At 38.9% G+C, this 288,358-nt stretch overlaps 6 protein-coding genes and 1 long non-coding RNA gene across 17 annotated transcripts; 4 read left to right on the top strand and 3 right to left on the bottom strand.

Annotated features, from left to right (window-relative positions):
• Positions 1–53,074: 53,074 nt before the first annotated feature.
• LDHB (lactate dehydrogenase B) lies at positions 53,075–75,808 on the top strand. The gene is made up of 8 exons (XM_055318747.1): positions 53,075–53,230; positions 56,247–56,381; positions 63,881–63,998; positions 65,467–65,640; positions 67,348–67,521; positions 71,522–71,639; positions 73,577–73,700; positions 75,441–75,808. The coding sequence occupies exons 2-8, from the start codon at positions 56,253–56,255 to the stop codon at positions 75,606–75,608; spliced, it is 1,005 nt and encodes a 334-aa protein (XP_055174722.1). The 5' UTR covers positions 53,075–53,230; positions 56,247–56,252; the 3' UTR covers positions 75,609–75,808.
• Positions 75,809–95,334: 19,526 nt separating this feature from the next.
• GYS2 (glycogen synthase 2) lies at positions 95,335–149,103 on the top strand. Its single transcript, XM_055318956.1, has 16 exons — positions 95,335–95,762; positions 104,540–104,721; positions 108,504–108,695; positions 111,185–111,367; positions 117,478–117,622; positions 120,068–120,185; positions 120,368–120,488; positions 122,785–122,891; positions 124,037–124,096; positions 125,013–125,091; positions 125,873–125,986; positions 136,146–136,272; positions 139,748–139,843; positions 140,857–141,020; positions 142,438–142,518; positions 144,900–149,103. Exons 1-16 carry the CDS (start codon positions 95,642–95,644, stop codon positions 145,119–145,121), a joined length of 2,112 nt encoding a protein of 703 aa, XP_055174931.1. The 5' UTR covers positions 95,335–95,641; the 3' UTR covers positions 145,122–149,103.
• Positions 149,104–149,784: 681 nt separating this feature from the next.
• SPX (spexin hormone) lies at positions 149,785–157,537 on the bottom strand. The gene is made up of 6 exons (XM_055318514.1): positions 157,532–157,537; positions 156,863–156,943; positions 156,577–156,634; positions 155,548–155,610; positions 154,534–154,617; positions 149,785–150,069 (listed from the first exon to the last, which is right to left on the bottom strand). The coding sequence occupies exons 1-6, from the start codon at positions 157,535–157,537 to the stop codon at positions 150,011–150,013; spliced, it is 351 nt and encodes a 116-aa protein (XP_055174489.1). The 3' UTR covers positions 149,785–150,010.
• A 5,400-nt stretch (positions 157,538–162,937) lies between these two features.
• On the bottom strand, positions 162,938–176,720 carry GOLT1B (golgi transport 1B). Its single transcript, XM_055318972.1, has 5 exons — positions 176,577–176,720; positions 170,650–170,741; positions 168,936–169,114; positions 167,941–168,022; positions 162,938–165,374 (listed from the first exon to the last, which is right to left on the bottom strand). Exons 1-5 carry the CDS (start codon positions 176,599–176,601, stop codon positions 165,336–165,338), a joined length of 417 nt encoding a protein of 138 aa, XP_055174947.1. The 5' UTR covers positions 176,602–176,720; the 3' UTR covers positions 162,938–165,335.
• Positions 176,721–176,900: 180 nt separating this feature from the next.
• On the top strand, positions 176,901–222,698 carry RECQL (RecQ like helicase). 9 transcript variants are annotated; one of them, XM_055318593.1, is made up of 19 exons: positions 176,901–176,963; positions 177,335–177,524; positions 177,975–178,062; positions 180,812–180,982; positions 181,383–181,496; positions 183,671–183,718; positions 190,487–190,684; positions 191,958–192,137; positions 194,469–194,575; positions 200,731–200,929; positions 208,984–209,150; positions 209,982–210,063; positions 211,028–211,176; positions 211,269–211,386; positions 211,950–212,088; positions 213,867–213,958; positions 220,392–220,611; positions 220,912–221,041; positions 221,840–222,698. In XM_055318593.1, exons 5-19 carry the CDS (start codon positions 181,436–181,438, stop codon positions 221,981–221,983), a joined length of 2,034 nt encoding a protein of 677 aa, XP_055174568.1. In that variant the 5' UTR covers positions 176,901–176,963; positions 177,335–177,524; positions 177,975–178,062; positions 180,812–180,982; positions 181,383–181,435; the 3' UTR covers positions 221,984–222,698. The 9 variants fall into 9 exon arrangements, with proteins under 9 accessions (XP_055174568.1, XP_055174564.1, XP_055174571.1 ...); XM_055318589.1 differs by lacking the exon at positions 180,812–180,982 and having other exon boundaries at positions 181,351–181,496; XM_055318596.1 differs by lacking the exon at positions 181,383–181,496.
• On the bottom strand, positions 210,076–245,435 carry LOC129505556 (uncharacterized). Of its 3 annotated transcripts, none has more exons than XR_008663555.1 (10): positions 245,322–245,435; positions 245,106–245,197; positions 240,839–240,940; positions 238,070–238,188; positions 234,705–235,087; positions 232,727–232,798; positions 229,492–229,591; positions 226,239–226,361; positions 223,653–223,787; positions 210,076–210,682 (listed from the first exon to the last, which is right to left on the bottom strand). It is a non-coding gene; the product is annotated as an uncharacterized LOC129505556 (long non-coding RNA). The 3 variants fall into 3 exon arrangements; XR_008663554.1 differs by lacking the exon at positions 210,076–210,682 and having other exon boundaries at positions 222,806–223,787; positions 234,705–234,831; positions 234,937–235,087; XR_008663553.1 differs by lacking the exon at positions 210,076–210,682 and having other exon boundaries at positions 222,806–223,787.
• A 38,516-nt stretch (positions 245,436–283,951) lies between these two features.
• LOC129505488 (cationic amino acid transporter 3-like) lies at positions 283,952–285,754 on the top strand. The gene has a single exon (XM_055318513.1). It carries the CDS (start codon positions 283,952–283,954, stop codon positions 285,752–285,754), a length of 1,803 nt encoding a protein of 600 aa, XP_055174488.1.
• Positions 285,755–288,358: the final 2,604 nt, after the last annotated feature.

Below are 288,358 nucleotides of genomic sequence, written 5' to 3'. Positions count from 1 at the left end.
TAAAGGAAAATAAACACATTTTACTCAGATGTTTGTGAAACCAAACACAGACACCGTCATCCAAGGAGCAGAATTTATGGGAAAAAAAAAGAGAAAAGATGGTTCTGGGATAGTTCAAATCCCAAAGGAAGAGAAAGACACATATCACTTAGCAAGAATTCCCACCAGAAACAAGGACACATGCATTTGAGACAACGAAAAACTGAATGAAACCCAAAAACAATAGACAGATAAGAAGGTTTAGATGAGTGCAAACTATTTTTTGTTGTTTATATTATGGTGTCACAACCAGATTTTAGGGCAATTTTCCAGGGGCAAATTTTTAAACTTCATTCAAATGTGAAAGTTGTTCAAGGTATTTACCTCAATACTTTAATAAACCTAAGCTTGATAGGAAACCCTTGTGTGTCAAAAAGTCTCTGGGTTAAAATTTCTTCTGGAGATGTATTGATGAGAGAAAATTCATGTTTGTGTTCTAAGGAAAAGTAGCAGATATGTAAAGTAGTTGTGAGAGCTGCTTCAGAGTCTCATCATAAAATGTTCTTTGCAGACATAAGTTACCACAAGTTAACACTACTTCTTGCACACTTGGACTACGGGGCAGCCTGGCAGTTAATTCTCTTCCAACAAGAAAGGAGTGTCAGTCTGACTTGAAAGAAAGAACATACCAACTGTTATAATGTTTTCTGTGGGTGTATCTCAGATAATAAGGCTTTGTGCAATTCTATGCAAAAAATCCCAAATAGGACGCCTGGGTGGCTCAGTGATTAAGCATCGCCTTGGCTCAGGACATGATCCAGGGGTCCTGGAATCAAGTCCCACATCAAGGTCCCCGCAGGGAGCCTGCTTTTCCTTTTGCCTATGTCTCTGCCTCTCTGTCTGTGTCTCTCATGAATAAATAAATAAAATCTTTTTTAAAAAATCCCAAATAGATACTTTTAACTTGGCAAATAATTTTAAATTTCTGTAAGAACAAACGGGCAAGAAAAAACATTGTATTTATAAAGATAAAAATAGTAAAATGAGGGGGACGCCTGGGTGGCTCAATTGATTAAGTGTCCAACTCCTGATTTTGACTCAAGTCACAATCTCAGGGTTGTGAAATTGAGCCTCAAGTCAGGCTGTGCACTGAGTGTGGAGCTTGCTTGGGATTCTCTCTCTCCCTCTGCCCCTCTTCTCTCTCTCTCTCTCTCTCTCTCTCTCTCTCTCTCCTTCCCCTCTAAAAAAAAAAAAAGATAGTAACACAAGGAATTATTACCAGATGTTAAACTTTAGTATAAAGCTATAATAATCAACACTGTGGAGCTAGAACAAGAAAGAACAGATCAATGAAACAGAATAAAGAGCTCCAAAATACACAGTTATAAGAAACTGGCATATGACACATATGTGATCAGTAAGGAAATACATAATAGGGACACCTGGGTGGCTCAGTGGTTGGGCGCCTGCCTTCAGCCCAGGGCGTGATCCTGGATCGAGTCCCGCATCAGGCTCCTGCATGGAGCCTGCTTCTCCCTCTGCCTGTGTCTCTGCCTCTCGCTCTCTGTGTCTCTCATGAATAAATAAATAAAATCTTTTTTTAAAAAAGAAAATACATAATATGCATTAAAATATACAGTATATAAGAAAATGTATAATAAGTAGGAAAAATATTCAATAAATGATTCTGGGAAACCGATCAACTATTTGAGGGAAAAAACAAGTAATTCTAAGTATATTATAAAGTTAAACATTAAAACTTCAAGGCAGAAAATCTGTGTGGAAAAAATATAAATAAATACTTTCAATGCTTTATATGGAAAAACAAAGAAAAATCGTTAAATTCAATTTTTTGCAAAAACTACCAAGAATTAAAAGGTAAACACTAGGAACATCTGGGTGGCTCAGTGGTTGAGCATCTGCCTTCTGCTCAGGGCATGACCCGGGGTCCTAGGATTAAGTCTTGCATCGGGTTCCATGCAGGAAGCCTGCTTCTCCCTCTGCCTATGTCTCTGCCTCTCTCTCTGTGTGTCTCATGAATAAATAAAATCTTTAAAAAAGAAAGGTAAACACTAAAATGGAAAAATAAATATGAATCCAACAAATATGGACATGCTGTTCTTAATATATAATGAGTTCTTATGAAGAGTAACACATCACGTATAAAATTGAGAAAGAATCACAAATGGACAGTGCACAAAAGAAAACATTTGAATGCCTATCAAATATAGGAAATAGATAATGTCTATAATAAGCAAAGAATATACTTCATTTTTTTAAGATTTTATTTTTATTTACTCATAAGACACACAGAGAGAAAGAGAAGGCAGAGACACAGGCAGAGAGAGAAGCAGACTCCATGCAGGGAGCCCAACATGCGACTCGATCCCGGGTCTCCAGGATCACACCCTGGGCTGAAGGCAGTACTATACCGCTGAGCCACCCGGGTTGCCCAAAGAATGTATTTCAAAGTAATAAAAATTTGTCTCTAAAATTAAAATATACTCTACAAAAATACTGACAGCTGCAAAAAAGTGAAAGGGCATTATGATAGATTATTAAAATCATAAGTTGGTAAGTTTTCTGGAAGAAAGACACAGATATTTATCAAAATATTTTTTTAAAATAAAATCAAAACAAAAACAATCTAAATGTCCAACAGTAAGTAAATAGTTGAGTAAATGATGGCTGACAAATGGTGCATTTGAATAAGATTTCATAGCAAAAATATCATGATGGGTTATTTTAAAAAACAAGCATCAAAACCGTATAAAATATGATCAGAATTTGTTCACACGTGTGCGCACACACACAAGTTTTCAAAGGAAAAGATCCCAGGAGAAATAGAATACCTTTCTTGCAATTTTTTTGACTACTTCAGATTTGTTATCTCAGTATTGCCCAGAATATCCACAAGGAGTATGTATCGCCATTTAAAAAAATTATTAGCTGAAGTAACATGTATCTGCGGCCACCAGGCTTATGATGTTTGGACTTTACTAGAATTCTTGGAGATAGTCTGTGTCTTCAAGGAACATATAGTTTCACTCCATACACCTCATACGTAAGAGAAAATTCAAATATATATTTCAGGGTAAAATTAAATATGTATGACAGGATATATTCAAATATCAAAATAGGGAATAATTTGTCTTCTGAAATTCGGAGGCACTGGGCAGTAGAAAGGTAAGGAAGTACATGAGGTGGGTCTCAGAGGAAGATAGGAATTTGTCTAATGAGAAAAGATAAGTGATTCATACTTGAAAAGGGACAGTCAGGACTAGCTGTGACAATATATTTCATATTCTCCATCCTTTCAATGGTTATTTTAAAGCTGTAAGGTATCTAGAAAACCAACATAAATATCCTACTAGCCTATCAAACACAGCATTTGAGAACTTTCATTTTCTAACAGAGATCCTATAATAGACTGACTCTTCGAGAAAGGGGCAAAGCTCACCTTCAGAACTGATGAATGAATTATTTAAAAGTAGGAGCACTCAAATTTTTTCACAAATATAGATAGGCAACAAGTTTGGCATTGCGACTACATCAAATTCCTTAGGGACAAATGCAACTATCTGCTCCTAAAAAGTCGCTGTGGTGAGCAGGACTCATATATGTGCTATGCAGGAAAGACAGAACTTTCCCATGACCTAAAGGGACTCTGCAAAATGACCACAGATGGTTTATACCAGAAAAGCTGGAAAAATTATACCAAGTCCTGTGAAAAAAATCTTAGTTTGGAAAAAAAATAAGAGGAAACAAATAAATAAGAGGTCACTAGCAGCCTCCAAATTAAAAGAGGTCTCTCTGAATCAGCCTCCCTGAGATTTTAACATATGGACTTTCTAAATCACAAAGGTCTGGAAAGAAGATGAGAACCAAAGTGAGTTCCAAATCCCTGAGTTTTATTATCCCATTGTTACTCACTAAAGAGATTTATGGGAGCCTCTCCCATAAATGTTTCTAGTGTACTAAAGCAATGGCTTGTTCTCACTAGACCTTTTTATAAAGAAGTAATACAGTGTGCCAGGAAGAGTACTGAGTGAGTGGTTAGTAATCAGAACTATGACTACCTTGATAATTATCTTAGGGAAACGATATTTTATACTTAATCTCACAGGGTTTTTATTTTCATTAACTGCAATGTGAAGACCATGTTTAAAAGTGGAAGAATGACAGTCCTAATCCAGCCAGGAAGATTGCTGCTCGGTAGCACTATTCAGGAAATTCCAATCGAAGTCATAAAACGTCTAAAAAGAGTGGAATACCCTGTAGATGCCACCAGAGAAAAGCCTTATGGTCTCTGAGGCCACAAATCCTGCAACGTTAGAGCTAGAAACCTCCAGGCTTGACCCCTTCATTTTAACTGAAACACTATGTGACATTGAAGAATGAGATCTAATGACAGGCTTGAGATAAACAGTACTTTATAGTATAGTCTTTACATATAAGGGAAATAATAATCTGAGGTAAATGATATCTTCTTTTATGTATATGTAATCTTCTACAGATGAAAAAACTCAAAGCATCACAGAAATTAAGTCATTTGTCAAAGATGAGACAGCTAAATGCCAGAATTAGGAGTTGGACCTAGGGTTGGCCATCACAGCACATACTTTTAATTTTTTTGTAAGGGAGGGAATGTTCAATTCTTTAGGGCTTATAAAAATACGTAACAAGTCACATAATCAATGATTTGCTACTTCACACACAGGGAAGAAAACAGTATCTAGTATTTCTATTGTACAACTGGTTGTGAACAGGGCAGCACCATATTCTTAAGCAGTTGGTTCTACCTTCTCCAATAGGAAGCAGCTGACCCAGCTGGGGTTAAGAATGGCTAAGTACTTCCCCAATAAGTGCTAAGAAAGATTTACCTAATACTGTAAAAATGAAAAATAAGTATATTGAGTTGCCCATCAGAAAGATAGTACGGGAACTGAAACACAACCAAAGAACAACATACTAGAAAAATTCACATTTTAACATTGTTTTAGAATTTCACTGAAATAGGAGCACCTGGGTGGCTCAGTAGTTGAGCATCTGCCTTCAGCTCAGGGCGTGATCTGGGAGTCCTGGGATGGAGTCCCACACTGGACTCCCTACATGGAGCCTGCTTCTCCCTCTGCCTATGTCTCCGCCCCTCTCTTTGTGTCTCTCATGAATAAATAAATAAAATCTTTAATTAAAAAAAAGAATTCATTGAGATGTTTTGTTGAACTGAAGATGCAACTTCAACATACCAATGCTTATTACTTTTATGCCAAATGTTGGTATGGAAGCAATGACACATTTTTTTCACTCATTATTAATAAGAAAACAGTAAGTAAATATGGTTTTGTGTAAATAAGATTTTTAAGAAGTAGTCAGTAAGAGAGCTCATGATAGAGTTAGCCGAGCTGAGCGGAATCTTGTCCTGAACTTACTGGCTATGTGACATGTTGTCTTAGTCGCTGCTATATGGTGAATGCCTAGCAAAGGGTCGACACTTAAACTAGTAATAAAAGTTTATTGAATTTTTAGCACTTCATTTATTTTTCCAGAAAATGGGACTTGGTCTCTCTTTCTCACTGTCTCTCTCTCTCCCTTTCTCTCTCTCTCTCATACACACACACACACACACACACACACACACACACAATCAAGACTTTTTTCAGAAGACAATGCAGCACACCATTTCTTGTTTTTTTCTCTTTCTCTTTCTTGGTCATTTTTGAGAACTGCTGCTTCGCCTTTGATGGTAACGTTCTTAGAACAAGATTAAAGATATGCTATCAATAGTTTAGCCACAAGTTCAATGGGCACAAATGAATTTGTATTTTGAAGTCTAAAACAGCCAGCTTGTCTGCTTTGATCACATTAGATAAAATATTTCAGTTCACTTTGTGCCCTATGGACTTATCTGATCAGAATGTCTTTGGCTAGCATGTATCTTTGCTGAAAGAAGCAAAAGAACCTGAGGAATTATTTAGATGGTATCTCAGATGACCTAAGAAACACAGAGTTCCTTAAACAGGCTTTGATACCTATTCTTCTGAGCACTAACAGTATTAATAAAAATTTAAAATTATACAAGAAGAAACTAAATATTTCAAAGCACCCCAAACACCAAAATGCATAACAAATATCATGCTCTGAGTAATAGAGAAAACAGGAAACAGAGAAAGTTCTATGTAATGGAACATGAATTACCCTTCAGGCTTTGACCTCCTACTTTTTTTTAAGATAGATAGATAGATTGATTGATTGATTGATTGATTGATTTGACAGAGAGAGCATAAGCACAGGGAGCAGTAGGTAGAGGGAGAAGGAGAAGCGCTCCCCGCTGAGCAGGGAACCCAATGCGGACTCAATCCCAGGATCCCAGGATCATGACCTGAGCTGAAGGCAGATGCTTAACCAATTGACCCACCCAGGCACCCCTGACTTCCTACTTTAAATTTGTATTTTTATTAAATTAGACTATTTGATTCCCCTTACACAATATAGACTAAGAGAATTTGATAACATCCTAGCTTATTACTAGTGAGCTAGACGATTTAGCACAAATGATTTTGCCTTCCTCAATTTTACTTTCCTATGTTTAACTGAGATGGTTGGAATAGATAATTCCTCAAGTCCTTTTTAGTTGTAAAACACTGTGAATTATCAGGTTAATAACAAAAATGAGATCCAGAAGATGATTTGCATTATGCTCATTTTATATTTTAGTTCATTTATTCACTAATAATGATATATATATATATATATATATATATATATATATATATTTATTGAACCAAGAACTTTTCTAACACTTCATGTATATAAACACTTTTAATCTTTCCAGTATCCCCATGAGATAGGTACCATTACTATTCTAATTTCATAAATGAAAAAACAAAAGCACAGTGACCACAAAGCCAGTGGTCAAGCAGTGTAGCTGGGATTCAAACCCAGGCCATGTGGCTCAGACCCCACTTGTTAAAGCACTTTGCAATCCTGCTGGTACAGATGTCAACATTTCTCCTGATCCAGAGGAGAAAGCCTCCATCGCTGGCTAACCTAGCAGGTGGTAATGATTCTATTAGTGCAGAATGTCATGTCTTCTTAGAAACACTTTTTTTTGTGAAGTATTTTGAAGGTTAAAGTTAATCCCCGCCCCCTATATGTACATAGAGAATTATGTACATAACCCCTAGCTCCTCTACCTTTATAATATTTTCTCTAGTGTTTAAATTACATGGTCTGATTTCTGAGATTTAAAAGTAATTCTGATGGGGCGCCTGGATGGCTCAGTTGGTAGCACATGTGATTCTTGGTCTCGTGATTGTAGGTTCTAGCCCCCATGTAGTGTGTAGAGATTACTAAAAATAAAATCTTAAAAAAATAATAAAATTAAAATAAATAAAAGTCATTCTAATATATCAATATTTTGTGTTTTGTGTTAAGATATATAGAAATGAATGCTGTATAATTACCCCAATCCCACAAAGAAATCATTGGCAGATTCAGCTGTTAAAAATATGAGTATTGGTTTCTTAAAATGTAATTACCAATTGCTCTGACCAAGGCTATCATAAAATATGGAATAAGTGAAGGAAGAAAATTGTGTGAATGGTAAGCTAGATATGCCTTTAAGTATTAAAGATATGCTTGTGTATGTGTGTGGGGTACATAAATGTGAATTACTAAAGATAGTAGAAGTCAGCTAAAGCTGTGACCTCTTATCAACAATTCCTGAAGAAAAAAATAGTAAGGTTTTAGGTATCTGTGTAGGCTGATAAGTTTGTATGTACTTAATAAGTTCCTAAGATCTATCTAATTTAGATTAAGTAAAAACATGTGACAAACTGACTATGTAACAGCAAACATACGCTTCTGACATTATGGCAAAGGACCATAGTGATATGAAAGAACAAGAATGATTGTAGTCCCTTGAGGGAAAACTCTACAAGATAATTGAAGAGCTGCCTAATCTCTCTTTACCACCTCCATGGTGGGTAATGACTCCTCTGCTGATGATTGGAGACCATGAATGACAGAAGTAATGAAAATTCAGTTGGTGATGACAGAGGTTATGCATCTCCATTCCACCATTTCCAAAAGTGGAAAAACTTTTCTACTGGGAAAAGCATGTAAAAGGACACAATCAACCAAATAAACTATGAAACATAAACCATGGTCACTGTTGATAACTGTGAAAATAAAATCATGATTAAAGGAATTAAGATAAAAAAGAAAACCTTAGCAATACTGAGTCCAAATAATCTGCTTTCTTTCTTGGCATTTCAGTAATACATCTATCATTATCTTTTTTTAAAAGATTTTATTTATTTATTCATGAGAGACACTCACACAGAGAGAGAGAAAGAGAGGCAGAAACACAGGCAGAGGGAGAAGCAGGCTCCATGCAGGGAGTCTGATGTGGGACTGATCCTGGGTCTCCAGGATCACGCCCTGGGCTGAAGGCGGCACTAAACCGCTGAGCCACCTGGGCTGCCCCATCTGTCATTATCTTAATGAACGTGTATAATATGCAAACAGTGTGTGTACTCAATTACTACTAATAAATGTTTTCAAAGAATATGCTATCAATTGTGATCTGTCATAATGTTTTCACGCTCCTGGGTTGTTTCCTTCTGTTTGATGTTCCAAAAAGGGTAAGAAAACATACCAGAGGGCTCAAGATCACATATGGTGAGATTCCATTTACATGATGTACAAAAAGGCAAAATTAATCTACACTATTAGAAGTCAGAATCTGGTTCAGAAGGATGGCAAAAAATGGAAGGGGGCATAGAAGAGGATTCTGTTTCTTGTAATGTTCTTTTTCTTGTAATGTTCTTGATCAGTAGTTGCTGATTACTGGATGTGTTTAATTCATGAAGGTGTCATAATACATACATATTTGGTATATATGCTATACTTTAAAGGTTTTTAACAACATAAAATCTTTTGAAGAATCTTAAAAAATTATAAGGAGCAACTGTGTAGCTCAGTCAGGTAAGCATCCAACTCTTGGTTTCTTCTTAGGTCATGATCTCACAGTTGTGAGACTGAGCTCCACATCAGACTCCATGCTCAGGGTGGAGTCTTCTTGAGATTCTCTCTCTCTCTCTCTTCCTCTCTCCCTCTTCTCTGCTCTCTCTCTCTCTAAAATAAATGAATAAAATCCTTAAGAAATTTCTTAAATTAAAAAAAAATTATGGGGATCCCTGGGTGACTCAACAGTTTAGCGCCTGCCTTTGGCCCAGGGCATGATCCTGGGGTCCTGGGATCGAGTCCCACATCGGGCTCCTTGCATGGAGCCTGCTTCTCTACCTGTCTCTGCCTGTGTCTCTACCTGTCTCTCTTTCTCTGTGTCTCCCATGAATAAATAAATAAAATCTTAAAAAAAAAGTAACACATCACTCCCTTTAAAAAAATAAAATAAATAAATAAATAATTTAAAAATTGAATTCTATTCATATGCACCGGCAACTATAGAAAATATAGTTTTAAAAAGATATTATTCACATCTATTGTATTGGCTAATTTTTAAAAAATTGACCATACCTTGTGTTGATGAGAATGTGAAGCACCTGAAACTCATGCATTACAGCTGGGAATACAAAATAGTACAGTTAGGCAACTTCTTATAAAGTAATACACACATTGTGACCCAACAATCTCACTTCTACATATATATATATACTAATGAAACAAAAACTTATGTTTAGATTAAAACCTGTTGCAAATGCTTAGGGCATTTGGGGGTTATATCTCTCAAGGAATGAAGGCATAAACAAACTGTGGTACATCTATACAATGAACTAATTCTTAGTAACAAAAAGGAACACACTATTGACACAGACAATGACACAGATATACCTCAAATGCATTATGCTGGTGAAAAGAGCCAGTCTCAAAAGGTTACATACTATAATTGCATTTATATGACATTCTGGGGAAGGCAAAATTATAGGGGTGGAAGACCAATTAGGACTCAGGAATACAAGAATAGTTTGACTATAAACGGCAGCATGAAGGAAGCTTTTAGGTGATGGATATAATTTTGTATCATGATGGTGGTGATGGTTATACGAATCTATGCATATGTTAAAATTCATGTAACTATGCACCAAAAAATTAAAATTTACTGTGTATAAGTTGAAAAATTAAAATTGGGAAAAAAATCTTACTAATTTCAACAAAGATATCAAGCACCTTGGAATAAATATAACAAAAAAGAAGCCAGCCCATTAGAGAAAAAAAAAATAAATCTTTACTGAAATGCAGGAAATATCTAAATTAATGGAAAGATATACTAAATGATTCAGAAGACTCAGTATGATAAAGATGGTAGATATCACTAAATCGATCTGAAGAATTAATACCTTTCTAAAAATTACCAGTGTTTGGGGGTTTTTTAGTTACTTGACAATATGATTCTAAAATTTATATGGCAGAGAAATGGGCCAAAAATAGCCAATTCACTTTTGAATAAGATGAACATGATAAATAGACCCATTCTACTTGAAAATAAAACTTATTATAAAGCTATGGTAACTAAAACTGACTTGGTGCATTGCTAAATAAATAGGCCAATGGAATAATAATCTCACACATGTAAACTTGAATTATCAGAAAATGGGATGCATATTAGAGGAGAAAATACAGATATTCAATAAATTTGTATAAGGATCATGAAGAGTCATGACAACCAAAAGATCTAGAATAAACAAAACTATTCTGTGAAAGAAGAACGAAATTAGAAGACACACTACCAGACATGAAGAGTCATGACAACCAAAAGATCTAGAATAAACAAAACTATTCTGTGAAAGAAGAACGAAATTAGAAGACACACTACCAGACTGCAGATCTTATTTAAAGCTGCAATAATCAAGATAGTATTATATTGACACTAAGATAAACAAATAGATCATAGGCAGCTGGAAGGCTCAGCTGGTTGGGCATGGGACCCTTGATTTTAGTCCAGATCACAAACTCAGGGTCGAGAGATGGAACCCCATGTTGGGCTCCATGCTGGATATGAAGCCTGCTTAAGATTCTCTCTCTCTCTCTCTACTTCTCCCTCCCCAGTCCACTCTCTCTTTCTATGAAAAAAAAAGAATAAAATTTTTTTTCAAAAGATAGACAAATAGATCAATGGAACAAATAGAGTCCAGAAATAGATGCACACACAAATATGGTCAAATGATTTTTGACAAAGCTGAAAAAACAATTTAGTAAAGAAAGGACAGTGTTTTACCAAAAGGTACAGGAACAACTGGATATCCATATGCAAAAAAAGGAATAAACTTTAAATCTTATTTTTGCATCATACACAAAAATTAACTCAAAATGGATCACCTAAATATAAAACATAAAACTATAAATCTGTTAGAAAAAAATGTAGGATAAAGCTTTTGTGACTTTAAGTTAGACAATAGCTTATTAATATATGACACCAAATGTACAATACATAGAACAAATGTACAATACATAGAACAAATTATCAAAATTTAAAACGTCTATTCTTTGAAAGATCCTCTGGATAGGATGAAAAGACATGCCACAGACTAGAAGAAAACATTTGCAAACCACATAAAGGATTGGTCTCCACATATTAACAACTCTAAAAACTCAATGATAAGAATATAAATAACCCAATTAAAATACAGACCAAGTATTTAGGGATCCCTGGTGGCTCAGCAGTTTAGCACCTGCCTTGGGCCCAGGGCATGATCCTGGAGACCTAGGATTGAGTCCCACATGGGGCTCCCTGCATGGAGCCTGCTTCTCCCTCTGCCTGTGTCTCTGCCTCTCTCTCTCTGTGTGTGTGTGTGTGTCTCTCATGAATAAATAAATCTTTTTTAAAAAGGTATTTAAACAGACCTTTCACCAAATAAGGTATACAGATAGTATAAATAGATTCTCGACACTACTGTTCATTAAGGACATGGAGATTAAAACCACAATGAGATAACAAGATACATCTATTAAAATATCTAATTTTTTTTAAACTGACCATGTCAAGTGTTGGCAAGGATGTGAAGCAACTGGAATGTTCATATACTGCTGCTATGGATGGAAAGTGGTACAACTACTTTGGAAAATAAGTTTAACAACTTTTTTAAGTTAAACACACATCTACATGTGAAGAAGGTATCCACTCTCAAGTATTTACCCAAAAGAGATAAAAGCTTATTTCCAAACAAAGCATATATACAAATGTTCATGGCATCTTTACATGCAATAGCAAAGAAATACCAACAACCAAAATGTGCATTGGCAGTTGAATGGATGAATAAATTGTGGTAAATGCATACAACTAAACACTACTCAGCCATAAAATGCTATGAGCTATTTTTATTAGAACATGACATGGAGGGCAGCCCAAGTGGCTCAGCGGTTTAATACCACCTTCGGCCCAGGGCCTGATCCTGGAGACCCATGATCGAGTCCCATGTCAGGCTCCCTGCACGGAGCCTGCTTCTCCCTCTGCCTGTGTCTCTGCCTCTCTCTCTCTCTGTCTCTCATGAATAAATAAATAAAATATTTAATAAAATATTATAAAATTTATAAATAAAATAAAATTTTTTTATTTTATTTTTTATTTATTTATGATAGTCACAGAGAGAGAGAGAGAGGCAGAGACACAGGCAGAGGGAGAAGCAGGCTCCATGCACCGGAAGCCCGACGTGGGATTCGATCCCGGGTCTCCAGGATCGCACCCTGCGCCAAAGGCAGGCACCAAACCACTGCGCCACCCAGGGATCCCATAAATAAAATAAAATTTGTAAAAAAAATTTTATACAAATAAACATTACAAATAAAATTTATTAAGAAAAAAGGACATGACATGGATGAAATAGTCTCAAAATGATTATACTGAGTGAAACTGACCCAACAAAAAAGAGTATATACTGTATGATTCCCTTTATTTAAAGCTTAGAAAATACAAACTAATCCACAGAGAAAGCAGATCAGTGTTTGCCTGAGCATAGGACAGGCTGAGACAGAGTTGGATGGATGAGTTACAAAAGTGTACAGGGAGTTTAAGGGAATGATAAATTTGTTCTTATGTTGGTATTTATTTATTTATTCTAACATTCATCTATGTCAAATTTTATTATCTTTTACTCTATATTAGTTTCCTATTGCTGCATAACAAACTGTCACACATCTAGTAATTTAAAACAACACGAATTAATTATATTACCATTTCCTTGGGTCAGGAGTCCAAGTATGGGTTAAGTGGGTCAGGATTCCACCAGGCTGAGATCAAGGTGTCAGCCAGGGCTGTCATCACCACAAGACTCCAGATCACAGGACTCATGTCCTGCAGTTGTAGGACTAACATCCCTATTTTCTTGCTGGCTTTTAACCAGGGCTTCTCTCAGGTCCTAGAGGCTGCCCTCAGGCTGCCCTGTGAGCCATTCACAACACAGAAGCTTACTTCACCGAACCAGACAAGAGAACCTCTCTCCAATCTGCTCTGAAAAAACATCTTTTTAAAAAAATTTCATGTATTTATTCATGAGAGACACCAAGAAAGGCAGAGACACAGGCAAAGGGAAGAGAAGCAGGCTCCATGCAGACAGCCTAATGTGGGACTTGATCCCAGGACTCAGGGATCATGCCCCAAGCCAAAGGCAGATGCCACCCAGGCACCCCTACTCTGACAAAATTTTATTCAGGATAACCTAGTCACACGAGTGAAGATCCCACCATATTTACAGGTCCTGCCCTTAGTCAAATGAGGGTAAATGAAGGTATCCTAAGTCAGCTAGGCTACCATAACAAAATACCATAGAATAGGTGGCTTAAACAACAGAAATGTATTTTCTCACAGTTCTAGAGGCTGGGAAGTTCAAGATCAAGATACAGACAGATTTGATTCTTGGTAAAAGCTCTCTCCTGGACTTGCAGATGGCTGTTTCTTGCTATGTCATCACTCAGTCTTTTCTCTCTTTTCTTCTTCTTATTGGGCTACTAATCTCATCATGGGGGCCCCATCCTTATGATCTAATTTATCCTAATTTCTCTGAAAGGTCCCATCCCCAAATATCATCACATGAGCAGTTGGAACTTCAACATATGAATTTTGTGGGGATATAAGAGAGGATATTATACAAGTTCTGTATACCAAGAAGGGCAGGGAATCTTGGAGCTAGAAGAGTTCTGCCTAGAGGTTCCTGGGTGGCTAAGTGGGCAAAGCATCTGCCTTTGGCTCAGGTCATGATCCTTATGCTCCTGGGATTGAGCCCAGCATGGGGCTCCCTGCTCAGTGGGGAGCCTGTTTCTCCCTCTGCTGCCCCCCTGCTTGTACTCCATCTCTCTGTCAAATAAATAAATAAAATCTTTTTAAAAAGTAAAAAAGAAGAGTTCTGCTAGCATATATCCTTTAAACATGTGTAGTTTATTTTATGTCAACAGAAAACATCAATGTAAAAAGAGAGAAAGAAAATTAGATTATCAGATTTTTGAAATAATGCTTTATGCTAGAAAAAAACTAGAGCAGCATTTAAGATACCAAATGAAAGGATACGTAAGCCATGGGTTTTATATTCACTTTCAGATATAAAGGGCTTAGGCAAACTTTTATCAACATGCAAAAACTCAGGGAATATGATTTTGCTCTTTTCTTCTTTAGGAATCTACTACAAAATGTATTTCACACAACCAAAGTTAAGTAGAGAATTATCAACATGAAGACTGATGACGAATACTGAACATATAGTTACTTGAAGAATTGACACCAGAGATGCCTGGGTGGCTCAGTGATTGAGCATCTGCCTTTGGCTCAGAGCATGATCCTGGAGTCCCAGGATGGAGTCCCACACTGGACTCCCTGCATGGAACCTGCTTCTCCCTCTGCCTATGTCTCTGCCTGTCTCTGTGTCTATCATGAATAAATAAATAAATAAATAAATAAATAAATAAATAAATAAATAAATAAAATCTTTAAAAAAAAGAATTGACACTAAGTGAGGAATAAACTGATGAGAGTGTACTGTATCATGCCTCTATATTTAAGCTAGGTAGTGAAGTTATTAAAAAATCAGGTAATATGTGTAGAACATATTCAAAAATACTTCAACGGTTCCCAGTAATTTTAAATTATGGTACTTTTAGTATGATTGTTTTAAGACTAATGTTTGCAACATGGAATGAAATAATAGAACAAATATGGAAAATTTTAATACAAATATGGAAAATTTTAATTTTATTATCTGCTGTGTTCATGAGAACCAGGATTGTTAAAGAAGTAGGAGAAAGTGATTACATTTTAAGCATAAACAAACAAAATCTATGCTTATTTGTTCAATTAATTAATAACGAAGGAGCCAAGAATATACAATGGAGAAAAGACAGTCTTCAGTAAGTGCTGTTGGGAAAACTGGATGGCAACATGCAAAAAGGGGGGTGTGGCAGTGACTAGACCAATATCTTACATTATACACAAATATCAACTCAAAGTGGATTAAAGACTTGAACATAAGACCTGAAAATATAAAACTGGAAGGAAACATATGTGGTAAATCCCCTTAATATCAGTCCTGTGTATTAAGGTCCTTCCACCAAGCCCAGTTAGCTCCTTGAAACAAAGTGACATTCAGGCTTTGCATGGCTTGGTGACAACACAGTCTCAGCTTCCCCGCTCCTGGGGAAGAAATTCTTGTGTTGGGGAAGGAGAGGAAGCATCTGTTCACCTCCCTGAAACAGCATTTTTCGGGCTTTAGGCAGTAAAAGCCTAAATTTAGGGAGAAAAGGGGCACCTGGCTGGCTCAGTTGGTAGAGCATGTGACTCCTGATCTCAGGGTCATGAGTTCAAGCCCCACTCTGGGAGTAGAGATTACTTTAAAGATACATACATAAATACTTAAATAAATAAATAAATAAATAAATATCAAAAAATAAATAAATGTAGAGAGTAAAAAATTTCTAACTCTGCAAAGACAAAGTTTAACCAGTACATACAATTTATATGACTAAATAAAATGCTTATGCTTCAGTTTGAAGGTACTGCCCTTTGGTTCCTTCGCTGGATTTCAGTGCTTCTCTAAGAATAATGTGAAGGTTATCAATCGTCCTGCCTCTGCCTCGGAAACTCCTAGGTGAAAGGGAAGATCTGCCACAAAGGCAAATTCCTGTATTACCACTGCAGATAAAAAATAATCACTGCTTCTCAAATAGAAAGTTTTCCAACTTCACCACATTAAGATCCAGAAGCTATTAAGCACTCAGCATTTTTGAACAAAGCAACCCAGGGCTTTCATTGAACAAATACAATTTGGTCACATAGGTTTGCCAAACTGCCATGTGGTTTTTGAGTTCTTAATACCTCGCATGTCCCTAAGCAAAGTTTTAAAACAGAAGTTATTTCTTTGAAATGCCAAGATTCCATGGGAATATTATCCTCTATTTCAAAAATAAAGTTTCAAGCTATTCAGAAATAAAGAATCAGTTAGGGGCACCTGGGTGGCTCAGTCGGTTGAGCTGCTGCCTTTGACTCAGATCATGATCTCAGGATCCTGGGAATGAGCCTGGAGTCAGGCTCCCTGCTCAGTGGGGAGTCACGTCTCCTTCTCTCTGGGGTTTCCCCCAGCTTGTGTGTGTGCTCTCTCCCTCTCCTTCAAATAAATAAATAAGATCTTTAAAAAAATCAATTAGCCAGTGTCAGAACTATAGGAAGCAATGAAGTTCTTGCCGGCCTTCAGAAATCTGTGCCATTCTAGAATGTAAGAACTCTGAAACTAGATTCACAGCTCACAGAAATATGTGATAGAGTTTGAAGCTCTCTAGTGGAGACAACGACTCAAGGGTCCTTGAAGACACAAGCTTTTAGAAAATTTCTTAAAGCTTTAAAGTATGCTCATAAGTCCCTCTGACCCTCTAGCAGAAAAAAAGAACATTTCAAAGCACTGATCTGTTAATTAACTTATTGAATCTTCACTAAATTATTCTAATCATTAGCATTCTTTTCTTGTTCAGTTAAGGAAAGAAACTTAACTTTTTTAGTCTCGTCTGCTTCTATTCCTCCCTTCTCCCATGTCACAAACTCTGTCCAGTACCGAGGGCGCTGACAGTGTGCTAAGTACATCAATGCCCATGAACGTTTTAAATGCCGTGATGGGCATAAGAACAAAAAATTCTTTTTCTCATTAGATTGCCGTTAGGAAAATTCCAAACCAAAGGGAGACATGGAAGTGAATGTTTTACAGAGTGAACTTCTGGGAGTGACAAATGGGTAAGGGCTTGCCTCTTTGCAATGTAAGCTAGAATCAGTATACTCTTCTTATCCTGGGACTAGGTTGAGAAAGAGAGAAAGAGGACACTTCTTTGTTGAATATTGCATGCATAACAGCACTTCCTGGGCTCTATACCTCAGTGAATCCCCATGTGGGCATGATTATCTCCATTTTATATATGAGGATAAAAAAACATGCCCATATCCATGAATCTGGTATGTGAAAGTGCACATAGCAAAGCCAGAGCTATAGATTACAATTTTAAAGATGGTTGGATCTCACCAATAAAACTTGTGTTGCATGATCTGTACCCACATCCTGGGTCATTAAAGAAGCCCTGAAAATTATTCTTCTCTGCTACAGCTGAAATCATATCAATTAATCATCCCAAGCTATCCCATCCTGAAAAAGTTCCAGGTAAATTTCACTAGCTAAAAATACAATGGACCAAAAAAAAAAAAAAAAAAAATCCATTTCAAGCTATTTTCCTGTCTCTTCGATTTTGAGTGTGTGCGTTGGTTTAAAAACGGTCTCATCAAGACAAATTTAAAGAAGTATGTCCAAGCAGCCTTTTGGTTCAACCCAGTTATAAGGTTTCTTTCTTTCTTTCAATCTTTTTATGGCTATTTTTAAGAAATGGGGTGGAAAAGTGGCACAACAAATTTTGCTTCCCAAATTGAAACATATACGTAGGAATCCAGGATAGTTGAACAAGAAAATTTTCCTTGGAGAAAATATCTGAGAAAGAAAACATGCCATATTTAGACAAAAGGAATTATGAGGGTGAAGATTAAGTGGAGTAGAGACAGGGGTCATGTAAGGTCCCACATCACCTCTGGATGACCCCACTCTCTCATCCTTAATGGAGCCATGCCTAGGCTGTGTCAGGCTTGTTATGACAGGTGATTCCTGAAGTCATTTCTGTACAACCTACACCCAACTCCAAAAGATCTCTCTCTCTCTCTCTCTCTCTCTCTCTCTCTCTCACAGACACACACACACACAGGCACGCACAGAGTTTTACATACATTTCTGATACGTACAATCCAAGATAGCCCTTTGTTACTTACTAGGGGCACTTATTTTTTAAGGGCCTTTCAACTCCCACACAAGATCCTGTTATTTACTGTTGCTTGCCTCAACGGACATTTACCCACCCTTTTTGCACTAGGGAACTATGACTTTAGCATGCTGATCTGTCAAAGGAAACACAGTGGGAGTTTTTAGCCATTGCTTTTAACCTAGAGCCACTGATTGATTCATTTCTAGAATAACATTAAGCAGGAGAATGGTGATAAGGGGAAAGGAGGTGGAGGAGGGAAGCCAGGAGAGGGAGGAAAAACCGGGAGAGGGAAAGGGGAAGATATTAATGAACGGGTTGTCACTGCCATCTGGTGGCAAAGATGCAAAAATACAGGAAAGAACATTCTGAGAGGTCAAAATACAGTTTGGAAAATTCATTGTTCTAGAAAATGTAAAAAAAATGTTGAATTCCAAAATAATTCATAGATGTTACTTATTTAACTCAGACCAGTTGGAATTTTAACGGTTAGAACTCACAATATTTTGCTTAATATCTAGAAACACAAAGGTATTCTGAGTTTTCAGGCCTTAGAACCATAGAAAAGGTGTAATGATCGTTGAGTTCCTTTCACCTCCTCATGAGACTCTGCCCCCCAAAACTTTTAATCCAGAAGAACTAAGAAGATGACAGATATATGTAAGGGATATAAGGGGTGTAGCTTTGAAAGGGGGCACCTCAACACCTTTTCACATCTATCAGGTTCTTATAGTGTATTTCCCAGGAAGTTATCAAGGTGATAAAAGCATGCGAAATCCAGGATACCATAGTTTGAACGGAGGAGACCTCCAGAAGAATTCTCCCATCATGGTTATCCTAGCTAAACATCAAAAGCTTCTATCATACACCAAACAATGTGGTTTCCCACTACACGGTAGGCTAAACTCTACACGGGAAGTCAAACTTTTGTTAGATAAATGCACAGTTCATTTGTTTCTGCCTTTAAGTCTTTATGCTTTTCTCTTCTTTCTACCCCATCCCAGGCACCAAGGCATCCTTACCACACTTCAAAATTGAAAACCTTAAACTTTTTTTTTTTTTTTTTTTTTTTTTTTTTTAAAGACAGAGACATTTATTTCAATCAGCAGACTCAGGTTTTTCAAGCCCTGGCCCATGGTGGGCAGCCCTCCCCCCTGTCCCCTCCCACCCACCCCTTAGCCACAGCAAGGGGAATGAAAAATGGGAAGCCAAGAGGGCCCCTGCCAGGGGCCGACTGCCCGGCTGTGCGGTGAGCGAGGCCCAGCTGTGCTGGGGTGGCTGCCACCACAGGCCTCTCCCTATAAATTAAGTCCCTGCAGCCACAGCTAGGGGCGAGGCATCCTCGTGGAGGGAAGGCCAGGAGGCAGCGTCCCCGACCCCCAGCCAAGCAACGGATCGAGGGCAGGCCTCAGGGCAAAAAGAAGCCAAAGGGAAAGAGGAGAGGTTTCAAAGATGATGCACATGTGGGTTCTGATCACTAAAATCTTCATTTTGCTTTTTAGGTGGCAGGCACTGTTTCAAACTTGTTTTACATGTATTATTACTTCCAAATCCTCAGAAAAACTCGAGGAATTATAACCCCTATTTAAGAGCTGACAAATCAGGGCAGCCCGGGTGGCCAGCAGTTTGGTGCCAGCCTTCAGCCCAGGGCCTGATCCTGGAGACCCGGGATCGAGTCCCACATTGGGCTCCCTGCATGGAGTCTGATTCTCCCTCTGCCTGTGTCTCTGCCTCTCTCTCTCACACGAATAAATAAATAAAATCTTAAAAAAAAAAAAAAAAAAGAGCTGACTAATCTTGCTTAGAGCAGTAAGTAATTGAACCCAAGTCTACCCAGGGAGTAAATGTAGAAGCAGGTTTTGAAGCAAGCTCAGTCGAATGTAAAGATTCAATTCATGCTTTCCTTGTAAGTACTCTATCAGCCTTTAGCAGACCTACACATATCCCCGTAGGTGCACACAAATGTGCATCCCCATACACACTTTGTATAACTGATTCAATTATAGATTTGTATTTAATAATAACAGTATATATGTATATTCAGTATATATATTTGTATGTATCTATTCTTTTTTTAAGATTTTATTTATTTACTCATGAGAGATACAGAGAGAAAGGCAGAGACATAGGCAGAGGGAGAAGCAGGCTCGCTGTGGGGAGCCCAATATGGGACTTGATCCCAGGACCCTGGGATCATGCCCTGAGCCAAAGGCAAATGCTCAACCACTGAGTCACCCAGGTGTCCATAAATAAATAAACGAAATTTAAAAAAAGAATATATATATATATTCTTTTTTTAAATTTCGTTTATTTATTTATGAGAGACACAGAGAGAGAGGCAGAGACATAGGCAGAGAGAGAAGCAGGCTCCACACAGGGAGCCCGACGTGGGACTAGATCCCAGGACTCTAGTATCACACCCTGGGCCAAAGGTAGGAGCTTAACTGCTAAGCCACCCATGCATCCCTATATATATATTCTTAAGTCTTATATCACTTTCCTGTGCAATAGGATCAATTTCCTTCAGCAGGTCATGAATGATTGAAATAATATCTGATATTTATTTTTAGTAGCTCCAGAGAGCCTACGTGGGTGAGTGATACAGTCTCTTGATGAAGACTGAATTCTTAAGTCATCTACCATATGCCAACTGTATGGTATTTTAAAAGATGCTTAATATTAGACCCTCAGTTTTGTAACTCTGAAATGTTGATAGGGCTTTTCAAAAACAAGGTGAAATATCCATGAAAAGAGCTTAACAAGCATTATGGTTATACGTGTTAATCAATAAAGGTTGGTTTTTATTATTTTTGTTCCTTCTACATGCTGGCGATTCAAGTCAGATTGTTGATCAACTGTTTGCAGTGATAGTCATGCTTTCATGAAAAGAAAGAAAAGAGCTCTTCTTTATTGGATAACTCTGAATGTCAACTCTAGAGTGACAGGACAAGGCTCTTTATAGGGTTATAAATCATGTAAGATCTAGATAAAGTACCTTTAGGTATTGGAAAAAGCAGATGGCACCATCCTCCTAAGTTTTCCATCTTGGCAGTGACCACATAGAAAATTCTAAATGTGAAAATAGCAGTTTTGTCAGTTTTCTCCTGGTGGCCCTCCAAAGACTCTCATGCTCCCATGCTCTCCTTAAGTCACAGTAATTAATTCAGCTCTGCTCAACTCCAGCTTTTCCTATGACATTTCCCTCACATACAAACATAAAAAGGAATTGCAGCACAAAAACTATCAAAACACATAAGTCCCAGAAATTATATCCAGATTACACTTTATACTTTCTGCTTTCTAGTTTTTGTCAGAGTAGAATGGCAATCACCAAGAGAGAATTCTTATATTTCTAGGAAAATAATTTAAATGTTATTTTTTAGGGAAAAGAGCAGTTATCCCTCATCTTAGGAAATTACAAAAATATTCCCAAATTACTGCTTAAAGGATGGTATTTTGTAGAATGTGTATATAGTGTGTGAGTGTGTGTGTGTGTGTGTACTTAAAGGTGGTATCATTTCTTTTTTTTTTTTTTTTTTTTTTCATTTCTTAAGTTACTATCCCACTGCTATGGGCACTGATGCTTTGAGTATCCCATCCTTGCCATGAGCATGGCAAGGGTTACATACCTCAGGACTGCCCGTTGAGATTAGAAAAAAATACAAAATTCTTTAGCCTTTAATCCAGCAACCTTATTTTTGGAAATGAATACCAAAGATACACTACCAAAAACCCTGAAACTAATAATATACTATATGTTACTTAACTTAAAGTAGATAAATAAACAAAAAAATGCATTTGCCAAGATTATTCATTGCAACATTGTTTATAGTACCAAAATACTAGAAACAACTGAAACGTCCATCAAAATGGGGACTAGTTGCTTAAATAATATATCTTTACACAATGCAGTAGTCTGCAGGGCAAAAAAAAAAAAAAAGGAGTGAAAAATATCTCCATGCATTTCTATGGATTATGCAGTTCATATTACTGAACAAGAACAATCAAAGTAGAGAAAAACTTGTATAGTGTGTTGTCATTTATCAAAAAACAAGATATACACCAGTGTGCATGTGTATTTTTATATATACACATATATATTTTAAAAGGTTTTTCTGAGTATAGTTGACATACAATGTTACATTCATTTCAAGTGTACGACGTAGTGGTTCAACTTTTCTATACATTATGCTATGCTCACCACAAGTGTAGCTACCATCTTACACATATATACTTATATTAAAACATCAATAGAAAAATAAGTCACAAAAATCTTTAAAAACTTACCACTGGGCTGTATAATACAGTATGTAGAGTGGGGAGAAAAAAACAGAAATAGATGCTTAGTCTTCTTTAAATATAGCTTATTCGGGGGTACCTGGCTGGCTTGGTCTGGGATCATGAGACTATCTCAGGAGTTCAAGCCCCAAGATGGGCCTAGAGCTTACTTTTTAAAAAAAAAAGAACAAATGTAGCTTATTCTATTAATACGAGTTGGGAACTATGAATTCTTTAACTCAAATATATTATACATACATATAATATTTCTATATTAGTCACATGAATATGTATAAGAAACTTTCAAACACAGAATCTTGAGGCATCTGGGTGGCTCAGTCAGTTAAGCATCTGCCTTAGGCTCAGGTCATGATCCCAGGGTCCTGGGAGGAATGCCACATAGGTCATAGCTCCCAGTTCAGCGGGATAGTCTGCTGCTACTTCTGCCTTTACCCCTCCCACCTGCTCCTGCTCTCTCTCTCTCTCTCTCTCTCTCTCTCTCTTTTGCTCACACGTTCTCTCTCTCATTCTTAATAAATAAAATCTTTAAAAACAGCAGCAACAACAAAAACCCACAGTATTCTTTCTGTATATTTTAATGGTGTATAGTCTAATGATCAAAAAAAACTTTGAAAAACTTTTGCTTCACTAATTTACATTATTGATGGTAGTGTTGATTTTGCCATTCTGAGACTGTTGAGTGTGTCCCAGAAGATAAAGTAAATGAGTAAGTACGTTTGTGGCATTGACAAACAGAAATTTCAGCATGAAAGAGATTAAATACAATTTTGTTGTTGATGAAATGAAATTAATGCCCATCTCCTTGAATATTAATTGAAAATACTAGGGTGAACCCATGATTAATTTTATCTTTAGGAAAAGGATTTAGCCTTTCTTTTTTTTCTTCATTTTTTAATTTTTAAGAAAGTTTTTATTTAAATTCAATTTGCCAACATACAACAATCAGTGCTCATCCCATCAAGTGCACTCCTTAGTGCCCATCACCCATTTATCCCATCCCCCAACCCACTTCCCCTTCTGCAACCTTTGTTTGTTTCCCAGAGTTAGGAGTTTCTCATGGTTTGTCTTCCTCTCTAATTCTTCCCCACTCAGTTTCCCTCCTTTCTCTTATAATCCCTTTCACTACTTCTTATATTCCATGTATGAGTGAAACCATATATGATGGTTGTTCTTCTCTGATTGACTTTTTCACTCAGCATAATGCCCTCCAGTTCCATCCACGTTGAAGCAAATGATGGGTATTCGTCCTTTCTGATGGCTGAGTAATATTCCATTGTATACATACACCACAGCTTCTTTATCCATTCACCTGTCAAAGGACTCATGGCTCCTTCCACAGTTTGGCTGTTACAGACAATGCTGCTATGAACATTGAGGTGCAAGTGTCCCAGCCTTTCTTCAGCTGTCGCTAAGGTGCTCGGTCCTTCTGAGAAAGCTAGGGCTGGCCAGGATGGGTGAGGCCCTCATTTTCTCCATGGACTTGTTGTGCCCAAGATTGTGAATCCAATATACCATCAAGGAGCTGACACCGATGCAAGTCCGTGAGAGTTTATTAGCAAGCTCGAGCTTGAGTCCAAGTATACCCAACACAGTGGAACAGGGACTTGGACCCTGAGATGGGTTACAGCTGGGTTTTTATGGGCTGGTCTAGGGGTAAGGTGGGGGTTTTCAGTAAGGGTAGGGGTGTGAGAATCTCCAGTAAAGAGGTCTCACAAGCTCTTGCTTCCTTATTCCAATAAGGGCGTGCTTTGTGTTTTTTTTCTGTAGCCAGGGTAAGGTAGAGCTCAGTACCTGGTCACAGTGGCCTGGTCACAGTGGCCTGAGATGGCTACCGAAGCTACAATGGCTTGTACTTGTGCCAATGTTAAATTTGAATGGCCCTAATTCTCTCTGCCTCCACAGACTAGCACTGGGAAGATTCAGGACCCACCCTCCCACTGCTTCCTCAGTCTTGGGCTAACCTGCATCTACGCAGCCTGCATCCTCTACAACAGTGAGATGACGATCCTGGCTAAGATCCATACCCTCATTAAAGCAGCAGGTGTAAATGTTGAGCCTTTCTGACTCGACTTGTCAGCAAAGGCCTGTCCAATATCAACACCCAGAGCCTCAAGTGCAAGGAAGTAGCTGGGGGACCTGCCCAGCAGCTGGTGGTGCACCAGGAGGAGGTCCCACTCCCTCCCCCAAGGCTTGCCCAGCTGAGGAGAAGGAAGTGGAAGCAAACCAAGAAGAATCAGGAGTCTGATGAGGACATACACCTTGATCTTTTTTACTAAACCTCTTCTGTAACCGGTCAGTAAAAAGCTGAACTCTTGAAATTTAAGAAATAAAACAGATGAACATAGGGGAAGGGAAGGAAAAATAAAATAAGAAGAGAGAGGAAGGCAAATCATAAGAGACTCTTCTTTTCCTTAAGATTGATTTAAGAGTGAAAGCATGAATGAGAGTGGTGGGGGGAGGAGCAGAGGGAGAGGGAGAGGGAGACTCCACACCAAGCAGGGATTCTCCTCCGCCGCCCCCCATGCATGACTCATCTGAGGACCCTGAGATGATCTGAGCTAAAGGCAGATGCTTAACAGACTGAGCCACCGGGTTCCTCCATTAGAGACTCTTAATTATGGAGAACAAACTGAGGGTTGCTGGAGGGGAGGTGGGTGGGAGGATGGGGTAACTGGGTGATGGCCATTAAGGAGGGCACTTGATGTTATAGGCACTGGGTATGATAGGCAACTGATGAATCACTAAATCCTACCCCTGAAACTAATGATACACTCTATGTTAACTAATCAAATTTAAATTTAAAAAAAAAATTAAGCTGAACTCTTTAAAAAAAAAAAAAAAGGATTTAAAGGATGTTCTAACTCTGTCCTCTGAAAAGACCTAGAAATAATGACCAGCACAAAGGTAACTACCCTTAGTGCCCAGATTGTCTCTAAACATTATTTTCCACTAGATGGAACCTGAGCTTCTTGGAGAAATGGCTGGTTCCTGATCTGGAGCAAGAAACTTACAAAATAAACGTGAACGATCTCTTTGGATCAGAAAGCAAGATATATTGTCAAGATCATTTCCAAAGGATTTATAAGGCAGCTTGAGACATTTCCCACAGCCTCAAAGTTGGACAAATAGAACACCAATAAAAACAATAAAAACAACTGTGATGTTGTAAAATAGTTATAGTTTGTGGATTATAAATGATATTCAAGTAAGCAAGCGAACTAACTCACTGGCCCTCTTTGGAGAATTACTGGGAATAAAGTCATTTTGAAACTAATAAAGGGAAAGAATCAAACTTTATCTTGCTCTTTCTAGATTAATTATCCTTCCCAGTAACTAAGTGGTTAATGAGGCTGTTTCTCTATATAGAAATATGCCAGTTAATCTAAAAAGGAGAATGGCAGAACAGTGATATTCTAAGATAGCTCTGTTGCAAACTCTAGTGAGTTAATGGATGTAGATCATGATTATTAATGACTTCTAACATCTCAAAAGGAGAATCAACTGGTAATAGATGCCTCTTGAGGTAAGGGTACGAAATCTACCAAGTGTTCTTGCCTGAAAAATTAAACCCAAATCTCCCCAATTGACTGAAACCACAGAAATATATAAAATACCACCACAGAGATCCAGTCAACAAAATCTAATCTCCTCAACAAATAAGCTGTAAGAAGAGGAAAAAAGTAATGGTACTCTGCAGATTAAAAAAGATCTGAGAGACGACATAGTAGCCAATTATAGTGTATGAGTCTTACTCAGAACCTGGTTCAAAACAAGAAAAATTTGAGGGGCACCTGGCTGGCTCAGTTGGTAGAGCATGTGACTCTTGATCTCAGAGTGATACGTTCAAGCCCTGTGCTGGGCATAGAGCTTACTTTAAAAAAAAATTTTTTTTTGAAATAAATTGACACAATAGGGAAAATGTGAACACTGACGGAACACTTGATGCTATTAAGGAATACCTGTTAATGTTTCAGGTGTGATAATGGTATTGCAGTTATGTCAAGAAAAATTCCTATCTTTCAGTAATACTGAAATATTTATAAATAAAAACTGTATCTGGATATTGCTGTAAAATGATCCAGGAGAGTCAGTAGGGGCATAACAGGAAAAGATTTGAGTATGAATTGGCAATTGTTTGAACTGGCAATGAGTATATGGGAAATTGTTATACAATTCATTCTAGTTTTGTACATATTTGAAATTTTCTATAATAAGTGAAAATAAAATCTGCGTTCTTACCATTAGCCAACAATGACCTATATATATAACCTGGTTCATATAACTTTTCCAGTCTCATCTCAATACTCACTCTTTGCTCATTTTCTGCCAGAGACTCTCACCTTATTCCTTTTCTGTGAATGCATCAAGCTCTTTGTCTCAAGAGAATAAAGCAGAAGAAATATTTGAAGAGATAATGGCAGTGAACTTCCTAAAAATTATGAAAGACCTGAACATAGAGACAAGAAGCAAAAGAAAGGAATACTTTTCTATTTGTCCTTTTTCTACCAATTCTGGTATCCTTAGCCTGTTGCAGGCCCTCTATTCTATGGAGATCTTGCACCCCAAGGCCAGCTTAAATCGACAGGTGACCACAGAATTGAGTTTCAAACAAGAAAATCTTCTCAGCTCCACCCCTGACTGATCTTGCACCCTCTGGGTCACCTCAGACATCAGCATTAACAAGCCCAGGGGTGAGGTTGACCACATGTGTAGGTGATGCCTTAAAAGCAAGGATGTGGAATGCCTGGGTGGCTCAGCGGTTGGATGGCTGCCTTTGGCTCAGGTCCTGATCCCGGGATCTAGGATCAAGTCCCGCATCGGGCTCCTGCAAGGAGTCTGCTTCTCCTTCTGCCTATGTCTCTGCCTCTGTGTGTGTGTCTCATGAATAAATAAATAAATCTTTTTTTTTAAAAAAAAAAAAAAAAGGCAAGGATGTGCCAAGATGATGGGTGGATAATGGCTCTTTCTCATTTAATTCAGTGTGGAAATGAGAATGGGCTATAACCCTAACAAAATTTTAGAGATCTTTTATAGGCATTGTCTTCTCCAGTGGTTTTTATTGTGAGGCCACTGAGCTGAGGCAGACTGATGGGAGAGGCTGGCTTCAGAACCAGGAGCTACAAAGTTGAGGATATCTGAGATACTTAAGGGTGTAAGGGTGAAAGAGCAAGAGCACTTCAGTCAAGTAGAAGAGTTAACAGGGATGCCTGGGTGGCTCAGTGGTTGAGTGTCTGCCTCTGGCTCAGGGCCTGATCCCAGGGTCCTGGGATCCACTGCCACATCAGGCTCCCCACTTGCTTCTTCCTCTGCTTATGTCTCAGCCTCTTTCTCTCTTTCTTTCTTTCTCTCTCTCTCTCTGTTTTTCATGAATAAATAAATAAAGTCTTTAAAAAAAAGAAAAGGACAAACAATGGGAATGGAGAGAACAACTGCAAAGTGGGGATATTGTTTGTCCCCAGGGACTCCTTGTAAGGACACAAAACAAATTCTACTTTTGTGTTCAGGGCCAGTCATAGACATCTGGCCATAAAATAAACAGGATAAGACAAAGGGCACATTGCAACAGGAAGGTGGATGAAATCAGATAGTTATTTAATCCTGCAGCAGCTCCACACACCTTGGCAAGAACAGATAGCTCCAAAACCCAAGAATAACTCCACATGTGATCTGTGACTGGGAAGGAGAATGTACCAGGCATGAGAGGGGAGAGCACTCTCAGAAAAGTGATGAGCAAGGAAATCATTTCCCCTGCTAGAACGGGGTTAGAGAACCTTAGAGTGAAGAGCTGTGAGAGTGAGATCAATAGTGGCCACCACTGTGCTGCTTTAAAAAGGCAGGGAGCAGTGGGCATGGCTGGCTCAATCAGAAGATCATGAACTCTTGATCTTGGGGTCATGAGTTTGAGCCCCATGTTGGGTGTAGAGATTACTTTAAAAAAATGAATAAATAAACCTTTAAAAAATTACAAAAAGGGACGGGGCTGTTAACGCCATACACTACTCATCCCATTTATCCAAAAAACTACATTCCTGTTTGCCAAGCCCTGGACTTGTCACCAGGGACACAATGCTCAGCAAATAGGCTTGGTTTCCAAGCATAGATAGGGTGTCAGTTATCCAGAGATACATACTGGGAGGACAGGCAAAGAATTTTCCCAGCTTCTTTCACCAAAAATGTCCCCCCACCCCAAATGTATGGGAACCACATTTCAAAGCTGATAGAGTCCATAGAAAATTAGTGTATAAGAACTAAGGATGGAGAGAAGGCTCTCCAGAGGCCAGAACTTGAGTTTACACCACAGAATCGGTGATACTATGGCAACGAAAAAAATCAAATCCTCCAAAATTTAGTTCTCTAAACAGGACAAAATAGCTAAAGAAAACTTCCACTGCCCACTTTGCCATCACTACAGTAATCACTTTAATTCAAGGGTGGACAAGTCAAGGTTTGCACCATCTGTTTCCATTTTATCTAAAGTAGAAGATAATTTATTTATATTATGAGAAAATGGCAGTATCAAAAAATGAATTCCATTAAGCCTGCTTTATTCCATACATATAAATTAAGGCATATAAAGTCAGTTGGCTCATAGAAACTGAGAAGCTTTATCTCTGCAAAACTGGCACCAAAATTAAAAGAACTTATTAAAAATAGCTCCATTTAACAAAAAAGGCACAATGCCAGGGACTGTGAAATGATAAGATTATGAATGTTATACCAGAACATATCTTTTAGAAACTCATCATCTTTTTAAATTAATGAATAATCAAGATACTACAACAGAAGAGAGACTTAAAATATAAAATCATAAAACTTAACATATAAAACTATAAAAATATAAAATTATGTGTTATAAAAACACATAATTATTTACATATTCTTTTCTTCCATAAGATAGCTATTTTGTTTTGTGAATAGGTAATAAATGTTCTTGGTTAAAAATAAGAAGTGAATGATAGAAAAGTGGGCCTCCTCCCCACTCTTTATCATCTAGGTAACCACTAGGTTCCCAGAGGTAACCACTGAAACTGGTTGCTTGAGTGTCTTTGGGAAATATGCAGTGCAGGGGTAAGGAGGGCTGATAGGGCATATGTATTCGTACTACTATTCTAATGGCTGATGACTGTTCTGATTGGTCCCCCTGGACACAAGCGCGTGCATATTCACACATGTATATGAGCATGTTCCAAAAATACAGCTCACTATTGTATCAATCCCTTTACTTCTTTTATGAGTGAGATTTTTCACGTGCATGCATATAAAAATAGCTTGTTCTTTCAGATGCTGAATGGTATTCCATTATATGGAAATGTACTACTTTAGTTAAACAGTCCTCTGTATAAAATAAAATTTAATTTAATTTAATTTAATTTAAAAAAATCCTCTATTGATGCACATCTTGATTGTGTCTAAATTTTTGCACAGCGTTTATACTTACTAGAAATGAAAATACAGTCTGAAATGACATTCGTGTTTTGCACTTACACGAGGCTTGCCAACCTGCCCTCCAAAAGATGAACCAATCTCTGTCTTACGAGTAATATATAAGTCCACCCAGTCCCCTTTGCCATCACCAACACACTGTAATATTAAAGTTCTTTATGTTTCACATTCCAGGATGCGAAAAGTGCCATGTTGTTATAGCTTTAATTTTGCTTCTCTTTCCGTGAGGGTATCTAACATTTTTAAGGGGATACAAATAAGAGTTTAGAATCATAAAATTTTGTCACTACTTCATTGAAACTGCTTATCAGATTGTTGCTAAATTTTAGTCTTTGTTAGAGAGATGATTTAGTGAAACCTCCTTGCTTAGCAGATAAAGCCAACCAGGTATAGCCGGGTGAAGTGGGCTAACCTAGAACAGAAACAGGCAGTGACTGTAACATGGGTCCTTGTCCTGACTCATGGCCAAGGCGATCTTCCTTACAATTACACTCATTTTTTGTTTTATATCATCACTGCCATGGGCCAAAGACGAAGTGCTGATATGTAAAATACTTTATTTTAATTCTAACCTTAAATTTAACTTACATATTATTTGCTCTCCAGAATGTTCTGACTTTCCGATTATTTTCATTATAAAGAACTGAATTACAGTGAAGAAAAAGATGTATTCATTAAAGATATTTCCTTCGGATCAAGAGAGGACTGCTTTCTTTCTAAAAAGTGAACTTTAAATCCTGTTTTCCCATTTCATAACTCACCATAACTCTACATCTCCAGCAGGATTCACCGTGTTCTAGATTTTGTTACATTGTTGAAGAGGCAACACTAAAAACCAAATTTTAGTCATTTCTAGTATTCCATTTCACCTCATGATGGAAAGTCATGTGTGTCTCTATCTGAAATCAAAGTGAAGAAATAATTTAAAATATTCAGATTGTTCACACAGTCTCCTTTCTCAGGAATATTAAATAAAATTGGAGAATCTGCAGTAAAACAATGTCACAAGTTCATCTGTACTGTGATTATTTTTTTTAGTGTCCCATTACGAGCTATGTTTATCAGACAGAAAATTTTAAGGCCAACCAAAAGCTTTTACAATTTACAAAAGGCTTTTTCCTTACACAGTCTGACGTAGTCTCACAACAACCCTTGTGAGATACTAGATGTTATCATCTCATTTTCTAGTTGAAAAAATTATATACTCCAAAACGTCCATGAGATGGCAATGAAAAAATTATTTTACAGAAATTGGACAGTCAAAAAAGCAATACAAGCTAAAATATATTTTCCTTCTGAAAAAGACATTACAAAGAACAAATTGTCATTTCACACTGCATTTAATTTTCTCCCAATTTGTGGTTTTTGGATTTTCACCATCTCTTCCTACATACATTTCCATTTTTTTTCCTTTCCATGAATTCAAGCCAGGCCTTTCTCATGACTAATCTGTTTGCTAAACACTGAAAAAATTTTCTAAATCTTGTCTTCAGTACTCATGCCATTTCCTCTGAAGATGAAATTACCATTTTTATTGTCTTCCTCCAAGTGGTTAATATGGATGAACTTATTAGCTAATTTTCTTTTTCAGTATCTACAAACTGATGATGCTAATTTATAGACTCCATCTACCCCACACTGTCCACAGATGAAGCTCCTCTGCTCTCACCAGCCATCACCCATCACCATGAACCAGATGCTGCAGCAAACTGTCCTTCCATCATTACAACTGTATATCATCTTAAATAGATGATCATAAAAGTTATCTTTTTAGAACAATTGATCATTGATGTTTCTAGTGTTTGGACTCGGTTATGAACTTTAAAAGGGAGGAGATAAATGATGAAGATGAAGATTCCTATATAAAAATAGTAAGAATACCCCAACAGAGATTTAAGGATCCTTTGCATCCAGAGCTGATGATCAAACATGGTCAGGCTGGCCAACTAGTCCAGAGTTACCCAGAATATATCTGGGAGTAGGATCCCTTTGGTAACTATGATAGCAAACGCGCTAACAGAGACCTTAGCTCCTGGAAGCCCAAATGTCTACTTCTCTTTGTGCCTGGACCTGTCTCAGGCAAACCTTCACCACTAGTGCCTCTGATAAGCTGAGCTTTTAATTGACAAAAGATGGTATAAGATCTAGATTGTACAAACTAAGAACCTGAGGGCAGCTATAAAAGTGAACCTGATGGACTTAAAGACATTCTCTCTGCTGATAAGTGGCAGTCCCCCCTTGGAGAAGCTGAGACTCCCGGTGTGCCTGGTGGCTCCACTGGTTAAGCATACAATTCTTGATTTTGGCTCAGGTCATGATCTCAGGGTTGTGAGTTCAGGCCTGGAACCTGTTTGCGATTCCCTCTCTGCTCCCCTCTACTTCTCACAAAAAAGAAGTTGAGAATCCATTCCTCATACACAAGGACATGGATAAATATGTTTAATGCATATTGCACTTTCAGGTTCATTGATTGGTTGTTGTGGTTTTGTTTTGGTTTGGGTTCGTTTGTTTTGTCATTGAGATCTGGGAAGAAGGTAGGAGTTGGTGTTTAAAGAAAACATCTGGGCAGCCCCCGTGGCTCAGCCATTTGGCGCCGCCTTCAGCCCAGGGCGATCCTGGAGACCCAGGATAGAATCCCACATCCATCGGCTCCCTGCATGGGGCCTGCTTCTCCCTCTGCCTGTGTCTCTGCCTCTCTCTCTCTCTCTCTCTCTCTCTCTCTCTCTCTCTGTGTGTGTGTGTGTGTGTCTCATGAATAAATAAATAAAATATTTTTTAAAAAAATAAAAAATAAAGAAAACATCTAATCATCCCTTTGCATAAACAGGGAACAGAAAATACAACTCTCGTGTTGGAAGTTAAGTATTCTCTGGGTATAGAGTGAAGAAAAGTCCTCTTTTTTGCCCTAAGCAAAATGTTGCCTGTCTTAGCTGCCTGTTCCTAGAAAAGATGTCACCCTTAAGGGCTTTAAAAGCCATTAACAACAGGTTTCTTGCACAGCATAATTGCTTCATAGTTGCTTCTTCAATACATTCTCCCTGGTGGTCTTTAGTCAATGCTCCCAGGCACGTTGGCCTTGCAGAAGCTATTTAAAAAATATATCCAAGGAACCTGGACCAAGATCCCAAATGAATTCCTCAATAAAAGCTGACTTAAACCTCCAAACCATTTTCCTTGTATTTATTATTGTCATAGTTTCTATAAATAACCATAGTTTATTAAAAGCATACCATTTAACTAGTGGTTTATATTTTAGCTGTAACGTTGAGAATGTTCCGATTCATAGTTGAGTAAACTGAGGTTTAGAAGGACTGAGCACCATATGTAAAACCACAGAAATTAGCATGTGGCAGAGTTCTGATTGAACCAGATCTGTCTCAGTTTAAAACTCATCTTCCTAGCACTCTGTCATCTAACGAGAAGATAAGAAAAACATCAATAATGTTAAACATATTAAGAGTGATCATAAATAAAAAATAAATTAACAGAAAAACACAAATTGTCAGCACTGATGTTATGTATCCTTGTTCCCTTAGCTTCCAGTCATGATTGATTTGGTGGGAAGGATAGAAAGAGATAGATGTTGGTAAAACGAAATATAGAAAATTTTGGGGGTTCTCATTTACCACTATGTTGAGCATTTCAAGCAAATTTCCAGTAGGTGACAGTGTTTAAAAACGTTGCTGATAGTCCCAACTTGACTGCAGCTACTGTTGCAAGAGATTGGGTGTCAAACAGAAGTCTTTAAACTTTGGCCCATACTTGCATTTCCAGTTATTTGTTGTCCTTAGAAAGGTTCAGAAGCTAAAGCATTACCAATTCCAGACAATTGTTTAATTTGGACTTGCAGATAAGGAACAATTTGCTTTAATTTCCAGATAAAGAATGCTGGTTTTAATAAACTACAGTAAAAATCAATTAATCTTACTTTGGTAATTCTGTGTAAGGTGCCTGAAATTTTTCCAAATACCAATTTTATGGGCTATGCTACACAGTGGTATTTATTTACTTATTTATGCATGCGTGCATTTATTTTTTAATTAAAGTAAAATTAACATACAGTTTTATATTATTTTCAGGTATATAATGATTATTTTCATGTGTATAATCTTAGTATAATGATTCAAAAATTCTATACATGAGTGCTCATCACCGTAAGTATATACTTAGTCCCTTTTATTCATTTCACCCATCCCCCCAGCCACCTCTCTTCTGGCAGCCACCTTTTTTTTTAAGATTTTATCTTTCGGACAGCCCGGGGGGCTCAGCGGTTTAGCGCCCTCTTCAGCCCAGGGCATGATCTTGGAGACCCAGGATGGAGTCCCACGTTGGGCTCCTTGCATGGAGCCTACTTCTCCCTCTGCCTATGTCTCTGCCTCTCTCTCTTCTGTGTCTCTCACGAATAAATAAATAAAATCTTTTAAAAAAAAGAAAGATTTTATTTATCTATTTAAGAGACAGAGTGCTCAAGCAGGGGGAGGGGCATAGGGAGAGGGAGAAGCAGACTCCCTGATCCCAGGACCTGACTCAGGACTCTATCCCAGGACCTTGGGGTCATGACCTGAGATGAAGGCAGGTGCTTAACAGACTGAGCCACTTAGGTGCCCCCAGCAACCACTATTTTGTTTGAGTCTGTTTTTTTGTCTTTCTTTTCCTTTGTTGGTTCATTTGTTTTGTTTCTTAAATTCCACATGTGAGTGAAATATCATGGTATTTGTTTTTCTCTGACTTATTTCACTCAGCATCATACCTTCTAGGTCCATCCATGTTGCTGCAAATGGCAAGATTTCATTCTTTTTTACAGCTGAGTAATAATCAATTGTAGTCCAATAAACAAAAACAAAGTATTCTAGTAACTACTTGGAATTTACCCAAAGTAAACAGGAACATTAATTTGAAAGGCTGTATGTATCCCTATATCTATTGCAGCATTATTTACAGTAGCCAAGATATGGAGGCAACCCAAGTGTCCTCCATAGATGAACAGATAAAGGTGTGGTATACACACACACACACATACACACACACACAGTGGATGAGTACTTGGTCATAACAAAGACTGAGATCTTGCCATTTCTGACAACATGGATAGACCTAACAGGTATAATGCTAAGTAAAAAAAAGTCGGACAGAGAAAGATAACTATCATATGGTTTCAGTCATATATGGAATTTAAAAAACAAAATGAACAAACATAGAAAAAAGACAAACAAAAACAGACTCAAATACAGAGAACAAACTGGTGGTTGTCAGAGGGGAGTTGGGGAGGGGATGCATGAAATAGTAAAGGTATTTAAGAGCACACATCTCTTTTTAAAAAAAAGTTTTTTATTGGAGTTCAACTTGCCAACATATAGCATAACACCCAGAAGAGCACACATCTCTTAATGAGCATTGAGTAATGTATAGAATTGCCAAATCATTATACAGTATTCCTGAAACTACTATAACACTGGATATTAATTTTACTTCAATTTAAAAAGAGAAAAAAAGAAGTAGGTATGTACACTACAGAGTAGTATTTAGGTGGCTATTATTTTGTATTGTGTCTCAAATTCCAAAACAATGTGTAAAATATAGGGTCAGGTTCTACTGACATTGCACAAGAATCATAAGAATGCTTATGCTTTGCCCCATCACAAACGGAACTTGTATGCTTTCCTAACAGTTAAGGCCTTCTACAAAACTGCTCCACATTCAGCATTTCCCATCTGCAACACTCTTCCCTCAATACAGTCTAACAAACCCTTTGCTTTCCTGTGCTCATTGCTGTTGTTCACACTTCCATACTTTACTCGAATTCTTCCTGTTAAAAATCTTTTGCTTCATTCTTTGTCAATCCACATACCTACCTTGCTTAAAATTATGTTCTTCAAAAAAAAAATTATGTTCTTCAAAAAAACAATCCCCAGGCATCATTTCTTTCCTAATTCTAAGTGCCCCTTTTGCATATTCACTATACATTTTCTCAAAACTTATGAAACCAGTATTTTCCCATAAAGTATATTTTATATATGTTTATCCTGCAATTTTTCAATTCAATATATACACAATATGCATTAAAAACTGTTCTGAGATTTGTATATATCCAAAGAGTCATCTGTGGCCAATTCCTCAGATTAAATACCTTTAGAATTTGCATTCCTTTCAGAATTGGGGTTTCCTCCAAAGAGCAAAGTTAATGTTTGTAAGTCACTTTGAATCAAAGTGCATAATATTCACATCTTCCTTTTTCTTTTGTTGCTTTTTTTTGCACAAACTTGTAACTGCAATATAATATACATACAGAAATGTGTACCAATCGCAGCCACACCGATGATAAATTCTCACAAAGTGAACATACCTGTGTAGCTAAAACCTTGATGTACGGTATGAACATTATCAGAACCAGGGCCCCATCAAGATCCCTTTCTTTTACAACCCTTATCACCACCACGCTGACTTCTAAAACCATAGATTCACATCTAATGCAAAAATGTATAAATCCTTGGGACACGCGGGTGGCTCAGCGACTGAGCGTCTGCCTTTAGCGCAGGGCCTGATCCCAGGATCCAGGATCCAGTCCTGCATCGGGCTCCCTGAGACGAGCCTGCTTCTCCCTCTGCCTATGTCTCTGCCTCTCTCTCTGGGTCTCTCATGAATAAATAAAAATCTTTTAAAAAGTGTATAAATCATGTGGCATACTTGTAATAGGAGCATAAATACATGCACAATAAACATAACTAACTAGAGATTGAACTTCATCTCCATTTATTTATGTGATTCGCAAAACAACCTTTGGAGTTAAATCCTTTCATTTTCCTAATTTTTAGATAAAGTTAATCGAATATAACAAAGAAGGTGGTATGTTAAGTCCACACAGACAGTTAATAGCAAAACTGATACCATAATGTGATTTCTCCTTCCTCCCAAGATCCAGTTCTTAATCACTGTGCTCTACTGAAACAAAAATACATGTCAGAAATCAATATAATCAATGAAATTATCATTCATTCCTGGGGTGTTTTAGAAGGGAAAAAATTAAATTGATAATAAAGGTTGTGTCATAAACATAGGCAAGCAGGGATCCCTGGGTGGTGCAGCGGTTTGGCGCCTGCCTTTGGCCCAGGGCGCGATCCTGGAGACCCGGGATCGAATCCCACGTCAGGCTCCCGGTGCATGGAGCCTGCTTCTCCCACTGCCTGTGTCTCTGCCTCTCTCTCTCTCTCTCTCTCTCTCTCTCTCTGTATGACTATCGTAAATAAATAAAAAAAAATTAAGAAAAAAAAATAAACATAGGGAAGCAAAAAAGAAAGGAAGATTTTACCAAAGAAGAAAAAGTGTTTGTTCATTACAATGGAAGTGCATTATATTCTTCTTTAATACGGCATCTTTTACGATTAAACTATCCATTGTGCTATTTTCTTTCTGTCAGTTTCATTTCAGGACAAATAGAATCATAGTAAGCTTGAAGTGCTCAGACATGATTAACTGGCTTAGTAAAGAAAGAATGTGTAAGAATCAATTAATTTAGGAAACGACTGTGCTCTTTACCTCTCTCGGATAATGCATTTGTCCATCTCACATACCTTCTCATTTCTCCTTCCCTGTATGTGCACCGCATTAGGGAGAAAACTCCCATCTCCCATTAGAAATCTGTAAGGGTTTTTTTTTTTTTTCCAAACTAACAAAAAGTGCTTTTTAAAAAATAGCATTGAAAGAAACTAAATGTTGTCTAGGCAGGAAATAAATACACTTTTGGCCTAGTTTACGTAGTACAATTTTCCCCTAACATTATCTATTTACTCTTAAATATTTGCTAACAGGCTGAGTTTTTGCAGCACACACATAACATGAAGTGGTTGCCCAGGGAAAGTCACTGGCAGCTAGGCGGATTTGTGGCTGGGTAAACAGGACAGGGGTTCTTTGAAAGGCCACATAAGCACCTTTCAATTCAAGGGTTTACATGTGTTTGTGCAGAGGCCTCAAGGGAAAAAATAGTACCGTCTGTGCACCCAGGAAGGCCTGATCACCCAACATGGAGCCGCCAGAAATTCACTTCAGATGGGCAAAGTAGTGTTCACCCACTGTGGTGGTTGTCCAATATTTGGGAACTTCTAGAATAGTTGAGAGTTATTTCAACTCCCCCAGAGTTATCTGCATTTTAAAAGCTTATAACTAAATAAGTATTTACATTTTGAGTAGGGTGTGTGTGAGAGAGAGATTGTCAGAGAAAGAAAAGGAATGACCCATTTGCAAGCTGCTGAAGAGATACCTGGTCTTCCCCCCTCAGAAAAATGCACAGGGGGCATAGATAGACAATTTTACATAAAAATTCAGAGACTTTCATGTAAAATTGGATCTACTCAAAGGTTTGGTAGGCTTAGGTGAATGGATACAATTTTAGTGTAAAAAGGAACCAAAACCTTTTCAGGAAGTAGAAATATTAGGAAAGAGGATACTCCCTGGCTCAAAGGCAGACACACGGCCTGAGTTCCTGAATTAGGTTAAGGAAGACGCTGTGTCTAAAACCATAACTTGTCCTTCATGCTGACGACTCAAAATCCCTTGTGGCCCCATAGTTCATACTCTACCATTTCATGTTGCAAGGTCTTTGCCCCGATTCGTTCCTCTCTCTTCTCCTCTCCTAAGACTGAACTGAAGTTTTTATTCAGCTCAATCTTAGGAGTGAGGACAGATCTCCACTTATCAGGAAGCCTTCCCCAACCACCTACACCCTCTGCTCTCCCGGCCAGGCCGGAAGCCCCAAGTCTCCCCTGCTCTGTAGCACACCACTTCCTGGTCTCCAGACTTGCAGCAATTTGGGTTCAGGAACAGTGAGTGATTAAATTTTGTGTCCTCAGGTCTCAACACAGTGCCTGGAGCTCAGAAATGCTTGTGAGTAAATGAGTAAGCGCTTAAAGTTTAGACACCCTTGAACTTGTTTTCAGAAGAACTTGAAACAATCTCACTGCCTTTGAACAAGCTTATTTTAAAAGAGCACGTACCTATGAATAAATTATCCCATTTCTCTCTCTCTCAGCAAAGTGTACTTTGAAAAGGAAGGAGGCAGCTCCTGGGTGAGAGTCAGTTTTTGATAAGTGAATTTTTCTGGTAAATATCTATCATTCCTTTCATTATGTTTTTCATTATTATTCTGTAAACAAATATCCCTAAATAGATGTACACGTGTACGGCATAAAATTTTAAAAGCTACACAGTGAAATATAACTTCTCTTCCCATACCACCCCAGTCACTCAATTCCCTCCCCAAAAGCAACCACCATAAGCAGTATTCATAGTCTAGGCTTATAAAAATATTTTCCATTACGTTTTAAGACATACATTCAAGAGAAAGAATTTGCTCGTGGCTAAAATATTCTCAATCTCTGACAACTGCTGAAAGGAAAGAATAGCATGCTCTGGAGGCCCTTCACGGACAGGCTGTTTCTGAGGTGACTTGGAAAGTTTCCAGACAAATCTACCCAGGAGATAGCTGGAAATAGAGGTCTGAGTCCCAGAGAGAGGTCTGGGCAAGAGATAAAGACTACAGATAAGGAATTGTTGATGTCACCAGAATCATGGCTAATAGCCTGAGCAACATGGGGAGCGGGAGGTGAGATTCTGACATCAGACTGAATCTTTGGAAGCATTAACATTAAGGATAGATGAAAGGAGAGCTAATAATCAATCTTAGGAAGGATCAGGTAAGGACTATCCTAGTCAGTTTGGGTTGTTATAAAAGAAGACCGTAGACTGGATAGCTTATAAACAATAGAAACTTATTTCTCACAGTTTTTTAAATTTAATTTCAATTTGACAACATATTGTATAACACCCATTGTTCATCATATCACGTGCCCTCCATTAATGCCCGGCACCCGGTTACCTCAACACCCCACCCACCTATTTCTCACAGTCTTGAAGTCTAAGATCAAGGTACTGGCACATCCAGTTCTGGTGAGAGCCCACTTCCTGGTTCATAGACGCCTGCCAGCTTTTCTGTGTCCTCACATGGCAGAAGGGGGCAGGAGCTCTCTGGGATGTCTTTATTAAGAACACAGATCCCAGGGATCCCTGGGTGGCTCGGCAGTTCAGCACCTGCCTTTGGCCCAGGGTGTGATCCTGGAGTCCTGGGATGGAATCCCACTTCGGGCTCCCTGCATGGGGCCTGCTTCTCCCTCTGCCTGTGTCTCTGCCTCTCTCTCTCTCTCTCTCTCTGTGTGTGTGTGTGTGTGTCTTTCATGAATAAATAAATAAAATCTTTAAAAAAAAAAAAAAAAGAACACAGATCCCATTTAGGAGGGGCTCCATGCTCATCCCCTCCCAAGGGCCCACCTCTGAATACCATCGCACGGGAGATTAGGTTTCGATATATGAATTTCGGAGGGACATAAACATTCAGTCCATAGCAGAGATGAATTAATAATGCTTGATCTTAAAACATCAAAGTAAAGGCAAATTTTGTACTGTGGACCCTTTAAATTAGACAGATATACACTAGCAAAGCCAGCCTTGAAGGATACTATAAAGCTTGGGGTTCAAGGAAGTGTTAATAGCATAGTGAGAGATGCTAAAAAAAAAAATTGTATCTATCAAATATTTATTGAATGGTTACTGTGTGCCAGGAATGTGGAATGTAACAGTGAACAATATAGGTTCTTGTTCTGTCCTTTTACAAGTCCACAGCTTGGTGTAATTGTACTCTAAGAGAATGCCCTAAGATGACCTTTCCTCCTCCCACCGGTGGAACATTCAAAGTGGAGACATCTATCTCAGGTTGCCCTGATATGTAAATCATCCACTTGAGCTTGGGAAGATTTTGAAAGGCCTGTAAACATCTACTGCCAGACCTGCTCAAAACCTGTGCCTAGAAAGCGAGGTCAGGAGTGCAATAGAAGAAGCTTCAAAGATGAAGACAGAGAAATAATTGAAGACAAAGATGAAGGTGAAGGAGGAAGAGGAGAATGAGAAAGAAGAGGGAAAGAAAAGCAGGAACAGTAAGAGGAGCAGCATAAAATTTTCATTGATTCATCTATTTAAAAGTCAAAATAAATCACTGACTTATTTTCTACAATATGCTTTAAATTGTTTTAGGCACTGAGAATACAGGATGAAAGATGGGTCTCGACAAGTTGGCAGTTCACAGATAAATAAGCAAGTTCTACCTGCCTGTTGTAAGTAGATAGAGCATCACACTATTCCAGATTGCCCCTTTCACATGCACGGGCTCACCAGTGCTGCTCCCCACATGCTAAATGCACAACGGAAGGAAGGAAGCAAGAAGAGGACCTTGCCTCTGTTCAGGCTAAGAAAAGACCTCAAAGATTATACACCCAAGATTATTAGTTCTCTACTGGTTCCTGTTATAGGGCATATACTTCACAACAATCCAATACCATTTTTTTAAAGATTGTATTTATTTATTTGAAGGAGAGAGAGAGAGAGAGCACAAGCAGAGGGAGCAAACAGTGGAGGGAGAAGGAGAAGCAGGCTCCCCACCAAGCAGGGCGCCTGAAGCAGGGCTCAATCCCAGGACCCTGGATCATGACCTGAACTGAAGGCAGATGCTTAACCAGCTGAGCCACCCAAGGGCCCCTATCCAGTGCCATTTTTATGTCCATTTTACAGATGGGAAAGCTTCAGAAAGATTAGTCTCCCTACTCTCTTAGCCAATAATGGAAAGCCTGGATTCAAGCCCAGGTGATCTAAGAATGTAGACTTGTGATCATCATCCAATAAGGATGCCTACGCTTGCCTGTCACCTTGATCAAAGCACTTGGTATTGAACTGTATGTGCTTTCTTTCAGGAGTAAAGGAGGTGCAACTAGGGAGTCAAAGGTAAGCCTGAGACTTTTTAGGGGATAATACAGTCTTCTACAAAATGTGTGCTATAGAAATCTGTATCAGAGTCACTTGGATATTCATTAAATACACAGACTCTTCAACATCACCCCTTCCCACTGAAAATTCAAAATCTACCAAAATGCTTCATTTTAAAGACTTTTTTTTAAAAAAATTATTTACTTATTTTAAAAAGAGAGAGAAAAAAAGCATGCATGAGAGCTGGGGGAGGGGCAGAGGGAGAGAAGAGAGAGAGAATCCCAAGCAGACCCCAAGCTGAGCACAGAGCCCATTAGGATGCAATCTCACAATCCTGAGATCACAATCTGTGTCGAAATCAAGAGTTGGACGCTTAACCGACTGAACCACCTAAGCATCCCCTTCCAAAATCCTTCTAAATATGTGATGCCATGAATATCAGCTCATACCTTAACCATTTGAAGCACATATTTTATTCTGATACAATAAGAAATTGAGAATTTTCCTCAGGGATTGCCTATGAAGTGGATATGGGGTCACAGTAGAGTAAAATGATACTGGAATTGCAAATGTAAACAACTAGAAAACCAGACAAAACAGAAGAAACCACAGTTTTTAGATATTGGAAAACAGGCATGTGATCTCTGGAAAACAGGAAAGAAGATGAGCCAAGTTAGTTGCCCTAACTTCCTCCCTGGAAGCATTTTGGGGGCTATAATGTAAGTAGAAAGAATTCAAGCAGAGCCCTGAATCTTTAGCAAGCAGAAGAGACAGGGATTGGCATCCAGGAAACTTGAGGCAGCTGTGGAACACGTGGGGCATGCATAAGACAGAAAAGGTCAGCAAAGAAAAACTTCTAAGGAAATATAAATGGAATGACTCCCAGAACCCAAATGAAATTTGGTGGTATTTGAAATCTGATCAGCCACTGGATAGAGATTCTGCTGAAGACCCAAGTTTCAGTGCATACCCCAGAAGTGTTAACACTTCATTAATACCTATAAACCTACCAGAGTAAAATTGCTCCAGATTTACTCTGACAGAGCTTAAGAACAAGCTTCAACAGGATCAAGCTGATCCATGAGTGACTTAATTGCTTTCCAAACAAACTTCAACACTCTTTATAGAATGCAACACAATCTAGACACTTTAACATAATAACATTCAAATTACTATCTCCAGCATCCAAAAAAAAATTGCTAGATATGGGAAGAAGCAGGGGATTGTAACTTCTAAGTAGGGGGGAAAATCAATCAATACAAACAGAAAACAGAAATAACAGATGGTTGGGATGCCTGGGTGGCTCAGTCGTTGAGTGGCCGCCTTTGGCTCAGGTCATGATCCTGGGGTCCTGGGATCGAGTTCTGCATCAGACTCCCCAAAGGGAGCCTGCTTCTCCCTTTGCCTAGGTCTCTGCCTCTCTCTGTGTGTTTCTCATGAATAAATAAATATTTTTTTAAAAAAGAAAAATGAAATGACAGATTATTGAAGTTTATACACACACCACACATACATGCAGAAACACTCAAGAAGATATAAAGAAAATATATAGATGGACTTAAATAGCAGATTAGAAACTACAGAACAAAATTTTGGAGAATTAGGAAACAACATAAAGCTATGCAAACTGAAGCATAAAATTAAAAAGTTGACTTAAGGGACTACATCAAGCCAACTAGCACTGATGATTTCAAGCCCTCTTGGGCTTGATGCCTAGCAGCACCACTTAGTAACTTTGTGGCCTTAGCCAGTTGATTTGGCCTCTCTGTGCCTCAAATTCTCCAATTTACAAGTAGGGAAAATCATAACATGTGGATTAAAGCACTCTTATGAGAATTAAACATGTTAATATATGTTGATATAAGTAAGGTACCAGACACACACAGCAGTGACTCAGTGAATTTTAATAATTTTGATTAAATACCAAACAGAGGGCAAAAATTGATTATTATAAATTATTCCTGACTGATGATATAAGGTTTTCAATATTTGAAACTGGAAAGTATAACTTGCTAAAGTAAAACAATTAGTATGAATAATAAATAACTTACTTCTGAAAAGGAATGGGATTTATTAAAATCATATTGTATACTAAAAAATATTTCTGGGCAGCCCGTCTGACTCAGCGGTTTAGCGTCTGCCTTCAGTCCAGGGCCTGATCCTGGAGACCCAGGATTGAGTCCCACCTCAGGCTCCCTGATGGAGCCTGCTTCTCCCTCCACCTGTGTCTCTGCCTCTCTCTCTCTTTCTGTGTGTCTCAAATAAATAAATAAATAAATAAATAAATAAATAAATATTAAAAATTAAAAAAAAAATTTAAATTTGAACTACAGATTTTCCTTCACTTAGGGTGGGGTTACATCCTGATAAACTCATCGTGAATTTAAAATATCAAAAATCAAAAATGCATTTAATACACCTAATCTACGGAACATCATAGCGTAGCCTCATTTATCTTAAGTGTGCTCAGAACACTCATGTTAGCCTATGGTTGGGCAAAATCACCTAATACAAACCTACTTTGTAATAAAACATTGAATATCACATGTTTATTGAGTATTTTACTGAAAGTAAAAACAGAATGGTTGTATGGGGGCAGAATGGTTGTTAAATATATTGTTTACCCTTGTGATCATGCACCACTGCCCAGTGTCATGCCACTCACTGCTAGCTTGGGAAAAGCTCAACATTCAAAATTTGAAGTATGATTTCTAATGAATGCTTATCACACTTGCATAATTATAAAGTTGAAAAATTATAAGTCAAAATACACTGAGTCAGGATGTCTTTTAAGATATGGAAACAGAAAATTGTTAAGGGTGGGCAGCCTGGGTGGCTCAGCAGTTTAGTGCCACCTTCGGCCCAGGGAGTGATCCTGGAGACCCAGGGTCAAGTCTCACGTCAGGCTCCCTGCATGAAGCCTGCTTCTCCTCTGCCTGTGTCTCTGCCTCTCTCTCTCTCTCTCTGTGTGTCTCTCATGAATAGAGAAACAAAATCTTAAAAAAAAAAAGACTCAAAAAAAATTGTTAATGGTGATTCCTGTAAGGAGAATGGGAGATGGGGAAATTGAGAACTTTTACTTCCTGCTGTGTATTCTTTCTAAAGTCATAGATTATTTATAGAATAAAATTAAAGGAATTAAAATGAGATGACCTGACGGTACGGTGTTTATGAGGATAGAAGCAGAAAAATGTTTACCTTTAGCCTAGAAGGCTAACCTATAGCCTGCATAGTTCTGATAAGAATCACACCTATGCTGCTGGTTGCTGCATTCTTAAAGGGTTTCATGACTAGCCTGTGTATATCACTGGTAGTTAATACTGAACTGAGTGATAAACACCAGAGACATTTTGCAAAAGTAGTTTTATGAATAGAAATTGGAAGAAAACATTTAAAAATCTAATACTCCTCTCCCCATTGAGCACTAAGCAGAAAACCACCAGCTTCATACAACAAAAAGTATAGCTCTTTCTGCCCACAAATCCTGTCCCTAGACTACTCAATAAACTTACTAAGTAGCACTACAATGTCTAAGGAATTCTTTCTTGACCATTCTGTTCTGTCCCTGAACAATATCACTTAATTAGCTAGAAATTGATGCTTTCTTCTGCCTCCAGCTTTACAAATGATTCTGTTGCTTCATTAGATTGTCACCCTTCTTCATTAAATACCATTAGACAATTATCTTAAGATCAATAGCATCGATACACTATTGAATATACTGTCAAGGTTATAATGGGCCATTTAAAATACCAGTATAGCATCTAGCACATAGCAGGTCTTAATAAATATTAGTTCCCTGATTTTCCCCTCTACAATTAGTACCCATTTTCATTTAATGAGCAATATCAAGATTATAGAATTTAGCAGTTGCTTTTGGTGCACCTCTCTGTTTTTCTGTAATTTTTCTTAGTTTTTTTTTTCATCATTGTTCCTTTCTTTAAACTTTTTTTTTTTTTTAAGTAACGTCCATCCCCAACTTGGGGCTCAAACTCACAACCCCAAGATCAAGAGTGGCATGCTTTCCCAACTGAGCCAGTCAGGTGCCCCTCATTGTTGTTCCTTTTTGTTTTGTTTTTTTTTTTTTTTCCTCCTAAAGGCTAAGATCAGAGAAATCAAAATAAGATACTAAAAAGGGGGCTTTTTTTGTTTGTTTTCAAATGCAGACAAGAAAAGTATTCCTTATCATATTTTTGCTTAGGAAATACCAAAGAGCATTTGGAGTGAAGCATAAACACAGCTGCAGGGGAATGGCTTTCATAAATCCATTAACTGATTTCCAGCGCTGGTGATGGTTGATGGATAGACACAAATTCTTTTGTGGCAACAAGAACACTGCAGGAAATTGCATTTTAATCTGCCGTAAATAATGAGCAGGATATAATAACTAACTTTAATACACAGTCCACAGCCAAAATGCCTAAGGCATATGTTCTCTGCAACATTTTCTACTCTAAAAATGAAATTCCTGAGTCCATAGCACTGCCTAAAAATCTACATAGTGCTCAATATATTTTGAAATATTCATATTTAGTTTTTAGTTAGAAAATGATCTTTGCATGCTGCACAAATTGTTCAATATAAATAAACATATTTAGGGACGCGTGGGTGGCTTATTTGGTTAATCACCTGCCTTCTGCTCAGATCATGATCTCAGGGTCCTGGAATTGAGGCCTACCTTGGTCTCTGCTTGGCAAGGAGACTGCTTCTTCCTCTCCCTCTGTGCTTTCACTCACTTAGATAAATAAATAAAATATTTTTAAAAACCTAAAAAATATTTAATATATATATATTTAAAAAGTGTATAATTTAAAGAAGTATATTTATTTATATACTTCTTTCCAATGCATATAAAAGCTGGTGAGATCTGAATAAGGTCCATAGTTTAATATATATGCAGTAACATAATAATGTCAATTTCTTGGTTTTAATAGTGTATAGTGACCAAGGTGTTATTGTTGAAGGAAGCTTAGCAATGGGTACATGGCAACTTTCCAAATAATTTTTGCAACTTTGCATGAGTCTAAAATTATTTCAAAATACAAAGCTTTTAAAAATCTCTTATACTTTTAATATTTTGGTTTTGAAACCAAAAAAAAAAATGACTCTGCGATTTAAAAATGTGCAAAAGAACTGTATCAATGAGGACCCTTTCTGTGGTCAGTGAAAAAGTTCAGAAGAAGCTCAAACACCATCACTAGGTTTCTCTCTTCCCTGCCTTATACCCAGTTCTTATTTCTCTTGGCTGGCTCTGGTTTCAGACAGGTTCTTTTCTCCAGAAGCTAAGTATGGAAGGAGCTAAAGAGGTGAAAGAAGAACAGAAAACCCCTGACTGTTTACACAAATAAGGTGAATAGTTGCTAGGTGAAAAAACAAAACAAATATCTATTCTAGCAGATGAGCAGATAATGGAAACTTAAGGGAAAAAAGCAAGTGCTCTATAAATATTTAAAAGGTATAAGGTATATATCTTTACCAATAATCAAAGTCATATAAAAGCAGAACAAAGTACCACTTTCACCTAATAAACTGGCAAAAATAAAACATTACATAAGACAGACATGGCTAAGGGAGCAAAAAGGGTAAGTTCCAGAAATTTGCTCATATGGTTAGGCCCAGTCATTTCACCTTCAGGGATCCTCAAGAAGGAACAAAACTAACAGATAATGACTTTGTACAATGGTATTTATGCAATGCTATTTATCCCAGTAAAAAGTATAATGTCTCAAAATATGAGAATAGTTAAATAAATCATATTTCTGAATAAATATTTAGTAACCTTCCTGACTTCTTGTAACATTTTTAAAAAGGAAACAAACATTTATAAACCTGTTTTAAAGAATGAGCCTTAAATGTTAAGACAGTTTGCTTACTAGTTGTGTGATCTTGGGCAGAGAATTAACTCTATGCCTAGTTTCCTCATCTGGAAAAATTATATATATATATATATATATATATATATATATATATATATATATATAATAGAAGTGATAACCTTCTCCTGGGCTTTAGACTATAACACAAGAAGTCAGGAAGTGTAAGTGGTTGCTCTAAGGATCCAGACTGGGCATAAGGGAAAAGGAGAGGAGACTATTTTTTTTAAATTTATTTTTATTTATTTTACTCATGAGAAACATAGAGAGAGAGAGGCAGAGGCATAGATACAGGGAGAAGCAGGCTCCTTGCAGGGAGCCCAACGTGGGACTCAATCCCAGGACCCCAAGATCAATGACCTGAGGCAGACGCTCAACCGCTGAGCTACCCAGGCATCCGGAGACTATTTTATTGTAAGCATTTCATTCTATTGGATTCTTAATCTTGTATTTGCTAAAGATAAAAAGTGAGAATTCTGTCACTTTTTCACAACCCGGGCACCTGGTTGGCTCAGTCAGTAGAGCATGGGACCCTTGACCTCAGGGATTGTTAAGATTGAGCTCCACATTGGTGTAGAGATTATTAAAACTTAAATCTTTAAAAAAAAAAGTTAGTATTTTGAAACATGCAGGGTGAGAACACAGAAAAACTACTCATCTTCTTGAGGGTCTCTAAAATAAGAAAAGTATTTGGAGCTACTAAAGAAAACCCTTGGCACCAGGAAGAATATGAGGCCACAGTTCTAGGAATGGGAAATACTGGTGGTCCTCAGAGAACTTCACACAGTGAAGACTTTTCAATGTACTTTTCAATGCATGGGGAATGGGCACTTCCAGTCCCAGAAGTAGTGCCCAGCCAACCTCAAGGACAACCCATTGAAAGCGATAGGAAAGTTCAACTTTCTGATTGGCTCTGTGGAGCTGGCCTGCCTGAAGTTCACCTTCATCTGCTGTATAATTCCCTGTGTGTGAACATTTTCTTCTCAATATCACCCTAAGAGGACTGACACCTTACCAAGGTAAGGTTCATCTCCTACCCCCATGCAAATATTACTATTATAGTTTCAACTTGAGTAAAAACTCCCCCACCAGAACTCAGCTTCAAGGGAACTCAGCTGACTGAAACATACTTAAGAATTAAGAAATAAAGGACAATGACCAAAAAAAAAAAAAAAAAAGTGTAAAGGAATCTGTGAACCAAGGGATGCCTCAAAAATCCTAACTTGTAGAGTTTATTTGCTCATCATAGTACGCTGCGTTTAATATGTTTCTGGGAGACACAAGACTATCTTGTCAGATACTATAGCACCTGGAGATATAAAGATGAATAAGGAAGGAATTGACAGTTTTAATAAGATTAGGTAGTCTGGCTTTATAATCACAGAACAACAGAAAACCAATTAAAAGAATTCCCACAAGCACACAGAGCAAGATTAAAACTAGTTCTGGTTCTATTGTTATCTCAAGGAGTAATATGAGGTCAGGCACTCAAACTCTGGGTATTCATTTGGATTAGATTATGTCAAAGCTCCTATTCCATTCCAAAATTCCATGAATATGGTCTTACAAGAGCTGATAATCTGACAATAGGAGATAATATTTTTTAAAGGTAGAAGATGTTAAAAAAAAAAAAAGACCAGTAGTTTGGGATAACTTACTATGGAAGCAAAACACTCTACCTTTTGCAGTAGGCTTTATCATGGCACATAATATTGTTCACAAAGGCCTACAGGAAGGAAAACAGACAGGGACATCTGGATGGCTCAGCGGTCGTCTGTCTTCAGCTCAGGGTCCCGGAATCGAGTTCCGCATTTGGTTCCCCAAGGGGAGTCGGCTTCTGTCTCTGCCTCTCTCTCTGTGTCTCTGATGAATAACTAAATAAAGTCTTTTTTAAAAGTACAGACAGAGGAGTTGTATATTATTATGTTTATATTCTCTATCCTATCACTTTTATTAACTTGTTTATTAACATGATACATGCTTGCCATTAGAAGGCATCCTGTCCATCTTGACCCCTGAAACAATGCCTGTCACACAAGCCTCAATAAATATTTTTTGAGGGACTCCTGGGTGGCTCAGTGGTTTAGCACTGCCTTTTGCCCAGGGCATGACCTGGAGTCCCAGGATCGAGTCCCACATTGGGCTCCCTCTGCCTGTGTCTCTGCCTCTCTCTCTCTCTCTCTCTCTCTGTCTCTCATGAATAAATAAAATCTTTAAAAAATATATTTTTTGAAAGAAATAATCTGTTTTGAAGATTTTTTTTTGACTTTGCATTCAGTATTATAATGAAATTTCTGGAAACTATTTAGTTTTATCTCTAAGTTAACTGGTTTAGCCTTCACTGCCTCTGCTATCCACGCCACGAAGCACTTCTCTGGTTCTCAACAGATGCTGACCAGGTGGCCCACAAACGTAACTCATTCCTGATGCTATCTACCTAGAAATAACATCAGATGCCACAGGTTAAGGGTTCAGTGTCACATGACTGCCCTATCCCACCTACTTCAGATGCTGATCACAGTCCAGGTTGTCATCTATGCTTCTGATTGTCTGGCTATAAATCAGAGGTTCCCATGACCCCATTCTAGGGTTGGATTAATTTTGCTAGAGTTGCTCACAGAACTCAGAGAAACACTTACTTACAAGATTATCAGTTTATTATAAAGGATACTGTAAAGGATACAGCTGAACAGCCAGATGAAGAGGTCCATAGGACAAGGTCTGGAAGTACCGAAAGCACAGGAGTTTCGGTCCCCATGGAACTGGGATGCACTGCCTTCTCAGCATGTTTACCAACCCAGAACCTTATCAAATCTTGTAGAAGAGTTTATTAGAGCTTTAGTTTCTAATCTCTATCCCAGAGGTTGGTGGGTGAGCTGAGAGTTCTACCTCTCTAATCACCTGGTCTTTTGGGGGACCAGACTCATCCTGATGCTAAGTAGGGAGGTCACACTAAATCACCTTATTAGCATAAACTCAGGTATGCTGGAAAGGGCTAGTTAGGAATAGAAGATACTCCTACCATTTAGGAAATTACAAGGGTTTTAGGAGTTCTGTGCTGGGGACCAGGTGAAGACCCAATCTATTTCTTATTATACTATGCTGCCTATGCTTTCTGCCATAACTCCCCGTTTCTTGGATTCCTAATTTTGCTTGTTTTTCAATGAGGTGAGACTCGGCTTCCAAACAATTTCTTAAAGAACGGAATGGTATAGGGCACAGGGAAGGAAAAAGTTTTCTTCAACTCCCTTAGGGTCCCTGACTGGGTCTAAAAACTTAGAGACAGATCAACAGGAGAAAAGCATGTAAATTTTAGTAAATTTTTTAGATACATATGGGAGCCTTTACAAAAGAATGAAGACCAGAAGAAGTAACCAGAGCAGGAAGCTTTTACGTCTTTTAGATAAAGAAATAATAAATTTGTGAAGAATTTGACAGGACAAAGAGGTTTGAGCTAGGGGTAGTAAATGGTGAAGAAGTAACTAGGAAAATAAAGATTACCTTACCAAATTTGTTTAACCAGATTTCTTGGCCCAAATTCCCTATCTTTGGTGATAAGAATATCTCCCTCCTGGCACAGAGAGGGTACCTTTCTCCTAGGAGATTTCTCCTGGGAAGGGCCAGGATGGAAGGAGGTCAGAGTGACCTTCCTGCACTTGCTGTTAAGTCAAACTTCTTCAGCTTAAGATATTCAGTATGTCAAGGTGCCATATTTTGAGGTAGCATGTCCTGAACCTCATCAGGAGAATATACTGTCTGAATCCTTGCACACATAAAATTGGCTTTCATACTTCACACTTCAAAAAAAGTTGCCTGGGCATACAATTCTCAAAAATGTTTGAAACTGGCACTATGTGCTGTCCTGATATCAAGAGTTGCATACGGCAAAACTCACTGGAATCAGTAAGATTCATAACGGGTTGTGTAAGGAATGGAGTTGAGAGTAGAGGAAAGACATAGAGACCTCTTCTCATTTTTTCTGTCCCCCTTCCCCTTCACCCAAAGATACACAGTAATAGGGATGGCAAGGAGGGGAGAAAATAGGGAGATGCTTGGAAGTCTACATACAGGACACGTAGATGTTTTGGAACGTACATAAGAAAGAGGTCTTGAGTCTTGATTCAAACTGGGTTAAAGGTGAATGCCATCCTCTTGAGTGTATCCACCAAACTCCTCCTTCTCTACCTCATATCCAAGTTTCAATTTGTAGCTGGATCATATCTTCAGGATCCTTCAAAGTCCCCAAGACCTGGTCACTATAATTCTGTCAAGTTTAAGGTTTTTCAATTCCTCTAGACACACCCCTTTCCTTGTGACTACTCTTTGTTTTTTGTTGTTGTTGTTGTTGTTGTTGTTGTTGTTGTTTTGGTTTTTTGTGACTACTCTCTTTGAATTTTTATTGTACTTTAACTAAATCTCTATTACCATCTATCACGCTGAATTCTAATCGAAAGAATTTGCCTACTTGCTTCTTTTGAACTGGGAGCTCTCAGGGGGCATAGTGTTATATTCAGTTTTGTACCTTCCATGCCTGGCACAAAAATGAAACGAAAGCAGCAGCTATAGGATTAATGATCATCTACATAAAAACTAACACAAAATGTGTCCTTTCGCATCAGGGTGTTTGCTCTTCCTGAAAGCATTTTATTAACACAAACAAACACACAATACAACTGAAGCTGAATCTTAGGGATGTCTCCAACTGCTTGATCATTCATTCACCAACACTGGATTGTACTAGGCACTGAGCTGGGTGTTAAAAACGCACAGGTGAATGAGAACTTTCAGCCTTGGGGCTCAGGGACTGACAGAGAAAATGAAGGCATCTTACCCCATTATCTCTCCTTGAGATCAAAGCCTACCCTTGAGAGCATACATATTTGTAGAGGAACTTCAGAAGGTGGGCACTGCTCCTCACTGATCTTGCCAGACAGCTAGAAGGAAATCAATGAGTATTGCTCAGTTAGGGTATGTGTGTGTGTGTGTGGGGGGGAGTTACTGCTGTACCAAATGAACTTTACAACCAAGAGCGTGAACATTGAAAAATCAGTTTTATTTTTCAAAACACCCAGAAGCACCAGTACTATTCCAGGGTAACATTGCCACCAACACCTTGCCTAAGAACAGGGGTCCTCTTAAATTGACCCAGAATGGGCGAAATAAAATTGTCTTTCTATTTGGGTTAAATGTATGCAAACGAGAGCGTGAGGGTCCAGAACAAAGATGGGCAGAGTGTTAGAGATAGCGGGACCTCTGTGTTGAAGAGTCTGTAAGCTGGGAGGCTGCAGCTTTGCTCCGGAAGGTGACCTCCTCCAGGGGGAGGGAGAGCGCGTGTGCACGCTCGAGCCCTTGTCCTTGAAGGGGATTGAGCGAGCCGAGGGGAGGGGTGGGCGGCGATCCGGTTTCCAATCACAATAGAGGAAGCTAAGAGGCTGCGGCGCGGGCGGGCCCCGCCTCCTCCTCTCCCCTTGCGGATCCTGCGCCGGAGGAGACGCGCGCTGCTAACCTGGTCTCCTTCGCGCGTCCCCTACAGCCGCTGCTCTCGGGTAGGTGCCCCCCCGGGACCCCGGATCCGGGCTCACGGGCCTCGGGGTGGGAGGTGCGGGGGGGCCCTTGCGTAGCAGCCCGCGGGAAAGGGCCCTGAAGGACTTGTGCTCTCTGGGGCCTTTAGCGCGGAGCATCCGGACTCGGGCGCGGACTCGCCGCCAGGCTTTGGGGCTGCAGGCCGTGCCCCCCGCTGCGGAGCCCGAGGCCGGGACCTCGCCGCCCCAGAGCCCGCCTCCGGCCTGTGCTGCATCCGGGAGGGACTTGGGGCGTTGGCAGCTAAAACCCGGGTGCTGCAAGCCCTCGATCCTTTTCCGGCGGCCGCATCCCCCCTCCCCCTCCCCCTCCCGGGGCCTGCCGGCCGGACCCCGCGCACGTGCTGGAGGAACTAGGGGCGAGCCGAGGAGCACGTGACAGCCGGCTGATTCCGAGCCTGGGCGGTGGGATCCACTGCCCGGGTCGGGGACGCGAGCCCCTGCGTGGGCGGATGCGGGCAGAGGGTGATGCGCGGGCCTGGCCCGGCCCTCCGGGTTTGCCCGGCTTGGATGCAGAAGGCCTTCTTGGAGACGCAGGCCTGGTCCCCTCTGGCCTCTTCTCTTGATGCCTCGGGAGCTTTGTGTACTTGGCCAGCTTTGGGGGTTGAGAGTGAGGAAGGCCCGGATTGCCCCTGGGGACCTTCTCCTGGGCGACCTGAGGTTGCTGCCCTCCCTCGTGACCTGCCGCTCGCGGCGCGGGGCGGCCTGTGGGCGGCGGGCTGGGCACGCTGCGGCCAGGGCCTGCAGAGAGCGGCCGGGAGGGCGAGAGCTGGCACTGGCCAAGTCGAGGAATTCGATGGCAAAACCTGGCTTTTTAAAACGTCAGAATCAGGGCACCTGGGTGGCTCAGTGGTCGGGCGTCTGTCTGCCCTTGGCACAGGTGGTGATCCCGGGGTCCCGGGATCGAGTCCCGCATCCGGCTCCCCGCAGGGAGCCTGCTTCTCCCTCTGCCTGTGTCTCTGCCTCTCTCTCTGTGTCTCTCATGAATAAATAAATAATCTTTTTAAGAAGAAAGTTAAAATGGAAGGATAGTCTGCAAAAAGAGTCTTTGTTTCTGAATTTAAGACACCGGTTCATTGGCTCACTTCTAAGGATTTACATCCGCGGGGCGGGCGGGGAGGGGTCCCCTCTCTCCCCCCTGGCGGGGGCGCTGGACCTGCGGGGGATGGAAAGGACCGAGAATCAGAGGTTTTCACCCTGTTTACCATTCTTTTTCCCTGCAGCTAAGCACTCAGATCTTGGCACAGTCCTGCATATATAATAATAGAAAACATTTTCTTCTAATGTCTTATAACTCCTATTAAGGAAAAAAAAAAGTTTTTTAAATACTTTTCTCCAGCAGGATCTGAAAGAAAATAATGTACTGGCTTGAGCCTCTAACTGTGGTTTCTGAAGTTTTCAAAATTAATTTAGAAGGTGTGTCTGAACAACCAGTCTGTATATAGCGACCATTTCTGCGTTTTGCTTACTGGATTCTATATATGAGGATCTTAAACCAGCCAACGAAAATAAACTTAATGGAGAAAAAATACACAGTTTATATCTCTCCGTTCAGCAAGAGAAGGGGCAGTCTTCTGATTCTGCTCAGAATGCAGGACGTGTTTGAATTTCTGTGTCAAGCCATTCGTAGAGGCAGTTGCACCAGGCTGCCTATTTTTTTCTTTAGCCTTCGTGAGAAAACTGCAGATGTGCTCTGCGAAATAATCTCTAAATTTAGTTCCTACAGATGGAGGGAGGCAATATTTTTTGGCAGAAAAATAGGTATGGAACAAAATAGTTATTACATAGTTGTGTCCAAATTCAAGTAATTTATTCCAATTTAGAGCCTTCTGAACTCTTACTTAACATACACAGTTTCTAAACTAGTTAACTTTTGTTCTGCATTGCAAATGAGAAACAAAAAGGAGACTGGAAAGCAGGGTAGGTACAGTGGCTGTGGATGTGAGAGTCTAGCATAAAAAGTAAACAGGAAACTGAAATAATAATGAGTTACAATTATAAATGATACTTAAGTGTGAAGAAAGGGTTTAAGTATGACCTGCCTCTCTGTTTAAGAAGGCCCGGCAGTGTATTTTGTGTACTAAGTTGCCATGGAATTGTGAAGTTTCTTTTACAATTCAGTAACTTTTGACATTTTTAGTTATCCAGAAAATGTACTTGATTATCTGATGGTACAGATAAATTTGGTGTTACTATATGGAATGTTTTCCGACAGGTTTTCTTTTCTCTTTTCTCTTTTCCTTTCTTTTCTTTTTTTTTTAAATGGCTGGAAAGAAACTGATTCAAAGGCTGATATTCTCCTAACGTGACTCCTTGAAAGGAAAATGTATTAAGTGGGTGCCCACCTTCCGGTTAGTTCCAAGGTACACTAAACAGAGTTTAGAGTCATATTTCTGGAGATTTTGCATAAACATTCATCACTGTTTTCATGCCACTGTATTTATGAAGTATATGTGATATGTCCAGTACACTGGCAGGTTTTAAATGAGACTCAAAGTAGAAGAACCGGTCCCTATCTTCAAAGAGTGATAATAACCATTAGTAGTAGAAATTATACTCATAACTGGCTATTAACTCTTTTAGACCAAGCCTACATATGGGTTAGTACAGGGCCCTAATTTAGTTTGTGTTGTTACATATAAATTCTTCATGAGGGGAATGGAAACAAGTGAGCTATTCTAAATGTAAATATTCATGTCTTTCAGCCAATAAATGAAGAGCCACAAGACCAAATTGGTACAACTTGTTAAATACTAGCACAGTATCCCAAATTCTAATGACTTCATAGAAGTTTCTGGTTTAATTGATTTCTCCATTAAGTGGGTTACATCGTTCTTTAAAATATATTTGTGTTGGAGAATATCATTAGGCTCATTTTTAACTGTGCTGTAGTTCAAAATTGCAACAGTAGCATTCTGTGGATTATTCCCCTTTGGGTTTTATGTGTGGGTGTATGTATAATGTTTTGATTCTTTTCTTGCAGGGCACAATGGCAACTCTTAAGGAAAAACTGATTGCACCAGTTGCAGAAGAAGAGACTGCAATCCCAAACAATAAGATCACTGTAGTGGGTGTTGGACAAGTTGGTATGGCATGTGCCATCAGCATTCTGGGAAAGGTATATTTCAAGAACACCATACATGTTAGATAATTTCAGTTTAGGTGTACAATCTCTGTAGGCACTTCAGGATTTTATTGTCTTTAAAATATTTTTTTTTCCTGAACAATTTTAAATAAGTTATAGACATCATGACACTTCACCTTTAAATATGAGAGCATGTGTTTACGGAGTATGCTCTCCCTACATGACCACAATAGAATTGCTGCACTCGGGGAAGTTAACATTGATATAATACTATCCTCTAATGTATAGTACCTAGAGTTAAAATTTTCCCCGCTGTTTAATAGCATTTATTTATTTTTTATTTTTTATTTTTTATTTATTTTTTTGTTTAATAGCTTTTTATTTTTTTTAATAGCTTTTTATATCTGTTTCCACCTCAGTCCAAAATCATATTTTATATACTTGTCGTATCTCTTTTGTTCTTTAATCTGGAACTATTACTGAGCTTTCTTTGTGTCTCACATCATTGTTACTTTTGTGGAGTGCAAGTCAGTTATGTAGAATGTCCCTCAATTGATGTTGGTTTGATGTTTCCTTGTAATTAGGTTCAGGTTAAATTTTTGGGTAGGGTTATGACTAGGTAATGGGATCACATCAGGAGGCATGAGATGTTCAACTTTGTCTTAATACCAGTAGGTGCCCAAGACGCCCTGGGTTGAAGTGATAGGTGCAGGATTTCTCCATTATAAAGGTCCCTTTACCCTCTATCATTAATAAGTAACTTGCACAAAGGCTTTGCGAAGTGGTGGAAATGACTTCTGAGTCCTTCAGAGTACATTCCCTAATCGGAAATAAATTTTCATATAATCAGCAATTCTCAGCATCAGGAGATTTAACACTGATGTCACGCTGTTAGCACCGTCCACTCCTGCAGACTTTTCTCCTGGTATACCTCCACAGGCTTCTGGCTTGCCTACTGTGTACGCCCCATGTAGGTCAAGCTGTAGTTTTTTTTTAGTCTCCAAGGATTTTAGAGGAAAGAGGCCCCTTTTTTTGTTTTGTTTTTGTTTTCTTGGATTTTATTTGTTTGGGCAGCCTGGGTGGCTCAGTGGTTTAGTGCCTCCCCAGGGCTTGATCCTGGAGACCTGGGATCGAGTCCCACGTTGGGCTCCCTGCATGGAGCCTGCTTCTCCCACTGCCTGTGTCTCTGCCTCTCTCTCTCTCTCTCTCTCTCTCTCTCTCTCTCTTTCTCTCTCTGTGTGTGTCTCATGAATAAATAAGTAAAATTTTTAAAAAAAGATTTTTTTTGAGAGAGAGAGAGATCACAAGCAAGGGGGAGGGGCAGAGGGAAAAGCAGCCTCCCCACGGAGTGGGGACACCCCCCCACCCCATGCCATGTGGGGCTTCATCCCAGGACCCTGGGATCATGACCTGAGCCTAAGGCAGATGCTTAACCAGCTGAGCTACCCAGGCACCCAAAGAGCCCTTTCTCATTTACCTCATTGAATTGATTCCTTAGGCTGCTTTAAATGTAGGACCCTCCCCCCTCAAAAAAAATCGCTGCTTTGCCTTCAGTAGAGTACACTGTTCCTTTGTGTCATATCTGAGGGCTGCCCAAATAACACCTCGCCAAGCAGGTTTCTGTTTGCAAGTTTGAATTCTCAAGGAACTAATTTTAAGGTCTTGACTGAGAAAAAGCTATCAGAGAAATCAACTAAAATACGTAGTACACACCAATGAAGGTTTTACTCTTTTGTATTTTTTTTTCTAAATTTTTTTTTTTTTTTTTTTTTTTTTTTTTATTTACGATAGTCATACAGAGAGAGAGAGAGAGGCAGAGACACAGGCAGAGGGAGAAGCAGGCTCCATGCACCGGGAGCCCGACGTAGGATTCGATCCCGGGTCTCCAGGATCGCGCCCTGGGCCAAAGGCAGGCGCCAAACCGCTGCACCACCCAGGGATCCCGCATTTTCTTTTTTTCTAGCTAGTATTGACCAGGGGCTTATTTGTAGTAGCTGCTTCCCAGATCATAGGGAATCACAATTTCGTGTTCACTGTTCATGTCAATTAAAAATATTCCAGCTGATGTTTCTTTTAAAGCATTTATTGAATGTATACCATAGTGGAAGTGTTTTAATAAAACCCTTCATTTTAAATAACAACCTCAGAATGGGAAGTGTTCATATCCTGTTTTCAGATGAGGCGGCTGGGGTGTAAAGAGATTGAGCAGGGCAGCCCGGGTGGCTCAGTGGTTTAGCGCCGCCTTCAGCCCAGGACATGATCCTGGAGTCCCTGGATCGAGTCCCACGTAGGGCTCCCCACCTGGAGCCTGCTTCTTCCTATGTCTCTCTCTCTGTGTCTCTCATGAATAAATAAATAAAATCTTTAAGAAAAAAAAAAAAGAAAAATATTGAGCAGCCTGCCTCCAGTCACACAGCTGAGGTAGTAGAATTGTATTTTATTTTTTGATATTTAATTTTATTTTTTAAAATAAACTCTGCCCCCAACATGGGGCTCGAACTCTACCCCGAGATCAGAATTGCATGCTCTATTGCCCCAGCTAGCAAAGCACCCCAGTAGAGCTGTATTATGAACCCAGGCTCTGAACTCTTTAATTATAGTGACTCCAGTTTCTTTTTATTCTAAGATAGTCTTTAGACAGTTAAAAACATCAAGGTTTTAGTGACACACTAGCGAGAGATATTTCTTTTCTCCTGCAAATCTCAAAATTTAGACTTTTCAGGAAACTACATCTAAGGTATTGTGATGCTATAAAGAATACCTCTGTGATTTTTATTGTGAACTTAAAATCGTCTTCGGTAAATAAACTTGTGACTGTGCTCACAGTTATGTAATACTTTGGCCCAATTCAAATGCTGGAGAGAACAGACCCTGCTGCTAACACAGTAGGAATCTTCCAATTTAGATGCTTTGAGGGATTGTCTGCCTTGCTCAAAGACCATCTTACTAATTAAAAATGTTCAAATCTTATTTTAATGGATGAGGATTAAAGTGCTTCAGAATTATTCCTTATTAATATTTGGGGATTATAAACCCTACTAGTTTAATAGAGGAAGGAGGTGTTTATATATTACTTCATTTACTCCTTCCCAAAAATTGGCGAGGTATTGTCATCTGTGTATTACTGTTAGAAAGAAACAGCCTAGAAAGGTTAATAAGCCACTTGGTGAAGATCACACAGAGATAGTAAGGTCCTTATCCGGTCTTGGAGTCCATCATTGGACTGGTATGCTTTATAGGGAGTACACCTTGCTTTCTGCCTGGGAAATGTGCCAACCTGGGGCATCAGAGGTAGGTTGAGGAGGCCCACACCTTTGCCAGGTCTGAGAAGGCAACTGAGGCCCCTAGTAGGGTATGCCATCACTACAAAAAAAATTATCTTTTGTTTCTCAATGCCCAGGCTCCCCAACCTCATTGTCTTCGTATGAAACATAGTGAGCTTTGATAAAAACTATAGCTCCTGTACTTAAACATTCCAGTAGTTTTGTAGGACACATAGATGACATGTACATCAAAATCCAGGACTTCAGAGATGTCTCCCTGCCTGTCTCAGAGCAAGGTGGTGGAGTGCACAACCCCAGGGGGCTCTATTTACATACTGTCAGCACCTTTACCATCTCTGACTTTATCATGTGCCATCTGCCCTACTTCTCCAAAATACCTAGCTCATTTCTGCTTAAAACCCTTTTCCTTACATTTTCTTTCACCTGCAAAGTGCTACCCTAGGCCATCAGAGTTTATTTCTTCCTCTTCATATCATAACTTTGTAGGCAGGCAGCCCCTGACTGTCCAAGTAAACTTCTTTCCCAGGAACATTAACATTGCCCTGCCTTATGGTCTTTATATAGTATGGCCACTATCAGAAATGATCTTAAATTGTTTGCTTAACTCCTCTTCCCTTTCTAGAACATTACATGAGAGAAGAGACTTGGCTGAATTTGTTCCTAATTAGTAGAATAATTACTAATAAGTATATTACATAAATGCTTCTATTCCTAATAACTTATTTTTGTCAAATTTTGATTGTAGCTTTTCCTTTATCATGGCTTCTATTGCTAAGTAGGACTCCTACCCTACTACCCATCACAGGCTCTGCATTTTAGCTGTCAAGAGGGGGCTCTAAATATCAACCTCATCATGTTGTCAGGGGGTTACAGAGCTTTCGTGAGAGGTTATCATAAACTAAGTCCAGCTTTCTTTGAGTATCTCCACTTATGTCAGCTAACCTTGTTCTTGTGGTTATAGGCACAGCGTCAGTCTTTTAGGAGCAGTGTAATTATAGACCTATTGTCAAGTAGTTTTAGCAGTGCTGGACTTGGCTTGAAAGTAGGACATAATAAAATTTGGTATTTGTACAAGAATAGTTAGATTACTAAAATGAACTAAAAGCCCAGAAAAAGGCCCAAATAGTATTTAATAATATGATAGAAGTGAATAGTAATTAATAATATGATAGAAGTGGCATTCCATAAATCACTAAACAAAAGGTGCTTGTCCGTTTAGTTCAATATTTGGAAAAAGTTACACTTTTTCCTCCCATAAAATTTCATGCAGAATAAACACTTGGATATAAAAATGCAGTGATCAGATACTATAGCATTTGTGGCAGTAACTTATTGGCTAAGAGAGTCATGGGGCAAATAGGGCCATGTCTGGTCCACGTGGGACTTCAGATTAAAAGATATTTTGTTGTATGTTAAACAAGTGGTCACATTCAACAGTGATGTCCTTGACTTCTACCCAACCTTGTCCTTCCTGCTTTTGCGATTAAGCTTTGCGGTTTCAAACTCTTTTAAGTATATTTACAGTGTAAGTGGATTCACAGTCTTTACAATACAGGTATTCCCTGCCTTTTGAAAGTTCGTTCACTTTGCTTTTATGGAAGACCCTCATTAGTAGCTATTTTCTCTAATCAAATGAAATCCCAAGGGAATTTTCCCTTTTATCATGAAAAGGTAAAAAGCAAAAAAGCAGTCGAGTTTATTTTATCACAGAGGCAGCACACACCCCCAAGCAGTGAGAGTGGCCCCACCAGACGACTTCCCCAGGAAATAGCTATATACTTTCAGCATCTCAGGAGCTTTGAACTGCATGAACATCTGTGCTTTACCTCCGGTTTATTTTGTGCATCTGTTAGCAAGATGTGTCTTAAGGTATCAGATAAACCGAAGTAGGAGAGGTTATTTTGGAATCTGAGAATTCTCAGAAATTTCCCACATAAATTAATGGTAATTGCTGCTTCTGCTCTATGCCATTTCTGCTTACAAAAGATTTGATAGGAACATTCTACTTTAGGATAGCGGGGGATACCTGCGTAGGAACTACAGAAGGAGATTTATTTCAGTCAAACAACAGTGCTGACACTCAGGCACACATCTTCTGTGTTGCCTACCTCCGCATTTGGAGGCTATTCAGTCGTGCAGATGCAGCTAAATTCAGTGCGACAGTTTTTTTTTTTTTTTCAAGTGTTGGATCTCTTCCTTCTCTACCAGCTGAGGACGCACTTCTCAGCCAATTCTCCACACCCACCGGCTGAAACAAAAGACAGGATCTGAGATCCTGTGACATCCTTTTCCACGTAAGCCTGAAATTGTTTTGCCATGCTGACTTTAGGGGCACAGATGTTATGTTACTAAAATAAAAGTGATATTCCTATTGCTCGGTACCTTGATGGAATGGGATGGCTATTATTAAGTTATAGTGTCCTAATTGAGGGTTTAAAAAAGACAAATACAGGTTTGTGTGTTCTTGTCAGAGGCTGTCAGAGGGACAAAACCATTTAAAAAGCATCAAAACCTGTTTTAAAAGAAAACTTGTGAAAACAAGTGCCAGTAGTGGATATACATAGAAATGAGAAAACCGTGGCTAAGTAATCCCCAACTTGCAAAATGGTCATTGCAAATGTTTGCAAGTAAATCTGTTGCTTGGAGGTAAATGCACATTTGGAGGCTAGAGTCTCAGGAACTCAAAAGCAAGCCTGTTATCACTCACTTCTTGAGACTAGCGAGCCACTGGGATTCTAGGGACTAGACAGTGCTCATCCCTTGGCTCCTACAAGGAGCAGGACTTGCCTTGGCTGGCAAATTAAAGTAGGTCAGATTTTTTTACTGGCTTCATCCTCTGCTGGTCAGTGCCTTCCAGACACCTCCTGTTCCACCCTCTACTACTCTACCTTTTCCTTGCAAGTGCCTTCTGAACCCAGTTACCTACCCTTTTCCCATCAATACTCCTCTCTGATATGACTGATCATGCCATCCTTAGGAGAGGCATCCTCATTTTTAAGTGGATTTCCATATTGATGTGTTATGTTAAGCTAATTATTTTGCCTATAGCCTTAAAAACAGTAAAGGCAAAGACTCTAGTGATATTTCAACAAGAGGGATAACTATGTTTTGTAAATTTTGCAAATTACGAGTTTCCATAAGATAATGGAATTTCAGAGCTGAAAGGATTTTTGGCTGCATCTAGACCGACAACCTCCCCTCCCCTTATTTTTACAAGGAGAGATCAAGTGCGTGCTTAAGAAAGTACTCTACATGACTGCTACAGGGTGAACCCAAGGCTTTGTTTTCTCCCACTCTTTCTGTAGAGATATAGAGGACATATAAATAAAACATTTTATATACAGAACATTTTATAGAATATGTAGAATTATGAGTCTAGATCAAGATTAAGTAGTATATTTGGGATTTAGACTTGTATTTTGAATGAGTGGCAGAGGATGACAACTGGAATAGAAAACAGGAGAGCTCAGAGACTGGAGAAGTTTGGGATGACACAAGAGAATCTGCAAATCCCAGACCCTGCCATCCGTAGGATACCTTCCTTTGCCCATCAAGACATTCAAGTTGGTTCTATCCAACCTGAGTTCAGACTTCAAACTGGGCTTCAGATCCTTCTATGTGGTCAAACTATTGATGGTTTAAATCAAATCTGCCTTCTGAAAAACCCTCCAAACTGGAGGTGATTTCAGGGATGGACACTGCCCAAGGTTGATTCTGAGTCTGGGTGAGTCTTCACCACCCCTCATTAATGGAAAGACTTGTATATCCTGAGAACACTATTGAACTGTTGGTTTCATGAGGAATCGTTGTCTTACATATTCTTAAAGTGATTTGTAGCATGTTAAGTATCGTGATAATTAAATCCTAGTTGAGTACTAGAAGATAAAATTTAGAAAAATCAATGTGTTTAATATTAATAGTTCATTCAAGACTTCCTCATGCAGTTGTTTAAAGAGCACACCTAACTCCATGATAAAATTCTCAGGGTTTTTAACACTTGGTACTTATCCATTTAAAGGGTCTTTGTTGTTGGGGGGCACCAGAGGGGCTCAGTCGGTTGAGTGACTGACTCTTGGTCTCAACACGGGGTCCTGATTTTAGGGTCATGTGTTCAAGCCCTGTGTTGGGCTCCACACCCAGCTTAGAGCCTACTTTAAAAAAATAAATAAATAAAGGTTCTTTGCTGGATTGTGAGCCGGGGTGCCTTAGAGTGGCTTAGAGTACTAACCCTTGTTCTTATATTTCTAGTCTCTGGCTGATGAACTTGCCCTTGTGGATGTTTTAGAAGATAAACTCAAAGGAGAAATGATGGATCTACAGCATGGGAGCTTATTTCTACAGACACCTAAAATTGTGGCAGATAAAGGTAGTTACATTTCATGCCTAAAGTGATCTAATCATAGATGCCCTCACTCTATAAAATTAGTCTTCCATCCTGGTGAATCTAGTATTGGTGGTTTTTCTTTCCTTCTCTATCCACTTCATCCTCGAGGACAAACAAGTATCGCCTCTGTAAACTCCCCAGATGATTTCCATACATTTGACACATGACATTTTAGGAAATTATATCCTAATGCTTGATTACATGTATCTGAGAACAAGAGTGTTTTAGACCCCCAAAAATATTTGTACAAAGTAATTTGAGTGCTTTGAAGAAACCAAAAAAAAAATTCATGTTCTAGCTGTCTGTTCTAGATTAGCACATTTATGCAGTGATAACCATGATAGCAGGGCTGTGTCTAAAGATAGAAATGTGAGCGTCAGAATAATTTCTGCTATGACTACTGCTGGCTATTATTGAGTTATTAGCATTCTGTGTACTATGAAATTTTTGAATGTCACATTTTACCTCATTTTCACAAGAAAGGTGTGAGAGGTAGGTCTTAGTACCTTCATGTTACGGGGAGGAAACTGATAAAAGGTATTAATAACTATCAAAAGTCACATAGCAATATTGTTTATTTTTTTAATTGTTATTTTTTAAGGTTTTATTTAATTATTTATGAAAGACAGAGAGAGGCAGAGACATAGGCAAAGGGACAGGCAGACTCCCTGCAGGGATCCAGATGTGGGACTTGATCCCAGAACTCCGGGATCACAACCTGAGCCAAAGGCAGACGCTCAACCACTGAACTACCCATGTGCCCCAGCACTAGTTTATTATGTGACTCATCCGTAGCTATTATATCTGATGATCACACCATATTTTGGGAAGTGACATACTTCCTTGAGGGGGGAAAAATATATTCGCCAGAGAAACTCAACTGCTGAAAGTAAATAGGCTTCCTTAAAATATTGAGTATTAAAAATGAGTTTCTGGCCAAGAGCAAATGCTTCTTTGCCCTCCTTCCCCTTCGTGGGTTGGATCAACATTACAAGTCTACAAGTGTCCTTAATTCTCTTTTTCTGTTGGAGGGCTGCCTGTTGAACTTGGGACTCATGGTTTATGTTTTATCAAATTAGTAGCCATCAAAAGTCCATAGCATTTTGAATTTGTTAGCCAGAAACATAATTTAGGGCCTTCTTTATTTCCTTGGTCTATTCTCTGAGCCGGTTTTATGGTTGGATTATTTCTCTGTGACTCAAAAAGGAAGACGTCATTTCTTTTGAGAAGAGCATTACACTTCAAAACCTTATAATACAGAATTCTTGCCTATGTAATTCTTACAGTATGTAATGCTTATATAAGTTCTTTTCTTTTTTTTTTTTTTTTTTTTTTTTTGCTTATATAAGTTCTAAAAGCTTATGGATGTTTAGGTTTCTGGAGCATACCATATATGATATGTTTTGATGAAGAGTTGTATTTAAAGTACTTTTTTTTCTCCCTCTCCTAGATTACTCTGTGACTGCCAATTCTAAGATTGTGGTGGTGACTGCAGGAGTCCGCCAGCAGGAGGGAGAGAGCCGCCTCAATCTGGTGCAAAGGAATGTTAATGTCTTCAAATTCATTATTCCTCAGATAGTCAAGTACAGTCCTGATTGTATCATAATTGTGGTTTCCAACCCAGGTATTTAATTAACAAGAATGTCTTAAGGTTCACCTCTGTTAAGTTAAATGTTTTGGGTTTTATTTTATTTCTGTTGTTTGGCTTTTAAAGAATCTGTCCTAAGATTTAGTAGCAGAAGCAACTCTTGTGTCTTGTTATTGGCTGCGAAAGAATGGTGTTTGCAAAACAAATGGCTGAGTCCTGGGCCAAATGTTTAAAAATGTGAGAAGAGTTATATATAAAACAGTTGCATCTGTTTGTTTCATCACTTTGTTGTAGAGCCTAGAAGCTTTTTAAAATTTTCTAGGAAGATTATCCTGGGGTGTGTAGTGAAACATTTAAACGTGGCTTTAATTTGTAAGAAACATTTTAGCAAATTTGACCTTCTGTTGGCCAAAAAAGTGTATTCTAGTGGCATTGAATTCGAAACTAGTTTTAAAAGCCATTAATCAGTCCAGTTTGAGAGATAGAAATAGACTGTATCGATGGACAAATGACATGCTAATGCCAAATGTTAGAGCTTAAAAGTTGCTTTTGTTGCTAAATCAACATTTGCGGAATAAACATGAAAACTTCTGGTTAGAAAGCATTGCATTATTTAACCTAAACAGTCGGAATTCATTCTCTCTTTCATACTTCTTTTGTCTATAATTTGCCACCAAACATACTATTTATTGGTGAACATAGTAGATACATTGATAAAACTGATTGTCTCTGGATGCTGGACATAGAGGAAGATTGTAAGAAGCAGGGGGATCCTTACAGTTTGTGGAATATTGAGAATTGGGAGCCAGCAAGGACAGAGATTCTTTCAGTATTATTTTCTGCAGTCTTGGATTGGGGGTGACTGAATAGTTAAATCTTTTATATGAAACTTCATGTAAATACATAGTGGCAAATAGACTTGGAATAAGAGTGACAAATAGCTGGCACATGAAGTTGCTGTATCCCCTGCCTAAGGCAGACATTAACTCATTATACAACTTTCCAGGTACAGCTTCAAAGTCTCAACTCTCCAGGAAGTCACTCCCACTGAATCAAAGTTGCCAAGGAAGAGCTTTATAATCCCCAGTCCAAAATGACCTTAAAATATCTTGACTAATGTGTATATTTGTGTGGGGGTGGAGATTGCAGGATTAACCTCTTGCATTCCCTGAGTGCATGTTTTCTCCTTTTGACGGTTATAGCCTAAGAGTGATGTGATCCTGTCTAGACCAGCAAGTTTTATTCTGTGAAGTCTCAGGGCTGTGCCACACCAGAATAAAGGTTCTATCATAGAGATCCTTTCATTAAATACAACAAAATAAAATAAATAAATAAATAAATAAATAAATAAATAAATTAAAATAAAATAAAATAAAATAAAATAAAATAATACAACAAAATATAAATCCCCTCGTATTATCACAGTTTCTTCCTGAATGGTATCTTGTGCCCAGGACAATTTCTAGTAGTATGCCTTAGTAATTTAATAACCCGTGGCTTTTGGGTTATGATGATAGTCCCTACCATCATGGAACATTAAAATTGAGAGACTTATGTAACCATAGGGTCTCTTACATGCATTATTTCTTAACTATGTAAAGCCACAGTGTTTATGTCTTTCTGGCTGTATTCACATCTCAGACTGGACAAGTTGGGGAGGAAGAAGCTAGGACACCTGCTGATTGCCATAGCAGTTGAAATCAGTTTTGATTTACTCACACGTATTATTTCTAAATGTTTTAGTGGATATTCTTACATATGTTACCTGGAAACTAAGTGGACTACCCAAGCACCGTGTGATTGGAAGTGGGTGTAATCTGGATTCTGCTAGATTTCGCTATCTTATGGCTGAAAAACTTGGCATTCATCCCAGCAGCTGCCATGGATGGATTTTGGGAGAACATGGCGACTCAAGTGGTAAAGAAAAAAAAAAACCTTAATATTCTGATGTGTACTTACGGTGTTATTCTCGTCATTCTGAATTTTTTGTTTTTTGATTTTATTTTTGTATTCACATACTTCACATTACAAATAAGCAATTTGTGGGAAAATACCTTGATAGTAACTAGGTAAATATGTATACATTCTTCATCAGTTTTTTGCCTGCTATGTTTAGGATCTATCGATAATTCTCAAACAAATTCTGACTATGATAGTTGTCAGACACAATATTCAGTCATTTCTGAGTATTTATTGAGTTCCACTGAAAAACAGAGCTTTCTGTTCACCATTTATGTGTTCATTTATTTATATCAATGTGGACTCAGATTTTTATTTTATTCAACAAATGTTCTTTCACTATAATTGTAACACAGACATTGTCCCAGATTTGTCAAGTAATAGGCTCTTCAGACTGGCACCTGGGTCTTTTTGACATGTCCCAGAGTTTCTTGAGCCCTTCCTTATCTCTGGGACAATAAAGTGCACCATGTTGGTGTTATATTTCCCATTTCTCTGCACTGGACGCATCTCTTTCTCCAATGAGTCCTGTTTAGGAATGGGGGAATGGCGTTTAGGAACCGAGATCTGGACATAGGTGTGCTCATGCTCCTGGTATGTCCCTGCTTCTAGTTCCTTTCAGTGGATGGGGGTGTATTATACCCATCATGTTTATTGAAGGAGAAATAAATTGGGTAACAAAAGCTTTTACGTAACCAGTATCCACTATTCTATAGTGTAAAATAAATCTTGCTTTAAATGAAACCTGATTTGGGGGCACCTGACTAACTGGCTTAGTTGGTAGAGTATCTGACTTTTGATCTCAGGGTTGTGAGTTAAAGCCCCATATTGGGTGTGGAGACTACTTTAAAAAAAAAAAAAAAGATAAAAGTAAATGAAATCTGATTTTTACTAAAGCATTAATAATAGCTATCAATCACTTAAGTAGTAAGAGGCCATTTGGTAAATATCTCAAATATCTTCTTTAGGAATTTAAATAGAATTGTTGGGCATAAATCAATCATTGTAAAAAGATCAACATTAAAGTTATATTTTGATTTCTTTTGTAATGCTTTGTTTTGAAATAGTTAAGGGGTACCTAGGTGGTTCAGGTGTTGGTTTAAGAGTTGGTTAAACATCCAACTCTTGATTTTGGCTCAGGTCATGATCTCAGGGTTGTGAGATTGAGCCCCATGTCAGGGTCTGTGTTCAGCATGGAGTCTTACTTGTCCTCTCCCTTTGCACCTCCTTACCCATGTGCACACGCTCACTCTCTCAGATAGATAGATAGATAGATAGATAGATAGATAGATAGATAGATTTTTTTTTAAAAAAAGAAAGAATCAGTTGAAATATCATTTATTTAAGTTAATATTTCTGTTTAATGGTGAGCCTGACTGGCTCATTCAGAAGAGCATGAGCCTCTTGGTCCTCAGGGTCATGAGTTTGCACCCCATGTTGGGCGTAGAGATTATTTAAAAAATAAACTTTAAAGACATTTTAAAAAATAAATTAATATTTCTTTTCCAAACAATTTTATGTAATAACACTTATGAACAATTCTGGTTATGTAACTCTTAAGCCTGTTTGTTAAACCAAAATACATTGAATAGGCCAATGTGTAAAACTAATTATCCATTTTAATGTTAACGATAAGCTTTATTCTATTAAATTCATATCTGTCCTATATTCAAGGAGCTGTTTCCCCCTAAAAAGGTTTAGGTGTAAATATTTTTTTGAATTCAGTGAGAGTGTGTAATGTGGTTTTAGTAAAGAGTTTTCTATGTTAAAAGAATTTGGTCTTAAAACTATTGCATTTGTTCTTGTTTATATAACGATGCTATTTTTCTTTTTTTTGGCACATTGTGCCACTTCATTCAAGAATTCCTAATATCCAAGGATTTGTTTGAATCTATGTCCTATATATAAAAAACTATCACAGTGTGCAGTATGCAGTGGAAGTTCAGCCAATGCTAGTTATTAAAATTGTACAGTGATTAGAACCACAGATCTGGAAGTAATATTATGTGTTCTCTAGTTTAAGGCTTGCATCATAATGAAAGAAGAAATGAGACAAAGCAGTCATAGTGGCTAATGGCTTGTTAAAAATCCTTTAGCTGGGGATCCCTGGGTGGCTCAGCGGTTTAGCGCCTGCCTTTGGCCCAGGGTGCAATCCTGGAGTCCCGGGATTGAGTCCCACGTCAGGCTCCCTGCATGGAGCCTGCTTCTCCCTCTGCCTGTGTCTCTGCCTCTCTCTCTCTCTCTCTCTATCATAAATAAATAAATAAAAATAAATAAATAAATAAATCTTAAAAAAAAATCCTTTAGCTAATTAGTGGCACAACTACAACTAGAATCATGTCTTCTTTTTTTTTTTTTTTTTTTTTTTAAGATTTTATTTATTGATTCATGAGAGACACAGACATAGGCAGAGGAAGAAGCAGGCTCCCGGTGGGGAGCCAGATGCGGGACTTGATCCCAGGACCCTGGGGATTACGAACTGAGCTAAAGGCAGGCACTCAACCACTGAGCCACCCAGGTGTCCCTAGAATCATGTCTTCTGACTCCTATCTAGGCTACTATTTACTCATCACTGTGTCATTTTTTTCCAAAACACCTTTTTTCCTATTTCCACATTGACCTGTATTATGTACATGAAATGAAAGAAAATTAAACCATACTCAACCCTGACATGATTATGTAGGATTTCAGTTTCATCAAAAGCCATGAGAGTACCCATATTCCATAATTTTCTCAACTATTAGCCTGAATTCACAAAAGTTGTGGATTAAAAGTGGATCTTATTTGGCCATGGGCAGCTTTGCCCTTGGTAGCCAGTTTCAGCTATACTGGACTTGACCCCATGCTTCTGCTCCTATTTCTTGAGTTTACAGTGCTCTCTTCCAAAGGTCTCCAAGGAGCTCTACTTATTTTTCAAGGTCCAATGCAAATGCCATTTTAAAAAAATTATATATTTATTCATGAGAGGCACAGAGAGAGAGAGAAGCAGAGACACAGGCAGAGGGAGAAGCAAGCTCCATGCAGGGAACCTGGTGTAGGACTCGATCCCGGAACTCCAGGATCCAGTTTGGGCGCTAAACTTCTGAGCCACCCAGGGATCCTGCAAATGCCATTTTTTGTAGCCCTTTCTGATATCCCTTTGCTCCTCAAGTAAATGGATTGTAATTTATCTTCATACCTCTGTGATAGCCCATCTCATTGCTTTAGTTTCCTTTGCCTGTTTCTTCCAGTAATTTCTAAATTTATCCACAGCACAGAACATATCTTTATTCATTTTTGTACGTCTACATTTTCAATATATACTTTTGTCTGGGTAAAAGGTGTTAAGAATAATGGATAAGGGTGTTCTGATACATGGAGCCCTCCAAAAGATACAGTTGGTGATAGAGAACACCTTCGGTCTGCCTCTGGGGTCATTCTTAGAAGGAGACATTTGATTCAGTTAAGACCAGAAAAATTCACTGTGGTTACCTGGAGTTTCTTTTGAGAAATAGATTGGACTTGGGGCATGAAAAGAGATGACTGGAGTATATTTGGATTTTAGATTTTAATCTTTTTTTTTATTATTATTTTTTACTTCACTCCAGAAGAAAGGGATTTATATAAGGAAAATGAGTAGGAGTGGAGTTAAAGATTGCTCAAATTTTAGGGTAGTCGTGAACTAGAAACCCTTGTGATTTCAACAAGCCCAGAGGGAGGCAAAGAATTTCATATTCTCTGTAAGTATGACACAACAGTTCTTTTTTGCACCAAAATGGTTGAAAGTTAAAATGTCAGATGTGTGGCTATTTTGAAAGTACATGCCAGCCTTTAGGGGAAAGTAGACTGGGTCAGTTGTCTTTGGAGCAGTTCCAGCGGGTATTCAGTAACTTGCCTCAGAGGTAAAATCTGAACTAAGAGAATAAAAGATTTTTTAAAGTAGTGTCAGAAATATGAAATGTTTATCCTCTTTCTCCAGTGGCTGTGTGGAGTGGAGTGAATGTGGCAGGTGTTTCTCTTCAGGAACTGAATCCAGAAATGGGAACAGACAACGACAGTGAAAATTGGAAGGAAGTGCATAAGATGGTGGTTGAAAGGTAAGTAGAAGGAGGCTTAAGATGATTAATTTTTTTCTAAATTTTATTTCAATTCAATTAATTAACATAAAATGTATTAGTGGTTTCAGAGGTAGAGGTCAGTGATTCATCAGTCTTACGTACAACCAATGCTCATTTCATCCTGTGCCTTCCTTAATGTCCATCATCCAGTTACCCCATCCCCCCCATCTCCCTTCCCTCCAGTGACCTTCAGTTTGTTTCTTATGATTAAGAGTCTCTAATGGTTTATCTCCTTCTCTGATTTCATCTTGTTTTATTTTTTCCTCTCTTCCCCTATGATCCTCTGCTTTATTCCTTAAATTCCACTCAATTTATGATAATTGTGTTTCTCTGATTAACTTATTTTGCCTAGCATAATACACTCTAGGTCCAGTCACATTATTGCAAATGGCAAGATTTCATTCTTTTTGATGAATGTGTAATATTCCTCTGTGTGTGTGTGTGTGTGTGTGTGTGCGCGCGCGCGCGCACGCACCACATCTTTATCCATTCATCTGTTGATGGACATCTGGGCTTTTTCCATAGTTTGGCTATTATGGATATTACTGCTATTAATTTTATCTAGATAAAATTATCAGTGATTTCCATGAAGGCCACCCACTCAGATAAACTCTTAATATAGTAAACATGCAGCTGTTGTCTACTTCAACAGATAAGACGAACTTGACTGGTCATACGAGTCCCCCTAGGGTAACCAGATATTTTTCTGGAGAAATTCTGTTTGTATAGGGAACAGGAGCAAAATATGGAATTAACAAGTGAGAAGGGCTTTCAGATTGCCCTTTAGTGATGAATAGGGTTGACTTGCATAGAACCTGGACACTATTAGTTTCATAATTACCTAAAATAAGTACTTACTGATAGATTGCTAAAAGTGTTAAAGCTGTGCTATATCTACCTCTCCACACCCAACTAAAGATATCTCCCTCTTTTTTTTCTTTTTCCTTCTTTAAACTCTTGTACTTTTTTTAAAACTGTTTTTAAACTCCTCTCCTTATGACCTTAATGCATATAAAATAAGGTATCATTGTGGAATGAGTAAAGAATATGGACTTGAATGCAAACTATGACACTGGTATTACAGAAGCCATATAAGTTGAATCTCAGTTTTGTCCCTTCTGAAGTCATATGGTAATAGAATTATTACGAAAATTTAGTAAAAACACAGACATAATGCTGCTGAGTATTCAGTAAACATCGGCTATTATTTGCAGAGAATTGTTAAAAAAAAAATTCTCAAACATGGAATTGTTTTGCTTAGTTTAAATGTATTTATTTTTTTCTGGAATTTGACCCGTGCATAGAGACAAGATTGTTTAAAAATGTGAGGGGGTTCTTAGCATTTTGTTAACTTAATCCCTTTGCTTTAAAATGAGAAAACTAGGTCTCCCCAGGTAATATAACTTGCCTAAGGTCTTCTAGTCATTGATAGCATTAAATCCCAATTCCCTGCATTCTAATTTTGTTTACTCCTGCTACCTCTTAAGGACCAAGGGCTTTGTGGGTTTCAAGGTGTAAAATTTATGTACAGAACGTTGTCAGGCAAGGTAGATCATCTTCACTCTGCTGTTAGATTAGTTGGTCATCGTAATTTAGGTGACAGTGGTAAGTAGGACCTCAAAATCAAGGTATATTTTGTCCTTAGAATGTGAACATCTTTTTATTTTCATTGTTTCCTGATTCCATTAGTAATTTTGGAAATACTCATGTATTATGAATATGAAGATTGGTTGGAAAAAAGTATGTTTTTACCACTGTAGCTTTTATAAATATTTATGCATATAATCTATTTTTTAAAGATTTATTTATTTATTTTAGAGAGAAAGAGTGAGCACTGAGAGGGGCAGAGAGAGAGAGAGAGTTTAATAACTATTGAGTCTGATTTCAGTGAGCTCTTTTATGATTTTTTTTCTTAGTGCCTATGAAGTCATCAAGCTAAAAGGATATACCAACTGGGCTATTGGATTAAGTGTGGCTGATCTCATTGAATCCATGTTGAAAAATCTCTCCAGGATTCATCCAGTGTCAACAATGGTGAAGGTAAGATAAACTGTTACAAATATAATTTCTGGTATTCTATTCTGTGATTAGATTTAAAGAAGGACAAGGTGGTCTCAGTCTACTTTTTTCTGAATCTCAAAGTTTTGTGAAAACTTCTCCCTTTTCTCTCTTGTATACGGTGGCAAATTAAATATTCACTCTGAATCTTTTTTGACACATTTTCAAAATATGTATCATAAGTATTAATTTTATTTCAAGTTGGGGTATTAATGTATAGATTGTCTTTGATATAGTACTTGATACCTTAGTAAATTTAGTTCAGTTTAACAACCAGGAAACAGAGGTGCCTGGGTGACTCTAGGTTAAGCATCTACCTTCAGCTCAGGTCATGATCTCAGGGTCCTGGGATCAAGCCCCAGTCAGGTTCCTCACTCAATCAGGAGGCTGCTTGTCCCTCTTCCTCTGCCCGTCCCCCTGCTTGTGTTCTTTCTCTCAAATAAAATATTTAAAAGAGAAAGCTATGAAACACTGAAATAGAAATTGGTTATTTTTCAGTAAAATTAAGATGGTATTAAAACATTATATAAGATAACTCATTTTCCATAAGTCAGGGGAGGGAATATAAGGGGAAAATGCAGTAGATTTAAAAAAAAAAAAAAAACATGCAAAAGAGAACAATATAGAAGTATTTGGTGGTAAAATGTGGTGTCAGGTGTTTTTGTTTTTTTTTTTTTTTAAGCACTATAGCAAAATTTTAAAAAATAAATATGGAAAAAATGGGATAATTGCTGGGTCTTGGAGTACATATTTGGAATTTATTGATCTCTGCTTTGGTGTGTGTACAAAAATTTTGGAACTAAAAGTTTAGAAAATAGAGTGCTTGGCTGGCCTAAGTGGAAGAACATGTGACTCTGATCTCAGGGTCATGAGCTTGAGCCCCACATTGACTGTAGAGATTAGAAAAATAAACTTTTCTAAAAAGGCATGAAAAATGTATTAGAGTAACTTGTTTGATATAATTAAATAATCCAGTTAGTTGCATGGTTAAATTGACTCTGAATAAATTTACTGCTTTATATAAACTGGTAAATTCTGTGTTTTGGAAATTATGCTATTTTTCCGGCAATTCTTGGATGTTGCAAAGATCTTGCCTTTGAGTGGCTTCCAACATTTATTCTGGACCTCTTGGATAGCTACAACCTGAAATTCTCTCCTAAACAAAAGAATTTTTTAAAATTTAGGATTTCATAAAAAGCAGCCCATTAAGAAACACATTGGAATGCAGTTTAATTTGAAGACTTAGATATTAAGTTTTATTAAAGTATATCCAGGCAGAGATGTATCAATAGGTTCAATAAAAAAAGTGTTACTTTCTTATAAATGTCTAGCTTATTATAATGTGTTTTTGTATATTCTGCATATAAAATCGAATTCAAAATATAAGTATTTGGAAAATATGGGCCTGTAAGTGTTGAAAATTAAAGAATGAGTTTGTTCTTACCATATTTCCTACATTTCTTTCTGTTTAAACATGGAATCTGGTCATTCTTATCTATGATTTCACTTTTTTTTTTTTTAGATTTTATTTATTTATTAGAGAGAGACAACATGAGCATTGGGAGAGGCAGAGGGAGAAGCAGACTTCCCACTGAGCAGGGAGCCCAATGTGGGGATCCTGGGATCATGACCTGAGCCAAAGGCAGATGCTTAATCAGCTGAGCCATTCAGGCGCCCCTATGATTTCATTTCTTAATCTAATTGTTTCTCTTGTTCTGGCAGGGCATGTATGGTATTGAGAACGAAGTCTTCCTGAGTCTTCCGTGTATCCTGAACGCTCGGGGCTTAACCAGTGTGATCAATCAGAAGCTGAAGGATGATGAGGTTGCCCAGCTCAAGAAAAGTGCAGATACCTTGTGGGATATCCAGAAGGACCTAAAAGATCTGTGACTTCTGGCTTCTAGGCTGTAGAAATTTAAAACCATGATGTAATTAACTGTGAGCCTTTAGTTTTTCATCCATATACATGGATCACAGTTTGCTTTTATCTTCCTAAATATGTGAATCTGGGCTCACAGAATCAAAGCCCATGCTTGGTTTAATGCTTGCAATATGAGCCTTGAACAAATAAAATTAACTACCGTAGTGTGCTTCTATCTCTGGGACTCTTTCTTTAGTGACTTCTGAAAGATTTCAGTTAATATTTCAAATAATTCTTCCCCCATCATAAAATGCCCTAAATTTTATCTATATTCATCCTTTCAAATAGCACATTCTTTGTCACAGCATATGCCATGATTTTGTTATTGTCTTGAGAATATGATTACCCTTTTATTTTTAAAGACATTTTTTAGAGCAATTTTAGGTTTACAGTAAAATTGAGAGGAAGGTACAGTGATTTCCCATATACCACTTGCCCCCACACATGGTGGTTTCAACATCATTCATCAGAATGGTACGTTCGTTACAATCTATGAAACAACATTAGCATGTCATTATCACCCAAAGTCCATAGTGTACATCAGGTTCACTCTTGGTGATGTACATTCCATGGCTTTGAACAAATGTATAAGCAACATATTTCACCATTCTAATGTAGTGTTAAAAATGTGATTGTCATAAACCTGTTTCAGTGCAGGTTATATCACTGATTAACTTACTTGAGGCAAGTTACTTAACCATTCCCAAGCTTCAATAGTCTTATCTATGAAATAGTGATAACTAATTAGTTATAGAAGGTGGGGGAGAGACAAAATATTCACCAAACAGAAGTTACTCTGAGGCCAGAACATGAAGGAGGTGACTCCATACAGTTTACAGCTTTATTCAGGATAAATTAAGTCAGGGGATCAAGAGGAGGATGATCCAGGGCAGCTGCATAGCTATTCTCTGTAAAATCCAGACCTTAGTCCTCTGCTTTTATAGAGCAAGGGGATATACATAAGAGCCCTGTAGTGAGATCAAAGGGTTCACATACACCTAATTGACAGCTAACCTTTAATTAGCTCTTGTGGCACCACCTGTGCAGGAAGGGGAAAGACTTTCTCTAACAGATTCGTGGGAGACCAAACAAGCCTCCCCCATTCTGGACTTGGCGGGCATTTCTGAGGTATATATATCAATCCCTAAGGGGCCTGGAATGTGTAGCCCAAGGGAGGTCATTGAGCAAACACCAACGAGATGGAGGGCCAAAGATGGAGTCAGTATTATCAGCACTCTCGCAAAGGTTATTCATTATTCCAATTTCTATGTGAATGCTGAATTTAAAATAAGTTAGTAGTTTCTAAGCTTGGACTTTATGGACCAGTTTTAAAAGTTTTTAAACTTCAGGAGTACATGGCTGGCTCAGTCAGTGGAGCATATGACTCTTGATCTTGGGGTTGCAAGTTCCAACACCACTTAAGGGTAGAGTTTACTTTGTCAGGGATGGGGAATGAATACATGTGTAGAGTGAGGTAGGGGGTCTCGACATAAGTTTGCCAACTTTTTATTTTGCCAAATAAGGATTGGAGAAAAAAAAACCATATTCTTATTCTCATACAAATAGACATTTTAATGCCAAAAGAATGGAAAGACCATAATCTCAAATTTATTAACTGTCAAGACCAGGAGCAGAAAGGCAAAACTGTTGGGATGCAGAGCCACAAGCTGGAAGAAGTCTGGGTCCTTGGTTTTCATGGAGCTGTTATACCGGTTATACATTGCTTTTACATTAGAAGGAAATAAACTCCTGTACCGTTATTTCGGCTATCTCTCTCAGCTAGCCAAAGCTCATTCTTAGTGACACACTCTATAAGACTTTATTAGGAACAATCAACCATAGACAAAGTACCTATTAGCAAATAATTTTTATCTAGATGAGATAGACATGAATAATAAGAAGTCAAGGTGCTATAAAATCAAGAAAAAAACCTGAGCCCTCACATATTCAATTGGGGCACCTTAGTTATTTTCTTGGTCTCTGGGGAAACATGGAGAATTAAATTGTTAACATTCTCTAGGAATAAAATAACCCTGAGTAGTTAATACATGGATTCAAATATCCCATAGATCAATATCCTAAGTGCAAATATCACCAGTGTTGGGACTGACATAGTATTCTCATAAAGGAGATGTTATCCCATATAATTTTAACATGGGAAGTACACTCATTCCAAGCTATTTCATAGAGGAGAAACAGACCCAAGTACTAATCCGATTTGCCTAAATGCCACCAACCTATTTTGTGGATCTATTGGTTAGTACTCCTTCAAACTGGCTGAAACAAGCAAAACAAAAAGGAGGGAGAATTTATTGGTTTACCTCACTGAAAAGTCTAGAACTGGAACTGACAGGAAGCAAGACTACATTGAGAAACAACAGAAGAAATGTCACCAGGATTATCTAGTTTTTCTTTAACTCTCGGCTTAATTCTTGTCTCCTTTGTATATTTAGATTCTCAGGTTCTGTGGTGAATTGTCTACAGCAACTCCAATCTCAGATCCTGTGTTCAGTATAGAGAACTATACCCCCTGCTTTCCTAGAAACTCCAGGAAAAGATCTCACTGCATCTTATTGCATCTTACTGCATTTCATTGATGAAATGCACGTCCTTGAACCTATCTCCTAGGCCTGGGAGGCTCAGTGCTCTCATTGACTAATGACTTGGTTTTTCTGGAGCCAAAGCCCATTAACTGAGAGAAGTGGAGAGGATGAGTCCCAGCAGAAATTTAAGTTATGATTGCCATATTACCGCTGGGGGAAATATGTACTAGTTGAAAAAAACAATAAATGGCTTCTGATCTTGACACACAATTTATAATCCTTTCTGTTACCACATTTTATTGCCTGGCATTACTGTTCCCCAATAGCTATGTAATAAATGTTTTCAGTTTTATCTGGTTCTTGCCATAATGAAGGTTTTTAGGTCAAATGAAGACCTTCTGAGAGGAAAATGCTTACATTTTCTATTTTTTAAAAGATTTTATTTCTTTACTTGAGAAGAGTTTGCAAGAGAGAACACACGCGGGAGGGAGGAGCAGACTCCCCACTGATCCCAGGACCCCTGGGATCATGACCCGTGCTGAAGGCAGATGTTTAATGAACTGAGCCACCCAGGTGCTCCTACATTTTCAATTCTTGAATCTGGTTCAGTTTGGTTCCTGTTATTGACACTCCCACACAGAAACATTAGTCATTACTTTAGAAAACTCAGAGATCAAAGGAAAGTAGGAATCTTCTATCTAGTTTTATTTTTTTTTTATTTTTTAAATTTTATTTTATTTTATTTTATTTATTTATGATAGGCACACAGTGAGAGAGAGAGAGAGGCAGAGACATAGGCAGAGGGAGAAGCAGGCTCCATGCACCGGGAGCCCGACGTGGGATTCGATCCCGGGTCTCCAGGATCGCGCCCTGGGCCAAAGGCAGGCGCTAAACCGCTGCGCCACCCAGGGATCCCCTCTATCTAGTTTTAGAGTAAACAGGTCTATGTGAACAAAATGAAGCAGAGAATTAACAACAGAAGTCGTAGTACTCTAAATTAGCCAATAAACAAGTGTTTATTGAGTGTTTGGTATAAACAAGTCTTTTCATTGCTGTGGAAAGTCAGAAGACATAGTCCATGCCTTCAGGAAAATAAAACCTTTATTTATTTATTTTTAAGATTTTATTTATTTATTCATGAGAGACTCAGAGAGAGAGAAACAGAGACATAGGCAGAGGAAGAAGGAGGTTCCCTATGGGAGCCTGATGTGGGACTAGATCCCAGGACCCCAGGATCTCATCCTGAGCTGGAGGCAGACACTCAACTACTGAACCACCCAGGGTTCTCAAAAACAAAACCTTTAGAAGTGCAGTAATAGAACAGATGTATGGTGAGCACAGGACACAGAACTACACCTGTGTCCAAACATCATACTTGTGGGCAGAATCACGGCTCTTCTTTAAATCTCTGTGATCAGGTCGGATTCCTTATTTTAAAAGGTATCAAATAAAGATAAAATGAGATTACATGTAGAAGATGACTACAAATTATAAAACTGGGATACCTGGCTGGCTTAGAGGAGCATGTGACTCTTGATCTTAGGGTTATGAGTTCCAGCCCCACCTTGGGTGTAGAGATTACTTAAATAAATAAACTTAAAAAACTAAATTATAAGACCCTACACAAGTACATTATTATCATAATACAACAGTACAGTGGTAAAATCCCAAGTGCTGCAACAGTTCTGAACAGTAAATCTTTGTGGACTGAAAGACACTTTATGGGGATGATTTAGAAAATATATATTTTAAGATTTATTTATTCATTCCTGAGAGACATACACAGAGAGAGACAGGCAGAGACACAGGCAGAGGGAGAAGCAGGCTCTATGCAGGGAGCCCAAAGTGGGACTCAGTCCTGGATCTTCAGGTTCCTGAGGCCCTGGGCCGAAGGCAGACCCTCAACCGCTGAGCTACCCAGGCATACCAAATTTCTTTCTTTCTTTCCTTTTTTTTTTTTTTTTTTAAGTAAGCTCTATGTCCAACATGGGGCTTGAACTCACAACCCTGTGATAAAAATTCACATGCTCTACTCACAGAGCCAGCCAGATGCCCCTAGAAAATATTGAGAGGGGTAGAATTATTATTAACCCAACAGCATGATTGAAAAAAAAATGTTGTAGATGCTTCACATCCTAAACCAGAAAAATTTTTAAATGAATCAAAAATTTAAATGCAAAAAGAAAAAATACATAAGTAGTAAATATATATACACATATGTGTGTGTATATATATATATATATATATATATATATATATTACATTCTTTTATTACCTTGAACTAGGAAGGACCTTTCTAAGCCTCCAAATCCAGAGTCATTAAAGAAAAGATTGGTTCAATTTAACTACAGGAAAAAAAAGAACTGCCTGCCTGAAAAAACAACATAAGAAAAGTCAAAAGGCAACAATAAACTGGAAGGAAAATATTCAACTCACAACCCAGGCAGAGGGTGAATCTCCCTATAAGGACTCCTTAGAAGTTGAATTTTTAAATGCCATAGGAAAATAATCAAAGGGATATGAATAGATGGCTCGTTTTAAAAGGAAGCACATTACTCTGAAATATTGAAAAAATTCTCAACTTCTTTCATAAGAAGCACAAGTTAGAAGTATGCTGATGTACAGTTTTTCACCTAATAGGAGAAATCCAAATGTTTCGTAATATATTCTAATCCCATGCCTGTGGGAGGAACGGAACTCATATATATTGCCACAAGGAGCATGAAGTTATATACCACTTATGGTGGGCAATTAAGCAAGTTATCAAAATTTAAAGCAAATGCCTTTCATTCAGAAGTTGCATATTTGGGAATGAATTCTATGTATTAGCATCAGAACGACACGATGTATATTTTAGCCCAACAGCATTGTTTATAATAGCACAAGATAGTAAACAATTGACATGTCTGTAAACAGAGAACCGTTGAAGTATATCTATGTACTCAGTGGAATAGTATTCATTGTGTAAAAAGAATGACCATGCTTTCCACAAAGCAATACAGAAATATGGACTGGTAAGTGAAAAGAATGCCCATAGAAAACTGCAGGGAGAAAAAGAATGTATTTTTTTCTTTGATTGTATGTACATTAAGAAACTATGAAAAAGCCAATGTATCTTTAGAGCTAACGGGTGGTAGCGGGGGGGAAGAAGGAGTGATGAGAAGCTGGATATGAGGAAGGAAGTATTTTAGGGTATTATTTTTATACTTTATGGATTTCAAAGCAGGCAAGTATATTGTTTATTAAAGTTTTCAAAATAAAAATGTTAGACATTGTTTTCAATGTAAAAAAATAATAGCAAGAACATTAAAATCTTCAGAAATCCTGATGAATTAAATTTGTCTTTTTTTTGAGAGAGAGCGAGCATTTGCGTACATATGCTGGGGGTGGTGGTGTGCAGAGAGAGAAACTTAAGCAGGCTCCTAGCTCCATCTCATGACCCTAAGATCATGACCTGAGCAGAAATCAAGAGCCAGTTGTTCAACCGACTGAGCCACCCAGGTTTCCCTAATTTTGTCTTTTTGTTTCACTTTTTTCTCAGCCTCTATATGTGGAAAAATAAGAAAAACAACTTAATGTTTTATGAAGCATCTTTTGCAGACATTCACAATGTTCTAGTAGCAATTTTTAAAAAATATTCTCATCGAAATCACAAAGTAAAGCAACCCATGACAATCAGGTCATTAGATTGTAAAAGCTATTTGCTATTGTTTATATAAGTTGGAAGGAATTCATAAAGCTTTCTCAAGATCTCGTTAATTTCTCTTGAGAAAGTTCGAGATTCTATTAAATGTAACACTATATAAGGTATTTTCATTGTATACCACGTAATAAGCATTATTATAAGAAGTAAATTCTGTGTCCCTTTTCAAGTCCACAGAACAGGTTGTTTCTGAATATACACTGAATCTGAATCTAACATCAAGACATGTGCTTCCTTATTTCTAGATTATTAACTTGAAACCCATAGGAGCTAATGATGAAAGAACCATCATTCTTTTTACAAATCCTGTATTACTTCTTGCTCAGATAATAGAGGACAGACATTACAATGTTAAAACCAATAGATTTAACTGGGTGATATGGAGGCAAAACAAATTCTTATATCCCTAGAAGACAGATTAATTTAACTTATTTTAAAACAACCAAGAAATTGCATTTTTAGGAATCAGAGAAGAACAGACATACAGGTGATAAGATCATTCTGAATCTGGTTTGGAATGAAAACAATTCTCTAAGAAATATAGAAAACCCTGAGGTTTTGAAGGGTTAAATAACATGGAATTTTTCTCCCAAGGGGGAAAAAATCAGACAGTGATGACAACTCACTTCTCAGGTTATCTCTTGTTTGTTCTAGTGACATGGTATTTGCCACTAGCATTACAAAACACTCACGGTTGCCAGGCAAGTCCTCTTAGCAATGAGGAACTAAAAGGCTGCCTGGAAATTGTGACTCCCACCTGACACCAGGCAGCTGGTGCTTTCAATTCATGCCAAAGACTTAAATGGTCCTTTCTAATCAGCTACATAATTCTAAGAACAATGCACAGGATATTTTTAACAACAGACAAAAATAACACATATATATTAGCCAAGGGCTTTGCAAGGAGACATCATGAGCCTACTTAAGATTTAAAGATTTATTACACTTTGTTTCTATCCCCAATAATGGTGTGGGGCATGAGAGAAAGAAGTATGCTCACATAATGCTTGACACAAGCAGACTTTTCATGAAAATTAGCTCAACTGCATATTAATGGAATAAATTTTTAGGTTAACAGAACTGTTTTATACATAAATATCAAATTTATGAAAGATCCATAGGAACACACTTCTGTATGCTTTGAACATGTTGCAAGCTCAGTAATATATTTACATCTGAATTTATTTTATGTATTTATGTATTTATTTTAGAGAGGGAGAGAGAGATGGAGGGGAGGGAGGGGCAGAAGGAGAAGAAGAGGGAATCTTAAGCAGACTACATACCCAGCCTGGATCCTGACTCGGCTGAATCTCACAATCCGGAGATCACAATCTGAACCAAAAGTCAAGATTTGGACATTTGACTGACTGAGCCACACCTACTTACATCGTTTCTAAGTGTTTTATTTAAACATTTTCCTCTATACCTCAACCTATCTAATAAATAGTAAGGTCATTTAAATTTTAATAATAAAAATATATTTAGACACAGAAAACTCTCTTATTTTTATTTTAAAGATTTTATTTATTTTAGAGACAGAGCATACATGTGAAAAGCAAGCAGGGCAGGGTTGGAGAAGGAGCATAGGGGGAGGGAATGAGAATCTGAAGCAGATTTCATAATCAGCACTGAGCCCTACAGGAGCTCAATCCTACAACCAGGAGATCATGACCTGAGCTGAAACCAAAAGTCAGATGCTTAACTGACTGAGCCATACAGTTGTCTCTGACACAAAAACTTTTTAAAGATAAAAACAAAAGCTCTAGAGAAATTGACTTTGCTGCTTATTTTGTGAGCATCAAAAACGGAATAAGGGCAGCCATGGTGGCTCGGTGGTTTAGCACTGCCTTCAGCCCAGAGCCTGATCCTGGAGACCCGGGATCAAGTCCCAAGTCAGGCTCCCTGCATGGAGCCTACTTCTCCCTCTGCCTGTGTCTCTGCCTCTCTCTCTCTCTCTCTTTCTCTATGTCTCTAATAAATAAAATCTTTAAAAAAAAAACGGAATAGGAGCAATGATATCCTGTCTCATGTGAATATATTTGACACAGATTCATACTAGACAGAGTTTTACTTATGATGCTATTGAGTTTTAACTTTGTTCCTTATTTAAGTTTTTTATTTATTTATGATAGTCACACACACAGAGAGAGAGAGAGGCAGGCAGAGAGAGAAGCAGGCTCCATGCACCCGGAGCCCGACATGGGATTCGATCTCGGGTCTCTAGGATCGCGCCCTGGGCCAAAGGCAGGCGCCAAACCGCTGCGCCACCCAGGGATCCCTTAACTTTGTTCCTAAATATCTTTTACCCTTGTTCTTCTTTTTTTAAAGATTTATTTATTTATTATTTGAGGCAAGGGAAGGGGCAGAGGAAGAGAGAGAAGAGAATGACAAGCGGATTCCCTCTCTAGCACAGAGCCCCATACAGGGCTGCATCTCCTGACCATGAGATCATTACCTGAGCTTATTATCTTTTTTTAATTGAAGTTCAATTTGCCAACATATAGTGATAACACCCAGTGCTCATCCCATCAAGTGCCCTCCTCAGTGCCTGTCACCCAGTTACCAATCCCCTGCCCACCTCCCCTTCTACAATCCTTTGTTCGTGTCCCAGAGTTAGGTGTCTCTCATGGTTTGTCACCCTCTCTAATTTTTCCCACTCATTTTTCCTCCTTCCTTTATAATCCCTTTAGCTATTTCTTATATTCCCCATATGAGTGAAACCATATGATGATTGTCCTTCTCCCAATTGACTTACTTCACTCAGCATGACCCGAGCTTAAATCAGGAGTCAGTAGCTCAACTGACTAAACCACCCAGGTGCCCCTTGGTGGTTCTTTTTTTAACCCTGCATTGGAATTGTGCTATCTTCTTGTTATTGTATGTATTATTGTAAATAGTTTGAAATATTGTATAAAAGTGTATATCATGAGAAAATAAAATTGTATAAAAGCCCACAGCAAGCAAAACCTCCAGACTGACTAGTATGCTCCAGGTATCATGCGAGGGACCAGGAATCAAAGATGAAAACAAGACAATTCCACCTTCAACAGGCTTCTTGAGAAGAAACAGATGCAAACAGAAAATCGTTATAAAATGCAGCATGACAAATGTAGCCAGAGAATAGGCAGGCACAGGAGATTAAAGGAGCTTTAAGGAGGAATATCTCCTGTAAATTGAGCAAGTGGAGCCCAAGAAAACGTTGGTCTAGTGACACCTAGAGGATGAGAGAAGAGTTGGCCAACTGCAGAATGAGCAGCAGACGGACTACGCCTGCCAGATGGGCAGAGTCAGCACGGGAAGAGCATTGACCAAGTCAAAGCATCATGGGGAGGCTTTGACATGTAGCCTGGTGTCTCTGGAGCATTGGATTCCTGGTTCTGAGTGTTAGATGAGGAAACAGGAGCCAGTGACAGGGGCCTCCTTCCAGAGCATAATCACTGGAGGAGTTGTAGTGGAGCAAACCACGGAGCATCTCAAAATGTACATCTACAGTGAATACAAACAATATTTAGGCTATTTGAAGAGTTATGATCTTTCAGGGGTTTTGGATTTAAGAATAATGTATGCAGTAAGCTGTCTAGAAAAGGATATTCATTGACATAAACATATTTTATAAAATATAAAGACTCTCTTCCCTCCTCTTCCTCAATTCCTTAACCTGAGAACTGACCACCATGAGGCTAGCATGTATGGAGACGCTTTATGCAGGAAAGAAATGCACCATTTCCCAAAGGGGGGATTTTCCCTGGGAAGACAGCACTCCTGGTCCTGAAAAGTGCTTTCAACTTTCTTCCATGCTAGGGCTGGGTTAGAAAATCTTGGATGTGTCTCCATATTGTTCTTTCTCTTCCTCTTTGTTTCCTTCCTTTAATCCTTTCCAAGTCTTCTATTTTTTTCCCTAGAAGAAATCCTCAGTATCTTTGCAATTTCGACATTTCAACATTTTACTCATGCTTGATGACTGAAGTTTACCTAATCTTGCTTGTAAGTGCCTACATCCAGAAGATTCTACCTATGCCTCCAGAAATCCATACGCATTCATGAATCTAGTCGTTAGTTTTGATTGAGCGCTTATGTACCGGGCACCGTGAATGGAAGACAATACACATGAAGCATCGGGGGAAAGACACTAATCAAATAATGACACGAGATACATATAATTACAAATTGCATTAAGTATTATGAAGGAAAATTGCAGGATACTAACAAGAAATTTTAACAGAGGAACCTGCCCTATTCTGGGAACCACAGAAAGCTTCCCTCGGGGACAGTTACATTGGATCTGATGGTGAACGATAGGCAGAGCATTCCAGGAAGAGAGCACACAGCATGTACAAAGGCTATGAGGTGGAAAGGCTCATGGCCTCTGAAAGAAAAATTCAAGCAAATGAAAGAAAGCCAGTATGGTTGTGGCTCAGAGGCAAAGAAAGAGAGAGAGTTAAAAAAAAAAAAAAAAGAGCTGCAGAAGTACATATTGACTGTGTTCTGCAAAATCCTGTAAGCCAGGTTTAGGATCTGAATACTTAGGCTAAGAGAATTTGGAAGCAAGTGGGTGTTTTGAGTGTGAGTGTGACTTGATCAGATTTGTATTTTCCCAAATTGCTTTAGTTTTCAATGGGCAAGAGTGGATCCCGGAAACCATTATAAGAGATGATTGTAAGTTAGCTTCAGGTGGTGGCAATGGAGAACTAGAGAAATGGGAGAAGTCTGGAGATATTTGCAAGCTACATTGATAGTACTAAGAGCAACAAGCGATGGTTAGACCACAGTGGTCAGGAGTGCAGATTCTCAAGCCGGGCTGCCTTATATGAATCATTGCTCTGACACTTGCTGGCTTTGTGACTTTAAACTAGTTCATTGACCTTAGCCTTGATTTTTCACTTCTGCAAAATGGGCGTACATATTGGTACTTTCCATTCAGGATTGTTGTGAGAACACAATACTTAAAAGACTTTATAAAGCATCTGGCACACTGGCTGACACATGCCAGTTCTCTAGAAATGTTGGATATTAAGGATGGAGAAGAGAAGGAGTCAAGGAGGAATCTCAGAAATGATATCTATTGCTTTCAAACCTGGCCAAAACTGATTTAGAATGAATCATTCAGGGCATGAAATTGAGCTCTAAGCTCATAACAATCTACTGAAAATGATTATCCTTTTGCCCAGTGGGAGAGTCTTTTTTTTTTTTTTATGCCAGACTCCAACGAGGAAATCACTCTTCCTTCAAAAAGTAATTAAAAACAAAAGAACATCATTTTTGCCAAGGAATGTTGACTACCAAAAGAACAAAATCACCAGCAGCTGCCCAGATATCACAGAGCACACATATTAAATTACATAAGAAATTGTTCCTTAGACAACAAGGAATTAGTAGCAACCTTCTTATGAAGCTTTGGAGATGCTCTCATTCATCATTATTTCAGGAGCTATTCCTGGAATGCCTTTAATGTGTCAGGTAATTTGCCAGGTGCAGAGATACAAAAGTGACCATGACGGACGGACAGACAGAGTTCCTATCCGCCTAGAAGTTAATGTGGGAAAATGATGGTAAACAGAACTCAGGGATTCTTTAAAATAAAACTCTGTATCTGAAATTAACAACTGGAAGAGAGGAAATAGAATTAATATAGAGTAAAAAATAAGATAAAATTAAGAAAATTTACTGAACATGAGAAAGGCTATATTTCAGAGGTCAATAGCAAATACTGTATTAAAATACTAAAAGTAATATCATTAAAGTCAGGAAAATATTAAAAATGCTTGTCATTGTTATTTGGCAATGTTTGCTATATTCCAGCTGTTGCAACCAAACAAAAATGAAATGATTATCAATACTGGGAAAGAATTATTTTTAGATGATTGCCTACCTAAAAAATGAAACAAAAAATCTATCAGTGCTAAGAGACAATATAAGATGACAAATACAAGATAACTATGTAAATATCGATGGCTTTCTTTTATATTAGAAAAATTCAAAATGGAAATGAAAAAATCTTATTTCCCATATCACACTAATGATAAAGGCTTTTAAATATGTATAAAGAAATCAAATTAGTAAAGTAAAATAAAAGTCAAATCTCACATGAAAAAAGTTTATAAAATTACTATTATAAATTATAATAAAATAACTTTATGTTATAAAATATATTAATGAAAAGGCTTGAATACAGACATATTTTATATTCTTAGGTGGTGGAAAAAAATCATAATAGTATCTGTCCTTCCCAATATGAAATTATTTGAACTCCAAGCAGAATCTGAATGAACTGATGCTTTTGTTTTTGCTTTGGTGGAGAAAAAGATTTGAGAGGAGGGTGGTCGTTTTGGTAGTGGTGGATTTAACCCAGCACAATAGAATTAGATGAGACATTTAAAGTACAATAGGAACATGGTTCTAGTTTCCTATTAAAATAATCACTCTAGCTGCTGTGTGGAAAGTGGATTGTGTGTGTTTGTGGCAGGAGGAAGAGGCAGGGTGATGTGAGCAGCCTAGTTAGGAGGAGTAAGAAGCTGAGGCAGTTAATAGATTATAAATGAGGATGACTTGGACCATGGTGGCAACAGAGAAAGCAGAGAGAAATGGGCTCTTGAAATGTAATGACCCCCAGTAGAGGGTTATCAAGAGACAGATTACCAAGAAACACTGGAGAAAGCATCAGTTAAACTTGGGCATCTCAAAAGAAAATGCAGAAACGATAAGACTTTTCTCTCAGCCACAACTAGCTAAGGACTTTCAGCATTTCTTGCAAAGAAGAAACTAGAAATTAATAATAGAATTATCATTTGTTTTTGCTGTGTAGATTGTGCTTCAGTGAAATGTTTACAAATTGCTCATATGATGGGGCTCCTGGGTGTCTTCATTGTTGGGTATCTGACTCTTGATTTCAGCTCATGATTTCGTGGTCCTGGGATCCAGCCCCACTGAAGTCAGACTCCACACTCACTGTGGAGACTGCTTGAGATTTTCTCTCTCTCCCTCTCCTTCTGCCCCCCACCTCATGCACTCTCTCTTTCTCTCTGAATAAATAAATAAAATCTTTAAAAAATTGTTCCCATTATTAATGGCATAATGTGAATTCATTCATTCATTCATTCATTCATTCATTCATTCATTCATTCTTACCTAACTCTCTTAACTGTATTAAATCCTAAGAAATGAAACACTCCAGAGCTTGATATACATTAAGTAGCTCAGCTTGGGCAGCTGGTGGCTCAGCGGTTTAGTGCTGTCTTCAGCCTGGGGCATGATCCTGGAGACCCAGGATCGAGTCCCACATCAGGTTCCCTGCATGGAGCCTGCTTCTCGCTCTGCCCCCCACCCCCAACTCTTTCTCTCTGTGTCTCATGAATAAATAAATAAAATCTTTAAAAAATATATCTCAAGTGTGTGTGTGAATGCTACTTGAATTGTGTTCAGTCTTCTGCTATCCAGAGTAAGGAAATTGAGTGAGCAGTATTTCTCACAGAATTTTGTTTTCACAAGTTTAATTTCTGTGTCATTCGTTGACTCTAGAGAATAAATTAATTGCACCAGGAGAGGATGGATTCCTTTCCACCTGACTTTTTGGGCAGTTTTAAGGAGGCTAATTCTCTGTGAAGATGTTTTTCAAAAATATCATTCTAGTAAATAGTTACCATCACTAACAAGAGTAAAAATCTAGCTATTATAATCTTTTGAAATCCTCAAAAAAGTCAAAAGGGAAAGAAACAGATGTTTAAGACAAATAATAACTTTCTCTTCCTGTTATTCTACAAACTCTCCTGTTCCTTCCCGAAGAAGCAGCATTTTTATTTTATTTTATTTTATTTTATTTTATTTTTTTATAAATTTATTTTTTATTGGTGTTCAATTGCCAACATATAGAATAACACCCAGTGCTCATCCCATCAAGTGCCCCCCTCAGTGCCCGCCACCCAGTCACCCCATCCCCCTGCCCACCTCCTCTTCCATTACCCCTTGTTCGTTTCCCAGAGTTAGGAGTCTCTCATGTTCTGTCTCCCTCACTGATATTTCCCACTCATTTTCTCTCCTTTCTCCTTTAATCCCTTTCACTGTTTTTTATATTCCCCAAATGAATGAGACCATATAATGTTTGTCCTTCTCCGATTGACTTACTTCACTCAGCATAATACCCTCCAGTTCCATCCACGTCGAAGCAAATGGTGGGTATTTGTCGTTTCTAATGGCTGAGTAATATTCCATTGTATACATAGACCACATCTTCTTTATCCATTCATCTTTCGATGGACACCGAGGCTCCTTCCACAGTTTGGCTATTGTGGACATTGCTGCTAGAAACATCGGGGTGCAGGTGTCCCGGCGTTTCATTGCATCTGAATCTTTGGGGTAAATCCCCAGCAGTGCAATTGCTGGGTCATAGGGCAGGTCTATTTGTAACTCTTTGAGGAACCTCCACACAGTTTTCCAGAGTGGCTGCACCAGTTCACATTCCCACCAACAGTGTAAGAGGGTTCCCTTTTCTCCGCATCCTCTCCAACATTTGTGGTCTCCTGCCTTGTTAATTTTCCCCATTCTCACTGGTGTGAGGTGGTATCTCATTGTGGTTTTGATTTGTATTTCCCTGATGGCCAGTGATGCGGAGCATTTTCTCATGTGAGAAGCAGCATTTTAAAAGTTTAAATGATGGATTTTGGTAGAAGTAAGTTTCTAATATTCTACACAATTAAGATAAATTTCTTAATTTTATCTCACAGATTGATACATATATCTCAGTATGTCCCCAGAGTTCCTGTGGTGATGAACTGTGCTAGATATTGAACCAATAGTGAGCAAAAACCTAAAAAAAAATTTTCTCACTTGTAGAATTCACTTAGTTTCAAACATGTAGACTTTTTGTCTTATAAAGCTATTTAGATATTTTTAAAATTCCTCATTGAGATTTACCTAGTGTGAGACAAAATACACTTTAAAAACAATTTTCAAGATCTTTTTCTATTTTTCCACAAGTATTCTTTTTTTTTAAGATTTATTTATTGTTTATATTCCCCAAATGAATGAGACCATATAATGTTTGTCCTTTGAGAGGCAGAGAGAGTGAGCATGACTGGGGGGAGGGACAGAGGGAGAGAATCTTCCAAGCAGACTTCAGGCTGAGAGCAGAGCTCAACTTGGGGTGGGGGTGGGGGCGGGGGAAGGTGAGGGTAACTTGATCCCAAGATTGATGAGATCATGACCTGAGTGGCAACCAGGAGTCTGACACAACTGACTGGGCCACCTAGGAGCCCTTCCACAAGTATTCTTATGAAAGCTGTATGTTCTATTCCTGAATCAAGACCTGATTTTAACCAATTGCAAAGTTGAGTTTCTAATGGTTTCAGAAAAAAAAAACAGCATCTTTGAATTTCAAACTAGACATGAATTTGATCTAGGATTTAAGGACTCAACATCAGTTTTTTTTAAGTTTATTGATTTTTTAGTAGTCTCTGTGCCCAATGTGGGGCTCAAACTCATGACCTCAAGATCATACGTTGCATGCTCTACTGACTGAGCCAGCCAGGCACCCTTCAACATCACTTTTTAATTGCATAATTTAACTTGTTTCTATTTGCCCATCTCTCCCCTGAAGGTAAGAACTGCTAGGCTATTTGCCAATGAGATAATTGATTCTCTGTAATTTAACTCTTCCTTGGTTATTTTAGAATTTGTATTCTGATCATTCATTTCCTGAACTTACCTGAGAGATATCTGCTCATACTGCAGTTAACTTTATCTTTCTTGTTTGGTTCACCCTCAGGAATATGTTGCCCCTTATATTAGAATTACTATTTATCTAATTATAATATTATATGATGTATTTTCAGGGAGAAAATATTTTTTTTTCCAAGAATGAAGGCATTTGGGGGAAATCTGAAGTCAGGGGCACAAATCAATTCCGCTCACATTCCTTTGATGAAAAATCAGTAGCATGTCTACAGCTGGTCTCCAGAAAGCTGAGAAATGTGTTCTCAGCCAGGTGGCCATCTTCCCAGCAGGAGTGGGAAAACCAAGTTAGTACATCTTCTAAAGAGGAAGCATTCTTAAAGTTTGCTTTTATTCATGAAATAAACTTTTGGTTCTGCAAGAAAAGCTAATGTTTCTAAGTAACATCTCTAAAAAAATATGAAGGAAAAACTTTTTTTCCCCGTAATAATGTTAACATGCCCTGTAGATAGTAGAACAACACTACCTTTAACCAATCATTCATTTATTCTTAATTGATTTATTCATTCATTTGTGGATTTAACTAAGTAGTTATACATGTTTGGTGAAACATTGAATTAATTTAAAGTAATAACCTGGGATCACACACACACACACACACCCCCCAAAAATCAAACTCATGTTCTTAATCACTAAGTTATCAATATGATGAAGCATATACTTCCACACATGCTTATCTTCATTGTACTATGTTAGGAAGGCCTCTCAAAACAATAGAACATATTTACCGTATGTAGGCTAGTGCATGGGCTTAGAAAAAAAATCTTTAGGCCTTTTTTTTAATACCCCCTCTATACCTCTCCCCTCTTCTCAATCTTCCAACCTACATTAACACTAAAAGATTGTATAACCACTTATCAGGAAAGTGACTCCACAGTATTCATTGGGAACCACTTCAGTGTTATAAGAACAACTTGTTGTCTAGTCAAAGAGCAAATGGAATTGCCAATTACTTCTCTTCCAAATGTAGCACTTGAGAAATAACCCGAAATTGGTATTGTGAAAGATACGATTTTTAAAAAACTTTAAATGTGAATATAATCTAATATTAAATTTTACAATCTTTTACCTCAGAATTGTGTTTATAATAAGGCTAGGTAATTTCTAGGACTATCATGACTTTTCCTGTTGTTCTGACACCATCATATCCAGATATCCATATCTCATTTGTATTTAATGAGAACAAGCTTTTACGCCTTCTACACACAAAAGTGGAGAATTATGAGGTTGACAGAGCTAAATTAAAAAAATACATCATCTCAAGGAGACATCTGATGAACATTGATGGTAAAAGAATTATTTGAGGTCTCATGTACTGCTGGTTTCAGCAAGATTGGGAAGGTTTACTTAACAACACTGAGCCATGACATGGAAGGTAAACAGAGTAATTACCAACAGGTGTTATATCCAACAGAAAACTGATTTAGTGCAAAGGCCATACCACCAGTAGAGTTTCTTTCCATTATGTTAAAAAAGAACAAGTGAATATTACTAAACCAACCATTTCCATGACACCATTTAGGAAGGAAAACATTTTAACACCATCACACACATTATTTGACTTGTTATCCTTGTCATATTTGGTATTTACACACATATATATGTTTGATAAGCTTCTGCATAGTATATATACACCTCCGTTTAGTATAAAATCACCGTGTAAAAATATTTGGCAATCTTGAATGTGGTGGAGAATATCAGAAAAGCAAGCCTCTACTTGGTATTTCTAACCTCCACACAAGTATCCCTGCTTCTAAGTAGAGCTGGGAGAAAAGGGAATTTAACGACAGCCAGCTAATGGTCTTCTGAATTGAGACCAGGGCAGGAGGCAGATTAGCAGCTTGAGCTGCGCTGCCAATAGTCAAATTCATATATCTACATTGCAATCTCTGGATTCTGAGAAGCAAGATTTGGAAGACACTCGAGGAGGGACATGCATACATTCTCTTCTCTAACCCTCACAACATCCTCATGAGGTAAATATTATCACCCCTACGTTACAGGCTAGTAAATAGTCCAATTCTCACTGAGATAAGCCCATCTCCAAAGCCTTTATTTTTAACTATTTCAATATGCTATCTCTCTAACAACCTTCTGGTAAACATACAGCATTTGGCTTTCACTTTTGGCAGCGTTTGCTGTCATCTTTACACACTTTTGCTCCAGATTCTAATTTTTTAACTGATTTTTTTTAAAAAATGGTCATATTGATTTTATTGAAAATTTAATAGGAAAACTAAGGACAGGTGAACATTGACAAAAACATCACAAAATGTGACTGAACTTCTCAGGGTGACTAACTCTTTCCAGAGAGATAGGTAACTCTTTTGTCTACCTGTTCACATGAAGGCAAGGACTTGTTTACTGTTTATTAAAATACCTTCACTTTCTAGAATAGCAGCACATAGTAGGTGTTCTATAAATACATTAACTGACTCTTTTGTATATGTAGATGCAGGCTAATCAAGCCTTCAATATCTTAAAGACTTACAAGATTATACACTGTCAAAGCAGATGTGTGATTTTCTAAATGTATCTAGTGACCTCTGCTGGAATATTTACCAAGGAAACCAAATACAAGTCTTCATTTTTCCCTAATTGCCCTCTCACTTACTTTTCATTGAATGATAAAATGTTAGTGTGAGTGTGAAATTAGGGATTAGAATTTTTGAGAATCCTTCTCCCATCTTGGAGGAACTCAATCTGACTTTCTGTCTGAGTGACTATTCTCTTTCAACTCCCAATCTATCAGTTTGTGTTTTTAATACAAATCTTAGAGGAGAATATTCAGGAATATGGAAAGCAGAGAACTTTTTCTGATTACTCTCCAAATCTTTTTTTTTTTTTACTCTCTAAATCTTATTGCATAAATTACTGCCTTTCTCTCTTTCTCCTTCTCTTTCTGTCTCTGTCTCTCTCAAACATACAGACACACACACGAAAGAAGAGGATTCACTCACATAACATGGATAGATGAAGATCTATACCATGGACACACTTAATTTAGTTCCATTTATTTCACCCCTCTTGACTCAAGGAACAATTTTGAAAATAGTATTCACCATTGAAAAGAATTGGTAAAGGGCAATCTCATGTTAGGAATTATAGGATCAAAAGAATTACATAAGTCTATTTTTGAAGGGTCGTTAGGAGATGCTATGTTGTTGACAATGCTTACTGGAAGCCTAAACCCCAAATGAGAATTGAAGACCAGGAATTTCAAAAAATCAGAGTAATGAGAGTGGGAATGAGTGAAAAAATCATCAGGCTATCTGATTAAACTTTTGAAAACAGTTTTTTATTTTTTAATTTCCATCGCTTGGTCAAAATTATACACTTTCTATGTTATAACCAAAGACACACTGGGTTTTATACTTTTTTCATACTTTTTAATAAAAGTAATTAAGACGAGAGGAACCAAGATCTCTGCCTAACATCAAAATTTAGATGATAAGCATAGACTATAATAATTTAATGCTCCAGAAATAGGAATCAAAAGCATACTTAGGAAATTTAAAGGGATTTAAGGCACTAAAAACAGTCCCAGTGAATTCTACATGTAATCCAAAGTGGTCTATAAACTTAATAAGGGGAATTTGCAAATCTTGGATCACTTTAGAAGTGACGAAATAAGCATTGATGACTGTATGAGTCTAGGAGTTTGGTCAAAAGGACAAGGGCTAAAGGTCTGGATTTGTGTCATGCTCAGCCTATGAGGATTCCACCTTCTGAAGGAGTGCTTGCTAAGCCCCAAACCTGAGGATTATACATGTGATAGAGTTGCTCAGGTCAATACTGATTGGAGATACTGTCCTCACTGGACCTGCTCAGAAACAGGAGCTGAAAATTCCTCCTTAACCTGAGAGTTCTCTGGGAAGCACATGAGATTTCATTTGACTGGTTTATACCTGTGAGAAGTTCCCCAAGCCTGAAATCTTCCACCCTGAACCCGTGTGGCTGTTGGCACACCGCTCCTGGGATCACAATTTGTTGAAAAAAGGATTCAAAAAAGTTTCAGAGAACTGGAAAAAGAATGCTCCGAGGCCGATCTCTATCTGTGACATCCCTGAGTGGGCTGCCTCAGTGGGAAGTTGAAGAGCTTCCTGTGGAGGATTTACTGCTTTTTGAAGTCGCTTGGGAAGTAACCAACAAAGGTTTGTACTACCCTGGAAGGTGGCTATTTGCCAGATTGCTGAAGAATGTATTAGGATTTCACAGGTGACTCTAGTGAGAATGAATTGGTGGTGAGTGAGGAAAGTATTCAAACTGAATATAAGTTGAGGTTACATTTAACCTTGACTATTCCAACAGGCCACCGAGAACTTAGATGCGGCTGTGTATCGAAGGGAGAAAACGTTGAAGATATTAGTTGTTGTCTGGGAATGTGCATTTAAACTAAAATTTGAAATGCATATTATGGCCAAACAGAAATGAAAGGCTACTATTACTCTTTTGGTTTTATGCTTTCTATCAACAAAAAAGCATAACCAAGTACTTTAGTTTAGGGAGAACCGCATGCGATTGGGACTCTTTACAAACCTTAATGCCATGCACCATTAAAGATGATACAAAATACTTATTAATAATGTTGCCAATAATTCATTACCAGCTTGGAATTAAAGTTCTAACCTACTAGCTGCTCAGAAAGCATTACACAGGGCTCCTATTAAGAAGAATGAGAGAATTTCAAACTTAGAGGAATTCTATTCGGCACCAGTTCTGATTTTCACCTTATGCTAAGTATTCAAAGTTCATAAAATGCAGCAAATTTTTAATAAAATTAATAATATCATACAATCAGAATAAACAAAAATTAATCCTGCTTGGGTAGAAATGCGGGAATGAATGTGAGAGAACAAAGCAGGCTTCTTCTCTGTAGTGTGGAAGCAAAGAGAATAGAAACTTTATTACAGAGAAGTGTTTTGTGAAGAGCTGTTTCTAATGTTCTTTTCCTAGTCACCTGGTGTTTAAAATGCCCAAAGTTCCTGGGAATGGAGTCATCTCTATTATACATAAATCCCAGTCTACGACTTGAAATGAAGGTTTTTTCCTACAGAGCAGGCAGGAACTCAAGGATATAGCTTATTGGCAGAAAAAAACGGGGGGCGGGGGGGGTGGATTTTTAGACCAGAGCCCCTGCGTGAGTTCCAGTACCTGAACAGAATCCCTTCTCCTTCCTTCTCTCCTCCTTTTCTCTCCATCTAGCAAACATTAATGGAGCATTGTCTCCCAGTGCTAGGAACACCCTGGCAAATACTGTTATTCCATGGAGCTTATATCCTGGCGACGCGCAGGCTGATCTCAGGGCCCAGAATGGTGACTGGTGGGCAGAAAATGCTCCATGGATTTTTTTTTCTTTGGAATGAAGAACAAATACATTTTGTTTTCAGCCCTACATGCCTTTGAACCAATTTTCTTGCTTTTCCCATACAAGGGAAAGGAAATTGTTTTATGGAGAAGAGAACCACGATGTGATTTATCCAATTGACATCATCTCCAACATATCTTTATGCTGATATTTATTACCATCTGATAGTTTAGAAATTTTTATATAAAAGGACAACTATTGTGTTCATCCCTGACAATACACTGACACTATAAATACAGTTTTTAAAAACATTACTTTTATCTCCCCGCAGTTCATGGCAGTGATATGCAGCATCTTAGAATCCAACTCCTCTATTTCAAAGATGAAATGGATGCCGCAGGCTTAGATGATCAAGCAAATGTCAGGGCTGGAACTAGCATTTAGGTCTTCTTCAAACTCACTTCTCTTTTTTACTACCACACAAAAATTAAAAATTAAAATCATTGCCTAAGGAAATGTCCTATAGATGAAAGAACATAGGACGTGCAATCAAAGGCCATAAATTTCTAAGACTTTGAAAAAAATTATTTAAATCATCTGAATATCAAGTTTCTTCTTGAATGAAACTAATGTAACATGATCCAGCTCTCTTATGATGTTTCATGGCAAGCAATGAACTCTATTCAGATCCAAAAAAAACAAAAGATTTCTTACAGAAAAAAAATCCCTTTCTGCCATAATCTTGCCAGTGAACAATGAATATGTGTAAACTATTACAAACGAGAGAGTCACAGTTAAATTATTGGATATTCATTCTCAGACTTCAAATAACACTTGTTCATATTACCCTTGACATCTATTGCTTTTATTCATTTAAACATTTATTATTGCTCTTCATTTATTATTCAATAAATATTCATCAAGTGTTGATTTATTAGATGTCAGGCACTGGAAAATGAAGGAGATAGAGCTTAACAATGCACAACTGATCCCCAGTCTTCCAGAATCTACAAACTTGTGCAGGTAGAGACTGAACATGCAATTAGAGTCAAATGTGATTACAGTAAGAATGAAAGAACAAGATGCTCCAGGACTATACACTGGGGGCAGGGGATGGAGGTATCTACCTAACTTGAGGTTAGGAGATGAAACTTCTGTAAGGAAGAGACAGTTGAACTGACACGTGGAGGATAAATAGCCACTTGATAAGGACAATGGAGGAAGGATAAAGACGGTTCAGTGTTCTTTGTGAAGGAGCGGGATGTGCCAAGATGCAGAGGTGAGAAAGTGTACTCTGTTTAAAGATCTGAGGGAAGCTGAGAGAGGGAAAGGAGTGGAGGGTGAGAGCAGATGGGAGGGACCAGCAGGGGGGAGTTTGTGAAATTTATGATTAATGATAGGAAGCCATTGAATTTCTAAATAGTGGGAAGTGCTAACTCGGGTGTGTTTTTGAAAAAGCACTGTTACTAGTTGGGTGAGAGGATGCGGGAAAGTAGCAGACAAGTTAGAGACTGTGGCATGATCTAGGATGGAGAGTTTTGCCCAAATGTTAGAAATAAAAAGGTTTATTTTCTCCGATCTGCCCAAATCATGGTAGACTACACAATATTTGTATTATATTAAGGATATCTGAGATTAAAAAGACTTTAGTGAATATTGTCACAATTAATGATTACTAATTTAATACATGTGAATAATTCTGAAGTATAGTCACTAAATGAATGCTTCTTTTTAAAATTTTACTAAAAATAGGGGCGCCTGGGTGGTTCAGTCGGTTAAGTGACCAACTTAAGTGAACCAAACTAAGCTGGGTTTCAGCTTAGTTCATGATCTCAGGCTCCTGGGATCAAGCCCTGTGTGAGGCTGAGTGCTGGGTGTGGTGTGGAATCTGCTTGGGGTTCTTTCTCTCCCTCTGCCTCTCTCCTCCCACCCCCATGCACTCACACACTTTCTCTCTCTAAAAAAAAAAAAATTACTAAACACAATTCATTTTAGCCCTAGGCCAACATGTAATATAATGCATATAATACTTCTATTTTCTTCCTTCTCAAAACGGATGCCATAGCTCTGGGTCACATGGTATGAAAGGCATATGGAAAAACTCAGAAAACTACAATCAAGATGATATGATAGAAACTGATTATAACTGTGAGTCTGCTATTCTGAGGCGGGAGTTCTGAAGGTTGGACCTTGATACAAGTGGGCTTCAAAGAGTTTGTAAACTTTTAAAATTATATCTGAAAGTGGTGTGTGTACGTCCTCCTTTGGAGAAGAGGACTGAATGCTTTCATCAGATTTCCAAAAGCCTCAGTGACTGATGTGAGAACCACTGCTCTCAAGTTCCCCAAACCCTGGGTTCCTTTTTGTTAACCAGAAATGCAAGTGCCAAAATAAAAAAGCTATTTCCACTAAGTACTGTTTTTTAAATGGCTTTTCTCTAGGGCAGAATAGAAAGGATTCCACCTTTCCCAAGACCTAAAGATATTTATCTTTCCGTGATACCACTTATTTTCTCCCTCTGACCCTCCCACCTACCACTCTTAAAAATCTATTAATACTTTACTCCAGATAGTTACTTGCAGTCTTGCTGTCTACAGCCTGTGGACTCTGGGGTCAGACTTTGGGGATTGGAATCCCAACTCCATCACTACCTGTATGATGTTGGATGGGTCTCACAGCCTCTATGTGCCTCAGTTTCTCTATTTAAAAATGAAGATAATAATAGCACCTACCTATAATGGGGTTGTGAAAACTAAAAGAAATGTCAACTGTAAATCTCTTAGAACAGTGCCCCACACTTAGTAAATGCCTTGTAGGTGTTAGTTTATGATTATTTCTTCATAAAATTCATTCATCAAATGAAGAAGTTGGATCATTCATCTTCACGCTGCCTTTCACTTTGAGCAATTCCATCCTTCTGTTTTTAAATGCAAAAGGCAAGAGGGGGGAAAGATATGGATCAGGGTTAAAGTAGGGGTCAAGTTTCCTTTGCCTGGCATGAATATGTGGTGGCCATATCAGTGGCATCCCAAGCTTCACCACATAAAACATAATCTATGCAAAACCCATGCTTGGTACACACATATCTTCAAGATGAGCACTAGTCTCCTCACTTCTTTTTCATCCAAATTACCATGTCTGAGCCCCTCCTGTCTAAAACATCTAGAGTTACCACTGTGGTATAATCAGGGTGGGAGGTATCTATAGTTTTGCTTTAAGTATGTCATCTCCCACTGCCCAAGACTGCAGATGCTTCATTTTGAATCACAGACCCAGCAAAGCTCTAGACACATAAACATTTGTTGACCATTGTTGCCTGTAGTAACATTTACTCTTTCCTATCAGGTTTGCTACCTCAGAGAATGATGTCTAACGGTAAAATGACTACCACTGTTCTGCTGTTCTGTCTCCTTGAGACAAGAGGGCCAGATTAGTAGCTCTGTACACTGAACTCATATAACTTCCCAATTCTGCAACTTTTAAGCATTTAAAAAATAGTGATAATTATCACAGTTTATATATAAAATATAGTCAACCCTTGAACAACTCAATTATGAAATGAATGGGTCCACTTATATGCAGATTTTTTCAATAAATACAGTACTGTAAGTGCATTTTCTCTGCTTCATGATTTCTTAAATAACATTTTCTTTTCCTAGCTTATTTTATTGTAAGAATACAGTATAAAATACATATAGCATACAAATATGTGTTGTTTCTGTTATCAGTAAGGTTTCGGGTCAATAGTAGGCTATTAGAAGTGAAGTTTTTGGGGAGTCAAAACTTGTATGTGGATTTTGGACTGCATGCGGTGTTGGCACCACTAACCACCACATTGTTCAAGGGTCAACTGTATATCCTTGCTATACATAATATATATTTAGAATAATACACAATATATTATATGTATTATAATATATTATATGTATGTGTGTGCATGAGTATATATGTATATGTGTGTGTGTGTGTGTGTGTGTATAGCCTTATTTTAGCTGGTATCCACATTCCATACTGCTTTGGAATCCTAATTTTAGCAATATCAGCAGTGTTTCTAGATGAAAACTTGGGGTTTTTGCTATCTCCATGGCATATGCCATGGGACCTCATCTTTTCTTTCTTATGAAAGGCCTGATACTTTGCCCTCACACTAAAGATAGCTCCCATGCTGTTGCAGGAAAATATAGATCAATAAGATACAAAGTACATGTTTGAAAGTGAAGGGTAAGTCCAAATTCAATGACCTACACTGGTAAAACAATAATTCATTAAAAAATATGTGTTGGGGAACCTCTGGCTTATACTCCAAATTTGAAAATAGGAATTACCCTATTTCTATGCCATTTTACCTATGATTAGCATGCCAGGAGAGGAGATTGGGGTAAGTTTGGTATCCAGACAAAGTTAAACGCTGAGGGCAAGTAGTTGGCATACAAATATGGGGAGGACAGAAAGAACGTAAAATGGAGCTTGCATATGAAATAGTGGTAAGATGATCTCCTCCCAAAAAGTCTGTACATGAAGGAGTCTAGGGGGGAATGATTCATTTACCATTAGGCCTCAACCAATGTAGGATTGACTCTTTTTAAAAATTTTATGTTTTTATTCCTGATAGACTGAAAGAATGTATCCATAGTATTTATGAACACTCTAAGGCTAGCTGGGGACTATCTCTATCAAGTTTGAAGGCCTCAAATGGGAAAAAGAAGAAGCAAATTAACCAACAGCGTTTAACTTTGCATTTCAATTTCCACATCTAATCATTCTTTTTTTTTTTTTGAGTAAAAAATTTCTCTTCTCCTTTTTGTCCTTCAGCAAATAAAAATGTGTTTGCATTTACTCAAGTGTATTTGAATTTGAAACACATAGTTTAACAAACAAGGATGTCCTAAGATCTCTGGGCAAGATACATAGTTGCAAATAAAAGAGTTTTAAGAATAGAAATGTGAATCAGGCAATATAAATATGTGCCATCAGAATCTGGTAACATAACCCCCTGATAAGATAAAGGTGAAGGAAATAAGTCTACAGAAGAAATTATTTGAAAATTTTGCCTTTGCATGGATAGTAAGTATGAATAAAGCTTATATATGTTTAAATATGTTGCCAAGATGTGACTCATATACTTTAAAGAAAAATCTTTTGATTGTTCTTGCAAATTATTTCTCTAAATTTGTTTTCCTCCACAAATGGTTTTGACAGTTCATAAAATTTTCTGGAATTTGGAGAAATATTTAGGCATACCTGATGCTGGCATCAATTTATGTAGCCTCAGATTCATTATTGATTGCGTAAGTGAGTCACATTTGTCCTGGTCTAGTCTAGAAGCCTCTGCTTGCAGGGTTTACAAATCATCTTCACATGTCCCATGCTACTCTCATCACCTGCCATCTGAGTTGTGATTGAATGTTCTTATCGTTCTTTGTTCAAGTGATAGTTTTAAGTTTCTTTAAATTTTCCATAATCACAAAGTCTTTTCTTAGACATGAAGTTCTTAAAGACAGTAAGTTTATGTAGGCTCATGTTAAAATCGTTTGCATGTAATAATTACATGTTGTTGAGTTATATTAATGAATCTTGTTACTTATATAATAGTGCCAACATTTGCATTTTGTGGCTTATCTCTTAAATAGCAATTTATCACAAAGTATATTTTGAGTGGTTTGGGCTTAACAAAAAATTTGCAGATGGCAAATTCTAGCTTTTGGCCATAGATTGTGATTATTGGTATGACTATTTAAAGCCTAAATTACTGAAACAATGTAAGAGATGCAATTGCTATCGACCTGTATATCCTGATGAATTGAAATAACTTATGAAAACTCATAGTAAAAATGGGAACCTTTTTTTTTTTAAATACACAAGTAATAAAATCACTCTAGGAAACGGAATTAAAGATTGGTGCCAGGATCTGTTTGGCTCTGGAATTTCACACAGCATTTCTTGAGTTGTTTTCTCACCTATTGCCCATGGACTGAGAATTGCTCAAGAAATTGATTCAGACCATTTTCATATTCTCACACAAGATGGTTGCCTAGAGCCAGCACAAGATATCCTCCCTAAGTTTACTGAGGTCTTCTTCTCCTTGGTCCTCCTGCCTAGCTGTGGCCTCTCAAACCTTTCCTTTTAAATGCCTATTACTCTCCACTTGCATGCTATGCTTTCAACTTAGGGTCGTGGCTCTAACTCTACTCTTTGCCTAAAAAGTTTTTCCCCATGATAGATGCTTGCCTCATTTCTTCACCCTTTTAAATACTTACTCAAATACCACCTTTTCAATGCGCCCTATTCTGTGATACTGCTGCTACAACCTGCCTTTTGCCCCTAAACTAAGTAATATTTTATTCCCGCTGAACAGATGAGCTAATGGAGCCTTAGACAGATTGAGTTAACTAGTTCAATTTAAGTTGTTCCAAATTTTTCAGTATGAAAATGCTTCCATAAATATCCTAATACACATATATTTTGGCATTCTTAATTCCCCAAATGATTTTCTAGATGTAGACATGCTGAATCCGGAGTATCCATGTTTTTCTAGAGTATATGTATTTTTTGGCTCTGTGTTTTATTTTTTTTAAGAATTTATTTATTTATTTTACAGAGAGAGAGAGAGAGAGCAAGCACAAGCAGAGGGAGCAGCAGAGGGAGAAGGAGATGAAGGCTCCCCATTGAGCAGGGAGCCCAACATGGGGCTCGATCCCAGGACTCTGGGATCACATTCCAAGCCAAAGGGAGACATCTAACTGACTGAGCCACCCAGGCGCCCCTAGCTCTGTGTTTCAAAAGTCATGGGAGCAGTGCCAGAGGGGGAAAAATGAAAGACCACATGAAAATTTGTATGTGAGTCACTGGGCTTGACATGAGGGTTGGGCCAAGTATTCCCCTATTAAATGCTATCACCTCTTTTCTCTTGTCAAAAGGTGCCTTGTTGGGTACCTTCCAAGGTAAGTGGCTCTTTAGCTTGAAAGACTTATTCATAATTTCAACAGTGGCTGTTACTTGAACATACCCCAACCCCCTCTTGGAGCAGTGTAGGAGAAGGAGTAAAAGGTGACTACAGTTGCTGAGAGTGTGTGTCTTGACAATGGCTGTTGGAGCCACCTTTAACACTTCAGTGTAGATAGACCTTCAGGCCAAGTTCTGCTTTTACTACAGTCATCTTGTCAGATTACCTTGAAATGTTTGTATTTCTCGGCTGCTGTCAACCTGCTGCTCTATGATATGCACCCAGAAAAGGCTTTAAAATATGCATGAATTAAACCAAATAGTTACTATTTGTGTGTCCTTTAAAAAGCTTCTTTTAGAGGAGTGCCTGGGTTGCTTAGTCAGTTAAGCATCTGCCTTTGGCTCAGGTCATGATCCTGGGGTCCTGGGATCGAGTCCCACATCAGGCTCCCGGTGCATGGAGCCTGCTTCTCCCTCTGCCTATGTCTCTGCCTCTCTCTGTATGTCTCCGATGAAAAAATAAATAAAATCTTTAAAAAGATTTCTTTTATAAAGTTAAATAAACCCTTGTGCTTGATAAATCCTAAATGCTAACTTAAAAATAAGAACGCATTTCCATGCCTCATCACTTAAAATGAAATACTAACCTGAATGATAAATGGAACCTTTTCTTTTTAACAGTTGGTGGCATCTATACTGTGATTCAGACAAAGGCCAAAACCACAGCAGATGAATGGGGAGACAATTATTTTCTGATTGGCCCATATTTTGAGCATAATATGAAGACTCAGGTGGAACAGTGTGAACCTATAAATGATGCTGTTAGAAGAGCAGTGGACACAATGAATAAACATGGCTGCCAGGTAAGGGCTACCGACTGACACTCCACTCAGCAAGACCTAGGACACTGTTATGGAAGAATAGAGCACCATTTACATGAACTCACAATGGAAGATTATTTATCTACCTAGGAAAAAGGAGCAGGTTTGTGAGAAAGGTAATGAGCTTGTTTGTAAATAGGTTAGACTTGAGGCACCTTGTGAAAACCATCAAGAAATGTCTAATAGGATAACAGGTTTGGAGTTCAGCAGAAGGTAGAGGATAGAAATGTTTTGGGGAAAGTCATTTGTCTTTAAATTTTAGTTGACATTATGGGTATTGATAACAGCATTCAGTGGAAGTTTATTGATTAAGAGCAAATTTATTGAGCCAAACCTTCAGGAATGTCAACATGTTAGAACATCTACATTAAAATAAAAAACTCAGAGGTTGCGAAAGTAGAAACATAGTCAGTCATGCAGAATCAAGAGTGGGCAAGTCCTAATCCTCAGAACCTGTGCATATGTTACCTTATATAACAAAAAGATTTTGTAGATTTGAATCACAAGGTGAACAGATTATTCTGGATTATCTAGGTGGGTCCAGTGTAATCACAGGGGTCTTTATAAAAGAGAGGCAGGTGAGTTAGAATCAAAAAGAAGATGTGCCAATGGAAGCAGAAGTTGGCCTGATGAGCTTTGAAGATGGAGGAAGAGGCCACAAACCAAGGAATGCAGGTAATCTTTAGAAGCTGGAAAAGGCCAGAAACAGATTCCCCAAAGGACTACAGATGGACTGTGACTCTGCCAGAATGTTGATTTTAACCCAAAAGACCCATTCAGATTATTGACTCCCAAACCTGAAAGATAATAAATCTGTGTTGTTTTAAACCACTAGGTCTGTGGTAATCTGTTGCTATCACAATAGTTATAGGTCAAAACAAGGGAAGAGAGAGTTTCAAGTATAAAGGAGGGATTAAGTCAATGAGGGATTTAACTAAAGCCAATTGAGTTTAGCAATATTCAGGTTATTCATGGCAATCTTGCTAAATACAGCCTCTAGGGAGAAGAGGGTTAAGTCAGATTGCAGTAGGTTTAGGAATGAGCGAACAATTAGGAAAAAGGTACAGAAGTTGTGGCAATGATATTTTTCTATGAAGAAAAAAGATAATTAAGCAGTTTGGGAGTGATATTGTTTTGAGAATTAGTGTTTCATTAAATGTGAGATCTGATCGCATTTAGATGCCAAAAGGAAATACCCGGCAGATAGGAAGAAGTCAAAAGTTCAAAAGAAATGGACAAAGAGAGAAAGATCATTGAGAAGTGGAAAGGGAACGCAATCTAAAGCACTACCGAGAGGATTTTTCTTCCTCCTGTCACTCAAACAGAAAACAGGGCTAGGTGGCATCAGTCCTGGAGGTGACTATGTGATTGACTGAATTAATGATTGAATTGATGGACAGTGTGTCTGAAATGGATAAGAAAGGAAGCAAACCCAGAAAGGAGGAGATGATGTAGAGAAAAAATGAAGAGATAGGAACTGGAGATCTTGAAAAAAGGAAATAGTATATACCCTCGGGGAAACAGAGTAAGAGAAGTGGGGCATTGACGTTGTGGTCAAGGAATAGAAGTCTAAGATTGAATATTTCAGGGGAGGAACAGTTTGGGTTTTGACAAGGATAATAATGCAGCCATGAACATGGGTAGCTGGAATGTCATGGACATGAAGTTTTTTGAAGTCAATAAAGTCAGAAAACTATGACAAAAGTGTGTGGGATAAAAACCTGGATTCTGAAGTTGTCCCAAAAAAGGTGGAAAGGTAGCCAGATGATTAGTAGAATAAGGAAAGGTAGTATCCAAATATACTACCAAGTTCCAAAAATGTCTTTATACACAAATAAGTTTCAGTGTGATTTTAAAAGATCCAAACTTCCTTCATACTCATCCCAGGAATATAGTTTCTGGGGGTGAAAAAATAAGGAGCCTTCATTGAGATGTCTATAAGAGTAACAGGATCTACAAATATGCAAAGTTTAAGATGGTATATGCAAAGTTTAAGATGCAGAAGATTTAAATAAAGGGAACTTGAGGTCCCAGAGAACACCAGGAAAATAAATTATAGTGAGTGTAGTGTAGAGAACATAGAAAAGTAAGAGAGGGATGCATGTTGTACTATCAGGATGAAAGAATGAGTCTTTGGAAGGGGCTTACATTTGAAGCTCTCATGAAAGAAGAGGGAGATGAAAGTCATAATGGTGTGACAAGTCTCAAGGTTCTAAAACTTTTTTTTTAAAGATTTTATTTATTCATTCATGAGAGACACACACACACAGAGGCAGAGACACAGGCAGAGAGAGAAGCAGGCTCCACGCAGGGAGCTGGACGTGGGACTCGATCGCAGGACTCCAAGAACACACCCTGGGCTGAAGGCGGCACTAAACCGCTGAGCCACCTGGGCTGCCCAAGTCTCATGGTTCTAAATGGATTTCTGGTGTAAGGATTTTTCCAAGTCACAGCCAAGGACTCAGTGGAACTCAGAACAAGCTAGCTTCCATTCTCTAATGTTAATGCTTCTCTATGATCTCAGCTCATTGTATCATATGTCATATATTAGGCAGTCAGCAACTATTCATTGAATGAATACATAAATCAAGGAATGTCCTAAAGAGAAAACAAGTAAAAAGGAAAACTCAGTCTGAGAAGGGAAGAGTCCCATGATAAATACTCATTACAATGAAAGCAACTGACAGATAATGGGGGTCTTTCAGAGTTGTCCAAGGCTAGATGGGAGAGATACCATCATGCATTTCTGAGTCCTATGGAAGAGAATGATGATCAAATGGGTTTGTAAGCTCCCCGGATTCAGAAGTCACAGGGTCAATGACTAAGCAATGTGGACACATCCAGTTTACTAAAGAGGCCTGGGTACCCAATGAAGGGCTCTTAGCTTTTGCCAGCTTCCAAGGGTTTGAAGCGATTTATGGAGATGCATACCATGTAATAGGAGAATAAATATAGAATAAAAGTTAAGACAAAAGAATGAGTAAATTACTCATTCAGAAAAAATAGAGGCAAAAAAGAAAGTTAAAACTTAACATATACAAGTGATTATATAATTATGATTAGAAAAAAAGTGAGATAGCCAATACATTAAAACTTGCACAAGATAAAATAAGAATAAAAATTCAATTTGAAAATAAAACAGGATTAGACTTTGAGCTGCTAGATTAAAGAGATACAGTTATCTTGGGCAATATATTTAGTTAGGACACCTGGCAGCAACCATGTTGGGAAACACTTTATGTCACTTTTTTTTTATAGGAGGAATGAGAGAATCATTTACGTTTGTTTATAGAAACAGATTTTTCTAGCATGGAATATTATAGAAACAGATATTTCTAGCAGATTTTTCTAGTATAAAGTAAAATAAGTAACACTGTAGACATTATATCCAACTGCAAGTTGAAGATACAGAGTAGTTCACCTTAGTATTCTATCATAAAAGCATAGACCATGATATTAAATCTTAAAACCATGAGCTCAAGGTCACAGGAGAAAGAGAAAGGCAGAGATTACAGAGATCTAGATACTTCATCTTTAAAATGACCAAATTTAATGAAAGATAAGAATTTGGAAGTTTAGATGAATGGATGCAAGCCCATTCTATCTTCAGGCTCAAATATCAGATGCTTTGTGTTACCACTACAGTTCCCTGTATAGTTTGCACTGTCTGCCGTTGAGTTCTAAATAAAGTTTATCTACTCTAAGCACAAATACCTTTTTCTCCCTGGTATAACTGCAAAGCCGTATGTTCTTTAATATGGCAGGTGCACTTTGGAAGATGGCTGATAGAAGGGAGTCCTTACGTGGTGCTATTTGACATAGGCTATTCGGCTTGGAACCTGGACAGGTGGAAGGGTGACCTCTGGGAAGCATGCAGTGTCGGCATCCCTTATCATGACCGAGAAGCCAACGATATGCTAATATTTGGATCTTTAACTGCCTGGTTCTTAAAAGAGGTACAGTTTATTGTATAGACATACTATAGAGGAGAAGCATAATTGTGCTCTGTGCCCAGCAATGATCCTGTGATTTTTAGATTAAGCTAAATAAGATGATGTCATTATGACTGTCCTAATACATTTCAAAAGAATCTGAGGAAATATTCAGCCTTCCTCTAACTAAATACTAGCCTTTGGAACAGGTTAATAATTGTGCTTATTAGCATGTACCACATGTCAGATTTAAATAGAATGGTGTGTATAAAACAACCCATTATATTGCCTGATACATAGAAAGTAATATATATACAAGCAAAAAAAAACAGTATACATCATGCACTATGCACATGAATTCTAGACTTATGGGAGTAAAAAATAGCTTGAAATATTTGGTGTTGTTTATGCATGGGTACTTGTGCTACTGCAGTGGCTTTTGGATATTTTCATCATTTTCTAAGGGTTGAAGTGATCTCCTTAGTTGCGAAGGATCTGTTAGCAGTGAAATATCCCCCCAAAAAAACCAAACCTCCCCGAGTCCGCCCAAGTCCCAAGAGCTTTAGGTACCAATTCTTGTGAAATGAACCAAGCCTGCGCTCTCAAGTTCTCAAAGCACGGCAGAAAGATTTCTTTGCATTTCTTGCATTACCTCAAAATGATTATGCCTAACTTAAAAACCAGATGGTGAGGGAAGAGCATCCTTAGCAAAGTGAGGATATAGTCTAAGGATAAATCACAGAACTATATGTTGGCAGTGTGTTCCCTTGACCACCCTTTCTTGCTGATGAAGCCATATTCAATAGTCACAAAAGGCTGCCTTGAGGTGAAGGGAAAGGTGAAGGGGCAGTAACATTACCTTGTTTTGGTGACAGAATAGGAGAACAGGGTGAGGGTGCTAACAAGATCTGGCTTAATGGCAATAAGCAGTCTTGTTTTAGCATTGGTTGGTGGAACCAATTTTTCTTCTGCAAACTGCCTCCCTGAGCCACTACCCCCAGGGCTGAGGCCAGCCTCTGTGTGCATGTGTGCGTGCATGTATATGTTCATGTGTGTGCTTGTATGTGTGTGTTTGTGTGTCTGTTCTCATCCTTTCTGCTAAAGGAATCTAGAGAAGAGAGAAGCAAGAAAGTGAAAGCCCCAATGTTCTCTGAAGTAAAGCTATTACAGAAACAGAATTTATTTTTTATTCAAATGGCAAATAAAGACATTGACAAAAATCTAAGGCACTTGGGCAAGCCTTATTTTGCTGTCATCTCTCGGCTATCACTGATTTGTGCAACTGTTAATTACTGTAAGGAACTTTTTCAAGAGCAGGTATTTTAAACTACAAAGGTCCAGCCTAAGTCAGTGGTTTTCACAGAGTATTTCCATAGGCCACCACCAGCAGCATTGGCTGCAAACTTAAAAGACATGCAAACTCCTGTCCCCAGCCCAGAATTAGATCATCTGGCAATGGGACTCAGATACCTGTGCTTGACCAGCCTTCCAAGTGACACCGATGTCCTCTCAGTGCGAGAACTGCCTTCTTGGGTGAACTCTCCATTTCCCAATTCTCTGCTCAGTCTCCCTGAAAGTGCATGTTTTGCATTATCAGTTCTACTCCCTCATTGAGGAAACAGGCAGTCATAAAGGTAGTGAAATGCAAATATTAAATTTCTGTAAGGGTGAAACAAGGTAACTTTGAGGCAAGGAAACTGATGCCCCATCTAGTTTTAGAACTAGACTGGGATTAGACCTGGGTCCTCGGCGTGTTACTAAAATAGAATTTGCCTCTAAGCAAATCATTAACCTTCTTCTACCCATTTCCATTTTCTTTTTTTTTGTTTTGTTTTGTTTTTTTTTAATTTTTTTTTAATTTTTATTTATTTATGATAGTCACAGAGAGAGAGAGAGGCAGAGACACAGGCAGAGGGAGAAGCAGGCTCCATGCACCGGGAGCCCGATGTGGGATTCGATCCCGGGTCTCCAGGATTGCGCCCTGGGCCAAAGGCAGGCGCCAAACCACTGCGCCACCCAGGGATCCCCTCCATTTTCTTAAATAGTATATTAAGGTGCTTTTGGCTTCAAAGAACAGAGAATCCAAATAAGACTGACTTAAAACATGAAGTCATTTATTGTTTATTTCAAAAGAAGTTTGTAAGTAGGTAGTGCTCAGTGATTCGGCTGCTCAGTGTTATCTTCAAGGATATTATTGCTATTATCCATTCATCCATTCAACGAATTTATTGAGTGCCTACTGTTCATTTGTTCTCTTAAGCCCCTCTGTACTTACAAAAATAAATCTGATTCATTACCGAAAGGGAGGATTATGCCACAAAAATATGTGGGCTTTTTGAACATGCAGCTAAATCCTATAAAACAATTCTGCTGGCTAAATCTGCATACTTCTTGCTTAGCTCTCTTTAAATTTTGCAAAAATTTATGGGCACGATAACTTTCCTTATGCTGTGGGCCATGGTCAAGATCAAGCTTTACCAACAACTCTTCTAAATGCTTCTTTTCTGATGTAGGTGACAGATCATGCAGATGGGAAACATGTCATTGCCCAATTCCATGAATGGCAGGCAGGAACTGGGCTGATCCTTTCTCGAGCTCGGAAACTTCCCATTGCTACAATATTTACCACTCATGCCACACTGCTTGGGAGGTATCTCTGTGCAGCAAACATTGATTTCTACAACCATCTTGATAAGGTAAAAAGTCCTCCCTCCTTCCCCCACCCAACCACCTTTCTTTCTGATCCTTGAACGTGAGGGATGAGAAGTATTGATCTTTACATTTCCATCTGCCAACCAGATGGCAGAAATGCCCTTTTAATGAATCAACATTCATGACAAAGCCTCCCTTGAGGTGACAGAGAGTTGATGCAGTTTAATCATCAGAGTGCAGTAGAGCGTAGTGATGACAGGCTGGATGTGTATCTACTTTGGAACAGTAAAGCCAAGATCCAAAGAGGCACAGCAGGTGTAAGTGGGTTGGACTCCTGTGTATGAAGCTAAGGAAACAGTGTGAGGGTGGTGGATCCACACACAGCTCAGAGTGGCAGCTAGACCCAGTGTTCTAGGCGTACAACTCTGGGTCTTCCTCTCTCTTTCAAGTGAACAGATGATCAGATTTCTCCTGTAACCCTGTGATGCATAGGTGGACTTGGTGTGTGGGTTGAGTAAGACAGTTCTTTAAAACAGGGTCCTTGGTGACCAAATAATTGGGTTTCCTTATCTTAAAAGACTGCCCAACTTTATGACCAAGGTCATTCTGTTTTGACGTTTTCTTTTATTTGCTGAGTTAAGTCAATTAATCTGACAGTTAAGTCAGATTAATAAAATTATACCTTTTATATCACCATGTCAGTGATATCAACAAAGCATTTGAATACCAGAAAGTCGGGGTTTTATAGACTTGGTATCTATACTGCCAATCAAATGAACTTAGCATTTTTGGGTTCTGTTTACTGTCAGGAAAATTAGGAAGTTGGAAAGTTGATTTCTAAAGATTTCTGTGGTTTAAAAAAGTTCTAAAATTCTATGAAACAGAATATGTGTGTGTGTGTGTGTGTGTTTGTAATACATGAACACTTAGTTAATGGTAATGGAAAGCTTTTCTACTATCCCAGAGATGTTTTGAGTGTAGGAAAGCTCTTTCTGACAAACTTTAACATTTGCAAAGCAATATGTGGTCCTAAAGAGAGCTTTCCTATGAAAAGGTCAGTCTATCCTAAAGGTCAAATTGTAAACATAAGTTGTACATTTAAAATAAAGTCATCAGAAAGTCAGATCAGGGAAATTTCCTGACAGTATATGATAATGATACACTAATAAGGTCAAGCCACTGATCTATGATAAGCTCAGCAATCTTGTTTTCTAGAAAAGAATAGACGTGGATTTTTGTGAAAGACAAAATATTGGAGAGGCATATCAAATATTTTACTTCAGAACATCTAAGACCATTATATAGTAACAATTAATAAAAACAACTAATAAAATTCATTAGATAATATTAGTTGTTTTTAAGTAACAAATGATTATAGTATGTAGTTACATATTACAATATTATCCCTTGGACAAAAGGTTAGTATTTATACCATTTTATCTTCAAATATGATGTATCTTCCCATTTTAAGGCTCTTCACTGGTTGAAATGTGTGAGCTGAGTCAGTCCCAACCCATCATTCTAGTAAAATATCCTGTCCAGCAGAGTGACTAGGAGATCACAAGTAATTAGGAACTAGATTTGTTTTTTTTTAAATTATTTATTTATTTATTCATGAGAGACAGAGAGAGAGAGAAAGGCCAAGACATAGGCAGAGGGAGAAGCAGGCTCCACGCAAGGAGCCTGATGTGGGACTTGATCCCAGACCCCAGAATTACAACCTGAGCCAAAGGCAGATGTTCAACCACTGAGCCACCCAGGTGATTTTGAGTTAAACTCATAATTATTTTTCACAGAACAGGCCCCCATAATCATTTCCTACAGATCCTTCTCACCCTATGCTCACAGTAGGTTTAGAATTTGGATGTTATATAATAAATTAAATATATAATGTATAATATAATTATGTGTATATTATATATATGCATGAAAACTTTTTAAACATTCAACATAAGAAAAGAGTCATAATTTAGTCTTTGATGCAAGTCCCAGAATCAGTTGCAGTAAGCTTTGGCTCAGGCAAGTAAATATGGGGGAGAGATAGGAACAAGAATGAAAGTACCTAACTTGTATAAAAAGAGAAAGAGTAGAATTATTTTACTCAAAAACTAATTGCCACGTGAAAACATGCTCTGTTAAAAGTCAATTCACAGGACTTTGATGTTGGTTTAAGTTTGTAGTTAAATTTGTTAATGAAAATAGCAACTTGGGGATCCCTGGGTGGCTCAGTGGTTTAGCGCCTGCCTTTGGCCCAGGGTGTGATCCTGGAGTCTCAGTATCGAGTCCCACATCAGGCTCCCTGCATGGAGCCTGCTTCTCCCTCTGCCTGTGTCTCTGCCTCTCTCTCTCTCTCTCTCTCTCTCTCTCTCTCTCTCTCTCTCTCTCTGTGTGTCTCTCATGAATAAATAAATAAAATCTTAAAAATAAATAAATAAATAAAATAGCAATTTAATCATTTTCAGCCAGTGTATGAATATTCTGAAACTCTCCAAGAAGATATGTTTTTAAAAGATTTATTTATTTATTTGAGATGCGGGGAGGTGAGTGTGAGTGGGAGGGCAAGGAGGAAGCAGAGTCTCTGCTGAGGGTGGAGCCCTATCAGGGGCTCAAAGCAGGACTTCACTCGAGGCTCCACCTGGGGCTCCACAGGGCTCAATCCCATGACTTGGAGATCATGACCTGAGCCAAAACCAAGAGTCGAAGGCTTAACTGGTTGAGCCACCCCTCTCCAAGAAGATATTTCCAAATTCATTCTTATGGGTCCAGCCATTGACTAGTTTTCCCCTCAACAATAAAGGCGATAGGAATGCCTGGGTGACTCAGTGGTTGAGCACCTGCCTTCGGCCCAGGGCATGATCCTGGAGTCCCAGGATTGAGTCCTACATCGGGCTTCTTGCATGGAGCCTGCTTCCCCCTCTGGCTATGTCTCTGACTCTCTTTCTGTGTCTCTCATGAATAAATATATAAAATCTTAAAAAAAAAATAAAGGTGATATAACTATTGCTTTAAAAAAAAAGACCAATAATTTTCTTATGATGTGGCCTCTTTTCTTGATGGCATTAGGATTTCCTGGATGCAAATGTAAGGACAGTGCTGTCTGGGATAAAAAAAACTGTGAAAGAAAATCATAGACAATCGCTTGATGGATTTTAACTTTTCCATCTGACCAAATTTTGAGCTCATCACCTTAATCATAGAGTTATCCTCCATTGTCACTGGATGTTGCTTTACTGACTAATATGTACTTTTCCTCATTTTTTGTTCTTTAATACACACTTTCCTGAATTTAACAAAAAGTAATGAGATACATGAAAATGTAGGAAAGTGAGATTCATTGTCAAAATAACCAGGGTCAGATATGTTAGATGTTGGAATTACCGGACAGAGATTTTATAGTTAATTTTTTAAAGATTTTACTTATTCATTTTGAGAGAGAGACAGCATGCACGAAGGAGGGGGGAGGACCAGAGGGAGAGAGAGAGTTCTGGGCTCAATCCCGGAACTCTGCAATCATGACTTGAGCTGAAGGGAGGCATTTGACCAACTGAGCCACCCAAGTGCCCCCCCACACAGATTTTAACAGACTATCATATGCATGTGGAAAAGTGGACAACATGTATAAACACCTAGAGTTGCCGTAAACCACAGGTGTGGCCATGCATACCATAGGCCTGCATGGTAAGGGGACCATGGGACCAGGAAAAGGCACATGCCTGTCTTCATTGAGACCTTTCACAGGTTCACCAGGCCTCTGCTGTCCTTCCCTTAAATATTTGAATACTTGGTTTACTCATTTAGAAATCCTATTTTCTTATCTCTAAATGTCTAGATGTTAAACGCTGTCCCATATGTGAAATCTTATTACTCTCTACAATAAAACCAACAACAATCATAGTAACAATAGCTAAAGGTATTGAGCACTTTCCATGTGCCAGGCACTTTTCTAAGCATAAAACATTTCATACTTTTTTCAGAGTTATCTTTCCTATGCATAAGCTGTCTTTACCATATGATTAAATGAACCCTTTCGGTCCTTTTCATTGTACATAGGACAAAGGCCAACTTTCTAGCCTTGTCTGTCATCTTCTCTTATACCACTGCTGCAGTCATATCAGATGCTATTTCCTACACATGCTATTTGACTTAATATATGTGTTCTTTAGGGCAGCTAATTTTTCAATCCAAAATAACCTTCCTCAAATTAAACTTTCATGTCCCAGTCCAAATGCCATTTTATTCATCCAATCAACTTGGAGGTACAAAGATTAATAAGCTATGGTCCTTCCCCTTGAAAGTGATACTGAAGGTGATACTGACGATATGAACACTTGCATAGTAAGAGATACATTTCTCTATTCTCAGCCAGTGTGAATCAGTCCCACTCTGATCCTATGCTTTCCTCAGGCACTTACTCATTTCTACTTAATTTTAACCTGTTTTCTCACTAATCTATAAGCTCTTTGAAGGCCACAGAAACAATGAATTACTCAACAAATATTGGTTGAATGAGAGATTTGGTTGAATAAATGAGACCAGTCAAATAGAGCTCTTAGGAAAACTTCAGCTGATCTATGGATGCCACAGAGAGCTATGTTTCAAACATTTTCACAGAAATATTACAATATTACAGTTAAGAAAGAATGCTCTAGGAATTTCTTTGTTTTAATCTCTAGAATCATATAATGAGTCTTTTTCAGTATTTTTTTTTCAGTCTGTTTCAGTATATGGTGCAGTAATCGTTGGGACTGACTTGTTGGTTGAACTGGAGTCTAAAGGATAGAAAAGCAGAAGAGTGCACAAGCTTGGAGTCAGCCTGATTTGGTATCAGTTCAGGGCTCTGCTAAGACACCTAATAGGAATGTGATCTTGGGCAGGTTTCCTAACCTTTACAAGCTTCAATTTTCCCCTGCATAAAATGAAGACAAAATACAAACCACAGTTGGTTTATAAGGATTAAATATGATACATGCTTAGTACAGTGTTGAGCTTCTAACAATCTTTATTAGAGAATGCACCCTGCTAATATAATGCGAGTAACCTTATATACTTTTCTCTCTTAAACACTGCTAGTTTCATCTGCAGCTATGTGAGACATAATGTTCAGCTAAGCAATACGGCAAAAGCCCACAACTGTTGCCAACTATTTAATTAATTGTTTGGTGCTTGGCTTATTGGTTTTTGAAGTTCTTTTTTTTTAATTTAAGTTAAGATACCCAGGATATCTTGTGGATGATTGCACAATCTAACACACCAGGCAATTAAAGTGATAATAATTATCCTTATTTTCAATATAGAGCTTAATGTCGCCTTTGTTTCTTTGTTTATTGGAAAAATCAGATAAGGACCTTGGGGAAAGGAATTAGCTCAATATTTGTAAGATGTAAGGTAAGTAAATATTAAAATACCAAAAAATTAAGAATTCTATGTAATTATAGCAAAGCAAAACTATTTACTTAAGGGATTAAATAGCAGTTTAGAAGCAGAAGTGAAGTGAATAATACTTTTTAAAGCATGCATAACTGTGCATTTAGTAATAGGTTTAATAAAAAGTTATTACTTTTTTGTGGTTATAAAACTTTACGCAGAATTGAGGAAAAACAATATGGATAATATATGATTTTGTTTCACTTGTGTAGAAGGATCAGTATAGCTGATCCTTGAACAACACAGGTTTGAACTGTGCGGGTCCATTTATATACGGATTCTTTCAATAAATATATTATAGTACTGTAAATGTGTTGTCTCTTCCTTATGATTTATTTAACTAACATTTTCTTTTCTCCAGCTTACTTTATTGTAAAAATACAGTATGTAATGCACATAACATACAAAATATGTGTTAATCAACTGTTTTTTATCATTGGTAAGGCTTCCTGTAAACTGTAGGCTATTAGTAGTTAAGTGCTGGGTGAAGTCAAAAGTTAAATGGGGATTTCTGACTACACCAGGGGTCCGTGCCCCTAACCCTCATGTTTGTCAAGGATTGATTGTATGAGCAAATGTATATCAAATGTATATATGTTTTTGCTTTTTCTTCCTTTTCTTTTCCTTTCCTTTTTTTCTTTTCTTTTTCTTTTCCTTTTTTTTCCTTTCCTTTCCTTTCCTTTTCTCTTCTCTCTCTCTCTCTCTCTCTCTCTCTCTCTTTTTTTAACAGTTTAACATAGACAAAGAGGCTGGGGAAAGGCAGATTTACCACCGGTATTGCATGGAGCGGGCCTCTGTCCATTGTGCTCATGTATTCACCACAGTATCTGAAATAACTGCAATAGAAGCAGAACATATGCTAAAGAGGAAGCCTGGTAATTATCATCTCTGAATTCGTCACCCACCTTTCAATCCTAAATGACATTGGAGTCTAAAACTTTTGTTTGAAACAAAAAAGTATAAACTAATAGAGGAAAAATGACATTCACTGCTACCACCCAAATCTTTGCATGTATTTTAATTCTCAATGTCAGCTCTGTTGTAAAACCAATACTGAGCTATATCCAGAACATAGTGGTGTTCCATCTGTGCTTGTTGAATAAATGGGTTATGCTAGAAATGGGCTTATGCTCTAGGGTTGTCACAGTGACCTGCTGTGTGTAAAGCAAGTTAACTTTTTTATTTTAAGGAAACAAAATTACAAAAAAAATATCAAAAATGTGTGTGAGAATATTCCAGTCCTACATCTTGTGACATTGCATCATTGATTCTATTTAGTAGAAACTTATTATTTTACTTCCCCCATGACCTTGAAAGCTTTTCTGAGAGCTATCCCCAGACCTACCAGAGGTTACAATGCTGAGAGGCATGTTCATAGAACATGATTCTATCACTTGGTCACAGCTGATTGGTCTAGAGGTAGATACCCAGCCTAAAGATTGATTCTGATTCTGATTCTGGCCGATCAGAATGCTCCCACAGGAGGGAGTCTAAACAGATGGGTCAGTATGTATGCACACTTGTAGAATAAAAATGTCAGCTCTGGAACTTTTGGCAGTGTCCATTTTTCTTTTATGTTCCATGAGATGCAAAAAGGCTAAATTAGGGGGGCCTGGGGGCTCATTTGGTTAAGCCAAAGACTTTTGATTTCAGCTCAGCTCACCATCTCAGGGTTGTGAGATGGAGCCTGGATAGGACTCCACGCTCAGCTGGGAATCTGCTTGAGAGTTTCTTTCTCTCCCTCTCTGCCTGTCCCTCCCTCATTCGTGCATGTATATGCACATTCTCCTTCTCTCTCTCTCTCTCTCTCTCTCTCAAATAACTAAAGTCTTAAATTTTTTGGTTTTATTTTATTTTATAGATTTATTTATTTATTTTAGAAAGTGAGAGTACAGGGGGAGGGGCAGAGGGAGAGTGAGAGTCTCAAGGAGACTCCACATTCAGCAGAGAGCCAGATGCTAGGCTGGATCATATGACCCTGAGATCACGACCTGAGCCAAAATCAAGAATCAGATGCTTAACTGACTAAGCCAACCAGGTGCCCCCAAGTAGCCTTGGTTTTAAATCCTATCTCTGTTACTTTGTAGTTTCTTGATCTTGTGCAAATAGCTTAACTTCTCTATAGATCAGTTCTTCACTTATAAAATTGGGATAGCAAAATAACTTACTTCATATAGATTTATAAAAATTAAATTAATATTTATCAATTACACTAGCATCTAGCACAAGCTAAGCACTATATAATGTTAAGGAAAGAGAAATACATTATAAGAGGGGATTGTTTACTATCCTGATAAAACTATAGGAATTATTCACATGAGGGCTTTCACTAGAAACCTTGACAAACTAAAATTGACTCTGCTGTGGAGTATAGAATTTGTCCAATTACTTAGTAAAAAAGCAGAAGAAGTGGCAGTTTGTTCTTGTTTTTAAGAAAACTGACCAAGAAGTCTGGGTTGATTTTGTTGAATCATTTCAAAATATAGATTGTTAACTGTAAAATATCCTTCAAAACAATGGCATATTTATAATTTTAGCTCAAATCTCCTTTGCAAAAATGCCCATTGTCATGTGTCACGGGTTTTTTTTATATAGCTTCTTTTTAAATTTTAATTTGTTTTTGCTGCTACTAAATGCAGCAGCCCATGTATTCAAGTCACTAGGTAGTTCCCATCTTGTACTCTGAAGAGTCTCTATCTTTCTTGTCACAAACTAATAATTATTCTTGAAAACCAAACATGTCCTCCTACTTGAGTAAGCTCTTCTGGGAATTAGAAAGAAAGGCATGACTTTCCACTTTTCCAAGTGAACAGAACATTTCCCACACTTTTGGTCAAAATAAGATGCTAAGAGGTAGTTTAGTGTACAGCGTGGTTAAAGACACAACATGTGGAGGGAGACTACATGGATTCTACTTCTGACACTTGTGTTCTTGGACGGATACCTTAACAACTCTGTGCCTATGGAAATGCAGATAAGAACACCTGCTCCATTGGTTCTTGCAAGGATTAAATGAGTTACACTATAAAGTGTTTAGAGTATTAAGAGCAATAATAAGACATCAATAAATGAAAACTATAATAATCATTATTAGTGCTTTTAATTAGATGTTTCATTGTACAAGTTAATGTTATTTTGGTCACTCACTCCTAATTTCCTATTTCAATAATCTATTGTGATGTTTTATGAATTTTTGGTTCTATGATAGAAACTAGAAGTGTTAAGAGACATCTAATTTTATGTATCTAAACAAACTATTTTTCTACAATGATACCCTCTCTCAAAAGATTTTTGCCATGATATTATTTTTGCTTTTCCAGATGTAGTTACTCCAAATGGCCTGAGTGTTAAGAAATTTTCAGCAGTACATGAGTTTCAAAATCTACATGCCATGTACAAGGCCAGGATCCAAGATTTTGTTCGAGGTCATTTCTATGGGTATGCTCTTCTTTATTTAAAAAAGAAATAGCGTGTGTTTTGGGGACCTATGGCATAGAGAAAACAAGACTGTTATAGTAAATGTTTGTCTTTCCCAGCTCTCTTTGAACTTTAACAGAATTCATTTGTACATTTTGTTGCTGTTGCCTTATTTCATTTGAAACTGTTTTGTTTTGTTTTAGTCATCTGGACTTTGATCTTGAAAAGACTTTGTTCCTTTTCATTGCTGGGAGATATGAGTTTTCAAACAAAGGTGCTGACATCTTCCTAGAAGCCTTATCCAGGCTTAATTTTCTGCTGAGGGTAAGAACGCTCTAGTAATGCCACACGATACTTTTACAGGAAGACTTTCTTCTGTGGGAAGTAAAGAACTTTCTGGCTTCTTAAGAACTTTCCAAGAGATATGTGGTTGTGAACACTTACAATGTCAACCTTATTTTAAAAATGGCTCTAGTCTTTCAGTTTACAGGTTGGGATCACCACGTTGTTCATTTGTTTATCTGCCTGTGTTATCAGGTATTTTAAAAAGAGAACCACAAGATTATTGTGATATATTTTAATATGACATTATGACATTCCTTCCCCTGTCCCAAGAGTTAACCAGCTGAAAGATAAATATGAAAAAGTCAAGCAAATGGAGAACAAAATTTGATGTTTTTAAAACTGATAAAGACTTTAATGGAAGATGTGGCTTGGTATATGGCACCAATAGGCTTCCGGATATTGAATCTTACTATTAGACCTAGCTATCTCACCATATTGCTGTCCTCCCTCAACCAAAGAAGGCCTTCAGAGGAACCTGTGCCGTACAGCTAGCAACCAAACAATTTCTCTCCATACATCAGGGCAGCCATACACAAACTATTCCTCTCCCTACTCACCAGCCATACCCCCTCCCTAAGATTAACAGCCTTCAACTATGAAACCAGGAGATATCTCACCACATGGAAACAAGGAGGGGAAAGGAGGTTCCTACTTTCATGCAGATTCAGTTTTTGCTCAGGAAGGTGGGACTTAATATAGCTTCCCAATTAAGCCAGCAGTAAAACCTGTGCCAAAAGAAGCAGCTATACAAAATGGTACCATGTAATAGCTAGTGATTAAAATTATTGGCTTATATTCTAATCCTATCATGTAGATATAGAATAAATTACAATAAGCTACAGGAGACCAGTGTAGAATTTCAATCTTACTGAGATACCAAGACAATTTAAACTTTCCTGAGCTCATACTCTTCTCCAGTTAATATTTTTCCTTGGACATAAATTTATTTTGCTTTAGAGCAGATATCGTACCAAGTATACTAAAAGATTCACTGATACCACTTAATAAGGAAATAATACATTAATAAAAATCCAACTCTAAAATAGGACTGAAGACCACATAGATTATTCTAGGATAGGCTAGAATAATCTTATTCCATTATTTCCTGGTATGTATCTATTCAACAAGCTTTATAGATGGACTCAAAGTTATGTCAAACATATATCATGTTTAGGGACATGATTAATCAATTTATCTATACATTTATTAAATAGTCACTTTATTTTTAAATATGAAAAAAAGCCAGTTGCTATTCTAGACATCAAAGATAATTACAATACTTGGAGAAATTAAAAGAAAATATTCTCTTTCATATAGTACATTTATTCTTTCATAGCACATTGGCTTCTCTTGAAGAGTTTCCTATTCTATGACTCCCATAGATTTTTTAAAATAGAACGTAATTAATAGACTCTTGAAGGGGCCACAGAGTATGTGGTGCCCACACTTTGGAGATAGTCATTTCCAGACTACATGAACATTCATATGTTCATGGTTTTAAGTAAGTTTATGCTTCCATTCTCACGACTGGATATATCATTTCCTTCTGAGACATGCTAGGGAAGGGGGAAAGCAAACAGAGTATAGAATCAAAAAACACCAGTTTTAATCCCAACTTTACCAATAATCTGTTGTAGGAACTTAGACAATTGATACCCTCATGCCTCTCTTTCAGTTAGTAAGATGAAAAGAGAGCCATCTATTGTGCACAGTTATTGTGAGGATGGGGTTAAGTTATGCATTTAAAGCATCCAGCACAGTGCCTGCCACACCAGAAGTGCTGAGCACATTTTCCTTTGCTTGTTCCTGGACTTTAAGACTAAAAAACCAAAATGTAGCATTATGATAAGACATGTAACAGGAAAGTGTAAATACTCTTTTTGTGCAAATCAAAGTGAATAAAAACTAGAAAAAAATAGAATGAAACAAAGCTAAACTCCCATTAATTTTCCAGTATGAAATTTTAAAGAAAAATTTCACAGAAAAGCACTATGATATCACTAGCCATTGTTATATATTTTAGCTGCTTAATGAAAATATTTTATGTTTGAATTTTCAAATTGTTAACCAGCAGTTCTCGACTGAAAACCAGATTTAAATTTCTGAGTAAGCTTCAGGAAGGTGGGTTTAATGTCTCTGTAAATCATAAATAAGTATTCCTTTTATCTAAAGATAATTTAAAACACTATATACTTTTTAAAGTTTAAAGTCTATCTGTTGACGTTATCTTTTATCTTTGGTAGTTGACTTGTTATGTTTCCTAATCCCTCATTAGATGCATAAAAGTGACGTCACGGTAGTGGTATTTTTCATTATGCCTGCCAAGACAAATAATTTCAACGTGGAAACACTGAAAGGCCAGGCAGTGCGGAAACAGCTATGGTAATCTCATGTTTTGTGAATGTTCGCAAGCAATAAGTGTAAAGAGATTTTTTTGACATGCATAATTTCTGATATATGTCCTTGAACTGTTTTATTCCTTACAATGATTATAGCACAAGGAGTGCTTGACAGCCTTACGATGATTATAGCACAAGACACTTAAGTGTCTGCCTTCAGCTCAGCTCATGATCCTGGGGTTCTGGGATTGAGCCCCACGTCTGACATCCTGCTTAGCAGACGGTCTGCTTCTCCCTCTCCCTCTGAGCTACTCCCCGTTCCTGCTTTCTCTCTCTCTTTCACAAATGAATAGGTAAAAAAAAAAAAAAAAAAAAAAAGTAAAGATTATTACAGCACAAATGCTACTTGTTTCTCTTCTTATAGGCTACTATGTCAGATTATGTAGTGCCTATCAAACTGTGTTACTATAAAAACTTTGGAATGAGCCACCATGGATGGATAAAGCTTCTGCAGCAATCTTTAATGATGGGTTGAATTTTTAAAAATTTTATTGTGAAAAAAAAATTTTAATGTGAAATTTTTAATGTGAAATTCACATTAAAATGTTTTAATGTGGGATCCCTGGGTGGCGCAGCGGTTTGGCGCCTGCCTTTGGCCCAGGGCGCCATCCTGGAGACCCAGGATCGAGTCCCACGTCGGGCTCCCGGTGCATGGAGCCTGCTTCTCCCTCTGCCTGTGTCTCTGCCTCTCTCTCTCTCTCTCTCTCTGTGTGACTATCATAAATAAATAAAAATTTTAAAAAATGTTTTAATGTGAATTACACAATAAAGAGATTTGTATAATGACTCCCTACATGCCCATAGCCCAGATTCTACAATTATCAATGAATTACCCATCTTGTTACACCTATACTTCCATCCACTCCCCCGCCCTGCTGTCCACATTTGCCCTAATTTCATCAAGTCAAAAAATGTCAAGCTCTGTGGGCTGCTCAGTGTGTTCTGGTGCCTCAGCTCTGGAGATTTTAACTCAGGCTAAACTGGCAACTAGGAAACACAGTAGAGGAGGTTCTACAAAAGAGGCCTGTAATTTCAAAGAATATAGTGACAAAACATCAGCATGGCCATGGCAAACAAAGATTTTGAATTGGGACCCTATTTAAATTAAAAATCTTTCAATTCATACAGGGACATTGCACATTCTGTAAAGGAAAAATTTGGAAAGAAACTCTATGATGCATTGTTAAGGTAGGTGCTGGGAGTACTTAACACTTCAAATATTATAGGGTTTCCCTATTCAAATTTAACAACTTAAACGCTATAATGTATTTCTTTTAATCCAGATGTAAAGGAATGAGTAGCCTTTGAATATGTATTATATCACGTGAACAGATCTTGTTTTATCCTTCATCTGACAAATTCTTAAGATAGGTTGTACAAATGAGAACATATTCACATGTGCAAATAGGTTCTAATTCAGTGGAACTCTCATTCAGGGTTAATATATCAATGTGAAACTGAGGAAGATTTCATGAGTTTTTTAAGTCAAAATATATGTTGACTTTATATATTAAATACACTTATATATTAAATTAAAATATTTAGTAACATTAAATAATGTTAATTAACCTATATTTACTTAATGAATAATAAACATTTAAATATGTAATAAAATAAATGAAATACAGATGTATAAAATCTAATCAAATCAAACTAAAATGTATTATAAAATAATGATTATATATAAAATATATAGATTATGTTATAATATGAAGAGAAAGCTCTGCTGTCTCCTGACTGATGATGGCAGGCATGCATCATTTCCTTTTACCAGTTATGTCACTTAAAGATCTTTATGTCACATAAAGATAGATAGTTATGTGCACTTTAGAACATAGTACTCAAGAGTAGGCAAAATATAGTGATATTCTCCTTCTGATGGTTAATGTTAATACTTTGAAAATGAATTTTAATTTTCTTTGATGCTATTGAAATTGTTTTTTTTTATCAAACTTCTTTTTAGGAATTTGTCTATGAGCTTCATCAGGAAACACGTTTGCTTTATAATTATTTTTAAAGTGTTTAGAACGCTGCCTGACACATAGGTGGCATTAAATTCGTGCCAGTTATTTTTATTTTATGATGAACATTGTTTTCCCCACAGAGGAGAAATTCCTGACATGAACAATATTCTGGATCGAGATGATGTAACAATTATGAAAAGAGCCATCTTTTCAACTCAGGTAACAAAGAGTGCCGATCCCTTCCCAAGTTTGTTCAAATCTTTTTAGATCAATATTTTAATTTACTGGAATGAGCCAGTTTGGAAAATGTACAAACCTGAGAACTAGAGAAGTCATTCTTATGCATTCACCTAAATGATAACTTTGCTTTATTTTCGTTTATGAGTGCTTCTCAGGGCTCCTTTAAAAAATGTCATGGAACTTATCTTGTATCCACTTTAAAAATTTCTATTTTTAGAAAGAAACCAATATATCTTTTTGAAAAACTGTGTATATTGCAATGGCAACAAAATTGTCCCTAAAATTTTCAAAAAGCATGGCATTTTGAGTCATGATAGAGAAAAGGTGAATATCTCTCGGTTGAGCGGACATTGCAAAAATGCAAGATAGGCATGTGCCAACATCTTGTCATAACAGTGAAGCAGCAGGCACCGTCAGAGGACAGCCCTGCTAGAAGGACCCAGGAGAGGAGTTCATCTTAAGATTTCAGGACACATTCATTTCAAACAAGTCCCAAAAGCAGTCAAGAAGTGTAGGCCTTTCTTATAGTGGCTGCAGGTGAGAAACAAAAGTATCATGTGTTCACAATATCTGAAGAAAGTTCTTCAATCTATTATCCTTCTCTGGAACCCACGCAAAACTTAGTCACCATCATTAGTGTCATCCCACAGGATGGAAGGCATAAAGACTGGTTGACATGTTGCCAATGACCTATTGTTGACATTAGTCACACTTATTAATTCTTTTCACCATTGACATTTTCTTTCCTCTATGACTTCAGCGACAGTCTTTGCCTCCAGTGACCACTCACAACATGATTGATGACTCCACTGATCCCATCCTCAGCACCATTAGACGGATTGGACTTTTCAACAGCCGCTCAGACAGAGTCAAGGTAGAACTAATTGTTTACAGAGGGCACTTCAGAAGGATATAGAATATACTTCTTCAGAGCTTATTAGAAGCTTCCTGGGTTTGTTTTGACACCCATTAAATGATATTCCTAAAAAAAAATTAATTCTGTTTCCTGTCTTGGGTAATTAACGTGTAATGATTGTTTTAGTATCATTCTCAACATTGTACAATATTGTCGGTAAAAATAGGGAAATTGCCTAATTTTTAATGATATGAATGTATTCTAAGAATTACTTTAATTAGTGAATCTCTGAGATGAATATGAATTTTCTTCTTTCTTCCTGATAAGTTCAATACTATGAGAAGCCTCCAGTTTCAGAGAATGTGGCTAATGATATTTTTATAGAATTTTCTAGAGGCCAATTCATTGTTTTGATGCTTGAGTTTGTAAATGATTAAGCACAGTGTGAATTGTGTGAATAAGACCTGGTTTCTGCCACTGTGGAGCTTAGTCTCTGTGATGTGTCCTGAGGGTGTACTGGGTTCCAGGCACAGTGCTAGGTGTGGGACATAAAAGGGGACATGTGAACAGACAGTTGCTTATCTCTACTCAATTCCATTCACCAGTATTCCAGATCACATTGTCATAAGAGTTTACCAAGCTTTTCAAAGGTCCCACTTTTTCTTCTTTCTTTCACCTTTAGCAGTTGACCTGAGAATTCAATGAGTTATAAACCTTCAGTGACCCTCAAATAAAGATTTTGGCCTATTCTTAACTTTTTTTCACTTAGGTTCTGAGGATTGCTCTGGGATCTCATTCCCTCTGACATTCTTGGGAAACTTACCTTTTTAACCCTCCTTATACAGCAGGTTTACTAGCTCCTTCCCTTGCTGTCTACAAATATTTCTTAAATTTTCTCGCATTAAAAAGCAAACAAACTTTGCCTTAACCTGGTCTTCTCTTGATTTTTAAAAATGTTTTGGTATTTTCTATTCTTCTCTGAAAAATTTCTTGGAACAATAGTCTACTTGTAAATTCATCCCTCACCTTTCATTCACTCCTGGATATAGCTGTGAATGCATGTGGTAGAGGGAGACAAGTCATGGACCTCCTGTTACAGGAAGCTGAGAGATGATAAGGGGCCCTTACAAAGGCCATGTCAGAAGTGTTGGAGAGGATGGAATAATGGGAGAGGTGGTTACATATAGAAAAGATCAAACTAGGATCCCTGGGTGGCGCGGCGGTTTGGCGCCTGCCTTTGGCCCAGGGCGCGATCCTGGAGACCCGGGATCGAATCCCACATCGGGCTACCGGTGCATGGAGCCTGCTTCTCCCTCTGCCTGTGTCTCTGCCTCCCTCTCTCTTTCTCTCTCTCTCTCTGTGACTATCATAAATAAATAAAAATTTAAAAAAAAGTTTAAAAAAAAAAAAAAAAGAAAAGATCAAACTTAGTGACCAATGCTCATTGGGAGGGGAAAAAAAGGGAGAAGGCAAGGATCATAGCCTCCTGGCTTCTGTATTTAGTCAACACTTTCTAAAAACTAAGGAATGATTTCATCAGAAGTTGGCTTGAGGACTGCATCATGAATTGACTTTAGTGTTGGTAGATTGAGTTTGAGTTATGTGTGAGCTATTCAAGTTGAGATGTTTCATGGGTACTTAGAAAATATAGGGCAGGGATCCCTGGGTGGCTCAGCGGTTTAGCTCCTGCCTTCGGCCCAGGGCATGATCTTGGAGTCCCAAGATCGAGTCCCACATCGGGCTCCCCGCATGGAGCCTGCTTCTCCCTCTGCCTGTGTCTCTGCCTCTCTCTGTCTCTCATGAATAAATAAATAAAATATTAAAAAAAAAAAAAAGAAAACATAGGGCAACCATGAAGGGAGCTATATCAGTGCAGGGCAGCAGGGGATACCTGCCATGCTGGAAGACCAGGCTGAATGAGCAGAGAAAAGTGTTGACCCAAGAAAACCTCAAGACTGAAGAGGAGATTAGAGGATGAAAAGTCGAGAAAAAAAGGAGCAAGAATTAGAAGAGAAAAATATCTCAGAAATCAAGGCAGGAGAAATTTTCATGGTAGTAGATAGTAGCAGCTCATAGTTCAGAATTAAATGATACAAGCTGTTTACAAGATGTCCCATGCAATGCTATCCCATCCATTTAAAATATATTCTCCACACACGCATGCATGTGTACATAGACACACACACATATGTGTGTATATTTCCCTGTGTCATAGAATTATGGGTGACTTTTATTTACTCATTTGCATTTCTGCATTTCCAAAATTTTTACCCCTAGCACACATCCAATGATAGTTAATAGGCTACAAATTTTTCCTTGGAAATCCAGAGATTTATCTCCCAAGAGTGCTCCATCCTTACATTTTTCAGCATGATTGGATCTGCAGACACTTACCTCACATCAGAGTGTATCAGCACTAACTTGACCTCATTCTCATGTAGTTTAGACCAGTCCTTCTCCATTTTTTTTTCTCTTGGAACGGAAATAGTGGTGGAAAGAAAGCCTATTATTTTCTTGTAGCTTTTTGTTTTACAGAACTTTGCATGTCACACTTGTATTTAAATCTGCAGCTCTTCCCTGAGGACTTGTCTGGTGTCTGGCATGTAATCTGTACAATAAATATAGATGGAACAGGGGGCATGGAGGAACCTGTGGTTCATGCTTTCTTTGCTTTTGGGAAGATTGAGCCTGGAAGGTCCCTTGAAATTGGGAGCTCTAAACAAAGTATGCTTTGCTGATCTATGTGTTTTTTGTTTGTTTGTGTTTTAAAGTATGGTAACAGGGAAGCAATTTCTCAGGAATGGACAAGTACATTATTTCCTAAGAATGTTAAATACTTCACCCCTCTGTGTCTTTGCTGGTGTTACTCTCCCTTTCTGAAGTGCCTTATCTCAGCCATTCTCACAGTTCCTTTGGGATCTGACCTGGAAGTCATCTCCTCCTTTTGTTGGTCCATAACATGCATCCATCTACTCCAAGCAGAACAATTGCTTTCTTATCTGCATTCTCAAGATGCTTTATATCTATTGCAAATATAGGAATCATTGCTCCAGATTATTTGCATTTTTAAAATATGTATGTCTATCCCTCCAGTGAGACTATGAGTTTTTGGGGCAGTGAATGTGTTTCGTATAAATTTTCTCAGTTTTGGGGCAGCCCCGGTGGCTCAGGGGTTTAGCGCCGCCTTTGGCCCAGGGCGTGATCCTGGAGACCTGGGATCAGGTCTTGCATCAGGCTCCCTGCATGGAGCCAGCTTCTCCCTCTGCTTGTGTCTCTGCCTCTCTGCATCTCTCTGTGTCTTTCATGAACAAATAAAATATTTTTTTAAAAAATAAATTTTCTCAGTTTTCATCCTCTGAGAAGCAGACACCAAGACAGGATTAGATGTGAAAACACTTAATCAGCGAAAATGCCTGTGAAGGATAGAGATTGAAAACAAAAGCAGCCAGGGAGAAGTAGTCAAACACCTTGGAAAGAGGCAAGGAAAGATGAGGAGGGAAGGCCCACAGACTGCAACCCAGTTCTAAACACCTCTCAACCTTTATTTTCCAAAAGGAAAGTCAAATATCATTAACAAAAACTAGAATTAATAAAAATTAACAAATAAATGAAAAATATACACATGTAGCAGCACTGTGTAGTGACTCATAAAGAGAAAAAGCAGACTACTAACGTGGGTGGTCAGTTAGGGGAAGGAAACACACAAACACACATACACACACACACACACAGAGGCATGTGTACCCCTGTGCCCAGCAAAAAAAAAAAAAAGTCAACATTACAATCTATAGCTAACACAGAATCAGAATTATTTTCCAGTACTTCCTTTCTTAATACAAAAGATGTCCGTGTGTGTGTGTGTGTGTGTGTGTGTGTGTTGTGGTTTACTGTTGACTTATTTTGAATATATTAACATTACCACATTTATCATTTCCCTGTACCTGAACTTTTCCTTTATGTTTTACTTTCATGTGTTTCATTCACCTACCAGTTTCAGGTTGATAGGCAGATGGGTACCTTATTCTATGAGCAACTGAATGCAATAATTTTAATAGGGATTCCTGTTAGTAGGAGTAGAGATTTTCCAAACAACAGTTGCCCATTAAAAGAGTCACTGGTTATGCAGAAATGAGTTAGCACAGTATCCATCTCTGCCAGGTCCATAGGCTAGGGCAGCTGCTGTAGCTGCTCCAGAGGGGAGGCAGTTGAGGCTGTCAATCAAGATTCTTTGTCTGGCTTTTGATCTCTGACACTTAATCAATTTGCAAATTGACTTAATCTATCTCAGCCTTCTCATCTGTAAAATGGTGGTAAAATAGGTCCCCACTCCCAGCATTGTGGTGAGGCTTAAATAAATAATAGATCCTGCAGTTAGTGCAGACCATGGGGACATGGTATGTGGCACATAATATATGTTACCTTTTATCTGTGCTTAGCCCGGCACATACAATGGGTACTCTATAACTTTTAGAAGAGAGGTGTAAACAGAGTTTGACGAAAGTAGAAAATGAAGGATTTATCTCTGCCTAGAGACGTGATAATATTTTATAAAAGGGATGACACATTAGCTAGATCTTGACTGACAAGTGGGGGTTTATCATTAAGATAACAGTTCATCATGTAGAGAGAGTAGGCAGGAGAAGTGGATAAAAAGGCACAGAGATATAAAAGCACATGGCTTCTGTAGAGTGAATGGAGAAGGAAGTTTGTCTCATACAAATCATGTTTATATGGACAAACTCATGAATATTTTGAGATTGTCATTGGTTATTATCACAAACACACAAAAAATAAAAGAATAGTTCCTGCAGGGGCACTTGGGTACCTCAGTCAGTTAACCGACTGCTTTCAGCTCAGGTCATGATCCTGGGATTCTGGGATGGAGCCCTGCATTGGGCTCTCTGCTCAGCGGGGAGTCTGCTTCGCCCTTTCCCCCTTTCCCTCCCTCCCACTTGTGTGATCTCTCTCTCTTAAATAAAATCTACATATTTACGTTGCATATTTACAGAACTCTATGGATTCGTTCTCTCAGAGTGGATTGACAAGTTCTTTATATGAATCTCAGAGTGAATTGACAAATTCTCTATTTATTTGATTCAGGAAACATTGCAAATAATTTTGAGCTTGAATTTACCATCAATTCTGCCTCAGCAGTGTGCGTAGAGAGAAAAACCTACAGTGCAGATTCCAGGTCTTGACCCTGTGCCAGCACTCTGTGAAAGTAAATTAACTTCCTGGGATCTTGATAGCCTCACAGGATAAATGTAATTAGACTACATTTTGGCTTTTATTTGTTTTTTCCCTACTGATCTGGGGCCTGCTGTGAACCAGGTGCTCTGTTGGGGGCTCTGGTACACAGGATCTCATTTAATCCTCCCCATAGCCTTGGGATGACCTCTAACATCTCCTCCACCCTAGGCCTCTGTAATCGCTGTCCAGGGCCCAGAGCAGCTGCTTTCGTATTTTACTTATGCTGTCATTCTGCTTGGCTGGAAACAAAAACGAATGAGCCATGATATTTTCATGTTCCAAAAATGAGTTTTGGAGAGTACAAATTTTCCCAGGCTTGGAAATGCCGAAGTAGGCACAATGAGTTTTGAATCCCTGTTTGCTGATACTTGCCAGTACTATGGGCTGTGGATTTGATGATTGCCTAACACAGTATCTGTGTCTTTGTCTCTTTTCCTCATGCAGTACTTTGCCCATGATAGGAACTCAAATCATATTTTATGGAGGAAGCTATTTGATTTATTTTAACTTTGTAATTTGTGAATCTTGTGTTTTTTTTAATTTATTTTTTATTGGTGTTCAATTTGCCAACATATAGAATAACACCCAGTGCTCATCCCATCAAGTGCCCCCCTCAGTGCCCGTCACCCAGTCACCCCCTCCCGCCGGCAGGATACAAAATCAATGCCCAGAAGTCAGTGGCATTTCTATACACTAGCAATGAGACTGAAGAAAGAAAAATTAAGGAGTCAATCCCATTTACAATTGCACCCAAAAGCATAAGATACCTAGGAATAAACCTAACCAAAGAGGTAAAGGATCTATACCCTAAAAACTATAGAACACTTCTGAAAGAAATTGAGGAAGACACAAAGAGATGTAAAAATATTCCATGCTCATGGATTGGCAGAATTAATATTGCGAAAATGTCAATGTTACCCAGGGCAATTTACACGTTTAATGCAATCCCTATCAAAATACCATGGACTTTCTTCAGAGAGTTGGAACAAATAATCTTAAGATTTGTGTGGAGTCAGAAAAGACCCCAAATAGCCAGGGGAATTTTAAAAAAGAAAACCATAGCTGGGGGCATCACAGCCAGATTTCAGGTTGTACTACAAAGCTGTGGTCATCAAGACAGTGTGGTACTGGGACAAAAACAGACACATAGATCAATGGAACAGAATAGAGAACCCAGAAGTGGACCCTCAACTTTATGGTCAACTAATATTCGATAAAGGAGGAAAGACTGTCCACTGGAAGAAAGACAGTCTCTTCAATAAATGGTGCTGGGAAAATTGGACATCCACATGCAGAAGAATGAAACTAGACCACTCTCTTGCACCATACACAAAGATAAACTCAAAATGGATGAAAGATCTAAATGTCAGACAAGATTCCACCAAAATCCTAGAGGAGAACACAGGCAACACCCTTTTTGAACTTGGCCACAGTAACTTCTTGCAAGATGCATCCACGAAGGCAAAAGAAACAAAAGCAAAAATGAATTATTGGGACTTCATCAAGATAAGAAGCTTTTGCACAGCAAAAGAAACAGTCAACAAAACTAAAAGACAACTACAGAATGGGAGAAGATATTTGCAAATGACGTATCAGATAAAGGGCTAGTATCCAAGATCTATGAATCTTGTGTTTGAATGAACTATCATTCTTAGGTACTAGTTTTGGATATTTTATCATTTTATTTCTTAAGTTTAACCTAGCTCCTATTTGTGGATCTCCTGAGATACAACTTATTTATAATGTTTATAATTTATTTCTAAAATTAGAGAAATGAGAATGTTACAATGTTGCTAGAATTAAATGAAGTAATATGTGAGAAAGTTATTTTTAATATATTAAAGAATCATCCAACTGTTATCATTGTTGTTATATATCCAAATTAGGGCTTTTCTTCAAAGTAATCTCTTTGGGGATGCCTGGGTGGCTCAGTTGGTTAAGCATCTGCCTTTGGCTCAGGTCATGATCCCAGGGTCCTGGGATAGAGCCCTACATCATGCTACCTCCTTAGTGGGGAGTCTGCTTCTCCCTCTCCCTCTATGTTCTCTCTTCCTCTCTCTCAAATAAATAAATAAAATCCTAAAACAATAACAACAAAAGCACAAAGTAATCTCTTTCGAAAAATACACACTTATTCTTTGATTATATTATATATTATGTATGTGTGTATGTATATTATGTATATATACAATATAAATAAGATATACGTGTATATTATATGTAGTACACATAATATATATAATACAAATATATAATATATATCATACATTATGCATATGTATGATGTATATGAGGTATATGCATACAATATAAGTACTATATGTTATATATAGTATATATATTATATATATCATATACATGTATATATAATCCCAATGCTTTTAAATCAGATTTTATTTTTAATAACTACTTAACTATGGGGGAGGCTGACAAATTACCTAATAATGGTTCAAGAAAAACTTTAATAAATAGGAGAAGAGCAGAATTTTTTTCCTCCAGGTGACCAGTTAAGTAGCTGTTCTAGTCACAGCCTTCCAACATAACCATTCTTTCTCTTTCATTCTCATCTCTACCTTTGCATAACATTACAGGGAGTGGAGTCTCAGTACAGGTTCATACCAGCACACGAGAGCCAATCACTACATTTTCAGAAATTTGTGAGCTAGTTTTTAAAGTAGCTATTTTTTAAAAACTATACCTACTTAAAAATATGAATCAATCATATTAAAATGAAAAGTAATGCTCAAAACTCATCACATCCTCATCGTTTACTACATTTTACAATTATCCATGCACTTGAAGTTATTTTACCCACATGGTGGAAGTATTCTATAATGGTGTGCTACTGCCTTTCCCATTTCCAGTTCAGTGACATCACATTGGTAACTTGAAAGTAGCCATAGTGAAAGTATCTAGAGAGTGAAACTAGGCAATTATTTTTTTTATCAATTGTCTAGACTTAAAAGGCAATGGAGAAATATTAACAATGCAGATTTAACCTTCAAAGGATTGTGTCTAGAGTCAATACAAAAAATTGTGAGTGGCACGAAAATTTGAGGAAATATTTTTCCAGGATTCAAAAGCTAATATCCAACTCAGGAAAGAAGCCACTCATGTCACTGATGAACCTACGAAGTTCTGACATATATCTCTGAATGGGTCAACCCTCACATCATAACTACATTCGGTCCTTGGGTGAAACCAGAAGTTGGTTCTGAATACAAGATTTTATTTAGCAAAAGTCAACAAAAGCATTTGGGAACAGTTAACTATCAAGAATTTATAATAAGGAGTACATTACATATATTTTAATAGACTCCCTTCTTTAGAGAAGTTTTAGGTTCACACCAAAGTTGAGCAGAAAGTACAGAGAGTTCCCACAAATCCCCACTGTCACACATATACAGCCTCTTCCACTATCCATATATCACACCACAATGTATATTTGTTACAGTTCATGAACCTACATTGACACATTATTATCCACCAGGATTCATAGTTACATTAAGTTATACTCTTGGTGTTTTACCTTCTTTGACTTTGATAAATGTGTAATGATATGGATCCATCAATACAAAATCATACAGAATAGTTTCACTCCCTTAAAATTCTTCCATGCTCTACTTCTTCATCCCTGCCCCTATCTGAACACTGATCTTTTTAATGTCTCCATAGTTCTGCCTTTTCCAGAATACCATATAGTTGGAATCATACAATATGTGGCCTTTCAGATTGACCTTTTTCACTTGGCAATGTACATTTAATTTTTTTCCATGTCTTTTCATGGCTTGATAGCTCATTTCTTTATAGCATTGAATAATATTCCATTGTCTGGACAGTTTATTTATTTACTCACCTGTTAGAGATTATCTTGATTGCTTCTGAGTTTTATCAATTATGAATAAAACTGATGCAAATGTCTGTGTGCAAGTTTTTTTGTGTAGGTTTTTTGTATACATTTTTTAATATTTGGAAATTGTATTGTACACATTCTTTATATCAATAAAATGTATTGTAAATTTATGTACCAATATATACTTAAATTTGGCTTTCCATTCTTAAACATTTACCAGAACACCACTGCTTAAAAGTCATGGTAAATCCTTTGGCTTTTACTATGAGTAAAATGGGAACCCACTGAAAGATCTTGAGCAGAGGAGTGGCTGGCATTTTTAAAGGTTCACTCTAATTGTATTGAGTAGAGACTTCGGTAGAATAGAAGCAAGGAGCTAGGTTAGGAGGCGATTACCTCCAGGTGAGAGAGGATGGTAAGAGAGGAGGTGATTACTTCCAGGTTCAAAAGCGAAGGGTGAAGACTTCTAGTCTGATCCAATCTAGGTGAGATTCGTAGTACATCTCTGTCCCTTAGATCCATTTCCCTGGGCTAACTTGTGTCGGAGGCAATGGAGGGCAGGCTTTACCTAGCTCCCCTCTTTCCTGCTCCGGGTAGGAGCAAACTGAGAAATAAGACAGCAGTCCACCATTAGGAAGCAAAATAAAACCCTTACTGTTGGGATGCCCAGTTGGCTCAGTTGGTAGAGAATGTGATCCTTGATATCAGGATGGTAAGTGTGAGACCCATGTTGAATGTAGAGATTACCTAAAAATAAAATCTTTATAAAAAATACCTTTATTGTCAAAACAATTTGGGTTGAAGGATGTAGTTTAGCATGAGAACAAAAATGGGCATATTAACTACCTTTCCTCTGATCTAGGCCTCGGAACATGAGAGAAAGTTCACAGAGTGAATACTTACACAGAATGGAAAGAGAGGAAAAAGCACCCAAGCTTATTTCTTTTTCTTTTTTCTCTTCTCTCCCTGAATCTAGAACACACGGATTCTACAGTATCAAACACCGAACTATAGGAGATTTTTGGCTTTGATTTCTTTTCTTTTTTTTTTCTCATTAGAATTTTCCTTTTTTAGGTGATTTTGCACCCAGAATTTCTATCTTCCACCAGCCCATTATTACCCATGGATTATGAAGAGTTTGTCCGAGGTTGTCATCTTGGTGTATTTCCATCATACTATGAACCGTGGGGTTATACTCCAGGTATGTGGCACATATAGATTGTGGAATATTTAAAAATTTATTAATCTATTATTTTATGCACCTGGATATAATATCCAAAGCTGATACGTAATTTCCACTAAGGTTAAATGATTGTATTACAAAGAAAAAGAATGTGTTGTAAATGTTACATGTTATTGAGTCATCTCTACCAGGCCCAACTAGTAATATTAAGGACAGACTGAGTGCAAGCAGGTTTAATATGAGAAATGATATCCTGCAAAAGTGTTCTTTCAAACTTATTTTGGAAATGTTTCCTTTTGAATTAATGGATGCATTTAATTTTTAATAGGTAGCACATTCACTTAAAGAAACAAATAGTATAAGATGGTATACAATGAAAAGCCTTCCTCACACCCTTGTCATTCAAGAAAGAGGTGCTTTTACATGCCATTTCGGTGTTAGGTATTATGACCAGTGACATCATTCCGTTCAGATCCTCCACCTCTTCATCTGCCTTTTTTTTTTTTTCTCCTAAATGGTCAATTCTCAAATGCACTACCCATTTTTCTTTTTTGTCTCCTAATAGCACTGTTGTCATTAGTATCAAGAGCAATCAATTTGTATTTGTACTGAAATGGCTAATGAAAAAGGAAACAAATAATACAAAGAAATGCCAATGGAAAGAATACTGACTTTTCCTGCTCATGTTAGTAGTCAGAGATTTTCCTTTTTGTTTAAATATAATTTCATTTATAATGTTAAAAGAAAAGGTTCAGAAAAATTTGTATGCATAATTAATAAATTTTGCTTGATTTCAATGTCATCATTGCCCAGCTAAGGGGTGGCAGCAGTCAACGTTAGGGAGATCATGGTTGAATTAAAGAAGAGGAAGAATTTTTCTAATCTTTGTATTTTGAGCCCAGAATTTCAATATAGAATTTTAAATTTTATAGAAATAGGATCTTTACATAGGGAGCAACATGAAATCTCTGTATCTTTTGACATAAAGGTCCTATTCTATCATTCTAGGTTCCACCAAGTATAATTTGCCAGCAGCTATAAAAATACTAAAACTTTTGGGGAAAATAGATAAAGGATTATCTCCTCTTAAAACATGACATAAGAAAAACTATTGAACTAACTCTTCCAACTTTCTCTTTTGTAGTCCTAAAAATTGTTACAGGTATCAGTTATCATACTTATAAAGATGGTGTCTTTTTCCTTATGAAATACCTACATATTATCTTAAATTGTTTATAATAGAGTATCTTTCTTTTAAGATACATAAAATGTACCCATTTCACTGATGAACTTAGTATTTTGTTATTGACTTTTGTTCCCATTATTTCTAGTAAGTAACATAACTTATTATCAAGGAAGTTTCAAAAATAGAGAAGCACAAAACCAAAGCCTGAGTGACTGAGGGATGTGGGGAATCAATTATATTGGGGAAAGAGAATGTTCTATAATTTACAGCAGATTTTCCACCAAATGTCATTTTTATAGGACAAAGATAGACTTAGCCCAAAATGATAAGGAGATACATCTAGCGTTTTAAGATAAAGACCAGCAAAAGTGTTATAAAAGGTAAGTAGATGGAAAAAGAAGTTTGAGAGTGAGTCATTCTCTGTTTTGAATTAACCACAGGAAGCTGGCCACTCCTCACCAAACCTGTAGTTACAGAAATAACAAGACCTCTGGTGGTATAAATTGGTATTGGTATATTAGATAATTCTAACTTTTTAAAGAATAACTTATTTGATACTAAGTTTAACATACTCCAGAAAGTATTCATTTAAGTCTGCTTTTTTTTTTTTTACAAAATCCAATGAATAGAAGTAGTTATTCCATTAAAATCATTCAATGAACATTTGCAGAGATTATGGGTATCTAGCATTTCATTACATGTCTGTTAATGAGTATTTGATAAAAATAAGGTTCTGTGAACTTCCGTGGAATTGTAGGCAAGATTCTTTATACATATATGTATAATAATTTTTCTGGGGAAGAGCTTCAGGTTTTCATTAGATTCTCAGATGGGTCAAGAATCCCTGTCCCATTTTCTCCTCCACCACCCTCTCCAAAAATTAGGAAACCACATCTCTCTAGAGATTGACCACCAGGCAATACTTGCAGAGCAGAAGAAAAAGCTGTCTAAATTGCAGTACTTCTTGATTAGTGGGGAAACCTTTTTTTTTTTTTTTGGCCCATCCCCATTAGCTAACCAAGATTTTTTTCATTTGTTTTTATTGAAGTTCGATTTTCCAAAATATAGTATAACACCCAGTGCTCGTCCCATCAAGTGCCCTCCTCAGTGCCTGTCACTAAGTTACCCTAACCCTCCCCCCCACACCTACCCTTCCACAACTCTTTGTTCATTTCCCAGAGTTGAGTCTCTCATGGTTTGTCTCCCTAATTTTTCACACTCATATCCCCTCCTTTCCCTTATAATCCCTTTCATTATTTCTTATATTCCCTGTATGAGTGAAACCACATGATGATTGTCCTTCTCCGATTGACTTACTTCACTCAGCATAATACCCTCCAGTTCCATCCACATCGAAGCAAATGGTGGGTATTCGTTGTTTCTAATAGCTGATTAATATTCCGTTGTATATATATATATATATATATATATATATATATATATATATATATATATATACCACATCTTCTTTATCCATTCATCTGTTGAAGGACATCGTGGCTCCTTCCTCAGTTTGGCTATTGTGGACATTGTTGCTATGATTGGGGCTCAGGTGTCCCAGCATTTCACTACATCTGTATCTTTGGGGTAAATAACCAGCAGTGCAATTTCTGGGTCATAGGGTAGCTCTATTTTTAACTTTTTGAGGAACCTCCACACTGTTTTCCAGGGTTAGCCAACCAAGATTAATTCCATAATCAAATATAAATTCCTTGTTAAAAATGCAGATATCCTTGTGAGAGGTAATACTTCTTTTTTAAAAAAGTATCCACTATTTTATAAAAATATTTTATTAAAACAGGTGTTGACTAGAGGGTGAGTGAAGACTGAAGAGGGTATGAGTACAATGGACAATTAGAGAAGTGGAGGGATTTGTGGCAAGGGAAACTAATATGATGGGAGGAGTTGCTCATGTCCAACACCCACAAACTCGTCACATACTTAGAGACACAGCTTAGAATGGAGCACAAAGAAAAACCAGCTGGAATGAAAGAGGTGGTATAGAGTAGCAGTATCAAACTGGAGCCCTGGAGCTGGGCACCAGACTTTAAGTCCCAATTCTACACCATTCCCTGGCTTTGTGATATTGGGCAAATTATTGGGCAAACTCTCTGTGCTTCAATTTCTTCATTTGTAAGATGGGGATAATGACACTTCACATGATTGTTGAGAAGATTAAATGAGTTAATACATGTAAAGGACTTCATACTGTGCCTGGTACATAATAAACATCGCTATTACTAGGCTGGCATAAGAGGATACAGGAGCTGGCCTAAAGCCAAGTCTTTGTCTCTTTTCCCCTGGCAGCTGAATGCACTGTGATGGGTATCCCCAGTGTGACAACCAACCTTTCCGGCTTTGGCTGTTTCATGCAGGAGCATGTGGCTGATCCTACTGCTTACGGTGAGGTTTTTCATCATTCGCCCAACTCAAGAAGTGACCTCTAGGGATCCCTGGGTGGCACAGCGGTTTGGCGCCTGCCTTTGGCCCGGGGCGCGATCCAGGAGACCCGGGATCGAATCCCACGTCGGGCTCCTGGTGCATGGAGCCTGCTTCTCCCTCTGCCTATGTCTCTGCCTCTCTCTCTCTCTCTGTGTGACTATCATAAATAAAAAAAATAAATAAATAAAAAATAAAAAAAAAGAAGTGACCTCTAGCCAAACAAAGCACAGTCTTTACCGAGCCTAACCCTAAAGCTATCCTGATGATTAAAGTAATGTTTGCACTGCTTATTTTATTAAAAGTAGATTTAATTATGTATTTCATAGAAAAGCTAAAAATTCTATTAATATTAAATATATTGATGTTCCAATAACTGTGACCTTAGAGTACGTAGGCTGGTCAGCATCATTATTTTAAAGGCCTGTGCCAGGGTAGCAAAATTCACTTAAATTGTTTAAGACTGCAGAAGAATTTGCCTACAACCCTACCCTCTCTGTGTCTGCAAGAAAAACAAGATGGGATGGATTGTTGGCCTATATATGCTGATTTCCTGGTCTTCTATGGCCTCCTTGTCACGGTTCTTTTCTCTCAGTCTAGAGCTGTGGTTCTCAGCTGCGGCTGTGTGGTGGGCCTGGGGATCCTGAAAATCATTGATTCCCAGCTTTCACCCCAGAGATTCTGGTAATGAGCAGTCCCAGGGAAAATCACTGACCCAGGGTATCCCTCTACTGCCAAGTTTTTTTCAACAAGATTCATTGTGTTGGCTTTGTGTTGGTGACAGTTGTAAAACATTAGAAGGAGATCACAGAAGAAAGACAGCCATGGAAGGGAAAAGATAACACAGAGGCAACAGGGGAGTCAGGGAGTGGGTAATGCCTGTGTGGGTGGTCTATGATGGAACCTAAGGAATGGGAGAAGAAACATTCTAAGGTTAACCCTATGTTGACCTGGGCTTTGGTTTTTGTGCTGCTCAGGTATTTACATTGTTGATAGGCGGTTCCGCTCTCCGGATGATTCCTGCAATCAGCTGACTCAGTTTCTGTATGGATTTTGCAAACAGTCACGCCGCCAAAGAATTATTCAGAGAAACCGAACTGAGAGGCTCTCCGATCTTCTGGATTGGAGATATTTGGGCAGAGTAAGTTAAGTTCGGGATCAAAAGAACCACTTTGAAAATCCCACTAGACTGGGGCACCTGGGTGGCTCAGATGGTTGGGCATCTGATGGTTGGTCTCAGCTCAGGTTGATCTTGGGGTCGTGAGTTTAAGCCCTGCCTTGGGATCTGTGGAGCCTACTTAAAAATAAAGCAAAAGAAAAGGAAAATCTCACTGGACTATAACAATATAGATTCTAGTCATCAGCTGCAAAGTCAATTCAGTATCATAATTGTTAAAATCTCAAGTGATGTTTTCATGTACTTTTTTACTTAATATGAGCTTGCAAAATCCTAACCCCACACCTACATATTTATTAGTTTGAGTTTATAAGAGCAAATCTATTGGGATCTAGCTGTAATCTTACTAGTTATTTTATTGTCAGCATTTAACTTGACATATTTCAGGTATTGGTTCATGAGTAAGAGGAAAATATCTAAAGAAACATATCTATTTTGTTTGACTCTACCCGATAATGTGACCATATTCCTTAAGTACAATAGGAGCAGGAATAATAATCTTTTTCAAATGATAAGTACAGGAAATATCTCCTTTTAATTATTTTTTTCTCTCCTTTCAATTATGCCATAGGTTTGTAAATATCCAGATGACATATATTATAACACTGGATGATTTAATAAAAAATAAATTGATTTTGTCTTGACATCACGTATGTGCTCAGATACCACTAAACCCTCTCTGACACATGATAGATGCTGCCTTTTGCCGAGTTTCTACACACACTAATGCCACTGCTCCTCAAAACCTGGGTGATTAATTGTACTGTCTATGTTTTACAGTGAAAGCAGAATGATAAGGTTTTTAGAAGTTTTGTTTCTTGGGTGCCTGAGTGGCTCAGTGGTTGAGCATCTGCCTTTGGCTCAGGTCGTGATCCTGGGGTCCTGGGATCAAGTCCTGCATCAGGCTCTCCTTATAGAGAGTCTGCTTCTCCCTTTGCCTATATCTCTGCCTCTCTCTGTGTCTCTTATGAGTAAATAAATAAAATCTTAAAAAAGAAAGAAATTTTGTTTCTTATCTAAGGTCTCAAACAGGACTTAGGTACAGTTTGTGTGATTTTTCAGGCCCCACCTCTGCCCTGTGTCATGCTGCTTCTCTATAGCATGAAGCCAATATTTTCAGTCCCCTCAGCACTCGATTCAGAGTTTTCAGTAAGGCCAGTATGGCTTTTCCTTCCAACTTTTTGTAGCATTTCTTTCCTTATTCACTGGAAAATAATAAAACTGTAAACTATCATTTTTTTCTGATTCTTAAATTTAGGGTTACTAGGTTCTGTCATTTTAAAACTATTGTTTTATAACTTGGAGAAGAAGATTTTATATAATAACTTCGTTCTTAAGTTATATAATTTTTTTAATCTGTGAATTGGGTTTTCTATCACAGTATTATCAGCATGCCAGGTACCTGACACTAAGCAGAGCTTTTCCAGATGAATTCCATATGGAGGCTCCATCACCACCAACAGTAAGCATTTTATGTATTGTGTATTTCTTTTGAAAGCTAAATTTTGGGGCACCTGGGTGGCTCAGTGGTTGAGTGTGTGCCTTTGGCTCAGGTCATGATCCTGGGGTCTTGGGATCAAGTTCCTCATCAGGCTCCCCACAGGGAGTCTACTTCTCCCTCTGCCTATGTCTCTGCCTTTCTCTCTGTGTGTCTTTCATGAATTGAAAAATAAAATCTTTAAAAAAAAGAAAGGAAGAAAACTAATTTTTTTATGTATCACAAGTCCTGCCAATACCTTTTAATTTAGAAGTAGTTAAGGACGCAAACTATTTTTTCATAATGTTGCCATAAAGCAAAGAATAGAGGAATTGACAAATCAGATGAATTCAAAGCCCTCAATTTAGAGTTAGCCTTATGCAGAGGATGAGCAGGCCATCAGCTAATTCATGTCATTAGAGAAGTACTTCCACACTGAAACTCTCCCTGCCTTAGTGCTTAAACCCGCTGTGTTAGACACCCATTCTTTCTGGAGTTATTGAAAAGTGAACTGGCTTGCTTTAACAGCAGTCAAATTTGCTATCCAAGGAAATATCGGGTGACTACTTGGCAAGAGTAACATAGAGTTAATTCAGGAACCATGGGATGAATTGAACTAGAAGAGTATTTATGGACCAGTCAGCAGTGCCCACCAGGGAGTCTTCTTCTGAAGCTCTCTTAGATATTTATATTCATGAGATGAACATAGATTATTTGTCATCACATTCACATAGGATATAAGATAGGAAGCATGGCTTGAAGTAGGCCAGCCTCAGGCATTTCTTTTCAGTGGGATTAGTCCTCATAGCAGTCTACATACATGGCAGTCCAAAAGCCACACTTCTTTGCCCTGCTGCCCACCAGGCAAAAGTTTAGATGCAAAAAGGTGAGACCCATATCATTAGGTATGAGATCTATCTTAGTTTAATAGTTTTGTGCCCCACAGGAACCAATATCCCATATAAATTTCCACAGTTAAGCTTCTGTGGACTCCACAAGGAATATATGCAAGCACAAGAGTCATCAAATTCAGGGATTCCCCAAAACTAGATCTTCATCAATAACTTATAAATCTCTAAGTTCAGATGTAATTTCTCAATCAAGAGTCCCTTTTACCACAATCGATTTTGCCTAATAATAATGTAATGGTATTCCATCTTTATCAAGTGTCAAGGGAAACATCTCAGAAGTTAACCCAAGGTAAAATTTGCTCATGTAGAAGGTGACAGGGTTTTGGAAACCTTTCAAAATATAAATTCCACCTTCATGTTCAGGATTTTAACAGAATTAATTGCTTCGCTTGTTTAGAGGCAGTCGTTCAACTTGATAATTCAGCTATATTCATCCATTTATTCAACTTATTCAATTAATAAGTACTGAGCTCCTACTCTGGGCCAGGTCCTAAGTGCATGAATCAGCTCCTTTTCCCTTCTTTTCTTTTTCTTAAATTGCTTTCTGGTGAAATATCTGAACCTTGAAATGAGGTATAGGTATCACATGATAATAATGTACAAAAAGAGTTGAAATACAGAATGACAAGTGCTGTAACTTTTGTACAGCTGTCCTCCCTAGTCAAACATGTGCTCTCTCAAAGGGCAAGAATCATGTTTTTCTTCTTTGTTTCTTCAGTGGCATTAGAGTGGCTGACCCATAGTTGTGCTTAGTGCTCATTTACCAAATGAGTTATCTCAGTGAATCTTAGGTAGAAGAGAAATTTGATTAAACCTAGTGATATTTGCTCATTAACTGAAATTAAAGTAACTGGTGGAATTTCAGGGTCAACTAAGTGACCTGGCTTCTGAATTTCTTTCTAGTGGTGGCTGTCCATGGCATGTCCAGGATGCCCATGTTCTGCGATTTTGTTCAGCAAATCTGCAAAATGGCATTGAGACAGACAATATCAGCAGTGTAACATGATGATTGATGTTAAAGACTAGGGAGTGATCACAGCACTGGTACAAATCTTTGCTCTACCACTTACATGCTGCATGACCTTGGTCAAGTTATCTGGCGTCTCTAACCCTCAATTTTCTTCTATAAATGGGAAAAACAAATTTATTGGTGTTGTTACAAGGATTAAATAAGATTATATATAAATAGTATATATATAATTATATTTAATAGATAGATAGATAGATAGATAGCACCTGGAATATTTCAGTGTATAATGAAAGAAAGCTATTTATTTAATGAATCTCTCTTGAGCTTGGTGGCACCAGAGTCAAGAGGAATCAAAGATAATAATAGCCCTTGAACAGACCACAAAAAATATCTATGTTTTATATTAAATGCATATGCAAAGTGTTTACATCATTGAAAAATCAAGAAGTTGTTACAAGTTCATGACTTATTTTTGTCTTTGGCAGACCGAAGGATTTAAATACCCCAGGCCTTCCTCAGTTCCACCTTCCCCTTCAGGGTCTCAGGTCTCTAGTCCTCAAAGCAGTGATGTGGAAGATGAAGAAGAGGATGAGCGATACAATGAGGAAGAGGAGGCTGAAAGGGATCGGTTAAATATCAAGTCACCATTTTCTCTGGGCCGTGTTCCTCGTGGGAAGAAGAAGCTGCATGGAGAATACAAGAACTGAATTCCATGCTGGTCGAACAGAGCTCATGTAGTAAGAACAGAGGAAGAGTGATTATTTAAAGAAAAGAAAGTGCTACACATTTCATTCTCTTCTTCTCAATGTTACAACGGGATTTATTCTCTGCCTATGAAGGGGAGATGAAGTGAATGGCAATTTGGTAATTTCTAATAAAATTCAAGTTATTTTCTTTCCCCCATTCCTTTATTCCCAGTAAATTTAGGCATGAGGAGGAGTGTTCATTAAAGGAGGAAGACTAGAAGTATTTTTAAAATGGTTAATTTAAGCAATAAGAATTTTCATTTGCTAATGTACATTTTGAAATTAGCATCACCATAATCCTGTGCTTAGTATTTATACAACTGCCGTATCTTCCAAACAAGTCTCCTATTTTCCCCAAAAGGGATCCTGATCTGAGCCCATATTTTAAATAACTCGATCTTTAGTGACTATTTTCATGCTTCACATGACTCAGAGCCATAAATTTCTATCTAGCTCTGAACACAATAAAAAATCCATAAGAAAAAAGCTGTCTTAAATCCAGATCCTGATACATAGTAATTCATATTTACAAGGTCACGTCTCAACTTAATGATGGGAAGATGTTACCACCTGCACTATACCATGTGACTGTAACAATTTTTCTATTCTTTAAAAGGAAAGCTGTTTGGAAGGAAAACTTGGTCAGTCTTCAGTCTTTTAAAATCCAAATAAATTAATATATCGATATTTAATATCAAGATCAAAATATCAATTAAGCTTTCATTGATGTCTTGTTTTCACTTGTTTAGACATTTAAATAAGACAAACAGTATAAAATACCTGCTATGAAATAGTGCCTTATAAAGGATAACATTTAAAGCTATCTTTTAAAAAATTAAAAAAAGAAAATATAGAGTCTACTTAATTATAATAAGGGCAATGTCTCTAACACATGCATGATGTGCTTAGAGACATTGTTGAATGATTGTAGTTTAACATATTTATGCTTTAAATGTAATGAAATCTATATAGGTAAAAAAAGAAACAATCCACAAACCCCACCTTCACTCTTGGACTATTATTTCCACAACTTAAGGATTATTACACTTAGATCACAATGAATAGGTTGTTTGGCATATCAGTTGACCTGGATCTGCAGAGGTTTTTCTTCTTCTTCTTCTTCTTCTTCTTCTTCTTCTTCTTCTTCTTCTTCTTCTTCTTCTTCTTCATCTGCAGAAGTTTTAAACAAGTTTTAGTCTGGGGAACCTGGCTGGCTCAGTTGGTAGAGCATGCAACTCTCCATCTCAGGATTGTAAGTTTGAGCCCCACGTTGGGTGTGGAGATTACTTAGCAATAAGAAAGAAAGAAAGAAGAAAGAAAGAAAGAAAGAAAGAAAGAAAGAAAGAAAGAAAGAAAGAAGAAAGAAAGAAAGAAAGAAAGAAAGAAAGAAAGAAAGAAAGAAAGAAAAGAAAAGAAAAGAAAGAAAGAAAAAGTTTAGCCTGCTCAGTGCTGGATTGTTGATGGCAACAAGGGAAGAATAATAGGCCATGTGTGAGATGGTTCAGGACTAGTGGAAAAAAAATTTTTAAGATTTTATTTATTTATGAGAGACGCACACACACACACACACACACACACAGAGAGAGAGGCATAGACACAGGCAGAGAGAGAAGCAGGTTCTACGCAGGGAGCCCAACGTGGGACTTGATCTCGGGTCTCCAGGATCACACCTTCAGGCTGAAGGTAGGGCTAAACCTCTGGGCCACTGGGGCTGCCCTAGTGGAAAACTGTAATACAGCTCTCCTACGGTCTGCCCCATTGTTAAGAAAAAGTAGATGAAGGTGGATATAAGCCCAGTGGAAGATGGTTGCAAACTCACTTCATTTAGAGGTTCAGGAAAAAGAGAAATAAATTACCTAAAACCTAATCCTTGAAAAATGTCTGTCGATGCCAATTAACCCAATGTCTGCAGAGCAGTTTGGGAACGTCTGCACAGGAAATCAGAAAATATGAGAGGGATTTGTATTACAATATAAACACTCATTCGCTGAAGTGTCAGAAAAATCTTACGATAAAAAGAGGTTTAATGTTACAATAACCATAAAAATATATTCCTAGTAAAGTGGCATAATGTGTATATTCAAATGATATCCGTGGTTGGTAACTGGCTAGTCCACTGTTATTGAAAGCATGAGGTTTCCTCAGTAAAATAGCTTCTTTAAAAAAATATTTATTTGAGAAATCTCTACACCAAATGTGGAGCTCAAACTCATGATCCCAAGATCAAGATTCTCACGTTCTTCTGACTAAGCTAGCCAGGAGCCCCAGTAAAATAGCTTCTTAATATAAAACTTTAAAATTCAAGTGCTTTTTTTTTTAAAAAAATGGAAGAACAGTTCTCTAATTAGAAATGAGTACAAATGATAGAGCTTGTGGAAATTCACAGACTTGCAAACACCTGGTTTTGAGCCACCTAGTTCTACCCTGCACTCGCTCCTCTATTCAGAGAGCTGCTGCCCCTGGATTCCATCCCCTTCCTCCAGTCATTTTTTTGTCCTCTCCCCAAGACTGACAAAGCCAGATGAGGAGCAACAGACAGGATTGTTAGTAGAAGACTCTGTTTCTAGCACAGTGCCTTATATACAGTAGCTGCACAAATGAATGGTCTCCCTGGGAGTAGAGGTACAGAAAAACTGATGTTTTTAAAGTGTATGTATTCATAAGCTGGAGTACAGGAACTATAGAAAATAGTCAATGTGTGCTTGACCAGCTGACAGAAGACTTTTTTAATGCATTGGACCACCCTCTTCCTTCCATGTTAAGAATTAGGGTGAGCAGAGCTGGTTTTACATATACTGATGAGAATATCAAATGTTGCAAGTGCTCTGCTAATTGTTTCCCAGGGCACAAGGAGGACTCAGGAGAGGGACTGGTCAAATGTACTTGGGGAGGCCTAAAGGGTGAGGATACACTTATGTGAAGTCACATGGGGGTACAATTGCCAGCTTCACATGGGGCAGGCAGAGGGAGAGGGAGAAGCTGGCTCGCCGCTGAGCAGAGAGCAGGACCTGGGGCTCAATCAAAGGACCCTGGCATCATGACCTGAGCCGCAGGCAGATGCCCAACCCACTGAGCCACCCAGGCGCCCACCCAGTTTTAAAACACAAGCCGTACAAATGTGAACATCTTTTGTCCATTTCAATTTTGAAAAAGCTAGAAATAAAGAGAATTGCAAAGATATTCCAAGAGACATAGAATGTTATAGCAGCTGGGCATAGGGGCTTGTATGCAAATACCATGTTAATGAGGCACATCTGTACAGCAGAACAATATTCAAGGAATTTAAGCACGTATACAATACTTGGTACTATATATCATATGAATTGTATTCTAATATGATACTGTATTGTTTTAATAATTGTTGCTTATTTAGAAAGTTTTTGAAAACTTTTTAAATTTCAAGTGTGAAATGCTTGAGATTTTTCTATTTAGTAGTGGGAAGAATTATTTCACATGTTGGGGTTTTAAAATAGTCTTGGAGTAAGCATAATATTTAAATAGCCAGTATGTACACACCTATATCGGATGAGCAAAATCTCAATAAACTGGACATAGGTATTATCTAGAAAATCCACTTAAAGTCAAATCATAACAAATCACAGATGCCTATTACGATACCACAAAATTTTTTTAATGCTAACATATTTTTGGAAGAGATAAATGTAACAATAACTTGAATATAGTTTCATTATTCAATTATGATACAAGATACAGACAAATCTTATAAGCAGGGTTTTAATTTCATAACACAGTGAATTGTAATTCCAAGGTACATTCACATAAAGAAATCCTTTAGCTACTGAATAATGACTATATACTGACGACAGTAAGAATTAACAATACTTTCCACTATGACATTTATCAATAACAACTCTCAACTAATTAGGTGAAAAAAAATTAACATGTTGATCATATTGTAATTCCAAATAAATAGGTTATTATGCTCGCTGTGGAGGTGTCTGTGTGTTTGTGCGTATGTATTTTTTCAGACAGTTTTCAAAGTTTTGAGGAGAAGCAGATTAGGCATATCACTGTACACTGATGTTATCGGGGTGCCTTTATATAACATTTTAATGTAAAATACAGCCTAGAGCTTTAGTCAATTAGAGTAAGCAGAGTCTGTTTAGCTGAGGAACATGAGTCATCTCTGAAAAATCGGTTTATTCCTTTTGTACAATATACACAGGAGTGGAGTGTGTCTCCGTCTTATTTCCCAGTAACTTCCTGAATTCAGGGTGATTCCCAAAGAGCTCAAATGGGAGTTCCCCACAGTGGGACCCTCTACCAGCCTCACAGATTCCCTTTTCTCCCCTTTCAGCAGCTACACTGAAGTGTTCTTATTCAGGGCTTCTTCCCAGTCACCTCCATCCCTCTTTTCTTCCTAACAACTTAGTCTCCAAGATGAACCACTAAGAGAACACGCTCTGCTCTTCCCCATCCTGCCATGCTCCCCACCTCACCCACCATGTAGTTGGACAAAAGGCAGAAAAGGAGAGGGAGATTTGCAGCTGAGTACAAGACAATGCAAAGGATAAGGGAATGAAAAAGTCAATGACTAAGACCTACTAGATCAAGATGGATATTTGTTGTAATAAATAGAAAGCATGCTCTAAAGAGTCTCTGGCTTTATAATTATGAATGGGAGTAAGACACAAGGTGACCTAAACAGGACCAGAAGCAATGATGTTCTCAGCTAAGAACCCTACATTACCTTTGCTTCTGGGAAGAATAAAACTGGTTATGCATGTTCCCATCATTACAACTGGAGTAAAAGGGTCCAAGGGCTTTATTTACATGGTTCATGTTTTCAACGAGAATGGAACTGTATTGGACTATAATCTGGTTTATTTTCACCAGTTTAGTAGACTGTCTTCTAGGACACTGGTTTGATCAAAGTTTTCTTCTCTATCTGTAAGAAAAAAAATACATAAACACATTTCCCTGGGTTTTAAAAGGGGAAGGGATAAGATGAAGAGGTCCTCAAGAAATAAACACTTAGTTTCCTAAATTCTGTTAACCCCTGCCCTTTGCTACTGAGAATCCAAAAAAATGTGTTTTGATTGATTGGGTTTTAAAAACCTTCCTCCTCAGCTCAAGACACATAACAGAACTCACATTTCACATCAGACTTCCTCCAAAATGAATGAAACTGTAATGTGCTATGTTTGGTAGCAATCCGAAAAGGCTATGTGTCTTGCCTCATGTCTTAAATACCCACCATTAGAACCATTCGATTGTCTCTGGTAACTTCCTGTTAACAGTGTGTCTTATTTGCACTTTTGCACATATTCTGCTTATTTACTGAGCTAGACTAGGCCTGGGGAGGAAATGAGACAAAGAGAAGGGACACTTGTTGGCCGGATGAAATTGCCAAATTTTAGAGCATGAGGTATCACTTGCGGGGCAGGGTAGCTAAGGAGTCAGATGACAGCAGTTACCTGAGACTGTAACAATGGGTGGAAAAACTAAAACCTACCATAGGGCAGGGAGAAGGAGTTGCCAGAGTAACAGTCTCAGGAACAGCTGCTCTTTAAAGAGAAGGAAAAAAAAAAAACTCAGTAAGAAGGGCATCCTTGGGGCACCTGGGTGGCTCAGTGGTTGAACATCTGCCTTCGGCTCAGGTCATGATCCTGGGATCCTGGAATTGAGTCCTGCATCAGGCTCCACACAGGGAGCCTGCTTCTTCCTCTGCCTATGTCTCTGCCTTTCTCTGTGTCTCCCACGAATAAAGAAATAAAATCTTTTTTTTTTTAAAAAAAGGGCATTCTTATATATCATGAACTAAAATAACTCACCTTATAAAATAAGAGCCTATCAAATAATACTTAGGTACTTTAGAATAGAAATATTAAAGGTGGCTAGTAATTAACATATCTTATGGAAATTCAAAACTTCCCATCAATTTAAGCAAGTAGATTGTGTTTCCTTATTTCATCACCAGAAACAAGCTACTCTGGAAACATCAGTGAGCAAAAAAATACATTTCTTTTCCAAGAAAGACTTGAGGTTGGGACCTTTAATCATCCACCCTTCTCTAAAGTTTTTTTTCCTTTTTTTTTTTTTAATTTAAATTTTAGTCAGTTAACATCCAATGCAACATTTGTTTTCCAAAGTCTTCCCTAAGGTTTGGAATGAAGATCCTTCTTCCCCTCCTTAAAATTACCTTCCCTCTTTCCATTCTAGCTCTTTTTTTTTTTTCCTGGCTCCATGCATCTTCCCAGCAACCAAATCTAAAACTTCTCTTTTGATCCATTTTTACCAGCAGTCTCCTCCTACTAATTTCAGCAAATAGTAAGTGCGCCAAATGTTGATTTTAGAAAAGATCACTTTGGAGGTAGCATCCTCTACCCATTATCCAACTATTTCTCACCTTTTCATTGCAAGAGTTCTGAGAGCCATGCTAGCTAGTACTTGCTTTCTTCTTGTCCCAAATTCCCTCTCAAGAAGTTTTCACAAGTGGCAGGAGAGTAGCAAGTAGTGTCACTGAGCAGGGGCTGAGCAGAAATCTTGTGGCCTGCTGTTCAATGACCCCACCTAGCCAACACGATCTTCCTTTCTGGTTGATGTCTTCTCTCACTAACCATTACTCTACATGTGATGCTTTCATCACTCATTTCTTGAAACTTTCCACCCTTGATTTCTGGATATGCTATTATTCGGGTTCTTCTCTTAACATTCCTGCCTTCTCCTTAAATGTCCCTTCACTGATACGACCTTCCTCCTTTTCCCTTAATCTCTAGGTATTCTCTGAGGCAAATCCTTTATGATCTGCCCTTTCCTTTAAGGCCTCAGCTGTAACAGGCCTTAAAGAGATTTCCATTTTCATGGCTCAGCCGGTTCTGCATTTCCAGTTGTTCCCAAATCTGCCCAATCATCAGAATCATTTGGGGGAACTTCTCAAGGATACAGATTCTGAGGCCTCATTCAAGTTTTGAAGAGTCAGAATCTCTGGTGGGTCTAAGGCTGAGAAATCAGTATTTTGAGGAAGCTCTCCAGTTAACTCTATGGAGCCAGTCCATAGATGGATAGTTGAGAACCACTGACCTACACACTTTTACTCACTGGACCATCTCTGTCATCTCAGACTGAACCTTAATTATACCCATGGAAATGTTCATTCATCACCAGCATAACCATTTCAAAATGGGCTTGACTCTGGATTCCCTTTCATCTCCTCAGTGAATAGTTATCCCATGTTATTTATTCTTCTTTCCAGTATTCCTTAGAGTGGAGCCTCCCCATCCATTCCCACTGACTGGCTGCTCCTCATCTCTGCAATCCTGCAGTTTCTATTCACATTCCTTGGCTTCTCCCTGATTCCCCTCTGCGATCTGTCTTCTTGGAGACAATGCAGTTGGCGGCTGGCCTGGCATAATGGAGAGTGCTGTAGAGTCACACCGACAGGATGTAAGTTAAAATCCCAACATAGCTTCTTACTAACTGCGTAACCTTAGGAAAGTAAATACACCTCATAAAGGTTCAATTTTCTGAGCCAGAAAGATTCTCATTCACATCTGGCACATAGTAGACCTTCCTGTATTGTTCTAATTGTTACAGTTCTTATTGTTACTCTCTGGGCCATAATCACATTCAGCCTTCTTCACTGAATCATCACTATGCTCTGAATCCAGAGGGCATTTTACTGATTCTTAAAGAGTAAATTACCTTTGTTCTTTATCCCAGTTCCAGTAAGTACCTGCTGTAGAAGAGTGGGCAAGCTACTTAATCTTTCTGTGCCTCCATTTCACCTGGCAAGTGTGGACAATAATATGCTTACTTCCCTGGGTCACTATGATGGTTAAATGTATTAATCTATATCACATGCTGGCCCCACTGCCTTATGGTAAGCCCTCAACAACTATTAGCTCCAGGTAGTAGTCATAGTAGCAGATAATCATCATCCTAGCCCTGATATAACCACTCCACCTGCGTTCTGCTATTCTACTTTTCAAAAAAATTTATTTATTTATTTATTTATTTATTTATTTATTTATTTATTTATTTATTTATTTGAGAGAGAGAGAGAGAGAGAGAGAGAGCACATATGAGCACAAATGCGGGTGCAGGAGAGGGACAGAGGGAGAAGCAGACTCCATACTGAGGAGGGAGACCCCTTGGGGTGGGTGTTGATTCCAGGATTCTGAAATCATGACCTGAGTCGAAGACAGACACTTAACCAACTGAGCCACCCAGGTGCCTCTCACCCTATTTTTTTGCTGCAATGGTTGTTCTCATTCCTGCTTACCCTTAATCTGCTTTCTTTTCTGCCTGCCACCATAGCTGGCACCTAGCCGGCATAAGTGCATATGTGCTGAGTTATGTATTATAATCCCCTCTACCCACCTACTCAGTCCTTGTTCTGAGTTCAGAAGGCTCCCAATCCCACTCTCTTGCATTTACTTCTCATCAGTACTTTTTTCACAAGAAACCATAAGCCTGAAGCCAGAAAGTACCCTTCCTTTCTTATTTTCCCCGCATGGTCCATCTAATACTAGGCCCAGAGGATATATATGTCTTCTCTATTAGCATAAGTGTCGGAACACTAGGCCAGAAGCCTGTGCTTTGAACATCAGACTACTCACTATAAATCTTCTAAATATTTAAACATTTAAATAATGTCACAAGATGGCATCATTTCAATTTTTGAGAGGGAAAATTCTAGGTCTGTTTATTATGCTTTGATGATCTCTTTTGTTAATAGTAATTAAAATTATGTATCTTGTTTCAATTGGCTCTCATAGCAATACAATATACATGTGTATAATTATTCCATTTTACCAGAAATGATACTAAGACTCAGGGTTATCCAGCTGGTAGAGCAGCAGAACCAGGATTTGAACCCAGCCTGTTATATACTCCAAAGCTCTGGCTTATCTATTACCAAGATGCCTTAATTCAACTAGTGGTTTCAGTGCTACGTGGGCAGAGTGTCTCTAATTGAAGATACACCTAATCTTTGTATAGAAGAAGTTGTATAATGTAATGAAAATTACACAGGCTTGGAATCAGAACTGGCCCATATCTACTGGGATGAACCATATGATATTGCTATATGCAAATATAAAATAGTTCATTTTCAGCAATTTCATTTGGTTGTAAGTGAAACAAGTTTAGGGTAGGCTCTGGATTATGAAATTAATATGAAATCCCCCAGTGTCCTCAAGGAAATGTTTTTATGTTCCTGGGGATTCCTTTAATGAGTAATGTACTAATGTTTATATAGTAAACATGTCTGAGTTTCTGGAGCTGGGAGCAAGCTGTTAACTATATTAAAAAATCTGAATAAAGGCAACTTTGTTGTATTCAACACAGAATCCTAAAAGTAATTAAAGCTACGCTGTCCTGCAGCTGAAAGAGGTCACTATACTTGTACCTTCTTGTGGTTTCTGCAAGGAAGTTAAGAGCAGAGCTGCTGCCTCTGGAAGAGTTAGTAGTTGGGGATTTGGGCTTCGCCTTTCTGGAGAAAAAAAAAGTATACACAGATTCTATTAGTATTTAAATATCCCTACTCTGATATGCTATACATCGAAAAACCTTCTGAAAGAGACTTGATCCCTTAGCAAATCACCCCCCCCCCGTTTACACAGAAGATTAATTTTTATGAATTGGAACATTTTACACTTCTCTGGGATGTTACTTACAATTGGTTATGTTGTGTTATTACAGGTATGGAAGAGAATTTATATACTACAGAGAATTTCATGAAAGGAGGATGGATTAAGGTAAATTACTCTGAATAATTTCACCCTTCAGAGCATAAAATGCACTGTTTGGGGGGGAATATTTAGATGTAATGGATAGTCCTGGGAGCATGAGCTACTTCTCTCCTTCTGTCCAAAGCTATTTGAAATAATAATCTACATTCTTACATGAGTAAGGCAAATAAGTCTCTGGCCCTATTCTTAATGGCCCCTACCTATTAACTATTTCTGGTTTTGAACTGCTTTAGAGCCCCTTCTAGTAATGTCAATAGGGGCGTACATTTGAAGTTTCCAGGTAAAGTACTAATAACAACAACAACATTTAAAAGGAAATCCTTAAAGGTCTTGCCATAAAAGGGGAGGTACATTTTAGAGGCAGTTGCGCCATTCTCGCTCCCACTCCTTTCCTCCTGGAAGGTGAACCCCCAGGCCCGGCCCGGCCCGGCTCGGATAGCTCCCCCGGGACCAGAGGGCCGCCGGAGCAGCCGAGCCCGGATTCAGCTTCGGGAGCCTCAGTTCCAGCCTCTGCCGCCCATAGAGCGGGGCACCGCGGCCGCGGCTTCAGCTGGGCGCCGGCTGGCTGTCCCCGATGCGGCTCGGAGCCACGTCCCTGCCGGAGCGCGGCCGGCCCGGGGGTCCTGCGGTGAGTCGCCGCTGACCCCAAGCCTCCTCCCTCGCTCACTCACCCGGCGGCGGCCGGTCGGAGGGGTCCTTCTTCCGGCTCTGGTCCGAGATGAAGCGGCGCCCCTCTGCAAAGGCGAGACGTGGGGCTCAGCGCCCTCCGGCTGCTCCACATCGGGGTTAAACTGGGCTCAGCGCCGGGAGTCCCCGAGGCGCGACGGATGGGGGCGGCAGCGGCGGCCAGGGTCCGCGCTGGACTGCCAGTTTTCTGGAGCTCGGCGTGCGACCCGGGGCTGGATCAGGCGCCCTGCCTGCGCCCTGCCCCCGCGCCTGCCTGTCCGGGTCCTGGTCCCTGCCCGCGCCCGGCTCCCGCCCTGCCCGCACCTGCTGCACCTGCACCCGTCGGCCCGTGCCCTGCCCGCGCCCTGCCCGCACCTGCTGCACCCTGCACCCGTCGGCCCGCGCCCTGCCCGCGCCCGGCTCCCGCCCTGCCCGCGCCCTGCCCGCACCTGCTGCACCTGCACCCGTCGGCCCGCGCCCTGCCCGCGCCCGGCTCCCGCCCTGCCCGCGCCCTGCCCGCACCTGCCCGCACCTGCTGCACCCTGCACGCGTCGGCCCGCGCCCCGCTCTCGCCCTGCCGGCGCCCTGCCCGCCGCGGCAAATGATCAGTGGTCGGGTTCAAGGGTCCATGCGGTGTTTCCCAGGCCACTCCAGAGTCTTCCTGAGCGGCAAGAGCCAGCAACGCCCCAGTTCGGGACGGAGAGGTTCTAATAATCAGAGTCTTTCTTTTCCACTGCCACACCCCCTGCTCTCCCTTTCTTTCTTTCTTTTTCTTTCTTTCTTTCTTTCTTTCTTTCTTTCTTTCTTTCTTTCTTTCTTTCTTTCTTTCTTTCTTTTTCTTTCTTTCCTTTCTCTCTTTCTTTCTTTTTCTTTTTTCTTTTTTTTTTATTTTTTTATCAATACCAGGATGGCTTCGATTATTTAAGGGAACAAACTCGATGTTATTCTCTCCCCACACACCTATCCCATGGATTCATGCAACCCTAAGGATCTTCCTTTATTGCTGTCGGAAGAGCAAAGTATTTGGAACTTACGTGCGCCCTTCAGATAGAGCATAGATTGAGGAGTCCAGTTCCTTCTCTCAAAGAGTCGCTACAACCCAGGGAGAAGAGAAAAGCAGTTAGTAAGACATTGTAGCTCAGTCTTCTGTTAGAAAAAAGAAAGGAAGAGAAGGAGGGGGGAAAAGAGAGAGAAAGAAAAAGAAAAAAAAGGAAGGAAGGAAGGAAGGAAGGAAGGAAGGAAGGAAGGAAGGAAGGACGGGAGGACGGAAGGAAGGAAAAGAAAGAACACCTAGGAGCCCCAGGTTTTGCGTTTGCTTACCTGTGGCGCACTGCTGGAACATCCTAAGAAAGAAAACACTAGAAAAAGAGCCAAGGTTGTTGCCACCAGACTTCGGAGTCCCTACAAGAAAAGATCAAAGAAAGTAATTTCTGTGCCTATAGCATCTCATACTTTCGTGACACCTGGACAATTACAAACCTCTTACTTTTCCATGTGCTCTGTTTTAATAATACTCAGTATGTGGAGGAGAGGGGAATTCCCAGTCTACCTTCTACTTAACTTACAAAAGAATTCTTTAAAAAAAAAAAAAACATTTAGAGGGAAGCTTGTGTGGCTCAGTGGTTGAGCCTTGCCTTTGGCTCAGGACTTGATCCCAGGGTCCTGGGGCCCTCTGATTCAGTCCCTTCACGGGACTCCCTGCAGGGAGACTGCTTCTACCTCTGCTTATGTCTCTGCCTCTCTCTGTGTGTCTATCATGAATAGACAGATAATCTTTAAAAAAATTTAGAAATACGTTATTTTCATTACTTCACCCAAATGAGTGATTTTTTTTTTTTTGGTAGCAAAATCAAATGATTGATATTTTAAGGCATGTTGTTTAAATATCCTTTAGGCTATAAAATGCTTACTATAGATAAAATAGGTAAAAAGTTATAAAGCTTTTTACAAATAGCTTAAAAGTCTCCAGTAAATAAAACTTTTACTTACCTTCATGTTCGACTCGTTTCCAGAACCTGCGATAACTGTAACTTTACCTGTCAGTTTTCTAATCTTGCTCTGAGAGTGGAGCTTTTAAATCTTAGTGTCAGGGACCCCTCCTGATCTTCAGTAGAGTTAGGGAGTCAATAGGGAATTCTTGTCAATATTCAAGATTGAGAGGATCTGACAATTTTTCCAGGGAGATTTGTTTGCAGGAAGTAAATAAATGATTGATGAGTAGACATCATTTATTTAGATACTGACCACATCGGTGAGGAGATATTCTGAATATATCAGCATCATTGCTTTTGCTTTTGCCACTAGCTTCCCAAAGTATTTATTATTAGTAGCAGAAAAAATTATTAACAAGCCCAGGCTGAATCAAAAGTAAATGAATCAAGTAAGCAAACTTGTCTTGTGTAGCTAGCTATCAAGCTATCACTGATGACTAAAGATGAATCCTTTGGGTGAAAGTAAAAAGGTTAGGGAATCTTGATGGAATTTGACATCACTCCTTCACTTATGTATCCATTCAGTTATTTAGTAAACACTTACTGAATGCCTACTATGTATCAGACATTTCTCCTTTTAGTTCAAGAGACACAGCCATGCATTAAAAAGACATGGTCTCTGCTATGTTCACGCTTATTTTCTAGTCAGAGGAGAAATATTGTAAATTAATAAACAGGTATATAAGGTAATTTGAAAATGTTTTAAATACTTTATGAAGTAAAAATAAGTGAGGCGATATGATACGTGGTGGGGTACTTTAGGGAAGGCAGCATTGAGGGGGTTCTGGAATATCAGGTAGAGTCAGACATGAGATGAGTCAGAGTGAGAATTAGTGTAACAGGCAGAAGAAAGACACAATCTTGGGATGGCAAAGAATGTCTTGTTTAAGGAATGGGGAGGAGACCAATGAGGCCAAAGCTGAGTGGGTTAAGGGGTGATAATAGGGGAAAGCACTTTGAAATAAGGTTAGAGAGGGAGAAATGGGCCAGTTCATAGGGAAATGGTTATGAACAAGAGATGATGATGGCTTAGACTTGGGTGATACTTGCAGGGAATGGAAAGCCATAAATGAATTTGGGGTGTGTGTTGGAGGTAGAAAATATAGAACCTGTGGATAAATGGGATGTGGGAGTCCAAGAAAAATAAATCAAGGATGAGTCTTGGGTTTCTGGCTTAAACACTGGGTATTTACTGAAATTAGAGTGTTCATAGGAGACAGTTAAGAGAAGTGAATTAAATTTGAATATTAAAATTGAAGCATACATTATTAAGCTTAAGTGTGAAGTAGGCAGTTGGCTACGTAAAACTCTGCAGAGTTCAGCAAAGAGGCCACCAGCCTACAGAATTTTTTCTAAAGGCAGAAATGGTCAAGTTTAAGAATTAAGAATTGTAAGAATTTTAAGGCAGGAAAATGATTGGGATTGAACAAGAATGCTTAGAAAGTGAATGGAGTTAAGGACAGATGAGAGGGAAGAGCTTTGAAAACAAACATCTAGAGATGAGCAGAGGGAGAGCCAGGAAAGCAAGTTGAGGTGAAGCCATCAGAAAAAAAAGAAAAAAAGATAAATTCTCAGAGGCCAAAAGACCATGGAAGCCAACAGAATATCCAGCACTGTTGAGAGGTCATGTCAGATGAGCACCAGGAAGTGTGCACTGGATTTGGAAATATGAAGGTTTTTAAGGACATAAGCTAGATTGGAGTGTGTTGTTAGTGAAATAGAATATAAGGACATAAGGATGAGTTCAGGCAGCATTTTTAAGTTAGCCTCACTACATTTCACTAAAAGGAGGTAAGGAAAATGAAGTTTTTTTTTTTTTTTTTTAAAGATGAGATATTTGAGAGTAGTGGAAGCATATTGTTTTTTTGCCTTTTGGTAATATCTGAACCCTTTCATTTTTAAGGAATTCCTAAAATTCCTTAAATTATGAATTATGGAATTACGAATCTCTGTGGGAGGCAGAGGCTTCCTTCATTGTACAAGGTGAAAATGCCAGACACTTACTTTGCCAGCAACCCTAACAGGTAGGATGTGGGCTTCATATGAAACAGGCTTCCCCAATCAGACACGCTGCCTCAGATGGGAAATTGGGAGCTTGGATGAACTTGGAATCAGGAGAAACATTTTCTGGTGCTGCAGTGGTTGTGGTAAGCCTAAGTTTGTGGGGGCAATACTGCCTACAGTGCTGAAGTCAGATTCCAGGATGGTGATACCACCTGCAGTGTCCTGCTAAAATCAGGCTTGTTGGTTTCCCCTAATGACAACTGACAAACCATTTGCATAACACATATGCTGATGGAGATGATCAGGAGGAGACATTGATGATGCTGAAAAGAAGGTAACTGCAAGAAGAAATGTGTAGAATGTGACAGGGAAAGGATGCAAAGAATGTCGATATCCAGGTGAAACAGTTACATATATAGGCAGATACTGAACAAGGACCTGAATACTCACCATATGCTAAGCTACTGTAAATAAGAAAGATAATCCCTTTCCTCTAAAAGTTAGTTGTTCCTCAGGAATTAATATGTATGTGAATCACCTGGGAATGTTGTAGATTCTAACTTAGTACAAGTGGGATGAGGTCTGAAATTCTGCATTTCTTTTTTTTTTCTATTTAAAGATTTTATTTATTTGAGAGAGAGCATGAACAGATAGGAGGGGCAGAAGGATAGGGAGAAGCAGGCTCCCCGCTGAGTGGCAGGGGTGGGGGTGGGGACGCTTCATCCCAGGATGCTGGGATCATGACCTGAGCCTAAGGTAGACACTCAACTGACTGAGCCACTGAAATTCTGCATTTCTAATAAACTCCCAGGTGATGCTGATAGATATTACTCTACTGATCCTAGGATATTTCGAATAGTAAAGATTTAGAGGATATTAGTGATGAAAATGAAACTCTGGAGTCTGTGTGGCTGGGAGAATGGCTAGCCATAGAAATATCAAGGAGTATGGGGAGAGAACAGATAAACTTGATATCTGCAAATACTTGTGTAAGAGAGATTGGGATTTGAACCCTTGATATTTAGACTTACCAGCCTGTGAAGACATGAACACTGAAGTTTGGTTAGTAAATGAGAAAAGTAGTCTGTAGGTAGAAACTTTACTCCCTTTAAGGCATAAATCAAGCCAGAAAGAGCCAAAGCTGTTACTGTAGTGTTTCCAACAATCTTAGGAGAGGGGAAAGATTAAAAACCAAGGACTAATAGATTAACACCAAAACTGGATAAAATCTATTATTTTTTAAATGTCAGACTTCACGATTTTAGGATTTAATTTCACGGGATTACAGCAACTTCCAAAGAAAAGGACAATAAAAGAAATAAAATTATACATGTGTTTGTCTCAAAGGAACTTGTAAGTGAAACCCAATTGCTAGGTCACCTAACAAACAAGCAAAATGCCGATTTCCCCCTCTCAGTACCAAAAAATCAGAAACATTTTAGAAAGAGGGACAGGAAAATGAGTCATCGATAAAACTGTGTTCTGAATTTACAACTTTAAGGATAAACATATGATGTAGTTTGTTTATAAAAGTTTCAGTAATGAATTCACAAGTAGATGCTTTCCATCAAAACTGCCACAGTCAGTATAATATGCAGCAGTGAGGAGAATGGTTTTGACAGATTATCAATATTGTAGTCTTATCAAAAGCAATGTGCTAGAATGCATTTGTCTAAAATGGCATTGCCTCCTAATACGATTTTGTTAAATCACAACGTCAGGGCTTTTACAGGTCCAACTTAGATGTGGGCTAAGAAAAGTTACTTGATAAAAGCCTTGACAGATAAGACCACTGAATTTTGTTCTGCTGACATTATGACCAAGTAATGGGCACTGGACAAATTAAGATAAACCCTTTTTAAAGACGTATAGTCAATGGGGAACATTTTGCCTATATCACTGACTTTATCTGAATTCTTCCAGTTGACTGGAGCATGCCCAGGTCCACTTATAGAATAATGGGCACTGTTCAAGTTGTAAATTTACCAAGATTAGTGAGTATTGTGTTCATATAGAAAACAGTTCCTATCTTGGGTAAAGTTACATGGATAATATGGCTATTATAATAAAAACTGCAAATTACTTCTTTGATGACAGAATGAAGGATTTTGATATAATATGAATGAGCTCAATTGGTTCAATATTCTACTTTGGCTTAATTCTATGCCCGGCTGGTCTTCCCCATAGACCAGCAGGCTCACGAACAGAAGTAATTTCCTCAGAAGGCTACCAGTCAGATTCAGGGGCACAGAGAAGTCCTGCTAACCAAAAATTAAACTCCCCATTCATTGCTGTGTTTACTGTCTTCCTTTTACTTAAGACTTAGAACCTCGAGAATCTCTTTTCTGTAACCAAATAATACAGACAAGTGAAAAGTTCTATGAGAGGACAAGGATGGACCAGCTATTTTGCTATAGCAGATCAAGAAAGACATGATAGAAGTGAACTATTCTTGATTAGGTCTTGAGAGCTAGTAAAGGTAAGGTGGTGGAAAAGTGTGCCAGGCACTCTACTTTTGTATCCTACCTCTTACATGGGGTACAGGTAGCAGAAGGGTAAAGGTGGGAAACTTTCAGCACAGAGGACAAGGTCAGAAAGAGGTCTGTTAAACAGATTTAAGATTTCTGGTTCACCAGGCAATAGTGAAGACCTGCTTGCAGTTCAAGTACTAGATTCAATAGGTACTTACTGGGTACTTTAAGTGGTAGACATGGCCAGTGATTTTTAGCATTACCAAAATTTATAATCAAAACATTGAAGTAGTTTTGTCACAAAGATTTCAATATTGGATTATTCTTTCCATTTTGAGAAAAAAAAGAAACATTCCTCCACTATTTCTAAATTCACTGTCCACTTTTTTTTTAACCTGGCATCCATTTCTATTTATGATTACATTTAAACAATTTGGAAATGGAAAATGTGATGACTATTTTATGAAAAAAAAGGAAAACTGCATATAAGGCTAATTTAAAAAAATGAGGTGAGTTATTATGCAATGCTAGTTTTTAGAATTCCATCATAAATATACATTTGACCACTGTTAAGGACTGAATATATATTCTCCCCAAATTAGTATGTTGAAACCCTAACCACCAATATGAGGGTATTTGGAGGTGGGATTTTGGGGAAGCAATTCAGTTTAGATGAGTTTATGAAGATGAACCTCCCCATGATGTACTTAGTGTCCTTAGAAGATGAAGAGACTAAAGCTCTCTGCCATTTGAGGACACAGCAAGAAGGCAGTCATCTGCAAGCCACAAAGAGCATCCTCAACAATAACTGAATTTATCCTGATTCTTTTGGACTTCCCAGCATCTACAACTGTGAGAAATAAAGATCTGTTTAACCCACCCAGCCTACAGAATTTTGTTATAGCAGCCCAAGCTAAGACAACCACCAATTAATAGAAAAGTACCCTTTTATTGAGAGGTAAGACAAGTGTATTTACAATATTCAATTGTTAGGTCATATACTCTGACTGTGAGACTTTTTGAAGCAGCAATATTCCAGGAATTACAATTTATAAGGGGAAATGAAAAACATTGCAAGTATGTTTCTGTTACAGAAAATACATTTGAACAATGCCAGGTACACTTAAGGCTAAGTAGTATTAGACCTTTTCTTCCATCTTTATAGCAATAATCAAAGTACATTTTTGTCACAAAGAGAGAAGGCTAATTTTGGAAAGGAAGAAACAATATAATGTACAGTGCTTTCTGTCAGAAGACTAATGTGTTTAAAAATAGAGCCTCATCAGTGGTTCTGAGTAAGAAATATACAATGCTGCCAAGCAGTCCCCAACTCACATTTGAAATTAACTTGTGGACTCTGAAAACTGCTCCAGCCTCTCAATCTTACTAAGGACTGGGAGATTATCAAATCCTTTACACCAACTTCTAATAATACTTCTGAAGTAAGATTTTGAAAAAGAGATCTGTTACAGTGCAAAGAACATTTTGATAGAAATTCATGTCTACAAAGGAGTTAAATAATACAGATGTTCCTTACATTAGCAGATATTGTTCTTGTTCTAAAAAGATAGAATTATCTAGCCACTGAAAATAATATGGATCAGTCAAAAATATGTATAAGAGTCCTACAGGGCAACTTGTATAAGTCGATCCCCAAAATATGTATATATTTGACACTCTCCAAATGAGGATATTACTTTTTTGAAGAACATTAGACACAACACTAGGTCTCTTATTATTCCATGAACTATTGAGGTAGGAGTCTCATTTTGTCAATATCATCTAGTTTCACAGATTATGTCATAAGTCAAATGCCAGTACCAAGAGACAGTAATCCACAAGACTGAACCATTAAACTATATACCAAGTCTTTCCTTCTTTAGACAAGCAAGGATGGGAGTTTTCTGTGCATCGAGATTTAACTAAAATAACATAAGCTGTGATATATTTTGTAGACATGTTTGTAAATAAAAATCACAAATTTCAGTTATGATTTTGTGCATTAAAAAGCTTTGCAACTGTTAAAAAAGTAAATAGTGCAATCATTAGTGGTAAAACAAATAGTACTATGGCTGTTGAAATGTGTTCTTACATCTACCAGAAAAGCTGCCATGTCGGAAAACTACTAATGAAAAAATGGCCACTGTCAGTCAAGCATCAATGGTAGAAAAAAACAACACATTTTTTTAGTGTCATATTTTTAAGAAACTATAGCCCATTTAATTATAATAAACTAACTTTAGCATGTGAAATTCAGATATTTTCTCCATGAATTCAAGATGAAGAGTGATCTTATGAAGCATTCAACATGCATATTGATTTTTGTTAGGAAAAAGCTAAAAATAAAGGGAAACTCCACTTTACATGAAAAGCTCTTACCAAATATAAGTTTAACCTTTTAACATGTTACATCTTAAAGTAAACATTATCAATAGTTATTTAATTTATGAAAAGTAAAATGATAAAATCACTACTAAAATAAAAATAAAACAAAAAAGAAAGAAAAACTACACCACGACAGAAAAATCCATTTGGTTTGCATCGTTTGGTATCTTAAAGAAAAGACTATCCAATGAAACAAGGCACGTAACAGACTACTTCATGGTTTTTGTTAGATGCTTACATGTAACGAAGGATACAGATAATTAGGTCAGACTCTCAGGAAGTAGAAGTAGTTCCGGAGTGTTTAGTTATAAAGAATGACCTCTGCGTATTCTGACAGTGAATATCTAGTTCAGATTTTCATCTGGCTTTAAAATATTAAGAATCAGAAGAACCACAAATGTTTTATTTTTACCATACATCTACCAAAAAAAAAAAAAGTGATTCATACATCAAAACTGGGTTTTCCTTGGTTTTAATACATTAAAATGACATAATCCAATCTAACTCATGCATCACTTTCAGAGACACAGCGCAACTGGAAATACTTTTACCATTCCAGTGGATATTTCTAAAAAGCAAATGCCTACAGTGCTCCCGCACCTCCAATATAAGAAGAAAAGAAACAGGCAGCAGAGTTCTCCAAGGATGGCTGTTTCACACATTGTGGATAAACAATAAAAATTGCCTTCAAGAGTTTCAATAAGTATTGTAACATAGATTCACCTCCTTTAGTTTGCTTGCTGACTTCTTAGATCACTTGATTAGAAGCCTGATCTCATTGCCTCTTTGTTAACTGCTATTGGTACTTTGTAGACTATACGTTTTAAACTTCTGTAAAGAACATTACAAGCTATTTCATGTAATTTAATTTTGTGCTGAATATTCTTCAAAGGATTTTATAAATAATACAATATTTTAAATGAGTCTTCAATTCATTCGTTGTTATACCATATTGTTGCTTTCTCCAACTTTATCTACAAACTGCAAGAAGAAAAAACAGATAATTAAAAGAAAACCCACAGCATTAAAAAAACATATCAACATTTTAAATGTTGATTAAAAAACCCAGCTTTATAAGATTTGTGGAAATTTAAGGCATGACTGACAATGGTTTATTAATCCAATACTACTCACCACCATCTCCTGACACATAAATGTGTATTAAAAAATTTTCTTTTCTAAGGTAGTTTTTGCATGACATGTTATGCATATGACTTTAAGGGTACAACACGAGAAATACAACACAATGAATAAAAAAATTGGATAAAATGAAATTAACACTGCTAGCTTAACAAAAAATTAAAAAATGAAAAGCTGAGATGTCAGCCATTCATGCATTAATGAACCCAATAAGGCATTTCAACTGACCATTACTGAGGATCTCTTCTGGGCCTATGTAGTCTTTGAACAAACAGATTTAACTCCATTAAGTTCAATAATTAACAACAGCTATTGACTAAAAATACTTTAAATGTGTAATCTGGGCTTCAGACTGCAAGTGGTAATGACATTAAAAATAGATGTAATGAGGCAAGCATAAATTTATAGCTCCTGAATATAAATTTTAACACACATTAATTTAAGTGGTTATTTACTTTGGCTACTCCACCCCAAATGTAAAGCAACTGGGCCTTCTTCAGCATTCCAGATGGTGATGCGAATATTGAAACAAAATAATTAGTGGAGATATTAAAAGTCATGTAACCCAAGTGGTCATAATACTATCAATATCTAGCAATCACTTAACCCTTCCTTTCATTTCACTATTCACATCTTTACTGAACCATGAAGTAATAATAAAAGGAAACATAATTTACAGCATAGAGTGTCTATATATGCAAATACTGAAGAATCCTTAAATTAAGGACGTGAATAATGAGTATAACTGTATAACGAAGTTTCGGTGAATTCAAAAGCCATTAAGTAAAAACAAAATTGACTATACAGTATGAGTTTGGAGATTAATGCAAATGAAATCAGGACATACCCCCTATAAGCCCACATTCCAACATTTTATCTTCTTATATAAATGGGTGATTGGCACATGAAACTAAAAGTCGCTTTGAAAGTACCATGGAGGGACACCTAGGTGGTGGCTCAGTAGGTTAAGTGGCTGACTTTGGCTCAGGTCGTGATCCCAGGGTCCTGGGATTGAGCCCCACATCAGATTCCCTGCTCCATGGGGAGCCTGTTTCTCCCTGCCTCTGCCTCCTTCTCTCTTCTTTCTCTGTCTCTCATGAATAAATAAAAAAATCTTAAAAAAAAAGAAAAAAGAAAGTACCATGGATTCATTAGGATTTTAAGGTAAATATACGTGGAGAGAAAGCACAACAATCTCTCTCCAAAGGTAACTTCAAATATCTAGGTTGTTACCTAGGCTGTATTTTTTTTTTTAAGATTTTATTTGAGAGAGAGAGAGAGAGAGACAGAGAGAATGAGTGGGGCAGGGAGGGGAAGAAGGAGAGGGAGAAGCAGGCTCCCCGTTGAGCAGGGAGCCCACCATGAGGCTCCATCCTAGGAACTTGGGAAATGCAAAAGCTGAAAGCAGATGTTTAACTGGCTTGAGCCACCCAAGTGCCCTTAGGCTGTAAAATTCTGACTCTAAAATCGACTTGAGGTTGGAAATGAGATTTTGTCTTACAGCAAAACCTATTCATTCTTCAGTGGGTAAGCCATCCTTTAGCTGATAATCCAGTAAATGCTATGGATTCTCTCTCTAGAAACACTGTAGAAACATCTACAAACATCTATAAACAACTTTAGAAAGTTGATGGCCCAATTTGGAGGAACAGATTTGATGAGATCTTTCAAACTGTAGAGAGCTGGGAACAGAATTTTATCATCTGACTTCCAGTATAATAGTGCTTGATTTAATTGTCTTAATGCACGCTATTTGGTGGCACAGTCTAAGAAAGAAAATATTTATTAGAAATAATGATGTCCTTTTTACATAATAGCTTCTAAAATTAGAAATCATGTAAAAGTTAATTGAAAAGTGCCTTGAACTCTCAAAAAAAAAGGGTAGCATAGCATACCAATCTGAATTACATTTATTATTTTTTTTTAATTTTTTTTTTTAAATTTATTTATGATAGTCACACACACACACACACAGAGAGAGAGAGAGAGAGAGAGAGAGAGAGAGAGGCAGAGACACAGGCAGAGGGAGAAGCAGGCTCCATGCACCGGGAGCCTGACGTGGGATTCGATCCTGGGTCTCCAGGATCGCGCCCTGGGCCAAAGGCAGGCGCCAAACCGCTGCGCCACCCAGGGATCCCTGAATTACATTTAAAATAAAAAAACTGATAGTATTAAAAATGGATGTAGGGAAATCAATTTCAGGTTTTTTTATGGTTAGCAATGATGATTTTCTCTGGTATTCATGGTAACCATGATCTATGGTGACGTGACAATTTATATCATAATAAAAAAACTTATTATTAATTAGGTATCAATTACTTGTATTTCTAGGAGTAGAAAGCATCAAAGAATATTATTTTTGATATTGATGGTTTAAAAATTTTATTTCTAATACATGATAACTTACTGATCTAATTCCAGGTAAATTCAAGAGGGATCCAAGGACTGGCACTCTTCTAATAAAGCCAATGACCACAGGAAAGAAGCCCCTGGAAGAAGGAAAAAGGTTCTCAGAACTTAAAGATTCTTTATTATCAAAATCAACAGCTAACCAAGTAAAAAGAAAGGATCCAGTTAAGATTTTAAATGTCTTAGAGACTTCACATTTCAAATGTTACCTTTAGTGGTAATGTTTCTTACCTCTCCCTGAATTTGATTATACTTATAATACTTATAATCTTTCTTAATTATACTCCTATAGTATTTTGCTTATACATCTATCACGCATTACTACTATATCCTGCTGGTATCTTTTTGTCTCTTTCCCATATCAGAAGTGAGAGATTCTCTAAAGTATATTTGACACGAATTCATTCTCCCGTGAATAAAATGGTGTTTGGCAGATAGAAGACAAAGGATATACATTTCTTGAATAAATAATTAAACCAACCTTATTTAAAGGTATTTTCTCACATAGACTACTGTTTATTCACTTGGCAACTAGCATTTGTAAATGTTAACTGATCAAAATCTACCATAGTGTATTCAGTATTAAATATGTACTAAATGAATTGTCACCAAATGGCAGTAATTATGCAGTATCAGGTGCGATGTATTAAAATGCTGTATGCATGTATGTATGTATGTATCATTGTTTAGCTGATAAAAATAGCAAAGTGCCTTAACAGAAAGACAGTGCCTTGAAACCCCAATAAAACGAATTTTATTGTGTTGAAATTATAATATATATTCTATTGGCAAATATCTAGGTTTAATAAACATTTTTGTAGCTGACTGAATTATCTAGTAAGACTCAATAAAAGATTCAATGGAAACAAAAATCCATTTGAGAAAATTATGGTCTTTGTACCCATGCCAATGCAAATATCTGGGTTTTTGTAATAATTATTTGACATACTGGTTTATTAAAGGAGAAAAAGTAAAAGAAAATAATTGCCTTACCTGAACAAGAGAAAAAATCCATAAATTTCAAAGATCATGCCTATCAAAGGCCAACCAATAAGGACTACAAATACTCCACCCAGGAAAAATCCTGTAGCTTTCATTTTATGTTTTTGGAAGAAGAATCTGAATGTTCTTTCTAAACCAATGACAAAAGCCAAACCAGCCACAAATAAAACCTAGAAGAGAAAGAAAAAGGGAGGTAGAAAAAGTAGTTAACCATACTGCATAACTCTGAAAAGCAAGGTCAAAGCTAAATATAAAAAGCAGCACATCTGGCTCTTAGTGTGGGCAACTGGCTTGAGGAACTGAGGATGCACGCCAAGAGGTAGAATCAAGGAGTGGGTTAAGCATGTGAAAGTTGAAGTTGGATTCCACTCTTCTCAGTCCTCTTCTTTTTTGATTAAATAGAGAAAAAGAGAACCAAAGAAAGATCAGATGTTATCAATGGGCATGTACATATGCAATGGTTCTTCCAGGCAAGCTAAATGGAGACGGCTTTAGTTATGCAGATGAGTGTTTGGGCAAAAGAGGAAGGCTGGTCATAAAATATGCCACCTGGAGGTACTCCTGGTTCTGCACACTTCACCACAGGCTACAGGAGTGCCTATGGATGGGAAAAATACTGACATGGCCAAGCTGATAGGAGAAACTATGTAAAGCCAGGAAAAGGATTCTAGTCTTACTAATCCCAGAATATCTGGTGGCAGCAGAAGTAAAAATAAAGTTGTATATTCTCAAATATACATATATTTTGTATGTTTCCAGAGAGTGAGCAAGAAATGGTGATCTCTTAAAAGCTTATTTTCCCCCAGGTTTTATTCCTAATACTTGCCTTTTTTTGTAACTACCTTGAATGAAAATTTTAACCAAGTACTGACTGAACCTAATGGTTAAGGTTCATAGGCTCAAATAGCAGAGCTCCTTATATTATTAATTAAAATACAAATTTGATTAGTTATCCTTTATATATTCTAAATTCCAATTAAAAGCCCTATGGTAATATACACTTCAAAGATATTTAATATTATTCATTAACTTTGTTGTCTTCTTAAAAAGGTTATGATTTATCTCTAGAACTCTTGTACAATCTTCACAATGGACAACAAAGCACATGTCTTAGCAAGTCGGCTGTTAATATACAGATATATTAAAAGGTTTAAATGGGTTTTAAAGATCTGTTTGTTTTATACTACTGAACCAAATGTTTCAAGTCATATGTTTTAAGTCAAACATATTAAGAAATTTGGGGGCTACCAAGTCACCTATTTTGAACTCCTATCTAGAGGCAGCCTTGATTTAATCCGTTGATATTACATAACCAACACTCAACAGAGTAGTCATTCAAAAATCTCTAAATGCTTACCTTTTGTTTAAATAGTTTTCTTTTTTAAAATTTTATTTATTTGACAGAGAGAGAGAGAGAGTGCACAAGCAGGGGGATCAGCAGGCAGAGGGAGAAGCAGGTTCCCCGCTGGGCAGGGAGCCTGGATGAATGTGGGGCTTGATCCCAGGACCCTGGTATCATGACCTAAGTAGAAGGAAGATGCTTAACTGACTGAGCCACCCAGGAGCCTTATTTCTGATGTAAACAGAGAAGGTAATACCTGAGTAACAGTGAATTACTTCCCTCAAATGTAATAGCAGGCAATTATTCATTTTAATTACAGTTTCCTTATGGATTTACTTAAAATATATATATTGAAAAACTCACATTTCCAATGGCCAGTAGTGCTTTGTCAAAAAAGAGAATCATTCCAAAGAACAGGAAAAACACTCCAAATCCTGTTAATCCCATTCCAATTTCTGCAATATAAATTATATAGTTAAGGGTAGAGAAAAACAAAAGTTACATTAAGATCCCCGTAAACTAAGTAAGACAATTTTTCAGTTTTTCTTTTGGTTGATATAAGAAAATAGGTCCTCCACATTGCAGGTTAACTTTATGACATTCATTAAGCTCTATAATAAATTAACATCAGCAAACAACTCCAAAATTTAAAATATAAGTGGACATTTCTAATCCTTGTATGAAAGATAGCACTTCTCATAAACATACGTAGGAAAGATAATCAGGATTCTAAACCTTTGATTATATATTTTTTCCCTCCCCAGAACTCCACTGGCATCCGAGGTAAGCATAAGGGTTTTCTTTTACTATTTATGTCCTTTCATATTCAATGACTATTACTTATATGCACAATATCTACAGTTACTCCTTTCCCTTCTTAAATTAATTCCTTCTTTAACTCAGTGGTAATGCTACCGTAGGTCGGCACAATATACTCCATGATATACTGCTTCTCACAATGGCAATATTTTGAGAATCCCATCAGAGTCTCCTCATAAGTTAATTTTCAGGAGGTTAGGCATTACTTTTAACTTCTTGATGGTATGGATTTATCTTCCATAAATTATCTAAATCATGAACCCATTAATGCATTTAGTGTATTAAGTCCTAAAACCCACTCTCCAAAAGTTTCAAAGAACAGTTCTACTGAATATTAATATTCTGAGGTTTTACTCTTTTCATTCAAATACAAAAAATTATTGATCAACTCCTAGATGCCAGAATCTCTTCTACGTATTGAGTGTATGGTGGTAAAAAAAAAAGTGTAAGCACTGAAGTTTATGTTCATCCTTATATAAAACACTAGTAATTTTATTACCTTTACATTCTCTTGGTCTTATCTTTTTAGCCTGAGGATTCTTAACTTTCTAAGATTACAGTTGTCCTTTTCTGTTAATCCTAAAAGCATAAGCCACAAAGTCACCCCCTTGGTCATTTTAGTTTTGCTCTCAGGAAATACTTACTAATCGTTATTTTACCTAGACACAGACAATCCGCATGAAATAATGAAACAGCAGAAACCATATTTTTGGAAACCCTATTTTAAATACACTATTAATGATTTCTGGTCTGTTACTTAACTTTTTGGCATTGGCTCCAGAAAGCCAAAATCTAGGTCATAGCTACTCAAAAAATTTTTAAGCCCTGGAAAATGTTCTGATGAGTTGAAAACTTCTATCATATACCTTTCTCTACATTCCCCACCTCCTCAATTTACAGTTAACTACTGCTTTCTATTCCAACGACCTTTTTTTTCCCCAAAGTTAGTCTAAAAGAATTCAGGTACTGGTTTATAAATATACTGATGAGTTTATTCCACAAACACAAAATCCTATGAAAATGGCTAATGCTTTCATGCTTAAATCCCTTAAGACAATTGATCAAATAACTGTTTAGCTGTCAGATATAATTTCCTAGAGGAAAATACAGACAAAGGAACAATTACAATTCCATCTTTTAACAATTTAGTTGTTAGGATTTAGTCACTGGCAGTTGAGTTATTTGAATATGACTAATTTCTACCTTTTCATAAATCATCTTAATGATTACATATAAATCTTTTCCCCCCCCCCCCAAGATTTCATTTATTTACTTTAGAAGGAGTGGGAGGGGGGCAGAGGGAGAGGCAAAGAATTGCAAACAGGTTCTGCACTGAGCCGGGAGCCCAACTCAGGGCTGATCTCATGACCCTGAGATCATGACCTGAGCTGAAATCAAGAGTCAGATGCTTAACCAACTGAGCCATCCAGGCACCTCCAACATTTTGAGATGTTTGTTCATCAAAAAGAAATTATATTGAAGTATACTTACTATGTACTGTTAATTTGCCATGAATTATCCATTAAGAGGTACTTTACATGTCTTATGTAACTTAATCCTCCTGACACTATTGCAAGGTAGGTGTGACTACAACATTTTAGAGATGGAGCAACTTGAGGTTTAGAGAAATGCTCTGTCTAGAATCACACTTCTGGTTAAGCATTTGAACTCAGTCCCTGTGCTTAACTATTACATCACACTGTTTCCCTCAGAATTTTTTTTCAGGTTAACTATATTTAATTAAATAAAACTCAAGGGCACTAGAGCATACAGAACTTCTAGGGGAAGCATCTTTGGGTGGCTCAAGTTTAACAGGATTGGTTTGTCATCTAACAACTAAGTTGGAATTAGTAGAAGTATTAAAAATCAACTGCAGTGAAAAGAGACAATATCTGGATATGGTTTCCCATCCACTGCAATGTTTATACAAATATGTTATAATTCCTTTAACAAAACTGTGAGGTGAAAATGGTACCAGCCCTATGTTTTCATGGACTCAGAGTTTCATAACTTATCCTTGCTCATAGAATCAAATGTGTGTGTGTGTGTAGCAGGGGGTAGTAAGGTAGGCTGTTGGGCAGGAAAAGTGGTGGTTGTGTGGAGTCAGGCTAGAATTCAAACTCAGTTTTGGACTCCACAGCTTACAACTGTAGCATGGGCACCAAAATATTGGTACTATTTCACCCAGTGTAGCTCAGGAGGAGATATTTGCCTATTACATATTTGCCAGAACTGGTACTGGCATGATGTTGCCAAGTATTTCCTGGCCTAAACGGACCAAAAGTTTCTAACTGGCCTCACTGTGCCCTTCCTCACATCCTGAATTCCCTCTTCCCGGTGCCTACACATTCATAAGCCCTCTGGTTAATAAAACCCTACACAGAGCTGCCTGTTCACCACCAGAATCATACTTAGTAAAATAAATTTATCTTTCGCTGTACAACTATCAAAACTGCATTCCTCTTGCCTACATATGTGGGTTTTTTCTTTAAAGAATAATCAGATAAAAGCAATTTAATAAAATTTGTCTGAAATAAAAAAACATTGTGAAAATTTTATAAGTAAAGATGCTTAATCTAACAGCAATCACTGTTAGCATTTTTATATCTTATTTGAAATTTTTTTGAAGATTTATTTATTTATTTATTTATTTATTTATTTATTTATTTATTTATTTATGATAGGCATAGAGAGAGAGTGAGAGAGGCAGAGACACAGGAGGAGGGAGAAGCAGGCTCCATGCCGGGAACCTGATGTGGGACTCCATCCCGGAACTCCAGGATCGCGCCCTGGGCCAAAGGCAGGCGCTAAACCGCTGAGCCACCCAGGGATCCCTTATTTGAAAATTTTAATATTAGCTTTTTCTTTCCTTCTATGCCTTTTAAAAAATAGAAAATTTCACAGTAAGGAACTCAACTGAATATCAACCAAATCAAACAACTCAACTGAAGATCATGGGAGAATTTCAGGCAATGTGACATAATGAAGTAAAGATCTAGAGGCAGCATGGGAACTACCCTACTCTGTCCCTCTGAATAAATCTTGTGTTTTTATGGAGAGGGGTGCGGACAGTGCTATTATAGAACCCCTTAAAACAATCATGAATTGCTTTTTATTCTGTTCGGTGCTCAGTCACCCTCTCCCAGAATCAAAATACCAGAATAATCTTGGCAAATCACTTGAATGATGGCCAATTTCTGCAGTTAAACACACACACAAACACCATTTGAAATCCAAAGAGCTTTGGTTCACTAATCATTTTGTGTTCCAATCCATTGTCCTACCTAAAACATTTGGCAAATAATAAAGAATATAATTTCATCTTCTTCATCAATTTAATGAAGGAGAATGCTCTGTAATTTGCCCATATTTCAACCCAATCCCTTTGTTCTGGATTTTGGAAGAATGTAAATCAGGTGCTTGTTTCTATAAGAAGTCTTCAATAGAAGAGAATCTCTTTGCAAAGCATAAATAAAAAGTTTGTATTTTTAATCTATGTAATAATCAGACTCAGATAGAAAGGAAAAATAATATTTTACAGTTAGAAAAGCTGTGCAGAGACTAAGTGCTTTCTCTAGCAGAATTAGAAAGAAGTTCTAGCAATTTGGGTATACAATTCTTATTTTCTTGGACAATTTAAAGTTTGGGTTTCAGTCAAGAGGAACAGAACACTATCACAAAGACAATGGACTCAATATACTACACAATCCCTCAAAAAAAATCAATGCATAACTTTATAGGATAAATATCTACTGTTGTTATCTATCCTTGCTATAAAAAAACACACTATTCCAAGACAAATCTCAAATAAAGTTTGTATCTAGTTTTCTTCGATGCTGGAAGGGTACAGTGAACACAAAGGTTTCTGAGCCAGCAGACCTGGGATAAAGCCTTTTTCTGTCACTTTCCTTACGACCATACGTTGAATTTCTTTTGAGCCTCTTTTAATTTATAAAAGAGATATACTTCTCCCTGCCTTATAAGACTCTTATAAAAATTCAGTGTAATGATTTATATGAAAGCACTTGGTAAAATCAAAAGAAATGTCTTTATACAATTGCTAGTTTCTATTAGAACAGTAAAAAAAAAAAGGACTTTATGTATCTTTTTATTTTATTTTATTTATGATAGTCATACAGAGAGAGAGAGAGAGAGGCAGAGACACAGGCAGAGGGAGAAGCAAGCTCCATGCACCGGGAGCCCGACGTGGGATTCGATCCCGGGTCTCTCCAGGATCGCGCCCTGGGCCAAAGGCAGGCGCCAAACCGCTGCGCCACCCAGGGATCCCGACTTTATGTATCTTCTGATCAAAACAGGTGTGGCCAACAGACAAAATGGGTACCGCTCCTCGGTCAGTGCAGGTGGCTCCAAGGTGCAGACCTATCCAACCACAGAATGAAGAGCCTGATTGGGGAGGTAGTGTGTGTGTATGTATATATATATATATATATATGACCTTAGAGGCTCTGTCAAGTTCAAGTCATCCATGACTTCAATCCAAACCTTAAGACTCCACTTTAATAGACTGTTTAGTTCTTAAAATCTTGAAAATCAAAGCTAAGCAGAATAAAAAATGAAGACCATGGCAGATAAAGGGAGACGGAAAAAAAAAAAACTATCATGACCATTAAAAGATAGGACCCACACGGTTGGGCAGATATGTAAATAAGAAAATGATAAAAGCTGACAATAGGGTAGAAAAGTAGGAGTGTTATAATGAAATGAAAGGAAAACAGCAATGCTAACCTTAGACGTAAGATACGCCTAGGGAACTCTATCTCAGGCACAAAGAGACGCTAAAATAATGAAAAGCCACAGAGCACAATACACAACATGAAGGAAAGCGATCGTTTCACTGATTATTACTACTGCGGAAAGGTGAGGCGTAGAAAAGTGAAGTCGTTTCAAGGAATTTTTGGAAAGTTGTTTCCAGGGGTGGTAAAAGGGAAACTATTCAAAATATTTAAGTGTAAGCATATTAAAACACACACACACACACACACACACACACACACACACACCCAACACCTAAAATAGATGACATTTAAAATACCATCTCCCAAACAAGCGGCCAGTGACTTGTAGAGGACCCCAAGTCTGTGATGCGCGCAAACGTCCCCAGGAGTGAGCCCCGGGCTCCGCGCACCGCGCACCCAACTGCCTCTCGCGGCCATCTGCGGGAACAAAGCGCCCATCTCCCCGGCGGCGAGAGCGGCGAGACCCCGGGGCAGGACGCACACTCAGCGAAGGCTTCCCCCTCCCCCCAGGCCAGGCCAGCCACGGCAAATCCAGCTCCCGCCCCCTCCAGGCAGCCCTCCAGGTCCCGCGTCCCCAGCTCAGTCCAGCAGGCCGCCGCCCCCGACGCCGAGCTTCATTCATTGACCCGGACGGAGGGGCGGGCGGGCGGCCGAGACGGGCTCGGGCAACGGCTGTGCGAGGTTCCGGGCGGGGACCCCAGGGCGAGCGCTTACTCTGGGTGTCTGTTAAGGAGATCATGGCTGCAGTAGGGAGGGCAGCGGCCACAGCACCGCGGGGCGTCCAGGGCGTGAAGCAAAAGTCGGGAGGAAAGAAGCCGGGAAACAGCCCGGGGGAGAGCCGCCACGTCTTCCGGAAACACGCAGCCACCCCCCACCCGCGCTTCAAGGCTGCTTCCCATTGGCTAAGCCCGCCCCCGACACGGGCCAATCACCGCTAGCCTTGTTCGGTGACGCGCCTAGTGGCCACACCCCTTCACCAATTAGAGAAGGCTGTTACTTGCAATTGGTTGAGGGCACCTCGCCGGAAGGGCGGATGCTCGCGGCTGGAGAAAGAGGAAAGCCTGGTGGCGGGAAGTTTTCCTTGCGGAGCGGCTGGAGACTGTAGGTAGTGGCCCTGAGGGGCCGGCGCTCTGAGGTCGGAGAGCGGGGCGGCTGCGGTGGGGGCGTGGGTTCCGTTAGCCCTCTGGGGAGGGGTTTTGGGGTAAATCTGCTCTGAAAGGGCTATTTTTTCCTCCCTTTTCCGTCCTGAGGGTGAGGCCGGGCTATCGCGGATCACTTCCGCAGGGGGGAAACGGGCGTGCATCCTCGCCCATCCCCGTGGAGCGGGGGCCTCGGGGGCACGTTGGGCTGCCTACCCCACCCTCTTCCACGTGGGAAGCTTGGTTTCCAGTCTGCGTATTGGCAGCCACCTTCGGGAGACGCATCAGCATAGTGGGGGGTGTTCTTAGATTGCTGTTGTTTCCTGAACGCAGGTGGTGGGCAGACGGGGGTGCTGTCGGAGGTCCAGAAAGAGCAGAAGGAAAACCAGTGAACCCCTCAAGTAGCAACTTGGAAGTAGTTTACTGTGCACCCACCGAAGAGACGACTGTGAAACCAGGAGCCCAAAAAGGGAGTGAGGCTCTGGCCGTGTATTGTCACAAAGCGACTTAATACAGTTACGAAGTCAGTGACTGTTTCTTCTTCACAGTGATTAGAGTATTAACTTTTTCTTAAGTGATAGGGAATTGGTTAGTGGGGTTACCTCATATAAACCTTGGGAAACAGTTTTAAGTTTTGCTTACGATTTCTGGAGGCTTAGACAGGAAATTATCTAGGTCAAGCTAGTTTCACCAAATAAGATCTATTGAGCTTTGACTAAACCGGTTTTGTCTGCTCGGAATTTTCAAGGCTGGTCTCCTTTTTAAAAAAAAAAAAAATTTTTTTTTTTGAATTTTATTTTAACAGTTCTTCCCTTTTTGGTTGTTCTGATCAACCAGTATAGTATTTTCAGTTTCCACTGTTGATGTACTCAGGCTGAAGAATCACATTTTTGCTGTTGCCATTAGTTGAGTCATCAGGCTCAGGCTGTTCATCATCTTCATCATTTATGTGGTTATTGTTGATTCTATCCAGTTGTCTGATCCTGATGGATACCGTTTGGCCTGTGAGTGGCTGCTGACAGACCTTCAAAACCCTTGAGAGTGTGCAGCATATTAGAGAGGTAAATATGATTTAAGGAGGGCAATAGCCAAAGATTGAAAAATTCCCAGAGGAGATTCCCGTGTGCCAACATTTAACCAACCAAATAAATTAACTGGGTTTCAGTTTTTTAAAAGGTATTTACATAGGCATAAGACAGTGTATTAACAATTACATCTTCACGATGACTTGGGACTGGATGAAGGTGAGGATGTTTTATTTTAAGAGGCAGTGCGGGGCAGCCCCAGTGGCCCAGCAGTTTAGCGCTGCCTTCAGCCCAGGGTGTGATCCTGGGGACCTGGGATGGAGTCCCATGTCAGGCTCCCTGCAGGGAGCCTGCTTCTCCCTCTGCCTGTGTCTCTGCCTCTCTCTCTGTGTCTCTCATGAATAAATAAATAAAATCTTTAAAAAAAAAACTAAAGAGGCAGTGCTACAGGTGAACTTCCACCTAAATTCGGCCTCTCTATGCTGTGAGCTGTCAGATATTTAGTGAGACATATTTCAGTGAAAACAAAAGAAAAAAGATAATAGTTCAAGAAAATTCTAAATGCAGTGTCTTGAGTTTGGAGAGAAGCCAGTTGAGAAAATTTCTAGATGTTGGATTCAAATTATCTTCAGATGGAGTGAGGGCAAGAGTAACAATCTGATAGATTTTTCCTGGTTTGCAGTTTGGATGTCTCTGGTTATCTTGCTGGGTGACCACATAGCAACAGGCACATTGTTCTTACATGAGCTCTTGGTGGTTTCCCTGAAGTTTATATCTAGCTTTAGTTTGTCTAGCTTTAGTTTGCATGACTTTAGGAAAAGGGCAGTTTTATTTTCATAGTGATTCCAAATCAGAAGACAAAATTGTAAATGTTAGTTTGGAGAGTTCTAGCCAGATATTGGAGGAAACTAGAAGTATTCAGGAGCCAGTCCAGTGTATAAGTAGAAAATAAAACTTTAAAGAAATTAACAGCAGTAGGATCGGATGTCCACAAAGATGTGTTACTGAAACCTAGTTTTTCTCTATAATCATCCCATTTCTATCAAGATAACTACAGTTACCTATCAAGTTTCTATCAAGACTAATTTGTTTGCAAATTGAGTCCAGTTTCAATAAATTTGGACTGATTATTTATATAAGTGCAGCAAAAATAGTGATCATACAGGCTCTTTTAAATCCACTCTGCTAGAACTTTTCATAAAGAATCAAAAAGTAAAAATCTTAGATTGAACTTTTCAAGGCTCTTTGGGCTAAGCAGCCAAGCTAAGGACTTGTCTAATCGTGCCCTATCACAAGGAGATCAGATCAAGCTTATGTAAATACATATACTGTCATGAAAAATAAGATTATTTAATAAGAGTTTTTAAATTCTGGCGAGATCAGGTAGGGAGAAAAATGTTTCAACCTTTGATTACAAAAGTAGGTTTTTATGAATCAGTTTCCCACTAAACTTTCAGAAATTCTTGCCCCATTCAGTCTGATGACCTTAAAGTTAGCGGAAACCTGTACTTGTCAGTCTATTCCATTAATCTCTTTGGAGATGAAGCACTTTTGTAGGAACAGTTTTGCAAAAACTTAACTCCATTTCAGTCTAAGCTAGACCACACATAAAATTCCTTTCTTGATTCCTTTTCCATAAGCCTTCTACAACTTTTTTTTATATCCATCTAGTTTTTATTTCATCATTTTACTTTCCCATTCTGGAATAATCATTTTACTTTTGGACAAAATTCCTTTCCTTCTTCCCTTACCAAAACAACAACAGAAGCCCGTCTTATTCATATCTTTCCTTGTCCAAAAAACATGTTCTGTTTTAACTACTTTACATACACTGTTTCTTCATCTTTATTATTTCTAGTATCTTTAATTACATATATTAATTAGAATTCTTAACTCTTACAATATTTAGAGTAAAAGCCAAGAAGTAAGCAATTGTGGACTGGCAAATTTATAAATACACAATTATAAAACCTTTTTAGAAACATACATTTTTTAATAGTATAGTTTTTAATTGGCAAAGGACATAGTTATTAATAGATCCAAGTATCTTTTGTCTCTAAAAATTAAAAGAGCCAAAAGTTAGGGTTGTTGTGATGAATCCTAGGCTACTAAAGCCTGAATGAACTCTTATGGCGGTATGAGCAAGCCAGAGTAGGGTAAAAATGTTGGCAGGTGCCAATAGAATTTAGTGATTTCTCATAAATAAAAGGATAGTTGCCATAGCGTGAATTTATTCAGAGAGTTTTGCTAGAAGATGAAGAACTAGATTTAGGTTACCTTGTAGCAGATGATACAAATGGAACTAGAGATTAACGTAAATAAGAACCTTGCATAGTAATACAAGGGAGGTACTTAATAAAAACCATTCAAATCTAAGGTAGATTTGAGTCAGTGTAGTAGTACTGATAAATAACCATGACGGGAACCAATTCAGAGAGCAAATTTAAATGGGTTTAAATGACATTTCCAAAACTGATTTACTGAGGTCAATCTTAGTTGGCACCCGGACATGATAAAAAGTATGTTAAATCACATAGCAGTGATTATTTCCTTTTTAACTTTCTTTTAATCCTTATTAGCTTCAGGGAAAAATTATTAGTTGAGGTTGTAGGTCTTTAGTAATTCTCTTATACCTGCTATTAATTCATTTTAACAAAATGAGCAATCCCCAAGCTCCAAACTCCAGCAGGCAGAAATATCATTGGTTTATGTTTATTACAATTATAGGTGTGGTTATGTTTTACTTCTTTTTTTTTTTTTTAATTTTTTTATTTACTTATGATAGTCACACACAGAGAGGGAGAGAGAGGCAGAGACACAGGCAGAGGGAGAAGCAGGCTCCATGCACCGGGAGCCCGACGTGGGATTCGATCCCGGGTCTCCAGGATCGCGCCCTGGGCCAAAGGCAGGCGCCAAACCGCTGCGCCACCCAGGGATCCCTTATGTTTTACTTCTAGTAAGTGACAGATTACTTCTTTTCCCCATTTTTGGTAGTAATGTATAGTTTTATTTCAGTATAAGTTTAAATAAAGTTAGTTTCCTTAAATAAAGTATTAGTGATACTACAATACTGTACAGAAAAAAAAAAGCCCAAAGTAGATAAACTTGTTTAGTATTTAATGATTCAGTATATTATCTCATTTGGAAATGATTTAGGTATTCATTATTTAGTTTAACTTGGTACAAACTTTTCTGTTATTTACATGTATTTAAATTATTTGTTTTTAAAAATTATGCTTAAATTAAAGAGCTAACCATCTCAGGTTATTTTTCTCGTTGAGAGATTGTGAAGACATACTTGCTTTTATTTATTTATTTTTAAAGATTTTTTATTTATTCATTCATGAGAGAGAGAGAGAGAGAGAGAGGCAGAGAGGCAGAGACACAGGGAGAGGGAGAAGCAGGCTCCATGCTGGGAGCCCGACGCGGGACCGGATCCTGGGACTCCAGGATCACGCCCTGGGCCAAAGGTAGGCGCTAAACCGCTGAGCCACCCAGGCATCCCCACATACTTGCTTTTAGTAAGCCAACAAACTTAAACTAGGTTTTACTTTTCAAAAGTTATGTCAGGTCTTGTGAAGTTGAAAAACATTTGGGTTAGTTCTTATGTTTCTGAGGGTTCCAAGAATACTTAATATATAAGTGCTTATTTTTCTTTAAGCCAATTAAATAGAGCTTCTTACACATTAGTTTTGGCACTACCATCTGAAATTAGAAAAATATCACACATCAACAATATGCATGCTTAGATGTACTTAAACATGCAGACAGATGCAAAACAGATCTTACAGCTTTTGTTTAAAAAATTTAATCAAGAGCTGATAGCCATTATAATGCAAAACTCACTAGTTTATAAAAGAACAGTTGGATCCAAATTGTGGGACTAAGTTGAGATTACTACTCTGATAACAAAGGTTTCTTTTTTTCCTAAGTTTTTTTTGTTTGTTTGAATGATGTAAGGATCTTTTAAAGCTATTTTTGCAGTCATTTTGTCTTTTAGAAGCTTCTGTTTATCGATCAAAGAATGCAGTCCATTGTCACTGAGAGGTTTGAAATTCTCTCTTGTCAGGAGCCACTTCTCTGAGTTAAAGTTGCCCTACAGTGGCGACTGCAGTTCCAGAAGTTCACCCATTTTCCAAAAAGGCTGGTCCATAAACCAAGTGGAACCCATCTTTGCCCTTAGATTCCCTAAGAGTTCTTAACTGTGAGGAACCCTGTTTTTCAAAAGCTTTTCCAAACCAAAGGGAAACAGAATAGGGTAATTTACCAAGAAGCTTCAACAAACAAAAAAGTGTTGTGCAAATTAAAGTCAGCTCAAAATGGAGAGACTGGAGCTCAGCTATAAGAAAGACCTTCAGACTCTAGGGTCTGTGAGGAAGCAGTGGACTCAGTTCTATCACCATAGTGGCCTCAGTTGAGGGGGATGGTGGGGTCGTGGCTTCTTTGGATCCCATTTTTACACCATAAACTGTCAATAGTTTAGAAATATTGAAGTAGTGATTAGTAAAAGTTTACTGTGCACACACCAAAAAGACAGTTTGTAAACCAGGAGCATTCAAACCAAAACGTGGAAGGAAATTCAGAGGTATATTGTTTATAAAGCAGCTTACATAGTGAGAAGTTCCTGCCTTCAAGCCTCCTCTCCTCCCACTTGCTCATATGTACTCTTAAATTTTAGTCATTCAGGGCAGCCCCGGTGGGTGGCTCAGCGGTAGAGCGCCTGCCTTTGGCCCAGGGTGTGATCTTGGAGACCTGGGATGGAGTCCCACCTCGGGCTCCCTGCATGGAGCCTGCTTCTCCCTCTGCCTGTGTCTCTGCCTTTCTCTCTCTCTCTCTCTCTCTCTCTCTCTCTCTCTCTCTCGGTCTCTCATGAATAAATAAAATCTTTAAAAAATTTTTTTTAGTCATTCAGAGGTATTTAAAGTTCTTTAATTGTTTTGTGTTTCCCCCCTCTCTGACCTTTTCCTGTTCTCTCCTGAAATCTGATCCCTTCTTAGGATACCAGCTCCTCTTTTGAACCTAAATTGTAACTCTTTAAGCAAGTATTCAATAAAATGTTGAATGACTGAGTATTTATATGGATGGATTTAGCCTAATCTGGGATATTTGAATCTGTATTGATAAGATAGGTTTAATAACCCAATTTTACAGATAAGGAAAGAGGGTAAGAGGAACAGGTTGTTTAACTTTGCTAAGATTACACTAATTTAGTGCTAACACTGTTTAGCCTCAAAGCTTTGCTCTTTTTTGCTAACCACTTTGTATGTGATGTTCAAGTGTTATTGATATGAGTGATCCCATGTGATTTTTGTCCATTTCTCTGTAATCTAGAGAATTCTCCATAAAAATTAATGTAATCCTTATTTTAAAAGTCACCTCTATTATAAGAGGTGCCTGGGTAGCTCAGTTGGTTGAGCACCCAGTCCAACTCAGTTTCAGCTCAGGGTTTGATTCCTGGGTCATGAGTTCAAGCCCTGTGTTAGGCTCCACACTAGTGTATTACACACAAAAAAGTATGAGTCACTACAATATATAATTTACTTTTTAACATTTTTCATGCTCAATAGTGACATTATTGTTGGTGAGACATTATCAATATAGTATGGTTTAAAAAATATTGCTATGATTTTTCATTCATTTTTAGAAAGAAGTTTGGATCTCCAATTCAGTTTTAAAATGGCATCCATTTCAGGTTAGTGAAAGTGATTACATTTTATAGTACATTCTGTTTTATTTCTAATTGCATGTTCTTTGAAAAAAATTGTTTTTCTCTGTACTTTCAGTTTTGCTGTGAACCTTTAACTGTTCTAACAGGAAAGTCTTAGTAAAAATAAAGAAACATAAATTATAAAAATATTTGTTTTAAAAGTTCTGATTATTGAAGTGATGTGTGGTGGGTTTTTTCTTATTGTAGTAAAACATACCTGCCAAAATGTACTCTTTATACAGTTCAGTGCCCACAGTTTACATTATTGTGTAACCATCACCAATATCCGTCTCCAGAACTTTTTCATCATTCCAGACCAAAATTCTGTGCATTGTACATTAACGCCCCTTTCCTTCCTTCCTACCAGTTGCTGGTTGGTAACTATTCATATTCTGTCTGAATGAATTTGAATACTCAGGGTACCTCATGTCAGTGGACTCATAAAATATTTGTCCTTTTGTGTCTGGCTTATTTCCCTTAGTGTAATGTCTTTGAGCTAGGATTTTATAACATTTTTTCTTTTAAAAATTTTTCTTTTTAAGGCTGAATAATATTACGTTGTATATATCTCCTTTTGTTTATCAATTTGTCAGTGGACATCTGGGTTGTTTCATCTTGTGGCAATTGTGAATAATGCTGCTATGAACATTGGAGTACAAATGTGTTTGAGTCTGTTTTCAGTTTTCAGTTCTTTTGGGTATATACCTAGAAGTAGAATTGGTGAAATCACATGGTTTTTCTGTCTTTAATTTTTCAGGAACTGCCATACTATTTTCCATACTGACTGTTCCATTTTACATTCCCACCAGCAATGCTAAGGGTTCCAAGGGATGACATGTTTTTTTTGAGGGAATTATAGGAACCTAAGAAATCATAAAGTAGAAAATATATATCACTTCGAATCCCACTACTCAAATTAATACTGTAGATAATATCTTGATGAATGATTTTTCAACAAATATTTTAGTTTTCAAAGGGTTTTTATTATTTTTTTAATGAAGTACAATTAGTATATGTCATATTACTTTCAGGAGTGCAACATATTCCCCAATTCTATCCATTAATCAATGCTTACCATGGTTTAAGTGTAGTCATTGTCACTCTGCAATGTAATTATAATATTGACTATATTCGAGTGTTGTACTTTTCAACTCTGTGACTGATTTATTTTATAACTAGAAGTTTGTACCTCTTAATCCCCTTAACTTATTTCACCATTCTTTCTGCCTTCCTTCTTCTGGCAACTGCTAGTTTATTCTCTGTATTTAAGAGGTTTTTGTTTGGTATGCCTGGGTGGCTCAGTGGTTGAGCATATGCCTTCAACTCAGGGCGTGATCCTGGAGTTCTGGGATCCTCATAGGGAGCCTGCTTCTCCCTCTGCCTGTGTCCTTGCCTCTCTGTGTCTCTCATGAATTAATAAATAAAATCTTTTAAAAAAACAAAAGGTCTTTATTTGTTTAAAGGTTTTATTTGAGAATGAGAGAGAAAGCGCACATGCACACACATAGATACACACAAAGGAGGGGTAGAGGGAGAAGAAGTGACTTCCTGCTGAGCGGGGAACCTGACATGGGGCTTAATCCCAGGACCCCAAGATCAAGACCTGAGCCAAAGGCAGACACTTAACCAACTGAGCACCCAAGTGTCCTGTTTGTTTTTAACATTCCATGTTTAAGTGAAGTCATATGGCATTTGTCATTCTCTGACTTATTTTATTTAGCCTCCTACCTCTTAGGTCCATCCATCTTGTTTCAATTAGGAAAATCTCATTATTTTTTATGGCTGAATAATATTCCTCTGTGTGTGTGTGTGTGTGTGTGTGTGTGTACACACACACACACACACCACTCTTCTTCATCCATTTGTCAGGCATTGAACACTTGGATTGCTTCTATGTCTTGACTATTTTAAATAACATCTTTTTGAATTAGTATTTTCATTTTCTTTGGGTAAATACTCAGCACTAGATGATACGGCATTTCTATTTTTAATTTTAATTAATTTTTTGAGAAAACTCCATACTAATTTTCACAGTAACTGTACCAAATTACATTCCCACCACAGCACGAAGGATTTTTTTCTCCACATCCTTGTCAATACTTGTTATTTCTTTGTTTTTGATACTAGTCATTTGGATTGGTGTGAGGTGATATCCCATTGTGGTTTTGATTTGCATTTCCCTGATGATTAGTCATGCTGAACATCTTTTCATGTGTCTTTTTGCTATCTCCATCTTCTTTGGGAAAATATCTGGTCAGGTATTCTGTTTTTTTATTGGACTATTTGGTTTTTTTTTGGTGTTGAGTTTTGTAAGTTCTTTATTTTGAGTATTAATTCTGTATCAGATATTCCTTATGTTTTGCACATATCTTCTGTCATTTACTAGGTTGCTATTTTGTTTTATTGATGGTTTCCTTTGCTGTGCAAAAGCATTTTCTTTTGATATAGTCCCAGTATTTTATATTTGCATTTGTTTTCCTTGCCAGAGAAGACATATCCTTAGATATGTTGATAAGGGCAGTGTCTAAAGAGATTACTCTCTCTGTTTTCCTCTGGGAGTTTTATGGTATCAGGTCTTACATTTAGGTCTTTAATCCATTTGAGTTTGTTTTTGTGTATTGTGTACAAAAGTAGTCCAGTTTCATTCATTTGCATGTAGCCATGCAGTGTTTTGAACACCATTTATGGAAGAGACTGTCTTTTCTGCATTGTATTTTCCTACCTGCATTGTCATAGATTAATCAACCATGTAAGTGTGAGTTTATTTCTGGTGTGTCTTGTCTGTTCTATTATTCTATGTGTCTTTTTTTTGTGACAATAGCATACTGTTTTGATTACTACAGTTACATATCTTGAAATTTGGGATTTCATATCATTGATATGAGGATAATACCAGCCTTGTAGAATGTATTTGGAAGCTTTACTTCCTCATTTTTTTCTGAACATTAGGGCTCAACAGTGCACTTGAAGTACTCAGTAACCCATGTTGTAAACAGATGTGCTATCATCCAGGCTTATAGAACACAGGCAGAGTAGATTTAGCATAATTTTTGCCTCTGCAGTTTTTGGAATTATAAATGAGAATTGGCCTCAACTTAAAGTCACCAGCTGCTTTAGATCCTACCAAGAGAGTCAGCCTGTTCTTTTAAGCTTGAAACCAGGCATTGACTTGTCTTTAACTATGAAAGTCCAACCTGGCATCTTCTTCTAATAGAATGCTATATTGTCTACAGTGAAAAAATCTGTTATTATAAGCCTCCTTCATTAACTATTTTGGCTAAATTGTCTGGATAACACGGTGCATCTTACAAATCAACACTTGCTGCTTTATCTTACACTATTTTTTTAATTTATTTGAGAGAGAGAGCACAAGCGGGGGGGGGGGGGGGGGTTGGGGAGGGAAAGAAGGCTAGGGAGAAGCAGGCTCCCTGCTGAGCTGAAGGCAGCCGCTTAACAGACTGAACCACCCAGGTGTTCCTTTACCTTATACTTTTGTGTATGGAAGTTAAACCTCATGATGAACCAACCTCTGCTAGCTTCATACTTTCTTTTGCCCATTTCTCTCTCACCTTTCTGAGCCTTCATAGAATTGAAGAGAGTTAGGGGCTTGCTCTGGATTAGGCTTTGGTTTTTAGGGGAATATTGTGGTTGATTTGATCTTCTTTTTTTTTTTTTTTTTTGATTTGATCTTCTATCCAGACTATTAAATCTCTCTCCATGTCAGCATTAAGGCTGTTTTGCTTTCTGCTTTACATGTATTCATGTGTTCGCTAAAGTAGCACTTTTAATTTCCTTCCAGGACTTTTTCTTTGCATTCACAACTCATCTAGCTGACTTTCAGCCTGTCTTGGCTTTTGACGTGCCTTCCTCACTAAGCTTAATCACTTCTAGTTTTTTTATTTAAAGTGAGAGACAGGGGGATCCCTGGGTGGCGCAGCGGTTTGGTGCCTGCCTTTGGCCCAGGGCGCGATCCTGGAGACCCAGGATCGAATCCCATGTTGGGCTCCCGGTGCATGGAGCCTGCTTCTCCCTCTGCTTCTCCCTCTGCTTCTCCCTCTGCCTGTGTCTCTGACTCTCTCTCTGTGTGACTATCATAAATAAATTTAAAAAAAAAATAAAATAAAGTGAGAGACAGGCAACTCTTCCCTTCACTTGAACAGTTAGAGGCCATCGTGGAGTAACTTAACTGGCTTAATTTCAATATAGATGTGTCTAAGGGAATAGGACCATTGAGAGGGAGAGAGACTGGGGAATGGCTGATCGGTGGAACAATCACAACATGTACCCCTTTTATTAAGTTTACTGTCCTATATGGGTGTAGTTTGTGGTTCCCCAAAGCAATTACAATAGTAGTATCAAAAAGCACTGATCCCACATTACCATAACAAATGTAATAATAATGAAAAAGTTTCAAATATTGCAAGAATTACCAAAATGTGACATAGAGACATGGAGTGAGCAAACTGGTAGAAAAATGGTGCTTGTAGACTAGCTCAACACAGGTTGCCACAAACTTTCAGTTTCTTAAAAAGCTTAATATCTGCAAAATGCAGTAAAGTGAAGCTTGATAAGATGAGGAATGTTTATATATGTTGGAAAGTACAACTCTTGGTGTGTTTCATGTCGTTTTATGCATTACATTTGTATCTCATTCTCTAGGACTTCTTAGGTCTTGAAATACTGAGAGGTGACAGGGCAGATTTTTAGTGGGAATAGCAAACCCTTGCAAAGCAGCTGCCTCAGGAAAGACCATCACAGGCAATCAGACAGGAGGCTGTCTGAGAAAGGGGAGGAAGGGCAAGAGAGACTTGGCACAAGTTAGTTTCAGGCTCCCAGCCTGCTTTGTTGGAATCTGCCCAGATGTTCCCTTCCCAATTGCAGAGTCTCACCTCTTCCTTATCCATGCCCTAACTTTGATGTAAGAGTCTGTGCAAGGCTGGAAATTCAATTTGCATTGGAATTCAGCCACCTGCAGAATGTTGGTATTCAGTAGTCTTGACCCTGTAGCTATAGGATATAAGGGATTCTTTTGATTATTTGATTCTTTTGATTATCCTAATAATCATTAGAGACTGGAAGTTCCTTCTTTATGCAGATCCTGCATTTCTGTCAGGTTCTTCAGCATATTTAGAAGCAGCCAATCAACCCCATTATTCTCACAAAAATATCCTTGTGACGCAGACGCTCAGTCACTCAGAGACTCTCCCTCTCCAGATACTTACTGGTGTCTAGGTTATATTTTAAATAACTTTGTCTACTGCATGCCATGGAATACCACTGTCCCTTTTACCACAGCAGACAAGGGTCATTAATATCTGTAAATCTTTAAATCAGAGACTATTCTAGGTGGCATAGAAGCAATTTAGAGAACCTACTTTTAAGTTTCTTTTCTTCTGGAACAGCATTTGGTGTTGGTTAGGGTTCACTCAGAGAAGCTGAATCATGAGTGATTTAAGGGACTTTTTTTAGGGATTAGTTCCTATATGATCACGGTACCTGGTTAAGCAGTCCATTACTGGTCCTGAAGTCAGCAGTGCCAGCATCAGAGACAGGAAGATGGAGATGGAGTGTGGGAGGGTAAAGATGAGCTGAGACCTGTCTGTGTCTCATTTGGCCTTGTGTTTGCGAGTCATTGCCTACAAGGCTCTGACATCCAGGATGCTGGTGCACTTGCCATAGAAAATTGTATAAGAATGTGGCCAACAATTTGGGGGAAGTTAGAAGAAACTGTAGGCTAACCTGCTACCCCTGAGAGATTCAGCAGGAGATGGAGGAACTGGCATCTGCCCATGTCAAGAAGGTGAATGAGCCCAACAGCACCTGATCTTATGCCAACCATCTGAATGTAAAGCTGGCTGCTGTTTCATGTCCACCTCCAAGTCTGAAACCAGAGTTCATTTGTGGGCAATTGTAACCCAGAATCATGAGGGAAGAAAATTTTGGTAGTTGGTATAATACAAAGCCACCATAGCATCCTATTTTAAATCATAACCGTGAGATTTCATCTTATGAAAATTTCAGGCATTAAGGCTAGATTAATGTACGCTGATGTTTTAGCAAGCACCAAGGACATCTTTAAAACGTTTTGTTTTTATTGTTGTGGTATCAAAAGGAATCTCATTTTGGCCTTAATAAAGGATTGCTTAGAATCCTACATTAAGACTGCTTTATAAATTAGTTTTGATTGAATTATAATGTCAGTTCAAGTTCTCTTTTTATTGTTACATCAGCTTGTTATAGTCATCAGCTCCTCCTCATGCCAACATATGAACCCAAATATGAGTGTTTTTGTGAAATAATATCTAAGTAGTTAGGCAATTACTTTAAAATACTTCCCTTTTGTTTTAAAGTCTGGTTGCTTAAATCACTTAGGAGATTGTTGGTCCAACTCCTACAACACAATAAAGGTAATAATGATCATTTATTAGATGCATAACTATGTGTCGGGTACTATGTTAAGAACTTCCCATGTGTTATTTGACTTAATTCTTTAAAACAATACTAAGAAAGCTGGGTATTATCCCCTTTTACAGGTGGGGAAATTGAGGCTCAGTTAAGGACTTAGCTTGAGTTGAGACAGTGACTTAAGATTTAACTCAGGTCTGTGTGACTCCCAGCACACATGTTAACTACCTTGGTCTCCTACTGTAAATTTGTCTATAATTTGGATGGTGAAGAATATCCAAAAGTCAATAGGGAAACTTAAAACTAATTGTTTAGTTATTGTATCTTTTTTTTTTTCCTTCCTTGTAGCTCTAACTGAAGAATTGGATTCTATAACCAATGAGCTACATGCAGTAGACATTCAAATTCAGGAACTTCTGGAAAGGCAACAAGAGCTTATTCAGAAAAAGAACATCCTAACAAACCGAATAAAGCAGCACTTAGAAGCTTCTGACGTTGGGGAAAGCAGTGAATCAGATTCTTCACCTGCTGCTTGGAATAAAGAAGGTTTACTCTGTTTTTCTTTGCTAGTTTGTTTCTGTTTATTTCTTTACCTAGGAGTTCAGTCATTGTTCCTGGATCAGTGCTTTCCAGAGGGGAAACTGGCTGCTCTTTGAGTAGCGTGGGAAACCAATAGGCAAACCATTCTTTATCCATGTTAATTTTTTTTTTAAGATTTTATTTATTTTTTTATTCATGAGATACACACAGAGACAGAGAGGCGGCAGAGACACAGGCAGAGGGAGAAGCAGGCTCCATTCAGGGAGCCCCTTGCGAGACTTGATCCTGGGTCTCCAGGATCATGTTCTGGGCTGAAGGTGGCGCTAAACCGCTGAGCCACCCAGGCTGCCCTCCATGTTCATTTTGAATGAAGCTTTTTATTATTCAGACTTCATTATTTTTCCAGATTTGGTTCTAGCATCAATTAGTGCCTAGAGAAAGATTTTTAAATTCAGAAACTAAATTTTTTGAATTTTAACTAGAAAAAAATTAAACCATTAATAAAAAAAGAATAGATTCAAAATTCTTACCAAAGTCTACATTTTCCTGCCCTAGTGAACACAACTTTCTTGAGTCAAGATCTTGCCAAGCATTATGTACATCACTGGCTATCACGTTATAATGGAATACTATGACTCTCAAATGGCAGTGCTTTAATGAGCCTTGCTTCCCACATATTTGCTTCTAACAAGATATTTATATAAAAAAATTCTACATAACCGTTAACTTGGTATTTAAGATTTTTATGATATTATGAATTCCTTGATCAACATTCAGACTTTTTTGCATACCAATCAAGCACCTTTTTCTGTGTAGGTTAATGGCAAATGTTTTCATTTTTTCTGATGTACTGTTTCTTTTCTTTTTTCTTTTTTTTTAAAGATTTTATTTATTCATGAGAGACATAGAGATATATAGAGAGAAGCAGAGACACAGGCAGAGGGAGAAGCAGACTCCATGCAGGGAGCCTGACATGGGACTCAATCCCGGGTCTCCAGGATCCCACCCCGGGCTGAAGGCGGCGCTGAACCGCTGAGCCACCAGGGCTGCCCTGATGTACTGTTTCTTATCACATACCAGTTTATTTGTTTTTGCTTAGCTTTGTGAGTAAAACTAATCACAAAATTGTTAGTATAAAAGTTAAATTGTTAATAGTATTATAAGTCTTATATAAATTCTTACCTGTTTTTCTCTAATATAAAAGCAGCCATTCATATTTGTATCTTGTTTATAATCCTAAATAGTTCTAATATATTTAACTTTTTTTTCCTCTGTCTAGATTTTCCCTGGTCTGGTAAAGTTAAAGATGTTCTGCAAAATATCTTTAAACTGCAGAAGTTCAGACTGCTTCAGCTTGAAACTATTAATGTAACAATGTCTGGGAAGGATGTATTTCTTGTTATGCCTACAGGAGGTGGAAAGAGCTTATGCTATCAGTTACCAGCATTATGTTCGGATGGTAGGTATTAGTAAAGATTCCTTTATATTGAAGAAATGATATATCTCTTTTAATTCTTTAAAAAAATCATTTCTAACCATACCTATGTGAAAATCAAATGCATTTTTATTTTATCTTTATGTTAATAGAAATTTTAAAGGATTTACTTAAAGAAGGAATGTTAAAGACTGAACAGAATTAGTTCTTTTATCTGGTTCTTAAAACATAAGTTAAAAAACATGTAGTACATAAAGTACTAGATAAGAAATTCACAGACCTGGATTCTAGTCCCAGATCTTTATCGAGCATCAGTGGTGGTGTTAGGCACTGTAACTAAGAGTAGTAAGCAGAACGGGCAAGGTCCTAGTTTTCACAGAGCTCTTGGTGTAAAGCAGTGCTTTCTCAAACTGTAGTGTGTGTAAGAATCGCTGGTGATGTGATTAACATGCAGATTCTGAGTTTGTGTGAGACCCTAGGTCTTGTACAGCTAATAGGGTCCCAGGTGATACTGATGCTGTTGTTTGGGGACTAATAAGGGTATGGAGCAGGGCTCAGTAGACTTTCCCTTAGCAGAGCAGTCAGTAAATGGGATAGGTATGATCTGTAAGGTCTCTCTCTGGGCAGCTGCTGAACTGTCACTATAGGGCAAAAGTGGCCATAGACAACATGCAAGCTAATGGATGTGCCTGTGTTCCATTAAAACTTGATTTACCCAAACAAGCAGCTAGTCCTTTAGTTTATTGACCTCAGTCTAGAGAATATAAGTAATTGCAAGCATTTGTAATAAAGGTTTTGTGATAAAGATTTTATTTATTTATTTATTTGTGAGAGACAAACACAGAGAGAGAAAGCGGGGGGCAGGGACACAGGCAGAGGGAGAAGCAGGCTCCATGCAGGGAGCCCAATGTGGGACTCGATCGCTGGTCTCCAGGATCACACCCTTGGCCGAAGGCAGCGCCAAACTGCTGAGCCACCCAGGCTGCCCTGTGATAAAGATTTTAATAGGGAATTAAGTCAGTGCAAAGGTCTGGCCTGGGGCTGTCAGAGAAAGCTGTCCTGTGGAAGTAGCATTTGAGCTAAAAGCTGAAGGGTAAGAAGGCAAAGATAGGACAGGAGAGTAAGGAAGAGTATTCATGCAGGGGAGCAGTATTTCTGAGAGCCCAAAAGTAAGAACCTTCATGGTAGGAGTCTTCAGTAACCTGGAAGAATTTCAGTGTGGCAAGCAGTCAGGGGGGAGGACTTGTGGAAAGAATCTTGAAAGATAGTATAAAAACTTCCTTAGATTAGTGGAAAACCATTGAACGGTTTTGTACAGGTAAGAGACTGGTCAGAATTGTGCTTTAGAAGATAGAGGAATTCTAGAAACAATTAGGAGGTAGATACAGTAGGAGTTGGTATTCATTGGACACAGGGTGGGAGTGTGGGGAGGTCGGGTGGTAGGAGAAGGGATAGTCTAGAATGATGTCCGAATTCTAGGCTGGGACACATGGTGAAGTTGTTCACCGAAATAGGGTACGTTTGGAGAATGAACTTCTATGGGAATGGAGAGAGAAGGAAGATGAGTTGATAAGTGGAACTAATGAATGGAACATTCTTTAGAAAGAATTGTATGAAGGGAAAAGGAGAGGGGCCCTCAGTTAGCTGTCCAGGGTGTTTCAAAGATAAGAGAGACTTGCCCATGTTTAAATGTAGTGAGAAGGTACCACTGAGGAGAATGTGAAAATATAGCAGAGAGACTATTTGAGATGATAAAACCCTGATAAATGCTGAACCTGAGTGTGTTTTTTAATTGGTCTGCTCGGTCTCAGGTTATTTTAAGGGACAAACTCCAGAGACAAAGTCAGTGATTCTAATAATGTAGAATAACTCTTAGAATTGTGCACGATTTTAGTAATAAGAGAAATGGGCTGTATTGTCAGCATTTCGTTCAGTGTACTATTAACTGATTTCTACTCAGCATATATTAATCTGGTTCAGTAAGTGGAACAATACTCATGTAACTATCATATGTAATTATACAGGTTGCTATATTTTCTTTGGAATAACTTTCTCCTGATATAACTGGGCAGTATTTGTCTTGATTTATATTATTTTGCTAAGATGATTAATACCGATTGTTAAAATAAGTAAAAATTCAGAATGGTATCTATTTTTACTTTTATAGTATTGAATAAGGAAAGAGATTTCTGTCTAATATTTGCTTATTTGGCTAATGAGCATTTATTTAGAATATATCTTTTATTAATGAGGATGAAAAATTGGAAGTATATCGATGTTGTGGTGCCCTCAGGTGAGTGGTCAAAACTTATTCTGGAGGTGTATAAAATTTAAAGTAGATACTTTCTCTTTTAGGTTTTACCCTTGTGATTTGCCCATTGATCTCTCTTATGGAAGACCAGTTAATGGTTTTAAAACAATTAGGAATTTCAGCTACCATGTTAAATGCTTCTAGTTCTAAGGTATGCTTCTGTGGCTTTTTTTTTTTTTTTTTTTAATTTAAACTCTTCACTGCAGTAGGAGCCTTGGTTACAATTGAATTGGTTATAAAATCATAAACTGATAACCATATCTGGAGTTGCAAACTATGGTTGATGGGCCAGTTCTAGCCCACTGCCTATTTTTATAAGGTCTGTGAACTAAGAATAGTGTGTATGTGTCTATTTAAATTGTAGTTAGTTAACATAGAGTGCAATACTGGTTTTAGGAGTAGAATTCAGTGGTTTGTCACTTATATATATAACACCCAGTCCTCATCATAACAAATGCCTTCCTTATAGCCATCACTCACCTAGCCCATGCCTCACCCACCTCTCTCCATCAGCCTTCAGTTTGTTCTCTTTGATTAAGAGTCTCTTATGGTTTGTTTCCCATTTTCTCCCCCTCCATATGTTCATCTATTTGTTACTTTTTATTTTTTAAAGATTTGTTTGTTTTAGAGAGAGTGAGTGTGCACAAGCAGCAGGAGAGGCAGGGGGGAAAGAGAGGGAGAGAGAGAAGGCTCAAACAGATTCCCTGCTGAGTGCAGAGCTTGATGTGGGGCTCAATCCCACAACCCTGAGATCATGACCTGACTAGAAACCAAGAGTCAGATGTTCAACTGACTGAGCCACCCAGTTACCTCTGTTTTGTTTCTTAAATTCCATATATGAGTGAAATCATACGGTATTTGTCTTTCTCTGACTTATTTCACTTAGTATAGTACCCTGTGGCTTCATCTACATCCTTGCAAATGGCAAGATTTCATTTTTTTGATGGCCGAGTAATATTCCATTATCTATGTACACACACACACACACATACACACACACATCTTCTTTATCCATTCATCAGTTGATAGACATTTGGGCTCTTTCCATAGTTTGGCTATTGTTGATAGTGCTGCTATAAACAGTGTGTATGTACTCCTTTGAATCTATATTTTTATATCCTTTGGGTAAATACCTAGTAGTACAATTGCTCAAATGTTGGCTAGTTCTATTTTTAACTTTTTGAGGAATCTTCAAACCATTTTTCCAAAGTAGCTGCACCAGCTTGCATTCTCACCAACAGTGTAAGAAGGCTCCCCTTCCTCCACATCTTTGCCAATACACATTGTTGCTTGTGTTAATTTTAGCCATTCTGACAGATGGGGGTGATATCTCATTGTGATTTTGATTTGTATTTCCCTGATGGTGAGTGATGTTGAGTATCTTTCCATGTGTCTGTTAGCCATCTGGATGTCTTCTTTGGAAAAATGTCTGTTTATGTCAACTGACCACTTCTTAACTGGATTTTTGGGTGTTGAGCTTGGTAGGTTCTTTATAAATTTTAGATACTAACCCTTTATCAGATATATCACTTGCAAATATTATCTCCCATTCTGTAGGCTGCCTTTTAGTTTTGTTGATTGTTTCCTTTGCTGTGCAGAAGCTTCTTGAGGAAGTCCCAATAGTTCATTTTTCCTTTTGTTTCCCTTGCCTGTGGTGACATGCCTAGTAAGAAGTTGCTATAGTTGATTGCTGCCTGTGTTCTCCTCTAGGATTTTGATGGTTTCCTGTCTCACATTTAGGTCCTTCATCCGTTTTGAATTTGTGTATGGTGTAAGGAAGTGGTCCAGTTTCATTCTTTACTGTACAGTTTTCTTAACATCATTTGTTGAAGAGACTCTCTTTTCTCCATTGGGTATTCTTTTCTGCTTTGTTGAAGATTAGTTGACATTTGAGCTGTGGGTCCATTTCTGGGTTTTTTGTTCCATTTCATTTATCTATATGTCTTTTTTTGTGCCAGTACCATACTATCTTAACTACAGCTCCGTAATATAGCTTGAAATCTGGAATTGTGATGCCTCCAGTTTTGGTTTTCTTTTTCAGGGTTGACTTGGTTATTCTGGTTTTTTTTTTGTGGTTCCATACAAATTTTAAGATTATTTGTTCTAGCTCTGGGAAAAATGCTGGTGATATTTTGGTATGGATTGCATTAAATGTGTAGATTGCTTTGAATAGTATAGACATTTTAACAATGTTCCTCCAAGAACAGTCAAGAGCATGGAAAGTTTTTCCCATTTCTTTGTGTGTTCTTCAATGTTTTTCGTAAAGTCTTACATAGTTTTCAGAGTACAGATTCTTTACCTCTTTGGTTAGGTTTATTCTTAGATATCTTACGGGTTTTGTTGCTATTGTAAATGAGATTGATTCCTTGATTTCTTTTTCTGTTGTTTCATTGTTGGTGTATGGAAATGGAACAGATTTTTGTACATTGCTTTTGTATCCTGCAACTTTGCTGAATTCATATAGTCTAGCAATTTTTTGGTGGAGTCTTTTGGGTTTTCTACAAAGAGTATCCTGTCGCTTGTACATAGTGAAAATTTGACTTCTTCCTTGCCAATTTGGATACCTTTATTTCTTTTTTGTCGTCTGATTACTGAAGCTAGGACTTCCCTTACTGTACTTAAAGAATAATACTGAGAGTGGACATCCCTATCTTGATCCTGACCATAGGGGGATAAGCTCTCAGGTTTTCCCTATTGAGTATGATATTAGTTTTAGGTCTTTCGTATATGGCCTTTATAATAGTGAGGTATGTCCCATCTATCCCTACTTTGTTGAGGTTTTTTATTAAGAATGGATGCTATATTTTGGCAGATGTTTTTTCTGCATCTTGAGAGGATCATATGGTTCTTATCCTTTCTTTTATTAATGGTGTATCACATTGATTTGCAAGTATTACCACTCCTGCAGCCCAGGAATAAATCCCACTTGATCATGATGAGTAATTCTTTTAATGCACTGTTGGATTTGATTTTCTAATTTCTTGTTGAGAATTTTTGCGTCTGTATTCATCAGGGATATTTGTAATTCTTTTTAGTTGGGGAGGGGTGGTCTTTAGTTTTGGAATCAAGGTCATGCTGGCCTTGTAGAATGAGTCTGGAAGTTTTCCTTCCATTTCTATTTTTTGGAATAATTTGAGAAGAATAGTTACTACCTTTTCTTTAAATGTCTGGTAGAATTCCCTTGAGAAGCCATCTGTCCTTGGACTTTTGTTTATTGGGAGATATTTGATTACTGATTTAATTTCTTTGTTGGTTATGGGTCTGTTCAAATTTTCTATTTCTTCCTGTTTCAGTTTTCATAGTTTGTATGTTTCTAGGAATTTGTCTATTTCTTCCAGATTGCCTGGTTTGTTGGCCTATAATTTTTCATAAATTCTCTTATAATTATTTGTATTTCTGTGATGTTGGTTGTGATCTCTTCTCTTTCATTCATGATTTTATTTTTTGGGTCCTTTCTCTTTTTTTTTTACAAGTCTGGCTGGAGGTTTATCAATTTTATTTATTGTTTCAAAGAACTAGCTCTTAGTTTCATTAAACTGTTCTAGTATTCATCGTGTTTTCACTTTCATTTGCCTCCATGTGCTTTTTTTTTTTTTTTTTTTAAGATTTTATTTACTTATTCATGAGGGAGGCAGAGACCTAGGCAGAGGGAGAAGCAGGCTTCCTGCAGGGAGCCTGATGTGGAGCTCCATCCATCCCAGGACCCTGGGATCATGACCTGAGCCAAAGACAGACACTCAACCACTAAGCCAACTAGGTGTCCCTGCCTCCATGTACTTTTTAATTTCTTCTTAAATTTCCTGGTTAAACCATTTATTCTTTAGTAGGATGTTCTTTAATCTCTGTGTATTTGTGGTCTTTGCAAATTTTTTCTTGTGGTTAACTTCAAGTTTCATAGTGCTATGATCTGAAAATCTGCATGGTATGATCTCAGTCTTTTTGTAATTGTTGAGGGCTGATTTATGACCCAGTATGTGGTCTATTCTGGAGAATGTTCATGTGCACTAAAAAAGAATGTATTTTGCTGCTTTAGAATGAAGAGTTCTGAATGTATCTGTTAAAGCCATCTGGTCCAGTGTGTCATTCAGAGCTATTGTGTCCTTGTTGATTTTCTGCTTAGATCATCTATAAGTGTGGTGTTAATGTCCTCTAATATTATTATCAATGGATTTCTTTATGTTTATTATTAATTAATTCATACAATTGGGTGTTCCCAAGTTGGGGGCATAAATATCTACAATTATTAGATCTTCTTGGTGAATAGAATCCTTAATTATGATATTAGTGTCCTTCTTCATCTCTTGTTACAATTTTTGGTTTAAAATCTACTTTGTCTGATATATGTATGGCTACTCCGGCTTTCTTTTGATGTCTGTTAGTATGTTAGATGGTTCTCCAGCCCCTCACTTTATTTTTATTGTATTTTTTTTTAAGATTTTATTTATTTATTCGTGAGAGACACAGAGAGAGAGAGACAGAGACCAGGCAGAGGGAGAAGCAGGCTCTATTGCAGGAAGCCTGATGTGGGACTCGATCCCGGGACTCCAGGATCATGCCCTGAGCCAAAGGCAGGTGCTTGACTGCTGAGCCACCTGGGCATCCCTCCTGCCCCTCACTTTAAATAGTCAGGTGTCTTTAGCTCTAAAATGAGTCTCGTGTGGCAGCATTTCGATGGGTTTTTTTATCCATTCTGATACCCTGTGTCTTGATTGGAGCATTTAGTCTATTTATACTCAGAGTAATTATTAAAAGATATGAACTTAGTGTCATTGTGTTATCTGTCAAGTTGGTGTTTCTGGTGGTGGTCTCTGTTCCTTTCTAGTCTTCGTTGCTTGGTTTGTGTGTGTATATATGTGTGTGTGTGTATATATATTTTTTTTTCGTTTTTTTTTTTAAAGATTTATTTATTTTAGAACACACATGTGGGGTGGAGGAGGGGAGGGAACGGGAAGCAAACTCCTTGCTGAGTGGGGAGCCTGATGTAGGGCTTGATTCCACAATCCTGAGATCATGACCTGGGCTAAAACCAAGAGTTGGACACTCAATTGACTGAGCCACCCAGGTGCTCCTCAGTTTTTATATATTTGAATGGTTAAAAAAATCAGAAGAAGAATGCTTTGTGAAGTGTGAAAATTATATAAAATTTAGATTTCAGTGTCCATAAAGTTTTATTGGGACACAACCATGCTTGTTCATTTACGTATTGTCTACCACCATATTAAAAATTCTTTCCCTTTACCATTCTCTAAAGGTGATCAGTAAGGTCTTTTTTTTTAAGTATCATTATAAACTTACGGACATTTAACATATTTGATAGATCTTAATCTGTGTTATTCTTTATTTTGCCAAAATAGTCCTGTCTTTGGGCAGTAAGCACCTCTTAATCTTTTTTCTTCACCGCATAGTTTTTGACTCCTAGCTTGCTTTATGAGAAGTTACTCCTTGCTCATTTTGCATATTTCTTCCCAGACCTGGTGTCAGCCATATCTCCAGGTAGCTAGGTTCCTTTAGTTTCCTCCATCTATTTCTGTTTTATTTAAACTCTCATGTCCAAATTGCTCTCTCCTTCAACAGAATGAACGTGGAGAACATTGCTTTTTTCTATTATATTTCCGTAACCCTGAAAAAGAAAGTAATAGTAATGAAAGTAGCTAGAAGTTGCAGATAACTAAAGATTCATGCCATATCACTGCTGTTTGAAAAACTGGAAAGAAAAGAGGATAGGTCAAGGTCAAGTCCAGTTTTCATTTGCTTTTACTAGTAGTTCATAAGATGTGAGTACAATTTTTTTTCTTTAATCTTGCTTTTTCCATTTACAGAACTGCCAGAAGTTCTGGAGAGTCAGGGATATTTCTTTTTAAAGATTTTATTTATTTGAGAGAGAAACAGGGATTGACTGGGTATGGGGAGGGAGCAGACAGAGGGATAAGCAGATTTGGCACTGAGTGCAGAGCTGACATAGGACTTGATCCCATGATCCTGAGATCGCGACCCGACTCCAAATCAAGAGTCAGACACCCAACTGACTGAGCCACCCAGGTGCCCCAGGTGTTTTCACTTTTATTTTTTTGTTTTTTGTCAAATGAGATTATTCTTTTATCAGCATTTGAATACAAGTAAACAAATAAAATGCTATTTACAGCTGCCCTGAAGTTTAGTGCTGGGACATGGGCTCAGTTTTAATGAACTCAGCATCTGCTAAAACAGTCCAAGGCTGTTGCTTTGAGTAAGTGCCTCTTCATTTACCACTTAGTATCCAGTCTGCCAGCTTAGTTCCATCATTGTGTCTGTTTTTACTTTTAATAGGAGCATGTGAAATGGGTTCATGCTGAAATGATAAATAAGAACTCCAAGCTAAAGCTAATTTATGTGACTCCAGAGAAAATCGCAAAGAGCAAAATGTTCATGTCGAGACTAGAGAAAGCCTATGAAGCAAGGAGATTTACCCGGATTGCTGTGGATGAAGTTCACTGTTGTAGCCACTGGGGACATGATTTCAGACCCGGTATGTGTGATGTATCTAGAATACTCCTTGATGCTAGGGACTGTTTTCTTACTCACATGATGGAAATCCCTGCTTCTGTTAAAATTATTTCATCAGCTAGCTGTTGCTCATTTTCTCTTGCCTTATAAGGAGAATGGAGAGGCTGAGTCTTTAATCTTTACTTCTCTCACCGGAGTGCTTAGTCTTATTGCCTTTATCCCTTGAAATGCATGTTTCTCAGCAACATGATTAGCTTCCACATTTAGCCATAAAGATTTCCTGACACCAGGTTCTCCCTCACATTCAGTGAGGAATTTGTATCTGCTTCAGAGTTGTCTTCTTTAGTCATCATTCAGTCTTCAGCCTCCACTTCCTGGTCAACACCCAACTACCACCTTGGGGTTACAGTGTGGGGGACTGGGGCAGGTATTTTAGGAACCTAGTTCTGTACTCCTCCAACCTAATCCTGCAGTCATAGCTGGAAGCAGATCACTCAGACTTGTTCTGTGCAAAACAACCTTAAGCTTTAAGCAATCCTGTTCATGATTTTCAACCTCATTTCTTTCTGAACCTGCTTTCACACGCAGATGGTCCCCTGGGGTCCCCTCTAATCCCTCATTGCATTTGAGCAGGGCTTGAGACATTACCTGACAGTCACTCTCGCCTCCTTTCAGACTCTGCTCTTGCCACTTCTTACCTGACAGTCACTCTCGCCTCCTTTCAGACTCTGCTCTTGCCACTTCTGTTTCTCCTGGATTGCCTGGCATTTTACCTGCCTCAGGCTCTGTGCCAGACTGTGCTTCTGGACCCCTCCAGGCCTCTATTCCCCCATTCCTGCTTTTTCAGTATTAAACACTGGTGGGAAGAATTTTTACAGCTGCATTAATTTACACCTCAGGTCAGCTGCCATCAGACTGCTGTCCTTCGCCTTGTTCCTGATTTGTCTCCTGTTAGCATTCCTCCCAGCAAGCTTTTCATGCCTTTAACTTCTCACTTCTCATTAGGTCCTAACTCCTACTTGCAGATGCCTCTCAGTCCCCAGAAAATAGGTACCAGCAGGTCTGGATGTCGCCCTCTTTCCCTTTCCAAACATTAGTGACTTGTTTTTTCTTCGTAAGGCAAGAGACCATTTATTATAAGTGTTACCATGACTCCTCCCACTTCATCCTTTCCTGCCTTCTTAAGATCTCACTCTGTCAAAGTCTTCACTCCTGCATCTTTTTTTTTTTTTTTATGTTTTTATTTATTTAATTTGAGAGAGAGATTGAGCGAGCGAGTAGGGGGAGGAGTGGAAGGAGAGGGAGAAGCAAACTAACCTGAGCCCGGATCACATCACTGGGCTCTGTCTCAAAACCTTGAGATCATGTCTTGAGCCAAAATCAAGAGTCAGACCCTCAACCAACTGAACCACGCAGGCTCACCTCCTGAATTTTACGACTCCCTAAAACAAAGAGAGAAACTGAAATAGGCTTTCACCTTTCTCACCCCTTTATGGTGTTGTCCTGTTTCTGTTCTTCCTTTCACCTCATCCTCTAAGCTTACCATCTGTTTCTCACCTTCCTTTCTGAATTCACTGAGTCCCTTCTCTCTTCACCACTCTGCTCAGAGGTGACCTTGGTCTCCTATCTATCTCCCCATGGGCTTAATCTGCATTCCTTTTCCCACTTAACTTCTGGAGCAGGAGGAGCATTTCCTGCATTTATCTCTCTCTTGGCCACTTGTTCCTCCCTGGGTTTCTGTGATGGAGGCTTTTGATGTGTTTCCATTCTCTCTGCCTTGTTCTCCTTCCTTTGCTGCCACCCTAAGTGTTCCCCATGGTTCTAATCTGTTTTTGTCTTTTCTTACACTACTTCAGGCATGGTGGACTCGTGGCCTGAAGACACAGTTTTCTACTTTCAGAATTATTTGGGGGCATTAGGTATTTTTTAAAAATTTGATTTACATGTCTTAGGCAGGATATATACTGTCTTTTTTACTAGAGACCCCACCATGTTATTTAGACTATTCCAAAGAGTTGTTGCCTGGTAGCTACTGAAAATATCCAGTTTCTCACCCTTGCCCTATATTTCTAGCCTTAGTAGTTGATCACTTAGGATGAGAACTGTTGCTTGTGTGTTAGCATAACTTGCAATTGCCTCTGTAAATTAGCTACTAGTCGTCATCAGTGGTTCTATATCTAGTTCTCTTCCTCTGCAACTACAGATTTAGTTTATTGGAAATGTGTACCCATTTAGAAAAAATGTTTAATAGAGCTGTAATTGACATACAACCTTGTATTACTCTTAGTTATATAAAATAGTTGTGTAACTAGAAGTTTGTACCTTTTGACTCCTTTCACCCATTTTGCCCACCTCTGTGCCTCACCTCTGGCAACCACCAGTGTGTTTTCAGTATTTTGGGTTGTTTTTTCTTTTTAAAGATTCCACATATAAGTGAGATCATATAGTGGTTATCTTTCTCTATCTGACTTATATCACTTAGCATTATGCTCTCAAGTTTCATCCATGTTGTTGCCAATAGCAGAATTTCCTTATTTTTTAAGGCCAAATAATATTCCATTGTGGGTGTATGTATATATACGTACCACATTTTCTTTAACCATGCATCATTGCATGCTTAGGTTGTTTCCATGCCTTGGCTGTTATGCATAATGCTCCAGTGAACATAGAGGAGTAGATACCTTTTTCTTTTTTTAAATGTTTAGCACTGAATAGGTATTCACTATGGTCGTATCTTTTTTTTTTTTTTTTTTAAGATTTAATTGTTTATTTGAGAGAGAGAGTACACAGAGGGAAAGGGAGAAGGAAAAGCAGAATCAGAGACAGGGGGGCTCAATGTGAGGCTTGATCTCAGGATCCTGGGATCATAACCTGAGCCAAAGGCCAGATACCTAACCAATAAGCCACCCAGGCACCCCCAGGCATAGCTATCTTTTCAAGATAGTGGTTTTGTTTCTTTGGATAAATACCCAGGAGTGGAATTGTTGAGTCATATGGTAGTTTTATTTTTTAATTTTTGAGGAACCTCTATATTGTTTTTTCTCTTTTTAAAGATTTTTAATTTATTTTAGAGAGAGCATGCACTAGCCAGAGTGGAGGGAGGGGCGCAGAGAGAAGGAGAGATGCAGACTCCGCGCTGAGCTCATAGCCCATATGGGGCTCCATCTCATGACTCTGAGATCATGATCTGAGCAGAAATCAAGAGTTGGATGCTTAACCGACTAAGCAACCTAGGTGCCCCACACTATTGTTTTTCATAGTGGCTACACAAATTTACATTGCTACCAGTAGTTCACCTGGGTTCTTTTTTCTCCCACACTTGTTATTTCTTGTATTTTTGAGGATAGCTATCCTTTTTTTTTTTTTTTTTTTTTTTGCCCCTAGTACATTTCATTTATTGTAAGAGATTAATCTCTTTATTTTTTTTATTTATTTTTTTTTTTATAAATTAATTTTTATTGGTGTTCAATTTACCAACATACAGAATAACACCCAGTGCTCATCCCGTCAGGTGTCCCCCTCCGTGCCCGTCACCCATTCACCCCCACCCCCCGCCCTCCTCCCCTTCCACCACCCCTAGTTCATTTCCCAGAGTTAGAAGTCTTTATGTTCTGTGTCCCTTTCTGATATCTCCCACACATTTCTTCTCCCTTCCCTTATATTCCCCTTCACTATTATTCATATTCCCCAAATGAGTGAGAACATACACTGTTTGTCCTTCTCCGATTGACTTACTTCACTCAGCATAATACCCTCCAGTTCCATCCACGTTGAAGCAAATGGTGGGTATTTGTTGTTTCTAATGGCTGAGTAATATTCCATTGTATACATAAACCACATCTTCTTTAGAGGATAGCTATCCTAACAATGTGTGAGGTGATGTTTCACTGTGGTTTTGATTTGCATTTTACTCATGATAAGTGATGTGGGAAACCTTTTCAGGTACCTGTTGGCTATTTGTATGTCTTGTCTAGAAAAATGTCTGTCCAGATCCTCTGCCTAGTTTTCAATCAGATTTTTTTGTTTTGTTTTATTTTGTTTTTATTATTGAGTTGAATGAGTTCTTTGTATAGTTTTTATGTTAACCTTGTATCGGATAGTTGCAAATATTTTCTCCTAATCCATAGGTTGCCTTTTCATTATATTATGTCACTATATATATATATATCACCATATTATATATGGTTTCCTTTGCTGTATAGAAGCGTTTTATAGTTTTATGCAGTACCACTTACACAGTTTTGCTTTTGTTGCCTTTTCTTTTGATGTCAAATCCGGTAAATTGTTGCAAAGATCAGTGTTGGGAGCTTATCCCCTATGTTTTCTTCAGGTAGTGTTATGGTTCCAGGCATTATGGTCAAGATTTTAATCCATTTTGAGTTGATTTGTATATGGTATAAGGTTCTAGTTTCATTCTTTTGCATGTGTCTGTCTAGTTTTCCCAACACCATTTATTGAAAAGACTGTCGATTCTCCATTGTATATTCTTGATGCCTTTGTCATAAATTAATTGACCATATATGTGTGGATTTATTTCTGGATTCTATATTTTGTTTTACTGATCCATGTTTCCATTTTTATACTAACACTATACCGTTTTGATTACTCTAGCTTTGTAATATGGTTTGAAATGAAGTTTGATGCCTCCATCTTTTTTCATATTTCTCAGTATTGCTTTGGCTATTGGGGGCCTTTTGTTTGTTGTTCTGTACAAATTTTAGGATGGTTGTTTCTAGTTCTGTGAAAAGCCTTTGGACTCCTGATAGGGATTGCTTTGAATCTGTAGATTGCTCTGGGTATATGGACATTTTAATAGTGCTAAGTCTTCCATTTCATAGACACAGAATATCTTTCCATTACTCTGTGTTATCTTCAGTTTCTTTTATCAGGGTCTTACAGTTTTCAAGTGCATATTTTACTTCCTTGGTTAAATTTATCGCTTGGCATTTTATTCTTCTTGATGTAATTGTGGACAGAATCGTTTTCGTAATTTCCCTAAAAGTTCGGTATTAGTATATAGAAACACAACTGATTTTTGTATATAGATTTTGTGTTCTGTAACTTTTGAGAATTTTAGTTCTAATCGGTTTTTGGTGGAATCAAGATTTTTCTGTGTATAATTTCATGTCATCTGTAAATAGTGACAGTTTTACTTATTTTCTTTCAAGTTGGATGCCTTTTATTTCTTTTTCTTGCCTAATTAACCTGGTTAGGACTTCTACTAGTATGTTAAATAACAGTAGTGAGAGTGGGCATCCTTGTCTTGTTCCTGAACAGGAAGAAAAGTTTGGAAGTAATAAGCTTGAGAAGAAAGTCTTTGTGGAGCTGAAACTCCATTCTCTGAGGAGGCACAGCCCCATGCTGCTGATGTCTCGTAGTGAAGGCCGAGGTGGGTGGACCTGTGACGAAGTGGGTTCTCCAAAGTTTGGAAAAACTGCCATCTGTATTCATCTGCTCCTATGAAGACACAGTGCTTGTGTAGGGATGAAGAAGCCTTCTGGGGTGACTTCTTGAGAATACAAGCAAGTCCACAGGAAGCAGAAAGGAAGGATTGAGACACTTCTTCCTCCCCCAGCCTCGTACTCTGTCCTTATAGGGCCAGCTCACAAAACAGAAATGGAGTGTATGGATTCCCCGCTCCAGCACCACAGAGCGGGGTAGAGAAGGATGGAGTTCTCTCAGCTAATAACTGTAACGTAATAATGGCACATCATCCTTGGTTTATCTTACCTCTGCAGATCCAGGCCATCGCCAAGTCCTGTCAGCTCTACTGCTAAACTGAATCTCAAGTTTGTCTACTTCCCTTTGTCTGTATTGCTGTCTCCTAGGTCCAGCTAGGCTCCTTTCCATTGGCCCACTACAGTGGCTCCCCAACTAGCCTGATTCAAGACTTACTCTTCTACAGTTTATTCCTCACACAACAACCAAAGTGATCCTTTCTACATACAAATCAAACCCTGGGACTTCCCTTCCTAAACTACCCACCAGATCCTCTTTGTACTTAGAATAAATTCCATATTCTTAACTGGGGTCCATAAGACAGTACATATGATCTCTCTTCTGTTTGTCTCTACCTGATTTCCTATTCTTCTTCCTCCCTCTTTACATTCCTCCTACACTAGCTTACCACTATGAGCCCTTCTCACCCTCTGATAATAACGTACTTATTGATTTACTCTTTGTTTTGTCTGGTTTCTTTGCTTGAATTGTACTTCCATTTGCATAACATCCTTGTTTTGTTCACCACATAGTCTTCAGTGCCTGGAGAAATGCTTGGCAGGAATGGATGAATCTTGGATCCCTCTCTCCCCTCCCCTCCCCTCAATACTCCCCACTCTCCCTCCCCCAGGGGCCATATCCCAGTAGTCACCAGGACTTATAGGGCTCTAGTTCTTGGGTTTCTCCTCAGTGTTTTCTTTCTGTTCTGTCCTCATTGTCATGCCTTGTTTCCTGTTCTTACTGGGTTTCCAGTTGGCTGCTGCCATCTTTGAACTGATTTCCCTTTCTTTAGTCTTTTCCCTCTTCCAGCCCATACCTTGCGCTACCGCCAAAAGATGAGTCTATCTATATCCCTTGTGTGCTATAAAAATAACATGGTGACTCATTTCCTATAGGACAAAGGCTTAGCTCCTTCAACCAACTGACAGTTGTTCCCAGTCTTACTTAAGCCTGCCTTTCTGTGCTCTGCCGTCTTTCTGTGGTGCTATCATTCGAGGTGCAGGCGGGGAAGCAGAGCTACTGTGAACACCAGGTCATCAGGGATTTCTGTTAGGAAGCAAACCCTGTACAGTGGTACGAGTTGCTGGGGAAGTGAAGGATGGACGATCAGAGAAAGTCCCTGATTTCCTGAAGCACTGGTGTGGGATGACCAACTGGAGCTTGTAGTGGTGTCTAAGGAGCCTGTCTGGTGCCAGAGGGAGCCACAGGGAAACTCTTGAGAGGGCTCCGGTAAGCTCTCTCCTCCTAGTAGCTGTCAGCACCATAGGTCTACGGCTAAGCATCTGGTGGGGCCTGTTGGTGGGCAAGGCCTACAGCTGGGAGGAAGAGCTGAAGGGAAAGTGGAAAAAAACTAGGACAGGCTAGAACTGCCTGGGCACCTGCGCATCTGTCCCTCATCCTATCTGCCCGGAAAGATCCCCAGAGAGTAATGGCGGCTACTTCACTTCTACCTGCCACACCTTGCACATGGTCTTCTTTTGGGCCATGTGCACTTGGAGCCATACAGGGAACGTGGTTCGCCCACTTACTGGAGTTGACAGTAGGTGCACCAGCTTGACCCCCTGTGAGTTAGCCGGACAGAACTGCCTGCTGTTATCTGACTACCAGGTAATTTCATGCCGGTGTATTTGCAGCATATGTATGTGCTGTGTCGGTGCCTGGTGTTCTCTTCTAACCTGCCTAGTGAGCTTCTGCTTGTCCTTCAAGACCCAACTCAGATGTTACCTCCTTGAAACCTTCACGACTTCCTCAATGCCACCTTCTCTGTTTTCCTGGTAGTTCTCTAGCTTTGCATTTAGCAGTTTCGACCACAGTCCCTTTCCACGTTCTCCAAGAACTTCAGGTACATCAGGACAACTCATCTAGTGATTGAAATGTTTATGACAAATATGAGCCCAGAATGGTTTCCCGGAAATAAGTTGTATAAAGACCAGTGCCTCAGCAAAAGTTTTCTGGTCTGAATTTGCCACACTTGGAGGATAGTGATGGTAGAAGGGGTTTGGCTGATGGCCTCTCTTCTCTCTTGTCAGTTGTAAGGTTCACATGCTATGGCCACTTCCACTCTTGAATCCCCTAGTCAGAGGGTGCAAACCAGTGCACAGCTTACTGGAAATGTTTTGGTGTTTCCTCTCTCCAACAGGGAGTTCAGTTCACCTGCGGGCAAGAGCAGTGCTTCTGAAGAACCAGTTAAAAGTAGCCTAAAACCTGCCTACTCAGAAAGGCCAGGCACCAACTGCAGATTAGCAGTTGCAAGCTGGGGAAATAAAATCCAGCAACCATCGTTTAACTGTAATGGTAAGATGTCATTTTCTCCTTAAGGATAGAAAGTGGGCCAACTTGATGTTTTTTCTTTTCCAGATTACAAGGCACTTGGTATCTTGAAGCGGCAGTTCCCTAACACAGCCCTAATGGGGCTGACTGCAACCGCAACAAGCCATGTACTGAAGGATGCCCAGAAGATACTGTGTGTGGAAAAGTGTTTTACTTTCACGGCTTCTTTTAATCGGCCAAATCTTTATTATGAGGTATGTAGCTTTTATGTCAATTTATTACTTTCATGAAGGATTACAGCAGAGGTTTCCTCTTCATTATGTTTATTTACGTAACAGTTAACTCTATTTAAAAGTTTTTAAAATCAGGAGGTAATTATAAGCAGATCCTTGAGTAATGCTTTCTTCATGTGTCTCTGTTGCTGCATAATCCTCTGCTGGATTAAATAAAAGACATTGACTTGTGAAATTGATGCACATTCTTGTACAGGGATGGAGGGGAAGCATAGATTGATACCAAGGACCCTAATGACATCTCCACTGAAGTTAATCATAAAATATTAATAAGCCATTAAAGATTTGCTAATTTAGATTATATAGGTTAACAGCTTTTTTTTTTTTTCTTTCGAAACTTTTAAAAGAATAGACTTAATATTTTTTGGAGTTTTCACTGAAGTTATTTATGCCATGGTTTATGTTTTTATAAAAGTAGCATCAGAAACAGGGACGCCTGGGTGGCTCAGTTAGTTAAGCAGGCAACTCTTGATCTCAGCTTAGGTCTTAACTTCAGGTTATGAGATCAAGCCATACTGGGCATGGAGCCTACATAAAAAAAAAATAAACACCAGAAAATAAAAAAGGTCTCCATCTTTACAGGTTATTTGCTGCTTCTGTGCCTCCTCATTCCTAGTAAATTCAAAACCAAGGATCAAGAAGAGTCTGGGTGGTGGCAGGGTCAGGGGAGGTGAATATGAGTAAGAGATAAGCATTGTGCCCATAAAAGCACAGCACCCTGAAAGTTGTTAAGCAAATGGCTACGTGGATGAGGCCATTAATTTACTTTGTACTAAGTTAGCTTTTTCTTAGATTCGGCAGAAGCCCTCCAACACTGAAGATGTTATCGAGGATATTGTAAAGCTCATTAATGGGAGATACAAAGGGCAATCAGGTAATGCAAAAACAAACCAACTTTGAAGACAGAACTTTAAAAAAGTAATTAATATTACATTGATCTAGTGAATGATGAGCTGCCAGAAATATTAATGCATGTTAGAAGATACTTGAAAATGTTATGAAAGAATTAGTTTACTTGGTGATCTTAGAAATTGGATGTGTCATTTGCTCATGGGACAGATTATAAGAGTCCAGCACCTAATTGCTTTAAATAGTGGACCTAACACATAATGCTAAGTATCAACAGCACATATTTAGTAAGTATCCACTGTGTATAAGATAGAAGGTTAAGCAGTGATTTTCTGAAGAGATGTAATACATAGTCCTTTATAGAAAAGGATACAGTAAGGAATAAATAGTATATATTGAATGAGTTAACTGTAGGTGGAGAGTATTTGTATCCATGCTCCAGAATTTATACGTAGACAGGAGTTACTGAAGCACAGAGTTTGTGTAAAAGCATTTCAAAGCTGTTCTACAGATTTTCAGAAGATACTAATGGTGCCCTGGGTGAAAGGAGCTCCAGGGTCAAATTTGAGAAAGACTGCAGCTGTTTTTCCCTTCTTGAGCTTCACAGGGTATATCAGTTGGCACATGAGAAGTTCTGGCCAGCCCTGCAAGTAGAGAAACTTGTTTAACTTTGTTCAGTGCAAAAAACAAACAAACAAAAAACAGCTTTGTTCAGTGCGATGGTCCCCAAAGTCACTTGCACATGAAACCTTTTACATCATATTCGAGAGGAAAGAGAGGGGTAATGGGAACCAAAATTGGTGGCCCAGGGCTTATTTGTCCTTTAGAACAAGCTGCTGATCAAATCTTGAATTATACCAGAAAGTCATATGTGTTCAGGACCTTGGAATTTTTTTCTAAATCTTTTTTCCTGTGCATTATATTAATCAGCATGTTGAATGTATGTTAAAAATTATATATATCTAACAACTGAACATATTTTACTACAGGAATCATATATTGCTTTTCTCAGAAAGACTCCGAGCAAGTTACAGTTAGTTTACAGAAACTGGGAATTCAGGCAGGTGCATACCATGCCAATATGGAACCAGAAGATAAGACCAGTGTTCATCGAAGATGGTCAGCCAATGAAATTCAGGTTAAGTATATATCTTCAGTAGAAGCCTAATTAACATTTAAAAATATTTTTAACTTCATTTAACTAACAAAAAATGTTGAAACAAATTTTAGGTAGTAGTGGCCACGGTTGCATTTGGTATGGGAATTGACAAACCAGATGTGAGGTTTATTATCCATCATTCAATGAGTAAATCTATTGAAAATTATTACCAAGAGAGTGGACGTGCAGGTATGTACAACTACTATCCAGAAGTAACTTTTAACAAAGCTTTTCCAGAAAACATACTATATATGATGTTTAATAATTCTGTATTTTTAATCTTCTTTATTAGCTAGTATATTAGACAATGAAATAATTTTTGCAGGTTTTAAAATTTTTATTTTTTTTGCAGTTTTATGCTTATTTATACTTATGTTCTTAAGTGCCTATCTTACTTGTATGGGAGTGTTGGAAATTGTTCCTATATTTGCTAAGATAATTTGATGTCCATCTTTGCCTTCTGGATTTTTAATTAGTGGTTTCAAATTTATAACTTCAGTAACTGAATTATATAGCACATATTTTTTAACTTAAAAGCTGATCATAAATCTGTTTAGTCATTTTTTTTCTTAGAATTTGAGGGCAGCTGATACAAATTAACTTTCATATCTCTGAAATTTTTAGATTTGATATATGTAAACAATGAAGCATTGTCAGCTGATTTTACATTTTTTTGCATATTTTCAATTTTTTTTTTTTTAATTTTCAAATTTTCAAGTAATTTTGCAATCTCAAGATTTCTCACACTACAGGTCGAGATGACATGAAAGCGGACTGTATTTTGTATTATGGCTTTGGAGATATATTCAGAATAAGTTCAATGGTGGTGATGGAAAACGTGGGACAACAGAAGCTTTATGAGATGGTGTCATATTGTCAAAACATAAGCAAGTAAGCCACATACTTTTTTTATAACTTGTCATTTAAACATAAGCATGATATGAAATTACTTTGAGTACTTGCTCAGTAAGTAAGTCTACTGGCAGAGTATCAAGTATAAATTTGTAAAAGCAAATGTCAGTACCTGAACCTTCAGGATCTGCCTTAATTCAAGAAGAGATTCTCTCTCTTTCTCTCTCTCTCTCCCCCTGATAATCCTCCAAAACTGTTTTTTAATGGAGTTTTTTTTTTTTTTTTAAGATTTTATTTATTTATTCATGAGAGATAGAGAAAAAAGAGAGGCAGAGACACAGGCAGAGGGAGAAGCAGACTCCATGCAGGGAGCCCGACGTGGGACTTGATCCCGGGTCTCCAGGATTAGGCCCTGGGCTGAAGGCGGTGCTAAACCGCTGAGCCACCCGGGCTGCCCTGGAGTTTTTTCTTTTTTTTTTTTTTTTAAGTAAAACAAGCATATGGAAATACTGATTTTATTTGAAGAATAATTGACATACAATATCCGTATTAGTTTCACATGTACAACATAGAGAGTCAGTATTCATATACATTACAAAATGGTCACAATAAGTCTAGTGACCCTCTGTCACCCTACAGAGTTGTTACAATATGATGGACTGTATTCCCTCTGCTGTATAATACATCCCTTGGTCATCATTATTTTATAACTGGAAGATTATATATGATTATATCTCTTAATCCCCTCCACCATATTGAAAGTTTTGATATAAATTGACAGTGAGTCCAAGCCTTTTCTTCCGGAACCAGCATATAGCTATAAGCTTTACTCATTTTGAAAGAGTATAAATGGTAGGCATTTTGAGAGCTGAGCTCAGTAACATGTACCATTTCACCAGCTGATGGGTTGATGAAATAGTTGAGAGCAGGATTAAGTTTCTCCTTAAAAAATAAATTTAAATCTGTATTTAGGGTGGCTTTAGTTAGACCATATAGTTCCCTGATGGCTTTTTAATATTAGTCATCCTTATACTCTTACTGCCCATCCTAAAAAGGACTAAAAAATTTTGAACTGATAAACAGTTATTGTACAGTGACAGAAAATGTAATTTCTTCCTGTACACCTATAGGTGGTACGACAATCTAGGTAAAGAAATAAGAAAATGACAATTTTCTTAGATATCCAGTAGACTCCCAAGCAGCATATTTTGGGGTTTAGAGTCAAATACAAGAAACTGCTAAAATGCAAGAAACTGCTTTGGTATCAGGAAGATTCCCTTAATATTTGCACAATATTGCATCTCAAAGGGAGTCTTGGCTTCTAAAAGAAGTGTTTTTTCAAGTACATAAGGAAAAAATTATATGTGGTAGGTGAAGGATAGTCTCCCAGAGACTAGGGATAGTCTGGGTTGTTTGGGTGGGCCCAGTATAATCACAAGGGTTCTTATGTGTGGAAGGAAGCAGGAAAGGTCAGAATAATACTCGTTGGCTTTGAAGAGGGAGCAAAGAGGGTATGAACCAAGGAATTCAGGCAGGCTCTAGAAATTGGAAAAGGCAAGGAAACAGATTCTCCCCTAGAGCCTCCAGAAGAAATCCATCCCTGCTGACACCTTGTTTCTAAGCCAGGGAGACCCATGTCAGACTTCTAACCTATAGAAATGTAAGATAATAAATTCCTGTTGTTTTAAGCCACTAAGCTTGTGGTAATGTTATGACAGCAGTAGGAAACTAATATAATCTGTAACTGTGTTTTGAAATGGGGATTCTTAACACTTATTAGGTCATTTAATAATTTGTATCTTTAAATGTGTTTACAGGTGTCGCCGTGTATTGATAGCTCAACATTTTGATGAAGTGTGGAATGCAGAAGCATGCAACAGAATGTGTGATAATTGTTGTAAAGACATTTGTGAGTTCACTGTTTGTCTAACTGAAGTAGAGTTGACACATAATGTTGTATTAGTTTTAGGTATACAATATAGTGATTCTGTAAGTCTGTACACTCTGCTGTGCCCACTACAAGTGTAGCTACCACCTGTCACTATGCAAATGATGTTACAGTGCCATTGACCATGTATTCCCTGTGCTGTGCCTTTCATCCCATGACTCTAAGCCTCTATCTCCCACTCTCCTTCCCCCTTTTTGTGCATCCCTTCACCTCCCTTCCCCTCTGGCAAACATCAGTTTTCTGTATTTATGGGTCAGTTTCTGCTTTCTTTATTTTTTTAGTTTCTACATGGAAGTGAAATCCTATGGTATTTGTCTTTGTCTGACTTATTTCACTTGGAATAATGCCCTCTGTGTCCATTCATATTGTTGCAAATGACAAAATCTCATTTTTTGATGGCTGAGTAATACTGCATTGTGTATATCAATGGCATACAGTGGACACTTGTGATGTTGCCATGTCTTGGCTATAAATGTAGTGGTACATATCTCTTTTCAAATTAGTGTTTTTGTTTTTGGGGTTAGTACTTGGTAGTGGAATTACTGGATCATGTGGTAGTTCTCTGTGGTAGTTCTGTTTTTAATTTTTTGAGGAACCTCCCTAGTATTTTCTACAGTGGCTACATCGGTTTGTATTGCTACCAACAGTGCACAGGTGTTCCATTTTCTCCACATCCTTACCGACACTTGTTGTTTCTTGTGTTTTTTTTTTGTTTTTGTTTTTTGTTTTTTTGTTTCTTGTGTTTTTGATTCTAGCCATTTTGACAGATGCAAAGTGATTTCTCACTGTGGTTTTGATTTGCATTTCCCTAATGATTAGTGATGGTGAGCATCTTTTCATGTGTCTCTTGACTATTTGTAGGTCTTATTTAGGAAAATGTCTATTCAGGTCTTCTGGTCATTTTTAACAGGACTGTTTTTTTGGTGTTGAGTTGTAGAAGTTCTTCATATACCTTGGATACTAACCCTTTATCAGATATGTCATTTGCAAATATCTTCTCCCATTTGGTAAATTGTCTTTTCTTCACTGTGCAAAAGCTTTTTAGTTTACTGTGGTCCCAGTAATTTATTTTTGCTTTTGTTTCCCTTGCATGAGACATATTCAGAAAAATGTTGCTATGATCAATGTCAAAAAAATTGCTGCCTATGTTCTCTTCTGGCATTTTATGCTTACAGGTCTTACATTTAGGTCTTTAATCCATTTTGAGTTTATTTTGTTATATGGGATGAAAGTGGTCTGGGTTTCCCAACACCATTTATTGAAGAGAGTGTCTTTTTCTCTGTATTCTTCCATCCTTTGTCGTAGATTAATTGACCATATATATAAATGTGGGCTTATTTCTGGGCTATTCTTTTCCATTGATCCGTATCTATTTTTGTAGAAGTACCATATTGTTTTGATTATGGCAGGTTTATAGTATAGTATATTTTGAAATCTGTGATTTGAAATCTACCTTTTTCTTTCTCAAGATTTCTTTGGCTATTTGAGGTCTTTTGTGGTCCCATACAAGTTTTAGGATTATTCTAGTTCTGTGAGGAAAAAGTGTTGGTATTTTGTTAGACATTACACTGAATCTGTAGACTGCTTCGTGCAGTAGGCATTTTACAGTATTTTTCCAGCTCATGAGCATTGACGGTCTTTCCATTTGCTTGTGTAATCTTTGATTTCTTTCAACAGTGTTTTATAGTTTTCAGAGTACAGCTTCTTTTGTCTTCTCAGATAAGTTTCTTCCTGGATATTTTATTATGCTTAGTGCAAGTGTACACGAAATTGTGTTTTTAATTTATCTTTCTGCTACTTATTAGTGTATAGAAATGTAACTGATTTCTGTGTATTAATTTTATATCTTGCAACTTTACTGAATTCATTTATTCTACTAGTTTTTTATAGTGGAGTCTTTAAGGTTTTCTATGTATAGTATCATGTCTCTTACAAATAGTGATATTTTAACTTTTTCCTTACAAGATGGGTATATTTGTCTTGTGGTTAGAACTTCCAGTACCATATTGAATAGAGGTGGACAGGCTTGTCTTGCTCGTGGACCTTAGAGAAAAAGCTCTTGGTTTCTCATCATGGAGTATGTTAGCTCTAGATTCTTCATGTATGGGCTTTATTATGTTGAAGTATGTTCCCTCTAAACCTACTTTATGGAGTTTTTATCATGTACAGATGTTGAATTTCGACAAATGCTTGTTTTGCATCTATTCAGATAATACATGGTTTTTGTCCTCTTGTGAGTGAGTATCACATTAATTGCTTTGCAAATATTGAACCATCTATATATGCTGGGAATAAATACCAGTTCATCCTGGTGAATGATCCTTTTAATGTGTTGTTAAATGTGGTTTGCTAATATTTTGTTGAATTTTGCATCTCTGTGGATAAGTGATACTGGCCTGTAGCTTTCTTTGTGTGTTGTCTTCGGTTTGGTATCAGGGTAATTCTGGCTGCATGGAATGTATTTGGAAGCTTTCCTTCTTTTTTTGATATAATTTGAGGAGAAAGTATTTATTGTTGTTTGGGTTTTTTTTAAGATTTTATTTATTTATTCTTGAGAGACACAAACACAGAGAGAGAGAGAGAGAGAGAGGCAGAGACACAGGCAGAGGGAGAAGCAGGATCCAAGCAGGGAGCCTGATGTGGGACTCGATCCTGGGTCTCCAGGATCACACCCTGGGCCGAAGGCCGCGCTAAACCGCTAAGCCACCTGGGCTGCCCTATAGCTGTGTTCTTATTGCCATTTTGTTGATTGTTTTCTGGTTGTTTTTGTAGTTCTCTTTTCCTTTCTTGCTCTCTTGCTTTGTGATTGATGACTTTATGTGGTGTTACGTTTGCTTTTCTGTTGTTACTTTTTTCCCCCACATTTTTAAAGTTTGGCTTTTTATTAAAAAAAATTTTTTTTAAGTGATCTCTTTGCCCAATGTGGGCAAAAATCTCACAGTCCTGAGATCAAGAGTTGCATGGCTTTTATTTTCTGTGGCCCAGGGTAGATGAATCTCCATTGACAAACCAAGAGCCCCTATTTTTAAAAATTTCTTATCTTTGCCTTTATTTGACTCATCACAACGTTATATTGGTTTCAGATGTACAACATATTGATTTAGCAACTGTAAGTTATGCTGTACCCATCACAAGTGTCAGTACCATTTGTCACCATGCAACACTCTTACAGTACCATTGACTATATTCTATATACTGTACTTTTTCCCTTTATTTGACTTATTATAGGTTTTGGATTTGTGGTTACCATGAGGTTCATATATAACATTCTGAGTATAAAGCAGTGTATATATTAGGTGATGGTCATTTAAGTTTGAACACATTCTAAAAGAACTTTTCACTCCCCCCCACCATGGTTTATGTGTATGTTGCCATATTTTACCTCTTTTTATTGATAATTTCCTTATATCTAATTATGGCTTTTTTCTTTTCCACTTAAACAAGTCCCTTTAGCATTTCTTGTAAGGCCAGCTTAGTGGTGATGAACTCCTTTACCTTTTGTTTGGGAACTCTGTCTCATTCTTCAATTCTAAATGATAATCTTTTGGTATTCTTGATTGTAGGTTTTTTTCCTTTCAGCACCATGAATGTACCATGCCACTCACTTCTGGCCTGCTAAGTGTCTGCTGAAAAATCAGCTGATGGCCTTACATAGTTTCTCTTGTATGTAACTTTTTGTTTCTCCCTTGTTTTTACAATTATCTCTTTAGCCTTTTAAATTTTAATTTTGTGTTGTGTGGACCTTCTTGAGTTCATCTTGTTACAGGTCTCTGTGTGCTTCATGAACCTGAATGTCTATTTCCTTTCCTAGGTTAGGGAAGTTTTCAGCTATTTCTTCAACTTTTCTGCCCCTTTCTCTCTTGTCTTTCTGGGACCCATATAATATGAATGCTCACTTGATGTTATCTAACAGACCCTTCAATTTGTCCTCATTTTCTAAACTTATTTTGCCATTCAGCTGGAGTACTGCACATCCTCCCAACTTCTGGATCACTGATCTGTTCTCCATCCATTAATTGTTGATTCCCTCTAATGTATTTTGGAGTTCATTTGTTGTATTCTTTAACTCTGGTTCTTTGTATTTCCCAGTTCTTTGTTGAAGTTCTCAGAGTTTTTTCATTCAGTCCAGCAAGCATTCTTAAGATCATTAAACTCTTCATCAGCTATATGAAGTTCTTTTTCTGAGGTTTTTGTCTTGTTTTTTTTTTTATTTGGAACATATTCCCTAGTCTCCCCATTCTCCTTGACTTTGTTTCCATGAATTAGAAAGAACTGCTATTTATCCCAAACTTGAAGGAATGGTCTTGGTGTGTAGTTGTCCCCTGTGTATGTAGACAATATATGCCTGGTGACTTTTGTTGGCTATCTGGAGCTGCGACTGGCATAGGCTGGGAGTTACAGGGGACCCTGCAATGGGGTCGTCTTGGTGGGATGACTGGAGTTTAAGTAGTTGTGGACTGAGGATTTCTGAGGCTCTTTGCAGAGGGCACCCTGGCAGGATGGCTAAAACCAAATTTATGTAAGCTGGGGTGTTCTGGAATGCATGGAAGGTGCCCTGGTGGGGGCAGCCATAGCTGAGGAGGCTTGCTGGCTGGGAAGGTCCCTGGGTGCTTTGTGTAGGGTGCAATCAGGAAAGCCAGTTACAGCTGATATGGGTGTGGGCTGGGATTGCCCCAGGGCTTTCTGCACAGATGGTGCCCTGAAAGGACAGCTGACATGGGTATAAGCCAGGGTTTCCTGGTAGCGCAGCTGGAGCTGAGAAAAGGCGTCAGCTGGGGGTGCCCTAGAAAGCCATCTGAAGCCAAAGCAGTGCAGGTTTGGAGTGTTCTGAGAGGCTTTGTGCCTGCATCAGTGTGGTGAGAGAGCTTAAGCTGCAGTGAGCACTGACCAGGGGCTGTCCTCATGTGCCCCACGGTGGGGCTGCCTTGATGGGACAGTGGGGCTGGTGTGGTCTGGGGGCCTACGGGGCTTACTGTGTTGGTAGGCTGGTTAGGGTGCCTGGACCTGCTCCCCTCTATGCTGTCAAGGTGGTGGGGGAACATAAACTGTGGCACTCACCGGACCCTTGGACCCAGAGCTAGTTGCAGCAGCTCCCCTGCCAGTTAGCAGGGTTCAAGAGCTATTTCCTTTATATTCTGGTTGTTCTTTTAAACCATGGCTTTGATTTTCTGTGGCTCAGGGTAGATGAATCTGCTCTGGGTACCTCATTACTACCCTCCCCCCTGCAGTTTGCAGCATCAGAGGTAGGGGCACCCTTTGTTACCACGGCTCAGTCTCTCCTGCTGTTTTCTGTGTGTCTATCTTGTTGTACAGAAGCTGTTCAGCCAGCCCTCAGTTCCTCTTCAGGAGGGACCACCTGTAAATAGGTGTAGATTTGGTGTGCCCACGGAGGGGAGGTCAGGATCTTCCTGTGTCACCATCTTGGACTGGAACACTCCCTAGTTCATTGTTTTTAAATCTTTATAGGCTAATGTATACACTAGGACTACATGGGGGCAATATTAGATTCCAAAGTGGATTAAGTAAGATGTGTATAGCATTTTCTAGATTTAAAAGTTAACGCAAGGATTTAAAACACAGGTAAATAAAAAAAGTGCTATGTGGATGCATATATCCTATGTTGCTATATTATAGGCATGTTAAATTTTTAAGAAGTGAAGGAAAGTTTAAATTCTTCTGAATAGTAATGCTATTATAAAGAAAAGGCTAGTCACTGGGAAGAGAAATTTAATGCAAAGGAGACTATAGTCAATCATTTTTGATCTAGATAATAGCTAACCACTCAGATACTAACTTAGCAGTATTTTGGTGTATTTTAACTTTTTTCATCCTGTGTTGTGTCTGAGGACCTGGACTAACCAGTTCTCTCTCACAGAGTTCTGATGTCTTGGTGGGTGAAGGTCACTATACTTTTAACTTTGCAGCTAGAGAAACTTTTATATATAAGTTTATTATACTCTGTTATACTGACCACATTAGCAAGAGTCTGATATATAAATCAGGGTTCTGGAATCAATAATTAGGAGTATCAGACCAAGATATAAATCACAGTACCAAGGAAGCCACAGTTTTCGGAATATTGCTCAATGAGCACAAATCAGGGAAATAGGAATAGACCGATTCTCTTATAAGTCCCTCTCAGACATGTGGCAGACACTGGTTCCTAGAGCATACCCAAAAGCCTTCTGGTAACCAGCTTATTTTCTTTACTGTAAATTTAATAGTGTCTTACAAAGACTCTAACTTATTTTGGTGATAGACTTGAGGAATAGCCTAGTTCTAATGCAGAACCAACAGTTTGGGGGCTGAAGTTGAGGACTCAGTTTAAACTACTACTATTAGCCCGTCCTTGTTGCAATTTCTAAATCCCAGTTGCCTGTCTGTCTCATTATAGCATGTGAAAGAAAGAATGTCACAGCACACTGCAGAGATCTAGTCAAGATCCTGAAGCAGGCAGAGGACCTGAATGAAAAGCTCACTCCACTGAAACTGATTGATTCTTGGATGGGAAAGGGTGCAGCAAAATTGAGAGTGGCAGGTGTTGCTCCTCCCAAACTTCCTCGTGAAGATCTAGAGAAAATTGTTGCACACCTTCTTCTACAGCAGTATCTTAAGTATCTATTAATCTATTTCTTTTGGTGTTGTCTTGATGACTGTTTCTCATAACTGCAATGGAACAAGTGGTTTTCCAGTTCCATGTAAAACTCTTAAATGCCATATACAGTTTGCCTGATAAACTCTAACTGATCACTGTATGTCAAAAAAATGCAATCTCTAGATACTGTTGTTTTGTGCAAGTTTCATTTCATATCAGTGTATTAAAATTACTGCATTTATTTTTTTTAATGAATTTTGTTTTTTTTTTTAAATAGTTTCTGAAAACCTTTCTGATTATTGGCCTTTATTTTCCACAGAGAAGACTACAGTTTCACAGCTTATGCTACCATTTCATATTTGAAAATAGGACCTAAAGCTAATCTTCTAAACAATGAGGCACATGTTATTACCATGCAAATGAAGAAGCCCACGCAGAGCTGTTTCAGGGTAACTGACTATTAATTTTTATACACTGAAAAAACTCATTAAAGCTTATAGGATGCTGGAACTAGTAATGTCCTAGGTCCAGTGGAACATAAGAGATAAGCAGTTTTCTTCTTAAAATCTGGGCATGGAAGAGAAAAAGCATACTTCTGCTTTCTGTAGAGATATTAACTAATAATTTAAACTAGTGTACCTTTTAACACAGACTAGAGTTTCAACCTTTTAGAATGTGAAAAATCAGTGTTAGTATTGTCTTATTTGTGATGCACTCTGCTCTCACAACATTGACTGTGATCAACACTGGTTGAGATGTCAGCCTGTGCAGCAGAGGTCAAGAACAATGACTCTTGGGCAGCCCTGGTGGCTCAGCAGTTTGGCACCGCCTTCAGCCAGGGCGTGATCCTGGAGACCTGGGATCGGGTCCCACGTGGGGCTCCCTGCGTGGAGCCTGCTTCTCCCTCTGCCTGTGTCTCTGCCTCTCTGTCTCTCTCATGAATGAATGAATGGAATCTTTAAAAAAAAGAAAAAAAAAAGAACAATGACTCCCACACACTAAATACTCTCAAGGCTGCGAAAGCATGCCGTCCATGTACGATTGTGTCTCTGGGACACAATGTCTCTGTATCTCTGTCCCCTCTGGGACAGGGCTCATATCTGAGGAGATACCTGAATATAAAAAAAAAACAGACCACTGGACACTTAACTAATGGGCTGATATGGAAGAAGGAACAATGGGATTATTAATCAGAAGAGAAAATGGAACAGCTGAGTTTTGACCAGAGTGTTTGTTTTTATTTGTAGATTGAATCATCTCAAACTTGTCATTCTGAAGGAGCTGATAAAAAGAGGGAAGAAAAAAATTCAGGTAACTTCCAGAAGTCTGCAAATATGGTTCAGCAACCTAAGAATACAGGGACTAAGAAAAGAAAAATTGATGATGCATGAGATGAATGTTTCTAAATTTTCCAAGAAAAGTTTATGTATATACCATTATTTTGTAGTTAAAAGATTAAGATAATTTTATTGATATTTTATACATATGGGACTTAGCTCTGAAGTACTGAAGACTTGAAAATTTAAGATCATGAACTCTATAAATTTACAGTATGAAACGAGGAAAAATTCAATGTAAAATATTTAAGAAAGAGTTAATGTAACCATCTCAAGCTCTTCAAAATTAGGTATGTCAAGGGATATTTTCTTTTGATAGCAGTGTTATTTTACGGAATATTTTACACAGGCTTATCACAGAAAGGAAATGATTTCAGCTCATAACAGCTGTAGAATCCAAATGTAAAAGGAATTAAGGTATCAATACAAAGGATATTAGCAAACTATTAACCCTCGTTGACATCTCATAATCAAAGAATGATCCTGGCATATCAGACCCAAGTTGTTGTTAAGGAGATAACAACCTAGCTAAATCTGCTCCAAAGCTAAATCAGGAATAACATTTACATATGTGGTCAGTTTTGTGTTGGAAAAACGTATTTGTAAATTATTTGATCTTTGCATTTAAAAAAATATTTTAATACACTCTTCTGAAATCATTATCACTTCTGTATTCTTACTTCATTAAATCAGTGCATTTACCTTATTGTGACTTTATGTTATTTGAAACTTCATTTTGATTAAAAAAGGCATTTCAAGAACTATATAATCGTCTAAATCAGTATTTGGATCTAGCAAATCTTCTCCATATGATGAAAGACTCTAAAATTAAGTTTTCAAATGTTTCTTCTAAATCAGTTTCACCAATTAAATTTGCCCATTCTGCAATGATGACTTTGACATATTTTTGTCCTTCAGTACATCTCAGCATTAGTCCAGGTTCTGAATCTAAGCCCTGTGTGTTATATTTTCCCTGCAATACAACCTATATACAGAGATGATAAAGTTCCTCTAGTGAGTACTAAAAAGGAAACATGATAAGCAGTTAACACTGTATTATTTCTAGAATGGCCAGCACAAAAATATATTCATAAAATTTTACAGCTAAGTGTCACCGGAGAGGGTCACAAATAAAACATTTGAATGACGCTGCATTTATTGTATAGATGACACCACCACACAATCTATATGATCATTAAAAATACCTAGTGAATTAAATATGTAGGATCTGGACTACATTAGCCTAGAGTCAATGAATTAAAGATTTAATAAGGAATAGAATTAGATCTTTCATGAGCAAATTAATTTTCTTAAATCTTGTGTATGTTCTTCCTCATGAGTAAATGATGAAGAATAAACTTGATTCAGAGTAAAGAGGAGTAAATAATACATATGGCAAAGTACCTGGTTCATTCTTGAGTATGATAGCTATCCCCCTCACAAAGCAAGATTTAATCTCAAATAAATGTAGAAATGTGCCAAGAAGGATTTTCAACAAATCTGAAAGAGATTCTTTTTCCCTTTACTATACAACAGTATAGCAGGACGGTAGTTAATGATTAGGAATTAAGAGTAGCAATAATTGATTTGCAAGAACTGAGAAAACGTGATTTTTTTCTAAAATGATGAAAACCATGTAAATTCTTATTCAATGAGAAAGATCAGATAATTAGTTATAAGAGTAACAAGCAGAAAAGGTCACTAATTTGCTTATCTAGCTTACCTTATAGTTAAATTTTGTTACTTAAGTAAAAAGTTCAAAGCTGAAGTTCATGTCAATAGATTCTTCTAAACCAGCTGCAGCCGTGCGCTTCGCTGCATATCATCCCATATGTCTAGCCTGGGTCCACAGCCTCATCTGAAAGAAAAGCATGTTATAAGGTATTTTTTTCATTGTTCTTACTTAAAAAATGCTAGCACCTTAACCTTCCAAAATTCCTTAAAGGGGTTCAATACTGACAGTCCTTTAGATTGGCTAGTGAGCTCTAGTGAGCTTGATGACTAGTTGGATTGTCTTTGCCATAGAAACAATCATCAATCTACACTAACCAGACTGATTTTGGTATCTGATAATTCTATCCAAATTACTGCCTTTAAAATTAAAGGATGATACCAGCTCTATGTTTCAATACACTCTCCATTAAAAATAATTAAAATATTTCAGATTACACTAAGGTAAGCATACTATTAATTAACCAGTCTCCTCTTTCAAAGTTCATCATCAGCATGAAGTAGAGATGACAAATTATCACTGAAAAATTCATTCCTTTTCCTAATCCTTTTTTTTTTTTGTGCTAGTTAGGGCCTCCCATGCAGTTAAACCTCAGTGGTCAGGTAGATCAATATAATATGTGATGTCCGGCCTCAGGATATCATACCTGATTTCAGCAACCAATGCTGGGAATTCATTTTAAATTCTTTCCTTACAACATTAGTAATTTCTCTCCTCTACTGTATTTTTACTGTATTTCTACAAAGACCTGAGAACAGAACACTTGCCTTGGGGGTCCAGAAATTTAAATACCAACTCTTGTACATATTTCTATTTAATTAACTGACCCTTGAATCCTTCACTTGAAAACATAAAGGTATATCACCTATTCCATGGCTATTGAGAGAATTAAATAAGCTAACCTACACTAAACAATTAGTTTTCCTTATATCCCTGTGTGTAACTAATGTCCTTTTATGTGCAAAAATACCACCACAATCATGGATGTGATTTTTAGGCATTTCTGGTAGAAGTGATTGTTTTTTTTTTTAAAGAGAGAGAAAGCATGCAAGCAAAGAGGGGCAGAGGGAGAGAGAATCCTAAGCAGGTTCAACACCCAGCACAGAGCCCATCATGGAGCTTGATCCCATGACCCTGAGATCATGACCTTGAGGTGAATCAAGTGTGTGATGCTTAACCTACTGAGCCACCCAGGTGCCCTGATAAATTTTTTTTTTTAATTCAGTCTCCTGTGTAAACAAGATAGGTTTGATGAAGTGAAAGGGAGTGTGTGTGGTAAGGGAGCAGAGCAAACTGAGCACAATGCTTGAGAATGGCTTGGCTAGTGGAGGCAGCCTTCAATATCACACTGCTGGACTGTTAGTTAATGTATACTAGCCTCAGGGTCCTTCCAGTTTGGGTCTTGGATCACATAAAACTAATTTTTGTACTTATTTATTATTTCAAGGTCTATTAGATTCACTCAAGCAAAAGACACCTGTTTATTTGTGGATATTGCTTATAGCAGACTATTACACCAATTAAAGATAAAATTTTCCTACAAAGTTTAAAATGTTAAAAATCCTACAAACTCTAGTTCCTAATTGAGAATTGATGACAGATTGCCACAGAAGTGACAGAGAATGATTGCAGAGGAAACTGAAAACAAGCTGGTAGTTTAGAAACAGGCTGAAAGTACTCTTCCTATGATTGTTATCTCTGCTGTATGTAAAAATATACAGAGAACTGAAGCTGCCTCTTAAAATACATCTAGCTCTTCTGCTACTTCACACTCCATAGTTAATCTGAGGAACTAAAACCCCCACCTCTGGAGCTGGTCTCTCACCGAGTGTTGGCTGGCTGCTTTATCCGTGGTATTTACCTGTGTCTCTACTCTTCCTAAGACCACCTCACCTACGGTCATGGCCTAAGCATTGTCTTTAAGGACTTCTGCTCTGCCATGGGGAGGCCGGCAGCACTGAGGGCAGGAGGAAGTGGCCACCCGGTCGGACAGAGCTGTTCAGCTGAGGAATGGTGTTCACTCTAGGAAGTTTTTTCAGTCATAATTCCCACAGGAACAGAACTGGGTCCTCAGAATCGCATAGGGTCATCATCCATCCATACAGTTAGTTATTCATCTAAAGCTGCACTGTTCGGTCTGGTAGCCACTAAACACATGGAGCTATTGAAACTTAAATGTAAATAAAATTCAGTTCCTCAGTCACACTCAGCACATTTTAAGTGCTCAGCAGAGACCTGTGGCTAGTGGCTACCTGACTGGATACAGCAAAAGCACAGAACGTTTCTGTCGTCACATAAAGTTCCACGGACAGTGATCAAAGTATTTGAAGACAAAAAAACAAAGTAATAGCCCATAATTCCTTTTAAATCACAAGACATCCAAGTCTGTTCCATCACTTTAGAATAACTTACCAAAGGGGAAAAATTCTGTTTTTAAAATGTCACAAAAAACTCAATGATAGCTTCCTACTTAAAGTAGCAAAGTGGGAAAAACCAGGAAATTGCACTTGCTGCTAGCAACTCCGTCACTGTCAGACAGAATCTGATAAAAAGGCGTGATCATGGATGCTGGCTCACCTACTGCCAGGCTGGGCTGGGCGGCCAGGATGCAGTGCAGATGTCACCCACAGCATGGACATCAGAAACAGACGTGTGCATGTGAGCATCCGCTTTCAGGCCACCATCTTCTCCTAGATCAAACTAAACAATGTTCCTGATAAGCATATGTGAGAAGAAAAATGAAAGATGTCGTCTTCATTCTCAAGTAAAAGAACAAGTCAAATTTTTACACCTTGGTATGCTGATATGTAGTGAGAAAGTAGAAAACAGCCGCAAAGACATCTCCGCTGCATCTCTAGAGAATATCTAGGACAGACCAACTAAAAAAATTCTTAGACTTTCATCAAGAACACTCAGTAAACCATATGACACACCCCACTCATAACAACAGTATTTCTCAGTTTTGTGAGTTTCAAGTGCTAAAAGGCAGAAAATACCAGATAGTTTCTTTAAAAGAATCATTTGTAAGAATTCATCAACCTTTAGACAAATGAGTTGTGCATTATGTCCCATTAAGGAGGATTCTTACTGCTGGGATGTTAACTGCTTACGGACTGTAGGCAATATGAAATACTGCATATCAAAACATGAATGTAAACTAAATTGTTTTCAGCTTCCTTAAGATAGTTTTACACTAAAATAATGAACATTTAGGCTTGAGAATCAGGAATCTCATACTACTTTAAAAATATTCATAGCAGGACAAAAAATTTCACCTTACATTGTTGCCACAGAGAAAAAGGTCTATATTTGGTATAAATCCTGTAGCACTGACAATGAAATCACAGCCATATATCTTTTCAGTAGTCAATTCCACATATACAGGCCATACCTCATTAAAAGAAACAAACTAACCCAACTTTATTTTTTAAATGAAATCCCCACCAGCTATCATTAGCATTATGTGAATATAATGCCTAGAAAGAAAAAGGCAGGAGAGGAATTTAAAGCGGACCTCTTAATTTTTATAAGGCACATTTGCTTAAATAATTATTAGGCAATCAACACTCTCCTTATTTTGGGTATACTTACACAATTATGGCATTCTAAACATTTTCCTTCAAATTCAAAGAACTTCTAACAAAGTGAATTTAAACTGATAATCACTTTATAAATTATGTCTTCAAAGATATTAAACAATTACACTCCACTGAGAGTTTAGTCCAAACAGATAACTCACTTTTCAATGTTTTCCTACTATTCATATTCAAACTCTAACACTACTTTTTCCCATGGAAAATTCAATGAATCCAAAAACAGTGGACTATCTCATTCGCTGGTTTGGCTGAGCGTATTTCTTCAAATGGTGGTAGTTCTCAAAAGAAGTGTGGAATAAGGATTAGATCTGTTTCTAAATCCCAAATTTATAGGCTTTTTAATCTGTTGGATTTGGGGGAAGTCACTTCACCTCTGAGAGCATAAAGGATTTTTTTAGTTTGTATTTGTTTTGATCTGCAAGATATTGTGATTGACTCACAGAACTGTGGTGGTCATAGCACCATGAGCCCCATGTAAAATGTAAAGCTGAATACAAATGATCAAGACTGTGAAGACTAGGGATCCCTGGGTGGTGCAGCGGTTTAGTGCCTGCCTTTGGCCCAGGGCACGATCCTGGAGACCCAGGATCAAATCCCACATCAGGCTCCCGGTGCATGGAGCCTGCTTCTCCCTCTGCCTATGTCTCTGCCTCTCTCTCTCTCTCTCTCTGTGTGACTATCATAAATAAATAAAAATTAAAAAAAAAAAGATTCTTTAAAAAAAAAAAGACTGTGAAGACTAATAAGCAATGAAAATGAAATGACTTATATTAAGTAATGGTTTCATTTTTACTTTTTATGTTTAAATTTCATATGGAAATTTACCTTTTTAATACAGTAAGATTAAGTTTTCTTCCTTTTAAATTGGTGGTATTGTATTTTTTCTTATTTTATTACTTGCCTTTATCAGTTGTGACTGATTATAATGGTCTTTGGGGAAAAAGTAAAGACTTTTTCTTAGAAATTCCAAATTCTTCCTTAAGGTAGATTTTACTTCACACATAGTTTCAATGCGAATCTTATGAGAAAACTAAAAGAAATACTAGTTACCATAATACTTCTCCCCAAAATTACAATACACTTACAGAAACATAAAGAAAAAAATAATTCTTACAATATAAATGAAAACACATTGGATGCTCCAAAATAAGCCTCTCAATTTCTATGCATGAAGGGAGAGAGCAGAAATCCATTCAGAGCTTAAGAGAACAACTAGTTGTATTAGCAGGTAACATCAAGGGCATGATTTAAAATATAAATAATATGAATATAAGCCTCACTGATAATTATAGTTTTTAAAAAATTAAACTGCTAGAGACTATAAAAACCTCTTGAGGGCAGGTCCATGCCCACTTACTGTTACATTCCAGAACCTTAGTAAAGTGCCAAGTACGTAAAAGATAATGTTTACTGAACCAAACTGCTTAAGTTCTCAGATTAAAAATAATATTAATCTTTGGATCTGAAAGTGCAGGAAGAAATGATTTTGTATAATTCCTATCACAAAAATTAGATCTGCCATGAAGCCAGCTCCCCTCCAAACCATCCAAGGCTGAAAATAAATCATACATAGTAATAAGGACTCCATGTATGCTCCTTAAAGTATTTAAATATCACAGCCCTTTAACAACTATTTAAAAACCAATATCTAATAAATGAGTAAAAGCAAGTCATCTGCTTATCCAATTAGGGTGTTAAATATGTATTTTATTTAGAATTCATCCAATAACCAAATATCATAATGCATATGAAGTGACCTTTGAGAAAAGATTAAAAGATAAGACAGCTATATTCACTGTAGGTCTGGAAATCTCTCTGCCTGAGAAATTAAAAATCTCTCTGGGGCAAGAGTCCGTTTTAGATGAACTAAGTACTCAACTTATCTTTAGTAACTGGGCCAAGTGCCATTGGTCCTGTCTATCCTAGCGCTTTGGATTTTAAATAGAGTAACCTAACAATTATTTGACTTACTTGTAATCAGTCTTCAATGAATGGTTTAAGAATTTAAAATTGCATCTTAAACATGTTTTTTTTTTTTTAAGATTTTATTTATTTATTCATATGAGAGAGAGAGAGAGAGGCAGAGGAAGAAGCAGGCTCCACGCAAGAAGCCCATGTGGGACTCAATCCTGGGACCCCGGGATCACACCCTGAGCCGAAGGCAGATGCTCAGCTGCTGAGCCACCCAGGTGTCCCGCATCTTAAACATGTTTAATTAGTACATGAACACATACCTCTTTTGTACCTTTAAGATTCAAGCCTTTATGCCAATCTGGTCCCAAGGTACTGCCCATATTACCAGCATCAGCTTTGTTCTGTGCTTCTTTTTTCCTTCTAAAGAGATAAACTCAATTCAAAATTCAAATAATCTAAAAACTGCAAGGCAAGAAGTATGCTTGTGTTCTCAAGCTTTTAGGCAATATTATGATTCTCATACATGTATATGCAGCATGCTGAGTTACATGTTTTGATCACTTCATTTTAATATTTTGTGATACAGATATAAAATGGATCTTTTAATCAAGAGTTGAGTGTAAACATAATGTGTTTTTTGGATGTTATATACATGGTTAATATGAAAGGTAAGATCTGTCTGATAAAAGGTTGATATCTAAAATATATAAAGTACTCCTACAACTCACTAACAACAAAACAAAACAACCAAAATTAAAAATGGGGAGAGGACCTGACCGGTATTTTCCCAAAGACATACAGATGGTAATAGATACATGAAAAGATTCTCAACATCACTAATTATCATCAGAGAAGTCAAAACCACAATGAGGTATTACCTTATACCTGTCAGAATGGCGAGAACAAAAAGGATAAGAAATGACAAGTGTTGGCAAGAGTATGGAGAAACAAGATCCCTCATGCACTGCTGGTGGGAATGCAAATTGGTACAGACACTGTGAAAAACAGTATGGTCGTTCCTCAAAAAATTATTAGAATTATCATATGATTCCATAACTCCACTACTGAGTACTTATCCAAAGAAAACAAAAACACTAATTCAAAAAGATATATTCACCCCTATGTTAACTGTAGCATCATTTATAACAGGCAAGATATGGAAGCAATCCAAGTGTCCGTTCATAGATGAGTAAAGAGGATGTGGTGTGTAGTGTGTGTGTGATATATATATATATATATATATATATATATATAGCACACACAGGAATATTACTCAGCCATAAAAAAGAGTAGGAGCTTGCCATTGCTACACATGGATGACCTAGAGGCTTTTATGCTATGTGAAATTTAAGTCAGACAGAGAAAGACAAGTACTATATGATTTTACTCATGTGGAATTTAAGGAACAAAACAAGGAGACAAAAAACTAGACTCTTAAATTCAGAGAACTGTTGATTGCCAGAGGGGAGGTGGGTAGGGGGAAGGGTGAAATAAAGGGGGTTAAGGATATATTTATCTTGATGAGCACTGAATAATTATTGAATTCTTGAATCACTATATTGTATACCTGAAACTAATATAACACTGTATGTTAACTACAGTAAAATTATTTTAAATACATGTAAGTTAAACTAGAAAAAATACTTAAAAACAACAAAATAAGTAAGTAAAACAAAACAGAAACAGGCTCAGATATAGAGAACTGGTGGTTGCCACAGGGGAGCCACTGGCCTGCAAGCAAAACAAGTGAACACGAGTAAGATTTACGAACTTCCAGTTATAAGTAAGTCACAGGGCTGTAAAGTGCATCACAGGGAATACAGTCAATACTGTAATAAGTTTGCACAGGGGCTCAGTGGTTGGGCTTCTGCCTTTGGCTAGGGGTGTGATCTTGGAGTCCTGGCATCAAGTCCCGCATTGGGCTCCCTGCATGGAGCCTGCTTCTCCCTCTGCCTGTGTCTCTGCCTCTCTCTCTGTGTCTCTCATGAATAAATAAATAAAATCTTAAAAAAAATACTGTAATAGGTTTGCACAGTGACAGAGTGGTAATCAAGCCTACTGAGATGACCGCATCATAATGTATAAAAATATTCAATCACTATTGTATACCTGAAACTAATATAATGTATGTCAATTGTAATTAAATAAAAAAATTAGCCACCAAATCTTTTAACATTTTGTCAACTTTTAGCACCCTCAAAACTTACACAATACTTTTAAAATTTTATAGGGTAAATGTTAAACAAAAAGCTCTTTTAAAATAAAAAACTGAGGGGATCCCTGGGTGGGTCAGTGGTTTGGCACCTGCCTTCGGCCCAGGGCGCGATCCTGGAGTCCCGGGATCAAGTCCCGTGTTGGGCTCCTGCGTGGAGCCTGCTTCTCTCTCTGCCTGTGTCTCTGCCCCTCTCTCTCTCTCTCTATCATAAATAAATAAAAAATCTTAATAAAATAAATAAAAATAAAATAAAATAAAATAAAAAACTGAGGGGTACCTGGGTTGCTAAGATGGTTAAGTGTCTGCTTTTGGCTCAGGTCATAATCTGGTCCTGGGATGGAGCCCTGTTTTAGGCTCCTGGCACAGCACAGGGCAACAAGGAGTCTGTTTCTCCTCCCTTTGCCTCTCCCCTGGCTCATGCTCTCTCTCTGTCTCAAACGAATAAATAAAAACTTTTTAAAAATTGGTTTAAAAAATAAATGAGGTTTAAAAAAAATAAATGAGGTTTGTATTTCTTTTTTAACTCACTTGCATTTTCTGTAAAATTAAGCGCTGTCCAACTGTAGCATGTTTGCAAAGGTGCAAATTCACTAAATTTCCAATTTTAATTATACATATTTTTCATGCAAAAAAATAAAAACCCTAGAAAATCTAAGTCATATAAGATATGCAAATAAATATCTATATTTCATCTCCCCCAGCTATAATATTTTGCTCAGTGTTTTTTTATAGCTTTTTTCTATATAAAACTAAACAATTTCATTTGTGAATTAATGAACCAGATGCTATACCTTCAATTGTATATCTGGTTGTTTTATGTACAATTCTAGCCTCTGGTTTTTCAGCAATGAGCTCTGAAGTTAAGAACTCAGCTGCTCCTGCATCAAAGTTTCAACTTCTAAAAACCAAGAGCTGGAGTACCACATATCTTGAAACGGAGTCATGGGCCAGATGGGTAACCATATGAGTGAAGCAGGATGGGTATAAACAATAAAAAGTGGTGGGGGCTGTGACTAGAAATCTCTAAAAGTGTGCATATTGAAATTGTTTTTCAATATAGTACTTGCTTATTAACAAACACATCTATGGGTTACATCTATCTAGTCACCTGTGTATGACCCTTGAGACATAAAATATTTCCTGAACTCATGTTTTACAATGACATTTCTGCAACTATGAATTCCATGAAAACTAAAAATACAGTCGATATTTTCCTTGAAAATATATGAAAAACAATTACATTTATCTTTGAATTTCAGAATACCAAGATGTTTTCTAGTTTGCCAATCACATAAATCATAGAGCAGTGTTTAAATAGTATTTAAAAATATATACTTAACCAGTTCAAGTGCAATGCCGCCATTCCCTATGATCATTATTCTTTTAGCTTTAGTAAGCTGTTTCTGAAATTCCTGTGTTAAAGAGAAAAGGAGACAGTTTTGTAAATAGTGGGAAAAATGTGAAGCAAGAGGCCTCACTGATAATATTCTTAAAATATAAGAATTTTACCCAATTTACGAAGGAACAAAATAAATCTCATTTTCCCACTCTGCAGGACACACCCTCCCAATATTACAAGTGCTGTTTCATCCAAGCTGCTTTCAGAGCCATGCCTCTCCTGATTTTCCTTGCCTCTTAGGTCATTACATTTAGAGTAGTTCCAAATTTCAGCAAGAGGCAAGATGTCTAGTCCATCACATTCCCAACTACTTGATCAGATCAATTTACTAACAGGACATTGATTTGTATCCTGCATACAGAGTTATTCCTTTTCGTTAGTTGGCACTTTCCCTGGAGTCACTCAACACTCAAAACTTGCAGGAAGAGTCCCTGCTCTAGGAGTTAGTAACTTGGGCAAGTTGCCTCGGGTTCTGCAACTTTAAATGGAAACAAGAAGTGACTTGATCTCATTAAGTGTTTGTAAGCATTAAGATAATACAAATAAAACTATTAGGAGAGGACACAATAGTGTCTAACATTTATCAGAAAATAATGTTATGTTCTTATTATTATAAGACAACTAATTGATGTCTCTACCACCTTCCTCTTCTGCCCCCTAAAAAAGATCACAACGAGCTTAGGGATGCCTTGGTTATTTTTATGGCACATTTGAATGCTTCAGGATGACCTATGAATAGCTAAATTCCTCTTCCTACTATGTCAAGTTACCATTGCTATTACATTCATCCAAAAACTTTTAATAGTCGATAAATAACTACTGAAACTGACTTTTTAAAACTTCTATAAGAAAAAGACCCTGAAGTTAATTTTAGTTTGTCCTTCACTGACAACAGTAAATAATTTAAGAAAGATCTGTTAAAAGCATTGGACATGGAGATAAATGACATGAGTTTAAATTGAACTTCTGATAAACTTAGTAACTATTTTAGTATAGGTAAAAAATTAATTTCTCTATCAGAGTTTCGTATTTGTAAAGTGGGAGTAATACTGTCACAGGATTATCATAAGCAGTCAGCGAGCTCTTGTATTTAGAGGGTCTAGCTGGAACACAGTTATGAACTCAATCTTTGATAAAAGGATCCTGAAATGTTTACAATTATAATTAAAATTTATGATTTTTCTACTTTTCTCTAAATTCTTATTTAATTAAGAATACACTAAAAGAAAACATCAGTTTTTAAGAATATAAAATATTTTTATTAATAAATGTAAAATGATCACCCTATGGGACAGAACCACAACAATGAGCTTGAGCTGTAAGACAGAATATTATGAAACCAGGAAGAGCTTCTTGGAAAGAAGGGTCAATGAAGCCTGAAGCCCTGAAATCCCTTACCAGAAGAAGTTGTATAGGGTTCCACAGACTCACATTTTTGGGATAGTTTATTACTGTTTATTCCTGAGCAGAACAATAAACCAAATGAATTTTTCCGTTCTGGGATTCTATCATGATTCTGTACCTCAAATCTTGCTAAGGGGTAAGTTCAAGTTTGGGATACACTTTATGTTTTTGCAAAAAGACTGCTACATTATTTAGGTTGCAAATCACATATTCCCAAAGTACAATAATAAACATATGTATAATTTAAGTTATAACCTTCAGCTTAGTCATTTTATCTGGGATACATTGCACAATGGAAAAACACAGAACAGCAGCATGAACTAAAAAAAAAAAAAATTATCAACCAAAGCTAAACTGAAACTGGCAATAACATAACTATAATCTGGTTTATGGATCATAAAACAAACTCTTCTATAATTTAATAATTAATGTGTAAGTGGATACTTTGATTCAAATATAGAAAAATCTAAGAAATATTCATGTTCCTTTCCTATGACCCAACCCCAGAATGTTACCTGAGCACTGTCTGTATCACGGATTCCTAATACCTAAGGATTTCCTTTACATATCAACTTTGGTTTAGCTCCAGCACACAGACAGTTTCTTATACACATGCTGACTGCCATCTCCTGTTAAAATGCACTGTAAAAACACAGAGCAAGGAAGGGGAGGGGAGAAACATTTATCCATGGGTAGGTACAATTTCATTTTAAGTAAAAAATTCATTAAGATGAAAGCAAAAAATACATTAAGGTTGCCTCTTGGTGGCACTCAATACTTTGCTACAGTGATTGCAAATCAAAGTAAACATGAGAATGCAGTCTCCAGTCCAGTGATCAACCATCATTTTAGGGCCATGAACCATTCTGGGAATCTGGTTACAAGAAGTCTTTCTTCCCTGAGAAAAAAGGTACATTCATATCAGAATTTTGCATAAAACTTAGGGAATTTCATGATATTTAGGAAGGTATGTTGACCTCAGGCTAAAAACTAAACATTCGGAAATTTTATTTTATTTTATTTTTTTTTAATAAATTAATTTTTATTGGTGTTCAATTTACCAACATACAGAATAACACCCAGTGCTCATCCCGTCAAGTGTCCCCCTCCATGCCCGTCACCCATTCACCCCCACCCCCCGCCCTCCTCCCCTTCCACCACCCCTAGTTCATTTCCCAGAGTTGGAAGTCTTTATGTTCTGTGTCCCTTTCTGATATCTCCCACACATTTCTTCTCCCTTCCCTTATATTCCCCTTCACTATTATTCATATTCCCCAAATGAATGAGAACATACACTGTTTGTCCTTCTCCGATTGACTTACTTCACTCAGCATAATACCCTCCAGTTCCATCCACGTTGAAGCAAATGGTGGGTATTTGTCGTTTCTAATGGCTGAGGAATATTCCATTGTATACATAAACCACATCTTCTTTATCCATTCATCTTTCGATGGGAAATTTTAAAATTGAGCATTCTGATCATATTTTATATGTGGGGCAGGCCTTAATGAGTTTTTCTGATCTCAGCAGAAGTAACTATAGGAAGATCTAGTAATTCTAATATTATACTTTAATAGCTGGTAAGGGTAACAGGGAGTAGAGTGTGGTAGAAAAGGGAACATTATATAAAAACATTAGAATCGCTAAAAACAGTATTTATATTCTTAAGTACAAATAACAATCACTTTCCTGGCAAACATGCTCTTTGGAGATATTTTCATATAAGTGAAAAACGTGTTAACCTTAAATCCGAGCATCTATTGGCTAAATTATTCATATCAATATTTAATGACATCATTGAGTCTAAAACTGCATATCTGAGATCCATTGTTTTTGTTCCTTAATATTGAATGAAAACCTACATCTAAGTAGCAGCCTTTAGAAAGCACATATATGTAACAAGTACATATGAGTATGAGAGATGCCAGACTTTGCTATAGTGGTTTAGAAGTTAACATTGTCCCCTGTGTTTGATTTGTAAAACATGGCAAATTTTAACTGTAGCACTTCATAACTACTGAGACATTTGTTACCCATTTAACTCTCCAAATGCATAGCAAATACATAAAGCTAATAATTCCACACAGCATAATGCATATAAAAAATTTATACAAGTCTTCCTATCGATAATATGGTTAGAATTTTATCTGACAAACAGCAGTTATAGATACTGACCAAATTTATTTATTTTTGTATATTTTTATTGGAGTTCAATTTGCCAACATATAGTATAATACCCAGTGCTCATCCTGTCAAGTGCCCCCCTCAGTGCCCGTCACCCAGTCACCCCATTCCCCCCGCCCACCTCCCCTTCCACTACTCCTTGTTCGTTTCCCAGAGTTAGGAGTCTCTCATGTTCTGAGATGTTGACCAAATTTAAAAAGTAATTTGCACTTAGCTACTGTAAAAACAAACACAAGAACTCTTTTCATTGGCTACTGTTAAATTTTTGGAAGTAGACATGAAGATAAAACACATAATATCTAATTCATCAAAGAATATAAAGGATAGATAAGAGAATACAAACATGATCTCGTTTAGGACACTTTAAATAGTAATGGGAGGCACTCTGATTTATTCAAATGCCCCAATAAAAATTCCCTCACAATTTATTAGTATACATTTGAGCATACCTCTCTTTGCAAATTAACTGACACAGATGTTATATGGGATATATACTACTGTAAACATTAGGATTCATTCTGGTTTTGGGATTCAGATTTTTTATTTTTTTCTCATAAAATTCAGTACTTTTTCTTATTTATTTTTTTCCATCAAATTACTTGTTTTGAATGTGCTATATGTGTGTTTTCTCCCTAAGGGAGAACTCACGAATTAGAGCTGCTTTAGAGAAACAACTGCAACTCTACTGCTCATCTTACCTGAGGCTCATCTGAGGATACTGCTGATCACTCAACAACACCCTTTCCTGAGCCTGCTGTCTGCATTCCCACATCCAGTGGGTTACTGGGTCCTCTGAGTTTATAGCGGAAATGTCACTCATATCTGGGCTGTTCTTTCCCATTACACTGTCCCTTAGTTCAGGCCTTCTACCATCCTGGATCACTGCAGCCACCTTCTGATCTGATTGCTGGCCACAAGACACTCACACCACCTTATCTTCAACACTGTTATCAGATCTGCCTTCCTAGGACAGTATATCATCACTCTGCCTCCACTGATGATAAGTGAATTTCCTGGCATGATGCAAACAGCTCTTTGCAGCCCTATTTGTTTGGCCTCATCTGCCCATCTCCTTTCCTTCTCCCTACCCAGAGTCTCTCTGACAGCGTCACTCTTCCATATGCCCCTTTCCTTTGCTTTCAGCCTTTGAATAAGCAACCTCCTTTTCTTTCCTACAATGCCCCTAATTAAGAACTCTTATTTCACTCACCTTTTAAACCTGTTCAAACATTACTCCCTCTGTGAAGTCCTCCCAAATCCCGCTTTTCAGCCCTTTGATAAGAGTTCAACGACTGTGCTTTGCATGTCCCTATTATCATACGTGTGCATGTGTGTATTCCCCATGACACTGGGAGCTCCCAGGGCAGATTCACTGTAATGTTCCTGCCATAAGCCAGCACTTAATGTGGTGCCCAGAACAAAGTAGACACCATACAAAAGTTAATGCCTATGTGAAATGTAAAACCTAAAATGCTAAATCAAACTAATTATATAATCCCAATAAACTCACAAGAAGTGTAAGTTTTTCCAGTAATAATACAAATCAATGTTACTAAACTTTATATGCTAGGGCCCTTGGCCATGGTGGGGGTACAGATGGGGTCAAAAGAAAGCAGGTGAAAACTCATCAAGATTGAACAGTGGAAAAAAAAAAGATTGAACACTGGACAGTCATTAAGAAATAAAATCCTCTTACGTGTTCTTTACTCTTCAGTTGCTTTACTTCGGATTTTATAACCTTAATGTTGGAAAAGTGATTTTCTAAATGGTTTTCGGTTGCTCTTCAACATCAAACTCCTCTAATACTTTAGAAACCTGCATTAGATCAGAAAGGTAAAAATGTATGTTTTTAAAAAATGTTTCCTTTTAAAAAATTTAAATAATAAAAATACTGTCACTTCTTTTTTTATACACTACTTACTTCACATTCATAAAAGAAAGTCGGCCAGTCACACCACATACAGCATAAAGAGTTGGCCGGCCAACTCTGCATTTTAACACCTGAACTCAAGTATTAGTCCTAGCACTCAGGCAGGGCAGCCAGGTCACTGCACCTTAGTCTCCTAGCCTGCAAAATGAGGGCTGACTCTACTTACTTCTGCATACTTTCACCACACAGCTTGTCGATTTCCTTATCCTTACAGTTTTCTCTGTCCACTCATTAGCTAACTTTATTGTGATCTGGTCTTCAGACTCCTTCTTAATGTCCACACCCAGTAGCATCCTCTTGGACTCACTTTTCTTCCAGTGCAGCCATGACTCCATTGTAGATCAATTCATGTTTTGCCCAAACTCCTACTTCCTTGCTGTCTTATCTTTAACCATTACCCTGCAAAGCTGCAATCACAGATCCAACTACTGCTTTCTTCAGTCCTATACCCTGTCTATCGTGGAAGGACCACACCCTGCAGATAGTATTTGACGTCAGCTGCCCCTTAAATACTACTTGGAAATCCTACTACATGGCCCTAATAGTTCTCAAACCTTTTAGTCTCAAGACTCTTTTGTACTCCTACAGATAACTGAGGATCCCAAAGAACTATTGTCCATGTGAGTTAAACCCAGTGATATCTGCTATATTACATAAGAAAACTAAGAAAAATTTAAAATATTTAATTCAGCTAGAATAATAAATCTAAAACATGTTAAAGAGATATAATATCCTTTTAATTAAAAAACAACAATTTTTCCAAAACAAGAGAAATTAAGAAGAATGGCATGTTTTACATTTTTGAAAATTTCTTTAATGTCTGGTCTTAACAGAAGATCTGCCTCTGCATTCAAACTACTGCAATATGTTAATGTAGTTGAAGTATACGAAGATGGTTCAGCCTCACAAAGAAATGCGGTCTTTTCAGAGAACTGTATATTCTTTGTTGTTACACTAAAACTCAACAAGTGTGGTTTCTTAAAGATTAGTTGCAATGCAGAATTTGAAAACCATATCAAAGAATTTTTCATACTGTTACTGTGAAATCCACTGGTCTATCCTGCACCTTGAATGGATCTTGTAACATCACATTTCTCATCTGGACAATAGTGGTTTCCTAAGTTATGGAGTTCTTCCCAATGTAAACACATTTCAAATCACTACAATATCAAAAAATCACACTATTATCACCAACAATCTCATCAGAGAAGTCTTACTGTGAGACTCACAGTAAAGAATATGGGTTTTCCAAAATTCTGATTCTGACTTGAAAGCTCTAATTTTGGGATGCCTGGGTGGCTCAGTGGCTGAGCATCTGCCTTTGGCTCAGAATGTGATCCTGGGGTTCTGGGATCGAGTCCCACATCCACCTCGCCACATGGAGGCTGCTTCTCCTTCTGCCTGTGTCTCTGCCTCTGTGTTTCTCATGAATAAATAAATAAAATCTTTTTTTAAAAAAAGAAAGCTCTAATTTTGTCATATTGGCAACAAATGCTGTCATTTGTTTTCCTTGAAGTGACAGGCTCGCTTTATTTTCCAAATGAGTTACTTTAGTTTGTCAGTTGTTCTTTCAAGTAAAGTTGGTGTCCATAAAAGAGGAACTAGTTCCTCTTGCAACTTGACAAATGCACAACTCCTTTTCCTTGAGACAACACTACTCCTGTGTGCAAAACAAGTGCTTATGCCTACATCCCATTCCATCATACAGGATATTAAGAAGATGTACAATTATGAGTCAGGATTTAATAAAATTAACATTTTTTACTGGCTTTAATTTCTTTAACTGAGTGTGAGGCAGTGAAGAATATAATGACTCCTAGTACAGTTTTAGTTTTGAAAGAAATTTTCAAAAATGTAAAACATGCCATTCTTTTTAATTTCTCTTGTTTTGGAAAAATTGTTGTTTTTTAATTAAAAGGATATTATATCTCTTTAACATGTTTTGAATTTATTATTCTAGCTGAATTAAATATTTTAAATTTTTCTTAGTTTTCTTATGTAATATAGCAGATATCACTGGGTTTAACTCACATGGACAATAGTTCTTTGGGGTCCTCAGTTATCTGTAGGAGTATAAAAGAGTCTTGAGACTAAAAGGTTTGAGAACTACTAGGGCCATGTAGTAGGATTTCCAAGTAGTATTTAAGGGGCAGCTGACGTCAAATGCTATCTGCAGGGTGTGGTCCTTCCACGACAGACCAGGTATAGGACTGGAGAAAGCAGTAGTTGGATCTGTGGTTGCAGCTTTGCAGGATAATGGTTAAAGATAAGAGAGCAAGGAAGTCCATCAGTGTTTAAGTGGTAAATATAGTGAGAACTCATATTAAAAACTGTGGACACTTTTCTTCACTGAAATATGGGAAGAAAAGATTTACTTATTTAATTTTTTTGCATAGGCATTATAACATTCATAATTATAGCACGATAGTATATGTGTCTAGTTTATAAATATATAAATATACATATATTAGGATTTCAGTCAAAACTTTTTAACAGATGACGGGCCAGATCAAAACTGTTTAGAGATTGAGGCACCTGAGTAGCTCAGTTGGTTGAACATCCGACTCTTGATCTTGGCTCAGGTCTTGATTTCATGGTCCCGAGTTTGAGCTCCGCTTTGGGCTTCGGGTATGAAGACTACTTAAAAACAAAAGTCTGTTTAGAGATCACTCTTCTATGATACTATGACCCAAATGATCTTAGACCTCTAATGTAATGTTATAATGTGTGTAATATAAATTTACAGAATTACAAAATGTTCTTAGATGCTTATTACACATCTGAAAATCATCTGCAAGTGTGACTGAGGAACACTTTTCTGATTTGCAAACACACACATTTATACACATACATCTATTTACAATAATGATATACATATATATTTGTATCCATAGTTAGATTTGTGTAGCATTTTTCCCCAAAAGAACTTTATTTAAAATTTTCTAAAAGGTAATTCTGAGTGGGAGGAAAAGATGGAAAGAAAAAAAAGAATAAATTCAACATCATTTAGGTACTTTTGATATTTAATATAATTGTAAACTTTGAGCTTTGATTTTAAAATGACTATCAAAAGAATATTTGTTACATGCAACTGATGAATTATTGAAAACCATATCTGAAACTAATGATGTACTATATGTTGGCTAATTGAATTTAAACTAAAAGGGAAAAAAGAATATTTGTCATTTTAAACACTTAAAAACTATAATTACACTAAATGCTAGTCAAGTTACTGAAATTTAAAAACTTTAATACTAAGAAAGCTATACAAAGGTTCTCACCTGCTTGAAATTTGTAACCACTTTAATAGCAGAAGCTGTTACTAGGAGAGTATCTCCTAATAGAAAGTGAACAGCCAACTTACTTATTTATTTATTGGTATATTTTTTTATTGGAGTTCACTTTGCTAACATATAGTATAACACCCAGTGCTCATCCCGTCAAGTACCCCCCTCAGTGCTCATCACCCAGTCACCCCCACCCCCCGCCCACCTCCCTTTCCATCACCCCTTGTTCGTTTCCCAGAGTTAGGAGTCTCTCATGTTCTGTCACCCTCTCTGATATTTCCCGCTCATTTTCTCTCCTTTCCCCTTTTTTCCCTTTCACTATTTTTTATATTCCCTGTATGAGTGAAACCATATGATTATTGTCCTTCTCTGACTGACTTAACTTCACTCAGCATAATACCCTCCAGTTCCAACCATGTCAAAGCAAATGGTGGGTATTTGTCGTTTCTAATGGCTGAGTAATATCCCATCGTATACATAGACCACATCTTCTTTATCCATTCATCCTTCGATGGACACTGAGGCTCCGTCCACAGTTTGGCTATTGTGGACATTGCTGCTAGAAACATCGGGGTGCAGGTGTCCCAGTGTTTCACTGCATTTGTATCTTTGGGGTAAATCCCCAGCAGTGCAATTGCTGGGTCGTAGGGCAGATCTATTTTTAACTCTTTGAGGAACCTCCAGAATTTTCCAGAGTCAGCCAACTTACTTAAAAAAAAAAAAAAGGCTGGGAGAAAAAAATAGGACAAATAACTTTAGGTGTTAGTATATATGCCACAGGAGGGGTGAGACAGGAATAATGCACTTTTATTAATGTTATTAACCCAGCTAGGAAACTATAAGTTCACTTTTCCTCATGTGAAGGTCTCCATTATTCTGGGTCTTGTTCCTATTTATGGGGTAGTGGTGGGTTATGTTTAACTCTGATATTGATAAAACAAATCATACATTAATACTAAACATGAACAAAGACCTCCTGAACAAGAAAAATTATATTAAGAAGCATTCCTTACTTACTTGAGCTACCTTATACACCAATTTAAAGTTGTCATGCAGAGAATGAGAATAAAATATTTTCCTAATTACCAGTTAAACCAACTTCTATTTTTTTTAAAATAATGTTTTAATTTCCCTTCAGTGGGATGAAATTACAGCAAACCCTTACTAGCAAGTATTCAGAATCTTAGCATGACTTTTCCTAAGTGCTTTGTCATCACTATTATGCCCCTTCTAAATGCCCAACCCCTAAACACACTGGGAAAACAGAACCATTTTAGTATTAGCTTCAACAAAATTTAGAAGCTTACTTGCCATTTTTTTTTCATCATTTTCCTCTGGCTGCAACCTCTCTCTCACTTTAAGCTTCTTGAAAGAATCTTCTTTTTTTAAATTTTTATTTATTTATGATAGTCACAGAGAGAGAGAGAGAGGCAGAGACACAGGCAGAGGGAGAAGCAGGCTCCATGCACCGGAAGCCCGATGTGGGATTCGATCCCGGGTCTCCAGGATCGCGCCCCGGGCCAAAGGCAGGCGCCAAACCGCTGCGCCACCCAGGGATCCCCTTGAAAGAATCTTCTTAAATCACACTCTGATTCTTCAAAACCACCATGTTCTATTTCTCCCTACAATATCATTAAAAACAGAGCATGTTCAACAACAACCACAAAAAAAAAAACCCCTATTAGAATGAACAAATTAATGCAGCAGAACTGCAGACTACAAAATTTACATACGGTTGAGTTTCTACACACTAATAACGAGCTATTGGGAAGAGAAATTAAGAAAATAATCCATTTGCAATTGCACCAAAAAGAATAAAATACTTGGGAATAAATTTAACCAAAGAGGTTAACTGGTAAAAGAAACTGAAGAAAATATAGGTAAATGGAAAGATCTATCATGCTCATGGATTGGAAGACTTTATATTGTTTAAATGTCCACACTACCCAAAGGCAAACTACAGAGTCAATGCAATCCCCATCAATATACTGAAGGCGTCTTTCACAAAACTGGAGCAAAGAATCCTAAAATCTGTACGAAGCAACAAAAAGATCCTGAAGAGCCAAAGGAATCTTGAGAAAGAACAACAACACTGGAGGTATTATGCCCCTGATTTCAAACCATACACAAAGCTGCAGTAATCGAAGCGGTATGGTACTGGCATAAAAAATGGACACACTCAGCATAATACCCTCCAGGTATTATGCTGAGTGAAATAAGTCAATCGGAGAAGGACAAACATTAAATGTTCTAATTCATTTGGGGAATATAAATAATAGTGAAAGGGAATAGAAGGGAAGGGAGAAGAAATGTGTGGGAAATATCAGAAAGGGAGACAGAACATAAAGACTCCTAACTCTGGGAAATGAACTAGGGGTGGTGGAAGGGGAGGAGGGCGGGGGGTGGGGGTGACTGGGTGACGGGCACTGAGGGGGGCACTTGACGGGATGAGCACTGGGTGTTATTCTATATGTTGGCAAACTGAACGCCAATAAAAAATAAATTTATTATTAAAAAAATTTCTTTTTTTTCAACTACATTAAAACTACACTTTTATTAACCCCTTCTTTATTTTATTTATATCAAAATTTACTTATTTTTACATTGTATATCCATTTACAAATTTTTGTGGTTATAGTTATTCTTATGGCTTTTGTCTTTTATTTTTTTTTAATTTTATAAATTAATGTTTATTGGTGTTCAATTTACCAACATACAGAATAACACCCAGTGCTCATCCCGTCAAGTGTACCCCTCAGTGCCCGTCACCCATTCACCCCCACCCCCCGCCCTCCTCCCCCTCTGCCACCCCTAGTTCATTTCCCAGAGTTAGGAGTCTTTATGTTCTGTCTAAAAAAATTTTCTTTAAAAATGGACACACACAGCAATGGAATGGAAGACAGAGCCCAGATATAAGCCAACACTTAGATGGTCAATTACATACAATGGGGAAAAGAAAGTCTCTTCCTCAATAATGTTGGGAAAATTGGACAGCTTACGTGCTAAAAAAAAAAAGTGAAACTGGACAACTCTCTTATACCATATACAAAAATTAATTCAAAATGGATTAAAGACTTGAATATAACACACGGAGCCATAAAACCCCAAGAAGAAAACACAAGTAGTCAGCTTTCGACACCAGTCTTAGTAAAATTTTTTGAACCATTTTCCTCAGGCAAGGTAAAACAAAAAGCTTAACGGTAAAACAAATGAAATTACATCAAACTAAAAAGCTTTTGCAGAGACAAGGAAACCATCAACAGAACAAAAGACAACCTACTGAATGGAAGATGGTATCTGCAAATCATACATCCAGCAACAGGTTAATAACCAAAATATATAATTTTTTAAAAAGGTATATACAACTTAACTTTTCAAAAAAAATTTTAATAATGGGCAGAAGTTGGATTGACATTTTTCCAAAGAAGACATGCAGATGGCCAACAGACACACGAACATATATGGAGCATCACAAACCGGGGAAATCAGAACCACAACGAGACACCACCTCACACCTATGAGACTGGCCGTCCACTCCTCCCTGCGTCTAAGGCGAAGCTGGAGAGGCCGGAGGAACTTCGTCCAAGGGCCACCGCGCGGTCGGTACCTGAGAGCAAGGAGGGGGAAGGGGGGGCTAACGAGGGATCCGGAGGAAGGACCTGAGGAGGGGCAGGTGGATGCCTTGAGCGCCACCGCCCCCAGGATGGGGAAGACTCTGCGCGCCGGCTTACCTGCTCTGCACAGGTGACACCGCGATGCCTCCGCCGACCGAAAGAGGGCGCGCGGCCTCCACGCTCTCAGACTCCTTGGTGGTTTACCAACAACCAGGACGCGAGCCCCGGGAGCGAGCGCTTTGGAAGCGGAAGTCAAGCTGGGCGGCCACTTCCGGTGCCCGCGTAGGAGCCTGGGAATCTGAGCTACGGGTGCCCAGCGGCTCACACTTCGTGTCCTTGCGTTTGCGCCGCGGGTTGATTGAGGATGACGAGGGTGTCTCTTTGATTTCAGGGCTTTGTTGTGCCGTCTCTACCCCTGGATGTGGGTTTTTCCACGCAGATTTGATAAAGAGAAGACACGAAACAAAAGGAAAGGGAACGGGTCTCCACGAGGAACTTGGCAAATTGTCTAAGCACAGACCAGAGTTCTCGCCTGCGGAGCATCCTCGGAACACACGAGCTGCCCCGAGCTCTCACTACTCGCGCTTGCGAGGAATTTGGCGCGGCCCGAGCCTGTAGACGCTGATGCCGTAGACGGTACCGCCCTCCCTGCCCTTCGCCCCGCAGTCCCGGATTTTATATCTTGGAAGCGCATTCTTCGTGATGTGGTAAAGCGAAGCGATACTGCTGAACTGTTCTCCAAGAGGTTATTTCCATCTGCGATTTTGACCCCAGCTAAAATATCCAGTAGTAGAGAGAGTTGCTCGCCATTTTGCCAAAATAAGTGAACATTCCTCCCAAGGTTCTGGGAAATAGTGTGTGAGGCCTGGATGAAATATTCCCAGTCTTACTGCTAATACCGTTTTGTTGTTGTTGTTTGTTTTGTTTTGTTTTTGGTGGCATTCATTTGTTCTGAAAAATGACTAAATTAAAAAAAATACTCTATTCACATTATTACAATATTTACTATTTTCGTTATTTTGCTGTATACTCTTGCCTTTACTTTCTAACATCATATTTTTCCCTTGGGACTGTATTATAGTATTAAGAAGGTACAATTTCTCTAAATGCTCGCTCTAAAACTAGCAATTACAACCCCCACCCCCCACCCCCTTTAATTCTTTAAGCTCTGGAAATAACTGTTCTATGTATTTTACAGGAAATATATTCTAACCATATAACCATTCTATATATTCTATAGGAAAGCCTAGCATGTAATTACTGACATGTACTGATACTCTTAATAATTATTATGCTTTGGTTTAATAAATTAATTAGTAAGCAGTTCAGTATTGATTCTAATTCCTATTACTAGCTTAGACAACCAAACAAAATATTTCTAGGAGGAGGAAATAGTACTTTGAGCACACTGCAATCTAGTCCTGTTTACTTCTGCAGCTTATTTTCATGTGATCTCACTCACATTGTGCTCCATCTAGATTGAGCTACACTGACAGCACCCAGGACGTGGTATGTTCTTTCTCTTCTGAGCATCTGCATGTAACTTCTTCTATGATGCTCTTCTTCCAACTGATTTTCCCTAGCTAAATTTTCACGAACCTTTGGTTTCAACGACCCATCACCTCCCAAATGTCCTTCGGGTCATCAAAAATTATCAAATTATCAAATGTCCTTAAGACTGAGCTAAGTGTCTTCTCTATATTAACCTTCTCAAGGTTCCAATAGCACCTTGTCATGCCCTGAATTTAGACTTATATCACCTTATTTTGAAACACCTACTACCCCATCTGACCCCCAACCCCCCAACATCATAAACTCCTTAATCTCAGGGATTATTACTAGCCTCCCTTTATACCCCCAATCTTCAATTAGTAGTGAGTCCTCAGTGTAGACGTCCTGATGAATTAGTAATTAGGTGGAGCATGAGACTGCCTGAAGTCCCCAAAGACTTGTAGATTCGTTTTCCAGGGTCAAGATCTTCCTGCACATTATGAAAGCTAGCTACCCTTCAGCAAAGGCAAGTAGACGAACAACCTGGAACTCAACTACCCAGAGAAAGTGGAGAAATGCCACTGGAGTGGAATTATTGTATAATTACATTGATGTTTGACTATTTTCCATTTTAGTGTATAAGGCAACATTTTAACTTCAGTTACATTGAAGATAAGAGAAATTCAGATTGTTTTCTGATAAATAAATAAAATATTTCCCACAACTAGTTATACTAAGGGAAGAAAAAGGAACAATACTTTCTATTTATACTTTTAATTTATTGAAATCTCTCATAGCTATCATAAAATAAATTAAGATATAAAGAAGGTAAAGCATATTTTATTCTAAATGAAAAGCAGAAAGTTATGGTATCAAATGGATGTGGCTAATTTATTTGAGTTGATATAAAATACTGACATTAGAAATAGGTTGTATTGGGATCCCTGGGTGGCGCAGCGGTTTGGCGCCTGCCTTTGGCCCGGGGCGCGATCCTGGAGACCCGGTATCGAATCCCACATCGGGCTCCCGGTGCATGGAGCCTGCTTCTCCCTCTGCCTGTGTCTCTGCCTCTCTCTCTCTCTCTCTCTGTGACTATCATAAATAAATAAAAAAATTAAAAAAAAAGAAATAGGTTGTATCAATTAACAAGGCAGGAAGCCAAAAATGTTGGAGAGGATGCGGAGAAAAGGGAACCCTCTTATACTGTTGGTGGGAATGTGAACTGGTGCAGCCCCTCTGGAAAACTGTGTGGAGGTTCCTCAAAGAGTTAAAAATCGACCTGCCCTACCACCCAGCAATTGCACTGCTGGGGATTTACCCCAAAAGATACAGATGCAATGAAACCCCGGGACACCTGCACCCCGATGTTTATAGCAGCAACGTCCACAATAGCCAAACTGTGGAAGGAGCCTCGGTGTCCATCGAAAGATGAATGGATAAAGAAGATGTGGTCTATGTATACAATGGAATATTCCTCAGCCATTAGAAATGACAAGTACCCACCATTTGCTTCAATGTGGATGGAACTGGAGGGTATTATGCTGAGTGAAGTAAGTCAATCGGAGAAGGACAAACAGTGTATGTTCTCATTCATTTGGGGAATATGAATAATAGTGAAAGGGAATAGAAGTGAAGGGAGAAGAAAGGGGTAGGAAATATCAGGAAGGGAGACAGAACATAAAGACTCCTAACTCCGGGAAATGAACTAAGGGTGGTGGAAGGGGAGGAGGGTGGGGGTCGGGGGTGAATGGGTGACAGGCACTGAGGGGGGCACTTGACGGGATGAGCACTGGGTGTTATTCTGTATGTTGGCAAACTAAACACCAATAAAAAATTAAATTTATTATAAAAAAATAAAGACTTGGAGAAAGTTAAAAAAAGAAAGAAATGGGTTGTATCAAAGAATTTTATCTGTTTTAAAAAGAAAAAGTTATGTTGTTTCAAATAATACTGCAAATACTGCATTATCTTATCCATTACTTTTTTTAAATCAACACTAATCTGAGACAGATTTATATGAAAGTTTAAACATAATTTCTCCTTTTTAGTTTTGAAAATACTTTCAGGTGTCAAATAACTTTCAATAAAATCATATTTGGTAGCAACAATGATTCACATTGAACATGCCAACTCAAATACATCAAGCTAAAAGTAAAAGGACATTTGCATTTCAACATTAAACTTGGGAAGCACAAGTTTTAACCAATTTCTGGTGTAGGTCATTTATTGTATGGGTCTTATTTATATGTTTATTTATTTATTTATGAGAGAGAGCAAGGAAGGAGGGGCAGAGGCAGAGGGAGAAAGAGAATCCTCAAGCAGATTCCCTACAGAGCATGGAGCCTGACATGGGGGGGGGGGGCTCAGTATAATGACCCTGAGATCATGACGAACCAAAATCAAGAGTCAAACACTTAATGGACTGAGCCCCCCCAGGGGCCCATGTATGGGTCACATTTTGAAGAACAGTTATTTTAAAAAAAACATTTTGCGTAACACCAAAAAATGTTATCATTGTGGCATTCACAGAGGGACAGTTTTTCTTCAGAAAGATGAAACATTTATTTAAAGGGACACATCAACTGGCTGTGCAGTGATTCACTTTTTTGACGTGTTTGAAGTAATCTAATGTAATACCAGTTATAGAACAGTTGCAGTGTCTGGTATTTGTAGTGAGTTGGACACCCATTCATTTCTTCCTTTCTTTAGACCCAGCCATCTGCCCCAGGAACCTACACTATCTTTTTTTTATAAAAAATAATTTCATTTGAAAAGGAATATTAATGTCAATTATCAGATAGCATGACTTATGTAATCATAATGTAATGATTTTCCTCACATTACAAAGTAATTCAGAAATGTGTCAAAATATTATTCAAACATAATAAGATTGCAAAACATAAGTAACTCTTTTAATGATATTCCTATTTTCCTTTTACATCTCTAGGTTCTTTTGCTCTCTGTACGATCCATTTTCTTTTGCCTACCCCTAAATGTACGCGTTTCTCAAAATCCTATGTGAAATTCTTTTCTCTTTCTATCCCATCTTTTTAACACATCTTTTCCTTGTTGACTATTGAATATACATTCTTTCATTCTTTTTTACTAAAGAATTACAATTTTGTGTGAATCAATTGTGTACTACCAAAAATATCTGTCTTTCCATACCTTTTGCTGCTGAGGTGGCCAAATGACACAATTCTGGTGACTAAGTTTAAGTCAGTCAGGGATATAGGAAACGTTTGTTCTCCTGCCACAGGTACTACTAGTTCCTCCTTTTCTCTTTCTCCTTCTTCCTGCCTGGAATGTGGATGTGAGATTAAGGGTAGAGCAACCATCTTGCAACTATGAGATCAGAAGTATGAAGATGAGGAACACCTGGGTGGCTCAGCAGTTGAGCCTTTGGCTTAGGGTGCAATCCCGCGGTCTGGGAATCAAGTCCCACGTCAGGCTCCCTGCGAGAAGCCTGCTTCTCTCTCTGCCTATGTCTCTGCCTCTCTCTCTCTCTCTCTGTTTCTCATGAATAAATAAGTAAAATCTTTTTTTTTTAAAAAAGAAGTATAAAGATGAAAATATATTTGCTAATGATATACAGGGGAGAGGCAGAAAGACTCTTCTCTAAGGCTTAATCGAGCCCCCTTTAAAACTCTGGATGGCCTACCTCCAGGCCTCTTGTTGCCTGAGACAAATAAATTTTTCAGCATTTAAGCCACTATTAGTTTTCTGTGCTTATGGCTGAACATAATTCTAACCCAGCTCCCTTTTATTTTATTACATAAGGAATGAAACATCAGATTCACTCCTGTTATATCTTCAAACTATATTTATTCCTATTGCTTGTCTCGGATTTCCTTTCAATGTGCTACTTGAAAATGTACAGAACTGAAGGCGATATTTTTATCATTTTCAAAGTCAGACAAATTGCTTTTAGTTCAAAGGAGTTCACTGATTTACAGTGGCATCTCTTGCTGTGATTTATCTGAAACATTTTGCTGAGGTATGATGTAATTTATAATTTGGGGAACTTGCTGATAATTTGATTTCCTTATGCCATTCCTGACCACACTGACGTTAATTTGTGCTAATTGTTCCTGGAAATCCAATCCAAATTTATTTTAGTGAATATACTTTATGGCAGGGCATGACATATTTTATTAGACACTGATTTAAATTTCCTACCCTTTCTATATTGAGGTTGCTTAGCAGTGAGTAAACAGTAGGCGGCTGTGCAGATGAACTTCTAGTTAACACCTGTATGTGTATATATATATATATATATATATATATATATATCCACTTCTGAATGTATATATGAATGTCTATATTTATGTCTAGATCTGATTGGGATATCAAATAGTTACATAAATTTAACTATTTCCAAGGCAATGGCTTTGTTTTCTTCCCAATCATCATGGATTCTATTTAATAATTTAACATAGCAAATTTCTAAGTCTGAATATATTTCTTCACTTTCATAAAAGTTTACATAAATCATAATTAGTCAAATATGCTCAATAAGTTCAATAATTTTTACTTGGTAATGAGAAATATAATAATAAAGTGAATTGAAAGAAGTAATTTAGGTTATGCAAATGCAAATCAGCATGATCATTCTAATGTCATTTAAAAGTTTAAAAATCATTACACTTTCACTGATTTATTCATTTAACAAATATTTACTGAGCATCTACTATGACCCAGACATTGTTTTGGGCCCTGGGATATATCTGCGAATCTGTGAATAAAACAAACAAAAATTTCTGTCCTACCAGGGAAAGACAGACAATAAAATAAAGTATATAAGGTCATGTTTAAAAGTGCTTACATGTATAGAAAACAGAACAAGAAAAGTGGGATCTTATTGAAAAGATGATATTTGAGGTAAGACATGAAAGCAGGGGCAGCCCCGGTGGCTCAGTGGTTTAGCACCTACTTCAGCCCAGGGCATGATCCTGGAGACCTGGGATCAAGTCGCACGTTGGGCTCCCTGCCTGGAGCCTGCTTCTTCCTCTGCCTGTGTCTCTGCCTCTCTCTCTCTGTGTCTCTCATGAATAAATAAATAACGTCTTTTTTTTAAAAAAAAAAAAAAAGACATGAAGGCAGGGAAAAAGCCTTGTGGATGTCTGGGAGAAGAGTAACATAGGTGATGGGCCAAGGACAGTAAGGGCAAAGGCTTTGAAATGGGAACATATCTACCAGAACAAGGTGTTGTTAGGAGGCCAATCTGGCTGGAGCAGAGCCCTGAAGGGGAAAGAGCAAGATACGAGGAGAGAGAATCAGTGAAAGATGAAGGGGAGCTCTGTAGGCCATGTGAGAACTTTGGCATTTATTTAAAGAAATGAGGAGGGCTTTGAACATAAGAATGACAAACTTGGAAGGTAAGATCAAACCAGAGAGACAAAGTGCAGCAGGTGAAAGGAGATGGTAGCTTGCATCAGGAAGAAGCCCTTGGATTCTGGATATATTTTGGAGGAAGAACCAACAGGACTTCGGGAGGCTGACCATATACTTTTTATCATGTACACATTTCTAAAATGGAAAAGGGATACTATTAAGTACTACGCCAAGATAAGAGACATAAACCAGAACTATCCTGGATAAAACTGGACATAAAATCATTTACAGATGTTAGTGATCTTGAAAGACTTTTTTCTCCCTTTGCAGAATAATTTCTCCTTTTCTTTCCTCTTAAATCTGCTCCAATTAAGTCTTGCCTTGTAATTCATAAAAATTGATCTATTTTGCAATTGTTTACCCTGGGTCAGAGAAATGCCCTCTGGGAAAAATCAGTATTGAATGCTTGGAGAGATGTATTGGAAGATAAAGAGAAACAAGTATCCTCCAGAGTTTTTGGCTTAAGTAGCCCTCATTAGAGAAAACTGTTTTTAACATTTTCATTATTTTTGTTTTTTCTGGCATCACTTTTTTTTTTAACTAACTGACTTTATGCTTTTTATCTCCTTCCTATGGAAGATATAACTCTCTGAAATAACCCATTATACATATATCTACATGTATAATAGTCCTTTTGATAGCACTCATCTCAATATAGTCAACCATAATTTTATTAAATATGTATTCAAAGTTTATATAGTTATGACTCATAAATATTGTTCATAGCAACTATTATACTATTATTACATTTCTTGTGTAAATTTTTCATTTTCCCTGGTGTTAACAGTTGCCTTGCTTTTTTATTTGCTTAATCTTCTTTGTTCCTATCACTTACTTTCTTCCTAAACTCCCCCAAAAATGAAACTATGACAGAAATATAGAAAATTAATATATTGGGTACTACTACGTGCTACATACTGCTCTCATGGAGTTAATATTCTAGATCAGTTAGTTCAAACACTTAATATTTCAACTCAATAACTTCAAACACATTAATAACATAATGGGTTTGGTTCTTCCTTAGGATTTTCCCTCCTTGAGCTCTTCATTTCTCTGATCCAGTTGAATTGAACATTTTTTTTAAGATTTTATTTATTTATTCATGAGAGACACACACAGAGAGATAGAGACATAGGCAGAGGGAGAAGCAGGCTATCTGTGAGAAGCCTGATGCGGGACTCAGTCCCAGGACCTGAACCAAAGGCAGATACTCACCACTGAGCCACTCAGGCACCCCCAGTTGAACTGAATTAATAAGAAAATTATTAAAAGATTAAAAAACTGAAGTAATGAATTAATATTGTAGAAGGTGATCTAAGTATATCAGTAATTAAAAGGAAATAAAATTAGATTGAACAGTTAAAAGATAAATTGATAAATAGGGTAAATAATCTAAATGTATAGTGTTTATAAAAGACACATGCAAAGATCATGTATAAGATCACATGTGTAAGAACATGCAAAGATCAAAAGAAAAACTATGAAAAAATTACATTAGGTGAATATTAGCCAAGATAAAGTTGGTACAGTTATTTATATCAGATAAAGGAGACCTTAAGGTAAAAAAAAATTATTATTAAGAATAAAATAAATCATTACACAATGATAAAGATTTAATACACTTTGAAAAAGATTTAATACACTTTGAAAATATAGAAATTTGTGATGTCTGGCTGGCTCAGTGGTTGAGTGTCTGCCTTTGGCTCAGGGCTTGCTCCAGGGTCTGGGGATTGAGTCCCACATCAGGCTCCCTGCAAGGAGCCTTCTTCTCTCTCGGCCTGTGTCTCTGCCTCTCTCTCTCTCTCATGAATAAATAAACAAAATTAAAAAAAAAGAAAATATAGAAATTGAACATAGTGAAGAAGCTCAGTTTTGATGATAGAGCAATGCATTATCATTGTCACCATAGGCGACTGAGATACTAAACTCAAGTATACCAGAGCACCGAGTACTAGAAATGTGTGAGACTTAAAGATAGTGAAGAGCCCCAGGACATTATGTTTGAAAATAGCCACATTTAAGGTTTTGTTGAATTGTTGTATGAAGATGTTCATGTTAATAAACAGAAAGGTCCTCTCTACATTCAAACAGGCTTTAGAAGGCCAATCATACACTTGCAAAATTTTACCAGTTGTAGCTATTAGAATCTCCCAAGCATCCTGACATGGCTTTACTTTTTTCTTATTTTTTAATCAAAGTTCTTAGAATCAAGTTCAAATGTGAACATAGGAAAACTGTATAAGTTTTTAATGCTTCCTGCTCTGATCAAGGCTATATCCTGGAACTGAGTTAATAATAACCACAGCTAAAAGCTGTAAAATGTAGGATAGCCAGGTATAATTATATACTAAGTGCTTTTCATGCATTATCTCTATCCTTTTTCTCTCTACAGATAAAGCACTTTTATATTATATTACAGATATTATCTTTTTCATATATAAATAAAGGAATTGCAGCTAAAAGAAATTAAGAAATGTATGTAAAGTTTTGAAAAGAGCCTGGATCCTAACAAAGGTCAGCCTGGTTCTGAAGCTCATCCTTCCCACCATACCAGCAGCCTTACTGTAGTAGCTTCCAATGTCCTGTTAATTTTTTGCTCTTCAACAATAGGACATCCTTGAAATGCTTGATTTTACTTTTCTTTTTTTTTTATTTATTTATGATAGTCACAGAGAGAGAGAGAGAGAGGCGCAGAGACACAGGCAGAGGGAGAAGCAGGCTCCATGCACCGGGAGCCGGACGTGGGACTCGATCCCGGGTCTCCAGGATCGTGCCCTGGGCCAAAGGCAGGCCCCAAACTGCTGCGCCACCCAGGGATCCCCTGATTTTACTTTTCTATTATGGAAGTTGAACACACTTAGACAATATCACCTGGGTATAGACAGGTACTAATTATAAACTCAAATCCAAAGAAAGCTCCAGAAACTGGCTTTGAATGTCCTGGTATTCAAAGCATTTGGTTTTGTTTCAGAGCTATTTACTTTCCTGTTCCATTTCTGTAGATGAGTGACTCTGGACAAAAGTGTTCCCAAGGATCCAATACCATATGAGGAAGCCTGAGGAAGCTTCAAAGAAACAAATGGTTTCCATTGTCTTATTCTTTTACCTGTTTTATCCTGCCGGCCTTCTGTATCCTACTGATCCAGGCTACATTTAGGATCTTTATAACTAGAGTAGAATCAGTGCTTTCCACATTGTCGTGCCCAACTGTGGGTAAGGAATGGTTACAAATGAATGTAAGGCCCCAAACCTGACCAGAGAAACTGTAAGGTAATCAGGACCCCTTTATGACTTTTCCCACTGCTCCTTCTCCTTTCTCTTCCTTGCAGATAGAGGTCTCGCCCCGCCCCGCCCCACCCTACCTCTTTTCTTATCTTCAGGTGCATATTCAATTCTCCAAGGATTGTTCTTAGTCAAAGTGTTAATGTACCTAAAGTAGAGTATTAGTTGATAGTAAGGATTTCCCTGCCAAAAGGGATTTCTCTTTTATTCAGAGACGTTTGAACTAAAAAGCCTTTAAAATGCAAAATGATGGATTTCAAATCATAGAAAGTTATGGGGGTTAATTGGGGTAGGAGTTTTGCTTAAGCAAGACCTCTTGCTTATTCAGATCATTCATGTTTCTGGAAGTGGAGGTGCATATTCAAGAAACAAAAATCAATTATCATATATAGTTTTATCACATTTATAGCTGGACACAGGACCATGGGCTCCTAGCCCTCAGGTGAGCTCACACTGTTTATTTCAGCATGTCAGTTACATAGGCCCCATGGTTCACATGTCTATAGGATAATCAAAATGAAGATAAAAAAGAGATGTTTTTCCCTGTATCTACTATTTGTTGATAAAATTAATTTTCCTTTTTATAATGCCTGTCCTTGATTTCAATTTTAAAAGTATTGAATTTGTTATTATATAGATTTTTTATATGTATACAGTAACATTTCTGGCTACTTAAATTTCATTCTTTCAAAATTTTAGAATTTGCTCTTACTCTTTTAATCTACTTCCAGCCCAGGTAAACTCAACCAGATGTGCTTTTTCTATATTGTCTATAATTTCCTTGTAAGGATTTGTATGCCATTTCTTACTGTTTGTGACCTTTGTTCTAACTAACAAAAGCAAAGGACAATCCTCATATCTCTGTGGTTTCACATGACAAAGATTTATACATCACATAGTCCAGTGTGGAGATCTGTGGTCAGGTAACTCAGGAATCCAGACCTGCTCAAGCTGTGGACCTGCCATCTCAAATATGTGACTTCAGGTGATGCAGGTGTCATCTTGCCAGCAGAGGAGAAGGCATGTGGAGAAGGCACAGCCACCCTCAGCTTCCTCAGCCTGGATGTTTATACTCCATTGGTGATAGCCAATTGAATGGCCTCACCTCATTGCAAAGGGGCTGGAGATCATGTTTAGCCGCTATCAACACTGAGTCCAGGAAACATTCTAAAGTTGACAGAGTTGTCCTGGGAGAAAGATGCCTTCGGAGAGAATGATTCTAATCTGCCCACATGTTCATGCCTCCATGTATCTCTCATTCATCCCACAAGAATTCACAGAACACCAACTTTATGAGCCACTCATAGTCAAAGATCTCCTGGCCTAAGAACAGATTGGAGCTCAGTCAATCAAAGTGTTGTGGGGCATCAGACCACACAGGCTGATTGGTGATGGCAGTAGTATTTTCCCTTCAAGAGGGTTTTGTTATTCCTATGGTTTTTCTTTATTGTTTTTTTTTTTATTCTATTGAAAAGTCGGAAAATGTTTACATTATCACAAAATAAACAGATTTTTTTTTTTTGGTCACAATTCCTGGAATTGGTTTCATGTACTTAACAATTCTATTACCTGTCCAGCAGTTTCAAAATACTTCTATCTGGGAAACCGTGGTGGGCACATCCTATTTGTTTCCTGGGCCTCCCCAGTACAGGAGGAAAGGAGACGGTTAGCTCTAGAGCCTGGGAAACAGGAAGGAGGCAGCTCGGTTACCCTGCTGTCACACTCATCTGATAGAATGGGGCAAAGTGGATAGACTCTAGAGTTATTTAGGAGGTAGCCTGGGCAGGGTGTGGGAGGACAGGAGGCAGGACATTTTGATTTGTGAAGTCATTTTGATGTTTGTGGATATGTGACCCTAAAAACGTTCAACTTTTAGCTTTAAAAAAAATTGTCACTTAAACTGCTTAATGCATGTAACAGAGTCCCTAACCGAGAGAGAAGGAAGAGTTATGGCTGATCCCAGATGCCTGGTTAGGTAGACAGTGGTGCCTCCTTGAGATGAGAACCTTGGCAGGAGGAGAACCTTGGGGTAGGTGTGGGTGGGATTGGGATGGGGGAGGCTGGTCCTCTACATTAGGACAATGAGAGTTTGAAGTACTTCCTTGTTTTCAGGAAACCATTCCTTGCGCTGTGGAGCTCAACTCTTCTGGCCATCTTTCTTTAGCTGCAAACTTTTTTTTTAGATTTATTTACTTATTTATGTATTCATTCATTCATTCATTCACTCATGAGAGAGAGAGAGAGGCAGAGACAGGCAGAGGGAGAAGCAGGCTCCATGCAGGGAGTCTGATGTGGGACTTGGTCCTGGGACTCCAGAATCACACCCTGAGCCAAAGGCAGACGATTTAACCCCTGAGCCACCCAGGCATCCCATGTAGCTGCAAACTTACTCTTAGAGAAGGTGAAGGATGGTTCAGAAATTCAGGTGCTGAGAGAAGCAGAGGAGTCATTGTTTTATGTGTCTGCCTCGGCTGCAGACCTGAGGGTGGGAGGTGAGGTGGGGAATGCTGCTAGTCAGTGCTCAAAAGTGTCTGTTGTCTGAAGAGATGAAATTATCTCTGCAGATTGTACTTCCATGGTGTGGGCCACAGTCCAGAGACTCTGGTGAAAAGAAGGGGAGAGATCAGAGGAACTCCAATGTGGGCCTGGAAACTGGAAATAGGCGTCCTGTGGGTTTCCCTGCTTTCCCCTGGACATGCTAGCCCTCTAAACTCTAGAGGTCTGGGCTCTGCATCCATAGAAGGGAGGAATAGAGTGGTGTGTATGTGTGCACAGGTGTGTTTGATGAGTGTACAAGACTGTGTAAGTCTGGGTGTGCAGATCTGTCTGTAAATATATGAGTTTGTGAGAATGCATCTTTGTGTTGCATACGTGTGAGAATGTGACATGTGGGTGTGTATATGTGTGTATTTTAAGTGTGTGTGTCTGTGTGTATGTATGAGTGTGAGCATCGTATCTGAGTCCTCAGGCTCAGATCTCTGTATGTGTATCAGCATGTGTGTGCATGTGTGCATTGTGTGTGCTGTCCCAGGGGAGCTTGAGGACTCAGATATGAAGTTGTCTTTGATGTTATTTGCGCACATTTCCAGCAGGTTCAAGGCTGTGCTAGGGGGTAGGGGAGGGGGAGGCCAGAAGAGGGAGGGTGTAGGTGCTGGGGTGGGGGATGGGAGCCTGAGCAGGGGTGCCTCTGCCCTGCGGGGCACAGGGAGAGGGCATCAGAGTCCCGGATCTGAGGCTGGGTACAGACTGGGTCCTGAGACTTGCACTCAGGGCTGCATGGGAAGGGCTCAGAGGCCCTGCTCTGACCAGGGAGGGCAATAAAGAGGGGGGCTAGGTGGGAAGGAGGCCAGAGAGTGGGGGTCAAGGCCTGCTCTCACCCTCCCCCCACACCCAGTATCTTGGGATGAGGGCACCAAGCTGCAGGTCCTAACTCTAGGCTCCCTTCATTCTGCCTGAGGGCCTTAGAGTCCCCAGAAGTCCTTCTGTGCCACCTTCGGAGGCTGGGATGACCCTAATCCCAGTGGGAATTTCTGTCCCTAGTCAGTACTAGATCCAGAACCAGTCCTTGTCTCCTGGAGGCCTCTGGTGAGGCCATGAATGCATTTTTACTGAATTTCACACAAGGTGAGTCTTTCAGACCCCTTGTTCTTACTGAATCTAACTCAAATCATCTTGTTTCACTAGGTGCCCTATAAGGCCAGGGTCTGTTTGTGAAGTTGAACCCTGGCACCCCACCCCCAGCATATAAGTAGTTTCCTCTGGATAGGGAAGTGAGTCCAAGGAAAGGGACCCTGAGAGGATGTGGGGAAAAGACTGGTGAGTAGCAGGGGTCAGACCTTTCCTGGGCAGGAGGGTGGTGATCAGCAGGGCAGATGTGAGGACGCTCACATACTGTTCGTGTGTTTATGTTGGGGGGAGACATATTCAGGTGACATCGTGTTAAGAAGCTTTGTGTCCCAGATTCCCTGTCTTTCCCTGTGTGTGTTGAAGGCACGTTGGCCTGTCTGAGCACTGTCTGTTCCTTTGTGGGACTCCTTGTGGTCACCTGCGAATGAGTTTCAGTTGCATTTTGTATTTTATTTTTGGTGGAGGAAAGCATGCGTGCAGGGTGCAAGGGTCTGTGTGTGTGTGTGCACATGTGCCTGCAGGAGGCGTGGGGACTGCAGGGCCCTGGGTGCCCCGGCATCACCTCCTGCTCTCCCTTCACTGGGTAGATCTGCCCCCGCTGAGGGCCTGACAAGGGGGCAAACGGCACAGGGGCAAAGTGCTCTGCCCACAGAGACCAGCACCAGGTAAACCTGTGCAGACCCTCCCTGCAGGGGAGGAACCCGGACGTAGGCCTCAGGGCCCCAGACCCACACCCAGTCCTGCAGGCACAGGCTGTTCACCAGAGCAGGGGCACTCACTCATACACACACACACACACTCTCAGGCACCCACAGGCCTTCCCCACACAGAAGGACACACACTCACTGGTCATAATAGGGGGTGCCTGCCAGGGTTTGGGGTGGTGGGGTGGGGGCACACCCAGCCTCAGAGCCAAACACCAGACACTTGTTGCTTTTGTCTTGGATAGCGTGGGAGAGAGAGAGAGAGAGAGAGAGAGAGAGAGAGAGAGAGAGAGACTCCTTCACCCGTTCTCCAGTCCTGCCACCTCACCCCCTTCTCTAATTCCTTGAGGCTACTCTCACACCCCCTCTGAGCACTGCCCCTACCCCTGGTCCCTCCCCTCAGTCCCTTGTCTCCTCCATGCTCTCTCCCTCCCTCCTGCTTCCATCCTTTCCCCTGGACTCTAACTTTCCTCCTCCAGCCCCCTCTAGGCTCCTGCCCTGGCGCCCTAAACCCCGTAGCCCTGTTTCTCCACAGTATCACCCTTCTGCTCTGTCTACACCCGCCTCAGCCTCTCCCTGCAGGTCCTCCTCCTGCCTCCCAGCCTCTGGCTTCTGCTGCTGCCACCTCTGTCACCTGTGTTCATGGATGTGTTTCTGTCTTGCTTCTTTCTAGCACTGTCCCTTCTCGGCTGGGGTGCAGGTGTGCTTGCTGGGCTTTGCCCCTGCCCCTTCCATGGGGGCTCCCCCCCCCCGAGCTCCAGTGTGGCCTGTATCCCCCTGCCCTCCCTGTCTTGAAGCTGCAGGCATGGCCTTGGGCTCACAGGCTGTGTCAGGACTTCCCTGGTGGGGGATGGAGGTGGGGAAGCAAGAGGTCTGGGCTGAGTTTGATCCCTGCCCTGTTCCTCCTGGTGTTGCCTCCTCACCTGGACTCACTCACCTGGAACAGGTTGGGAATACCTGTCGGGGCCGCAGGAAAGCCTTCCAGGGTCTATAGTGAGCATCAGCGCTGTGGTAGGAATGCCACAAGGAGCACAGAGTGTGCGCTCAGTAAATGTGCCCTTCCTCACTCTGCTCCCCTGGGCGTTAGCCTGGAGTCCAAAAAGTCTGTAGAAGGGAGAAGAGTGAGAGTAATAGACTGTGTAAGCCCAAACTGACTATCAGGGATGGCATATGGTTCAGCCTAACAAAGGCTCTAAGCTCTGAGCACAGGAAATGCCCTTGAGTGTGGACAAGAAGGGAGGAGGGGGCAGGATTGAACCACGGGACACAGGAAACCAAATCCAATTTGAATGAGCCAATTCACACGCAGGGAGGAAGGAGGCATGTCCACGGTCCACCCCGCATCCATCTGCTGTGGCCACACTGACCCCCTCCATCCCTGCGCTCATGGGCCTGTGTGTGCTGGGAGCTGCCCTGCTCTGGGGTCCAGCTCCCCCAGTCCTCTCCCCTCCACACAGGACCTGGACTCCTGGAGCCTCAGACCCACATCCTCCCTCCCCTCCCTGCATGGCAGGTGCAAACACATGTACACACACACGCACACACGCACACAGAGGTGCCCTGGGATTTCTAAAGGAAAGCACTACCCCCCAGAGATGGGTTCCCTCCAGCTGCTGCTGCCCTGATCCTGAACCTCACGGGGCAGGGGAGGCTCAGATTGCTGCCTCGGCCTGGCTTTTTCTCTCCCTTCCCTCCTTTCTCCTGGGGAGCAGAAGCAATGAGTCCTACACCTACTGCTCCCTGTGCTGGGCACCCAGGGGAGGCCCAGAGGGAGGATCGGGGCCCTGCCCTGGCGGAGCTCCCTGCCAGCTGGGAAGAGGAGGCTGACAGCCAGGGCAGAGGGACACAGGGCTCTGGGTGCTCCCTCAGCAAGTGTGTGTGTGTGTGTGTGTGTGTGTGTGTGTGTGTGTGCGTGCGGAGTGGGTCAAGGGCAAATGGACCAGGACAGATGAGTCAGATGATGGGAGCCTGGCAATGACCAAAGGAGGGAAAACGGAGGAGGACACAGAAGTCTAGAAGGTTTCTAAGGAGACAAGGAGGATGATGCTCAGTTAGTAGCAAGGAGCAGGAACCTGGAGAGGAGATGGTCAGAGAAGTCACAGCTCTCAGGAAGTGCATGACCTTAGGGGAGGGGGTGTGGGCCTGGGAGATACTTGAGGAGGGAGGGGGAGAGAGAGAGAGAGAGAGAGAGAGAGAGAGAGAGAGAGAGAGAGAGAGAGAGTTGGGGAGTGTGTGTGAGGGAGGCCGAGGGATGGAGGAGGAGGGTCTGCTGGATGCAGGGCCACCATGTAACCTGTGCCAGGGCCCTAGCTTCATGGTGACCCTGGGCTGGGTGGGCAGGATGCTGGGAGTGACACTGACTTCCTGGCCCTGATGGAAGGGCCACACTGACACAGTCCTCCTGGGCTGTGAGGATGGTGAGCCTGGATCCCCAGGCTGGGGAATCATATCTGGGGGGATATAGTAGCTAGAACTGGACAGGTGGGGAAGGGGCCCCTGGGGGTCAGGAGACAGAAAGAGAGAGAGGAGACGGGGGTGGGGTGGGAGGGTCATGGGAAGCCTGAAGGCTCTCAGACCTTTCTCTGGGCTCTCCCCCACACCCACCCCTTCCAAGGACAGAATTCTATGTTCCGGGCTCAAAGTCCTCCCATAAATGATGTGTATCAGCCCCTCGTGTGCAGAGGGTAAGGTATTCCTGCCCCACTTCCCAGCTGAGGCCTCAACCTGCAAAGCTCTTCTGGGCAGGACATGCTGAGAAGGGCCCCAGGAGTGGGGTCTTTTGCCCTCTGGAGAGTCTCCTGTCCCTTCCACCCCTGGCCCCAGGCCTGGCTGCTTCTCAGGGCAGAGCCTGCAGGATGGGGCCCCACACGCAGTCCTGTGATTCTCTGCTCTGCCCTCACCTGCTTTGTGATTTGCGGCCAGTGACTTACCCTCCCTGTGCCTTAAAGTCATTATAAATTAGCAGCACTAACTTCTGCTTCTGGAGCCTGTTATTAGAGGCAAAATGAGCTCCTGCCAAAGGAGCGTGCGCAGTTGTAAAGAATCATGCGTCTGAGCGCATTAGGTGTTTAATCCATCCTCCTCCTCAGCTCTGAGGTCTGCTCAGCTTCTCCTCTGCAGACCTGCTGAGCACACCGGCCCCCTGGGTCCCAGCCCTTGTACCTCAGTCTGGCATCTCCTGCCCTCTCATCCCCCTTTGTATCCTCCGCTTCTGTTCCCGTCCTTCTTTCCAGAGTCCTTCAGCCCTGGAAGGATCTGACTGCATTGTATGAACTTATTCATCCTTCCCCCTTCCCACTCTCCCCCTCTCCTGCCTGATGCTCTTCCTTCCTTCCTTCCTTCCTTCCTTCCTTCCTTCCTTCCTTCCTTCCTTTCTTCTTCTTCTTCTTCTTCTTCTTCTTCTTCTTCTTCTTTCTTTCTTTCTTTCTTTCTTTCTTTTCTTTCTTTTTCTTTCTTTCTCTACCAGAGTTTCTTATGTGGTGTGTCTCTCTTCTCAGATCCCAGAGAACAAGGACCTGTGTTCTCCTCCCTGGGGTGCTTTCCTTCTCTCTGGGCTTCACAGGAGGACTCCAAAGAGTGGACGCTGAGACGTGCAGGGAGGTGAGATCCACAGGACAGGGAGGCCTTGGGGGACAGGACAGGTAACCGGGCATCTGCATGTGGGCTCTTCCCTCCAGGCTGTGTCATCCTCCCTCAGAACATTTGCCATGACCGGGGAGGGGAGAAGTCATTCTCTCCTGCAACTCATGGTTAGACAGGAATCTATTTCCTAATGTTTAGAGAGACTATTGTTTTCTCAATGTGGGACTCATCATCTGGAGGTCCATCCCACAAGCAAAGAAACAGCAGTGAAGAGAGGCTTTCCTTTACCTGCGTGTGTGTGTGTGTGTGTGTGGGTGTGTGTATTGCTCTGGTTCTGGCATTTACCTCCCCTGGCTCTAAGGAAATCCTCTTCTAGGGTATTCTTTTTTTTTAAATAAATTTATTTTTTATTGGTGTTCAATTTGCTAACATATAGAATATCACCCAGTGCTCATCCCGTCAAATGCCCCCCTTAGTGCCTCTCACCCAGTACCCCCAACCCCCCCCCCGCCCAACTCCCCTTCCACCACCCCTAGTCCGTTTCCCAGAGTTAGGAGTCTTCCATGTTCTGTCTCCCTTTCTGATATTTCCCACTTATTTGTCTCCTTTCCCCTTTATTCCCTTTCGCTATGTTTTATATTCCCCAAATGAATGAGACCATATAATGTTTGTCTTTCTCCGATTGACTTACTTCACGCAGCAAAATACCCTCCAGTTCCATCCACGTCGAAGCAAATGGTGGGTATTTTTCGTTTCTAACGGCTGAGTAATATTCCATTGTATACAGAGACCACATCTTCTTTATCCATTCGTCTTTCGATGGACACCGAGACGCCTTCCACAGTTTGGCTACTGTGGACATTGCTGCTAGAAACATCGGGGTGCAGGTGTCCCGGCGGTTCATTGCATCTGCATCTTTGGGGTAAATCCCCAACAGTGCAATTGCTGGGTCATAGGGCAGGTCTATTTTTAGCTCTTTGAGGAACTTCCACAAGTTTTCCAGAGTGGCTGCACCAGTTCACATTCCCACCAACAGTGCAGGAGTTTGTTGTTTCCTGCCTTGTTAATTTTCCCCATTCTCACTGGTGTGAGGTGGTCTCTCATTGTGGTTTTGATTTGTATTTCCCTGATGGCAGGTGATGCAGAGCATTCTCTCATGTGCATGTTGGCCATGTCTATGTCTTCCTCTGTGAGATTTTTGTTCATGTCTTTTGCCCATTTCATGATTGGATTGTTTGTTTCTTTGGTGTTGAGTTGAATAAGTTCTTTATAGATTTTGGAAACTAGCCCTTTATCTGATAAGTTATTTGCAAATATCTTCTCCCATTCTGTAGGTTGTCTTTGAGTTTTGTTGTCTGTATCCTTTGCTGTGCAAAAGCTTCTTATCTTGATGAAGTCCGAATAGTTCATTTTTGCTTTTGTTTCTTTTGCTTTCGTGGATGTATCTTGCAAGAAGTTACTGTGGCCAAGTTCAAAAAGGGTGTTGCCTGTGTTCTCCTCTAGGATTTTGATGGAATCTTGTCTCACATTTAGATCTTTCATCCATTTTGAGTTTATCTTTGTGTATGGTGCAAGAGAGTGGTCCAGTTTCATTCTTCTGCATGTGGATGTCCAATTTTCCCAGCACCATTTATTGAAGAGACTTTCTTTCTTCCAGTGGACAGTCTTTCCTCCTTTATCGAATATTAGTTGACCATAAAGTTGAGGGTCCACTTCTGGGTTCTCTATTCTGTTCCATTGGTCTATGTGTCTGTTTTTGTGCCAGTACCACACTGTCTTGATGACCACAGCTTTGTAGTACAACCTGAAATCTGGCATTGTGATGCCCCCAGATATGGTTTTCTTTTTTAAAATTCCCCTGGTTATTTAGGGTCTTTTCTTATCTGGCGTGTCTCTCTTGTCAGATCCCAGAGGACAAGGACCTGTGTTCTCCTCCCTGGGGTGCTTTCCTTCTTTCTGGGTTTCACAGGAGGACTCCAAAGAGTGGACGCTGAGACATGCAGGGAGGTGAGATCCACAGGACAGGGAGGTCTTGGGGGACAGGACAGGTAACCGGGCATCTGCATGTGGGCTCTTCCCTCCAGGCTGTATCATCCTCCCTCAGAACATTTGCCATGACTGGGGAGGGGAGAAGTCATTCTCTCCTGCAACTCATGGTTAGACAGGAATCTATTTCCTAATGTTTAGAGAGACTATTGTTTTCTCGATGTGGGACTCATCATCTGGAGGTCCATCCCACAAGCAAAGAAACAGCAGTGAAGAGAGGCTTTCCTTTACCTGCGTGTGTGTGTGTGGGTGTGTGTGTGTGTGTATTGCTCTGGTTCTGGCATTTACCTCCCCTGGCTCTAAGGAAATCCTCTTCTAGGGTATTCTTTTTTTAAAATAAATTTATTTTTTATTGGTGTTCAATTTGCTAACATATAGAATATCACCCAGTGCTCATCCCGTCAAGTGTCCCCCTCAGTGCTCGTCAGCCATTCACCCCCACCTCCCTCTTACCTCCCCTTCCACCACCCCTAGTTCATTTCCCAGAGTTAGGAGTCCTATGTTCTGTCTCCCTTTCTGATATTTCCCACTCATTTTTTCTCCTTTCCCCTTTATTCCCTTTCACTATTTTTATATTCCCCAAATGAATGAGACCATATAATGTTTGTCCTTCTCCGATTGACTTACTTCACTCAGCATAATACCCTCCAGTTCCATCCACGTTGAAGCAAATGGTGGGTATTTGTCGTTTCTAATGGCTGAGGAATATTCCATTGTATACATAGACCACATCTTCTTTATCCATTCGTCTTTCGATGGACACCGAGGCTCCTTCCACAGTTTGGCTACTGTGGACATGGCTGCTAGAAACATCGGGGTGCAGGTGTCCCGGTGTTTCATTGCTTCTGCATCTTTGGGGCAAATCCCCAACACTGCAATTGCTGGGTCATAGGGCAGGTCTATTTTTAGCTCTTTGAGGAACTTCCACAAGTTTTCCAGAGTGGCTGCACCAGTTCACATTCCCACCAACAGTGCAAGAGGGTTCCCTTTTCTCCGCATCCTCTCCAACATTTGTGGTTTCCTGCCTTGTTAATTTTCCCCATTCTCACTGGTGTCAGGTGGGATCTCATTGGGGTTTTGATTTGTATTTCCTTGATGGCAAGTGATGCAGAGCATTTTCTCATGTGCATGTTGGCCATGTCTATGTCTTCCTCTGTGAGATTTCTGTTCGTGTCTTTTGCTCTTCTAGGGTATTCTAAATTTCTTTCTGAAATGAAACCCATGTCTAGTGGAGGCAGCTACTGATCCAGGATCTGGTTCATTGTGTTTTATAAAAAATGTGTGTCCCTGGGGGAGGAAGAGGGTTAAGTGTAGAATGTCGAGAGTAATATGATTACCCAGCTCCTGGCTGTAATTACACATTAGCCCTGGATATTCAAACTTTATTACATTTATAAGTGTCCATGGAGCTGGGATAGACCTGGAGAGCTTTGCTCCCTGGTCTTGTCTGCAAGACTTCTCTGGAAGGTTCCCTCTGCACCGTCCCTCCTGCTGCTACAGAGACTCCCTGGGCTCCAGTTGTGACCAAACATGGCTCAGGGACCTTCACATGTGGCTGACAGAGCCGGGGGCGGGGAGAACAATTCTCCTTTAGGTTGCTTGGGTTAATGTTCTCAGGGTCTCCCCTGGCCCTGAGGGGAGCTGGGGGAGCTGGTCTCTGCAGAGCCCTGAGAAAGCCTGGGTAAGAGGCGGGGGCCAGCTTGCCGCGCTCTCTTAGGTCTTCACATACTTGTCTGGTGGTTGCTTCATCACTGGTCCCTTGCAACCTAGATTCAAGCATGTACACTGGCCTCCAGGTCACTAGTCTCTGCCTCAGTTTCTCCTTTTGTGGGTTTCATTAGTGTATTACTGGGGGCCTTTAGTGAGGAGCTGCTTCAAGGCATTCATGCTGACTGCTCAGAGGTTGCCTACACTGCTGACCCCAAATTAATGGACAGGCACTAGTAGGTTATTTTGTTCTCACTGTGCAGGGGACTTCCTTAGCTCTCAGTGCAGACACAGTCCAGGCCTTCTCTCCTCTCCTCCATGGGATCCCTAACCAGGCTGTCCCAGCACCTTCTCCAGAGCTGGTCACCCTCCCCTGCCTGCCTGCCTCAGTTTCTCTTTCTCCTTGTCCCCCACTTCCCTGCCCTGGGTGTGCCAGGCTGTGAGACATTAGGGCTGAGTTCAGGCCTCCTTTGATGGCAGCATCATTGGGTGGAGCGCAGGGGAGGCCGTGTCCGTATCCACGTAGGGCCCCTGGGACGCTCAGGTGGGCACAGGAGGGAGCCTGGGGCAGCCCTGGCAGCAGCCTGGCCCTGTCAGCTCTCTGGGCCCATCCAGCAGCAGCAGCAGGTCCTGAGAGGGGCCCGGGCTCAGCAGCAGCCAGGAGGGAGGGCAGAGGCTCCTGGAGCCACTCTGCAGCCCCCTCCCTGGCCTGGCTCCCCCTCCTGCTGCACACCTGCCTCCTTCTCTCTCCCTGTCTGCTCCCCCACCTCCTCCCTGCAGCCCTGGCTTCTTCCTTCCATCTGGGCCTCCTTCACCTTCACCTCTGTCAATGCATCTGTTTGTCTGGGGGTCTGTCTGTCTGACTCCAGATGTCCTGTGCTCTGAGATTTCCCAGCTGGGTCTGCCCTCAGCTGGGTCTGTCCTCAGCTCCTCCCTCTGGCTGTCCCCCGCCTGTGTCCCTCCCTCAGGGTCACTGGGTCTCTCTTCCCCTCACATCTGTGTGACTCTCACTCTGGGAGCCTGTCAGTGTCTCCCCCTGCATGTCCTGCTGTCTGTCTCCTGTGCTGCCTCCCCCATCTCTGGTCCCTCTCTGCCCTCCCTTCCAGGGCTCTCCCTGCTTCTCTCATCTCTGGGTCTCTCAGCCTCTCCCCCTGTCTCCGGCTCCTGAGACAGACACCCTGGCCTCCTCCCCTCTTCTCTCCTTCCCCCCTTCAAGTTTCAGATACTTCCTGTGACATCACTAGGGTGGGCTCCACCCTCCAGGTTCCTCCATCTTTGCCTGAAGGAGGGACTTAAGTGTTTTTTTTTTTGTTTGTTTTTGTTTTTTTTATGACAGTCAGAGAGAGAGAGAGAGAGGCAGAGGGAGAAGCAGGTCCATGCACCGGGAGCCCGACTTGCGATTCGATCCCGGGTCTCCAGGATAGCGCCCTGGGCCAAAGGCAGGCGCCAAACCAGTGCGCCACCCAGGGATCCTAAGGAGGGACTTAAGATCTCAGCTCTGCACCCTCTATTTCCACGCAGCCCTGGGCCACTACTTTTCTTTTTTTTTTTTTTTCATTTAAAATTTAATTGTCCATGCAAAAGGAGGGATGAAGAGTCGGAATGGGCAGCTGACACAGGAACCAGATGACATGGCCAGGGCCACAGCTCCTAGGAGAGTGGGTGAAAAAAAAAGATGTGGGGTGGACAAGGGGTGGCGGACACTGTGGCACCTTCTGCCCACTTGCAGGAAGCTCCTGTAATTACTGAAACCCCTACTGCTCCTCCTGGCACCTTAAAATTCCATCATTCGTTCTGCCTCTGGCACTAGTGGCTCCTTCTTTTGCTGCCTTTGGCTTATTTTACCGTGACAGAGCTTAGGTAGGATGATGTTTAGAGCCTGGACCCAAACGCCCTGGCCTTATGAAGTTGGTACCCCATCTTCCCTGCTTCTGCGCCTTCTCCAATCTCACCTTTTCGCACTTTAAGACAGATCTCTGATGCTTCTCTTCCTAACCTCGCTCCCCATGCTAAAAACAAAACAAAACAAAACAAAATCCCACCACTTTCCTGGGAGGGGAGGGCGGGCAGTAGACAGTGGTAGGGGGTAGGGTGGAAGGAGGGGGCAAGGACCACCAAGGCTCCCAGATCCCTGGAAGGGCAGGGCAGGGGGTCCATAGCGGAGAGGGGTGAGGGCAGAGGCCACTCCTGTCCTCTCCCCCCTGCCCACTCTCCAGGGGGCCTCAGCACAACCCAGGGAACAGGTGTGTGGGGTCAGGTGTGCCAGGCCACCATCACCACTGCTGCCCTAGGACAGACCTCACCTGTAGCTCTGTTGCGGAGCTCGACAACATGGTGAGGGCCTCGGCAGTGCACTTCTTGGCATCCCGCCACACACGTGTTGTCCCTTCTCTTGGTGCAGTACTATGTGCGCCCACGGTAGATCCTTAGTAGCAAAAGCTGCCACCCGTGTCCCATTCGAAGGCTGTCTGTAGAGCGCATATTTTGAGCCTAGTGTTGAGGTGACGCGGCAGGCGATGCTCTATCACACTGGGGGCCGTTGTGGGGTCATGCACTGAGCCCTATGTCCTATGCACATTCCTGCTGCTCATGAGGTCCTTGTGCTTGCGGTGCTGCTGGCACACAGGGCACGGGCAGGGCTCCTTGTCAGAGTGTCACAGCTCCCGTCATTTGGGATGGGAGACGTTACTGAAGGCCTTGCCTCACCTCACAGGTGTGCTTCCCAAGGGTGTGCTTTCCAGAGGTGGGCGCTGTCACCTGCCTCCTATGGCCCCTGGGCCCCTGTGGACCCTGTGGCCCTGCCTGCACCCACATTTCCCCCTCCCCCGCTGGCTTCACTCAGCTGGGGACATGCAGGAGGCCCTGGGGCACCACGGTGGGCATCTCCACAGCACCCAGGAACCCAGATAGCCCGGATCCAATGTGGATGGCCTCCTGCCTCCAGAGACTGTGGCTGTTCTGGACTCCTTGGTGCACAGGGTGCATGTGTAGTTTCCTTTGCTCTTTGTCTTCTTCTCAGAAGCAGATGTGACCCAGGCCATGGGGACCATCCAGATTGAGGCTATTAAGGTGGTGGTCGTGGCTGTGGCGATGGTGAAGGCAGATTGGGATGCAGGGATGCAGCTTGGTCATCTGTTTTGGACACAGGTGGAGGCTTCAGAGCTTCTCTGTCCACTGTGGAGGCAGCCAGGCCAGGGGCACAGCAGCAAGGGCAGCAGTGGTGAGGCTGGAGCTTAGCCCTGACTTGCAGGGGGTTCTGGGTGTGCCCCTAGAGTGAATAGAAGGAGTTCAGGAGGCTGCCCACTCCCCCGGGCAGATATGAGGGTAGCAGCATGCAAGGGAACCCTGGGAATATGGCCTCAGCTTTGGTGGGGCCTCCAGAGCTCAGTGGGCTGGAGGCAGGAGTCCTGTAGTGCCCAGGCTCAAGGCACCACCCATGGCCCGCTGGGCTTGGACAGGCCTCATGGTCTGCCCGAGGGCCTCCAGGCTGCCAACACACCCCTGCTGCCCTGTGGGAGGGAGGGAAAGCTGTGCCTCTGCAAGTTTTTTTTTATTCCCCAGTAACTGGGGACCCTGGCCTGTCCCCAGCCTCCCACCCTCTCCCCAGCAGGCAGTGAGTAGCACAAGGAGAAGGGGAAGGGATTGCTCTGGGGACCAGATGCAGGATACACAGACCCTCCCCTGCACCTGCCCTTCTTTCCCTCAAGCAGAGACACATCTGGGACAATCCCAGCTTGAAGCAGGGAAAACCGCCCCGGACCTGGGAACAGGCACAGATCACACACCCAGCTGCCCCTCCCCTACTGTCCTGTCATCTCAGCCCTCCTGCCAATCCTGCCAGGCTCCTTTGCCTCTGGGAATCCTGGCTCTGTGGTCTGGGCTGGGCCACTCACCCCCTTCCCAGCACAGTGCCCTGAACATAGGACCTGCCTCCTGGAAATGTGTTAGGACAGGGGTGCTGGGATCTGTAGGTTTTCCTCAGGGGGAGGTTCTTCCTGAGATCTGGGCACTTCTTTCTGCTGCAAGCTCAATGCTCTGTCTTTATGGAGCTAGTACAGACTTTCTTTAGGACCGGCTACTCCCCTTCTCTCCCCTCTCTCTACCTCCACCGCAGGCTTCAAGGAACCTAATTGAAGCTTTGGAATCTCATCACTATGAAGTAGAGGCAGTGGTGCCCCTTTTCCTTGAGACCCATTTTGTGGGTCCATCACATGTGCATTCAGCCCTGGTTGTCCAAGTAGGCCTCACCTTCTCCACTCAGAAAGTCTTACCTCCATTTGAAGGCAAGGAGGAGGCCTCTTCCATTGGTGACTGTTTCAGGGTCTTGGAAGTGCTATGTAATGAATGTCTAGAACAGAAAACTCTGTAGCTGAGACTGTATCTTTCCTTGGTCCACACAGTGATTCAGTCAGAATGTGCTATGAATGCTGAGGGACTATCTAAGGACATCCCTCGTGGTGAAGCTTAAAACAATTCCCTTTTAGTTTTATCCCTGGAGTGATTGGAAACATGGTGGAAGGGCCAGGATGGGTGGTGCTGGTAGAGGAACCTGTAGGAGATTCTGATAGAGGTACCTGGGGTGGTGGGGTGCTTCTGTCCTTGTTATATAACTGCTTAGTGGGCTCCTTAGCTGGATCTGGGACTGGCCTCCATAGACCACAGGCTGGGCTCCACTGGGCTCCCCACACTCTCCTCCTACCAGCCAGGATCTCCTCCATACCCAGGACCCTGGAGGGCTTGTTAACCTCTAAACTCACCCCTTGCTACCAACAGAGTCTCCAACAATATCCCATGTGAGCCCCTAGTCCACCTCCTCACCACGTAGGGCCCCACTAGTCTTCCATTGCCCACCTCTAGCCTTCCCCCAGGGTTCCAGCTCAGCCACCTCTTTCCTAATTCACATCTTCCCAGACCTCTTCGCCCTTTAGCCCCAACAAAATAAGGCCCAGCCTGGCTAGTGTTCAGACTCCTAGGCCCCTCCTCCACGAGGACCTTGCCTCCTCAGGGCCTCAACTTCCTGAGGGCACCCTGTGAGCTCTGCTCCAAGTCCTGACTCTGCCTGGCCAAGTTCCTTTCCTATCCCTGGGATTGTCTTGCACTTTCTTCTAAGTATTTTTCCTAGAAGGCAGATGAATCTCCTGGGTGAGTGATTTTCCTTGTTTAAATACCTGGTAGGAAAACTGAGACAGAGCCAGAGAGGAAGAAGCCTGGGCTTGGGCCCCCATTGGGTATGGAAACCCTGTGGGGTTTGAGCAGAGGGTATTTCATGGCACCAGAGCCAGACTTTGGTTTAGGGGTGGGGTGTGGATCAGAGGCTTTGTGAGTTTGGGAAGGGAAGGTAGGTTTGCTGGGATCAGGGGGATTTGGAAGCCTACACATTCTCCTCCAGACTAGACAGGTTCTCAGCTCTCTGTTAAGGAAAATCTGAGTTAGGGGAGATTATTCCTCGGCACTTCTCCTCCAGGGTCCTTCTACCTGTTTACCCCCCACCTCCTTCGGGTCCTTTCCTTTCTCACCTGGTGCACAACTTGCTTTCCTCATCTATGTCTCTCCCACAGGGCCCAGCACACAGTGTGCTTAGACATCCTCTTTGAATGAGGAGTTTCTTCCCCCTGACTCAGCTGCCTTCATGTTTTGCCTCCTTTTCTCATTGGAGATCCTGGAAGTCTCTTTATCACATCTTCTTAGGCAGGACATTGGTGTGGACTTTGCAGATGAGCAGGTCCAGTTTGGTAAGGTGGTTCCCCATCACCCGGGTGGGTTTGAGGGGCTTCTTCCTCCAGGCTCAAGGAGCTAAATATTTTTATAGCTGCTGAAGGTATCTTCCTGCCTTTCTTATCTAATTTAAAAAAGTTGTAGTGGGGATGGATTATAGGCCAGGTCAGGCTTAGGAGGAAAGATTACCAAAGTCCCCTGGGTGTGACCGCCTAGTGATCATTAAAACACTGACTCACCAAGAAGCACTTTGTTGTTATTACAAAATATATCAGCAACTCTTTAATTTTGAAGGCCTTTGGAACCTATACTGTTCTCTACTCTTCCTACCTCTCCACCACCGTGTACACTGTGGGCCATAGGCTAACACTAGAAGCCCAGAGAACACTTATCCATGCACTCCTTTTATCTTGATTGTATATGGAAAATGTTGATTTATAGGTTGTCTTTCTCTTGCCCTCTAGCAGTTCTTGGGCCATGTCTCTCCATTATCACTTCAGGGGTGTTATGTGCTCAGTGAGATCAAGCCCCACATCAGGTTCTCTGCTCAGCTGAGAGTCTGCTCTGCCTCTGCCTTATCTCCTTGCTTGTGTTCTCTCTCTCTCTCATATCTCTAATGAATATAATTGAAAACAAAGCAAAAACAATTCTTTCTCCAATGAAGATGGTGGTAACGTAGAGCATCCTTCTAGGGCTATTTTAAGAACCAAGCCTAGTCTGGTGAGATAGGATGGAAAGAGAAATAGCCAAGTCCTTACAGAGGAGGACAGGAGGACGCATTTAAAGATATGAAGGAAGATAACCAGACAGACCGTCAGCCTTTCTGACCGTCAGCCTAGTACTGAGGGTGTGTGTTGGGAGGATGTTCATGGAAGAAGGCACCATAGGTCTGAACACCCACAACAACTAGTCTAAATGTGGAAACACTATAGTAATAGATTAGAGCACTGGATGGATCTCATGATTCTGGGCTTACAAGGAAAGGGAGAATTTAGGGGAAAAAACAAGGGTGTTTAGTAAGGCTTCTTGGAAAAAAGGACTGTGAATCAGTGCTCCCCTACACTATACTTGGAGTTTGGAAAGGTAGATGGATTTCCTTCTTCTGCTTTCTCCTGAGGACTTTTATTAAGTGTTTTGTGTCAGCAGGATTCAGGATTGAGAAAATGGATTGGAGAATCATAGGGAGAAGTAGAGAAGAAAGTGAATTTCACTGTTGACATCAATGTCTCCTATCACTTTCTAATCCCTTAATTACTCACCCTTGCTGGCTTTCCCAGTTCTCTTTCTATTTCCTGTTTGGAAAATCTCATTCTAGTTCTTCCTGGTAGCCCATCTTGTTTCTGACGTCTTCTAGGAGCAGAAGCCCAGGCTTTTATGATTTGTCAGGTTATCATCTTGTTTTGGCGTGATAGAAATATGAAGAAATTCCTCACTGGATTCTGACTGAATCTAAACCTGTAAATGAGTCAAATCGTGAATGAGGAATATTGCATTTCACTCCATCTTTTCTAAAATTATCCCGGAGGGACTAAGAAAAGCCACCTGTTCACAACCACCCCAGAATGGTACTAGATACTACAGAGTCTCTACAGCCTCTACAGAAGCCCCGGTTATCTGATTGTTTACCCAATTAATGGTGCAATGCTACTAGCATGCTATTGCTGCTGGCAGGGACTCCGTGTATTTTGTAGGAGAAAGCAAAATGTTTTGGTCTCCACCTACATAAATTTTGGAATCTATTGGGGATGGATTTGGTCCACATATAGTTGGTTGGGAGCCTATTAGTCTGCATCAGGATAGGTCTTCACTGTTGGAATTCAGCCTCTGCCAGACTGGGATGGGATTTGAGAGGTGTAGTGCTGGAGGTGGTAGGGTAGGTACGTGAGTTGGAGGAGGTGCCTGTGTTTCCTAATGAGCAGACAGTTTGGGAGCTGCCATGCCTTCAATTTCAAGTCTTGGTTGCACCTAGTAATATCTTCTTGGACAATTTGACATTCTAGGCTCATGATGAGAAGATGAAGCAGGTTGTATCTAGGAGTTTTTATTTTAGAAAGGGACACAGAGGTTTCTTCTAAGTTGCGTGTAACCAGAATGTAGTAGGAAGTAAGATCATAGGTGGGAGGATGCCTGGTAAGTGATACGTTTGGTGAGGTGGTTTTCACAGGACGCCTGGGAGATAAGTTAGGATATTATTTTCTTCAGCATGAGCGACTTTGGTTACTTCAGCATTCTTTCCAACCTTTGAAGGAATTTTTGTGACCTCTCCTTCTCTTTTCCTAGGAGAGAAGTTACACATTTATTATTACTACAGTGGTTTCCCTCTTTCTTTCCTGCATAGGCCAGTACTGAGAAGAATTATTAGCATAATTATCATTAACATAATATTTTAGTACCTGGATTTATATTAAAAGCCGTAGCAAATATTTAAGTGGATTTGTCCATTTGCGCAAACTGGATTTTCTGGCTCAATGTGTGGTGGAATTTGTTTTGTGGTTTTGGTGGGGGGCATAGAAGGAAGGCCTACAGGAGCTCTACCTATTGGATCATGGCCCAAGTGAAGATGTAGCTTGAAGTGATGTTTTCCCTGGAAACAGTTATGCACAATATCAAGATGGTTATAGTTATACACAATATCAATTCCCACCTCTTCTACACAGTCTTCTCAGGCTGACCCACAGTGCACAGAAGATTTTCACTGGTCTTGCCAACACTGGAAAATGTGGTCCTTAGTACCCTTCCCTTTCATCTACTAGTAAGCCAAGTGGGATCTGACATACCTTTGCCTTGCCTGTTCATTTCTTAGTTAGGGATGCCCTTTCTGGTTCATAGTGGATCTTTCTTTTACTTATTTCAGCAGGTGGGGATGTGTTCATGTAATGCACTAAGTTGTAAGTTCCCAGAGAGTGGAATTCTGTATATGCTACCATTGTCTTGCACTGTGTGTAACTGAGTGTGTGAGGATTTGGGGATATTGGTGGTGGTTTTGATAAATTAGAGGGAAGGAAGATATTTCTTTTGCTTGAATTCTTTTGTACAAAGAATCACTGTGGTTCCCGAATTTTCTACTTTGGAATTTGCCTTTGTATTCATTATACTTAGTTGAAATCTGATCTTTAATAGATTGAATCCAGTCTTTCTCATGTAGAAAGTTACGTGGTCTTTACTTGAGAGACCATCCAATGTCTCTGTTTAGCCCCAATGCAAAATACATGGAATGCCCCTGTGTAGTTATTTACAGATTATAGGAAAAAAGGTAACAAATCCAGGAATATCTTTTCTCTGGGTGCTTACACTATAAGGATAATAATGAAACCAGATGAAAATCCTATTCTACACCCCATTCAATCCTTGGACCGTTGTACACTCCTCCCTTCTGCAGGCTAGCCCTACATGTAGTTACTGAAGTTGGAGAATCATGTCATGTTGCCTAATGTTAAAGTGTTAGGTGACTTGTTTTATAAACAAAGTAAAAAGTGGAAGTAGCAAAACTCTGTCCTGTCTGTTCAGTTGTCACACATCAAGGAGATGACACTGGAGCAAGTCATAAATGTCACAGGTAATGTACTTTGTGTCAACTGACTTGGGTTACTTCCCTTGTATTTTCACTTCGTGGTGGTGAAAGAGACTTGGACCTCAGTTCTTTGTCAGATTTCTGTCTTTGCCAAAATGGGCTTTAGAGTCTAGGGTCCTTCCTTGGCTGTAGTCAGTTAACTCTTTGTACCCCAGGCTCCATCTGGGGAAGGAAAGGCAAGGAAAAGCTTCTGTCATCACACAGAAGCTCTGCTCCTGTACTCCAACTCACCACCTACTACTCCTACCCTCTTCCCTAACTAGGAATTCTCCCAGTGCAGAGTTCCAGGTCCACTGGACATTAATGAGGGGAGATCAGGAGCAAGTGGAGCTTCATGGAGATACTGGATATCTATCTGGAGGTGTGCCCAAGCTATGTCTGGAGGTAGAGACATGTTGAACAGGATTGGGAAGAATGTGTTCTAGGCAGTGTGAGGGCTGATGTTGACACCAGCAAGACATGCATGTGTGGGGAAAAATTTGTTCTGATCAAGCAGGAGACACAGAAAAGTTTGTAAGTAGTAAAGTGGTAAAAACAGTGCAAAGAAAGACTTAAAATACCATCTTAGAAGTTTGGATCAGATAGAGAGGAGGAAACTCTCTCTCTCTCTCTGTGTGTGTGTGTGTGTGTGTGTGTGTGTGTGTCTTCTTAAGACTTGAAGACAGTGTCATTTTCCAGAAAGACAGTAGGGAGTACTCCCACTTCAGTTTTCTGGGGCAATATAGTAGTCAGGAAAAATGTGATTTAGGGCCTTGTCTTGTGAATCTGAGTGAGACGTGAGAGTATATTTTATTTAGTTACCAATTTTACGGACCAGGAGGGTGGACCACGGAGTATGGCTGGAGGCTGGCCCTGGATATGCAATATTGGCAAACCATAGGAACCTAGTAGGTAGAGGTTGTATGGACAAGGCGCTAAGGGTCCATGTGACTTCATGTCAGCTGAATTGAATTGAGGGTGAGGTTGGTGATCTCCAAATATCTGAAACCAATGGTTTCAGTTGGAATTCCTTAGATGTATTCAAAACTTTTATGTTATTATCCTGAATAAAGTCCTTAGAGGCTGCCTTGTCAATACCCTTGTTTCTGGTCATATTTAGGGTTTTCTTTGTTTTGAAGCTAAAATTTAAAGGCAATCCTTTATCTTCCTTATTGATCTTCCTAAGGTAATAGCATGTTCACAATGCCCATTATTCCTTATGTCAAGTCTGTATTTGTTAATAACTTAAAAAATACAGTGAGGTGATCCACAAAGAGACAAAGAAGTCTGTAATGATGCTTGATGTCCATAGGTCCTAGTGATTATTTCTGAATGATCAATAAATATTCTCAATGCTCTAGGTGCTATGGGCTTAGAGCTGGTGACAGACATGGGTCACAATGGGGAACACTACTGCTCTTTTTCAGTCAAGGAGGGTGTCTTCTATTGACTGATGACTCACTGACATGTATCTCTGAAACCTATAATACATTACATGTTAATCAATTGTATATAAATTAAAAACATAAAATAAAAATATTAAACAAATTAACAAAAATGTAATATTTCAGTCTGCAACTATAAATTATTCCATGAAATGGAATGCCATAGAGAATATAGTGGCAATTAATCCTTATAACATGAGTATTCTGTTCGGCATGCATTTAAAAACGGAATTCACCACTTGACGGGATGAGCGCTGGGTGTTATTCTGTATGTTGGTAAATTGAACACCAATAAAAATTAATTTATTAAAAAAAAGAAAAAAAACGGAATTCACATTTTCTTTGGAAATGCCAAAGGATTATTTCCAATTTTGTTTCATAACATACATTTTGAGTATATGACCACTCTGTTGAATCTGTCTTCAGCAGGTTTTTTTTTTTATTAAAAAGTATCATGGCACATTTATGCTGACAAAAATGTGTGAAAATGAATGAATGAATGAATGAATGAATGAATGATCTGGAGACATTTTGGCCCCAAATTTCGTTTGGTTTTAGCAGGACATGTTTAGATGGAGCTCTCAGACTTAACATCACAGTACTTCCAGCTCTGGTCCATCACTATGTATATGGGAGAAGAGGGAGACATTGGCAGAGGGTGACCTGGTCTCAAAGAGAAGAATAATACTTAGGTCATGGGGTTGTTATGGGGGTTAAATGAAATAACGTTGAATATTACTTGCAGCTCAAATTCTTGTTCTCTTTCATGGCTAGGTCCATGTGGCCATAAATATTGCACATATAAGTGGTTCCCCTATATGCCAGACACCATTTTTCTCTACCTCCAACCTTTGCACATATTCCCCTGTGCCTCTAGGGTTCAAGCCTAGGGCCCTGGTTTATTAGTTTGTATCAGTCTCACAAAATAACAATAAAAGAGGATAGAGTTTTTATAAGCATGGTAACATGAGCCAAGGTTGTAGTTTTTTTCCAGTAATTTTTGCTTGCTGACAAATTTGGTTGTAAGTCCAAGACATGGGAGTTCTATCTTCCTACTCACTCCTCTGATCTAATGTTGCTGATTTGGGGCTAGATCATTCTGGATAAAAATTGGTTCCATCCAAAAGTAATGGCAAGCTTGTTTATAAAGGACATCTAGGGAAGGAGAAACCATAACCTTTGCTACTGGGACATTGTTGTTTTCTTCCTACCCTTTTAGTTTGACAAATATCAAACTTACAGAAAGTTGCAAGAATATTAGCATTAACATTCCTTTATCCTTCAATGACACTGAGCAGTTGTTGATATATTGGCACATTTTATTGCTCTCTCCACTATGTGTGTGTGTGTGTGTGTGTGTGTGTGTGTGAATATGGTCCGTATTCAAAGATTAGTAATTATTCAATTTTTATAGTAAAATATTTCTCCCTGACTGAGGTGCGGTCCAGGGCTCTGCATTGCATCTCATTGTCATGTTTCTTTATTTTCCTTTCATTTGCAACAGTTCCTCGTCCTGCTGTTCCTGCCATTCCTGCCATTCCTGACACTGACAATTTTTGAACAACACAGGTCAGGTGTTTTATAGAAAGTCAAGTTTCTGTGGAACGCACTGTTTGTAGACTGATCATTTTTATTTCAAATTTTTTGTTTAAATTCTAGTTAGCTAACACATAGGCTAAAATCGGTTTCAGGTATAGACTTTAGTGATTCATCATTTACATACAACACACATTGCTCATGACAACAAGTACCCTTCTTAAAGCCCATCATCTCCTACCACCTCCCTCCAGGACTCTCAGTTTGTTCTTGATCATTATGAGTCTCTTATGGTTTGCCTCACTGTTTGTTTTCATCTTATTTTATTTTTCTTTCCCTTCCCCTATGTTCATCTGTTTTGTTAAATCTCACATATAAATGCAATCATATGATATTTGTCTTTCTGTGACTGACTTATTTCACTTAGCATAATACTCTCTAGTTCCATCCACAAGGTTGTAGATGGCAAGATTTCATTCATTTTGATGTCTGAGTAATATTTCATTGTATATAGATACCATATCTTCTTTATCTACTCATCAATCGATGGACATTTGGGCTCTTTCCATAATTTGGCTATTGTTGATAATACTGCTATAAACATCAGTGTGCATGTGCCTCTTCAAATCAGTATTTTTGTATCCCTTGGTAAATACCTAGTTGTACAGTTGCTGGATGAAGTGTAGTTCTGTTTTTAACTTTTTTGAGGAATCTCCATACTCTTCTTCAGAGTAATCTCATTAGTTTGCATTCCCACCAATAGTGTAGGAGGGTTCCTCTTTGTCTACATACTCGCCAACACCTGTTGTTTTTTGTGTTGTTGTATTTAGTTATTCTGACAGGCATAGGTTATATCTCATGGTGGTTTTGACTTGTATTTCCCTGATGATGAGTGATGTTGACCATCTTTTTATGTTTCTGTTAGCCATTTAGATGTCTTCTTTGGACAAATGTCTGTTCGTGTCTTCTGACCATTTCTTGACTGGATTGTTATTTTTGTGGTGTTGCATTTGATATGTTCCTTATAGATTTTGAATACAAACCTGTTATCAGATATGTCATTTGGAAATGTCTTCTCCCGTTCTGTAGGTTGTCTTTTAGGTTGGTTGATTGTTTCTTACCATGCAGAAACTTTTTATATTGATGAAATCCCTATAGTTAATTTTTGCTTTACTCCCCTTGCCTCTAGAGATGTGTCTGTAAGAGGTTGGTATGCCTGAAGTCAAAGAGGCCTCTCTCTCCTCTTCAGTAAAAGTGGGAAGAGCACAAGGACCACCTTGCACAACACAGTTGAGAGAAACAAATTATTAAAGTATTGCCCTCTTCAACCCTGCCAATCAGATGGTTCTCCTCTGGATCTCACTCAGGGTCCGTGGATGGTCTTCAGAATAGTGTAACACATTTTTTTTTGAGGTGACCAACCTCAGGGGTCTCTGTGATTTGACAATATGAAGAACCACTTTTGTGTCTTTGTTGGGAGGTATTTGGCGGGGGACTGTTCCCTAGAGAAAGAAACATGATACAAACATCCTTAGTGCTAAGTATAGGAGCCTCCAAGGATACTTGAAGGAGCTGAAGGAGAAAGAGGGATTGGGAAAAGGGAAATGGATTCAGAGGGAATAGTATGAAGGGTGCCTCATGTTCCCTGCTCCCCCTCTCTTTGGCAGGTTCCTTCTTTGTATTCTCCGTATCCTGATGATTACAGAATTCTGGTTCCCCTTCATGTTACATCTACTGAGTTGCCGCCATATCAGGGTCTGTACCAGGTCCTCTCCTGGATTCCTGTGTTGAACCTGCCTTGCACAGAGTCGAGTCAGTCCCTTTTTCCATTATGGTATGTTAGGACCATCACTTCCTGTCAGGCAACTTTCAATACATTTTATTTTCCCCTTTCATCCTTGTCTCTTCTCATTTCCCCTCCTGGAGGCAATTGCTTTAGTGTATTTAACAAATGCTCTTCCAGTCCACATTTTGTATATGTTTTAGATACATTCACCCATTCAACAACTACAGTGCACAAGCGTGTGTGCATTCTTAATTCCATTAAGGTTGTGCTTCTGGATGGTCCCCCAGTGACATTCCTACCTGCAGTGTGTGATGGTTTATATCTTCTTATTGAATTCTCATGTTGATCCAGTGAGGGAAGTCAAGTCAATGGATGAGGAGCCTAAGGCTTAGAGAGATTAATCAAATTACCCAAGTTCATATAGTCACGATCCAGGATTTCTGTTATATGTTCATTGTTCTTACCTTCATAGTACCCAGTACTCCTTGTTCCAGATGGGCAAAGACATTATTATTACTGTTATTATTAATTATTATTATTGTATTGAATCTTGCATTTCTCCACGCCTGGCCTAATGTAGTAAGCCTAGGACCCCCCGTGTGTTATCACCAGTATGTATGAGGGTGTCTAATTAGAGTTTTTAACGTTTGAAGGTGAATCATATGGAATAAAACTGTTTTCACTGTCTTTGAGGGCTAGCTGACAAGCTTGAGTTTTAGTGGATGGTTTTGAGTCTGCACATTTATACAGACTGATAGATTTTCAAAATTTGATTACTTTTGACCGGGTTTCAATATTAAATACTAGGTAATCATATTAAGTGCTGATTGTTTTCTAGGCACTGGGGTAAGTGCTTACAGGCATCATTTCACTTACTCCTCACCACTGTCTTGTCAGGATTCACTTTTACTTCCATTTGACTGCTGTGGAAGCTAAAGTTCTAAGAGGTGAACTAATCTGACCAGAGTCATCCAGGTATGAGGTTGAGGTGAGATTTCAACCTGAACAGTCTACCTGCAGAACCTTACTCAGAGCTATTCAACTATGCTGCCTCCTGTGAAGGAAGTTTTCAGAATCCATTCCTCCTGAACTTGAGGATGATTTCTTGTGAATTGGGGTGGTTTAGAGCAGCCATGGGAAGTAAGGGCTAGTGGACAAGAATCTCCAGACGGAGAAGATTGAAGTTTGAAAATGTCCCCAGGTGTCTTCATTATGCCTGCCTCTGTTCCCTGAAGTGAGAACCTCTGCTTTAGGACATCCTACCTGGATTATAGTGCCTGAGCCTATGCCTTCCAAAAAGTAGGGATTTTCAAACTGGGCATGGGTATCGGTTGTCTATAATCCAAAGCAGCCCTATATTTTTAAACAAGTGTCCTCAAAGGCAAACAATTGTTTACCACTTATACCTGCCATGAATGATATGCATTCAAAGTTTCATCACAGTGTTTTCCCCTTCTCACTATCCATTTTGCTCACCTTCCACAAGGAAGGTAATACCATGTTTATCTTTACCTGATCTATATTTCTCAAGGTTGCTTGACTACAAAATAGGTATATTAATATCCAGTATATAGGAATTCTGGATAATGGCTTCTTGCAGGTTCTCTTCTCAGTGTGGTCATTTGTTCAAGAAATATTTATTGAACACCTAACCCACAGTTTGATGGAGGAGACTGGCAGCTGACCTGGAATTTGGATATATTAGGATCCATGGCACCGAGGCGAAGCCTGGTGCTGGGAGAGCACATAAGAAGGGCAGCATAAGGGTCAGTGGAGGCTTCCTGGGGAAGTAACTGCTGACCTGGGAACTGAAAGAGAAGTGAGAGTTAGCTACGTGAAGGGGCCAAGAGGGCATTAGAGGGCAGGGAAGAGGGCAAGTGTTGAATTTCTCAGCTGGAGCAGGAACTGGGCAGGGAATGAGGCTGGAGGAATAAGGACAGGTCAGATGATGAAGGAAGGAAAGACTAGGAAGAAAGGGCGGTAGGAACCATGGAGGGGATGTGAAGCCTGGTTGTGGGTTAGGGACACTTTAAATAGTGTAGAAAGAATCCATAAGTTAAGAACTGAGCCTCCTTATCTGTCTCACGTGCTTGTTGTTTAGTGATAAGAGCTTTAAGATTGATACACCAATATTTGTATTTTAAACTCTGATGATATATAAAAAGTGGGTCTGTAATTTCATCATGGCCCTCTAGTCCATGAATTAATGTGTCATAACCTATGCTCAAGCACAGCACACACTTTTCACAGCATGTGAAAAATCCCATGATACATACAAACTCTGTTGTGTCTTAATTAGTATGTGAAGCTACATGACTTATGAGATCAAATGGGATTATATCACGTGGTGAGTAAAAAAGGAGGATTTTGGGGTGCTGGGGTGGCTCAGTCAGTTGAGAGCCCGAGTCTTGATACTGGTTCTGGTATTGATCTCAAAGTTGTGAATTTGGGCCGTGTGTTGGGCTCCATGCTGGGCATTGAGCCCTCTGAAAAATACATTTTTTTTTAAAGCAGAATGTTGGATGATCTGTGGTACTTTTTCTCGGGGGGGGGGAAGCAGGATTGATTTTTTTTATGATGTCTTTTGGTGTCAGTTCCTGTGATACTTGGCCTGCACCATGTTACATGTGACTTTTGAGTTTCATTTGGTTGGTTGAACACCAATGTTCAGTATACACTTATTGTTTCCCTAGGCATTATGGAAGGATAACACATACCAGAAGAAATATGAAGCAGCAACCGTGAAGCTTGAGCAACCCAACCTTTGCAGCCCTAACCCAACCTGGCTTAATTCAGCCTCACTGAACCAGATCTAACACTCTTGGCTCCCAGATGTTGCTACAACTCTCTGATCTTTAGAATCTTCTTCAATTCCAGCTAGAATGCTGCGTCAAGCACTTCGCAAGTTTGGTCAAAAGCTGGTACACAGACGTCCACTGGAACAAAAAGTACATGAGTTTAAATATGGTAGAAACCTGAGCACTCTGGATTTAGTGGCCATGGGTGTGGGCCGCACAGTGGGGGTTGGTGTGTATTTCCTGCTTGCTGAGGTGGCTAGTAGTCAAGCAGGACCAGCCACTGTGATATGCTTCTTGGTGGCTGGCCTAATTTCGTTATTGGCTGGGCTGTGCTATGCAGAATTTAGCACCCGGGTTCCGCATTCTGGTTCCGCATATCTCTATTGTTTTGTCACTATAGGTGAACTCTGGGCATTCATCATCGGTTGGAACCTCATCCTCTCCTTTTTGATTGATGCAGTCGTTGTGATCCAGGCCTGGACCTTAATTTTTGACTACCTGATTGGAAATCAGATCTCTGAGAATATCTCAGAGCACATTCCCCAAGCCTTAGCAGATAATCTAGTCTACTTTACTATGATCCTTTGGTTTTTTCTCTTAGAAATTCGAAATCTGGGTTTTCGTAGGTTCTTCATGGTTTTCAAACTTTTCACATTGGTGAAACTTTTGGTTCTCAGTTTTGTCATCATCTCTGGCTTCATTAAGGGGGACCTGCACAACTGGAGGCTCACAGAAGAGGACTACATAAAGGCTGAACTCAATGACACCTCTAGCTTGGGCCCTCTGGGCTCTGGAGGATTCGTGCCTTTTGGCTTCCAGGGGATTCTTCGTGGAGCAGCTACCTGTTTCTATACTTTTATAGGTTTTGCCATTATTGTTACCAGAGTCAAACAATCGCACAAGCCTGAGCGTTCCATCCCCATGGGCATTGTTATTTCACTGCTCACCTGCATCTTGGTGTATTTTGGTGTCTCTGCAGCACTTACACTTATGGTGCCTTACTACCAGCTCCGACCTGGGAGCACCTTACCTGAGGCATTTCTCCATATTGGCTGGGGCCTTGCCTACTATGTTGTAGCTGTTGCAATTTTCTGTAGTATTTTTATCAATGTGTATTGGAGCTTAACGTACCCCATAAGTTTTGTGATACGCATGATGGCAAAGGATGGCCTCCTGTTCCCTGTGCTTGCCAGGGTCATCACTGGCACACATACCCACTTAGTGTTCAGGATATTCATTTATGTTATTGCAGTAATCATATTATTATTCTTTGGATTCGCTGATCTCTTGGACCTCAGGTCAATTGCGACCCTGCTATCTTATTCCTTGGTAGCTTTTTGTGTTCTCATCATCAGGTATCAGCCTGAGAGGAGGAATAAAGAAAACGAAGCAGAGGAGGAAGAGGAGAATGAGGGAAATGAAGCAGAGGTGCAGGAGGAGAACCCACCTGCAGCAGAGAAGCTGACTCTACAGGGACTATTTTTTCCAGGCAGCCCCACCCCCACTCCACTCTCTGGCCGAGTTGTCTATGTTTGCTCCTCACTGCTTCTTCTGCTGCTGATTGTTCTTTGCCTGGTGCTGGCCCAGTGGCCAGGTCTGCTTTCTGGAGACCCAGGGTGGATCACAGTAGTTGTGCTGCTCCTGGTGGTCATCACTGGGATCACTGGGATCATCTGGAGACAGCCACAGAGCTCCCATCTGCCTCATTTTAAGGTACCTGGTCTGCCTCTCCTCCCACTCCTGAGCATCTTTCTGAATGTTTGCCTTATGATGCAGATGACCGCTGGCACCTGGGTCCGATTTGGTGCCTGGATGTTGACTGGGTTTATTATCTACTTCGCCTATGGGATCCAGCACAGCCTTAAGCGACCAAAACATGAACCTTGAACTCAGCAGTGCCGGAACATTTTTGGTTTGACGTCATCACACCTGAATTCAGTCTGGTTCCCTACACAGTAATGGGGAGTACTCTTGAGCACATGGGAATCCAGGGCTCCTATGAGATATTGGTGTGAAAATACTAATAGAGTTCCATATTTATGGTAGAGTGAAGGATGAGACTTTGCTCTTTCTCCTCTTTTTTTTTCTTTCTACTTTTTAATTGTGTCTATACTGCTTACTGACATTTACATAATTAGTATTAAAAGAAGCTTGAAGGCATTTTCCTCTTCTTTGGTTAAATATCCACTAGTGAAGGATGTAGCTAACTGTCTCAGTCAGTATAGCATGATTCCTGATCTTAGTCTGGTGAGTATGATCTCCACAGTGGCTGTAGTAATTAAGAAAAAGCCAGTAGCAGGATTACCAGATCGCATGGTAGTTCTTTTTAAAATTTTTTGAGGTAATTCCATACTTTTTTCCATAATGCCTGCACCATTAACATTCCCACTAACAGTGCATGAGGGTTCATTTTTGTCCGTATCTTCGCCAACACTTGCTTTTCTTCTATTTTTGATTTTAGATAAAGTGATATCTGATTGCAGTTTTAATTTGTATTTCCTTGATGATTAGTGAGACAAAGCATCTTTTCATGTGTTCATTGGCCATCTGTATGTATGTCTGTTTAGAAAAATATTTAGGTCCTCTGCCTTTTTTAATTTGGATTTTTTTTTGGTATTGCACTGTATAAGTTCTTTATGTATTTTGAGTGTCAACCCCTTATTGATATATCACTTGTGAGTATCTTCTCCCAATCAGTAGGTTGCCTTTTTTTGTTGTAAATGGTTTCTTTTTCTGTTGGGAAGAATTTTAGTTACATGATTTTGAAAAGATATATGCACCCTATGTTTATTGCAGCATTATTTATAATAGGCAGGATATAGAAGCAACCCTTGTATCCCCTGATAGCTGAATCGATAAAGAAGACGTGATATATATATCACGTGAGAAAAACAAATGCCACATATATGTTTTCACTGTTATATAGAATTTAAGAAATTAAAAAAATTAAAAAGAAAAAAGAGAGAATCAAAAAACCCACCCCAGACTCCAAAATAGAGGGCCAAACTGATAGTTGCCAAAGGGAAGATGGGTAGGGGAATGAGTGATTTAAATAAAGGGGACTAAGAGAACACTTATCTTGATGAGCACTGAGAAATATATGGAATTGTTGAATTCTTGTATTGTACACGTGAGAGTAATATAAGAACACTGTATGCTCATTATATTCAGTAAAAATAAATAAAAGAAACTAGAAAAAGACCAAAAAAAGATGACATATGGCCCCTGCACTTAAGAAGCTGATATTCTAATACAAGGTGTAGAGCAAAGCTGTAACACAAAGTAGAAAGTGTTGTCATAAGTAATATACAAATGAAGTATTTTGGGAATTCAGAGTAGAAGATGATCATTTGTGGCTGGCACAGTGGTGAGGGTTAATTGGCGATATTAGAGAAGACTTTGTACAGGAATGGACTTTTAGTTGGCTGTCTTCAGGGATAGGATTCACCACATATGGGCAGCAGGGAGAAGCTGTAGGCAGTGGGAATACCAGGAGGAAAAGCACAGGGAAACAAAACTGTTCAGAGCCTGAGCAGGCTGTGTAGCCTGAGCCCTGGCTGTGTGAGGGGCAACAGAGCCATGCACAGGTGGATTGCAGCCAGAGCTTTCCTCTGAGCACAAAGCACTTTGGCCCTGAACCCATCACCCATGCTGAGAACCCCTTTGTTGGTACTTAGGGACATCTGCATTCTTGGACTTTGAAGTTTTTCTACTGCAACAGTAGAAACCTGCTTTGGTCCACCTACTCAGAAAGCACACAGCTGAGAGCCATGTGTCCTGGGTCATGGTCTTGTTTCTACCACTAACTACCAATGTGAACTTGAAAAGTGCTCAGTCCCTCTGCTTGTTTATCTGTAACAGGAGAGATCAGGACTGATAGTTTCAAAAGTCTGTCTACTTAAATAATTCTAGGATTTCCTCTGGTCCTTCTGTTATTCTCTTAACTAGGTCTCTTTACTGAACATAATCTGTACCCTCTTCCTGCCCACTTTTCACCACAACCCATTGTTGGAGCTGTAGAGGTCCGATAAATAACATGCCATTCCCCCCACCCCCACCCCATGTTTGGAATCTATTGATAATCATGACACGGAGACAGATGATTGAATCATCAGCTGTAGATGTGCAGCCTATTGCCTTGCTAATCCCGTATCACTAGATTAGACAGACTTACTCCTCATCACAAATACTGCTGAGTATCCCTCACTTGCCATCACGAGTCTGCTTTAATTAGTTTTTTTTCCTGTATGAGCAGGTTGGATTTCATGTGTCCAGTGGTCAGGTTTGTTCTGGATAAAATAAGAGAGCTAACAAATAGTTGAAAGAAGCTAAGCTGAGTATGCTGCATGTTATGTCTTCATTAATCAAGGTCACAGAGAGCCAGGTGGAGAGAGGCCAGTAGTAGTACTCTGCTTAGTGGTGCTCAGACTTCATGGGGTGCCATGAAACCTGGAGGACTTGTGAAAAGAGATTGCTAGACCACTGTCCCAG

Source organism: Nyctereutes procyonoides, unplaced genomic scaffold (genome assembly GCF_905146905.1).
Source record: "Nyctereutes procyonoides isolate TBG_1078 unplaced genomic scaffold, NYPRO_anot_genome, whole genome shotgun sequence".
Lineage (NCBI taxonomy): Eukaryota > Metazoa > Chordata > Mammalia > Carnivora > Canidae > Nyctereutes > Nyctereutes procyonoides.
Note: the sequence above shows the minus strand (reverse complement) of the source record. Positions and strands in the feature narration are given on the sequence as shown.

What these genes read in the sequence shown, in the direction of transcription:
- LDHB (XM_055318747.1), top strand. Translation starts at nt 56,253, where the DNA reads ATGGCAACTCTTAAGGAAAAACTGATTGCACCAGTTGCAGAAGAAGAG. An exon ending in TAAAATTGTGGCAGATAAAG is followed by an intron (nt 63,999 to 65,466) that starts GTAGTTACATTT and finishes TCCCTCTCCTAG; the next exon opens with ATTACTCTGTGACTGCCAAT. An exon ending in AGAACATGGCGACTCAAGTG is followed by an intron (nt 67,522 to 71,521) that starts GTAAAGAAAAAA and finishes CTCTTTCTCCAG; the next exon opens with TGGCTGTGTGGAGTGGAGTG.
- GYS2 (XM_055318956.1), top strand. Translation starts at nt 95,642, where the DNA reads ATGCTCCGAGGCCGATCTCTATCTGTGACATCCCTGAGTGGGCTGCCT. An exon ending in TATGCTAAAGAGGAAGCCTG is followed by an intron (nt 117,623 to 120,067) that starts GTAATTATCATC and finishes TTGCTTTTCCAG; the next exon opens with ATGTAGTTACTCCAAATGGC. An exon ending in GAGCCATCTTTTCAACTCAG is followed by an intron (nt 125,092 to 125,872) that starts GTAACAAAGAGT and finishes CTATGACTTCAG; the next exon opens with CGACAGTCTTTGCCTCCAGT.
- SPX (XM_055318514.1), bottom strand. An exon ending in GTTCCAGCAGTGCGCCACAG is followed by an intron (nt 156,635 to 156,862) that starts GTAAGCAAACGC and finishes CCTGGGTTGTAG; the next exon opens with CGACTCTTTGAGAGAAGGAA. An exon ending in CTTGCAGAAACCACAAGAAG is followed by an intron (nt 150,070 to 154,533) that starts GTACAAGTATAG and finishes TTTTTCTTACAG; the next exon opens with ATAGAGAAGAAAACTTTGAT.
- GOLT1B (XM_055318972.1), bottom strand. Translation starts at nt 176,601, where the DNA reads ATGATCTCCTTAACAGACACCCAGA. An exon ending in CTCCTTAACAGACACCCAGA is followed by an intron (nt 170,742 to 176,576) that starts GTAAGCGCTCGC and finishes TTTATATTGCAG; the next exon opens with AAATTGGAATGGGATTAACA. An exon ending in CACTACTGGCCATTGGAAAT is followed by an intron (nt 169,115 to 170,649) that starts GTGAGTTTTTCA and finishes TTTCTCTTCTAG; the next exon opens with GTTTTATTTGTGGCTGGTTT.
- RECQL (XM_055318591.1), top strand. Translation starts at nt 181,370, where the DNA reads ATGAGAGAGAGAGAGAGAGAGAGAGGCAGAGAGGCAGAGACACAGGGA. An exon ending in ACCAGCATTATGTTCGGATG is followed by an intron (nt 192,138 to 194,468) that starts GTAGGTATTAGT and finishes TTTCTCTTTTAG; the next exon opens with GTTTTACCCTTGTGATTTGC. An exon ending in TAATTGTTGTAAAGACATTT is followed by an intron (nt 213,959 to 220,391) that starts GTGAGTTCACTG and finishes GTCTCATTATAG; the next exon opens with CATGTGAAAGAAAGAATGTC.
- LOC129505488 (XM_055318513.1), top strand. Translation starts at nt 283,952, where the DNA reads ATGCTGCGTCAAGCACTTCGCAAGTTTGGTCAAAAGCTGGTACACAGA.